Source organism: Colias philodice, chromosome 3 (genome assembly GCF_061535455.1).
Source record: "Colias philodice isolate Cphi_HAF_F1 chromosome 3, ilColPhil1 Martin Lab GWU primary, whole genome shotgun sequence".
NCBI classification, from domain to species: Eukaryota; Metazoa; Arthropoda; class Insecta; order Lepidoptera; family Pieridae; genus Colias; species Colias philodice.
The window spans coordinates 7,686,915-7,919,007 of NC_143088.1; the positions used below are offsets into that span (position 1 = coordinate 7,686,915).

Consider the following 232,093-nt stretch of genomic DNA (forward strand, 5'->3'; position numbering starts at 1 on the left):
CAAAAGTTGTAGAACTTTTAATTACCTACAACTTTTTTTTTTTTTTTTTTTTTTTTTTTTTTTTTTTTTTTATAGTGGGGAAATCTTCGAAAGATACCCATGGCCCCCGGGGATGGAGCCAAGGGTTATGTCGGATTCTTACCGACTAAAACCCCACTGTGTTCCGTCGAGCCGCGCAGTTAGCCGGGGCCGCGGGTACTCTTAGAAATCGTCCACGACCCTGGCAGCGGACGCCCGGTTACGGGCCCACCTCCGTTACCACCTACGGCTGCGCGCGTGCGCGCCTCCTCCTTCCTCTGCGAGGCGGCATGAGCGGAACACGTCTCATGTCACCTCACTGCCCCGGACGATGGAGCATGTCCCCGGTCCATCGTCCAGAGCCCTTCGCTAGGGAGGCAGGTCGCGATCGCTAGCGACCGCGACTCGGCGTCGGCGCCTAAAGGGTCACCGGCGCCGCATCGGGTCCGCGAGAGGGTTCCCCTCACGAACCCGCTCCGCCTCCTCTTTTCGCACCATCACCTCCTCACAGAAGGCGACCACCGCACGCCAGGACCTGGAGCCTCCAACCATGGCGCGAACCAAGGACGGGAGCGAGAGATCCGGCCCCACAGCAGCGACCAGTCGCTGTCTAGCCACGGACCACGCAGGACACACACTCAGCGTGTGGTCCGCTGTATCCTCCTCGCTTGGGCACCAATGGCAGGCCATGGTTGGCTCCCGGATCGCGACTCGACACAGGTATCGTCCGAAACACCCGTGTCCAGACAGTACCTGTGTCAAGCGGAACGTGAGAGCCCCATGTCGTCTGCTGCACCATTCTAAAAGGACCGGCCGGATGGCCTCCACCGTCCTTACACCTGCAGTTGGGTTCTCGAGACGCCGCACCCATTCCTCCATCAGACGCTCGCGAGCCGAAGCCCTCCAGCGCGAGACTTCTTCGGGGTTTGGTTCCAGCCCCGAAGACCTGGACCCAGCAATTCGTCGGTACACGTCCGCGAGTACAGCAGCGTCAAGTTCCCAAGGGGGGGTTCCGGCTAGTACGCAGGCTGCTTCAAAAGAGACAGTCCGATATGCCCGCGATATTCTTAGCGCCATGACCCGTTGCGGACGACGCAGAAGGGGTCTAGTCCGGGCGCTAAGAGAATCAGCCCAGATGGGCGCTCCGTACAGGGCCATTGAGCGGATGGCACCGGTGTAAAGCCGGCGACAGCTATCTCCAGGCCCCCGAAGATTGGGGAGCAAGCTTCCCAGTGCCCCGGCCGCTCCGGTGAGCCGGGGGGCGAGGCGACGGAAGTGCTCCGCAAAAGACCAACGACCGTCTAAGAAAATTCCCAGATAGCGCATTGTCTGACTGATCTCTATGGACACGCCCCCCACCTGTACACAGGAACCAGCCCCTGGTGCCCTACGGGGGCCATGGAAGCACAGCGCCTCCGTCTTTTCCAAGGCCACTTTCAGACCTAGCCGGCGGATGCGATTCACAACTAGATCAACGCCAGCTGTCGCCAATTGGGCTGCCTCACTTAGACAGTTTCCACGAGCAGTCACCAACGTGTCGTCGGCGTAACATAACACACCGACCCCTGGGAGATGCTCACCACGCAGAACCCAGTCATAGCCGATGTTCCACAGGAGCGGTCCTAGCACCGAACCCTGTGGAACACCGCACGACATAGGCCTCTGCCTCCACCCATCCCGAGAGAGGTACGATACGGACCTATCTGACAAGTATGATTGTATCATCCGTAGTAAATATGTGGGCACGCGATGGTAGCGGAGTGCCTCCAGAATGCACGTCCAGGGCAAGGTATTAAAAGCATTGGCGATATCCAAAGATACCGCCAAAAGTACTCCGCCTCTGGAGACCACATCCACTGCAACGGTCTTCAAACATAAGATTGCGTCTAGGGTAGATCGCTTCCGCCGAAAGCCATACTGGCAGTTGCTGAGGTTCGGCCCAACTCTTTCAAGATGGTCAACGAGGCGCGCCGCCAGAATACGCTCAAGGAGCTTTCCCACCTCATCTAGTAACACCACCGGCCTATAAGCCGACGGCGAATCCCCTGGGCGGCCTGGCTTTTTTATCAATACCAAGTTACCAGATTTCCATCTTCCAGGAAACTGGGCTTGTTGTACGCACGCTGAAAACAGGCGCTCGACTCTAGAGCCAAGAGCCGGTAGCGCAAGTGCCCAAGCTCGACTAGGTATACCATCAGGACCAGGCGAAACCTTCTTTCTCTTAAGCCTGTCTGCAGCCGATTCCAGCTCTTCTCTCGTGACCGAAGGAACAACGGCGTCATCTGACTCTTCCTGTGGCGCAACATTCCTCGACGCCATCGATGGCGGAGGATGTCTCTCCCGGTCCGGAAACAACGACGCCACTACTCGGTCCAGAAATTGGGGCTCAAGTGACTGGGTCAGGGGCGGGGCACGTGGGCGGATCTTTTGCCTCACCCATTGATACGGCCGGCCCCAGGCGTCCCGATCCAGGCCACTTATCATCTCCTCCCAAGCTTCCGCCTTAGATCGGCTAATGGCCTCCTGTAGAGCAACAACGCAGCTCCTGTAGGCAGCATACAACTGCGCTTCCTCTGCGTCAGTGTGTCTCCTCCTTCGACACCTGGTGTACGCCCGCCTCGCAGCTACGCAGAAAGAGCGCAACTGGGAAATTTCGGCGGACCACCAGTAAACTTGCCGCTTGGGTGGTATCCTTCCAACACGGGGCATGGCCGCGTCGCAAACTTGCGTCATGGCATCAGCGAGCCACGCCGCCTCCACCTCAACAGCCACAGTTCCCTCCGGCACAGGAAGCCAGGACTGCACGATAGCGGCTTCAACCAGCAGCTCCTTATCTAGGCGGCTCAACGCCCAGCGCGGTCGCCGTCCCTCACTTGGAGTCACTCGACCGGGAATCTCCCGTGAGGCGACGCCGAAACGGATATACCTGTGGTCCGACAACGTTTCAACGTCCTCCAGAACTCTCCAGTCTCGCACACGGTGGGCAAGAGACGGGCTCGCAAACGTCAGATCAACGATGGAGCCGCCCCTCTGCCGCACGCATGTGAGTACAGACCCTTGATTAAGGAGGGACAATCCGGAAGAAGCCGCCCAATCCTCGAGCACCACACCACGCGCATCGGTCATGGGAGATCCCCACGCTACGGATTTGGCGTTAAAGTCTCCGGCCAATAGCACTGGTTGGGGATGTGCGAGATCAAGCACCTGTTTCACCTCGTCTAGGAATTGCTCAAACTCAGAGAGGCGGCGGTTGGGTGAAAAATATACTCCCACAACAATGCCAGAACCAAACGAAGCCGCCACACAGCCACTTCGCCTCACTATCCTCTCGAGCTCCACTCCACCCCGCGCCATCAGCATGACTACGCCATCTAGATCTCCTGCACAGTTGCTCCGTGAGGGCACAGTGTACGGCTCTGAAATCACTGCCATATCAATAGCCCACTCTGCCATGCTCTGGTACAGGAGATCCTGCGCCCTGGCACAGTGGTTGAGGTTCACCTGGATCATTTGAAGTGAAGACATTATTATGTCTCCATAGCCGCTGCCTCAACAGTCGGCGCCTCAGTGGGTGCCGGAGCAGCGAGTGAGGGGGCCTCCGAGCCATCACTCGCCTGCTTTCCTTTCTTAGCCTTAGTTTTACAGGCTTTGCTCCCAAGCCGGTGATCCGCCGGACGGTTTGCCTCCGCACAAAGAACACAACGTGCGGCCGTGGCAGTGCACTGGCCAGCTTTGTGTCCGATATCCCCACAACGATAGCAGATAGTGCTGCGGTCCACTGTAGAAGAGCATAGGGCCTTGACATGCCCCACTTCCAGACATCTGAAGCAGCGCAGGGGCTTCGGATCATTCAAACGCACCATGGCCGAGGTCCATCCAACTTGAATGCGGCCCGCTTTTGAAAGCTTTTTTGCAGTTGCCACCGGGCAGCTGATCCAGGCCGTAACAATGCCCCTAGGTCCAGATCGCAAGCCTGTGCACTTAACTTGCTCTGCGGAGCATTCCCCGACCCGACACACGGCCTCTGCAACCTCGTCCGCTGAAGTTGAGTCGTCGAGCCCAGTAATACGCAGCTCTTCGCTCTTCACTGGCCTGGACACCTTAACCACTTCGCTGTCTAATACCTCCCTCAGTTTGACCGCCAGCACATCGGCCTGCTAGCTAGCGGCGCCGGGAACCTCTAAAATGCGAGCACCAGTGGCGGATCGCTTAAAGCGAACCGCACTTATGCCGATTTCGGCTAGGTCAATTTTGGCTTTGGCCTCCTTCAGCACCGAGGCAAAGCTAATACCGCGGTCCTCAGCACCCGGCTGGATTGCAATCACAACCGCCGACGTAGAGGGAACCCGGAGCTTCCTAACCTTCCGGGTTTGCTGGCCGTTTCGTTTCTTTTTTTTCCTATTGCGCTTCCCTACAACGGTCCAACCCTCTTCAGACCGTTGCTGTGAGGTGGTAACATCGGAAGGCGCATTTGCACCCGCTTCTGTATCTCTACGATTTTTCTTTTTTCCACCCTTTTTCTTTGACCCACCCTGCGAGGGTAGTGCACCCGTAGTTGACTGGTTTTCGGCTGCTCTAGGCACAGGCTCGGTCCTTACAGGAGCTGTTCTGCTTCTCGAAGCGGGTATTCTGGCTGCAGGAAGTGGAGGGAAGCTCTCAGCCAGTGCAGGGCCTTTTTCCCGCTCTAGTGCTCTTCGGTCCGCTGCTAGCGGAGGTCGGAGACGCTTTTCCGGGAGCAGCCGGTCGCTGATATCTTCTAGCCTGGCGCTCACCATTTCACCAACCTGGCGCATTATTTCTTTTATCAGGTCGGCGTTTCCTCCACTGGGACCTGCGGTTTGGGCCGCTTTTAGCTCGGCTACTTCTTTACGCAGGCCGTCCAACTCTGTCTGCAACCGGTCGTTCGCAGCTTGAAGGCGGCGGGTTTCTTCTGTCATTGTGCGCTCCTGCAAAAGTCCGGCCGCCTCGCGGATCACATCTGAGGCCTCCTTAAGATCCCGCACGAAGACACCTTTCAAATTGCGGGATTTCGTCCGGACCTCGTTTATAGATGCCAGCCCGGCTTCAATGCGACGGCCTAGAGCAGCCGCCGTTTCTGTGCCATTTAGTGGGGCAAAAACACCAGGAGCTGGTGGTGGAGGGAGGGGAGTAGAGGTCCGCGCCTCTTCCGACCGGGGCGGGACATTTGACCGCTCCAAGTCACTCCTGTCGCTTTCTAACTCCCTCCGCTGGGCCCGCAAATATGCCTGCCTCGTAACACTCGCCTGTGTTGAGGTGGCTGGGCGCCCTTTACCCCTTTTCGCGCGATGCGCTCTACGCACTCCTTCTTCATCCGTAGAAAAGGCCGAGCAGCTTGCGTCAGGAGACCGCCTTCGCTTCGCCCAAAGTCGGTCTTCCTCGTATGAAACAGAACGCAGCGTGGCCACGCTGTTCATTGAGCCTGCGCTTGCCAACCCACGGTCCGAAATGATCGAGCCGTCTAGCCCAGCTCCACCGAGGGCACCTCTGTCAGAGGAGGAACCCCCTCTGACCGGCACCCTGCTGCCTCTTCTATTACTCTTTTTGCCGCGCGCTCTAGCAGCACGCGTTTCTGTACCTCTTGGTTCATCACCATAAATAAAATCAGTATCCGTTATCACGCCAAGGTCGTCGGGTCCAGTAGTATTTGGCAGTGAGGAGGCCTGGGAACCCACCTCCTCAGTGTCGGAATCTCTATGCAAGTTTTTGCCCCCCCCAGAATACGTGGGGCAGCCTGAGTTGGACTCAGGGAGGGATTCTCCACCCTTGGTGGTACCCTCCTGGGGTAGTTTATTTTGAAAACTTGCCTCCATCATCACCTCCTCCTCCTCCAGTTTGCAGCACGCCTGCCGGGTTAAACCCGCCAGCCGCTACCCAGGGCTGGGCCCTTTCGGCTCAGTGGCCTCATCGGCCCCAACCCCAGTACTAGGTGATGCTGCGCACATACCATCACCTAGGAGTATTATTTAACAGCCCTCCGGCCACCTGGTTTTGGTCCGCGCCGGCTGAGCAGCCGGTACCCCCCATATCTGGGGGGCCTGCCCCTATCCGCCACCTGGGGACGCGCCCGATGGGAGACCAGAAACTCCAGCAACGCAAGCAGACGCAAGTGTAGATAACCTCGAGTTCTATTTCGTTATTGTTTCCCAATTGAACATATCTCATTTCCCCATTTAAAATTTGGCAGACCCACACCACTTGGATCAATCAATATTAATTTTTGCAAGACTTGGTCTTATTTTAAAACACTCAAATAATTGAGGATTTTTTATTCGTATCTAACTAATGTCCATTATATATGAATAAACCATGAAAAACTTTAATATTATGTACTTCACGCAAGTACACAAAACATACCTATCAGTGAAATCACTACCGGAAGAATGTCATACGGACTACCAAATATTTATTTATGATTAGGAATAACAAAAAAATAATTTATAATGTACATGTTCAAAACTACAAAAAATAATCTGAACCACATTAATGAGGTATCATATTCTGTACTAGCAGCCCGTCCCGGCTTCGCCCGTGGTACATGTTTACGTTCTCTGTCCATAAGAACCATCCTTGTACTTCAAGGAATATTATAAAAAAAGAATTATCAAAATCGGTCCACCCGTTCACGCGTGATGCCGTGACCAACGGAAATAGTTATATTCATTTTTATATTTAGAGATACAGATCTACTTATTTATAGTTTTACCTACAAAACTAGATGGGATTAAATAATTTAGAAAAAAAGAACAAAAACAAATACCTACTAACTTAACCTGAATTACTACATCATATTTAATGTAAACCCATAAATAAAAACCTTTGAATGAAATATACAAAGAAATATCATGACTATGGCCATCTAGTAAAAATATTTTAGAAAATGGAAAAATTCAACGTTTGAAAATAATTTTCATTTAATTTGTTTTTAATAAGAGGAATTCACATATCTTAAATCTAAGCCTCAGTGGGTACTTACGATAAGGATTTGCAGGCCCGGGAAGCACGTGAGTCAATACAGTGAAAGTGAAAAACACCAAAAATATAACAAAATGCCACATCCCCAAAATCTAAGAAAACTCTTTATTATATTTAGTTATTAAATCAAAACCATTGTAAATATTATATTTTCGTAATTTTAGAATTATATTTGAATGTACAAGTGCCTGCCGCTAAAGACGCGTCGAAGTGATCACTGAACTAGATGAAATCTGGGGGAATAAATAGCAACGGCTGGATGAACTACGGAAATCGTGTATAGTATAGCTAAGTATAGTAGGTAATATTATGTTATATGCGCTACCTGTGCTTCAATGATGAAGTCATATTTGACATCAAATTTAAAGCTACTTTACATCTCATCTTTGAACTATGTTAGATAAGTACCTACTTATAATATTATAAGGTATAGTCGCTTTAATTTCTATCAATACTTAATTCTATGTATAGAGTTTTTCGTCAAGTATTTTAGAATACAAGGTATATATATGACTTAAGTGTTGACTTAAGTTGTTTCTTGACCCCATATACCTAAACATAAAAAGATTTCTTATGTGTGTGCAATTAAATGCGAAATAAAGAGCAAGAGCCAGTCAAGGAAAAAACTATCGTCGTCTTAATCAGGGCATTACCCGCTGAAGAATTTTGCAGGGCGGGTCGAAAGCAGATGTAGCGCGAGGATAAATTTATGAACCTTTCATGTCAATTGCTAACTAGAACTTCGATTACTAAATAAACATTGAAAACATTTACAAATAAATACCTGTGAATTTATTTTGCTCTTCTTTGAATATTACACAGGTTATATTTTATGTAGCATTAATAACTATGAAACTCTTTGTGTTATATACCTATTTCTTTATCTTTAAATAGCAGAGTGGCAAAAAGCAATGGTTTAAACTTTTCAAGTGAATAGTTATATAAGAATCCGCTACAAATTTCTACTAATATCTTGTTATAGGCTCTAACTTCTACTTTTTAACAATGATATCCGTAAAAAAGGCTGATTAAAGAATTATGTGTTCGAATAATCATTGGCTTAAAGTTTAAACTGATGTCTTACGATACAGACGTCACTTAATAATTATTCCTGGTGTTTCCTTTCGTCACGCTCCATTTGTGTGATCAGCTATTGACCTATATTAAACCATAAAACCAATCTACTCATTCATTTACGTATTTGTTTTTTCAGACGAAGATAGACTTGTTAACGAACACTTAACCTTTTGAGGAAATGAGAGGCATGGTCTGAAAGTTTTTTATAGGTCTCGGGAAACATTTTATGGCAAAAGGTCAGGTATTTCTAGAGAAGATATATGGAAAAGGCAAATATGTACCTATGTATTAAAGAAATATAAAGACGGGAGAAATTACAATACTCGTACCTACACCTTACTTAGGTAATAATCTGTAACCTGAATCTTATACATAATAAAAAGTGCCTCTTTGGACATCATAGAAAATCTTGCCTTTTACCACTATTTCAAAACTTAAACAATAAGCCTGTATGTTCTTATTCGTCCAACATTTTTCCATTCAAAGTAAGTTTTATTATCAGAAGTGTGAGATGGGAGTGGTGATATGCTGTTAGAATTAATCCACCGCATCAAAAATTGTGTCAAGGATACAATATACATGGCCAATGGTATATTGTTGGTAGTCCTTTATAAGCATGGGAAATTAATTCAATTAGATAGATGTGCATTTATGACTACATTTCAATAGCTGAAAACCAGGTATCATTAATTTTAGTTTATTTGTGGTTCTGACAATATACACAGGTTAAATGGCGCCTATATGTACCTACATTGACGAAACATATATTTTATTACATATTTATATAAAAGCCTATAATAGACTCAGTTTTCTTCGAGCGAAATATGAATTGCTGTCACTTTAGCGGTGAGATTCTTAAATAGATTTTAACTACGTGCAGATAAGAAATCCTAGTTTCGAAACTAGATGATAATGGAAGCCAGTTAATCAATTAAATAAAATTTCATGGCCAGTGTTACGCGATATATAATCCATAAGCCTTTCCAGAACAGGCCACTGTTTAAAAATAAGTAGATAGTTACTTAAAAAATTGTTACAATGAATATTCTTCTGCTGATGGTACTCACAGCAACCATAAACACAAGTGGTATGTGATAATTGCGTTTTTATATGATTTCTTAAATGAATTTGGTCTGAGCATTACACCATTTAAAACCATCCGTAATACCTACATGGTATTAATCGTAAACCGTACAGTTAAAAACAATTGATAAAGGTCGAGAACGGTTTTTTGGATTATTAAGAAAATTAATTTTTGTTAATAAAATATTTGTTTTAGCCTTAACAGAGCAGAAATTCTTAAATCCAAATGCGATGCTACGTCAATTGTTTGAAATAATGAGGCAAACTATTAAACAAGGTAGCCCTGAAAACAATGTGCCCGTCCTTGATCCAATGATATTTCTTAGAGAAGAAGTAACGATCCAGACGAGACTTATCAGGTAAAGCAAATATCCTCCAGGCTATTATAGTAATCGAATGTTTGCGTTTATTGACAAAAATAATTAATATCTAAGTATATAATCTAGGCACCTACTTCCCGCCCCGATTTCGTATTTCGAATACCTTACAGCGTGATAATAATAATATGTTGTCAATTATGGGATTATTTTTTTTTTTTATTCGATCTTGTACGAATCTGGTCCTCAACAATCTCTATGATAAAATTTATCGGGAGTCGATTTAACTATTTAATTCTGGTGATAGAGTAAAGTAAGAAAAAACATAATATCGACTCTACATAATATGATAATTAAGAACGAATGTTATGTAATGTACGAATGCTTTATAATTAAGACTTACCTACCAATTATTTATAAACAGTATTGGAGCAAATCTTACAAATGGTGTTATAAGAGGCCTAGGAGATTATCAATTAAATCATATAGAATTTAATCGTGATGAACTCGCAATTGTCATGGGACTTACCATTTCAAAGTTAACTATTGAATCAGGTAAGAAATTCACGCAGTTAAAAAATAAATACTTATAAGAAATAAGAAGCTTATGGGTTGTACATGCATAGGTACTTTTTTTATTAGTTTTTAGAGCTAGAAATATTGGCATTTTTCGACGACTAGGTTGCAGGTAAAAGGTTAATCTATTTGTAGAGCGGCTCTCTTTTTATTCATTCTAATATTGGTGACGTTATTTATCTTCACCACTCAAAGCAGCATCATTCTCTAAATCCAACCTTGACTTATAAACATAATGATATAATAACACAAGTAGATAGATAGTAGATAGAGAACTTATTTAACTTTACCTAATCAATTTAAAATATGTTTTAGATTATTACGAAATGGATGGTTTCTTATTTGACAAGTTGCCGTTATTCGGCAAAGGGGAACTAAGGTTGGTAACTAATGTTTTTATGTATCATTAGTATATTTTTAAGTAGGTCGACCAATTTGAATGCATAAGAAACTTTGAAAAACATTTTTTCAGGTTCGAAATAAAAAATTTAGAAATATCATGCAAAGCTTTTTTAAGACCGTCTGAAAATAGTAAATCGACTTTAATTGATAATTTTGAAAACTTCAGATTCGACATGAAGGAAATTGCGGTAAGTAGGTACCTAATAGTTTCCAGAAAAATAACTCATTATTAATTTCGATTATATTACTCGCACATAGCCCATTCAGATGATATAATCTATAAATTATTATCAAGGGCATACTGATAAGGTAATTATATTATCTATTTATTGAATCAATAATAATTGATAAATTGTGTTTATCAAAAATAATAAGAATAAAAGGACATTAACCAAGTAGGTAGGTACTGTTCGTATCCTATATCAAGATCCGCGAGGAATTTACTAGTATTTATTATTAGATTCGGCTTTTGTTTAGGTATTTTGAAATATACATAATATATTGTGTATCCTAAATTTACAACCAGATAAAAAATCAAAATGCCAGACTTGCCCTTCTTATAGACTTGCTCTTAGAAGATACAGAAGGATACAAATTTTTCATTTGGTTTCATTAATTGTATGACGAATATAATATAAAATGCACTGAACTGTTGCCTACCTACTTCACGGTCGATGTGATCTATTTGACTATTGATATAAAAAGGAAGGCATCATTAATCTCTCTTATTTACGACCTCATTGTAAACTTTTATAGGCATTGCAATAAAGTGCTATGAAAATAAATTGTCACAACAAAAACGAATGAACCTATTTATTCTAAAATTCAAAACTGGAGATGTTTTTTGCAAGTGACCGAAAATATAGGTAGAGTCTCTTTGATGAATTGATTATTATGCAACTCTACCATACATGAATAGCTCTGTTTCTTTGTGTAAATATAAATTGCGTATTTTGTTATGTATTTTTCTCTCCAATATAATTAGAGCAACTAGTAGGTATATAAAAATATATAAATTAACCTAGATCGAATGAGTTTATAATATGTACAAATGTGTTTCTTATTTCAGTCTCACACGGAGTTTGGGGACAACGTGGACTGCATAATTAATAAAATATTAAAAGATGTTCTGGCTTCCTATTTTACAAGATTCAACAAATACATAGCCAAAGTATACAGTCCTCAGATAAAGAAGATTTTAAACCCGTTTTTAGATAAATTTGATTCATGGAGAATAATATCTAGTTTGTAATTATACCGCCTACTTACCTACCTATATTACGTGTTATGTATTATGTACTTCAAAGCTTTATTAAATGAATACTACTTATCCACTGCTTTTATTCCATCTTATTCCTTAGACTATGGTGCTTATTGATACACTCTTAAATTCTCTTAAAATGTGCTGAATTAATACTGTATGCCGATACTTATATATTGCATGTCGAATAAAAGAGAAAACTTATAGTAGTATGTACATTGTACACTGATACATTTACGTTTACATCAGACAATGAATAGGATATATTCATACATAATTACTATGATATTATGCGAAGTTCCGTGTCCTCTAGTGGTATGTTGGTATGTACGGGGCAGATGCATTTTGCAAACATATGTTTCATTGGTTTTCTTTAAGGGATAAGTAGGTGATCAGCCTTCTGTGTCCTGCCAGACCGTCATATTTTATTTCTTCGTCTCCACCGGGAATCGAACCCAGGACACCTCGGTTTTACGCTCACGTCTAACCACTGTACCAAGGAGGAAACTTTGAGAGGAGAATAATAGTCTATTCTTATATATAAAAATGAATCGCAAAATGTGTTGGTAAGCGCATAACTCGAGAACGGGTGGACCGATTTCGATAATTCTTTTTTTATTATATTCCTTGAAGTACGAGGATGGTTCTTATGTAGAGAAAACGTAAATATGTACCACGGGCGAAGCCGGGGCGGACTGCTAGTTGATGATACAAATATGTACAATCAATTGGTTTGATTTGGTTTAATTTTGCCATATAGACGAAAAACTCTACCATAGAATAAAATATAGGGAAACTATTTGACTATTGATATAAAAAGGAAGGCATCATTAATCTCCAATATAATTAGAGCAACTAGTTAGTAGGTATATAAAAATATATAAATTAACCTAGATCGAATGAGTTTATAATATGTACAAATGTGTTTCTTATTTCAGTCTCACACGGAGTTTGGGGACAACGTGGACTGCATAATTAATAAAATATTAAAAGATGTTCTGGCTTCCTATTTTACAAGATTCAACAAATACATAGCCAAAGTATACAGTCCTCAGATAAAGAAGATTTTAAACCCGTTTTTAGATAAATTTGATTCATGGAGAATAATATCTAGTTTGTAATTAGGTATACCGCCTACTTACCTACCTATATTATGTGTTATGTATTATGTACTTCAAAGCTTTAATAAATGAATATTATCTACTTATCCACTGCTTTTATTTCATCTCTATTCCTTAGACTATGGTGCTTATACACTCTTAAATTCGTAGTAAGTAGTATGTACATTGTACACTGATACATTTACGTTTACATCAGACAATGAATAGGATATTCATACATAATTACTATGATATTAAGCGAAGTTCCGTGTCCCCTAGTGGTATGTTGGTATGTACGGGGCAGATGCATTTTGCAAACATGTGTTTCATTGGTTTTCTTTAAGGGATAAGTAGGTGATCAGCCTTCTGTGTCCTGCCAGACCGTCATATTTTATTTCTTCGTCTCCACCGGGAATCGAACCCAGGACACCTCGGTTTTACGCTCACGTCTCAACCACTGTGCCAAGGAGGAAACTTTGATATAGAATCCTATACTTAGTCTATTGATGATACAAATACAATCAATTGGTTTGAATTGGTTTAATTTTGCCATATAGACGAAAAACTCTACCATAGAATAAAATAAAGGTAAGTAACTCTACATACTCTCTAGAAATATATAGTAGATATATGTATATTAGGGTGGATTGTCGTTGTATGAAAAAAATTTTTTTTTGTTAACTCGTAATGGAACTATTACCAAAAGTTGTGTTAATGTATAGATCTTCTATAGCCAAAATATTTTTGAAATAATATTTTGGAAAATCCAAAAGTGCACGCCTCATAATTTTTTTTAATAAATATTTATTAATTATTATTTTTGTTTATTTAATAACAATTAAACCACATCGAATCAGGCCCTGAAAAATGAAAGGGTTCTATTCCTGAGCATACTCAAGCGTAAGAGAAAAAAAAAGACTCGATTAGTAAAGTATTTCGGTCGCTATCGTGTTAACAAGAAAAAGGATCCGCACATACAGACACACGGACGTCCAAGACAGAACTTTTTTAAACTGTTTTTTAACTAGTTTAAATAACAAAAATGACATCAAAAATATCATGAACGTTAAAAATAGTGTTTTTTCTTAATATGTGTGTGTATGTATTATCTTACAAGTGCAATGTATGATACATAAAGACATTTTAAGTTTGAAAAATCAGATGTTTTGCGCGAAGTGACAGTAGTACCCACCTCAACGCTTCGCTTATGAGGCGTGCAATTGGTCAATTAGAAATACTGCCCCAAGTAACTTCAAGTTTGAGAAATTTCAAAAATTTCGAGTATTTTTCTCCTTTTGTTTTATATAATTTAATAAGATTTCTAAAACTTTGTAATACAATTTAGGTTAGATAGAAGTCAATCTTTCAATATTATCGCCTAGGACATCACTAGTACCACCCCCGCGACCCCCGCGGTCCCGCTAGTTACTAGCAAAAAACGGAAATTTTTTAAACTTGAATAAAGTTCTGTTGTGATTTTTCGAGTAAATAATTTAAAATGTCGTTGTCTACTCTTCGTAGTGATTTGCAGTGTCCTTTGTTCGGTCATGGACGTGATTTAAAATCGAATGTTTTACCTACATATGAAGATATAAGCCCGCATATGAAAAAAATATGGGTCAAATGAACCACCAGGGGTCATATCTAGAACGAAAGAAGAGCAAAAAATAATAAGATTCATCACTATGCCGTCACTTGTAAGCTGTCCAACTGAGTGCAGATGAGAATTGAAAAGTACAGGTAGACTCGGTAAATTTTGGTCATATATTTTTGTACGGCATTCTTAACCATCGATAGATCCATTAAAAATAATAAGAAACCGCTCAGTGCCGTACAAAAATGTTGGTCCACCAAGTCGGAATTTTTATTTAATTTCCGAGAGTTACCGGGGGTAAATTTGGTCATTTGACCATGTACGGCATCTGTGTCATACTATTGCTATACTGCTTTTAATCCATTATTCCGCAACGCCGTACAAAAATCATGGGGACAAGGGGAAAAAATCGAGAGTTGCAATCCCCTCTCTTTCCCCACTCCAGGGGGTCATTTGACTAAGTACGGCTTCGGTTCCAAAACATTATCTAGCACTCAAAAGTACTATTAAAAGCAATGCCGTCAAAAAATAATTGTTCTTTTAAATGTATACCAATAATCATCTTAATTTCATCGAATTCTTGATATAAAGAGCTGTAAGGTCATTTGACCCTGTACGGGAACTTTTTTTTTTAACATGATATTGTAAAATTCAATTGTTGTATAGTATTGCCGTTCAAAAGAAACGGTTCTAAAAAAAGTTATAGAGAAATGCAAAACCAGAGATTTTGTTAAAGTTTAAGCATCGTAGATTAATGAAATATAATAGTTTTCTACACTTTATTCGTTGTTTTAAATAGTATTAACATAGATAAATTAGGAAAAAACGATGCCGTACATTTTTGTGCAGACCACATCTTTTAGGCTGATGAAAGCGACGAAAGCTACAATTTTAAGGGTGCTTTATGGCCATTTGATACAGTACGGCATTAACATATTTTTACCCAACTACGGCAAAGCAAAAGGAGAGTTATGGTTTTGACAGGTCATGTATGTATGTTCATCTATTCCCTCGTAACTTCTAAACTACTTATCAGAATTCGACAAATGACATATCATTAGAAGCGTCTGAATTGTTCACTGGATAACCAGCGACCAGCTAGCTAAAGGCTATATGGGGTTTCACAAAATCTAATGTGGCGCCCTCTAGCGGACAAAACATACAGAGTAAAAAAATAAATTTAAGATAAATATGCCGTGTTTGGTATCATTTGAAAGCGCTTTACTTGTAAATTTTGAATATGTATATATTACTAGCATTTGCTTGTGACTTTACCTGTATTCATGGGCTGATTGCATATAATTCACATTTTTTCGTTCATAGCTTTTTTATTAGTTCATCAATTTAACGGAGTCCATTCCACTTGACTCCGACTTTCCAAGGTGATAATTAACCATCATCGAGCTTCTTAATATTAATGTATATTTATATTTTATTATCAAAATATAAAGCAAACATTTCATTATATGGATTTTTTCTTTTTCAGATTTTTCCCCTTTGAACCAACGAAAATGTACGGCACATGAAAAAATATTATCTATGCATAAAATACTTTAAAAATAAATTTATTTCGTGTTGTGTCAAATGACCCCCTGGAGTGGGGAAAGAGAGGGGATTACAACTCTCGATTTTTTCCCCTTGTCCCCATGATTTTTGTACGGCGTTGCGGAATAATGGATTAAAAGCAGTATAGCAATAGTATGACACAGATGCCGTACATGGTCAAATGACCAAATTTACCCCCGGTAACTCTCGGAAATTAAATAAAAATTCCGACTTGGTGGACCAACATTTTTGTACGGCACTGAGCGGTTTCTTATTATTTTTAATGGATCTATCGATGGTTAAGAATGCCGTACAAAAATATATGACCAAAATTTACCGAGTCTACCTGTACTTTTCAATTCTCATCTGCACTCAGTTGGACAGCTTACAAGTGACGGCATAGTGATGAATCTTATTATTTTTTGCTCTTCTTTCGTACTAGATATGTCCCGTGGTGGTTCATTTGACCCATATTTTTTTCATATGCGGGCTTGTAGTCTATATGTTACATTTGGCTGAGTCGAGGTAAGAAACAGTATCGTAACCTAGCTACTGACACTTACAAAACGCTGTCTGAGAAATTGTTGTTGGAATGGCAGTCAGCATCAATACCTACTATCGAAGTTCGCTCAGTAATAAAAAGGATAAAGGTCTATCGAGATATTTCTAACGTACAAGATTTGAGCTCCGATCAACAGTACCTGTATGATATTTGTATGGCTATTAATTGCGGTCATTGTAGTATAAGTTTATCCAAAAAGAATCCTGGCAAAATTGTTCATTCCAGGTGGCTCACGATGGCAAACAGACTACTTAGATTATACGTTTCGACAACGTCTCCTACGGAAAACCTAATACACTTGGTAACATTTATTTTGAATGTTTACGCGCCTATGTGGTTTCAAACTCAAACTCAAACATTCATTTATTCAATTAGACTACTATTTCATCAAAATTTTTCATCAAAACAAAACCAACATGTATTTATGGTGCAAAACATTTGCATAAAACCATTATTCTTTCAAGGTACCTCCCCGAACACCTGAAAATGATAGTAGATCCAGTCATACAACGAAATGGTTTCTTTGGTCATACAGAGAATATTTTGTTGGCTATGTTGGCTGACGAAAGAAAAAATATAAGAGTTTTGGCACTGCGTAAAATCCTTAAGGCACGTGATTCAGCAGTTAGGGGCGTGAGAGAATTTAAGGTTCCTCAATTAAATTTCAATGCTGTTGACTACATTGACATCGTCATTTGGAATGATATGGTCGTCACGGAGCCTCCAATTTTAAAAAAAACATAAGCACAAGCATAATACTCGAGTGCATTGAGACGCCTGAAAAAATTGATCATTTTATAATACCTCTTCTAAAAAAGTACCCTTGTCACACCCAAGCTACAGAGAGGTGTGTTAAAATAGTAACAGAAGCCTCTGCTGCAGTGTGTGGTCCAATAAGAAGGGATGGATTCATACGAACCCGCCTTCTATCACGTAAAATTATGCCTGTTTTTGAAACAAAAAAAGATTACAAAACACATTGATTTTTTTATTTCTTGCAATTTTTTTGTCGAAACACCAGTTATAATTTTCCATAATTAAGATCCGTGTTTTTATAATTATGATAATACGGATAGTTTCTAAGCTAATAAAAGTAATTTTTATTGAAAATTTACTGTTTTATTGATCTCCATCAAACATCTAAATATTGTCTAAAAAGTGTATTTTCTCAAAATATCAGAGGGCTTGGGGCAGTATTTCCATAAATATATCAAGAAATTTAAATATACAGTTTTAAATGTAATCATATCTGACAACTTTTGGCAATAGTTCCATTTCGAAATTCCAAAAAAAAAAAAAAATTACGATCCACCCTAAATTGTATATGGAATGTATATCGAAGGTATTCTCAAAGTAACTGTCTCGTAATATCATTATCCTTTTATCAAAGAGTGGTCTTATAACTCCGGTATTAGACTGGGGTAGAAGCCTTTGAAAATAATGAAAAGATAAAAAAAATCGCAGTCGGATGAAACCCATTAGAAAAGGAGGGGAATATGATAAAAATGTAAGGAAAAATAAATTACGGTCAATCCGAGTTCGGGAAGCGGGAGGGGGGAGCTTTTAAGAGAAAAAAATGGTTTCTCTCGATTTCCGACAAAACTACAAGTCCTATAGAAAAAAGTTCAATGGCAAAGTTGTAGGTAATTAAAAGTTCTACAACTTTTGTATTCACAATTTTTTCACATAACCTAAAAATTTAGGTGAAAAATTCAAAAAACCAAGTTTTTGGTCTTTTATTTCTATCTACTTCAAAATTTATTTTTTTTCTACGAAATTTGGTGGAAACTTACTTTATTTTGTCCCAAATACACTGTAATTTATTTGATTGAAAATATTTATTTTTTCGCCTTATTTTGAATTAATACCAAAAAAACAACCTAATTTTCAATCGAAAAGTCACCCGTCAAAATATCAGCTTTTTTCAAAAACTTGGGGTGCCTTTTATACATTGAAATCTCTACTTTCATATGGTGTAAAAAAAAATAAACACCACCATAGTAAATGTTCTCAGGAAATGCATACAAACACTGTGATAATGAGCTTTTACTAAATCAGGCACACTTCTTGAACTCTATATCTTCTCTTGTATCGGCTTTTCGGTAATATTTCAAAAGAAAAATAATTATCTGTTCTAAGTTTAATATTTTACAGCATATTCAAAAGCAAAATGATGTCGATAAAAACATTTCAGGTAGTTCGAGAAGTGTGCCTGATTTGGTAAAAGCTAATTTTCAGACTGTTTGTATGCATTTCCTGAGAACATTTACTATGGTGGTGTTTATTTTTTTTACACCATAAGAAAGTAGAAATTTCAATGAATAAAAAGCACCCCAAGTTTTTGAAAAAAGCTGATATTTTGACGGGTGACTTTTCGATTGAAAATTAGGTTGTTTTTTTGGTATTAATTCAAAATAAGGCGAAAAAATAAATATTTTCAATCAAATAAATTACAGTGTATTTGGGACAAAATAAAGTAAGCTTCCACCAAATTTCGTAGAAAAAAAATAAATTTTGAAGTAGATAGAAATAAAAGACCAAAAACTTGGTTTTTTGAATTTTTCACCTAAATTTTTAGGTTATGTGAAAAAATTGTGAATACAAAAGTTGTAGAACTTTTAATTACCTACAACTTTGCCATTGAACTTTTTTCTATAGGACTTGTAGTTTTGTCGGAAATCGAGAGAAACCATTTTTTTCTCTTAAAAGCTCCCCCCTCCCGCTTCCCGAACTCGGATTGACCGTAATTTATTTTTCCTTACATTTTTATCATATTCCCCTCCTTTTCTAATAGGTTTCATCCGACTGCGATTTTTTTTTGTTTCAAAAATTATCTTCTCTAGTCTATATAGGTTACTAATATGTTAAAATATTTAAGTACCTACAGTCTAGCAAGAAAATCAAATAAAATTTACGTAAGATACTGCAGTAAAAATAGTAGTTAGTTAATAATTTTAGTAAAAATAGTTAATAATTAAAATTAAAAACCACATTAAAATAATAATGAAGTTACATGTATTGAGTATTTATGATCTATATAAACAATAAAAACTAGTTATAATAATATACTATACCTACTTTGTCTCTTCCATATGTACCTACCACAGTACCTACTACCTACCTAAATAATGCGTAAAGATAAAATCAGTTTATCCATAACAATAGTTTATTTTACAGGATTTAACAATGAATAGTTTTATTGTTTTTAGATAATATTGATTAATCAAGTAATTAGGTTGATTATTGTCCTATCTCTGATTTATTTGTCGCAGGTGATCGCTGATTTTTTAATTAATTGTTTTTATGAGCGACCAGTAGATTTTTGGCTCAAGCAAAACACAGGTGGGTTTTCCTCAAGTTCTGTAACACCTAATACATTTTCATAAGCATCCAATTGGTGACACGTAAGTAGGATTCAATTACAATATAAATTTTAAAGACTATGTTATTAAAATACTAATATTAATAAGTACCTAATAAAATATGTGTTTTATAAAATTCAACGCGAAATTTTCTTATTCTACCTACTTTTACATCGCCGTGGTTAAATAGTGTAGGTACAGGCCGGGTCAATATATTCATTGCCAATCATTTTTTTATAAAAATATTACCCACCCTTTATGTAACTATATAATATTAAATACCTATATAATATTATACCCATAATATATACATAATATATGTATTATATATTTACATTTTAATTTTTTAACAAACTGATAGTTTAATCTTTAAAATTTATTATATGTCCTTATATGTAGTTAAATAATAAATAAAAATTGCGATGTTTCCGAACAACTACAATATTGGACCTTTGAAGAAAAGATCGTATGTTTTTTTTAAAGAGCGGGAAGAGAGTAATATTAGTATTTATAGGCCCCTTTCCTTGCTCTGACATTCTTCACTCTTTTTTCGTAGGTATCTATAACCCTACATACCTACTGTTTACTTACTAGTTTATATAATACAGTTAATACTAGCTTTCCGCCTGCGGCTTCGCCCGCTTTATCTAAAACCTAATAAATTATAGGTACTACTAAAACCTTCCTCTTGAATCACTCTATTTATTTAAAAAAAATCGCATTAAATTCAGTTTCATAGTGCATACATACTTCGGAACATCGGGATAGAGAAAACGACTTTGTTTTATACTATGTATAGGTAGTGATGAGCAAAGTCGAATGCAAAGAGTATGTAGGTCATTATATTTCCAGTACACCCATTATTTCCGTATTATGTTAATGACGATATAATAACGAGGTTTTGATATCTGACATAACATTGCTTTTTACAATAGTTAAACAAAATATAGTCATAGGAAATGGTATATTTTTGTATGTTTGCGTTTAAGACTACTTGATAAATGTATGAATAAACATTAAATATGTTATGTACCTAATTAATAATGTTATTACTTTCAGGATGAAGATAGCAATTATATTGTTGGTAGCTGCTGTAGCGACGGCCGCGCCTAATACGGAAGTGAAGCAAGATGTTTTCGATATTGACGTAGGTGGGTAGTTACCTACATAAAATATTATTTTTTAAGTAACTCATTTTCTTCCTTCATTGATTACTTCAAGATTTTCATTGGTAATGGGTACGATGCATTTGATAAGGTCACAAACTGCTACAGTTTAGGTATAACAGATACCTATAACCTATGTAGAACCTATGTACGTGTGTCAGAAACTTTAAATGTTAACCAATGTTATTTTAACTACCAAAATTAAGAGCTAAGTAAGTAAAAGACATATGTACTTAATAATATATAGCTTATGGTAGGCCGTAGGTACTATGCCTCAGTCAGAATAGATATATCTACCTAGATCTCATTTTTATAGAAAATAATTACTACCACTATTTTCATAGAATATTATTATTATTTACAGCTGCGTTTGCAAACGCATCTCCAGAAAATCGCAACTTCCTCATAAACCAGTTGATTCGCCAAATAATCAACATCATCCGTATTTTCATCAGAGATGGATCGGCCCTCCTCGGCCTTCCTCCCCTGGACCCTCTCGTTGTAGACAATCTTCACTTAGATGTGCCAGCTGGCCTTATAAAGTAAGCATTAAATGTACCTACTTTTGAATGATAACTATGCACTTAGTAAGTGCATAGTAAGTGCCACTTACTATGCACTTTTACTAAATAAACCTATATAATATCGTGAATATGTTAGTGGAAAAGAAGACAATACATATTATATAGTTTTAGTTTAGTTTAAGTAATTAGCCTTGGATAAGTTGCAGATTTGAAATATTTATTGGGTGTTTAGTAACATATTAAAACTAGTAACTACCTACTGCACTCTGCAGTATCTTCTTATAACATAATATTTAATGTATAGTCTAATTAATATATTATTATTGTTTATTCGCAGCTTAGACCTGCAATTAGCCGATGTATTAGTGACTGGTCTTGGAGGCTTTATTGTCCACAAGTCTGATCTCAAACTATCAGACCTTTCTTTCGATATTGATATCTCAGTTCCCCGTCTAACTATTTCGGCTGGTAAGCTATTTTACATATAAATTAATCGTTTCTAGTATTAAATAAAGTCAAGTGGTAACGTCTACGTATTTTTTTTTCTATGAAGCTAACAAAGGGTTGATTGAATATTGTGATACTTTTAATACACTCGGAACAATAATATCCATTGAATAAATTAACTTACAGGACACTATGATCTCACCGGTGATCTTCTAACAGCTATTCCTTTATATGGAGACGGAAAAGCTGAGTAAGTTATTACTTTTATTTTTACTTTAGTCTTTTTGGTGCTTTATGCTTCTTTTATTTAATTTAATACTATTTTTAGGTTCATCGTCGAAGGATTCAGATTCCAAGCTAAGCTGTTTTTGAAACAGTCTACAGACAACGACCAAGCTACCGTTATTGACAGAATTGAAAATTTATCTTTCCAACTGCCACATTTCGAGGTATGTACTTGCTGTATCAATATTGAGAAATAATGAAAATTATCTAACAAAACACCGCGATTGAAATCAAATCAATATGGCGACAAACTTTTAATACCACACTAACTAAACTTTTGTGGTATTGTCCGATAAGACTATCTATTAGAGAAAAATGCACGATATCTACTCCATTAAGCACAAAAACATTTACCTAAAATGCTTAAAATCTTACACTGTATTGAATTACAAAAAAATGTAACATTAAACATTGCCTACCTAGATACTATTTAAACTTCACTTTATGTCTTCCAGTCCAAGCTGTCCGGAGTCATCGGAGGTGGAGACATTGACGGCATAGTTAATTCCGTCGTCGAAGAGGTGATCATCGACTACGTGAACCGCTTCCAGGGCGCCATCTCCAAGCTCGCCAGCAACATCGTACTTTCCGTTCTAAATCCGGTCCTGAACCAACTCAACTCTTGGCCATGGATCGCCGCCATTTTACCAAGACCCTAATTTGAACATCTTGCTGTTAAATATAAATTGATTATTTATTGCTTTGTTTTTTTTTGTTACTTGACTAAAGGTAAAATAATATATTTTAACCTTCTTCGCTCTATATTTATAACATACAATTTGAAAATAAAAAGCAAAACGTATGCAATTTTTTAATCCGTGTTTTAGATTTTTTTAACAATTCTACCAAATACCATTAAAATGAGTAAAACACAGAACAAGCTCAACACCGATTTAATAAGCCTTTAATAAACACTTATAATGAACTTTTATCACACTTCACCAAACTTCGCGGCACATCCCAGATATGTCCAATTGGGATCCTGGTGGACAATCATTGGTGTAAACCGGCGAGTCATCGAAATCGATATTCTTTATGATAACATCATATTCCTGTACAACTTCTGGATATTGATAGAGTTCTCCTCGAATAAGTGCAGATAGTGCAGGACTGCATAATACGATCAATGTTATTGCAGCTAATAATATTCTTGGCCACATTTTGGTGAGACTCACAACAGTATGAAGGGGTCGAGAGATCCTCGGTGACTGCTCATATGTTTGGAAGCAGAAATCGCCACATCATTATCGAGGTTAAGCATATACATCCGTTCAGCCCACGCATATGTGTTTATTCGCGTTAACTTATCCAGATATCAGTCCTTTATTTCAATTGTTCATTGTCGAATAAAATGTAACGTATGATTTCAACGTAATTTTATTTTTGAACACTGACTTCATAAAGCATTCAAGTAACATTGTTGCGAGACAGAACAAAGTCTAAGTTGTAATAAATTTATCATTTACTCGACCTTTGTCCTAAGTTCTCATCCACGCAGCATAGCTGCATAGCACATCTCTGGTGGAAAGCCCGCATTCCTATTAAACTCATGCTACAGTGTGCATACAAAATATAGAAGTTCTATCAGATTCTTTTTGATTCTTCTGCATAAGTTAGGTATATTTTCCTTGGGTTTCGAAGTAATTAATAATCTTTCAATTTAGTTAGGTATAGTTTATTACCAAGTCAATAAAAACTCAACTACTACAGCATTACAAAAAGAAGGAATAGAAAACTTACAGCTATGGTAAATACAATGCAACATCAACATGTATAGAGTTGAAAATGTAGTAAAGTTGAATTAGAACACATTGGAGTAAGAATAATAGTCAGTTTAAATGCAAAAATTCTTAAAATTTTGTAACATTGTTTTGCAGATCAATATTATTGAATATCATACAAATAAATTAATATATTAGTAGAAAATACATACTTCTATGATTTTCGTATTTCAATTTTTATAATTATTTTTGTGAAATTATGTATATGTGATTTACTCCAACATTTTCTAATAAAATATTATAAAAGATGCAACAGTTTTAGAAAAAATATCTTTATCACAGTTTTGGCAGTTGTTGCCTGTTTAATAATCAATGCAGAAGTTACTTTTATAAACTATTTTTTAACAATTATGTTTCTTCAACACAATTATAGGTAACTACATATCTAAAGGTACATTAATATTTTAAAGACTACCCAACATTAATAAAACTTTGAAATAAAATTAACATAATATATTCTCAAATTTAAAATAATAATTACTTAACCGTTACTAATACAAAAATCCCAGAAATTATTATTAAGTAGGTAGTTATTTCTTGTTTACCTTTAATAGGTATGATGTTTGCAATTAATGATAGTATATGTTTAATTTGTCACATAATAAAAATGCTATATTGCATTTATTTCCCAATGCCTATTATGTACCTACATCCTACATACATACAGACTTTGTTTAAATTTAATTTATATTAAATAAATATTAGCCGCCATACAATTCCCCTTCAGATTATTAATTTCCAAAAGATCTCACTTTTAAAACAACTACATACTACTGTCCAAATTTTCAGAATATTTTTTTCTTTTTTTAACCATCCGCTCAATCCATTCACAATTTTTTATTTATTTATAATAAGTACCTACCATAGAAACTGTCCATAATTCAAAATTAATATGTATAATTATTATAATGTAATAAGTATATAGTATACTTGACCACTTTTCTTAATGGTTATATTTAAGTAGCAATTTTTGCATCATGTTAAATAAAGATAGCCACACATATATGTAAATCTTTATAAGAATTGAGTTAAAACTCATAATTTAATCTTATTTTACATATCACAATATACGAAATAGGAAAAGATAAAAATAATTCCGACTTATGATGAATATGATTATATGACAATAATATTTAGTTAGGTATTTGCCTTTCCTTGGGTTTGGGGGGTTGTTGACGTTCCCTGGGTTGCGGTGGAGGCTGCCTCTCCCTTGGCTGCGGAGGCAGTTGGGCGTTCGTTTTCCGCGGTTGGGGAGGCGACTGGCGCGGCCGGGGCTCCGGTGGCGGGTGACGCTCACGAGGCGCTGGCGGTTGCTGTATGTTTGAACTCATGCTGAAAAATAACACTGCTTCTTTACTCTACAGTTTTTCCAGTTATAGGGAGAAGAATCTTTAGTTCTGTATTATATGTTATTTTAATTCAGAAATTTAAAATGGTATAAATTAAATCATTGCGAGTTTGCAATAAGAAATAAAACCAACACTATAATTATTTAAATTGATTACTGTACCTACTGATCTGGTCAGCATAATATAAGGAAGTTAAATATTGCAGTATAGATTGTAACTAAGATTGTAACGTATAAAATATTAAATGTTGCTGCAATGTTTTCTAAAGATACATGTTTGTTTACATAGAAACGAGGCTTTTATTGATTTGAAGTTATCTCAACGTTAGTTAAGGGCGTGTATTTACATATTATCTAGGAAAATTACCTTATATTTCAAAAATATTCACATCAATTTAAATAATAGGTTTAGTTTTAATTGAAATCAGTAGTGTTGATCGTTCTTTTTGTTTTTTTCAATTCAACTTTGTGCCTTGTGATGTTTGAAATTTGAATCCCGTTTGAGTTTGACAATTGGCTCATCAGAGTTTAAATAAAATGATACATTGAAATTTCGGTCATATTAGATTATCACACGACTTAATTTCCGAAATCAAAGCGTAAATTATGAATCATGTTCATGTAAATTGTAAACGTCTAAATGACAAGTTGAAACCACAGAGGTTGAAAGTTTGAAACTGCCATAATATTCAACGGCAATGATTTTACTGTATACAGCCTAATTCAATGAATGATTTAAATGAATGAATGAAGTTATTTTATTACAAAAGGAGTTATTTTATTACAAAAGGCACAAGGTTTTTGCATGGACTAGCGGCGTCGCGTCGGGATGAAATTTCGCGGTCAGTATAGACTACAGGCCCATGTTGAAAAAAAAACCTTGGGTCATTTTAACCACCAGGTGACCTAACGAGAACGATTTATGAGCATAAAATAATAAGATTCAGCACTATGCCGTCACTTGTAAGCTGTCCAATTGAGTGCAGCCCCCCTAGTCAAGTGGTTTTCTGTTAGCGTAGCGTTCAATAGAATAGACTACGAATGTATGAGATTGACGTAGGCTGTAGATAAACGTATCTACAGCTTACGTCAATCTTATACATTCGTAGTCTATTCTATTGAACGCTACGCTAACAGAAAGCCACTTGACTAGGGGGGCTGATGAGAATTCGAAAGTGCATACAGGTAGAGATTTTTTTTCCCTTGTCTGCATGATTTTTGTACGGTGTTGCGGAATAATGGATTAAAGGCAGTTTTGGTGGTCCACAAAGTCGGAATTATTTATATTTTCCGACAATTGCCGGGGTAAAGCTGAAAAAATACATTACGCATCCCATCGAGATGGGAGGAGTATATGGGACTTCCCGGTCGACCGAAACCGATATATCTACTAAAAACGAGCAGGCGGGCCACCTGATGTTAAGTGACCACTACGCACCACCTACGTTACAGGTGCTTTGCCGGCATTTTAATGATAAGTACCTACGTTCTTAACTTGAAGGCCCCAATGTCATAGTTGTGGTCCAAGATCCCAGAGCCATATAGTGCACTCGCGCTCATAGGTACTCATGGTTGAGTAATTTTTGTGTTGAGGGGATGTTTGATCATTGTAATTTGACTGAATTATCGTAATAACATATTATATAAAAAAATCAGACATTAAAAATGAATTAAGTTCATTTATTAGAGCTATACATATAGCGCCTGATAAAAGTTTTGGCTCAGGTGGAGCAGGTATCTCCGTTAGAGATCCACAAACATTCAGGTATTAAAAAGCACACTAGAGACTACTGTGAACCGAAAGTTATATGCTTTAGAAAATAAGTTATTTCTTACGGCTCTGGGATCTTAGGCCTCCTGTCCATCTGCAAGAAAACAGTCTGTCTGACAGTAACTTGCAAGTCTACTTGCAGGTGGAAACGCGGCCTTACTCTATTGTGAAATCTATTTCATAGACCAATTCGACCAATTCGTAACTTGGTGATGCCCAGTAATGCCTAATCACTACTATATTACTTGCTCTGTGACTTGCTCTGTGGTATTCACTTTGAAATACATATTTTGAATGACCGACTTTTTTTTAAATAATTTATTCATAACCATGGATACAAGTCATTTAGTCGCAATCTTATGCTAGGCGTCCATTAGGGACGGATCGGGGCGGGTCGCATCGCAACGGGCCGTGGCGCTGTAATGCTCCTGCGTCCATCTGTACGGGGCGCGGCGGACCGCCTAGGCGGATTCTATCTATAGTATATTCCTAGGGCAGGCGGAAATTCGTACAATGACACGAAGTATTATGTTATCACAAAACCTATACCTACCTATCGCTCTTCATACACTACTTTATCGTTTACGCAGCGTACCGCTTTTCATGTTACAAGGTGAGGTGAGCGACGCGGTCATTCAGAGATAACAAGCTTGTTTTGACTACTTGTTTTAATTGTGAATTATTTACTAAAAGTAAATAATTCACTAATTTCATAAGATGTTACTAAAATATTTATTATTATTTTTATTATAAAACACTTCAAAGTCAAAGTCATAGTGTTATGTAATGTAGGTTACTGAAATAAAGATTTTCATTTTCCCTTTCACTCTTTAATAATGTTCTCAGGTTACCAACAGGTTGGTTACCCCTGTTAGGTCATTGTACGAATTTCCGCCTGCCCTAGGAACATACTATAACAGACGTGTTTTCGTGCTTGGATTGACATCGCGCTACCATGGACAGCTCCGACGAAGAGATGTTATGGTTTCAAATCAATTGAAAAATATCTAGCAAAACAAAAAAATAATATTTAAATCTTACTTATACTTTTGGAGATATGGGTGGACAAACGTAAACACTTTTGAAATTTGGCACAGGTCTTTATTAGAAGCTGATATAGATTAACATATCCAAAAACTGGGAATTTCACAAAATATACATACAGGTCGAATTGATAACCTCCTTTTTTGAAGTCGGTTAAAAACCTAGAATTTAAATGAATTATTTAATTAATTCGTCGTAAAACAAAATATTATTAGATATTTTTCCTTTTTTTGAACATCTTTCTTCTGCAGGTTTCACCCTATATTTAAAAATAAAAAGTTTTATTGATATGAATAAAAGAGACACAATCGATTCATTGCCTTTTTTTATAAATTAAACTATTTTTATTGTGACCAAAATAATATTATATTAAGTACTTGACAAGAAATAAGTGAACGAATGAAATTTATAATTTTACTAAATGGCAACACTGAGTCTGTAAAAAAGAACAAAAACTGCGAATGAAAAGTGTTTGTGGGAAAGAAATTTTAGCCTTTTCATGTGATTTTCTGAATTTGTGATTGTGCAAAATTCATTGTAGACTGTGTTTGTTTTAATAAATATTTTTGGAGCAACGTTCCCAAAAAAACGTACCGCTTGGTAGTAATATGAGTAATGTTACCAACCAAAATGGAACAGGTCTAGAGCAGCAGGTCGGTACCTCATGTCCTTTGTATTGATTTTTCTTAAATTGAATGAAAATCTATAAAAAATGTATCATTTCATAATAAATTGTATGCGTTTTTATCAAATGAATAATTTGTATGGAAAGCAAAATCCTCTATTCATCAGTAGAAATAGTTTTACGTGTCTTAGTATAACCAACATGGCGTCTAAATTCTAAGGTATCTCGAGTATTGGGGTGGGTTACAGCCTCACTCGCCCATTAGCTACTTTGTTAGGTTAGGAATAGCAATAATGTCGATTTATTACGATCATCTACGAATACTAGTGTGTTGTTATTAGCATACAATATACAGTTAAACTGACAATAATTATTCCCGAGAATTGCAAATAGACTACTTTAATGCTTCACAAGGGTAGAAAGTAAAAAATCAATTGGGCAAGAATAAAATAAATACATCATGTTCATTCACCATTAATTTCTTATGGTCAGATGCATAAGAACAAAGAAAGTATGGATAAGTTTTTGCCATCTATTTCAAAATCAATTTTTCATATATCACTAGAATACACTGCATGCATTTCCATCTACTAATAAATTTATGAATCACTGTTATTCCACTTGTGTTTACTGAGATTTGATTACAAAATTTTGTGCAAAAGGTCAGGTATTAACTCAATTAGATGTTTTCTATTATTAACAATTTTTAGCTGTTAAGATTAGTACATTAACTTTCATCCAAGTTAAGTCTTCTCACAAATAATTAACCAACTTGTATAGAATTTTTTGTGAATCTAATTGTATTGAGAAGATTTTATATACATTTTAATTAAACTCAATGACCACCAATGTGAATATTCTCTTTTTCTTTTTCCTGTTACACTGTGACATACATTCACATTATCAATGTGTGCAGTTGTTAAAAAATTATTCACATCAATCCATCAGGCCCCGGAATCACAGACACAATAGAAAATCTATTGTGTTGCGGTCGGATCTGGCCGCTCGGTGGTTGAGAGGTTAAATCCAAAAATATTCACCTTGTTATCATTTGTGATTACAGAAACTTAAAAGTTTATTATATATAAATGGAATCAGATTCTGATTCAGTGATTAATTGAGGAAATAGTAAAAGATAAATCATTATCTCTTGTTGTTTGTAATTTACAGTTCTTTGACATACTTTTGCGTCTGGTCATTAAATATCACAAATGAATGAGTACCATTCACTTTTAAATTTTAAGTTTGTGTGAAATTTTGTTATAGATATAACTACATCTAAGAAAAAAAAATAAGAATCTGACTCACAAAATATTAGTCACAAGTATCTTGAAGAACATACTCTTGTCCTTTATATTTGTATACCCTTTTTATATAATTAATTAGCGGTTGTGATTCACAACAAGGTGGCTTGTAACTTTGCTGAAAAATGACCTTGTTCTGCAATATCTATTTTTAGAAAGTGTTTAATAAATGCATTTTCTTGATTTCTAAACTTAATGACATTCCCAATTCAATGATAACTAATTCTTAGTTCTAGAACCTTATTTTAATATTTGATTTTATTATCTCTATACCTACAGTTTGTAACACTGCTTATAAATCAATAATGAAGGAATAGATTTAAATCATTTATGGTTTGTTGTATATGTTTTATTTGGATGAGGTATAATAACTAGTTAAAAATTGCAAAAGTAATTAAACAAAAATATTGACTGACGGAGCCATAGGCGAACAGCTACTAGCCTGTCATAAAATAAAATCTTTATTGACTTCACTAATGAAATGTGTTTCTGTCTTCATAACAAGGAAAAACCCTTGTTAAATTAAAAAAGTACATTTCTTTTTAATGTTATGTGTGTAATAATTAAAAACAATCTTTGAATCACTATGAATGTCAAAATTTTTCCTTTCTGATCTAATTAGCATAATATACTTTTTAATATTAGAAAGTGGTATAGTGACTTAAAATAAAATACTTAAATTCTTTCTTTATTTGTCTCATGATAGCTATTACTAAAGATGTGTAATAATTTTTTTTTATACAGCTTGCTGGTCTGGACTTGCAGCCTCAGGCTACTAAAAGTGCTGGCCGCTACATCCCTCCGCATCTGCGTAGGCAATTGGAGGCTAAACCTGCTGAAGGTAAGTTTGTTTACTAAGACCATTAATCAAATTATTACGCTGACTCTTCAAAATGTTCTAAGTGACTTTAGGTGATAAAGAATTTGAGAAACAAAATTTACAATGTGTCATCATTTTTAGGAATTTAGTTATACAGGATGAAAGATAAAATAATTGTACACTGCTTTATCATTTGGTGGTATCACTAGGATTAAAACAATGAAAAAATTGGACACATTCTTTTTATTACTGAACTGGTCCAATGTTTTTTAATTACACACAAAGAAAATCAAACCAAGTGATTGCAGCATCTAAGAAGTGATATCAATACAAAGACTGTTTCACAGGCGAAGGGTCTAAGCGTCAAAGCTTAGACAGCAACGAGGGACGGGACACCCGTTCATCATACGGAGGCAACTCTAGAACGTACGACCGTGGTGGTCGGCGCGACGACCGCGACCGTGACCGCGACCGTGAAAACGATCGCGGCTACGATCAGCGATACCCGCGCACTAACCGCGGTACGAAAACCATCAAACTTAAATTAACCTCGAAGTATTGCAGTAGTCTTAAGTAACAAATAGTACAAATGTAAAAGTTAATTTTGATCTTATGAATAGTGATACCAAAATTTGTTTTTGCTTGTATTAAGATCGTAAACCGCCGAGATTTATTGTTGAATGACGTCATTTTAATATGTAGTTAAGAAAAAATTTCCAGACATCATTTTACATTACAAGCATTGGCGAACCATTGCGAATTGACCGTTATAATATAGCGGAAATTGACGCTACTTTTTATAAGAATAATTATGACGCATATTTGTTTTACGTATTTGTGTTACGTATGTTATATTTTTGATGGTTTGTTTTTTTGTTGTACAAAAAAATTTTGGATTTAGGTATTATTAGCTACAACATCAGTAGATATCTATGCAGTTTGGATCATATCTACTGATATCAGTTTATTGAACATACTGTATGTTGTCTTTGCTTCATGTGAGAGCCTCACTGACATTACGTTATCAAAATGACGATTCTAAATGAAGGTGTCTGCCGCAGGTCGTGAAGCAGGAAGTCAGAATGGCGATTCAGATCGCTGGGAGTCAGAGCGCTGGTCGGACCGCGGGCGCGGCGGCGGCGGCGGGGGGGGCGGAGCACGCGAGTCGCGCGACATTCGCGAGACGCGCGACGTGCGCGAGCCGCGCGGAGAGTCGCGCGACATCCGCCGCGACGAGGACTACACTGAGCCGCCGCAGCCGCGGAACGACCGGTGGAAGGAGCCGGAGCCCCGCGCGGAGGAGCGATCCAACTCCCGCTGGCCGTCGGACGACGTGCGCCGCACCTCATCGCGTAGGGACGAGGTAATGTTGCTCCTCCATACAATATATCGTAGGATTTACCTTGTGGTTTAACAGGTTGATTTTTTTTTACTTTGCCACTGAGGGGAAAAGTCAAAAGAGCCAATATGGGTAGCATGGTCTTGTGTATGGTGAATTAGTGTTACCACTTGACACTTGTCATGTAACCTTAAGTTTCATAGCAAAATGTGCTTATACATTTGCAGTATATACTTCTATAGTATATGTGAATAATTACTCTTTCATATTATAAACCCAGGTATTTAATATGTAATAGGCAGTTATAGATAGTCTGATAGTTCATTACTAAGAACTGATACATGTATAGAACTTAAACATATTATGTAACAAAGATTAGTTCCATATCTAGTTTATACTTACTGTAATGCAGTTAATGATTGGAGTATCTAATAACAGATCTCAATATCAACCTTCATGATAGGTAATGATATAATATATAGAATTTCATTATATTCTAGGCTGCATCTAATGAGTTTTGGGTCTTAGGTTAAATTACTATTAAATAGATAAATATTTTTAACTTAATTGTCAACAGAATGATTGGACAGTCCCGCTACCTCGCGACGAGCGGCAGGAGTTGGAGCTCTTTGGCACTGGCAACACAGGAATCAATTTCTCCAAATACGAGGATATACCGGTTGAGGCCAGCGGCGAGAACGTACCGGACTTCATTACAAGCGTAAGTTTATCCTTTTTATTTATTTTTGTAAATGAATGTATGTAATACGATTTTGGCTGTTACATTATTATCTATATATATAAAACTCAAAGGTGACTGATATAGTGATCTATCAACGCACAGCCCAAACCACTGGACGTATCGGGCTGAAATTGCATGCAGGGCATGCAGGTAGATGTTAGGACGAAGGCATCCGCTAAGAAAGGATTTCCCGAAATTCTTGCGGGAACGGGGAAAAACGGGGATGCACGTACAAAGTCGTGGGCGCAAGCTAGTTAGAATATAATTTTTGTTATATTTTGGTCTAAAAAATTATCTGATAAAAGTAGTAGTTTAAAATTTTATATTTACAAATTTATTTAAAACCCCATTTAAAGTTTGTGGCTCAAGTGATTTTGGATTATAATTAACTCTTACATTTTCTATTGCAGTTTGAGGATGTTAACCTGACAGAAATAATGCGGGCGAACATCGCCAGCGCGCGCTATGACAAGCCGACGCCGGTGCAGAAGTACGCGATCCCGATAGTGCTCGGCCGCCGCGACGTGATGGCGTGCGCGCAGACCGGCTCCGGCAAGACGGCCGCCTTCCTCGTGCCCATACTCAACCAGATGTATGAGGCTGGGCCCAAAAACGTGGGGTGAGGCTTTTCATTGTGTTCTTTTTGGTCGATACATACGTTTTTATGGATTAAGTTTAGTTTTGTTTTTTTTTCTTCTTTATTTATAAATTAACACTTATGCATTATCACTTATGTATTATCTGAATAAAACTTTACATCATATCTATGGTAATTGTTTTGTAATGATTGATTGTTGGTAGGCAAATATATTTATAACTTATCTAAGTTACTTTATTATTAATTCGACATAAAAGTAGGATTAGAAAACCATGCCAGGTTTCTATGATATTATACAAAATAAATTGAAAAAAATACACCTAAATTTCTTTGCAAAATAGCTAAAATATATATTGGTTATCCCAGGACATTCCAGCGACGCAAGCAATACCCGCTGGGGCTCGTGTTGGCGCCGACGCGCGAGCTCGCCACACAGATTTATGATGAAGCCAGAAAATTCGCCTACCGCTCCCGTGTCCGACCCTGTGTAGTGTAAGCATATTCCTTGTTCCATTTACAGTTTGCCATGACTTTTTATTTACAAACGGTCAAAAATACTAGGGAAAAATATTTTTTCATTATCTTGAGTTTTCAATTGATTTCCCTCCCTTTGCTGTTGTGCTGGAGTAACTTTTTGTATATCATTAATTATTTACAAAATCATCAATGCTTTTTAATTATTATATTAATTGACTATTTTGATTAAATTTTTTGCAAAAACATTTTCATTCTATCTTCAATACTAATTGACATTGACGTGCACAGATACGGCGGGTCCCCGATCCACGAGCAGTTCCGCGAGCTGGAGCGCGGCTGCCACCTGCTGGTGGCGACGCCCGGGCGGCTGGTGGACATGCTGGCGCGTGGCCGCGTGGCGCTCGACCACTGCCGCCACCTCGTGCTCGACGAGGCGGACCGCATGCTGGACATGGGCTTCGAGCCGCAGATCCGCAAGATCGTCGAGTGCCACACTATGCCCAAGACCGGCGAGCGGCAGACGCTTATGTTCTCCGCTACCTTCCCCAAGCAGATACAAGTGCTCGCGCAGGACTTCTTATACAATTACGTGTTCCTCGCTGTTGGACGGGTTGGCTCCACGTCCGAGAATATTACGCAGAAGGTGAGCTTTTAGCAATTTTTTCAATAACAAGGCATATATTATACAATTATGAAATATTTTTAAATTATACACTACTACTAATAAATATTACTTTTGTTTATAGGTTGTATGGGTAGAAGAGCAAGACAAGCGATCATTTTTGTTGGATTTATTGAATGCCTCCAATTTGTTGCAACGTTCACGCACTGAGGAAGATCAACTCACTCTGGTCTTCGTCGAGACAAAGAAAGGTATATTAAATTTTGTATGCTTATAAACTTCAACCTACATTTTATTAGAAAAATAATACAGAATTAATAAATCTTTATTAAAACTGTTCAAAAATACGTATGTGTAACACTTCTTTTAAATGCGTATTTTAAACAGTAACCATTGGGTTATCCCGTCATAAAGCCACAGGTTGTCTAGCGCCATGGAGAACATGAACTTATATACGCGAAGCACTAACCTATCACCAAACTAATCCAAACTAATTGTACCCAGGTGCGGACCAGTTAGAAGAGTTCCTGGACCGCGACGGGTACCCGGTGACGTCTATCCACGGGGACCGGTCGCAGCGTGAACGCGAGGAGGCATTGCGCCGCTTCAGATCTGGCCAGACGCCGATATTGGTGGCCACTGCGGTCGCCGCTAGAGGTCGCTTCTTGTTCCACACACACTACACAGTATAAATAAAAAAAAAATAGTTAAATAGACAGCACAGCTAATCATATCGCTAACGTAGCAATTTCATGCAGACAAATGGAAATACTAAAACAGAAACCTAACATATGTTTAGAAACAAATAAATGTTGTATCGTCAATACATACACATTGAATTTATTAGCTGTGAGATTGGATAAACTTAAACAAATTATATTAATAAAGAGTTTGACAGACTTTGAAGTTCCCATACTTTATAAACAGTTTACAATAGTAATTTTTGCGTGAGATCCTTTCTGAGTAATGTTTTTATATGTATTAGGATAATTAACAAACATAACTTCGCAAATAAGTTTATATTTCAGTGTGAGAGTTTCAATACACACACAGGGAGTTGCACTCGGTAAGGGATCTAGTGCAGGTAACTTTAGGAATTGGCATAATAATTGGCAGATAAAATGTATTCTGAAATAATTACTCGAATTAATTTCGCTTTTAAATTAAATTATAAACACAATAAAAATAAAGATAAAAAGTAAACATGTCAAATATTACCTTACATCACACAATCTTATTTTTTTCCTCATGGAATAAATTTAGGAATGGTTCATTAAACACATACCTATACATCATGTACACGCACTTTTTTGTTAACTACACTAGTTTTATTAATGTATATTAACTTATGACAGTACAGATAAATGGACACATTAATTATAGTAATGTCAACACGCAAAACAAGTTCCAACAGCCAACTTTACGCTTCCCTTCTCTAGGTCTGGACATCCCGCACGTGCGGCACGTGATCAACTTCGACCTGCCGTCCGACGTGGAGGAGTATGTGCATCGTATCGGGCGTACCGGCCGTATGGGCAACCTCGGTGTAGCCACGTCGTTCTTCAACGACTCCAACCGCGGCCTGGCGAGGGATCTGGTCGAGCTCCTGGTGGAGGCTAAGCAGGATGTGCCAAAGTGAGTTGTAATGTAGTAGTGAAATGTAGTAGGGTCGCATAGTTCGACTATAATATCTCTATCTATAGCAAATTTATAAACCTTCAATGTTGCAAATTTTTTGAGTAAAATGTGTTGATGTGTTGATTGATCAATCTGAACAACATAATGTTATAAATGAAGCAGCATTTATTTAAATCAATAAGATAAAATGAAATTCTAATTATTTTTGTCTAAACGTGTATAGAAAATTCAAAATTGAAATGAACAGAGAAGTAGCCAAGGTATATAAAAATATAGTCCAGTTTACTGATAAAGTACCTGATAGCCTGTTTGTCACGTTTCAATAATGATATTGTAAATTTTTCATTGTTTGTCCGTAACTGGACAGATAAGTTAACATAATATTAGGTGGTTGTGAAACCGCCCTTTATCGAATAATTTTGTTCAGTATTATAGTGTGTGTGTGTTGTAGTATTGCCTATATAATAAAGTTAAATACTAAAATGGTGTGTTGCAGTTGGTTGACGAGCACGGCGGCTGACGGTCGCGCGGGCGGCGGCGGGCGGCGCGCGGGCAGCCGCTCGGGCGGCGGCAGTCGCTTCGGTGGCAGCGGCTTCGGGGCGCGCGACTTCCGTACGCAGTCGCGCACGCAGCCGCGCTCCGCCGGACCATCCGCTATGGGCAATGGTACTGCACATTATATGTGGTGGTTGCACCCGTGTAAAGGCCTATTCAAACCGGAGTTATACACTACCCACGGCAGTAGAGGATAACTCTCCCGTTTGAATGGGCCTTATATGAGTTATATGGAGTGGCTACCTTCGATTGTTGCGGACGAGTTTGTAGAGGATACGTTGTCACACTTATATGCATTTAATAGATGGGACTGGGGTTGGGAAATACGTTGTTGTTACGTGGTTCAATGGAGAAGTTTGTAAGAAAAAAATTCGTGATTTCGATATGCGACCCACTTCGAACTTTAGAATATAAAAGAGAAATAAATACCTTCAAAGCCATAATTTTGAGTGTAATTTTTTATAAATATTTTTGTGACCTTTCTCATTGTTACAATGTACAGTGGTGGACGTTTAATTAGAAACACGTAACTCGATGAAGTAGTCATCAAATTCATTTTACATTTATGTATTAACGTATTATAGATTTAGTATTATTTCGTATGTAATAGAACACCCGTTTATCTAGTTTTATAAGAAATTGCTTCATTTTAATCAAACGTTAGCTTAAATTAATAAAATTAAACAACTTTAAGTGAAGTCTGATTTCTGAGTATTTTCAGTCTGGACAACAAATTAGAAACATCATGGTTCGAGTGCTCCAAAGTCAAAACCTGTTGAAATGCCGCCAATATTTTTTTCTTCTACAAATATTTGCACCGTTTTTTAAACATTCCATCTAAAAGTTTCTGAAAATTAATTAACTTTGCATTAATAATGGGTCCAAGTAAGATTTGTGACCCATCAACAAGAAAAATAATTTTAAGTTTACATTTTGACAAAAACTGGAGTTACAGGAAAATTGCAAATAATTTAGAGTGTTCGATAAAAAGATATTCAATGCTATAGTTTATTTAAAATAGCATGGTATTTCTGATTAAGTGCCTAGAAAAGCTCGACCATGAAAAACCACTGCTCGCGAGCATAATTGTTTTCGCAAAGATGGATCCATTTAAAGGTTCCAATTTTATTAGGAAATATGTTTTTGCAAACGTGTTAAAATCTCATACAATCTAAACAACGACGTTGTAAAGCCGTTGTTGTCTATAAAGATTATAACAATCTAAAAACAACCCCATACGTGCCCATACTATAATTTTTCCTCCGCTATGCTGTTTATTTATTATCTAAGGCCTGGTTAACTGAACGACGCGCGTATCCTTTGCCATCAGAATTGATTAAATAAATTTTAGTTTCGTCCCAAAATAAAACTTTTTCACTGGCGGACTGTCCACGAGCAATATTTCTTAGTAAATGAAAATTGTTGTTGTCGCTGTACTGCCTAGTAAGAAGCTGTACTTTCCTGGCGTCCTTCCCAAAAAATTTTGCCTCGACTTACCGCCTGCGAACCGATCTCATCGACACATTGCGAGGTTCATCTTCTGAAAAAACGAATTTTATAATAGAATTTGAACTTTTAAATGGATCCATCTTTGCCAAAAGAATCATTTGCCTATCCTCACGAGCAGTGGTTTTTCATGGTCGAGCTTTTCTAGGCACTTAATCAGAAATACCATGCTATTTTAAATAAACTAAGTATAGCATTGAATATCTTTTTATCGAACACTCTAAATGATTTGCAATTTTCCTGTAACTCCAGTTTGTGTCAAAATGTTATTTTTCTTGTTGATGAGTCACAAATCTTACATTTACCCATTAAACTGCAAAGTAAATTAATTTTCAGAAACTTTTAGATGGAATGTTTAAAAAAAGGTGCAAAAATTTGTAGAAGAAAAAAATATTGGTGGCATTTCAACAGGTTTTGACTTTGGAACACTCGAACCATAATGTTTCTAATTTGTTGTCCAGACTGAAAATACTCGGAAATCAGACTTCACTTAAAGTTGTTTAATTTTATTAATTTAAGCTAACGTTTGATTAAAATTAAGCAATTTCTTATAAAACTAGATAAACGGGTGTTTTATTACATATGAAATAATACTTAATCTCTAATACGTTAATACACAAATGTAAATAAATTTGATGACTACTTCATCGTGTTACGTGTTTCTAATTAAACGTCCACCACTGTATATGTAATACAAAAATAGCTAATTATTTTTGCAAATTTCTGTTAAATGGCCAACATTAAAATTTAATTCCATTTTTATACATGGAATCCATACATACTGTGACTCATCAAACTAGTTAATAAGATATTTTGGGTTTTAGTGATTTGGGCGATTGCCAATCCTATTTATGTTTCATATTAAAACATATCGTATAGGAGCTACCAACGTTGACAAGAGAGCATTTTAGTATAGTTGGTTCTTTGATATACTGTTCCTTTTGCTATTTCGGTTAGAGTCCGGGCTGTCTGGCTGGTCGCAGTGGTTGCGTTTTTTAGTGCGCATCTCATCTGCACAGGATAATTTCCTTAATTTAAAGTCATTTTTTAACGCGTAATTTTTTATATTTTACCTTTAGATAGATCCATCAGACATAATTTTTTTATTGCAAGACGTTTTTATCGTTGTTAAATAGGTGCCAGACGCAATTTTTTATTTCGTTTTTATAAAAAATTCAAATTATTTTAGAATGTCTGTAAATTTCATATTATGTTCTTCAAACATAATATAATCTAAAATTAATTAGCCAGACGCTAATTCGATTGTTAAGTATTAAATAATGTGTATAAATAAAAAAAAGTAATGAAGCATGCAGCTCATCAGCTAGTGTATTTTAATTATGCGACAGGAAATAATTGCAAGAATACAATATTATTTACACTTGTTCTTATAAATAAAAGCTAAAATGAAAAAAAAAACATAAAAGTGAAAAATAAATTAAAGTTACCATACATTGAAAAGAATGGAATAAAAACTAAGTATATCAATGAAGGTTAAACAATTACATTGTTAAATTTAAAAAGCCATCTTCATAATCATCATCATCATCATCTTCCCTCACACTGTCAGAATTATTTATGTTATCGTCTAAGGAATTGTTATTGTTTTCCAATATTCCATCATCTGTAAACAACTAGAAAGTTTGTTTCAATATTGATGTACACACATACACACACACAACACACACACGTGAACACACACACACTCGCATGTTTAAGTTTGTATTGAATTTAACTAAAGTAGTTAGCATGAATTTATATAGGTATACTAGCGGTCCGCCCCGGCTTCGCCCGTATGGTACCTACATGTATAAACTATCCTATCTCTCAAGTTGGATCGAACTGCACATGGTGTGCGAATTTTATTATAATCGGTTAAGTGGTTTAGGAGTCCATTGAGGACAAACATTATGACACGAGATTTATGTATACAGGGTGTCCCACTGTTGGTATACTAAGCTCAAAGGAGGTTATAGTTTTGCATACGCTGAGTAGGTAAAAATACTTATAAAATTCCAGACGCATTTTTTTTCAAATAGATGAATTCTTAAAACTCTATGTTGTACACCCATAACAAGCAACCCGCCTAACTTTGCCACTAGCACGTGAGCTATCGTTTAAGATTATGTTTTCATAGACAAAATGCTCACATTAGAGAAGCGGTATATGGCGGCTGCGCGAAGCTAGAGAAGAAGTCATGGATTTTCAGGAAAAATTGAGCAAAGATTTTGACGTAATTTTGTTGTTTAACTATTTTTTACGTGATCAGTGTATGCAAAACTACAAGTTCCTTCGCGCTTAGTATACCAATAGTGGGACACCTTGTATATATTAAGAATTAAGATTAATGAATTAATATTGTTATCATCATCACTACATAGTATAAAACAAAGTCGCTTTCTCTGTCCCTATGTCTCTTTAAATCTTTGAAACTACGCAACGGATTTTGATGTGGTTTTTTTAAATAGATAGAGTGATTCAAGTGGGAGGTTTATATGTATAATAACATCCATTAAATAGTGGAGAAGTACTGTTATTTTTGAGGTTTCTAATGTGATTTCGTAAATAATTACATTTTTTCCACTTACAGTGCAAACGCAGGCACCCTACGAGTTTTATCAAAATAATGTACTAACTATAGTACACATTGAAAAGGTCTACAGGAAAGTCCGTGATATGTCTATCTCTTATGGATAACCCACAATAACTTTTTTGTCATTTACTTTTTACGACAAATAATGGCTAATTTTCGAAGCGATTTTAACCAATACAGCATTAATCCTTAACCAATTAAAGACCTTGAATACATTGTTCATTTAATATAGATCTATATGGCCCTTTACACCGTATGATTTAAGTGAATATTTTCGAAGATATTACAGAATACAGATTTAAAAATTGCGGGACGTAGCGTTTGCGGCGGTACCAGCCGGCCGCCCGGCTATATATTTTATACCCGTGCGAAGCCGGAGCGGGCCGCTATGTTTTTATATTCAACGTTCACAGTTTTTAGGGTTCCGTAGCCAAAATGGCAAAAACGGAACCCTTATAGTTTCGTCATGTCCGTCTGTCCGTCTGTCCGTCTGTCCGTCTGTCACAGCCGATTTACTCGGAAACTATAAGTACTACAGTGATGAAATTTGATGGGAATATGTGTTGTATGAACCGCTACAAAAATATGACACTAAATAGTAAAAAAAAGAATTGGGGGTGGGGCCCCCCATACATGTAACTGAGGGATGAAATTTTTTTTTTCGATGTACATACCCGTGTGGGGTATCAATGGAAAGGTCTTTTAAAATGATATAAAGTTTTCTAAAAAACATTTTTCTTAAAGTGAACGGTTTTTGAGATATCAGCTCTCAAAGTCGTAAAAAGTATGTCCCCCCCCCTCTATTTTTATAACTACGGGGTATAAAATTCTAAAAAAAATAGAGGTGATGCATGCTAATTAACTCTTTCAACGATTTTTGGTTTGATCAAAGTATCTCTTATAGTTTTTGAGATAGGTTGATTTAACTGTAATTTATTATATTTGCTGCTACGGAACCCTTTGTGCGCGAGCCCGACTCGCACTTGGCCGGTTTTATTCTGTAGTGTATTTAGTATCAGCATTGCACCCGTGCGAAGCCAGGGCCGGGCGGGTCGCTAGTTAATATTAGATATATATTAGAAAATTTAAATTGTATTGGCAACACTGTATTTTGTCTGTGGTTCTTTTTCTTCTTGTACGCGGTGTGTAATGTGTGGTATTAGGCAATGTGCTATTGGAAACAATATAAATAAGTTTATGTAATCGTTGTTTTCATTTAAACCCATAACTTAATAGTTAAGTAATAAAAAAATTGTTTTGTATAGAAGATTGTTGATGTACTTACCCTAATAGTTTATTTTTTAGCCTAAGGAATAAAATGTACCAATGGAAGGTACTTGTTCCCACAACACAGGGAATCCTAGAGTAGGAACAATTCAATTTCTATCTTATATTTTCGAAAAAAAAAAAGTTATTTTTTATTGTTATTTAATTTTCGCGGCCGAACCTTTCTATCTCTCTTGCACTTTAAACTATCTCTCCATATACACAATCATCAAATTGTTATACTTACCTACTTTCACTACGTTTTTATTTGTACGTATTTAATACTTAACAATCGAATTAGCGTCTGGCTAATTAATTTTAGATTATATTATGTTTGAAGAACATAATATGAAATTTACAGACATTCTAAAATAATTTGAATTTTTTATAAAAACGAAATAAAAAATTGCGTCTGGCACCTATTTAACAACGAAAAAAACGTCTTGCAATAAAAAAATTATGTCTGATGGATCTATCTAAAGGCAAAATATTAAAAATTACGCGTTAAAAAATGACTTTAAATTAAGGAAATTATCCTGTGCAGATGAGATGCGCACTAAAAAACGCAACCACTGCGACCAGCCAGACAGCCCGGACTCTAACCGAAATAGCAAGAGGAACAGTATATCAAAAAACCAACTATACTAAAATGACTTTTTTTTTAACGTTAATAGCTCCCGTACCAATACAGAATTGTAAAATTCCTTGCATGTCAATTTGCTTAAAACGACCGTGTTGTAATACATATATGTTGCCATTGTTGTTGTTTGACTGTAATTTTAACAGATTTTGGTCGGTTCGACTAAATTTTCCGAAAAATTTAAATTTAATTTATTTTCAAAATAATGGTATATTTTCTTTGAGTGAAATTCCACAGAATACTATACCTACGCATGACATTACAACATTCCACTCTGTATATTATGTTAACAATGTGATGATTTCTCTAACCCGCAACATAGTGCATACCGTAGGACTGAAAAAAGTCAAACGCTATTCACGTGTTTTGCCCTTCACACCTAACTTGGCAAGTTGGTGTGAAAGGGATAAAAAAACATACAGGCGTCATTCAACGTCATATTTTCTTATTACAAGTTAATGGTCATAGTGCAATCTCATAGAAATCTAAATAACAAGACACTAGAAGTCGTAAGCGTGCGTGACCTTGTCGCCACTCAGGTGATTTTCACATCACCAGTGCATTTGTCACTGTTCAGTTGCTCTGGAGACGTATGAGTGTATACATGGTGTGTTTCAGCAATTCCCATTGCGGAAATTCTTCCACAAGTTGTAATTATACTTATAAAGGAATAATATTTCATCGGAAAATATTTTTTTTTAGAAATAATGCCGTTTTTCCTTAAAATTATAGAATATTTACAAGTATTACGAGTGTCACCATAGTAATCGAAATAACAATGAATGACACAGTCGACCATTCTTATTATCACGTTTGTTCGTATTGGAGCAAAAAGTCTCATATACTTAGGGATGTTATTCTAAAATAAACCGTAAATTCGTGCGTTAGGATACATATTCAAAAGCTTAATTTAATAGTTAAGTTAGTTTTCACTAAAATCAAGCTGTCCAATAAAAGGCATAGTTTACTTGTGTGTACTGTTTAGCTTTCGGTTTGAATGTGTTGATTTTGGCGACAGCGGTTTTCATACGAATTATGACATTATAGCACTTCTATGTGTCTTGTTATTTAGATTTCTATGTGCAATCTCCAGTGTATTAGATATAAGCTTCTTGGTTTTGCCTATAACAGTCGGTTACGCAGGTTTCGGGTACGGCGGCGGTTCGTACGGCGGCAACTACGGCGGTTCGTACGGCGGCGGTGGCGGCGGTGGCGGTGGCGGTGGCACTGACTGGTGGGAGAACTGCAATGAACCCTAGGGTGTTACTGCACCTGTGACGTCACTACCATCAAACGACGTCACTACCATCAAACGACGTCGCTACCATCAAACGACGTCGCTACCATCAAACGACGTCGCTACCATCAAACGACGTCGCTACCATCAAACGACGTCGCTACCATCAAACGACGTTTAACATCAGTCAACGTCAATACCATCATTTGACGTCCCTACCATCAGTCGACGTCGCTACCAACACACGACGTCCCCTTTCACTACCTGACTAACATACATGGATAACTTCTTAATTAGATGATTTAATCAAACCGGTTTTGCCGCATTGTGTTAAATTTATTTATTAATTGTATCTTTAATTATGTTGTGTCTATGTTAAAACGAGGAGTGTAATAATAGTTTAAATAAAAATGGTAATGTACACTGAAATATAGTGAGTTTAAATTTTATTAAAAAGTATTGTAAACATTATAATTTTGCTATAGAGTTGTTACGGAGTCGATTTTGCCCCAGTATTGGGAGATTGTGTCCAGTAGACTCTGTAATAACTTTTATGGAACGAATTAAAAAGCGAAATATATCTTAAATTAATTGAATCTTTAGTTATGTTTAGTTTTATCCTGCCCCAATGTAGTTAATTTTGTACAAAGTTCTCCATGTATGTATCAACATTTTATAGTTTACCATATCTGTATGTGATCGTCACAATATGAATTTTTCCCTATAGATGACGGTGTAACAGGCACGACACTCAGACGGCAAAGCAAAATATCCCAGTTCACAAATAGCTCATACAAACGACAAGTTTCAAAACCTTTCAATCCGACTGGGCGTCGTGCACTTTCGTGTACCGTAAAATTAAGTAAATAAATCATTATTGTAATATTATTCGATTATTTTCCTCCGCGCGTCGGATTAAATTACCCGTGAACTATTTAAGTATAGTTTTAAATGTAATTGTGATTCAGAGCGGTGCGTACGTGTGCGTGCGTCGCGATCGTTGAATCTCATGCGCGCCGAACGATCGCGGACAATGTTTTAATAATATTTTTAAAATATTTTAGATAGATGTCGTGTCGGGCATTTCCCGCGATGCCCGTGGAAGCGAATCGCGATCAACTGATTGCGCGACAAATGGAAAAGCTACGTTTAGTTTCCATCGCACCAGTGCTGGTCGCGATCCGCGATTTATTCTTTTCAGTAACAATTATGTGGAAGTAGTCGATTAATATAGATTTTTTGATGTTCCATCTGTATCGTGGATTCGTCTGGATTTATTGATGCTATATTGTATTTCGATTTGTCTTTTCCGATCTGTCTCCTTCACGATTTTCGACAATTTTAAGCATTTACGCACCTAAGTCGATGTAGCTATTCGATGCAGTAGATGATAGTTGGAGTACCGATACAGTATCATAGTAAATGTTATCTAAATTTTGTCTGTAGAGATTCCATATTGTAACATCTGTCACCAATGTGGTCTGTAATTTGAATGTGAATTTACAAATAAAAATAAAACTGAATATTTTCGTTTTTATTTTTCTTTCCTTTTCCCTTTAAATAGTTAAACCGTTTGAATGTATTGAAAATTTCTGTACCTGTTATTTCTATATCTGTTTACCAATAGGCTAGATTTGTAGGCCATAATTCTGCATTTTACATACAAGAATATAACGCATAAAATGTTAAGGGAAATAAATATATATAAGCTAACAAGTTCAAATATTAACTACATTTTTTAACAGTTTCGCGTATTATTTGTTGATTGATTAAAATATTGATATTTTCTAAAATAATTTAAAACTAGGTACATATATCGATATAGCTATTCTATACAGAGTACTAAAAAAACTATTTCCAATATAATCAATATAGGTATGAGGTATCTACATAATAAACAATCTAGGGTACATACATAACCATACAAAAAATAATACAATGAAAGAGTTTCATGTGTACACATCGTGACTTTATTGTATTATAATATACTACAGAAATATAAAACATCTACTTTTACGATTACCATCAAGAAGATTTGGTAAGCAGGTGGTAGGTAAGTAGGTGGACAAAACGCTAAAAGCTTTTCTAAGCTTGTCTTTAAAATATCATTATTATTAATTTATCTCATCGATTACATACGTAATGGCCAATGGCTTATTGAATACATCTTTTTGTGGCGCCTTTTTATTTGGAGATTGCGTCTGGAGCGGGCGGGACCCCGCCGTGAAGGCATCCACGGAATGTTCAAAAGGTGACTCGTGGATAAATTACGGACATTTCTTTCATTTTAACGATTCCCTATATTATTTAATTTATTTTTATTGTATGTTACACATTCGGCTTGTAACAATGTTTGTTTTTGGGCTTCATTAGCATAAAGCCCACGCTGAGGTAAAAAATTAAAGGCGCAGCCATTTTGATTCTTCGATAGTTTTAATCTTAAGTATATTCCTAAAGGCTCACGTGTCTAATAAAAGAGATAGCGGGATGTCTCAATTCCACAATAATTTGTTAGTTTTTTATCGCATCACAATGGTGACACAATAAAACAATTAATTTATTATCGTTGGGAAAGATGATTCTGATCGGTTTATTGGTGGCGCTCGCCGCTGGACATTAATAGTTTTATGTAAGATGTAATTTTTATTAATTGTTTGTTAATGTATCAGTTACTTTTAATTTACTTTTATGCGGGATCCGTCATTATATGTATACTTTTACCTAAGTACCTTATTCTAAAATATAATTTAAGTTTATAGCTAGATAATAAACGGCCGCCTTAATTAATTCAGTATTTTAGTCAAAAATGTATTCATTCGATTTTTTTGGCCTAATTTTTGGCACTCATAGAAAAATGTTCTTCAAACAGGTTACAGCAACAGCTTAAATCTCATATTAAAGGTAGGTAGGTACCTACATAAGATTAAAAAAATTTCAAAATAAATAGATATAACTACATATAGGTATTATATTATAGTGTACCTAACTAGTATACATTATTATCTAAAAAGTATTGTGTTAAATATATCAGTAGTTAGCTAGGTAATATGTTTTTAAACGTCTCAAAAATTTAATATGCTCAGATAATATTCAGCTCGAAATTTATAAATCTTATGGCTAAATAAGACATATTGTGGTCCATTAATCATTATAATTGTGCATAGTAGGTATTAAATGTGATAAAATCGGTGATTTATTAAAAACAAGATCTACATCCGAGATTAAGAAAATTTGCCTTAATTGGAACATTAGGTAGGTACATATAAAGTTTGTCTGATACTGTCTAGACTCTAGAGCATTAAAGTTGGTTTAATGCTCTATAGCCTCTAAGTATACTGTAGGATACCGTAGATTTTCAACCGACTTAAAAAAAGAAGATGTTCTCAATTCGACTGTGATTTTGTTTTAGATTTATTAGGTAAGTACCTTAGAACATTCGACTGGGTGATTAACGCGCGTTGAGATTTAACCAAAGTAGTTTCACTTCTGACACATGTGCTAAAAAAGTGCTTGTGGCAAGCACTTTTTTATTTGAAAGCGTTAGGTAGTTGGCCCCGTTTAAACTTCGTCTAGTTCTGACAAATTGAAAGCGGTTTAACTAGTTGGTTGTTAAAAATTATTATTTATTAAAGATTCTTTTTTCATTTTACGTTAAACTGCGTTAGACTTAGGTAGGTATATACTTAGGTACCTGTTATTTTTTAATAAATGTAGCTTACCTGCATTTACCTCGCAAGGCTATTTAGGTACCTACAGAAGATAAAGTTTTAGTGAAGTAGGTAAAACGTACCTATTTTATTCTAATCTTCATATTTTAAGAAGATATTCAAATCAATGAGAAAATAATATAGGTAAAACGTAGTAACGAAATTCTATTATTTTATTAACTACAAGAAAAAATAATGTCATTGCAACTGCAACAATAGACGAGGGAAGGTTTTGTTCTAATTTAAGTGGTCGTAAATTACCACGCCCGTATGACGGACATAATAGATTCAGCGTTTTTTGATTTATTACTGTTTTAAATCTATAAACAGCAGGCTATGGAACTTGTGCTGCTATTGTTTTGAAAAGGTAGAGCAGATCATAAATTAGTTAAAAACAATATTTCCCGTTTTTTGCTCGCTATTAACTGCTCAATAAACAGAAGTAGGACCTTCATTAGGGTCGGGAATAAAATTGCGTATTTTGTTTTGTTTGGACTCATCTCATTTGTTTTCATATTGTCATGAATTGAAGAGGTGTGATAATTACATTAGATACATATAAAAAGAAATTATAATGACCAAGGAAACCCAAACTTTACTCATAGGTACCTACTTATATTATTCTTTAACTCGACACTGTCATCAGAATATTGCTGATAGGTATCTGAATTGTAATACATTAAGTTCTGAGGTAGAGACTAGAGTGCATAAAATTACTAGAAGTCAAGGCCCTTGGTATATACTCATTACTCACCATCCAAATTTCACAAATAAGTAATAGGTATAGGTAGGTATACCTCATCCCTAACCATCCATAACCTAACCATCTTACGTTATGTAAATAGTAGAGATTTCTTTTTCAAGAGACTCAAACACTTTCAAATATTTGATTATTTTGTCAATCTCAACCAAGCTTTCCTTTCTTAATTATTTATAGTGATTTATGAGTGTCTCACTTATAAAAGACGCTCAGTCACGGTGGGCTATATGGTTTTCCAAAGCTATTATCCCGTGTAAAGTTTGTTTTCTAAACAAGACATCGGATGCAAACATTGTTCCTATTTTCATTTTGTCTGTATGGTGTCCCTTCGTTTTGTTAGAAGTTCAGTGAATACAAAAACCTGCTACATTTCGTCAACCTTTATACATTTTCAATGACAGTTTTGTTACAATTCCCGATTTTGTAAGAATCTTCCCTAGGGCATTGTTTTTTTTGTGTCTCCGGAATCGTTATTATATTTGTTTTTGAGGAACTAAAATAAATTAACATTGATTTATTGTTTTAAATTTGTCACGAGCAGTAGGCTGTTTTGTTAACAATATCAATTGTTTCTAATAGCTACAAGAAATTACGTGTATAAACAAATTTACAATAAATTCAAAAGTAGGTAGGTTCTTTTAATTGTTCATATGTCAAAACTAAAAGTAATTTTTAAAGGTCTTTTTAACTAAATTAAATATTAGGTAGGTAAGTAGTAAACTTGTCACGGAAGAATTCTACAATACCCGTGGCCCCGTCGTTGATGCGGCTTGACGGAACACAGTGGGGTTTTGGTCGGTAGGAATCCGACATAACCCACGGCCCCTTCCCCGGAGGCCGTGGTTATCTATGCAAGATTTCCCCACTAAAAAAAAAAAAAAAAAAAAAAAAAAAAGGTAAGTAGTAAACTTACATTACCTAAGTTGTTAAAACAAACAAAATATTATGAGTATAGGTTGGTAGGTACTCTACTCCACCCATCTTTAAAGCTAAAAAAATATGTTCAGCTGCACTTAAGCTTTAGCCAAAAGATGTAAAAAGATAATAGAATATACTTAATAGAGAGCAAAACCTTACCTAGCTCTACATATGGGTAGGTATAGGTAATATTTATAATAAAAAATGATTAAAAAATAACGTTTCATCTCTACATCTGCGTGGATAGATGTTGAAGTATCCTCGAAGTACGAGTATGTAGCAGTAGGCCACATACATACGCCCTCCTGCGGTCGCACGTGCTCTCTTCAGCGAAGAACCAAGTGGCCACCGCAGTGCTAAATGATTCGCATTACGAGCTTTTTGTACCACTGCTGGAATAAGTAGCCCAGCATGGGACAACCATTAAGTTTATTTAAAAGTCGCTTAGATTTTAATTAGGTACGTAGAAATGTAGGTCATGTTGTTGGAATTGATTAATTTTTTTATGTACCTACCTAGATAACTAAGTTGTAGGATGGTTGTAGGTAAGTAGGCACAACGCTTTCTGGATCTAGAATTTTCGTTAAATAGTAGGTACCTAGGTATATCCGTATATGAAGTGTAAAATAAGTATATTATGTAGGTACCTACTGACCGATAGAATCTACAGTAGGTACCTACCTAGAGCTTATTATGTTTTCAAAACATATTTAAGTCGCAAAGAACATATCAACACAAACAAAATGGATCCAATTACATATCAGGTATCAGGAAGGTACTGATGTACGCTAGATACCTAGTTACGTGATCGATTGAGTTCTGAGTAGGCAACAATAGGTAGGTATGCAATGGTGAAATGCCTCTAAATAAATGTCTAAATAAAAAGGGATATTATTAGCATCTTTGATCAAAACGCACGTCACCGTCGTGATGAACAAGATGGGTCTCATGAGTCATGTTGTAAAATATAAACGAACCGGTTAATCATATTAGTTATTAGATAGGTAGGTACCTAGATAGGTAAGCATAACTTACGTAGGGTAAGTACCGAAGGGCGCGAGGTGAACTTGCACCTAAATAATCATTTTCCAATATAATTGACAGTACCCTTATGATTTTAAATTAAAAACCGCCAAGTAAACTTCAAACCCCAATCAAAAACTTAAACGTGCCATTTTTTGTTTAAATCGATTACCATATTCGACACCTGTCTTCTTTACATATTTTACATCTGTTTTCGATAAGGACGTGATTATAAAGTCCATTTATAAAATACGTCTCGTGAGTTAACTAAATCAGAATGTTTATAATAATGGTAATAAATATAGCAGTAATAAATTTGAACCGGTTGTGAGGCGGGCTCGGTGTTGGGTGGGGCGAAAGAGGGCACGCCCAACGCCTTCTATATGTATAATTCGGTATGTTACATATTGTCTTACATTATATACTTGGGATACAATATAGTATGTATCATATAAGTGGCATGTATTTAATCTAAATTGAAACGTGAACACATAGTTTTAATGTGTGGGTTCTAATAGAGTGATATTGTTATCTTATGCTGTCTCTATTTTCGGAAAAGTCTCAAATCTCAAACTTAAATTTTACTCTTCAAAATCCTCTCAAACTCTCTAATATTTTATAGGTACTAGATGCGTGAAATTCGTAAATACCTACCTAGGTAACTAGCTAAAAATATTAAACCTACTAAAAAAATCGAATCTTGAAGTGTAGGATCACCCTATTTGTGGTGTGATCACAATGGATAACACCAGGAATTGATAGAAATGTAACAGGAAGGTACCTATCTGTTATTCCAAGGAAACGTGGAAGATATTTAAGAATTCGGGATTAATTTCCCAATGCCAAATCTATTATCTATCTACCGATCATGTTATGATATGTTTTAAATACGTTATACGACTATAGCTTCTTTCTTGACCGCCTCCTTGGTACAGTGGTTGACGCGTGAGCGTAGAACCGAGGGGTCCTGGGTTCGATTCCCGGTGGAGACGAAGAAAAAAAAATGTCTCGGTCTGGCAGGACACAGAAGGCTGATCACCTACTTGTCCCTAAAGAAAATCGATCAGTGAAACAGATGTATGAATAGATAATGCATCAGCCCCTTACCCCACTAGGAGACACGGGACTTCACTTATAGCTTCTTTCTTATATTTATAAGGTTTATTAATTAAAGATATAATATTGGAATCGGCATGCTATGAAGAGAGATAGAAGACGTGACTTTGAACGATGTTTGTATAGTTACATACAATATGGATGGATATAGAGAAAATTGTAAAGGATAGGTATTGTACCCACCACTGTAGGTACAATATCTACTTACAGCTATAACATTGGCCGTTTAGTTTATCAGTTGTCTAGATTGTAAATTTCATCTCTCGACAAACCCACCTGCTCTACCTATAAGATAAGACATAAATCTAAAAAATAGGTAGATATAGTGTTTTCGGAGAACAAAAAGCAAAATTGTAAATTTATAAGGCTCTAACTTGGGTTTTCTATGGGAAAATCTGGTGATAATAGTCAGTAGGTAATAGGCCAAAAGACTAGGGGGTAAATCTTCAATTAGGAAGGAAAGTAGGTACCTACCTAAATAGTGGTCGAGAAGGCAGGAAAACTTTCCATTGCTTTTGATCTCACACAATTTTCATTTAGAACCTTATAAAGAAGACTTTAATGATTTACCTATGTATTCATTCATAGATATAGTAACTATTAACTTATAGGTATACCTAACTACAGGCTAGACGCGTGAGTTCTAAAAGAAAATCAACAGACTAAGTAGGTACCTTATAATAATATGGTGTCCGATTAGTTGTTCTATTGATATCTATCACTATTATTTTTTAACCTTTGGGCATGTGAATTGTGAAATGATAACTAGAAATAAGTAATTATTTTCCACAAAAAGTGGCTATCAATTTTGGGGAGGGAATTTCCCATCTAGATTGAAATAGGACAAATGACAATAATGTCCTATAAAACAGAAAATGAATACAAATTTGGTTGGTTACAAAATACTTCCAAAAATTTAGAACATTAAACAGAGATTAAATTAATTAAAAATGATCTTCAATAGGTACTATAATGGATGTCAGGCATCCAGGAGTAGGGAAGGAGTTATACCTAAATGCATATTTAATACCTAAAATAAGTATTATGTACCTGTACGTGTTCATCCTACAGACAAGTACATCTAATTGCATAATATACACCTAAGTTTAGCCTAAACTGTAGGATATGCACTTAGGCTAAGTGCATATCCAACAGGTGATATTTAGCCCACACCAGGGAAGGAGAATAATTTCCAAGTGTAAACAGCAAACCGACGCGGGTGTAATGGATTGCTAGGTGTGGATTATAAATTGCCCGTATCCGATATTTATGTTTTCAATTACTAGCCCTTCGTGTTCAGACTACCTGCCTACTTTACCAGTGATCTACAGATTGTAAATGCTTAACATAATATTTTATTTATACTGTTTTGAGTTGACAAACTTTTTGTCTTAATAGGTAATCATTCCTTAGGCTTACTTACTAAACATTATCATTTTAATTCTTATTTCTACTAGCTGTGTCCCGTTGTTTTATTATTATTGGCCCTAACTGGTGTTCAACTACTATAACCGAATTTCATCCAAATCGGAGCTGTGTTGTTGTGAAATCGTAACGACTGACTAAAAAGTCAAAATTTCTCATTTCTATAATAAGTAGTAGGTACTGAATATTTTAGCGTCATAAAGCGGCTCGACGGAACACAGTGGGGTTTTAGTCGGTAAGATCCGACATAACCCACGGCTCCTTCCCCGGGGGCCATGGGTATCTTTGGAAGATTTCCCCACTTTAAAAAAAAGGTACCTACTGATTATTTTAATATGTACCTACTCCTTTATATGCCTACCTTCGATAAAATTTATATGGTAGAGTTTGGGAGTTACAAAACCGATGTTTGATGAACAGCCAGATTTTAATGAACATATATGTAATTGATGTTGATGGGAAAATTGAATACCTACCTATTCTTACTTCCCTAAATATTGCCAAGATAAAGAAATATATTAGTGATAATACCTTGTTGTAAATTATCCAATACAGGATAAACTAACAACAATAAAACATAAATTAATATATCAATAAACTTTTATTTCCTACGTCAGAAGCATAAAAGAAGCGTCCAAGTTTATACATTATCAGCCCTATCGTTACAAACACATAACATGTAATGAATGTGTTTTTCAGACGACTTAGAACATTAAAGAGAGATTAATTGTCCACTTTGTCTCAAAGCCAACTACGGGAACTGGGACATTATACTTGTATCATAATTTAGCGACTCGACGACAACTTCGTATTTACAAGGATAGCATCATAAATAGGTTCTAGAAGTATCTACTATATCTCATTTGCATTAGTGTATCACGCAATAAATGGGAAATGATTTTCCACACATTCCTGAAAAATACACTTTTAAGTACCAAGGTATAGTATTTCACAACGCTGTTTATAAAAAAGATATTAAAAATTGGATATTAAACTGTATTTAACCTGACAATATTAGATATATGTATATTACATATATACCTATAATGTTCTAATTTACCAAAAACATATTCAAACACAAGGGTTAGGTAGATATTAAGCAAACTATTTCTCGATATTTGTGACATTATCGCAATCGGTATACGTATATAAATTATCATAATATTATCAATTTATATACAAAAGTGTTTAAATAATAGTTATATTTATGCAAAGGCTTGGAGACCGTTCGGGCCCCCTGCGGGCCCCGCTGCGCGCGCGCATTTGTCGGGACAACTTTTACATCCCACTAAACATCTAATAATTTAGAACACATCTTAGTTTTACAGAAATTATCGTATTATTACTATTTAATATGAAATTGCACTAATACGAATGAAAAGAAATGAATAAATAAAGTAATTTAATATAGATATTGACGTCTATTCAAAAGTTAGGTATGGTCCACTTTATTGGCCACTACGGTAATTGGCTATAAAATATTTTACTAGTATATGGCATGTTACTACACAAAGTCAGCTAAAAACTTAACATGCTGATCGGAAGTTTCCTATTAAATTAAAACAGAATTAATGACTGCAGGGTACTAAAAGTACCGTATTGCGCTATTCCTAATCGCATCTTGCACAGTGGTTATGAATTAACGAGGGAATATATTTATTTTACTTAAATTATGTTAATTTTCATTTCGTTACCGTTATATAATAATTGGAAACAACATGTGCATTTCATATATTTTATTGTATCAACTTACAATTATTGTATTTATAAACTTGCTTTCAATAAAAATATCCCACAGGTCTGAAAATTAGAAACAGCAAACGATAGTTACCGTTCAAAAATATTTTATCAATCTTCAAATACGACACAGTTAGATCAATTTAATTGCACAAATAAGCGTGAAAATAGAATGGTTATGTTTTCACCTCGGGTCAGGGCATAGACCGCGGTGTCGCGGGCGCACGAACGCTCACAGCTGGCCGGTGTCCCCGCGGGATCCATTTTGAAAATGCTATTTTTTAAACGAACCCTGCAGAGACACGTCCAGAACAATTAGTCACGAGAACAAACCACAAAAGAATATTATAAACTAATTTCCGCAACACCCGTCGCGCTTCACTTTAAATGTTTGGAGGTTTGTTTCCGGGGCTAACAGTTATTCGAAGCTTTATGAAGTTATATTGGTAATATTTTCGGTGTCAGATCCACAACTGCAATTAATTTTTTGGAACATCTATTGAAAAGCATTTTGGGAAAGCTCGTGCCAAATTTTAGAAGACACTATGAGTCCTAGTAGAAGGAGTAAAATTAATGATCTGTATAATTGTTGGCAATGTAAAAATATGTGTTATTATTATGACGTGATACCTACTTCCTATATTTTATATATATACTAACACATTTCAGCAAAACTTGCCTCCCTACCTTACTCTATAACGTTTTTCAGAACAATGAAAAAAACACAACCAAGCGCTATAGGTACTGTATGATTATTTTATTCCCAAATAACATTGTTAGGATGCAAATAATAACGTTTATATTATAACGCTGACATTTTACAAGCGCATTGGTGACTTCTATATTAACGTGGTGGGTCTTTAGCAGAACCCCATGGGGAAAATGGCAGGATACTGGGACACCCGCGAAGACCAAACAATGCGTCGTGCCGCGAGACGCAAGCGCATACAGCGCAGGCCCACGGCTGGCCATTCAATCTTTACAAATCAAACAAATTATATTCGTCAAAAAAGTCAGTTAAAACTTCATTCAGATCTGTCAGCTGCTGGTGATTGTATGGACTAGTGCTTAGGAAATTAAAAATAACATGATCAAAAAACTAACGAATTAAGTGACTCTACATTTAAACTTGCGTGTAGGCAATATATTTATATACCTACAATATATTTTTTGTTAACATGCTTATATGCTTTTTCAAATTAGGTATCATGTATAGCCATAAATATAATAAAGCGCATATCTAAATTATACATTTCTGTTAATCTCTAATACATAACAAATATAGAGTATCCATTTTATCTTCAGATGGTGTGTAGGTACGTTGTTTATGTCAGAACATAACTTCCTGAAAATATTTTTCTACGACCTGTTAATAACAAGCTCACGTTATTATAAGATAAATTATGTTTATGCTTAAGCTGCTTAACTGCTTAAGTTAAGCAGTGCCTAAGTATAAAGAAGCAGACGTAATTTTCTAAGCAGGTAAGTAAGGTTTAGCTCTATGATAATATTACATAGCACACGTCCTCTTGACTTCAACGACTCTAAGTACCATTGAACATAACAGACCATTGGCTTGGAATTAAGGAGTGACTAGTTTAAATGAACATATAAGAAGCATTTACAAAAGCTCTTACGCGCACGTGACGCAGAATAAGGGAAATAATGGGGTAATGTCGGTAGGTACTTGATAATAAAACGATCTTGATAGGAACATATGCAATTTACACTTAAAAATGCCTTGACACGAATAGCCTTTGATTCTTTTATTGGCGGAATCTTTAGTACGCTTTTTAGAATAGGTAGGTACATTTTGCTTTAAATCAGCCATATTATTTGACATAGTAGTAAAGTTTTGTTAGTGCCAATAATACAAGTACCTACCTACATACTTCATATTGATTATAGGTTCCTATTAATTATAGTACTATATAAGCTTTTATTTAAAATAAAATGAGGTAAGTATTATTGCGTGTGAAGCTTTAAATATTTTACCTACCCAGAAAACGACCACGACTATAAATAAGTTGTGATGTAGGTATTAATAAACAAAAAGGTTCTACAACCTTCACAATATTATTCCTTTCCACCCACCCAAGCGATGAATGGGTAAATAAATACTTCCTTAGTGGTTAATCAGAGCTTTGGAAAATAGAAGATATATTAGTTCCTTCCTCATTCATTTCATCATTATTATCTCATTTAAATTTAAGTGAACGTTCCTTTTAAAACCCTTCAGGTTTCACTCATTACCTAAAGCTTTAACTGTTCAGTCCTTGTAAAATCAATGACTCGTGAGAAGATTTAACCGTCTTGCATCCGATCAATACGGTCCGAGTTAGTCAGGGGAAATGAACATAGCATATTCTTTGATTTTTACGCAACAATGAATGATTCGGATAATTATACGCTCGAACAATGAACGTCGCGGAGTTGACTTGAATGCGTCGCGATAACAACGAGTTCGCATTAGCCCTCTTAGAGTCAAAAGTTAAGAGCGAAAGAAAATCGCCGCATCGGGGGTCCTTGTACTTCCGTTTGGTTTCGGATTTCGCGCCATTGTTTTGGGCAAGGGCGCCAAGCGTCGGGCCATGTAGTGGCTTTGTTTGGAATCTGTTATATTTTGGTGACAAGTGTTCGTATGGATTTTATTGTATCCATTGAAAAAATGTTTTTTTATGCAATTTTGAGGAATTTTACAATTGTGTAGGTCTTAGGTATTTAGACAACCTATGCGAACATCACAACAATCGCTTTATATGTAATATGAAACAAGTTTTTGTAATGATTAAAAGACGTTATAAAATATTAGGTACTAAAAATATGTATGAATGTTAAATATACTGTACAATTTTAACAAGTTTTACTTTTTCACACATAAAATTAAATCCGTCTAAGTACATATAGCATTATAAATAAATTAATATGTATAGTGTCGACACGCAAGCGACTACGGAAACAATTTATACATTTAATCTTCTATAATTTTTTTTAATACTTTATGAATTCATATTTAAGAAAAATGTCTACAATTCACTGTTTTGCGCTTAAAGAATTTCACGATTCCCCGTTATTAACGGGCCCTTTCATCAATTCTTTTGTGGTCCCATAATGACTGTGATTTAGGAAATAATCGCCGTTCTCTTAGCGCCTGGGGTAACATTTTATTGTACTTAACACGATACCTGTGAGAAAAGACGTTTGGTACTTGAATCTATTTTATTAAACGTAAATATTTATTTATTTTTCTTCATATTTCAGTAGAGGCAGTTAGCATTGTTTTAAGATTTAACCTTTTCAGCTGTGCTTTTCAGTAAATATCTAAGGTTGGTTTTTATATTAATTATACCTAGGTACATTTATAAGTACCCACTAAGTAGGTATACAGATCTTATAAGTGATTTTTATTTGTAATTGTATTTCTGCTTATATAATTTACCTTTCATACGATAAGATGTTAAAATTTCTCGGAGCAAAATAAAAATGAATACCTACAAAATTCTTTCTGGACAACACAATACCCTTTAAACCCCAGATAATTTTCTTATAAAATTTATGTAATTTTCTTAATTCATCGCACCTTTGTTTGGAAAGGCGGGTGAGTTTTATTAAATTACGGCTTTCACAAATTATATAGAAATAATAATTCGGTGGGGCGCGGAGGCGGCGCTATGGGGGGCTGCAGTTTTAATTAAACCCTAAATTATTGTTCACCTTCATTAATTCTTGTGCTCCTGGTCGGGAATACTAATGAGTTTCTACTTTTTTTACCGATCCTGGTTGCTAACTTACCATAAAAGCCTTAACTCTTCGTGTTTGATCGGGGGAATGTAACATCGCGTCATATTACCTTCACGCTTAACATACTCATTTGATTTGCAGTCCATGTATGTATATGAACACGGTTTATAAGCAATTAATTAACTCTGACTTAATTAATAAGGGTTTTTGTACTGTGACTATAACATGGATTTACGAAGGATATCAGATGCGGATCGCGGTCAAAAACTTTTATAGTTGTTTGAATAGTGTTTTTCCGTAGAATTATCTGACGCGTAGGTAATTCATGAAAATAATTGTGATGAACAGATATTTATAGATATGTATTACATGAAAATCATATCATTATAATATACGTAGGTAATTATAATATACACCAAACAATTAAAAAAAATTGGTAGTAAGTAGACAGTCAGAAGTAGACAGACAGACCTAAAATAGCCAAATATTGCCTAATATCTATTCATTTAATTTCCTTCTATTTTGTAGAAAACTGGACCATTTGTAATGAGGTCACGACTCACGATTTCTTACAGTAATTGTTACCAAACTTATATATTATATAACGGCACGCGCTTGCGGTTGTATTTCATCGAATTTTCCACGGTTATTTATTTATTTATTAAGGGTCGTAATAAATTGCGTTAAGTGGGGGCGGCCGGAGTCCCGCGGGGCACTGCAGGGGAGCCTATAACCTCGGGAAAAACGCGCCTGGGCCATAAGTGCCTTTCTACACAAGCCTATATTACACTGTCGATACCTAAGGGTTGCGAACTAATACAAGCGCAATTTACTTCAATGAGCCTCCATTGTCGTTTGATGGAAAGTTTTCAGATGATATTAAATGTGTTATTGGACTTTATTGATAGGTTTATTTGTTTAAATGAACTGTTTCTGTATTTCAATAACTTGTTTTGTTTTCCTTTATACATGTAGAATTCTAGAAGATTCATATTCTGATGTAGTTACCTACTAGTAGCAGTAGTAGAAGTAGCTTACAAAAAAGTTAACATTTTTTTTGATGCAAGTAGGAATTCAATGTAGCAATTCTCAATTTGTTCTAGACTCTAGAATATATTTTATTGTTGATTAGATATCGTACGCATATCCCAACTTTAACTTAACCTGGGAGTTGAGACCAGTCTCAGAAGTGTACCTACACTGAAACTCCAAGATTAACAAACCGACAAACAAAGAAACAAGTGACAAACAAACAAACAGAGCTCCAGCTATGTTTGTTGGTTACGTATTAAGAATAAGATAATTTTCTTAGAAATTATACTTACCTAGGATAGACATTGATTAAACCGGGAAGGTCTCAACATCAAAATAATTAAGAGTAGAAAATAAATAGCAACTATTGGAATTTCCGTCATATTTTGTGTCTAAATTTCTCTATTCTAGCTACTTTCTAACGAAAACAAGATGACTTCATCATGACCTTTATCTAACAATTATATGAATACATATTATTTTAATGAAAACAGATTTTGGTACATTTAAAAATTCGCATCCGAGCTTAGGTACTCTTTGCAAATAAGAAATATAATAATCATTTTTTATGAATAGTGAAAGCGCATTACTGACGAGACATATTTTATAAATTAATCAAACAATTTTCCAGTGATACAATCTAGCTGATAACTAAGCAAAGTAGCAGAAATTATCATTATTCCTTTGCTTTATGAAGTCAATCAATAGAGCTGATTGGCTACATCTTGATAACAACCCCCGTACAGGAGTCGCTTAATGTGCTTCTTGTCGTGACTAGCATTTTGCTATTATCAGGGCTTATTTAGCTACCCTTGTATTCAGCAATTTATGATATTTTATACACTATTTTATTGCTATACAACACACAAAATTTGAATTAGAAGTCATTGTGTCATGCATTGAAGAGAAAGTTAGGCATTAGTTACGTTGAATAATTATGATAATTGTTAAATATTTTTGTAAGATATCATTCACTGAATAAAAATTAAGCAAGGTTTACTAAAAAAAATATTCTAAAACAACTTCATGCTTTATGGAAGTTGTAGTCGAAAGCTTCATGGTAAACGGACTCTATGACTCTACTTTTTGATTTTTGGTAATTTTACAGTTTGAACCGTGGTTGATGTAAACTTTGCTATTGACTTGTTTGCATTACCGTTGGCATAACCTAATTGTGCAAAAATTTATAAAAAGTCAAGAATAAAACACCATACATATAATGGAGGTATGTAACTCAAATAGAAAAAAAAAACCAAATCGATTATTATAATATACTAGCGGTCCGCCCCGGCTTCGCCCGTGGTACATGTTTACGTTTTCTCTACATAAGAACCATCCTCGTACTTCAAGGAATAGGTATAATAAAAAAAGAATTATCGAAATCGGTTCAGCCGTTCTCGAGTTATGCGCTTACCAACACATTTTGCGATTCATTTTTATATATAAGAAGATAAGCAGATTTTGAGGTAATTTTAGAAGCTAATTATTCATGAATCGGAAAAGTCACTCAAAAAATAAGCTTATTAGAAAGTGAAAACCATCGCTTTTTAAAAAATCGATTAAAAATTATCTTCAGTAAATATGTAACGATTTATAAATATAGATACTTGTAATATAATAGGATAAATTTAAATGATAGTCCACCGTTCAGTACACTGTTAAACGACCAATTTGTCACGGTGCTGCTTTCTCGTGAGCACTTTCAGAATTCGTTTTTGATAGCATTGTACTGTTTTCAAAATGGATGCAATTCGTCGCATCCGATCAGCCTCGGGCGGCGTTTTTGATGTGCTTTTTGTGCACCTAAGGTTTCTTTAAGGTACTCACTAGTTGAATTACTATTACAGTATGAGCTGTTGTCAACTAGAAACATGTCCTTAAATCAATCATACTAGGTACTACTTTAGCAGTCAATTCTTCGCTGTAAGGTAAACTGTGATTGCTTTAGGATGCGTGAAGTGGCCTTCTTCAATACCAGCTGCTATAGTACAGCATAAATTCAATACATCAAGACATTCTGATCATTTAAATTCTGTTCATGTAAAATTTTGCTAATTGCCCACATGACAAAGAAATACCTTCATTTGCATGAACATTGTCTTGTACGGACAGAGCTCCTTAAATTATAAATTAAAAAAAAAGTACATTTATATCGTCATATTGAAAGAGTACCTTCACGAAATTAGTTTATTGTCATATGAAGTAAAAAAGAAATCGAAAAGGAACAAATCTTCACATTAATGAATACCATTTTCGGTACCGCAAATGCAAATCATTGGCCTACGGTAAGCAAAAAGGGCTAAACCGTCAATCGTCATCGTTTTATACTTGTGTCCGTTTCGAATCGCTCCATTTCGATTCCGTTTTTGCTGCGGCATGTGGCAACACCGCCGAGTTCTGTCGATTTCATATTATTAATTACCTTCTTTTGTGCTGCCATATTCTAATCGATCTTTGATTGTGATAGTCAAATAATAGATGCACTTAATGATTTCTGAGTTAAAGCGGAATGATGTTTCAGGTTTTCGATGGGTACCTATGAAGTTTGAAAAACATTAATGATGAGAATCGTTCTGTTTGTATCGACGATTTATGGTAAAATTTGAATTCATTAGAATTCTCCTAGGTATATGATAAAAACCTAGATAGGTATATAACTTCGATGTTCTGAAAGAAACGGCAATCGGTATCATCGACCATATAATTTTAATATAAATAATATTCTGTATCACCAAGAAGACATAAAAATAAATATTTATTTCCCTTTTACCTCCACTCAATAATTTTGCTCACTTACTTTCTTCCTAAAGATTTTACAATTGCACACTGATATCTGGCATGACTTTATAAACTTCTATACACTGCTGACAAAATCACGAAAAATGATATTCAAGACACTAATTATTGTTCGCGCAGTACCGTGTATCTACACAGCCGCATGCGCTCATTAAACCGCGCACGCTCACTTGATGCGCGGGCGCCGACGTGTATAAATTGCTCAATTTACTTCCGAGCAAATGGCGTATTAAATTATTATCGCATATCATGTATGCGTGTATGTTCGGCTCCTTGAGTACGCTTTCATGAAACCTCAGCAGGGGTTAGAGATGATACCCTTATCCTTATGGGCTGGATAAATATACGACGCCTCCTGGTTTGTATTGACGTTGCGTTAGTTTGCGATTTTTATTAATGTTACTATTTAATTATTTGAGAACATGATTTTAGTACGGAAATCATTCGCTCAGATCTCGTTTTATATCTGTTGTTGAAATAATATTTGTATCATCTTTATCGACGTTATGCTAAGCTAATCCTACATATTGTTGGGTTTAAATTTTCTTGAAAACACTTCTAGCATCGTCAAGTTTACTCATAATTATTTTCTATCTTCTTGTAATTAAATTATCCTTTCCTCGTCCATTGGTATTGATTGGTACCTGGCATGGGGATTGTTTTATCTTATATATAAAATTCTCGTGTCACAATGTTAGTCTGCATACTCCTCCGAAACGGGTGGACCGATTCTCATGAAATTTTCTGTGCATATCGGGTAAGTCTGAGAATCGGCCAACATCTATTTTTCATATGTACCACGGGCGAAGCCGGGGCGGGCCGCTAGTATAATATAGTTAATACCGTCTAAAAACACCAAAGCCCTGAAAGTTTCTTCCATCGTATCTCCTTCTTTAATATTGTAAAGTATAAATTGTTTTGCAACTGCATGTGCCTGCGTATTTGTGAAAGTGGAAGGAGCGAAATTGTTCACATCTCCGGCCTACCCAACTTTTTCAACGCACACTAGCTGTTGTCAAAATCCAAGACAGAATGACGATTCCCGAATCCGAATCTAATTTCGTTTAAATCATTGCGGCAAAAAGTCTATCATTGGATGATGTCGGCGAGCTCATAGGGCCAGATATCAATAGTCATGGCCCGCTGACAGACCACAGCGGGACCGAATTAATTACATCAGATACTGTTATAAAGGGCAAGAGGTGAACGATCATTTTACTCTGAATCTACTTCATTAAATAATGCTTGTAGATTGGAGTCTATTAGAAACAACTATTCGTAATGATAAGTACGCTTATTGTTGTAGGTTGAATTGGCGAAATCAAATACGTAAAGCCATCGGAATGGACAGTGGGTAGGTATACTTGAGCAATGCTTGTAGAGTAACTAAACGCGTGCTAATTGCAATTGTCTTGCCTTTAAATAGGCTATTTATTAATTATAATATACCTACAATTCTTCATTTAAATGGATAATAATTGCTTATTACTAACACAAATAAACAGAAATTTCTTTGAGTAAAAAGTTCGAGTTTGAAGTACCTAACTTACCTGCCTAATCTTTGAATGTAGCTTTCTGTGTAGGTAGGTACTTATTCAAAAATAAAGGACTGTTTTCTTTAAGTGATTTTTTTACTGAAGGCAGTAGGTAAGTAGGTACCTATCTTCTTTTCCTTCAGGTAGCATTACAAATTTACGCAATTGGATTATTTTGTATAGGAGGGAGTTAAAACAAGCCTACAGATGATTTGAAGCATTAGTTTATGACTTACTAGTTACTAGGTAGCTTTCCGCCCGCGGCTTCGCCCGTGTTTTCAAATAAAAACCCGCATAGTTCCCGTTCCTGTGGGATTTCCAGGAAAACCTATGATAGGTATTAGGGATGTAACGATACCGATACCGATACCGATATATCGGCCGATATATCGACAAGCCGATATATCGGTATCGCCGATAATAAATCAACCGATACCGATATTTTTTTATTAAATTCTTTCTTTTCTTTTATGTTTTTGCATTGTATTCATTCATATTGTTTTATTTCTGTTTCTGTAATAGTGTTAAGGAAGAGCGGAACCTCCTGACACAAGCATTTTATTTGCTTACTAGGAGTGTTCCAATCACAAATTTGTTTATGTAAAGGAAAGAAAGAAATAATTTTGATTTTTTTTAATTTTTAACGTGATAACGTTTTTAAAATCGTTTTAGTCGGGTGACATGTTCATAAACTTGTGTCACACCAAAACCTCACGAGCGCGATCGCTGGTATAACGAGAGAGAGACGGACCGATCTCCCGTTTCATCTCGAGCGCTGCCACTGCATTATGTTATCACGTAAACATCTCGATCGTAAACCTACTTTACAAACAACCAATTTTTTTGATATCAAATAATTCAAAAATCCGCGCCCAATGAACGATGCGGGAGGCCGCCCGCGCGTGCGTACTTTGTTTTCTGAAAAAACTCTACCAATAGTAAACTTTTATTAGGTACTGATTGTATGTGTATTACTTTAAGTTTAACTGACTTCGTAAAATAATAATACTAAAATAAATGGTTTTGTTGTTTTTTGATTTGGCATTTTTATTTAAAAGAATATGATTAACAGTTGTCTCTGTTAAATGTTGGTAACTTTTTATGCATAATTCACTATTTATTTTTCTACCAAGCCATCGATATCGGTATCGGTATCGGTATCGCCGATACATTACTACAAATATCGGTATCGGTATCGTATCGGCAAAATCATGTATCGTTACATCCCTAATAGGTATGTATTAATCCAACTTGGATATGATGGACCGTCTAGGTATATGTCTGCTAAATTTCATTGTAATCGGTTCAGTAGTATTTGCGTAAAAGAGTACCTAACAAACATATACGTATATAGTACATATTATACATATATATGTACATAGTACATACACATACAGCCATGCTCACAAACTTTCGCATTTATAATATTACCTAGTAGGATTCTTAATATTTTATAGAAATATAATAATTTTCTCTTGATTGAGAATTTAAGACTAAATAAAATATATTTTTAATAACATAGGTATTAAATCACTACCACCGCTATAGGTAGGTACTAGCCTCGACGACTATGGAAAATATTTTTCGATATTTTCGAATTAAAATTACACTACACAAACTCTGGCAGACTCATTCATAAAATGTTGTAAGAGCGTAGAGCAAAATCTGGTGTTTATTTATTTTTATTACATGATGCTAATCTACTGCAAGAATTTGAATGGAACTTATATGTGTTTATAGCTTAGGGATATTGGACAACATAATATATCTAGGCTTCAAAATTATTTTGAACATTTTCTCTTTGAAAAAAAGCCTGTCCTTTCTATTTTGTATTTGTTCAATTGCACTTTTAGTTACTGTAGTTGTAAGTTTTGAGGAATCAAATAAATGCTTTAAATTACCTACACTCGTTACTCAATGAATAAAAGATTTGATTTTTTGGAGAAAAGCTCAAAAGTTAGTTTTACAATTTTATCGATTATTTACAATCTAAACCTAAAACCGATATAATTCACATTTTTAAAAACAATTACAAAAAAGGGATTTGAAAGTTTATTAAAACAAAATAATATCAAATTATTAATTATAAAAAAGCAATCATTTCTCCTTGGTCCTGTTTGTACAAATGATAAGCAAGGGCTGAGCGCGCCATCTGGTGGGCCATGTTCAATAAAAGCGGTGTCCTGCGGTGTCATTGTCCTCGGTAATTTGTAGCTAGCATCACCTAAAACACCCTGTAAATAATTTAATATCAACGTTGTTTGTTTGATTGAGTATATACGGGAAGCTTTCATTTAAATTGCAGTAATTTGTATATGTGGGAAATAAGAAAATTGTTGTTCAGGGGATGAATGACAAGATTTGTAGTACAAAATATTAAAGCAAATGTTTCTTCGTGTTTCTTGCCTTTCTTCTAATCAATCTAGAAAACAGAATATTGAGTTGGTAATAGGTACTTATAAGGAACTATTTTCAATACGAGATACCTAGGTTATTCATGTAGTTAACAGTATAAATCGCCCGTTAGACTTCAGCACAGCAAGCTGCTAAGAATTTGTTTTTCCACACATCCATTTCCTTCATTCCGATTCATTACTTACCATGACATTTTTCTCGTTATCATACTGAAGAGACCACACACGACTTTAATAATTGATTTGAAACATTCAGTCTTAGTGGGGGGGACTCTGCAACCCATTCAGCTGATTTTTTCCCCTCCTTCATTAGGAGCCTATCAAGTAAACGTTGTAAAGTTTTAACAATGAGGTGCCCATTAAGAATGAAACCGCAACAGGTTTCGATACAAAGAAATCAATAAAATTCTTCAAGCGGCACGAGCAAAAAGTCTTATAGCAATCCGATCACGTTACTGTAAGGATAGCAAAAAGTATTGCGTGAGGAAAGTGCTCAAGTAAAAATATATTAAATTAATCACGAGCCTGACCGTGCGGCTTCGAATAAATATCAGAGTGTAGCTAAAAGGGCATATGTTGTACAAAATTGCGCACACGAAATGCAACATTACAATCAATTATACATGTAGAGTTTGAAGATTTATTATGTATTCATTCATAATATTTCAACAAATTGAGATATTTTTTAGTTTTGGCTTTTTAAAATACAGTCTTGTACTTGCCTCGATTTATTCGTAAGAAAATGTTTTATAAAATGCGCGGGAGCGTCAGCCCGCCCCGCCATTAAGAGCGTTGACTCGGCCAATCCAGCCGCGGTGGGAAGTAGGCGTGCCTCATTACAAACACACATTAAATTACTACTTTTTACCAAATAATTGCTTGAACAGAAATATAAATTAATTAAGATAATAATTATTTATTAATTTGTGGCTCGTGCGAACAGCCATTGTGTAAAACTTCGATTCAATAAAATTCAAAGAAATTAAATTAATTTCTTCTTTTTATGACTTGCAGGTTGTTTCTATATATCTACCTCAATCAATTATTTATAATAAACTAGCTTTCCACCCGCGGCATCGCCCGAGCAGTCAAAGAAAAACCCGCATAGTTCCCGTTCTCGTGGGATTTCCGGGATAAAACCTATCCTATGTCCTTTCTCGGGTATCAAAATATCTCTATACCAAATTTCATGCAAATTGGTTCAGTAGTTAAGGCGTGATTGAGTAACAGACAGACAGACAGAGTTACTTTCGCATTTATAATATTAAGTATGGATTGACAAGAATAAAAGTTTCAAGGAAATGTATCATACATTAATACCTATTCAAAATCAGATTATTTATGCTACTGAATTAATTTGGCTGTGACAACTAGGTAATTATTTTTTACTGAGGCAACGACTTTTTTATCTTTTATACTAACGCTAGTGGTCCGCCCCGGCTTCGCCCGTGGTACATATTTTGCAATAAAAGGTAGCCTATGTCCTTTCTCAGGTATCAAAATATCTACATACCAAATTTCATGCAAATTGGTTCAGTAGTTTAGGCGTGATTGAGTAACAGACAGACAGACAGAGTTACTTTCGCATTTATAATATTAGTATGGATTTGGTATGTAAGAAATACAAAAAAAAAAATGTAATGCTATAGCTAATATGACAAGAACAGATTTTTTATGTTTTTCGTCATGGGATTTTTCAAACAAATCAATATATACTTAATTTTGTTGTTATAGTTTTATCTAAAACACAATCAAAAACAAGAAAAAATGTAGAACAATATAATTTATCACGAAGAATTATTATTTTCAGCTCTACCTACACGTGGACGCAGCATGACACGTATTAGATTAAAGGCGACAACATGTGTTTTCCTTCTCACAGGAAAATACATTAGAGCAAACATTTCCCGGCGTGTCTTCTCTCTTTCCCACCTACGCACTTTTCCGTCTGCGCAAGAGAATACACGAATAAAGCTCGCTTGTTAACACGTTCGCGGACAGTACTGGTTTACAGGTTGGAGCTACTGAGACACTACTTTTTTTCATACATTGCCCAGGGGCGTAGTGTTACAACACATGGTTAAAAAACCATATGATATGACAGAACGGATATAGGCGTAAACGTCGTAAGTACTCAGCGTCAGATTCATAGTCACCATCATCAGCAAATGGGTATGGACTCGATTCAGGGGTAGACGCTGCATCAAACAGGTCTTGAAGACGTTTTTGTTCTTTTTCGAACGAGTCTCGAGACGCCATTTGCAAAAATATTCGTTACAAATTTAGTTCAACAAAATCGTGTTCACAACAAACAATAGCAACATAAATATGTTGTTTACATAAGCAACTAGACTTGAATTAGTAAATCCAGTATGAGTAAAACAATTAAATTACGTTGGAAACAAAATACTCACTTTCTAAACAACAATTCTCACGCGGCACGCGGGATCACCGCAGCGGCGCAGTACTCGACTAACCGTATGCAAACATGACGCCCACGGGCGTAGTGTGCGCGGGGAGAGGGGTAAAAAAATATGAATGTATGCGTGGAAGTACCTTCCTTTGACGAATTTTTGTAAATAATGCAGTGACAGTACAAAAGTCGTAATTATACCTGTGATGACAGTACAACATGCCGTTCTTTATGATAGTATGAAAAATCGCTCGTCGTTTGGCGTACTGATTTTATGCAAGTAAAAACTGATACGTCGACAGACGTACTGTCGTATCACTTTTAGCTGTCTAGACGCCAGTGGTCGTTACTGTCCGCGAACGTGTTAACTAAATACGAGCTTTCAACGTAAATCTGATAAAACGTACACTTTACGACACAAGTACAGTGAAATTTTCTTCTTGTTTTATCTGAAGACGATCCTGTGTCTCTCTCTTGTAAGCGAGCTTACGGCAGCTAGAGTGAGACGACTATATAGCTCGCGTAGCTTTTCAGATTGAAGTTTATTGGGCGAAAAAGTTCAAGTTGGTCCGCCCTTTTCGCGGCGTTTAGGGCTGCGATAGCGCCTTCGGTCCCGGTCGTTCGGAATATTTTCTAAGAAGCAGTATGCCGGGTGTTATGTGGGGCGGCGTCGCGGGAGCCCGCAGTCATGCTGAGAGCCTCAGCAGAGTCGGTGGACACATGTCGCGAAGCTTTTCAACGAGCGGTGAAAAACATTCGTGTGACAATTCGATCGAAAAACCAATGGTGCTGAAATGGCCCAATTCTAATATTTACTGTGAAATTGTAACAAAGTTATTATAACGATACGCCAATTTTATTTGTGATATTGATATTTTTGCTCTTAGTTTACATGGATTTTTATTTTTGAACTAGTTGTGAAGTGATATAAAATTGTGTTTATATTCATTTGTCAATATTTGTGCTTATTTAAGTTCTGCAATTGGATTTTTCGCGGTATATTCTCAAGTAAGTATTCAAATACAAAAGTATAAGTAACTAAAGAATTTTTTTCAGGAAAAAATTAAAATGTTCTTAAATTAACTAAATAAAGGTTTTCACTGGGTTGGTACCTACTTCTAGATATTGACTAATATACTAATAAGTTGTAATATACATTAACAATAAAATGCTACTAATAAATATTAATTCCCTGTACCTTATCTGAAACATGCTTCTGGAAAAATACTAATTCATCATAGAAAAATATAATAAATGACTCTACCCTATCAAAATAAACTTTAGTCTTATAGGTAGAGTTCCATGTATTGACTGTTATAATCCAATTATTTTATAAGTTACACAAAAATAATAATTATAATGCTCATTAAAGTTGATAATATTAATAATTTAATTGTAGGGGAAAGGGGCCTAAAGTGGGCACAGAGCCTAAAGAGGGCACTCAGTATAGTATCGGAATTTTAAATAATGGCGCGCGCGCGACTCGTGAGCACGATCCCCACACCCCTCCCACCTCGCGGCAGTCGTTGGATTCGCTTGCGAGCACGCATTTACAAGCTGCAACAAATAAATGTTTTTCGACGATTTTTGAAAAATATTGCAAGGTATGTAATATGTGTTCTTTTTATTTTGGTGTTTACAATCCTTTAACCAAAATTTGTTAGTTATTAAGTGACTATCTGGCCATATTTTGGTTCCATAAAAATCCACGTGTCTAAAAATTTTGAGGTAGAATTTCGTCTGAACCTTTCAAATGTCGAAAAAGGCAAAGCGGGCAGGGTAAAGCGGGCACGCGCCCGCTTTGCCCCGTCCGCTAAAATGTTACATTCTTTTGTTAATTTGCTTTTTCCTTTCAGATGACCGCTTATGACCGGCGTAAATATAAGCGTAAAACTTTACAAGCCTCATGGCAACGCTCAACTATGCAGCAAACAAAACGAGAAGTGCAAGAGTTAGGAAAACCTGTCAAAAAAGTAACAACTAAATATGGGATTCAAAGAACGACATTGCAGACATCTTAAATTGGGTTCGTGTAATGTAAAGCTTGGTAGGTTTACTACTTACTGTCTTTTCTACGGAACAAGAAATGGAGCTTTTGGAATACGTATTCTACATTGACTCTTTATTTTACGGGCTGTCTAAACAAGAATTTTTGGAACTTGTATACCTACCTATTACATTATTTTAGGATTTATAAAAAAAATATATATATATATGAAATAATTGTATCCCTTATTAGAGACTAAATAATGATAGACTGTAAACAGGGCGTTATTTTTTTAAATATTATTTCAGATATAATATCTGGAAATATTGTACCTAAAAGTTTAAAGCTCCTAAGAAGTTCCTTTGTTTCATATATTAATTTAAAAATAATTGTATGACTGTTTGAAATACATAACTTATAAAATATTTTTGTGTCTTTTACTCTATTTATTATTGTATATATTATTTGTGGCTGTATATTTTGAAATCTACTGTTTAAATCCAGGCATGCCCGCTTTACCCAACTACTGCCCGTTTTGCCCTAAACGAAAGCCCGCTTTAGGCCTCCCCTTCGGGCAAAGCGGGCAATCGTAGGCTTTTAGTAATCTGTTAATAATTATAATATACTTTAACTTTTGAAAAATTTAACCACTTAGCATTCAAAAGTATTTATTAATGGAACTTTTGGCTAAAAAATAAATGGACTAACTTCTTTTCAATCTTCATTTTTTTTAATTTTCCCGTAAGGTGCCCCCTTTGGGCCCATCTCCCCTACACATATACAAAGTAAAGCTGTGAATCGTTTTTGCTATAATCGTATTTTCCTACCGTCGGCAAAGATGGAATTTTAAAAACAACATTATTTCGATTGTAGGTACTATCTACTCTTTATTAAGTTAATTTGAAGTAATATGAATTATAAATGCCAAATATAATGCATGTGATCACCTTACTTTTGATTATAAAACAAGTACTTACCTATCTTTTTAACCCTTAAATTGTCACCCCTAGATAACTTGTGTTTATAATGTCCAAATTTGGTGGACGTGTTGGAATTAGGATAGAAAAGAGGAAAATGATAAAAAAATTAAAAATTTTAATTTTTTCTATTGTTTTCACTATGTCACATAAAACGGACACTGCCAAATATATGTACATGTTCGAACCGTCACATATAACGGACATTGCACATTATTCCTGCAACCGTGGTACATGAATACAATGCACATTTTCAACTCTGTAATTCAAAATTATTATCAAATTATAATTATGGACGATCTAGAAAAGCTAATCTAAGCTTTCAAACATCTGTCTTAAAATGTTGGTTAAAACATTAACGATATCGTTAAAAATAATGGATTTTAAAAAACGACGCTACCAAAAATCACAGCCTAAGAATATGCTAAGAATTGGAATAGAAATAGCCATCATAGCCTGAGAACTTATCTAATACACCAAGAAAGTCCTCTTCCCATTCCTTATATTGTACAGATTGAAATGTGTTTGCTTCATCGTATGCAAAGAAGTCGTATACCATGCTTGAAGTACCAAAACAAACAGGAAATTTAAATCGCCTTTTTTTGGATTCTTTGGCATATATTATATCCATTTTCTGCCAGTTTTTTTAATTTGTAAGGTATTATTATTTTAATTTTTCAACATTGGGTGGTATTTCTGGTAAGTAACATCATGCTGTGTCTGAAGAACTACTGAGAAGTAGGGAAGATTCATCTCGCACCGCATGTATTGGCTGTAATTCTGCAGCAATAATATTTTGTTGATGGTAAAAATTCTAACTTTTTGGGTCTTCATTGTTTCTCAAATCAATATGTCGTATAATTCCGAAGGTATAGTGCTGGGGGTAAATGATTGAAACTGTTATCATAGTGAAATCACTCCCGTAGGTCTACATTTCCCTCAAAATCGTCATCTCAACTCAACGCCAGACTCTTCAGCCTCCGCCAGAGGTAGGGAGGGAATTTTTTATTGATTGCCAAGTCATGCTCCTCTAAAACATATTAAAAATAGAGAAAAATATATCAAAATGATGACGTTGAAAATGGAGGGCCTTATTGGCAACGTCCGTTTTATAGGACATGTGAAGAATACCCTAGTATATACTCCAAGTTGTCAGCGTCCGTTTTATGGGACATCGTATATAAACTAAGATTTGTATTCCAAATATTGTAAAATATGTAAAAATTATGTCAAAATACTATACTTACAATCGTAATCTAACTAATAATATAACATTATTAGCAAAATAGCCAAAATACTTACAGTTATTATCAATTTTATCAGGAGAGTCAAGAGATCCGTTTTTTGCAATTTTCAAATGGTCACCATTCGCGACTGTACTTCGCTTTGGTAAAAAAACCTGCATGTACGCGAAGGACATAGCTAGTCCCTTCCCAATATACCGATTAGCAAAGCTTAGGTCTGCTATAACAGCGCCAGCATGTGTGTAAATACTATGTCCTTTAAAACGGACGAAATCAATTTAAGGGTTAATAGGTAAGTAGGTACCTACATGTAAAAACAAACGATATAAATATCATGAACTATGGAAATATGTAGGTACCATATAAGTTATAAGTATTATATTTAATTTAGGTTCTATATCTTATAAATTAATACCTATAAATCAACCTAATAATTTGTTATATTTTAATTAAAAAAATGTAGAGTCGGTAGTAAAATCAATATAATATTATGGAAACTAAAAACTTTTGTTATTTTATCACACGTATAGGCAGATAGAGATATGTTATGATTATATTCATTTTACATAACCATATTTTGTTTTTACAGTCTATCTTAGGCAATAATTTGAATAATTGATATTATTTTCCATTGTATTTTCAATTAAATATAGTAAAAACTAAAAATCCATGTAATTAAATATTCCACCGTGAAGAAGAAAGAAATATTAAAATTAAATACTTTAGTAAGGGTTATTATAACTCGAAATGTAAACTCCTCTTGGAAATATTTAAAAAAAGCAATGAAATAACAGAGCCCAATACCAGTAGGAATAATTTTTCATCAAGATTATTATTAATTTTATTATCTATAATTCTATATGTAGTAGGTATTAAATGTCTCTATTGAAGAATTCGAAAAGTCCATAATATGAAAGCAGAATTTATAAATATAATAGTAACTTTATGTAAATCTTTAGATAATAAATTAAACGTAAAGCAATTTCAATTTGTAAGTAAATAAATAAACAAAACTTTATAAACCAATGATTACTAAATTAATATTTAAATTTTTAATTCAATAAGCTGTGTTCTAATCCATATTATAATATTTTAAATCCGAAAGTAACTCTGTCTGTCTGTCTGTTACTCAATCACGCCTAAACTACTGAACCAATTTGTATGAAATTTGGTATGGAGATATTTTGATACCCGAGAAAGGACATAGGCTACCTTTTATTGCGAAATATGTACCACGGGCGAAGCCGGGGCGGACCTCTAGGACCATTAATTATTCTATAATGCATTATGTAAATGCGTTTCAGATATTATTACTTACCTACTTCTTTAATTTTTTATCTCAGGTAAAATATGTACTTAAACCTACTTGTGTTTTATTAAAAAAAAATATTGTTGATGTAGGTCCTTTACATGTAAAATATATTTTTTATGAAGAATATTATAGAAATAAAAAGAAAGAAAAAAGCTCACATCTTTATTCTGAATACCTACATTTAATGCGTTTTTAAATTGTATTGCTTATTATCTGTTTGCAATTGGTACTTAGAACATTGAATTCATAAAATAATGTCTTATTCACAAAATTCAATTAATATTTGAAAGCTTGAATATCTATTTAAATACTTAATTAAATTATTTTTATTCCAGCTTTCAAATGAAAATCTACTTTTGAGAAACAAGTTTAACCATAATTATGAAGAATAAATAATTTTAAATTTTGTGGAACCATTGTGGCTATTTATCAGCATTTTATTTGTCTTTTGCTATTATATTTTTAACAAAGGTTGTTACCAGCCTATAAATAAGATACACTTTGTTTGTACCTAAGAACAGATATAAAAAATTATATATACTACTTAGTTTTAATTGATTTCATATTTAATATTAAGTAGGTAGGTACAGTAATTACCTACGGTAAAAAACAAAGCCAGAATAAACAATTAAATACAACACATTTTAGCACAGTTTTATAAAGATTTTGTTAAATAATTAGATTATGTAAGTATGTGTGCTTAAAATTTATTACCTACATATATCGTCTATAATTAAAAAAAATCTTTAATAATCTAGAAATTCTAGAGACTACATTATATGCGCACATGTTTAGTTCACGGATATTATGTTAGTGCCTATATAATCTTTTTGTAGTGTTTGAAGTTATGAAAATAATTTATTTGAATTGAAAAAAGTTTTAAACTAATAAACACCATAAATGTATATAAAAACTGACTCTTGAACTACAAATGGGTACTCAAAAACCAAAATAAATGAATATTTAATTATAATAAGCGCTACCAACTTATCTATTTGAAGTTGATGCTAGATATCACAAGTAAATAGTACCAACCTCAAAAATTTAATAGAATAGCAATTATAATAATATCAAGAATAATATATTGTAGCGAGTAGACAGAATTATGAACTGTGAACGAAAATTTTAAATTTAAAAGCAAATGTAGGTAGAGCATTGTTGTAGAATGTAGAGCGTTGATTATGTAGATACAATATTCATAACTAAATATTATGTATAGGTATATAACATAGAAAGTAAACAAACATATTTCATTAAACAAATATAATTAATAATTACTACGTTTAGAAGCATATAGAATTTATTTTGCTTAAGTCAATTGAGATTAATAGAGATGGTTTTTTTCGTTCAATATTTTTTGTTACATTTTAATTTGGTACCGTGATGATAATTGGGGCCTGAACCCAATCCAATGTAACAAAATCATTTATGAATTCATAAATAAATTTATGTGTTAACACATAAGTGTTACATAGATAAGATGTTGACTAATTTGAAACATGTATTTAGCTCGTTGGAGCAACAAATCTCGTAAACAGATCTCTCAGTTAACGGTTTTTATTAAAGTTCCGCCATTATTTCGCTAATGTGATTAAAACTAATTCCCTGAAAATCCCTGCAGCTGCAAAAAATTAAGAACAGACACATTCACTTACCATCAATGCTGTTAAACTTAGCGGGACTTAACGAGGCTGAATGCTCTGTGAATTGTTTTGAAAACGTCAGATTTTTAGTAATCCTATTGCCTGATGTCTGTCTGTGGAGATCTGTCAACCCGTTGCTTTGTGAGGAGGCGGCCACGCGGTGGGGAGCCCGCAGATCAGGCACAGATAAGATACATATCTAAAGGAATGACATTGTTTAGCAGGCGCAGGTAATATTGCCCGGGCGTGGTCCACATGGAACGATGAAGTGCTCCAAACAATACGTAAACAACGTTATTTTCAAATAATGCGATTATCCTTATCCGCTAGACAAACTCGTTCAACGTTAAATCTATTACAGTTTTTTTCGGGATGTCTTCATTTGACGTTTGAATTATTCTAGCAGTATTTTCGTACAAAAAGTTTGAGACAAAAACTAACTTTATAGAAATAATATTAAATGGCCGAATATTAAACAAGAATAGTTTATGTACTTACATTACCTACTTACCTATATGTAATTAAGGAAATAGGTTCACTAAAACTAAATTTTCAATTCTTTATAATATTGTTCTATAGTTATCTAATTAATTTTGTCAGCCTTTAAATTGAAATATCTGAAATATACTTATTGATATTATTTAATCCAACATGATCTCAATATCTATTAATTGAAAACGAGTTTAAGTATTCTTTTTGTGAAAATAATAGCTTTCGGCATTCATTAACAAGATTAAAATATAAAACAGGTTATTAAATGGTAGAGCTGCATTTCATGCACGACCAAAGCCTATTTTTACAATTCATTAAACTATACACGCTAAACCCTGCATTAAAAGAGATTCCAGTCTGCCTAACAAATAAATTAAAATTAAATATACACGCACACAATTGGAATTTTTGTCTCAGGCGTATAAAAGTGTCCTATAAATTTACCCACAGTTTAATTTAATGTCCAAAAGTGCCTGCTTCAGTTTTTTTTTTATTATAAATAAACGTTCGATGCCGGTTATGGGTGCTCGAACGTGTGTTATTATTTTGAGAAATGGCTTTGAATTTGTCTCAGGATCACCTTGCTTTCTGGACTGGATTTATATATTTTTACCATCTTTACCATCATAAGAATGTCTTAACAAATTTTCACGAATGTTAAAATGTATTTAATTGTTTTAACAGGTCATCCAAACGAGAGTTATGCTGAGGAATGACAGCGCGTGAAGGAATTATAAGTAGAAGATAGCTAAGTCGGCCAGGAAGCGGCCGATCGATTGTTTTACGCGTAATTACCAGCGGGGAGGCCCGCCGTGTGGATGGTGGCGGGCGAATGGGGCTATGCGCCGGTGTCGGCCACACCCGCCATGAACGCTTTCCTTGAGACGAACCACGCACATCTCGCTTCTTACGGCCTGAAGATGTCCCCGCAGCCGGCGTGCGGCGTCGGCCCGCAACACCGCGCCGCCGCGCCGCACCCGCCGCCGCACCACCCGCCGCACTACCAGCCCTACCCGCTCCACTCCTACCAGCCGGGATACCTCCGGGAGTACAGCGGCTGCGGCGAATTGTTCCCGCAGCAGCCTCTGGAACAGAGCTGGGACTGGCGCGGTGACGTGCACTACCAAGGAGGTGCCCCACCTCTTGTACCGCACTCTCACCCTCACACGCCGCACGCCTTTCTTCGATATGTCCGAGCGCCACCGCGACGGGATATGCGATGTCAGTGGCTAGACCCCGACCAGCCACCTCCGAGAAAACTATGCAACAAGTTGTTTTCGAGCATGCACGAAATAGTGACGCATTTGACCGTAGAGCACGTGGGAGGGCCGGAATGCACGACGCACGCCTGCTTTTGGCAAGGTTGCTCGAGGAATGGAAGACCCTTCAAAGCGAAATATAAACTTGTGAATCACATCAGAGTGCACACCGGAGAGAAACCGTTCCCCTGTCCGTTCCCAGGCTGTGGGAAGGTGTTTGCGAGATCAGAAAATCTGAAGATTCATAAACGGACGCATACAGGTAATTTAATTTTGATTATTATGAATTTATACACATCGATTTACATAACATTGTATAATAGAATGTATAAGACGTGTGTTAAGGTAAACTATGTGCAGTAAGATGTCAAAGCTCAAGCCCGTAAGTGTCGATCGGTCGAAGCATTTCATATCTCATTAATTCATAATGAATAGCCCCCCGCGGTTATCCATGTGGTCTCACAGATGCTCGCTGTTGCGATGCGGCGGACACGCCTTGACAATAAGTCGGTCAACACAATGACTCCAAACCTCGCGCAAACACAACAAACTATCTGTCAAAAATCAATGACACTAACTGAACGGTGAGAACAACAGTCCAACTAACGGAGCCCAATATAATGTCCTCTGTCGACTTGTGAAGTCCGTTTCTTGGTACTATGAATCGAATCGTTTAACTTGAAACTTCATTTTCGATTTATTATCAGTCTTAAGATTCATCGGTATTGTATACTGTGAAATAAAAAAATGCGCCATAAATTTAAATGTCTAGTTCCGCTGGCTCGTTTCCCCATGGGTTGTCTCTTTCACGCACTAGAGCATTATGATAAGAAGAGCATTGACACATTTTAAATATAGGCTTTAAAAGTATGGTCAACAAATTCTTTGGCGAGGCACATTATGACCATCTGCTTTTCAATTTTTTTCTTGACCATATTCGACTGTAGTTGCGTATTTAAACTTTTGTCCTGTGCCCCCGTCTGCTATTATTTCTAGGCATTCCTGAATAGAGAGACCTTTTTGTGGTAAAGTTTGGAGAATTGTTTTACGATAGCTATAAATTTTACTTAAGAATCAATAGGAACATCTTAAGTCTTAACCTAGCGTTGTTCTTATGGCGTGAGTTGAGAAAAAAAATATGAGGAATAAATAAGTAGTAGGTAAGATTATGTTTGCGCAAATTGACTATTTAATAACTAAGAAGGTATTTTTATGTTTTTATTAAATTCCGATTATATTTTGAAAAATCAAAAAATAATAATCAATATTGTATTGATACTCCAGTTCTGATATTATCTAAACGTAGAGACAGATCGACGATGGCCTCAAGCCTTCCGTGAAACTGATATTTTTATAAACACGTTTCAAATGTAACATAATCCTGCGTGTTTGGAAGTCGGTAGCTCAATTTATTTGCTATTGCTTTACAGTAACATATCAATTTATTTAAATGATATCGATCTTTCTGGCTTACGTAAATTCGCTTATAAAAGACCATTGTATTTTTCCGATCCTGATAATAGATTAGTATTCGCAGTGATTGCAGAAATTTATAGATGCTATATTCTTATCTACGTACAGTCCTATGGGTTTTTACAAACCAGTTTTTAATTAATTGAACTATAATATGAATTATTTCAAAGATGAGTCAGTATAATTATTAATTCTTGTCAAATAAACACGAGCGTTACTAATTGTTTGAGTATAGCCGAAAGCTAAATCGTGTCCGTGGCCCGCGTCAAATACCCGCCGGCAATCGCATTGGGATTTTTGACGCAAAACTACACCTACAATGTGTAAATATCATAATAACGAATGTAGCTAAGCGGCTATTAGAGTTTTATTTAATTGAGACATTTCTATAATTGCGTAGTTAGAGATTGTTAAAAAAATATGAAAAATTTCATTGACATGTGTCATATATTCGATTTCTTTAGTCTGTTTCAATTGTCGGCTAAAGACTTAATCCATATTAAATTGGTGTAATTATTTGTAATTATTTGCAACAAGAACAAGTATACAGAAACGTTTAATTGCCTCAGGTAGATAGTTACGGTAGATACTGCATGGTGGGTATTTTCTATAAATGCAGTACCGATTTGATACAAAACAAGATCTTTAATTTTCATTTATTTAATTCATATGTTCATTAATATTCATGAGATGTCAATATCATTGTGATATTTCATAGCCAACTTAAACAATAATTTCCTTATTTATTAAATACATATACATTATACATGTACCTACAATACATGTACATGTACATGTATTGTATGATTGCTCTTTCCAATCTCTATGTAATATGAATCTCTCACAGTCGTCTGAATGATTTTGTTTCATATAAAATACAATTTTCTTCCGCATCATTAAAATACTGGTTCAAGGGATAGGGCCGCGCACAATACTGTAATGATGATATGATTTCGAATGAAGACGACCCCCTATCAAACGCAGAGCTCAGCTAATATGCCGTATAAAATGACGCTTTCAAAATATTTTGCAAACAATGAGGAACCCTTCTGAACTTGTGGTTTCGGTATTGAATGCACCCGTCGAGTGCAGCTCCTTCACTTTATTGCCACTAACTAAATATCCATGTTCTTAACGCGTAATAAACTAAATTACGTGGTCATCTCGTTATGGATTTTCGTTTATCATTTTAAGAAAGAATAAATAATTTTATATTTATATAAGTTTATATGGACGTCAGTTTAAAATATAATTGCAGATATATGATAGTCGATAGGTAGAGTGATAAACTCATAACTGTTTACTGATTTCTACAGCAATGAAAATCACTATTATACAAATAAATATTTCTGAGTTGAGCAATGAGCATAATATGTAGTCGACTCAAAAATATTTGATACACTTTGTCGATTTATTACAATAATTAATCTGTTTGTAAGATCTTGAAGGCTTTTCTTACCTTAAAATTAAATCAAGCGTATTATTTTACACATTTTTTAAAAATATAAAGAATTGAATACAATATTTAATAAAAAAATTAATCTCGGCATATGATAATGTTGTAACCCTGTAACAATCGGGAGCGTTTCAAAGCCGTTTATGAGGAGCGGCCATCTGCCCCGGATTGATAAATTGTATAAAAAATATTACTATTAAGTACCAAATATACGTGATGCATATGTGTGCATTATTGAGGGGAGTACACATATTCAGACTGAAATTTTAATATTAAAGTTTGAAATTTAATTTAAAGTAAGTGAAGAAAATTTAGCCTACAATCGCTATGATATAGAAAATGCCAGCCAATTAAACTAATATTTAGATCAAATACATTACAAACATTGAAATAATTAAATATACAGGACAATAAAAATGGATGCTCTAAACGTAACAACATGGGCGTGGCTGTACTGTACCTTGGCCCTCGTCCCAAAAATCTCACTTCAATTTTCACACAAGCATGTCGAAAATCAGGGACACACCAACACATGAATAGCTACCCTACACGCTGTGATCGCATGATATTGTCGCCTCGAATAGACAATACTGTTCTAAGCGGTTTACTTTTTATCAGCTTTGTGAGCACGTCCCCTTTCCAACATTTACAATGTCGATGTGACAACACTGTACATGAAATTCGAACCGGCACATAAACGCTAAGCACATTTAAATAACAATAGCAAGCGCATCTACGGTTCTGTTCTGTAAATGATACCCGTTTCAGATGTTCGCACCTGATTTGATAAGGTACCAAATTTCGGGTAAAAAACACAGCGATGCCGTGAGCCGTCTACTGTATTTCGCTAAATTTCAAAGCGTTGGACAGTGCGAACAGGGTTTTGGCGTGCGAGCAAAAACCTCGTCGCCATGATACGGCTGCAAGAGGCTGGAACGCGTCTTCAGTCACATTGCGCGCTACATCCAACTGCATCGAATGCCTTCGTACGATACGCATCTTGCATCGCTAATGCGATCTGTAATTAAATAGATAGCTGTCGATTAAACAACAGCTTCTTACAACATATTAAGAATGATACACGTTTATAATAAAATTCCCTCGGATGAAATCAATGCGAATATAAACGTAATTGCGACTTACATTCTCATCTATATGTGAATATCGAGATGATGTTTTTGTCATTACATAATGTGCTTATATCTACCACCCGCATCGATCTTCCCTTAATGAATAATGAATCGATAGAGCCAGATAAGTCAAATCCTTGCGGATAATTTTTTTGTTGCTATTTTTAAATCACTGATTATGAAAGGAGCTCTAGTAATAAATGAAAATTTATTTAATGATGCTTCGAAATTTACATTTATGTATTAACATTTTACATTTTTATCATAAAAATGATATTTTAGTAGTCGAGCACAAAATGTTTTTAGTTTTTTGCCTCGTCATTTGCATTATGTATATGCGCACTATCTTGAAACTCTGTTTGTATGTCATCATAAATTTGTATAATAGCAATGTGTACTCGTGCAATGGATTCAAAATATGAAGTGCATTTACGGAGGCTCTGCCTACGCTAGCCCGCAGCCCGCTCTTGTATCTTATTGCCATCATTCCTTTTGACACTTTACTGCCTAGGCTTATATTTTATAACGACCTGAGAATTTTTGTCCGCTTATTAACTGAGGAGGAATAAAGAATAAAAAGATGTGTCTAATATATCGTACATGAATGGATTTAAGCTTTTAGTTTACTTGTTTTATTATTTAGCTATAACATATAAAAAGTATATTTAAAATACCTATGTATGAATTTATTTTGTAGTCGATATGACAATTCAAAAATGGCTGCATCCATGAGTTTCCATGCCATGCAAATAGAATTTAGAATTTGTATGCTTGGTTGTATGGTATTATTAAATACATATTGTAGGTTTTGTCCGTTATATCGGCTTTAGATTAGGCTCCGTGATCATTAAATTAAATGATCGTTTTCAATGCGCAAGGAAAAACAGTTTGCTCTTTGAAGTACGTTACAGCGCGAAATTCTTTCGTCTTGTAGGGCGAAGCGGTGGGTCTCACTGAATCATTCAAACGTTTTTTTCACCGACACCTTGTCGCTATCAATATGTAGGTATCGCGCGTGATAGCTGACTTGCCAAAGAATAAATCCTTTTTAAATTTCAAATAGAAAATTCACATCATTAAACGTATTCAGTGCGAATCATGTTTCTATAAACTACGGACAACATGAAGCAAATAATCAGTGAATAACAATGAAAAATTAACGACAAATAATACTTACTTCAAACTTAAATTTCTAAGAGCCATATAACATAAATATTTTTGATACATTACTCAACAGTCTACACTACTATATCCTATTAATTATTGTATAATATCGACAATCATATACTTAAACAGATGATATAAAGCAAGAAGACTCGATTCACATTAACATAATTCTGCGTTAACTGTAGCTTTCCAAATTGAATTCCATACATTTTACACCAACACCAAAAAGTCTTGATGGAACCTTCGAGACAAGAATTGGATAACAATCGAAATGTTTACACGGTAAAAAGATATAAACGATTCCCAAACTCTCTTTTTATATCGAACCAAGATAGCTTGTAAACGGCTTGAAATATTCATTCCTGTATCTGATGAATTGATGTTTTTGATATAAAAATAGTCCTCGTGTTAGTGGAAACTTATAGTTAAACAGAAACGTATGGAAAAATACTAATAATGTATGTACGGTACCTATATAGGTAGTGTACATATATAGTTTTTTTTGAATTGATTTGATATTGATGAAATTCGAATGTAGGTAGAAATATCTCTCTGATTGTTTAGTTGTTTTTAGTAACAAATAAAAAAATTAAAACTATCTTATACATTTTTAACAAAATCTCTATATTCACAATTTTCAATAATATCTAAGGATTCGCTTTTTCTAGAAAAGTAATATTCAAATACATAGTCTAGCTTATGATTTACTAGTAGAAAAGGATACATAAAAAAACAACCAACAAATATATTAAAAAACATGATTTATGAAACATGTTATCCTCAAAAATTTAAAGAATGGGCAGAACATTTAATGTTCCGGCGCGACTAACACAACAATAAAATTAAAGATGACAAAATAAGAACAAAAACGGCTATTAATAATCGTTAAAAATATTGGTTTGTCCCAAAATTGTGCCCAGGGGCTGAAACCTGACTCCGCGTGGGTGTCGAGTGGACGCGACATAAGCGTAGGACCAACTCTATATCTCAACGGATTTATATGACATTAGATATTTTACCGCAAAATTATAATATTTATTGTGTCTAGAATATTTAGATGTTAATGATTTTTTAATATATCGCTTTATGAACGATATTTTACGCTTCTTGCATAATAAGTAGTGAATCTATATTTAAATTTGTTTAGTTTTGGCTTCCTCATTTAGCAATATTAGAGACATATAAAAAAAAATAAAAACATAAACTTAAACATATTTTTTACGAATTTAATGGTTCTCTATCGAATTTTTCATTTCCTTTGAGCATGTAAATTTTTTTAATCGTTAATTTTGAACAAAAATATATTTTCCGTATTAAGATTTTTCTCAGGTTAGTAAAATCATACACCATTTGATTATTTTTTATCGTTTCGTTGCCGACGGTGATGTCGGTTTGGGCTGTCAAAACGCTTGACGTACAGATTGACGAGCTCGCTCAGACATCGTTTTACACTTATTTTCTTGTATGCAGGTGTATCTGACGTATCATATTTAGTCCTACCTACAAAGGAGAATCAAAAATTACCATAAGTTATGAATTGAGCCCTGATAAGAAATGATTAAACACGAAAAGCAATTAATATTTTGAGTTTGTTCACTTCCAATGCAATTTCAGCGCATTCCTTCTGGACACAGAATTATACTATAACATTTTATTACTTTGTATCGTGTACAGTGTACCTACAGATGGTTATCTAAGCGAGAGCAAGATAGATAGAGATTTCAGGATTTCCGCTAGAGCTACGACTCTGGCAGTTTAATTTACTATTTTGCTAGACAGTCAAATGTGATGCTTTATCATTGTACAATAAAGAAAATGGATTTCTATCCCCTACGAAAAAAATAAAGAGTCATAAAGAATTTATTCCGAGAATTAAATAATGAAAAATTTACAAATAACTATATGTACTTCTGTTTGAAGTGCATATAAAATTGTAATACCACCTATTGATACAGTTATCAGCTAATTAAATCGTATTCATGTTTGTTAAGAAACTTGTCAACACTTGCTGTACAAACTTATTATTATTAAACATAAAAACGTACACTAAAATTTTCTGTTGTCTGTTACATATAGTTCGCATTAGCATGCAATTCTCTCACGCCATAGATTCGTTTTCATTTAATTTATAAAGCAGCGCGATATGACTGTGCAGTTTGTGGCCAGTGTTGTTACAACATTTACTATTATATTTTTATTGGGATGCTTTTGTATGAGTTGGCAGATATTTATCGGGTATTGGAACATTATTCGGTCCGCTCATAATCGTCCGCATAAAGCACCTTGTCACACGGTCGTTGGGCGCCGAATGCGCCGCCCGACCCCGCATATTCTTTTTGTATTTACGGCACAAGGGCCTGTATTCTTCGAGAAGTGGAAAAAATGAAGATATTAATATATCTTTCTAATTTGAAATACGTTTCGGATAAAAGGCGATCATAAATCATTATACTCTGTACGGAATTTAAACACACGGACAGAATATCGATTTCGGGGAATGGACGATGTCGTCAATCAGTTTCTATGTATTTCACACGACATAAAAGATTATTCACATTTAAGAATAGTATGCTACTGCTAGTAAAATATGACTAGACGACTGATATTAAAATAACTATAAAATCATTTTCATTCAATATAATACAAAATCAGTTATGAGGAATTCGCTTTCTTTATGCTTTTATTTGATGCTCATTAATTTTCATGTTTATGAATGTTGCTTTAGATGTTACCTAATGCGTGTATCGATTAATTTTAAGGTCAGAGGAACATGGCGGTCGTGTCTGGTCGAAATAGACGATTGTGTCAATAAACGGCCAGTCATCGAATTCTCATTAGCCGCTTGTCTATTGGAGATCTAATAGCTATTAACCGATTAAAACAATGCCTATTACATTTAAATTGAGAGATATAAATGATTTATGTAATGCCAATAGAAAACGTTTTATTCAATTTTGCGTTCACTGATCTATGCTAAACATTGTACTATGTGCCAGACATAATTGAGTTGTGTTCTAGAATAAGATTAGTATCGCACGATCAAAGTTGACATCAGAGACCAGAGTTGGTTGTAGATATTATTATGTAGGTATACGAGTAATGTGCTTATTATAATACATACATGAATAAAACAGGTGCAAAACGTATCAAATAACAAAATATTCACAAACTGACGAGTTCGCGGACATAAGATAATGTAGTCTAATAATTTGCTTAAAGTGTTGTAATCTTCGTAAATAGCCGTCCCATTGAGAGCAACCTGATATCCGGCTGTCATGTTTGTTTTTTCTATAAACTCACCTAACGCCATTTACACAATTTGGGAGCAAAGGCCGCCTGTGTCACGTTACACATCACCCGTGCTATTTCTAAAAAGCTTGTTTTCTCAGCAGAGTCGCACTTAAGGAACGCACGGTAATTCGATACCGCAGAATTATTCATCTCAGGCAATGTGTCAGCGATTAATTATATATATCTACTGATCTTTATTTCAACGCAATAGTTATTTAATTAAAGATTAGGGTGAGGGATTCTGGCTCACATTGCTTCAATCAATATTATAAGTAATAACTTTTGAGTCAAATTGTTGCTCTACCAATAAAGTTCCGTCACCTGCAATGATGAATGACTCAGGATTTATGAATAATTAATATTTCTAGTATTGCTTGTGCAATGTCAACAAGCTTTATTGATCGTTATATTAAATTAATACATTGTATTATTACCTATATTAAATGTTCAATTATACGCAAATAGACACTACATTGATCCTGTCTGCAGTCTGAGTAAGTAGCTATATCGTTTATAGAGTTCTATAAGTTTTATCTATAGGTGCTATAATATTATAAAGGTGAAGAGATTGTTAGTTTGTTTGAACGCGCTAATCTCAGGTACTACTGGTCCGATTTGAATTATTGCAATGTTAGATAGCCCATTTATCGAGGAAGGCATAGGCTTTATATCATCACGCTAAGACCAATAGGAGCGGAGCAATGCGGGCGAAACCGCGGGGAACAGCTAATTATTGAATAAAGTTCAAATTTCTCTAAAGCCAATATTAGATAAAATAATTTAACATTCATGAATTAGGTAGTCTCCACTCTCCACCAACTTTGTCTTAATAATGCCAATTCAATCACAAACTGCGCAATCAAATCTATTCAAGTATGAAAGTTCCCTCTGTATTTCTGTAAATAATCTGTGGATAAAATTTCACATCGATAATAACGTAACAAAAAAGTGTCTCCCGTGGGTGATACAGGCGTTTAAGATAAACATCTGACCCTAGCCCGTGTCCCGACGTGGCATGCAACGAATTCACGACGTGCATTCTCGCTTCATGTTCTTTCTGTTTTTATTTTCTCATAAATTTTATATGAATATGTTTGTAGCTATATGTGTGAATAAGCTCTAGGAAGGTATGGATGCTTAGGAGGAATAATTTGATTTTGCTCTATTATAGGGTTTTTTGGCCTCACAATGTTCACACCTGAAATTTTGTCACAAGTGTGTACGTACCTAGTGGAAAAATTATGAGCAGATAATTTTTCCTCAATCTCACTTACCAAATAAACCTAGTTTTAGGCACAAAGTTACAAAAAGATATTTAATTTTAAAATTACTAATTTTAGTAAAAAAAATTTTCAATGATGCGATCTTTATGATCGATAGTCGAAACATCAATGTCAAACAAATTAATCAAAAGGTCAACTCGTCGAAACTAAAATTGCATTCAAATTATTTTCAAATTATAATCCTTACTAGGAAATAAAGAATTATTACCATAGATGACTTGACTTCTAACATTTACAATTCCACATTATAATCAAAGAAAAAACAAATGCACAAAGCATTTTTCAATAAGATTACACTCAGATACCATACTTACCACTAAATTATTAAATCGATGAACACAACAAAAACGTTAATAGAAAGCCATCTATTAATTAAGAAGTAATCCTTTGTTTCCCCTATGAGGTAACCCAATACACGTGAATGTTGCACATCAGGGCCACCGTGTCAGCGGCGCGTGCGCAGAGATAACCGATCACATTCCCGATAGAATTTGTCGTTAAGTATTTTTTGTGACACAAGATGAAACGCTCGATTAGTAATTAGACGGGCGACACATGTTTTCGACTCCTTCATCTTCTGCCCGGTCAGCCAAGTTAGTCGATTTAAAATAGCTAGGTAGGGTTCCGCACCTCACAGCGGAGAGGTTTTCATATGCTGTTATAAAAACTTAAAGTTTTTACCTATTACAATGATTGCTCTAGCCTCTATGCATTCAATCTCACCCGTAACAGAGTGTCGAATGTTTTTAATTGGAAAGTTCTCTTCCGCAAAAAGCTCAATATTTTTCTTTCAAATAAAAATCTATAGGTAAGTACCTTATATCTAGTTCATTGCGATATTTTCGATTGTAGAAAAAATGTAGAGTAGGTTTTTCGATTTAAAGTGAAATGGATGACGGATATTTTTTCTCAGTAAGTAAAAAAGTCTCTTCTACGGAACTTATGTCTGCTGTGCGCATTCGCACTTTATGGATTTTTATTTTTATCTTTTCGGGTACATATTTGAATTTTGAAACCAGTATTTTGATCACTAGCGCGTTTTAATAAAATCCCGTGTAACAACAAGATTCCGAAGCGATTAAACCTTCTCAATTTATGGCTAAACATGTGCATTTTATTTTTGTTGGTATAACATAATGCGTTAACGCTACCTTGCTTATTTGTGCCTATTTAGAGCGAAAGGAAGTATCACTATTCATAATAAGCCTTAGAATGTGTGATCCGTTCATTCAGTATTTCGACACTGTAACAAAAATTGCGGTAAAGGGACTCGAGAAAGCTATTATGCCTGTGTTAACAGACACTTGAGATTAGCATCTGTACGTCTTCAACGAGATCCTCGAGTTTCAAACACAATACGGGGGATTACAAGCGAAGAGGTTTATTTGTAAACACAACAATGAAAGAATATTGTTGTACGCCGCGGTCACACTAACCGCCCGTTCAGCCTCCTTGTAATGTATTTTATTGTGGCGTATTCCCATCACACACGATTCGGTGAACTCGTGAGGAATTCATCACAATATTAAGCTCGGGATGCCGCCGATACCGCAAAAAATAAACAGAAACATGTGTCAATGACGTATCAAAATATTATAAAGCCGTGTTTTCCTGAAAATGAACCTTTATAAAATCCCAGAACGATGTGATAAATATTATACCTAATAATAATAAAATTATTTCGGAATAATCAAATTATCATTATTATTTTTGTGAAAATTGTTCCAATTTGTTTTCATCTCAATAATTCTTACTAACTCTACATAGAGTTTATAAATAAATACATAATAAAATTATTTAGGAATAATCAAATTATCATTATTATTTTTGTGAAAATTGTTCCAATTTGTTTTCATCTCAATAATTCTTACTAACTCTACATAGAGTTTATAAATAAATATGTACATGATAGATACATCACGTCATAGCGTTAATTTAAATTAAAAAAAATCAATCATTTGTTTTGCTTAACATAATAATAAATTCAGTGTTTGAAGGTAGAACTTATGTTTTTATAGGGCTCTTAAAAAATAATGTTGAATATTTCTGGCCCTTAAAGCGTACAATTTCATATGAAACTTTAAAGATAAATAAGTTATTTTTATTTCTTATTTAAAGCAAAGGGTAGCTTCACTAAATAAAGAGACAGATTAACGTCATTGTTCATTTTAATCATCACATCATCGGAAGGGATTCTTTCAATGTGAAAACTTTAACTTAACACTCGTGTTAACTGAAATGTAATCTTTTGACGTTAATTTAAGGTTTAAATTTCTTAAACCTTTTATTCGTACGGCATTGTCACGACAATGTGACAAAGTCTTCTTATGAAGATGATTTATGTCCCTGTTAAGTATCCCGTGCAATTGTTACGAATATTTATTTGTGCTCGTAAACTATAAACAACGAGCAAATCTGGTTATTTATTGCGTGATTGGACATTCGCATTCGCGGCCATCGATGTTTTATTGTGTATAGGAAGCAACAAATTATAGCTTTTTGAATAATTCCTGTATGATATGAGACTATGGTGTATTTATTCTGCTGCTGTATTAAGATATAATATCACTGTTATGTTTATCTTCATTTCTATATGAAATAATTATTAAATAACTATACCTGGGTGCATTATTTTTTTTATTTAGATATTATTTTTCAAAATACTTTAACAAATTATTGAAATTAATAACTGAAACATTTTCTAAATACTTTTTTGTTCTTTTCAGGTGAAAAACCGTTTAAATGCGAATACGCTGGTTGTGACCGACGTTTCGCAAACTCTTCAGATAGGAAAAAGCATTCCCACGTGCACACATCGGACAAGCCGTATAACTGCAGAGTGCACGGTTGCGACAAGTCTTACACCCACCCGTCTTCGCTTCGCAAGCATATGAAGGTCCACGGCGCCGCTGGTGACGCGTCCCCGAGGTATGACAGCGACGGGGATGACTCCTCGTCTGCTGGAAGCGTGAGCGTTACCGCCGGCGCGGCGAGCCCTCCCGTTCCGATACCACCGCCCCCAGTGCCGCCCGCTCCTCACCACCCTCAACACCACCTCACTATCACAGATAAGTTAGAAAGTCTAAACGATAAATACCTAAATCCCCACGACCAGAAATCCTACGAGCGACCGCCAGCCCCACCGCATCACGGGCAACCACCTCATTTAACAAATATCGGCGGTAATGGCATGATGGATAACAAAATTGGCTTTAGTGGGCACTGGGGTCAATTTCAGCAGCCCGCCCCGGCGGTTCCTCACGGTGTTCCAGAATGGTGGTGTCCCTCGCAAGAATCGTATCACCACCATCATCTGATGCATCATTCAGGCGCGGCCGCCGCATACTGACCCCATCGCGCTTAGGGAACTCTTCATTCTTCGTTAATTGAATTATAATATACTTCAAATCGTGCCTAACACTGTTCATAAAACCTATAAATTTATATAAACTTTAATTTTATACTAATCCGCCTAAAGCTTTAACGATAGTTTTTGAAAAAATAACGTAGAATGAAAGTTCACTTAAGCGCCGCTTGGTTTTTAAAATGTTACGCTTATATTAAATGAATTATCTGTATTTCTTGATATTTCCCATGTAACTCCTTGTAATTGATATATTCTTATACTGAGGCCAATTTTAGCCGTCCGAATGTTTGTATGTACCTATTGAATAAAAATTAAATAATGTAAAGGGTTATTTAAAAGAGTAAGAACAATTAATAGAAATTGAATTGTGGTGTTAAAACAAAAAGCTGTTAAAACAATGACCGATTCATTGAAAGCTTTACAGCATGTTGTTGTAATGTTTGTAACATTACACTATGCAACGGGTAAGGAGCAAAATTTTGTCAACCTCGTTGACAGTGATTTATTGCAACTTTCAGATATTGTAAAGCATTTTTAAAATGTACAAACAGATGTATTGTTAAATTGCAAGCATTCTCAGAAAATGATTTTAATTATTCTTATAAGTGTGTTAAATTACAACGAATTTCTTAATGTTTTATATATCTTATCTACTATGTATAACGTACGTACCTATCTATATTTTAAAATATATAATTCATAAATAATTTTATGTAAAATCTTTCCACAATATACTGTCGTCACATGCTAATTATTTTGCAAATGTTTTATATAAATATAATAAGGTAAGGCCAAAGCACCCAAGTCCAATAACGCTACACTAAATAGAAGTAAGATGTACAAATAGTTATTGTAAATTATTTAGTTGTTAGGCATTAACTGTGTATAATATTTGAGGACAAAATGCCCAGTGATAATAGAATTAAGCAATTGATTTATTGTAAATTGAATATGTATTATGTGTTGTCGCTACAAAAAGTAAATTGTGCTATCTATAACTGTACATTATAACTTCATGTATTTTATAATGATAAACTATTTTTTCACGAACCGGATCTAGTTAAAGAAATATTTTATAGCAAAACGACTGAAATATAACTAAGTATATATGTTAAGTTAAATACAGATAAGGAATTGTTGATCGTCTTTTCTACAGCCATGTACATAGCAAGAAATAAAATATTATACAATACATTAAATACTTTTATGTTTAACCTACCTTATTAGATATATAGAACAATAACATTTTAGTTTTTAGAATAACAATCCTCAATACTTAATTGCCTCCCACTTTTAAATGAAACATGTTTCATGTTTGGTAGTCATACCTATTCATTAATGATTTATACTTATGCAAAGTTGCAAGTTCCTTTTATTCTTAAGACATTAATAAGATTGATAACTTAAGACAAAGTATTAAAAATAAATCCAATTCTCGCGATCATTTCGATCGGATTTCGATCAAAAAACCTAACCGCGTGACGGTACCCACAATAAAACATCACAAAAACAAAACGAGGAACAACAATCATATTCCAAAAGAGAATTGAATTTATCATTGGGAAGGAACGAGAGGGACATATGATAAATGATGCAGAGCTTTTAAGGTATTAGCGGTTCGAGCGAGCGAGACAGCTCCCCAGTTCCTTTCGACCTCACTGTCCACAGATGATTTATCGATTCTCAACAGGGATTGGCCGATCCAGTACTTAAAGATTTATAGATCCTTATGGAGCATGCGCAGTAGGAGCCCTTTCATATTATAAATCTCACTCCTGCGTATACATTCGCGATTACTTACCGAGTAACGTTTAGTGACGAAATTAAAAATATAAATGTTTACATATTAGCCTTGATAAAGATGATATAAAAACAAATACCTGGGAAGTTAGGTACCTATATGAGTATTGAATACTGCTAAATCTAATCATACCTTGTTAATATTCCGGTACCTACCTAACAATGAAATAAAGGTTCGCCTGAAAACAATTCAATATTTTTACTGTTTGCAATGTTAACTTTTAAAACAGCAATCATTTTTGTTCTAAAATTGCTATGGGATAAAACTATTCATTTATGCATATGAAATAATAATTGAAATAACTTCCGAACGGAAGATTATAAATTAATAATCAAGAGCACGCTACAAAAGTGTTCACCAGTCACCACAGCACACTAAGAATGGAACTCATGTGCAGTGGGAACACATTGCATCTATTGTTACGTTGATTATAGAGGGGCCAAGCCCGCGCATCCCTTGGCTAGATAAGATCTGCCTGCATTTGACACCTGGCCCCGCCTCTTGCAACCCCTATCAAGCCCTGTTTGTCCTTATGAATAAAACGTACTTGTGTCGGAATCGCTTCGGACTTCCAATTCAACTATATAATAATTTATATGTAAACAAAACAAATTCAATATTAAACTGGAGCTTGAAATAATGACAAACATTTTGATTGAAGTATTTGCCATTTTTTTGGAAAAAAATTTATGTGATGATTAATACCTACTATTATTTAAAATGTTGTTATGATGATATTATAATGCGCATTTTAGAGGCACTTTATCACTAATTTGATATCGAATAAATGTTATTAATAAGATCAGAATAACGGAATACGCAAGAAGATAAAAGAAACGGAATTAACAATTGAGTGGAAATCTGTGTTTTCATGAGTATTCATCAGATTTAAGAATTAATTCCTTTATCATAGATAGATATCGAGAGAGAGTCCCGTTCGAGCATCAAGATCAAGCAAAAACTATGATAATAAATCTACAGGGTTAAAATTGCTAATATATTCTCGTAAGGTGCAAAAAAGAATGTATGATAAAATACAATAGAGACGGAATCCTAATGCATGCAGCACGGGCGGTCGTTTTTCGACCGGACCTAAACATATAAGACTGAAATCTTTATTTATTAGAACCCTGTAAATTATTAAAACTCTTAAGGATAAATAGGACGCATCGCAGCAAAAACTGTTGATACATGATGCTATTTAATTGGTTACCTACTTACAAATAAATGTTGTATCTCAGTGGAATTTTATTCTACATATTAAATTAGAAAGCCGAAAATGTGATGATATTTTCGTTGACCATGAATACAGAACTGTTCTATTAACGTAAACCAACTAAATAATTCGACGATAATGTTAAGGTAATTGGTAAGTAACTATCCACAAAAATGTCATTCAGGTATTTTATAAATTGTATTGCGTTGTATGATTTATGTGACTATTTATATAAATACCTACATTTTCCAATAAACTGACTGTTTCCAATAAAACAGATATCTTATCTAATTGATTACAGACGTTATGTGCGATGCTGCGATAATATGGTGATGTATTAACTGTATATAAAGCATTTAGATTTCTAGCATAGAAGAATATATGCTACATACTTACTAGATTCTGTTTTGGCTACAGCCCAAGATGTTGCCTGGATAAAAAGCAGCCAATAAAAAAATAAGTTCTAGGTTATTTATCAAACTCTACATTAAAAACTTGAAGGATAAAAGAAGAATGAATGTTAAAAAAATTGCTTATATTACTTAGAAAGATTCTATCAGTTATATAAGGACTTATTTATATTAGTGAAACGTATCCCATTATAGAATTCTCATATCCTATAATTTTCCCAAAGTTTTCTTAGAACCTAGACCACAGATAGGAAAATATTTGCGCTTTTATTTTACGAGATGCATAAATATGATCCGATGAGACATGAAAGAAAGATGAACAAACACACTTTCGCTATAATAGTATTTAATAATTAATATTTAATAGTAAGGATAACCATATCAGTGTTCAGCAAAGTTCAACAGCCGTCATAAGTATTAACCACATGAAAATTGTTTGTGTTATTCCGTCAACATGTGATAAGTGTGAATAACAAACAAAGGACTTTACCCCAAAACTTTATCGAAATTCAGTTACTTTAAAACGTCTCAATCGTGTTTAGAATATAAATGAAAAGGCACGGAAGAGATAGCGGCGGCCTGCAGAGCGACAACACATTGTTTCACTATCGAGACAAGTGTAAAGAATTAGGAGATATGCCATCGCACGTGCAACAAATAAACTAACATGGAAATACACTAAACGCTGATGCTTAATGTTTCACTTTATGTGTAGAAAAAATATCGATTGCTATAGTAGGTACTTTCCCGCCCTTAGTCAGAAATAAGTATTATGCATAATATAGGTACACAAATAAAGGCCTATCTATTAAATTTTTTTTTTCAATAGTTACCTAAGTATCAACGATCATAAACCACAAAAAAAAATACAAAAAATAACATAAAATCTGATATTTAATAATCTAATAGTGCCACGTAATTACTTACTTCATACCTACTTAGCATGCAGCTGTACATTTTTAAAATTAAAGCAATATTTAACACATAATGTACACAATACTGTAATTGTTAATATATAAGTAAAATTAAAGGAAGTTTTCATTATAACCTTAAAACCACCATAGTAAATATCTTAACTGAAAATGAAACCCGAAAACAATTTTTTAAACTCATTTATTGTTTCTACGAACTTCCCCTTGCCGCTCGAGGCATAATTCACGCAAATATCTATTTTTCTTTGTTGAAGCGAGGGTGAGTCCCTCCCGGGGAGTGCTGATGATGAGTTACGAGGCAGAGGCAATAGGCTGGAGGCCGGAAATCGCCCCTCTTCGCCGGTGCCATCCCGCCCTACTTCCGATACCAATCGGCGGGCGTTTGCTTACATTGCTGCTGTATTTCATAATTTATTGACGATTTTGATGCTGAGAATGAATTGGGAAACGATTCTTGAAGGATTAAAGTTATACAAAAACTTTTCTGTGTCCGAAAAATCCTTGAACAGTTGTAATTCATGAATCAATCGAATGGCGTTGGCCTGCTGAAATGAATTTACATGAATTGTTTTATAATATAATAATTATTATTAACTTATTAAACTCAAACACTTGATTTGATTGAAAGATATCACTTTAACTGATAAATACTTGAAGGTAGAGCCTTTTAGGATCTTTTTTATTTTGTATATTTAAGGTGCAAGGTTAAGTTAAATAAAAACGCTCCCCATGCAGACACGCTGAAATTAAATGTCATCTAGATCTTTAACATTAATAAATCTAATGTTACTCTACATTTTTTTTATTTCTATATTATACCAATACCTATAAAAAAATATATTGCTCCTGTACAGTATGTATGGCTTCAGCATCATTTGAAAATCTTTAGGCACTTAATTGTATAGTTTTCTAACACCCAGGCCATTGCCACAGGAGCATTAAGAGCAGGCTTACCAAGTGGCTAAGTGCATGTAGACATCGATCAAGGGTTGTAGGCGCGTGTCGGCGATCTACGACAAAACAATATTCATAAATAATGTTCATAACAATGCGCGGATGATTCGCGCACGTGGCCGCGACGCGTGTAACCCCGGCCGCATGTAATTATTTGCACTTATTAAAAAGATCATTTTCTTTTATTAAATTACGGTTTGTGTGAACTGTGATGCTATATTTATGTTGGTTTATACTGTTTTTGATGGTTAGGGATACTAATAGTATAAGAGAGCTATTTCTTAAATTAAAATTATTTTCTTACATTTTCTGGCTAGCATGTATCTGGAAATTGGAATACTTATATTATATTATGTTAAATTCTAATACGACTATGACCACGGTTTCGAATGTGTTTTACTCTTTACTTAAGTCCACATAAGTATTAAAAAAAATGGTAAACTAAACCAAATTACATTTCTTTATATTATTTCTAGTTTAAAAATTAATAGAACCTAGCTAACATAATTAATACAAAGCGCGATCTTTAAAGCGCGTAGGAAAAATGAACGAAATATAGAATCATATATTTTGCGCATTAATAAAAACAAATAAATTTAAGTGAATAATTGACAAAACATATCGACGAGGATGGGATTCGAACCCACGCGTGCAGAGCACATTGGATTAGCAGTCCAACGCCTTAACCACTCGGCCACCTCGTCTTGCGCAAGAGATGTGAAATTCGTCATCATGTTGCCATCTTCATTTATAAACATTTATTAGACTGTTGTGGAAAGCATCCACTATAAAATTCAAAAAAATTCAAAAATTCTTTATTTGGAACATAATAACAAATTGTAGGTAGGTACATAAACTTAAATTACTGTAGCACGACTGCACGACCAATGAAATAAATAATATGATGCCACCTATTAAATCGACAAGAGTTTAGTTAAAAAATCTTTAAATATTCATATACTTAATAATATTTATCACACAGCTGTTGTAAACAGACCTCTAAATCAGGTTACATAAACTATTAATATTTTAAAACGCTTCGTAACTAATATGGTGATATGATTTAGGGTAAAAGTGGGATAGATGCCGCACTAGGATAGATGCCCCATTTTCAAAAAACCTCACTTCCCAGAGTCCTGACTACGAATTAATGATTTAAATAGGAGCTCATATCACCCCGAACCTCGTGTACGCATGAGCTGTTGTTTGGTGAAGACGTGTTTCGCTAGTGCGTGTTATAATATCGGCGGCGAACTTCACGAACACGTTAAAATTTAAAAAGGTTGATATTTGCCTTTGCATAACTTTATAAGTATTAATAAATTTCACTATATTTCTTATTATGTCTATACACTGGTTCATTAAGTACAAATCTAAGTAAAAATAGTGGCTCTTTTGTTTTTATTTAATAAAAAAAAATACTGGGGCAGCTATCCTTATCAAAGAGTATAGTTGCCCCTTTTTTTTCGAGGGATAGATGCCCTTAGGGGCCTCTAAGGGCATCTATCCCTCAATACATATGTACATGTTATTATCGATAATCACAGGTACTGTTTATATTTTTACCTGATTGCGTCAGAGGTTTTCTCTATGTTAACCGATTTTACTCGTTTAATTTGCTTTTTTTGTTATGTTTACTTACTTATTAATGATCTGCCCTTATACTGATTGTAGGAGAACCACACCACGAAAATACAAACGAAATGAAGGAGGGCGAGCGCAAGTATATTCTTGGACAACAGAACAACTATGTGAACATGATATTTGCTGGTTTATCATATAAATTTTATTAGATTTCGCGTTTATAGAGTATGTAAGGCATCTATCCCACTCTGCAGGCATCTATCCTCCTTAGTATTTTCATGGTGGGGCAACTATCCAACTAGGTAGGCATCTATCCTCAAAAAAGGTGTTCTACAAAAATATTTATTACACATTATCTATAAATGATAGGATAAAAAATATATATAGTAATTCAAAACAGATAATTAACCTAGCTATATTCATACAAAGTGTTCGTATAAGATTCATGTTTTTAAAATTATGAGGCTATTTCAAAAAGTGGGGCATCTATCCCACTTTTACCCTATATTTTATGTAAATAAATATAAGTTAATTAAAAATAGGTTATAAGTACTAGTATCAATTATCAGAAGTACCTACACTACAAGTCCACATTATTATATCTAGTAGACATTTTAATCATAACAATATAATATATCTATAATATTTTAACACGCGCCTGATTTTACCTCCAAATAAAAAGTAGATACCTACTTAAGGGGTGATAATACACCAAAAACACCACTGAAGTTTTTATCAATGTGAAGTTATCAAGAAAATAATTATCAATTCTGGGCGTAGTTCCTATTATCTACCTATCATATTTTAAACCCACATATAAATTATATTTATAATTATTCTTTTTATTTCCCATTAAATTACAAACATTACAATTAGCAATTTAAAATATTTAACTCGTTTTCTTTCATGTTTGGATATAGCTAGATCCCCTTCAGTTTATACTTTATACATCGTTTTTATTTCAGGCGTCGCGTTGGATCCACTATAAGTAGGTATTCCTGTTAAACTCAAACTCAAACATTTATTTATTCAATTAAACTTCTTCTAGAAGCACTTTTGAAACGTCATTACTCATTAGGTATATATATTTTTAACATTTACCACCGATTCGGAAAGCAGTATCTACGGAGAAGAACCGGCAAGAAACTCCATAGTTGCTCTTTTTAATCATGTCAGTTTTACAAATTAGTTTACATAATTATGTAACATCATAATATATTATAGTAATATGCCAAAGAACTGTCCTGTGGTTTTTACGCGACAACCCTCCATGGGTTTTTATCGTCCATATATTCCTTATACAGTAATAGCACAGTATTACCATTATTTCCTACAGTAGTGCGACGAATGTACTTGTGCAGAGAAACGGAGGGGAACTGGCGGGGGTCGGGCGACGCGGGCCGCGTAAAGCAAACACGCTTAGTTTGCTTTACCTAGCGCGAAAGGATGACGCAGTCGTATTTTTTGTGTAATAATTTTATTATACATAGGTACTTACATATTCTATTATGGCGCGCACAAACTGTTCGGTTTACGGATGTAAATCTACATTGAAATCCCAGAAGGAAACAATATTTCAGAAAGATTGTATTAATTGTATCTGTTGAATTAAAATCAAAGCTATGTATATGTTGTCCTCATTATTTTCTAATCAGATTGTACATCCCAATGCGAATGCATTACTTAGTTAAATGTTATAATATACAATTAAGAACATCCAAAAATAAAGTGTCCACGTAAATAATATTTAGCAGTGCAATATCTGTAATTATATATTTATGAACAAATAATTACATCAGATTTAATAATCGCAATTATTTTGAATGTACATATGAATAAAGATTTCATCATAATATTAATAATCACAATTGTTTTATTTCCCATTTGTTGCAACCCTAGCGTATTTTCGTGTGGCAGCGTAATTACCTACGCTGGCGGCGGCATCGCGCGACATCAAAGGCGATTCCTTACTGTAGGAAATAATATTGTAATACTGTGGTAATAGGCTCTCTGAACAATCTTTATGATGTCAACAGTCCACAGTTTCCAATGTCTACTTGAATTAAATAATGTAATACCTACTTCATATTCTAATAAGTAAAACTGCATCTTTCAATTTTGGTTGTCACCATGTAGTTATAAGAAAACAATCAATCACGTGTATTTGATATGAAATGTAATTTATACTTACTAGTAAAAATTCCTATATTAGCTCTATTTGAATCGTATTAGAATTTTGAGTTAATTACTTTATAATGAACTAAAGGTGTTTTATGCGTCATAAATTACAGTTTAAAACTGGCATAGTGTCATAGTTTTATATTTATAGCAAGCGATTACACCTTTCTTTTGTTCAAGTGCTTATATAACACCTAATGTTTTGACATTTTTTTATATAATTTTTGTCACTAATCCCGGCAGATGTTCTCATCATATTATTAAATATTACCTATTCATTATAATTTATGAAAATTCTGCATACAAATTTACCTACATCGCTTAATATTAAGGTTGAATAAATTTACCAACCAACAAACTAAAGTTAAGTAAGTCTAAGACGTTTAATTTTTAAATTTTATGATAATACAATATAATGTGTTACAAACGATGAGGTAATGATATCTTAAATTTTGAAATAAAAAATATGCAAGATTAATAGATAATCCCATAGGATTAAACTGAACGAAGTGCAGTTGCAACACAAACATTCACTATTAAACAAAATAACTTTGAATAGTTATTAAAGTTAGATTATTAAGTCCTATTTAATTACTGTAACTAATACTGTAAAATACTGTAAAGTAATAAATAATTAGAGATAAACTACGATAACATGGCGCGCCCCTCCAAATAAATTACTGTTTCAATGTGTGTAGTGAAATACAAATATTTAAATATTATATTATTATAAATAACTAGCGGTCCGCCCCGGCTTCGCCCGTGGTACATGTTTACGTTTTCTCTACATAAGAACCATCCTCGTACTTCAAGGAATATAATAAAAAAAGAATTATCAAAATCGGTTCAGCCGTTCTCGAGTTATGCGCTTACCAACACATTTTGCGATTCATTTTTATATATAAGATAATATATATATAATAATAATTAAATTATTAATTTTTATTATTATATTATATTATTATATTATTTATTATGAATTTCACAAATACTTTCAAACGTTTTGAATTTTGGAGGGGCGCGCCATGTTATCGTAGTTTATCTCTACTGTAAGAACGTCTTGACAACAGACAACGACCTTATACTCTATAGTCTTCGTCTTCTTCTTTGTTTATGGCCCCACATTATATAAGACCTATAGTCATATACGTAGGTACTCAATACTCATAGAGAGAGCAGACAATATAATATGTAAATATTTGCTAGTATAAGATATAGGGAAAATAAAAGTACTATATCACAATTCACAAACACAATGAGTTTAGATAATAAAGTAAATTCATAGCTGTGTCTAATTAATTATAAAATCACGCACATATCATCAGCACCAATCTTTTCAAAGAGCGAACATCACACATTAAACACCAGTACCTGGTACCCACTATGATAAGAAATCAGTTTTAACAAACATTTATTAATCCACGTTATTAAATGTTTTATTGTGGCAATAATACCTTTATCCCGAGATAAGCAATCTAATCCTTTGTTTTTACAATCGGTAGGAAACTGCTTTTTAATTTATGAATATTGTTTTTTGTTTCTTCGAGTGCATATTTTTCCCTTTTTTTAAATTTAACATAAATTTTAACTTGAATAATAATCATATCGCCGTACTTATATAGATATACCGTAACGGACATATCACAGGTAAAGTAGGTACCTACATACATAATATTAAGATGGACGTGAGCACGTAATAAATAATAATATTAACGTAATCAAGACTTCCTTTCTAATACAAATTTTATCGTAGGCTTTGATTAAATTACTGGACATATCACGTATTCAAATCTGCCTCATTGACTATTGTACCTCACTCTCACCAGGCATCATCAAACCATTCCTATTTATACAAACATCCACAAGTTTTATTTGAATCAGTCGATCCTGTTAAAACTCAATTCAAATGAATCTTTAAGGCGCCAGGGCTACGGTGCAGCGTCCCTCGAATATGACAAATAACATCAGAAATGAAACTACACGAATACCAACATAAAATAAAAATGTCAAAAATTTAAATATTTAAATTTAGTGCGCGTCCCGCTCACGCTCGTAGCGTCTCTGGGACCACGACGCGAAGCCTGCGTACGCGCCTGTCGAGCCTGCGGTTGGTTAGTGTGGAGAGAGCGCATTATTTCGTCCTTATTTTTATTAATAGTTTTAAAAAACAATAATAGCATTTCTCTATTCTTGTGTAATTATGTATTATAAATGTGAAAGTAACTCTGTCTGTCTGTCTGTTACTCAATCACGCCTTAACTACTGAAAGAATTTGCATGAAATTTGGTATAGAGATATTTTGATACCCGAGAAAGGACATAGGATAGGTTTTATCCCGGAAATCCTACGGGAACGGGTTTTTCTTTGAAAACGCGGGCGAAGCCGCGGGCGGAAAGCTAGTATTTCTATAAATTAGATGACTTATTTCTAAGAGTTTTGTTTTACTGCTATAAAATAAAATTAATGATTATCAATAAGAAAAAGATACATTAAATCGAGGAAAACAGCAAGTAAACGATTCTATTGATAATGGATTGAGAATATGATACCTACTGCATAATATTATATGTATGTACGAACCTAGAGGAATAAAATAAAAAAAGGGATTTTTTGGTTAACAGGTAGTCTTAACGACTTTATAATTAGCATTGATTTTTTTTATTTACATACATAATTCATTTTCGGAAATATTCGAATATTTTATTAAAAAATGAATAATTTGGAAATGAAAAATTTACAAAAAATAATAACGTAATATTTAATGATTAATCATCTTTTAATTGATGGAATATTTAATTATCTTTTCAACAAAGTTCTCTCCATGCTTACTTATCCCGAATACTATAAATTAATGGACTGTACTCCGCCAGAAATTTTAAATATTTGAAAGCACATTTAGAAAAAATCAAAGTCTCCACTAACATAATATATTACATAAAATAAATAATACAATCATAAAGTCGTTATAAATGTAGTGTTTATAAAACGTAATTGTTGTTTTATGGTCCATATATTTTGGGATGGGACTCGGGTCATAGGAATGGCCGGGCTATTGGGAGCCTAGTGAAAGACAATTTGTTTTAATTAGTTGAGCTAAGCTGAGGGTTTGGATAACTCATCAACAAAACAAACTATTTAGGTACTTACGTTGGTTTCGGTAATTAAACTATTGAATATCGACCTTAACTTAACTACGAAGATCTTAATAATATAGAGCTTCGAACACTTAAGTGTTGGAAGAATAGGGGGGTTTTCTGGCCATGTTAATACGTTCAGTGGTTATAGATATAAGACATTATTAAATGTCAACATTCTCTTATCTTAGAAACCAATACTAAAGTATTTTATCTCAATCTTAATATCGAAGTGAGTTGTATAAAATATGACCGTATAATAACGAATATGACTGTATAAAAACGTTACAGCGCTACAAAATTAAAACGTCTGTATTGTCACGCATGAAAATATAAACAGCTGTGCATTTATTATATTATTATAAATGCACTGATGTCTATGGATGCTATATCTTGTGCATGGGTTTCACCCAAATCGTAATTAAATTACAACTTAAAACCTATCCAACATTCTTTAAATTTTAACCCATCAGTGTGTGCCGAGCACACGTGTCAGAAGTGAAACTTCTTTGACAAGATTCAAAGATACCATAACCTTCGCCTTACTCTACGGCCTTACTCCACGACGTGACGGTATTGCCATGACGCGACGGTATTGCCATGACGAGACGAGATTGCCATGACGCGAATTTTACTCTCGATGCGCCTAAAGAAGTTTCACTTCAACAATATTGGTATACGAGGACGGAGGTATTGCTACAGAAAGTCAAGATTAATCATAGAATAAAATTTTCTTCCAATTGAAATTTTGACAGTTTTTATCTCTACTCAAAACCGGAAAATTCGATTACGCTTCCATAATGATTGCGAAATGTTATGCCATTAATATTATCTTAATCGTGATCAGTATTGCACGAAAACGTCTAAATTAGACTTCAGGTAATGTATTTCTGCAAGTGACAGGCCATAATTCGCACCCCTCCCTGCATGTACCCGACAGCCGACCTTTGTGCACTAATAGTAGACTGTATCGATAGGACGTGCCTCCGACGTGCCCCACGCAAAAATGTACGCAATCCTATTTCGACAGTTATATTAAATTTAACAATCTTACGGTGTAAAGCTTTAGATTAATCTTTTAGAGGGTTTCAAAATTATAATGAGCTGTTATAACTATACGGAAGTACAGAAAATGCCGCCCTGATGCAGTATCTAGTTATGAACATTTATTCTATGTTTATTGTATGTACTGCACAAGTACCTAATATCACCTTTTTATTTTCTTAATTTTTAACGATAAGAGAATGTTATAACATGACCCCAAGGCATGCAGACCATTGAATGTCGGCATAATCCATGTAAACAATGAATGTGTTCTAATTGATTAATTTGTGATAACTGTTCTAATAAGAAATAGTTTGCATGTGCTAACTATTAACCTGTTGAAACAACAGTGGCGTTGCCAGAAGACATCGTCGAAAGGAAAAGCGAGGTGAAGGTGAGGGCAAGAATGGCAAGATGGTATTGATTGCCACGCCCACCCGCGGCGCGTTGCCTAGCAACCAGCACCTGACAGCTTTTCACTACGAAATTCTGTAAATACGAAGCCTCTTTCAAGACTTTGCGACTTCACTCCATACTTTGGTTGCCTACATCCACTGAAATCTTTCAAGTTCGTTTAACGTAGGTACACCCAAAGATTTTCTTAATTGACAATTCAATTTGTTGTTTAGATAAGAACTTTATGTAAAAAAAGCTTTACTTTCTAGTATTCTTAAAAGGTAAATAAAATAAGATCACGTTCTACATCTTCTTATATATAAAAATGAATCGCAAAATGTGTTGGTAAGCGCATAACTCGAGAACGGCTGAACCGATTTCGATAATTCTTTTTTTATTATATTCCTTGAAGTACGAGGATGGTTTTTATGTAGAGAAAACGAAAATGTGTACCACGGGCGAAGCCGGGGCGGACCGCTAGTTTTCAATAAATTTAAATATATGCAATATGTATCTAATATAATATTCAGCGTTCCTTGTGAGTTGTGTTGTTTAAATTTAGGAAGAACCTACCTACATCAATAAATTTTCTATGTTAATGAGCTTTGACAAAATATATAGGTATAGGTATCTATAAATTATGGTAACTATAAGTTATTATTTTTATTAAAATACGTATCACAGACACCTGCTAACTAGGGAAAAAGAAAACCTGCACCATAATTTATTATTTAGGTATGTAATAGTTATGTAGTTTTTCTAGGTTAATGTTTTGGAACATTTCTAAACTTTTCACTGCAGTCTATAAGCAATATTGTAAATTGAGATATTTATAGATAAGTAATTGGATAGTCCAAATTCTTGTAATCTTAATTCTTATCCAATACTTTTAAAAAGTTTCCACTAAACAATCCTAAAAATCGCTCAGTAGGTATACTGTATAAATGCTTGGGTATTAGCAATATTCTTACTAAAAAATTATATAAAAATATTTTTTTACGATTAATAAATTTATAATGTTACTTACTTAACAAGTGAAAGTACCAAAATATTGTTTTGGGAAACTGTCTAATAAAAAAGTTTTAATGAGCTCGTACAAAGGACACCGCTGCGAATCGTCCTTTTAAGTTACTCAGCTGAAATTTATAACAATTTCTTTCGCCTTTTAATTTGCAAAGTAGGTACATAATATTTAAACCAGTATATTATTACCTTCGCTATTTTTCTATTGGTGCAGCAAATTTTTGCATCATGTTTATTAGTTAAAAGATATCTAAAGTAATGTTCTCTTCAGGCTCAAAGTTGTGTTTGTAAATAGTTGTTGTGGAACATTTTTGATGCCAACATTATTACCTAATTATCTTACATTTTTACTGCCAGATATTTGTGGTAGATACCAAATACCAAATTGTATTTGCTCTATATAAATACGTAGAGCAGAATCTTTAAATAGAATTAAACCACAAGCAATTGTAATAAGAAACTGACGAACTAGAGAGATCAACAATATGAAAATGTTCAATCGGTGAATAATATGCCAATTCCATCCAGTTTCCATCTTATAATTATTAAAAAAACAAAATACCCGACTGCACACTAAAAAAAGAGTGATTGAAATGAATCTAATGATACCGCATACATATTTTTTTAAAGGGAAATTTAGAAAAAATATTATTATGTCTTTATCCCGTGGGACTTTTAGGATAAAATGTATCCTATGACACTCCCGTAATCAAGACAAATCTAACGATACCTCATACATCAAAATCCATCAAGCCGTTTAGGCTACAGGTGGTCACAAAGGAAAAGACATACATACATACTTACATACACTCGAAAAACATTACCCTCCTTCTTTGGCAGTCGGGTAAAAAGTTTTACACAAATATACGATTATACTAAAAATCTGTGTATTAAACCGAGGTGGCCTAAGCCAAAGTGTTATTTATGCTCTTTTTATCTCAAACAAGGATCACCTTTGTTGCCGCTACTTTTTGTCGCCAGCCAAAAAACAATGTCGTTAAAGGACCTAACGATTGTACCGAACCGCTTTGTCTAATCGATGCGGATTTCTTTGTAGATAATCTTTACGATATCATTGATCTTTATTACAAAACGATTTTGTTTTAAATTAAGCAAGTGATGTATTACATACGGCTAATGAAAATACAATAATATCGCAAAAACTTCTTCATGATCCAGACATCCAGTCTCTAAATATAATGCTATCTCTTTCAAATCAAGCTACCACGGGCACTTAAATTATATTTTATTATCAAAAAAGTCGTTTAATAAGATGGAAGTTTTTTTGAACAAATAAAGAAAGTTTAAGATAAAAGATAAGATCTTACAACAAATATTTCTTGATAAAATATATTACACACCTATCATATTAAAATTATGTATAACCTATAATTTAATTTTCAAAACGGCCCTCATAAAAGGTGACGTTGGGTGTTGTCAGGTGAAAAAACTGGTCGCATATTCGTTTGTTTCTTTTTTTTCCATGTTAGTTAACCCACGTTATAGTTTAGCGGTTCGGAAAAGATAGATGAAACTCGTTCTAGGAATACCTTCCATAATTCAACAGTTTTAAAATTCTGGATGCTATTAAAATTTGAAATTTTATGCATATTATTAATGAAACATTTTATTGAGAATAATAAAAACATTTTATGACATTATAAAAACGTAGGTGAGTATAAGAAGGTATTTTGTTGAACATAATCATGAGTGACAATAAAAAGGGTCTTAACTCTTACACGAATAATAAGCGAACTTATAATATTATGCTGTGTTTTTACTGGAGTGGATGATTACCTAATTTCATTAAAGTTTAATTTTTTGATGATCACCATTAATTTTACACATAATATTATACCTATACCTCATACCAAAGGTTACTTTTGTTGTCGCGTCTTGTTCTGACTAGTTCTGACTAGACTGTTCATTTTGTGGAGAAAAATAATGAGTATATTCTTCAAGATAATATAGAACATTCCATGTCTTTCCGTCTTCTTATTTAAAGAACCTACATAGTTTTCCAAGCCAAGACCAATATAATCAAAGCATAGACTAATTTACTGTGTAAGCAACAAATAACAATACATAGATATAGTTACTTTGTTTTATGAATTTTGCGAATTCCGAATAGACTATAAGTAGTAACGTCTATCAAGAAATATCAGAATAATTGCGCCCGTTTTTATTTATATATAATACATAGTTATAACTAAACTCTACTTACAGATTACCTACTTATTTCTTAAGAGAGGGTATAAAGCAAAATCACCAATCATCTATTAGATGATATCTACTTGTAATATTCAAGACCAAATCTAAAAAAATATATAGGATCAAACTAGATGATATTTTCGAGGATTCTGTTTGATAAAAAACAAAATATTAAAATCGACTCAATAAAAAAATAACGAAGTTAGTTAAGGTAACGGCACCAGTCGTGGACAAGCATCCAGTAATGGACAAAATAAATATTAAATTTAAATATTAAGACCAAAATGAACGTTATATAATTTGGCAATACTTAAAATAAAAGTTTGGTTCATAAGCTATCAAAATACGACATTTCATCTTATTCGGCCAAAATGTTTGAAGATGGCAGAACGTTATGTTTAGATGCTGCGACTCGTTTCGAAAAAATCCGTTTTTACTAAGAAAATCCTTAAGGAAGTGAGGACACAATTTTGGTTATAAGAATTTTTGTATAAATGTCAGCAAAATTTGATATTACTTTTATTTATAGTAGATATGTGTACAAAATATTACACGATTTAGTATCATGATAGGTTATGTTGTTTAAATAAAATTCATCAGTGTCCATAACTGGATTTAATTCTATGGATATATCCATTTATGGACAGTTGTCGAAAATAAACTTTTTTTAAAGATATTAATTACATGAGCTTTTCTGTATTGTCTTTTCTTTCTGATTAATAATATACCTATCACGACCATTTCAAACAAAGGATTCCAATATTGTACAACAATTGTCCATGACTGGATTTGCTTTGGTTCCTATAATGGACATTGATATTTTTTGTTAAAATTACACTAATGGGTCCAACAACATAATATCTAATAGAGAGATCTAGAGAGTTCTCTGATGAACTGTTTGGATCGTTGTCTGCTGCTAAATTCCACCACCATATAGCACACACGCTTAAATTTCATCCACACCGTCTTGACAACAGTTTAAAAAAAGCTTTTTGCCTCGTGCTACAATTTGGAATCCATATCGATGGACCGATCAGATTAAGGCTGCTGGCGGATTCAGATTGGCGATTCACTTCACGATTGTAGCGGAATGCCAGGAAACAGAGAGATACGGCGGAACATCGTGACGCGGGTAACATCTACCCCCTGTGTCTACCCCCCTAGAGTGATATGACGAAGAAGAAGAAGTCCCAAAATGGATGGAATGGCAGTACTTTTTTTAGTTATATTTTTCATCCCTGACTTAAAAAAAACCATATTGGTGTTTCTTAACGGACATAACTCGTATTTAACGATGCATTTGTGCAATTTTTGCCTAGAAAATGGAAATTAAGACTGTTTTAAATATTATAAGTATGCAAAATAATTAATAAGTATTATTTTTTATAAATACATCCCCGATTTATTGTATTCCAATCATCATTTTCAAGATTCTATTGATAACTATAAGTCTTCTCCAATTGTAAATAACTGGAGAAACGACATTAGGTACAGTCCATAAATGGGTGTTCATAACTGGATGTTGTCCAAAACTGGGTGTCCATCATTAGATTTTTCACTGTCCAACACTGGTGCAAAAAAGTGGGTTTTTAATTTATAAATAACTTCATTATTTATGCATTGTAATCTTTTTTCTAACATTGGTTACGTTAAACTAACATTGAACTAAAGGTATAACTAAACAATATCCAATAAAGTTAAAAAAACCTACGAGAAATTTAAAAAAAACTTCAATTTTTTCCTTAATCTGTACAAGACTGGTGCCGTTACGTTATGTACCTCTAATTTTCACGATTTTTTTTTCATAAACAATTAAATTAAAACATTTGCGAGGGCTTTGTCATAGCGTTTTGTGTAATTATTTTCAGTTTTGGTTTTATCACGATAAATCACTTTTATCGTGATCAAACCAAAAAAAGCCAAAAGGGCTTTGTCAAAGCATTTTGTTAATTGTGTAATTACTTTTAGTTTTGGTTTTATCACGATAAAACACTTTCGATGGTGGGCCATATTTTAACTTATTAGTAGTAAGCTTTAAATATCTGAAGTTTAATTATTTTTGAACAGCAAACTTATTTGAAACTATACTCTCCCACGACCTAAGCCCGGATCTTTGACGAATTACATGGCCGTCTGACAGGACATCATTTTATACCTACCTACACCTTTCGATCAAATCTTTGAAAGATGCAGGCAAAAAATGTTGTTACCTATGTAAATACAAAATACCACGATATTATTTATTACCTATACCTAGATATATCAGTTTTGTATTCCTTTATTTAAAAGAAAACCTTTATTTATTTTAATAGGTATAGGTACCTAATATCTTCCTTATGAATTATAAAAATTATCAAAAATAAAAAATAAATGGAAGTTATCTAACAGAAAAGTAGGTTGTTACTGTATAATTTTATTTTCCGCATTGAATTAAAATTAATTGAATTAACTACATGAGGGCTAATCTTATAAATATGTAGTTTACCGCAACAATATTTTAGAAACGCCTACTTAAAAAAACTCCATAACAATATAATATAGCCATTGTCATAATTTTTTCAGTCCATCCCCGGCTAATAAAACCGTTACTTCATTTAACAGGTGGTGATCTTTGATTTAACAAAAGCACAGAGGGGTTTGACGCACTTGGTGCACTTCTCAACTTGTACACCATGCTCAAATGGTGAACTTAGCAACTTGTACACTTCTCAAATGGTACACTTCGCGACTGGTACACGTCTCAAATGGTGCACTTCGCAAATGGTGCACTTTTTAAGATTAGTTGAGATTTGGAAAAATTGTGTAAAAATAAAAGAATTTTTAGTTTTGGATGTTTAATTTTTATAATTATGTCAACACAATAATAATAATTAAACTATACAGAATCACCTTAAACACTATAACATTTTGGGTCATTTTTATTTTTTCAAAAATAAAAATGTGACTCGGATATAATAAAAATAATATAATTATGTCAAAAAAAAGTAGATTTACAGTAAAAAAATATCATAATAAAGATATGATATAATATCATATTATATCAATAACCTTTGTAATATTATTATTTAACTTTTAACTATTACTAATTAAATAAAAGCTTTAAATTAAATCATAACCTGTTTCTTAAAAACAAATTAGTAAAAGTAATAATAAGTAAAACTTTGTAATTGTTACTATTTAATAATTAAGTAAATAGCTATTAATAATATTACAAAGGTTATTGATATAATATGATATTATATCATATCTTTATTAGAATTTTTTACTGTAAGGGCCGATTTTTCAATGCTTGGATAAAACTTATCCGTCCAATAAAGTATTACACGATAATATTAAAATGTCACGTACGGGCAATTAGAATATTATACGTTTTTAAAATGGGAGTTTTATACATTATTCGACGAATAAGTTTTATCTAAGCATTGAAAAATCGGCCCTAAATCTACTTTTTTTTGACATAATTATATTATTTTTATCCGAGTCGCATTTTTATTTTTGAAAAAATAAAAATGACCCAAAATGTTATAGTGTTTAAGGTGATTCTGTATAGTTTAATTATTATTATTGTGTTGACATAATTATAAAAATTAAACATCCAAAACTAAAAATTCTTTCATTTTTACACAATTTTTCCAAATCTCAACTAATCTTAAAAAGTGCACCATTTGCGAAGTGCACCATTTGAGACGTGTACCAGTCGCGAAGTGTACCATTTGAGAAGTGTACAAGTTGCTAAGTTCACCATTTGAGCATGGTGTACAAGTTGAGAAGTGCACCAAGTGCGTCAAACCCGCACAGAGGTCCACTACAACAATAGCTTATTCGATCTAAAAGCGGAGCCACAACAGATGCTTCAATACAAACGAATGATTAATTGTATATGTTGAATCGTTTTTTAATGTAAAAACATATTTTTGAATTTTGCCTTTTGTTTATCCACGACGACGCCAACTTGTCTGCACCAGAGCGATTCGAATTTTGAAGAGCGATCATTAATTATATTTTGTCTTACTCACGCATTCCATTTTCAAAGTCGATATGATCTATAGATCTGATCTACGGGTCTATCGATCACGCGCATTGGAATCTAAATTTATTCATTTAGTTTCTTTTTTGCAGACTATTTTGAGGTAGGTTGCGTGGTACGGTCTACGGATATTTTTTCATGAGTACCTAGGTAGGTACTTACTTAATTTGAAAACTCATTGCTTAGTTCATAGGTCAGTAAAGTGAACTCTAAATGGCAGCTTTTCAATTCTGATTAATTCTGCCTATATAAAAGAGGCTATTATTTATTAAAAAGTAACCTTATTATACCAACAAATCTGAATTATAAAAATCCAGCATGAATGCAATTTGTCAAATCATCCTTTAAATACTACACAAGACGTTTGTAATTAAGCGATTTCATAGAAAAAGACTTTATTAGAAGATAACTAATTATCTGTAAACAATATTTCATCTCCGAAGATGGCAAGACGCGAGACAAAAAACAAAAGGTCGAAATGACCGCGCCAAAACCAAAACGCTCGCTCAAAACAAATAAACCTAAACAAAAAATGAAGTCGGTTAATAAGTTGGATGACATTTGGGAATTCGAAAAATTCTTCCTAAGCATTATTAATAGCGTACGGGGAATGGCGTCTGTATGATTATTAAAACGAGAAGACAACAATTACTTACGTGCCCTTAGACAAAGTCCTCTCCATCAATTAAACGGGCGGACCGTTTCGGTTACATGCTTATATTTTATCCTTTTATTGTTTCGACAAGACATTTTATAAACGTTACCATCGAGGCAGTCTTGTTTCGTTCCGAAGATTGCTTCTTCGTAACAAGTCCCGAATGGCGTGATAGCAAATAATTTTATAAGGACCTTTAACAATATGTCAAGCGGATTCGTATTCACTTTTTTCTTGCTTTCAATAAATAATACGTTCGCTTATAAGTTTACATTGTTCGATTTCGAGCGAGACGCAACTCGTCGATATTTCTCAAAAATTCTTTATTTTCATAAAAAAAAGCTCACAAAGCGGGTTCTTTATGCGTTTCGAAGATGCATTAGTTATTATGGGAGAATGATAATGTGATTATTGTTTTGCGAGCTTTTGGATGATTGATAGTCGTTTGTCACGGATAATGAAGTATTTTAGAGTCTTTAAATTTTATGCCCTAAGGGTCCGACAACAATGTGATGTATTGATAAGAATAAATTGATTTATAGAGTGGATAATATTTACTCCTTTTTCTAGCTTTATTTATACTTTTAATTAATTTGTAACATCTTTCATGAGTTTCAATTTAAAGTTTAAAATGTCCGATGTGGCGATAAGATTGAAACGATCGTACGAACTTTCATCGACGATACATCTTTGCAGGACAATGCCGCACAAATTAATAATCCACGCCTATGCAGCTATTAGGTACGAGTAGTTTTAATTTGGTCTATTGGTAAGTTCGATACGCTCTCACAACATAATGGTGATTATTTTTTATTTTTATAGTATCGTCAATACGTGTATTGTTACGGGTCGTGTCGATCGGCCGATTGTGGCCACGATTGACCGATAGCTATGCTGATTGTTCAATACCAATTTATCGACAAGGAACTAAAGAATTTAAAATTAAAACTGACATTTCATTTTAATGTACATACTTCGAGTATTTTATGTAATAATTTTATATAATATGGGACGTACATAACTATTACACTGAAACGGATTGCAAATCCAGTTAATGATGTGCACATTATAAAAAATAGATACTGTACTTATAATTAACAGAGATACCTACTGTCTACAGGTTTGAAATCCCTAAATACATGAGTTTAGTAATTAATAAAGTTAATTAGGGTTTTTGTTAAATTTTTACTCAATAAAAACGTATAACCATTTTAAGAGCATTTCTTTGTATAATGTCAGTTTAGTGGCTTTTTTCATGAACAAAGGCAACCTTTTTTCCTCCCAATCCGATAACTTCAATATTGACTTTAGATATTTATATAATTAATTGCGAAGGATCTCTCGTGAAAATAAAAAGCTAGCATGTTACAAGGCGTGGTTGCCCCGCCCGGGTTGACCATCCCACCTATTATTATCCACTTAACTGAATCACTTCTGTATGGGATATTTTATCTTTTCATTGGAATTTTTCAAAACATACCTTTAATTATAATTGATCGTTTGAAAGATAACTTATTTGGAATATCTGAGTCATTTCGTTCAAATACATATGGGTGATTATACAAAAATGGGGTAACTTTTGAGGATATTTTGTTTACTATATTTTTTATATCAGATTGTTACAAATTAGGGTGTATATGATAGCTAATCTAATGAATATATTGTTCCAAATCGGGCCAGCCACTTTTTTAAGTAGATTGTGAGATATTTTAAATTTTCTGGAATTGGCCTCCAGGGGACTGACGAGGCTAACATGGGACTGATAAAAAACACAATTTTTTAATATTCTTAAAGAAATTGAATGAAAATTACTACAAATCTCTCAGTTTTAATAATGGCACATGTCATTTAAGTATTAAAATCACTTAGTTACGTTTAAAAATGATAATTAATAATATGTGATACTGGGAAAAAACAATGTCTCAAGTTTCAAAACAGCCTTCTGATATTTAACGCTACGTGAATATTCTTACTCTCTTACTTAACTTTTACTACTTTGACTTAGTTTTACTTGATATTTCAAGTAATTTACAAACAATAGAAACAAAAAAAACGGCCAAGTACGAGTTGGAGTCCTAACAAACCTATTTTTTATTATGTTTGTAACTAAAAATTTACACTTTTAGCAATTTTTCCTTTATCTATGTTATAAGACGTTGCTATTTACCAAGTAGAACTAAACTATATAGCAGTTTATAGTAGACTGTATACACGGCAAGCATCCTGTGTGTTTTTTTATTCCCTTGCGAATATTGAATTTTGCGGAAATTTGCAGTATTAACGGATGTAGGTATCTTTTGATTGCGTTGCGTTATAAGTTTGATTTTTTTACAGCCCCAAGGGTTCTTAATCTTGAGTATCCAATATAAATTTCAGATTGATACCTCCACGCGTTCCAAAAAAAACGTCTTAACAGACAAACGGGCAACAAAGTGATCCTATAAGGGTTCTGTTTTTTCCTTTTGAGGTTCGGAGCCCTAAAAATCTACCAATATTTATGTTAAAAGTACTAATTATAGTAAAATTAAAAACCAAAGGCTCGAATGAAAGTCTCATCTGAGTTTTCATAAGAGCCCCTTGACATTTTTATAATGTTATTAAGTATATTAATTAACTTTTATGTTATTTTGAGGTAATTTTACTTCACAGTATTATACGTATACGTATTTATCTGATAAATATAAAAAGCTATGCCCTGAAAGCATCAAAATCAATAATTAAAATAAAATATGATCTTTTTAATAAAATTATTAGTAGTTTGTTTCAATAGCTCTTTTCTTTGCTACTCTTTCTTAAATGTTTCTTCCCTAGTCAAATTCAGTTTCTTTTAGCGTGGCGCATGATGTTTTAAACTGAAATATAAAATAGAAATGCTTATACCAATAGCAATCAAGATAAAAGTTCTCAAAAACGACTGAATCATCAGTACTATGGGGTCGCGTCAGTCCCCTGGCACGATATCTGACAAAGGACTGATGCCAGCGGATTGATGAAAAGGGACTTAATATGAGGTTATAATCACAAATTATGTTTTTTGCCTAATTTCTAATATCAACAAACTATATTTTTACAAATCATAGTTAACCATTTATAAATGAAAATAAAAATCAGATTAACAATAAAATAACGACTCACCATAGGACTGAAATGTTGACTGGCGCAGCAAGATTTTAGAGGACAAACACAACCCTAGCGCTGGTACAGTTATGACGGCCGTCAAAATATGCGGTGCACAAGTAACTTCATTACCAACATTAATAATTAGACAGGGATTTGACCTCGACTTGGTGATATTTAGCGAGAATTTCAAATTTAAAAAACACACAACGGACTGACTAGTGAAAACGATGACAAAGTTTAATTTTATTTTTTAAATAAAATGGAAAACATTGCGTTATGAAAGTTGTAGTATATAATACTATGTACATCAAAGATTGTAGTGAACTAGTAAGTTTTCTTAAATCGATGATAATGTTTAAACGATAGTCACTTGATTGTTGGTTTTCGGAGTTGTGACATGCCAAAGTACTGACATTTGAAGCATTAATTTATTTTTTTTATTCATTTGTATTTTAAATAAAGAAGTGAAATTGAGTGACCAAATAAAGGACGCTTCATTGTTTTAAAATAGATTGTTATTTGAATAAAATATAATAAGACTTTGTTTAAATTGGCTGATGACATCGAGTTACCCCATTTTTGTATAATCACCCATATATACTTAGATAGTTTTTTTGCTTTTCAATACGGTCGGTGTAGTAGATTTTAAAAATTCATTATGACATTCATTATACCTGTTGTTTTATGTAATTCATATAATAATTTACATAATTAATTAAATTGGAAATATTCAAACAACCATAAATAAAATAAGGAATTCCTATTACCTATTCATATTTTTAACTCAGATATCTACTTTATTCCACAATAAATATAATGTAATATTCAGTAAAAAAACAGTTCAAGTATTTTTAACTCAATTTAGAATGTAATAAAACAATTTTATCGAATTTATCCAACCAAAATGTGTAATTTAATGTTTACAGTTAAACTGTAAACACAATTAAGCCCCTCTAAGGGGCAACGGTTTGGATAGTCCTCTGGGGATGGTCTCTTCACAAAAGGATAATAAGTTTACCACAAGTAAACAATAAATTGATTTATTGGAGGGAAGGATTGTGTATTTCTTCTAGATATTCATAAAGATTCATAGATAATAGGTTTTTCCATAAACTATAGATAGACCGTACCTATGAATTTCAGCTTCATTGTAAAGGTTAAAATTTCAGCAACGTTATTTTAATGAAATACCTAAGCAGCATTAATTACCTAGTATAGCAATTGTTAACGTATACAATAGGAATATCGAACATATAAAATGAATTTTACTAAAATGCAATAAAGTGGAAAAAAGTAATCAGATTTTTATTTAACAGTAAATCTCGTCAGCTAATAAAGTCGCCATATCCATTCACCCTTGCTGTAATCAATGTCTAATTCCGTATTCGAAGCTTACGATAATGATTAACGACAAACTTTATTAATTCGATCTGCTGGGATTAGAGGACGCTACCGATTGCGGAGGGTAGGTGGAAAAAACAAACGAATTTTGCAAGGGATTCCACGGCAGGGGATCTTGTATGCACCCTTTGATCAGGGCTACGACTAATGCTTTTGTCGTAATAAAAAAACGTCGTTTTTTGCGTTCCATATCACATTAAAGTAAAATCTCCTTTCGTAGATTTCTTTGAGATTTAGCATATTTGCAAAAGATTGTAGTGCTCATTAAAAGCAATTTTTTATTAGTGGGTAATTTGGGTAATCTTTGTAAGTACCTAATAATACACATAAAATAATACACATCTCAAATGTAACAATTATAATTTGTCAAATATTCTCATTTTAATGCCAGTTACTTAAAAGTTTTCTGAATAATTAGTTGATATTTTAAAAATCTTATTACAATAAAAGTTACAATATCTCCTTCCGTGTACAAGAACAACTCACAGTAACAATACCTAGTTGTATCTATTTATAAAATGAAAATGGTCGATTCTTTTGATCAACCCTAGCGTATCAAATCTTTATGTCAACACACAGGGGGCAATGTTTGCGCTTAGGGATGTTCACTTTTAATAAACGCATTTATTTAACAGTAATACCAGTAGTTTTAAATTACTTTATGATACTGTAGTTTAGTACGTAGGTTTTTATTAAAAATGTCTCTTGATTTAATGTCTCTACGTCACTTAATTATGTATCTTTACCTATATCATAAATCAAATACATTTTGGACAAATTATAGATACATTCATCAATTGTAATTTTTGTACAAAAATTAATAATTAATAGTAAAATGACAACCTCTTATGTCTTATTTAAATTAATCCTACCTCAATGGCACAAGTCACAACACATGTTTTCTTCCGAAACAGTTTTGAGTAAATAAATAAATGTTTAGTCAATCACTACATAGTATAAAACAAAGTCGCTTTCTCTGTCCCTATGTCCCTATGTCCCTTTGTATGCTTAAATCTTTAAAACTCCGCAACGGATTTTGATGCGGTTTTTTTTAATAGATAGAGTGATTCAAGAGGAAGGTTTTAGTATATAATTTATTAGGTTTTAGACAAAGCGGGCGAAGCCGCGGGCGGTAAGCTAGTACTCAATAAATGTGTGTAGACAATCAGACCATCCATATTATAAGAGTGACCTTAAATCTCAATGATAACTTACGCGTGCTGTGTTTACATAGTGCCGTTACTCGAGGATCCGGGTTACGAAAAAATTATATACAGAAAAACATAATTTTAACAAAACATTAAATTTACTTTTACGTCTTTAATTTACTTGTCTTATATACACTTGAAAAATTGTATTTTTATCTACATCTTATTTTGTAAAACATGATCATATACCTACTAGCATAATATGACTGCAGTACCTATTCATTTTTTACTATTCATAGATACTATTTTTATTTGTACTACTTAGTCATATTTTTTATTTAAAAATGACATCTAAGATAAAAACCTTTAACCATACATAATAAAATCCTTTTATTCTATGTATCTACCTTATGAGCTTAAATGAAGGGTGTAATAAAACAAGTAATTTTCAACATTCCATCGCTTTTTTAACCATTTTTTTAGTTTTGCCATGGTTTTGCTTATACATAATTATATTATGTGAAAATATTTTTTTTAATATGAACAGCTATTTTTGTCTATTTTGTAACTATAAATATTACCACTTTAATTCTGAATTATTTTATTCTGTGTTTACTAATTAATTCGGTATTGTGTGTTATAGTGAATGTAGAGTCTAGAGATATTACGAATCGCAGTAAGATAATTTATAGTGGTGCAACTAGCGACTCGTAATCACACGTAACTCGTGTCACACCACGATCACTTATCTAACACCGATTCAAAATGTCATAAAGATTTAAACATCATGTCTTATCTTGAATATTTCAAGTGTAGTACAGTCGTTTAGTAAATACCTATGGGTGATTATACAAAAATGGGGTAACTCGATGTCATCAGCCAATTTAAACAAAGTCTTATTATATTTTATTCAAATAACAATCTATTTTAAAACAATGAAGCGTCCTTTATTTGGTCACTCAATTTCACTTCTTTATTTAAAATACAAATGAATAAAAATAATAAATTAATACCTCAAACGTCAGTACTTTGGCATGTCACAACTCCGAAAACCAACAATCAAGTGACTATCGTTTAAACTTTATCATCGATTTAAGAAAACTTACTAATTCACTACAATCTTTGATGTACATAGTATTATATACTACAACTTTCATAACGCAATGTTTTCCATTTTATTTAAAAACTAATTTAAACTTTAAATTTTGTCATCGTTTTCACTAGTCAGTCCGTTGTGTGTTTTTTAAATTCGAAATTCTCGCTAAATATCACCAAGTCGAGGTCAAATCCCTGTCTAAGTATTAATGTTGGTAATGAAGTAACTTGTGCACCGCATATTTTGACGGCCGTCATAACTGTACCAGCGCTAGGGTTGTGTTTGTCCTCTAAAATCTTGCTGCGCCAGTCAACATTTCAGTCCTATGGTGAGTCGTTATTTTATTGTTAATCCGATTTTTATTTTCATTTATAAATGGTTAACTATGATTTGTAAAAATATAGTTTGTTGATATTAGAAATTAGGCAAAAAAACCTAATTTGTGATTATAACCTCATATTAAGTCCCTTTTCATCAATCCGCTGGCATCAGTCCTTTGTCAGATATCGCGCCAGAGGACTGACGGGGCCCCATAGTACTGATGACTCTATCATTTTTGAGAACTTTTATCTTGATTGCTATTGGTATAAGCATTTCTATATTATATTTCAGTTAAAAACATCATGCGCCACGCTAAAAGAAACTGAATTTGACTAGGGAAGAAACATTTAAAAAAGAGTAGCAAAGAAAAGAGCTATTGAAACAAACTACTAATAATTTTATTAAAAAGATCTTATTTTGTTTTAATTATTGATTTTGATGCTTTCAGGGCATAGCTTTTTATATTTATCAGATAAATACGTATACGTATAATACTGCGAAGTAAAATTACCTCAAAATAACATAAAAGTTAATTAATATACTTAATGACATTATAAAAATGTCAAGGGGCTCTTATGAAAACTCAGATGAGACTTTCATTCGAGCCTTTGGTTTTTAATTTTATAATAATTAGTACTTTTAACAAAAATATTGGTAGATTTTTAGGGCTCCGAACCTCAAAAGGAAAAAACAGAACCCTTATAGGATCACTTTGTTGTCCGTTTGTCTGTTAAGACGTTTTTTTGGAACGCGTGGAGGTATCAATCTGAAATTTATATTGGATACTCAAGATTAAGAACCCTTGGGGCTGTAAAAAAATCAAACTTATAACGCAACGCAATCAAAAGATACCTACATCCGTTAATACTGCAAATTTCCACAAAATTCAATATTCGCAAGGGAATAAAAAAACACACAGGATGCTTGCCGTGTATACAGTCTACTATAGTTTACTTCTACTCGGTAAATAGCAACGTCTTATAACACAGATAAAGGAAAAAATGCTAAAAGTGTAAATTTTAAGTTACAAACATAATAAACAATAGGTTTGTTAGGAGTCCAACTCGCACTTGGCCGTTTTTTTGTTTCTATTGTTTGTGAATTACTTAAAATATCAAGTAAAACTAATTCAAAGTAGTAAAAGTTAAGTAAGAGAGTAAGAATATTCACGTTGCGTTAAATGTCAGAAGGCTGTTTTGAAAATTGAGACATTGTTTTTCCCAGTATCACATATTATTAATTATCATTTTTAAAAATGTTAAGTACGTAAAAGACATGTGCCATTATTAAAACTGAGAGATTTGTAGTAATTTTCATTGAATTTCTTTAAGAATATTACAAGTTATAGTTTTTTATCAGTACCATGTTAGCCTCGTCAGTCCCCTGGAGGCCAAATCCAGAAAATTTAAAATATCTCACAATCTATTTAAAAAAGTGGCTGGCCCGATTTGGAACAATATATTTATTAGATTAGCTATCATAAGTTGTAACAATCTGATATAAAAAATATAGTAAACAAAATATCCTCAAAAGTTACCCCATTTTTGTATAATGACCCCTATATATTTTATAATAGTTTTTTAATGTATTGTTAAAATGACAGCGACAACTGCTGATTTAGAGCAATTGATATTATGTTTTATCCACAACATAATGCTCGTGCTAATTGGTACTTATCAATTATCATAGTAACTGTAGTATATCCACATGTGTCTCAAAGAAAACCTTGATCATTTTTATTTTACTGATCGCCTCTCAATAGTTTGTAATTAGGTATATCGTGGCTTTTTAAAACGTTAAACAAAGCAGAAAATTAATTCAATAAACAGCGTAACTAAATTAAAACCAGTTTCTTTGACATTCACTACTTCGTGACATAGCGTACCTACTCTTCGTAACAAATGCTGAGGAAAACAATATGAATATTAATTTAAAAGACTTTCCTCTTTCGATTCACAACTCAACCGTGCAGCACGTGATGCGATATTGTTTCAGTGAACCATTTTAACTTATTTATAAGAGCAGTAACATTAGAGTAGTAAAATAATACAATAAAAATTGTAAAGAATTTCGTGCACACATGTAAACATCAGTGCTACGAGACAACACTAAAGTTATTGTCTAAAGTGAACTCTATCGAAGTTAGTGAAGTGTTTAAAATGGTAAGATTAGTATTTACGTTTTCTAATTAAAAGTTATTTGTTTTGGTTTATGGATATTTTTCACAGCTTCTGTGAGTTCTGTTATGTGCATAAACTTTTAAACTATTAGGGTAAAAATATTAAAATGTGACGAATACTATCAATGATCATACGTGTTTAGTTTTATATTTCATACCCATAACTATTATTATGTAAATTGGAAAAATATTTTTTTTATTGTTTTATAGAAAAGTTTATTTCATTTTTAAAATAATTCTTTTTTTTATTCATGGCTGTGATGCTATAACATATTAAAACTCTATGAATGCCTTTTTAAACAAAAATTAATAAATTAAATAATTAATTTGTATTAAAATCTTATTTTTATTTTTATTTCAGGATAAATACAAAGTATCAACACGTACGGGTATATGGACAATATTTATAATTGGAGGCATAACTCTTGTATCTGCAGCACCATCGGCAATCATATCTTGGCAGCCCGATAAAAGCGATCCGGACCGATGTCATCCAACCATCATCGCACACAGGGGCGCGAGTGGATATGTTCCCGAACATACTCTAGGTTCATACGCCCTAGCTGTCATAATGGGTGCGGACTACGTTGAACCTGATTTAGTTATGACTAAGGACGGTCATCTCGTAGCACGACACGATAATGAGCTTGGATTGACCACTAATGTCGCAGATCATCCAGAATTTGCTGATCGACACCGAAATCAAACCGTCGACGGAAACCAAATAAGTGGTTGGTTTACAGAAGACTTTACCTTAGCTGAATTAAAAACTCTCAGAGCCATCGAACGAATTCCAAATATACGACCGGGCAACGCACGTATGAATGACGTGTTTAAGGTCCCAACATTCCAAGAAATTATTGATCTTGTAAAGAGCTTACAGATCAGTCAAAAAAGAACCATTGGTTTATATCCAGAAATTAAACATAGTAGTCATTTTAAGAAATTAGGTTTACCCATGGAACAGCGTCTAGTGGATACATTCCATTCAAATGGTTATAGGGGATTGAAAGCCCCTGTTTATATCCAATCATTTGAAGTCGAAAATTTAAAGCAATTGAAGGAAATAACGGGCCTTCGTTTGTTACAATTATATGAAAGCGACAAGTCCCTTCAACCTGCCGATCAAGTTATACTTGGAACTAATCTTACTTACGGCGATATGGCGACTCCAGAAGGATTACAAGAAGTTTCTAAATATGCATATGCTGTTGGACCAGATAAATCGTTTATTATTCCTCGTAACGAAGATAACACACTCGGAGAACCGACAAGTTTTGTTAACGATGCGCATGCAGCAGGTTTAAAAGTACACCCTTATACCTTCAGAGCAGAGAACACTTTTCTGCCTAAAGAATTTCAAAGTGATGATCCAGAACTTTCTGCTAGAGGAGATTTAGTAGGGGAATTACGAGCATACATCGCTGCAGGTATTGATGGTTTATTTGCAGACCAACCTGATATACCAGTTAGTATTAGAGAAAATTGTTAGTAAATATTTTAGGTGACTCTAGCATAAGTAATTATAATATATAAACATATTTAATAAGTGAAAAAATGGACTTATAATAAACATCCGTTTTAATAAAGAAAATCGTTGAATTTTTTTTTTCATCTATATAATTAAAATGACCATTGTAAGAAATAGCTACACTTATATTGTAAAGAAGAATGGGTGTGATTCTTTGAAATAAACTCTCCAAAACTACATACTGCATCCACTTGAAAAATTCTTTCCTCCGCAGAAATCTACCCTGAGTGACATCTAGGCTAAATTTTATTTTGTTTTTATCCTACGCGTAGTCGTATAGGAGCTACCAACGTTGACAAGAGAGCATTTTAGTATAGTTGGTTCTTTGATATACTGTTCCTCTTGCTATTTCGGTTAGAGTCCGGGCTGTCTGGCTGGTCGCAGTGGTTGCGTTTATTAGTGCGCATATTATCTGCACAGGAAAACATCCTTAATTTAAAGTCATTTTTTAATGCGTAATTTTTAATCTTTTGCCTTTAGATAGATCCATGAGACATAATTTTTTTATTGCAAGACGTTTTTTTCGTTGTTAAATAGGTGCCAGACGCAATTTTTTATTTCAAAATCATTAAAATGTCATCGAAATAAGTGAAATTTCATCAACATGAGTCCCCGTGAAGGATATACTATGTATAATATTCATTTTACTATTTACAATTTTTTAGCAACAATCTACCATGGTGCCTCCTTTTCCCAACGAACCTCAAATAGGACGTTAATGTAAACTTGATAAAAACCAAATATCATCAAATTCATACTAATACCCAAAAGTGTAATAAATATGAAACCATCTATTAAAAATATTAGTTTACTAATTATTCAATATAAGTATTAAAAAAGGATAATATAATATAAGTAATAAAGTTATTACTTACCTTTTAAGCGGAGTCATGTTGATGTAATTTCACTTATTTCGATGACATTTTAATGATTTTGAAATAAAAAAATGCGTATGGCACCTATTTAACAACGAAAAAAACGTCTTGCAATAACAAATTTATGTCTGATGGATCTATCTAAAGGCAAAAGATTAAAAATTACGCGTTAATAAATGACTTTAAATTACGGATATTTTCCTGTGCGCACTAATAAACGCAACCACTACCGCCAGCCAGACAGCCCGGACTCTAACCGAAATAGCAAGAGAAACAGTATATCAAAAACCCAACTATACTAAAATGACTTTTTTTAAAACGTTAATAGCTCCCGTACCATAGCCGAAACGGTCGGCTTGTTATAATACAAGTTAATACAATATTTATTTGTTTATATAATCGTCATAGAAAATAATGCTGAGGATCGTCACAATGTTATCAATTGTTGTCGTTAAAAAACTACTTAAATAGGATTAGCAGATAAAGTATCGTATAAACTTCTCGTAATTTTTAGCCTTTATAAGTATTGATTAATAGTAATTACAGCTTAACGATAGTTACCGGACGCCTAAAAATGAATATTTTGTCAATTGTATATGCTTTAGGATTCGTTTGTTCGGTTTATGCGTTGCCTAACAAAGAACAAAAGAAATACAGACGCGGACCCGATGACTGTGAACCAGTGGTTGTTGCTCATCGTGGGGCAAGTGGATATGTGCCGGAACATACTTTAGGGGCATATGCCTTATCAGTAACTATGGGTGCAGATTATGTTGAACCCGATCTAGTTATGACCAAAGATGGGCACCTTATTGCTCGTCACGAAAACCAATTGGATGTTACCACCGATGTCGCACAGCGTCCTGAATTTGCGGACCGGTACCGAACAATTTCAATTCTTCAAAGAGAAATATCTGGATGGTTTTCAGAAGACTTTACTCTTGCTGAAATAAAAACTTTAAGAGCAATTGAAAGTTTGCCACGTATTCGACCAGGAAATACACGTATGGATGGATCTTTTGAAGTACCAACTTTCCAAGAAATCATTGATTTGGTGAAGGGACTGGAATTAAGTGAGAATCGCACAATTGGAATATATCCAGAAATTAAATTAGGCAGTTATTTCAAACTCATAGGATTACCAATGGAACAAGCGGTCGTAGATGCGTTTCACAAGAATGGTTATATGGGACCAAGTGCACCAGCCTATATACAATCCTTTGAAATAAATAATTTAAAAGAATTAAAAGCAATGACAGACCTTAGATTATTGCAATTAATTGGTCGCAGACAAAATCAACCGCTTGACCAGATGATAATAGGATCGAATATAACGTACGGCGATATGGTGACAGCAGAGGGGCTAAAAGAGATATCAAAATATGCACATGCCGTTGGTCCTGATAAAAGTCATATTATTCCTCGTGACTCTAGAAATAGGCTTGGCAGACCAACAACATTTGTAGCAGACGCCCATGCAGTTGGGCTAAAAGTACATCCGTACACGTTTCGAGCAGAAAATGCGTATTTGCCAATAGAATTCAGGAGTGAAGATCCTTCTGATAGTGCGTTTGGTTATTTCAATGGAGAACTAAAAGCATTCTTAGCAACAGGAATCGACGGTTTATTTATAGACCAACCTGATTTTCTGGTGCGCTTGAGAAACCCATGTATGTAATTTGTATTAAATGTAATGTTATCCATTATAGAAATATAATTTTAATAAATTTATTACTTATGTAACTACCTATTTTATATTTTTTGTAGAAGTTAATTATTAAATAAAACTTTGTTGCTCTTTAAACCGTCACGCGTCCTATGTACATTGTTTGCTCATAACTAAATCAGTATGTTATAGTTGGACGCGTGAGGGATTAATGAGTAGGTACTTTCGCGGTATAAGAGTACTTAGTAAAATTGTTTAAATTAATTCTCTAATAAATTTATTACTTATGTTTTATTTTTTCTCTTCCTCAATAAAATAATTTAAAAGCGTTTGTTGTTGTAATATTGTAGTTACAAAGTTAACAAAAAAAAGTTCAAAATACTAAATTATAAAGTTTTTGCAGATAAGATAATAAGTACAAATGTCTTTTTTTCTTATCCTAAAATATTATACATAAAAATAAAGGTGCTCTATTGTTCCATTTCTAAACTAAAAGCTTTTACAAATACCCACATATTATATGGGTATGGCGTAATGAATGATGTTATGGCTTTTCAGATATTTTATGTTCACTAAGGTCCCTAGGTTTTCGAATTATTCAACATTTTAGAAATTTCAATAAAAATACACCTTTACTAACTCTTTCTTTCCAAATGAGTGACCACTCATTTGGTGTCTGTCGTATGATGGATTGTTTTCAATATGTTTTATACCAGTTCTGTGATGATTGCGAAATTATAAATATTAATAGATAGTTTTGAGTTATTGGAATGGCCAAGAAGCTTATATCTAATACACTGGAGATAGTGTCCGACCGAAACTGGTTTCCAGGCCGAAACCGAAACCGAAACCGAATGTTCGGCCGTGGCTTCAGTTTCGGCCGAAACCGAAACCGAAACCGAAACTCACGTGGTCAAGTATGAAATTTCTAAAAATACTGAACTTTGGTGCATTTTACCTATTATTTTGCCTTAATTAGGGCATGAAATGAAAACACAGTATATTAAATTTGTTGTAATCATTTATTTAATATAAAATAAAAAAATAGTATTTTTAAAATATTAATAATAACAATTTTAATTTTTATTATTTTTTCAAATTAAGTTCTCAGTTAAATCAGTCATCTAAATCAAATCAGTAATTGTTACTGTTACTTTTAATACTAAGTTTTGGTATTTTGAGATCTTTCTCTTTATTAAAGAGTCTTTAATACTTTGGATTGGTATTTGTACTTAGAAGAATAATCAGTCTCTTTAAGGTACCTCTTATATAAAAATAATAATTATTAATTACTATTACACCCAGTTCCAATCTCAACATAGATAATCAAAAATTGTTTCCACCAGCGTGGGTCAACCAACGCTTTGACAGCGTCCGTCAAAGCGTTGTCCGTCAAACTAAGTTCACTGAACTTGCGAAATAAGTTTCGGTTTCGGCAAAAGTTTCGGCCGATTTTGGCCGAAACCGAAACTGCGGCCGAAACTTGATTTTTGGCCGAAACTCGGCCGAAACCGAAACCGAAACCGAAAGTTCGGTCGGACACTAACTGGAGATTTCAGTATGAACATTAACTTGTAACAAGAAAATATGACCTTGAATGACGCCTGTATGTTTTTTGGCAAGTGGGTGTGAAAGGGATAAAAAACATAAAGGTATTAGATATAACTTATAAGCTTCTTGGGAATGGCCTATGTGAAATCATTTTTAGTAGGGAAACATCATCAAGGAAAATGGGTTATTTAAATATAGATGTATTCTTATCAATAAGCCTATCAACATTCCGTAATCAGTCCTTTATACTTGCCTATATTGATTAATTTTTTAGAAGTAATGAAATTACAAAATATATTTAGATCACGACGCGGACGTGGCGAAAGATCCTTGTAGGCCTGTGAACATTGCCAGCCTAAATAAAATATTTTTAATAAAAATAAAGTGTTATTACTTAGATCATTAAGTAATGGATAACACACGCAGGCGTTTCCCCTTTTGCCGAGGTATAAGATTATTCGAATCGAAAAATCTTATGCTTTCATAAAAACTATTTGCGTAATCGATTACGAACACTCTGCGTATTCGTAAAACATCGAAAGGACGTCTGCGAGTGCTCCGCTAAAAATGCCGTTTTGCACTGTCAAGTCTTGCAGAAGCAATTCAAACATGTCGAATATTAAAAAAGATGGAATAACCTTTCATTTGTGTATATTTTTTTATTTTTTTAACGTATATTTCTAATTAAATGCAATTTCTAATAATCGTCGATGTATCGTTTAGCGATATGATCAAGACAAATAATCGAGTCATGTGTGTACTCGATCATTGATGCGGCCTCACGAGACTATCATGGAAAGAAAATATACAAATTTAATCTTTATGAACTAAGAGATAAAGTTGAATTTAAAACGCGATATTGAACCGCACTCCCCACGAGACTATAAAGTGATGTAGCGAGACTATCTTGAAGAGAAAATATACAAATTTAATCTTTATGAACTAAGCGATAAAGTTGAATTTAGAACGCGATATTGAACCGCACTCCCCACGAGACTATAAAGTGATGTAGCGAGACTATCTTGAAGAGAAATTCAAATTTAATCTTTATGAACTTAGTGATAGAGTTGAATTTAAAAACTCGTCGCTTAAAAGGTCGTAAATTTTTACGACTTTCTTAGTGACGGACTGCTTTTAACTTGAACGTCGATAAAAAAATATTTTTCTAAGTATAATTTGAAATGAGATGAGAATTAATCTTTATTATATTATAATTTTACACAACTGCATAAAAAGGAGTATAATGTTTATTTTGTAAGTCTTGTATATATTTATTAAAATTTACGCTCGGTTACTTTTAACTGGCAGAACATTTTAATGGTACGGAACCCTTCGTGCGCGAGTCCGACTCGCATTTAGCCGTTTTTTTGTAATGTTAATCTTGTAACCTTTCTATTATGTAATCTATACTAATATTATAAAGCTGAAGAGTTTGTTTGTTTGTTTGTTTGTTTGAACGCGCTATTCTCGGGAACTACTGGTCCGATTTGAAAAATTCTTTCGGTGTTAGATAGCCCATTTATCGAGGAAGGTATATATCATCACGCTACGACCAACAGGAGTGGAGCCACGGGGGTGAAACCGCGCGGAGCAGCTACTTTGTTTATATGTATGTACGAATATTGCGTATATTTCAGATTTACAAAAAATCCTGCTTTAAGGCTAAGGTGGATTGAATGCTGTGGGAGAAAATCTGAATGGACACCTCGGTACAGAAATAATAAAAATTTCTGGACCGATATTTATTTTATTGAATATAATATGTGATGTGTTGAATAAATACATATTCAAATACAAATAAAATGGCGTTTTATTGTTTTTTCGTATGCATATAATAATGATGAAAACGTTACAAATGACCTGTGTAGTATTTTTATGAATATAATATTAATGTTATTTCTAATTTCAACAAAATTATTATTTTTGTAATATCGATATGGTTACATCCCTTTAGAGCGATTGTATTATTACGTATATGTACAGAGATTGGTATTTCTTTAGAAATTTGCGGCACGAATTAAGGGGGTGGAGGGGAGGGAAAGGGAGGGGGGAGGTAAGGGGAGACCCCCTATAAAGTGGGGGGGCGAGGAAACCCCCCCTTCTATTTTTTTTTTAATTTTTTTGAGATTATATTTATACTAGCTTACCACCCGCGGCTTCGCCCGCTTTGACTTAAACCTAATAAATAATATACTAAAACCTTCCTCTTGAATCACTCTATCTATTAAAAAAAACCGCATCAAAATCCGTTGCGTAGTTTGAAAGATTTAAGCATACAAAGGGACATAAGGATAGAGAAAGTGACTTTGTTTTATACTATGTAGTGATGTAGTTAGAAATATAACGAAGATTATGGGCTTTCTTGACTGCTCCGGCGCTGCAGAACGTGGCGCTTGCCCCCGTGTACCTCGTTGCAGGCAGGAGTCTTCACTCGCCTTTGTAGCTTCGGCTTTTTGGTCGCCTTTGGCGACCAGCCTCAGCCACTCCGGCTCGCTTGACTCTGCCTGCTCCTCAGCACACGCGGGCGCCACGCTCCTCCGCGCCTCCGACTTTTATAATACACTCTAGTGTATGACAGACAAGTACCACGTGGAATCGGGGTGGACAGATACGTTTCTGTGATTAACAATTTGTTTGTAATATACATACAATAAAAACATTTTTTTTAAATAATTATTTATTCAAATCTTGTATACATATTTGATACAATTTACAATGGCAATGTATGGATCCATTTAATTTTTTTCCACCCATCGTTTCCAATACTCTATATTATCACCGAAGTTTGCTGGGTGGTTATAGTTATCTTTTTTAAAAAATCATTTTACAACATGCCACTGGGACTCAAATGGGTCAGAGGCAACAAATGGGTTGTCTGGATCTCAGTGATTACCTTTTTTATGAACATAACCATATTGCCCCAAACAATCATATGCTCGCCAATAATCCGTATGAATTGTTGTCCCCTCAGCAACATGCTTTTGAATGAACTATGGTTTTTAATATGTACATTAAGACATTTGTTATCTCTTTCAAACACAATTCTTGTAGTTTTGTCAATGTAACTCAAACAATTTTGAACATAATCTCAAAAATTAAAAAAAAAATTTCTCTGTAATTACACGTTTCCGCACGAAAAGCCGCTAATGTATGTTTCGGGGCATCATTACCGATCGATAAAAATTAAAATCGCGCCGAAATTCGTGCCGCACGTTTCTAAAGTCAACCCCAGAGATTTTTCTGTGTAATCGATGTATGTGTGCAAAAACATGCTAGTCTGTCCATTTTGTAATAGTTTGAGTTTGTAAAGACACAAATTATTTTTGTGAATGTGTGATTGTGTTTCAAAGTGTGAGTTACCCTCCCCGCACCAAAACCGGCAGAAAGTTTAGTTAGAACATTTGCCAGCGTGCTCCATCCATTACTTAATGATCTAAGTGTTATTATGACATAGATTGGAAAGTGACAGTGACAATACACAGTATGCTATTGACAGTATAGAATTCACAATACTGAATATCAATAGCTCCGCATCAATGTAAATTTTAAAAAGAAAATTTATTTAGACATTATTTTGTTCGCTAATATACAAAGTAAACAAGTACCTGTTATTATAGTAAGCAATACCTAAGTTGTGTCGAAATTTATGTGATGATAATAATATTGAACATGTAAACCATATAACTTGAACACTTTCAGAAATGATAAGACAATCATTAAAATTCCGAAAAACTGTGACAATTATATGTGTATTAGCTCTGTGTAAGTACCAAAAAGCAATCATTAATTTATATTTTGTTTTGCGATAATTCAAATTAATAATTACGTATGTACACATATGTTTTAGTTAAGAATCAAATAAAATTATTCATGTTCTTTCAGTGATTTTTATTTTTCTTATATTGAGACAAGACAAATTTTATGACATTCAAATCGAAAAAGAATCCAGATCTGATGATGACTACCAGGGATTAAGTTATAGGGATTTTAACCGGTTACCAAAGAAGGAGAATATTTATGTACCAAGAGAAGAAAAAATTAAAAGAATGGAATCAAACGCTAAATCAGACGATAATGCCAAGAAAGAGTTGCAAGAAGCCAAAGCTCGAATTGAACAATTGGAAAAGAAACTGGCAGTTTTAGAGGGAAGAATACCTCAAAAATATCCTGATGTGAAATATCTTGGACATAAATTAAGAAAGAGAATATTGGTAACTTGTTTTATAGATTATAATATTCATTATATTAAAAATTGCAAAACTTCTTGAATAAGATAAAAACTTTAAAATAATTTTACTCTTAGGTTAACTAATTATACAATTTATTCCACAGCATTGACTTAAATTTTTTTAATATCTTCAAGTATTTAGTGTTTAAGAAAGAAACTCAATATTTGCACAATTGCACTACATAAGCACAGAACTAGCATAAGGTGAACAAACAAAAGCAGTTAAACATAATGTAGAAAAAATAACCAGTTATTATTTACTACAATTTATGCACATTTTGGAATGTAATTTAATGATAATATATAATTTTTCAGGTAACAGGAGGTGCAGGTTTCGTGGGATCACATTTAGTGGACATACTTATGATGCAAGGCCATGAAGTTATAGTTGTTGATAACTTCTTCACAGGAAGAAAGAGAAATGTTGAGCATTGGTTCGGACATCGTAATTTTGAAATGATCCATCATGATATTGTTAACCCACTTTATGTAGAGGTAATCATAAATGACATGACTTAATATAATATGCATTAATTAAGGAAGAAATAAATCTAAAAATACTTTTTTTTTCTGTTTCAAGGCGGATGAAATATATCACCTAGCTAGTCCAGCAAGCCCACCGCATTACATGCAAAATCCAGTCAAAACAATAAAGACAAACACATTGGGAACTATTAACATGTTGGGTAAATATTTCACATGAATCAAATATTATTTTTCTTATAAAAATATGCAATTTTATAATCATAATTCAAATTTAATTTCAGGATTGGCGAGGCGAGTTGGAGCAAAAATTCTCATTGCAAGTACATCTGAAGTATATGGGGATCCCATGGTACATCCCCAACCAGAGTCCTATTGGGGTCATGTCAATCCAATTGGTAATTAATACTTATCTAAATGAGTTCAATGTATATGTCAATTACCTTATCATTATTTTCAAATAAACCAAATATCAACGGTATGACGAAAATAATTCATTCATTTCAAGCTTTATCACAAAAACTGAACTGTTTTGTTACTATAAATTAAAATTTATCTATGACAATAGAAGCTCTAAATTTTGCCTCTTCATAGTTATTCTTCAAATAAATTATGCAATTTGAACTCAAATAATATATTAACAAAATGTTACAATAATAATACAAGATACATATATGCTTTTTCAGGACCCAGAGCCTGTTATGATGAAGGCAAAAGAGTGGCAGAGACATTGGCTTATTCCTATGCTAAGCAGGAAAAGGTATCTGTACGGGTTGCCAGAATTTTCAACACTTATGGTCCAAGAATGCATGTCTCCGACGGGCGCGTAGTGTCGAACTTTGTGATGCAAGCACTGCAAAATTTAACTATTACAGTAAGTAAAAAAAATTTGGGAATATAATATCATAATATGTAATAGAAATTATTTTTGGAAACAAATATTATGTGACGTATTTTATGCATAATGCAAATTAATACTATGAGCACAGGTGGTGAACAATACTTATCAAATTAACTTTATACAATATCATCATTATTTATCGAAAATTCATATTTGCAAGTCATTGTTCTAATTTCTAAAATACATAATGTAATATCTATAAATTACTAGCGGTCCGTCCCGGCTTCGCCCGTGGTACCTACATGTTTAAACTATCCTATCTCTCAAGTTGGATCGAACTGCACATGGTGTGCGAATTTTATTATAATCGGTTAAGAGGTTTAGGAGTCCATTGAGGACAAACATTGTGACACGAGATTTATATATATTAAGATTATCACAGTACTGTTACTAATATAACATTGTATTGCTATTTAATTATTTTTTTAGATTTTTATTACTATGATTCATCATAGTAATAAAAATGATATACATATAATTAAATATTAGTGCCTAAAAATGAAAGACCTGAAAGAAAACTACTAGCAATTGAGTTATTCATATTCTTGAGTTTTTATATAACATTTTAAATCTGTTACTACAAATTGCCCATCAAAAAACAATAAAAAAACTTGTTATAATATCATACATAAATATTATAACAAGTTTTTTTTTTAATAATTACAGGTGTATGGGAATGGAAAACAAACTCGATCCTTCTGTTACGTGTCAGATCTGGTTGATGGACTCCTTGCACTCATGGATTCCAGTTACACCTTACCTGTTAATATAGGAAATCCCGTAGAACACACTATAGAAGGTAAAATAATTTTGATTACAATACAATTTACATGCAATTTCATTTTGCTTTATTTCTGCTTCCACAAATGACATCATTGTCAAAAGGTGGAGTTTCATCAAAATGTTCCTCAAATGAATCTATAATGCTTAACAGCTTACAAATAAGACAATAACCAAAATGCAATTTTTTTTATTTTTATAATGGTGATTTCAGAATTTGCTGTTATAATAAAGAATCTAGTCCCTGGATGTCGGAGTACCGTCGCAACGGGCGCGGCAGTAGAAGACGATCCGCAAAGGCGCAGGCCAGATATTACTCTTGCTGAAAAACATCTTAACTGGTCCCCTAAGGTACGATTAATCGTCATTCGTTTAAACGAATGACTATATTTTAGTATTTTATATTTACTGTATTTTGATATTGGCGTCAAGATATTGTTTGAAAAACTTTTTCAACATTCATCATCATTTCTAACATGTTTCTTATTCACTTTCTTTTTTAGATATCTCTGCAAGAAGGTCTGCAAAGAACAATTGATTACTTCAAAGAAGAACTCTCAAGGACCACATTCTACAACAATCAAACGTATATGGATGCAAAAGTAAAAGCCTCACACTAGAATAGAGTAGCTATTATGTATGTGATATTAGCCATTACAAGTTGAAGTCTTAGAATGAAAGAGTTTAGAGTGATATTTCTGATTCTTCTTACACTCCATGCTTAGAAGAAAATATTTATCTCTTCTCACATATTATTATAGCTTACCTCATAATAAATTGGCGATTTTATATCAGTGAGAAATATAAATCTATAATTTTTGATCCTATTTCTTCTTAAAGACATTGAAATATTGTGATTGATAGTGTTGTTTAATGTTTAATAATATGAGTCAATTGTGAATTCTGAGTGGTTTTGTAGCACATGACATTGTCTGTTTGTAGGTATTTGACTAGATTTTTGGATGATATCGTAAATAATAATGATTTTAGTACATCATCCAATTATAGTAAGCCTAATGGCAATGATTGAAAAATAGACACAATTTATTGATGTTCTGTTTTGTAATGTGATTATAGCTTTTATATATTGTCTTTAAATAAAGAACTTGACTAATTTGTAATAATAATGTTTGAATGTTTGTTGTGTACTTTTGGAAAATAAAAATAATTTTAAATTTGTTTATACAAGTGTTTTATTGTCCTATAATATTTCAAATTGAATAAACAATCCATATAAAGAGGTATAAGTAAAATGACTAGGAAAATATAGTTTAAAACTTAGTTACCAAAGTTACTATTTACAGCACATAGTGGGAAGGACATTCCAATCATAGAAATAATATTTCCGCAAAGCATTCTCAGTCTTGCACAATTTTTCTCCGTGGGAATGGACTAATGTTCTGTACATTTGAAACATGTCAGTGGGCGTCTGCTTATGACGTACCAGCATGTTATTTTCGCAACCTCGAGATTTCCACTGTGTATCAAATCTTATGTCATGAACTCTATTGATGCCATCTAGTGCTGCTGTCCACACTCCCATTGAGACATCTTCAGAGTTATAATGACTAAAAAATAAAAACAAGAGTATACATTATGCAAGTCAATGTGATATATTATCAAAAAATATATATTTAAGTAATATTTTTTTATAAATTTAAATTTTTCATACAAACATTACCTTAATATTTCAGCATTATTTGCAACATATTTTACAATGCTTTTTGAAATCACATAACCACCTCCTAGAGCATATGGCAAATAAGTGTCACATAGAAACCAGTCTCTTTCTTCCCATTTTCCAGTCAGGTATACCCTAGCACGGCCATCAAAATAACCCCAGTACAATCCTTTGTATTTTAAAAGTTCTTTCTAAAAAGTATTTCCAATTAGCTCGCTTAAAAATATACTGTAAAAAATTTATATAAAATAAAGGAATACAGAAACTTACTTTTTTAGTAACATACTTTTGGATTTCAGGTTCATTCATGTTTGGTGCAAATGCCTCTAAATCTTTTATAATTAGATCTATTCTAAGAAAGGAATCATCATCACCTTTTATAAGATACTTCATTTCACTTAAATGATTATACAACCATTGAAGAGAATAAATAACTTTAACAGCTAAATTTTTATAACCATCCTCAAAACTGTCTAAGAGCAACAAGTCATTAGTTCTGCTATTTTCCAATTTTAGTTTTTCCAATTTTACCAAATTTAAGTTACGAACACCAATTGAAAAAAACAATTTAATAAAATTATGTTGAGGTTGGCTTCCAATCCATGAATGATTCCATTTGTATAATCTGACTCCATTTTCCTCAAAAATATTATGTGCAAAATTTGCCCACGTTGCACGAATGGCATCCCTTTTAGCTTCATTTTCTGGACTGCTGATTATTAGTATGGGATACTCAATGTTATCAAATTTCTGAGAAATTTTTATTGTATCTGCTTTTTGCATAGCGGCTGATGCACAATCCATTCGTATAAAATTTAAAGTAATACCACAACCTAGATAAAAAAATAAAATACTAGATAGTATCATGACTTTATATTTCTTTAAGTAGACTCTAAGCATATTGCGTTGAAACGGCAATTACTTCTATTATATTTTACTTCTCCCCTTTTTTTCAGGGATCTTCTATGTATTATATCGCTTTGATTCATTTATATTTTATTGTTCTATTTCAAAAAACGGCGCTCTCAAACTTCATCAAACAAATACTGCATTTATTCTGTAAAAAACTACATTAGTTTTTAAGCAATTTCCATTTTAATTATTTAAAAAAACAGTTAAAACATAACCATTGTTTACACATAACATAGCATATGTCAAAATGACAGAATCACAGAATGAGTAATGACACATTTGACTTTGACTTATGACAAGATTTGAAAGATTTTCATTTGTCAATGTTTGTCTACATTCTACATATTACGGTGCATTTACATCAAACGAGCGAATGCTCATTCACCCCACTGCCGCTATGTCAATTTTTTTTAGTTGAAAGAGGCGTAGAGCATTATTTCATTGTTTTTAGTACACCCGAAAAGATTCTATGCAATTTTCTAATACTGAATTGACGCCTAAAAATATTCCGGTAACCTCAAAAAAATATATAATATGTTACAACAACCCACAATTTGATTTTAATGTTCTTTATTACAACATCCTATAACTAAGATAATAAAATATAGTCTGCATTTAGTGACATTAATGCACAATCTGTACATATAATATACATTGCGTACATTGTGTGCTTGGTGATAGGTAATTTTAAATTTACAATCTAAAAGTCAAATTCAATTCACTTAAAATAAAACCTTGAATAAAACTTATTTTTGTTTTAAAATTTATAGGTATGGAAGTTGAGATTTTTTTATGAATTTTTATATCTACCTATTATATTCACTCGTATTTCTAATCCGAAAATATACGGAAAATATTATTAATTAATAAATACATTTGTATGTTTATTGACATTGACGTGACAAATACTTGCCGCAAATGATAATGGGTCGGCTTTTGGTTTACTTGAAAGTCCGACAGCCGACTTCACGCGGTGACACTTCAGTACGGGTTTTTGCGGTTTACGAATCGGTGGGGTTGGTGATAAAATATAAGTCATAATTTTAAAAATAGTTTTTAATTGTGTGTATTTTTATATTATATAACGGAGCCGAAACGTGTTTAATTTTAATATAGTACTTTACACTCTATAGTTGTATATTAATAGAATAAAATATTTGTGTGAATGAGGGTAAAATTTAAAAAGTTAGTCCTGTGAAAAGTGATTTTAGTGAGAATACCTACCAAGACGCTATGAAATTATCATTTATATAAATCAAGGTGTTTCATTAGAATGTAAGTACTTTGGAATAATTATAATCAACATGTAGTTTTTGTTTTTGAATAAATTAATTTTAATTTGGTTACTTGTCGATGAAAACTGTAATAATAAACAGACACCGGTATTTATTTTGGAATTAGCAACAATAAATATCTTCCAAATACTAAAACCGAAACTCAAAAACACCATACATACTGTATGAGCTTCAAATGTTATTTCAAATAAGTAAATATTGTTCAAAAGTTAATTATATTGAACAACATGTTGCAATTTTATGTATACATACTTATTTTCATACTCTAAAATATTTCTCATGTTCTATTTTAAATACACAATAATATGTAAGTATGTATATAGAATTAAAAACATCACATATCCCGTTTGGTTTTTTTGAATGGAAATATTAACGCAGAACAAATGTATTATACAACTTACATTTTTAAAAACTGTTTAGGTTTTTAAGTCATTGGTACATGAATTAATTAATACTAAAAATAACATAGTCACATTTTACTTATCTTAAGTATCAATCAATTATAACATGAAAATCTCAGTACTCCTTATACCTTTAAAACTAAAATATTATGAGTCATTTTGCAAAGAATATAAATATGAAGGCTTATACTTAAGAAATAAACAATAAAATATTTTTCCCATAGATAAATATGGAGTCCCCATTGAAAAAAGGAAGACCGCCCCATCCTCGGGCGAGAGCAAACCCTTTATCAGCTATAACATTTGCGTAAGTAATATTTAATATTTATTTAATAGTTAAATATGAAAAATAATAATTTTCAATATAGGTACTTAAAAAAAGTATATTGAATATTATATTCACTTAATTCAGGTATATTTTGTATATCAGTGGAAAGAATTTATATTTAAACAAAATACTTTATTCTCAGTAGGTTATTTCTGCTCATGTTTATATTCTTGAAGACTGAATGCTATAAATAATAATTAGTTACGTTAGTTCAATTGTTGGTTCTTACATAATGCAAAACAATATTTTTATTCAAATTCCATTTATTTTTTATAATGACTATCATATAAATGAGATAAAACAAATGAATTAAAAAATATAAGACACAAAATTACTTGAAATGAAATCATATGTATGAATTTCTGTTAATCTTAATAAATATGTGTTTTTTTTATCTATAATATTCTAATTATGTTTAATTAACTGTAGATGGACCTTACCAATATTTTGGGGAGGTTTGAAGAAAGAAATGGATGAAAATGATTTATATGAGCCGTTAGAAGAACATGCTTCAGGTATTTGTTTAAATTTGATTTATTTTCTATACCTGCACTAGCTGTGCCACGTGGTTTTACCTGCAGTGCTCCGCTCCTGTTGGTCTTATCGATTTTTTGATTCAAATCAGACCAGTAGTTCCTGAGATTAGCGCATTCAAACAAACAATGAAACTCTTCGCTTTATAATATTAGTATAGATAATATACACTATTTTTGTTTCTTTAATTTCCTCTCACAATCCAAGTTATGCCTGTTGAATGTTGATTTAGCAAATATCTCCTAGGATAATGTTGAAATTAAAAAAGTTTTCTTTCAAATGGATAGCATTAAAATTTTTAAATAAAATTTTCTTTCATGAAAAGTTTATGAATATTATAAAATTATAATTTTATATACTGATTGGGAAATACCATGAAAACTGACATAATTCATTTCACATTATATACAGTGTGTCCGGACATGACATACCGATATTTGAAGGGGCTATTCTCCAGGTATTTTTATCGACAATTCAACCCCTCTACAGTCCCCTACCTCACCCCCCTCAAAATGGCAAACCTATCAATTCGGATAGTGAATTTATGAAAATTGTAATAACTTCGAAAGTGAGTGTCACAAAATACTAAATTTGGTTTTATTTGAACAATAACAAGTTATTCTAGGGACCACTAAACAAATTTAATTGATAAGAGTGATGAAACATACTTTAAAAAATTCGAAAACCATTTTGAGGGGGGTGAGGTAGGGGACTGTAGAGGGGTTGAATTGTCGATAAAAATACCTGGAGAATAGCCCCTTCAAATATCGGTATGTCATGTCCGGACACACTGTATATTTTCAATAATAATTCACACACAACATTCATTCAAATAGTTTTATCTACAATATAGTATTACAGTTAATGTTGTACTGAAAATGGAAAAGCAAGCTTATATTTTGTCAACTCATGTTAACATCACCGTCTCCCATAGATACTCGCCGTCAGTTGCGTAACAATAGGATCGCATACTGACCGTGGGACCCTCGACCAGAGCTTCCACCGTTAACATTATCATAAGCAACCTATGTCTTTCCACTACATCCAACAATCGCCTATTAAAAGATCGTTAAAAATGTCCATGCGATGTTTTAGAAAACATTTATTTAAATTAACACCTTATTTCGTGGCATTAAAGTTCAAAGTCGCTATCACTCATTACAAAACTCTGCCCAAAGTATGCAGAGCGTAGGCAGAGTTTTGCTTGGTACAATTTTTGATCGTGATTGTGAATCTAGTTGTAAATTATATATCGAAGGCACGCCAAATCCCATCTTCATGCATTAATTAGATAAATATTGCAATATATCTAATACAATATCAATGTTTAGGTCCACTGGGCGACAAATTTGCGCGGTTATGGGAGGAAGAGGTTGCCAGTGCGGGAGGGAAAAGAACTCCGAGCCTACTTAGGGTCATACTAAAGGCGTATGCTGCGCGATGTATGCTCTATGGCTTTGTTCTACTGTTCATGGAATGTGGAATACGGTAAGATTTGAAAATCTATTATATTTTAAATGCTGTATTCTGATAAACCTTTTAAATTATTGCAGCAAACTATAAAATGTTGTGTCGTGCACAAATAATAATACCTTTTCGAAAATAGCAAGGTACAACACAATGTGAAGGGTCCCAAAAGGCCCTCTATACAATAGGCCGGATTAGCGCCGCGTATCGTAAAATACTTGCCAAAACTGCAGTGAATATAATTATTATTACATATTTTTTCTTGAATCATTCTTCAATGAAGATATCAATGCCAGTTTTAATAGGCGGTGGTTGTTTGACCGCCTCCTCGGTACAGTGGTTGACGCGTGAGCGTAACACCGAGGGGTCCTGGGTTCGATTCCCGGTGGAAACGAAGAAAAAAAAATGTCTTGGTCTGGTAGGACACAGAAGGCTGATCACCTACTTGTCTTAACAGATGTATAATGCATCTGCCCCTTACCCCACTATGTCCCCACATGGGACTTCACTTACATATTTTTTATTGAATCACTAGCAGTCCGCCCCGGCTTCGCACGTGGTATATATTTACGTTTTCTCTACGTAAGAACCATCCTCGTACTTCAAGGAATATAATAAAAAAAGAATTAACGAAATTGGTTCAGCCGTTCTCAAGTTATGTGCTTACCAACACATTTTGGGATTCATTTTTATATTATAGATTCTTCAATGAAGATATCAATGCTGGAGTTTAAGTAGGCGGTGGTAATTTATTTGAATACTAATACGTATTTAACTATTTACGACTTAATTAGTGTTTGAATATTTATTTTACTTTCATGGGAATCGTTAGAATTTCAACAATGTGCGTTTGTACTTACATGAAAATACAATGCTCGTTCACTCGCCAAGGCTGTGGAATACCGCAAATGTAAAAACAATTAAATTTTTTTCAATAATTATCTTTAAAAATGGCGGTGTAAAAATACAATGAAATTCATCCTTTCCTTGAAATCCATTCGCGTCAATCATTTTATTTTATTTATATTACTTTTATGTTACTTTCGTTTCTGTTTTAATTGTTTTTAAGCGTCAAACAATAATTATTAATTTGTATCTACTCGTTATTATCATATCCATTATTTGAAATATAAAATATATTGTATTCTTTGTATTACAATGCTCAATGAAAAAGTTATCATATTGAATAGAATATGTATTAACGAAAGGAAGTTGATAGCGATCATCTTTAATTATTTTTTCTTGTTTTCCATAATATATTGGATAGGTATCCCAGATTTACTTAGGCATTAATCATTAGATATGACTTGCGACTAAAACGTGATATGTTCGATTCTCAAACAATTATCGGTACCTACCTAGGTACTTATGTTGTTTGTAGAAATTTCAATGATAACAAAACCTATGTCAACCGTAATAAAATAATTGTCTCATAGCTAGGTACCTAAAATGGAAGTCGTTGGTAAATATGCACAATTGTGTAGATATTATCATATAAATCCTATTTTTAGAAAATATTGAATGTTTTTCTTCTATTTCGCACGTTTTATTATTAATGAGACCTTGACAACAGTATGTACACTGACCAAAGAAAAACAAAAGTTCCATTGTACATAAAATTTTAATTGCGAAAATGTGACATGTTTTGAAATATTTCATAGATAAAATAGATGAACATTAACCATATCTGATAAAGAAGGTAGTTACATGCATCGGTATCCATTAGCCGCGTCCAGACCGGGTGAGCGCGGCTCGCGAGCCGCGCTCAGACTTCCTGCTCGCGAGCCGTAGCACCAGAGCTATTTGTGAAAAGTTCCGAGCCGCGCTCGCGAGCCAAGGTGAGCCGGTTTGAGCATTCAGTTTATCTCCGTATAACGATGGAAAACCACGTTTTATTAGCTGCTGCGGCGCTTGTGTTGTCTGGATATATCATAAAAAAAAGAAAAAAGAAACAAAAAATCTGGATTAAAAAATTGTACCAAAACCGAAACCAATACGTTAACAGTTTGTTAAAGGAACAGGAACTCGCTTGTTTTTATTTAAATGATCTGGATCTTTCGAATCCCATAACATTTTGAAGCTTCCGTAAAGTTGTATTAAGCGAATACTGTCTTCTTTATCCATTTTTGATTCTGGCTCGCGAGCGTCGTTATGTCCGTCCACACCGGGCGAGCAGCTCAGACTGAGCCGCCTTTGAGCATCGCCAAAAACCGACAACGCATGGCTCGGGGCTGAGCGGCGCTCGGCCGAGCCAACGTGCGCCCGAGGAAGCCCGAGCGCCGTCCACACCGGCCGAACTATTGGCTCGCGAGCGGGACTCGCGAGCCGCGCTCGGTCGGTCTGGACGCGGCTATTGAATAGAACCGTAATTTAGTAACAGATATCGATGTTAACCTATTTTGTACTATTTGTTAATAAAATTAACCTAGATGTTTATCTTACTTGTATCTATCACTATTGAACTTCTCGGGTTAGTGAACTGGCGGAATGTAATCGATTATTTTGTTAATTTATACTGATATATTATATTCGGGTTCTTAAATTACATTTTATGGTATTAGATGTTATTTGTAAACGTGTATTTGGAAAATACATTACCTTGCATGAAAGATTTCTCGTCCCATCACATCACCTGCCCCTATACAATTATTTGTACCTGCCTAATGCAACAATATGGTCCGGGAGCCAGCAGCAGATTTTATGACCAAGTTCCTCTCAAGCGGTAATTAGTAAAATGCATCAAAGTATACTATTATGAAGCCTCGTGAACGTCAGCTGGAGCTCGGTTGGGGGGAAGAGCGGTTGTAGCCTCCCGTATCAGCTGACGGTTTTTCCACCAAGATACAGCCAGCTGACATATATATTTATCCACAGTTACATATAAGCTATCATCAGGTAAATTTTTGTTTGAGAGGAAATAACGGAAAATAAATTTTTCTTTAAATTTAACTTTCATGTTCGAGACACCAGCTGACGTATAATACACCATGTTGTAACCAGCTGACTATTTTTTTTCGTTGAGATATTGGGTTAGCTACAATTTGACAAATTTTTAGCTGAGAGGAAATGAATGAATGAATGTATTTTTTTTCCTATGTGCGTGGGAGGCTACAACCGCTCACCCCCCCAACCGAGCGCCAGCTGACGTTCACGAGGCTTTATAATACTATACTCTCATGCGTCTGACGAATTATCTCTTGAGAGGAAATAGTTAACCAAATTTGCACCTGGCTCCCTAACCAATAGCTATATTTAATCTGCTTACAATAAAGCTTCTAGTTTTAATAGTCAGTAGTTTAATCATTATTATGATTAACGAAATACTAATATTAAAACTTAAGAAAATTTCCTTCCACAAATTATGTATATTAGGTACCTACCTACTAATGGTGTAAACATATCCAATTACCTGCTCATTTTCGGAGCTTATAATTCCCTAATTACTGAATACACCAAAGGACTTACAAGTACAATTTTTAGAAGTTTTCCATATCATTAGAATATCGGACCTAGAACAGCGTGCTACACCTAAATTTACATGAATGAACAAAACGTAGATACAATAATTCTAATTCTAAGCAATTTATAACATTTACGTGCGTAAAGAAAAATATCAAACATTGAAATTTAGAAAACTTACAAGGTTAGATACAATTCCCTAAAGAAATATGCATTGATGATTCCAATGTCAATTAACATCAGGGTGTTTAATGTTTATAGACATATCTCTTATAAAACTGTCGATTTAGCAACAAAGTATTGTGTATAAAAATACTTGGTGAGAATGACCGCCATTATGATAGCATAGGTGAAAATATTATATAGTTCGGTAAAAGTTTGCATAATTTTAGTTAAGCAATGCAACATTGGAGTAACGTTATCTTGCTTTTAATTAAATAACAAATTGATTTATTAGGTCATGTGCCTCGAATTAAAAGATCAATTGTTTACTTAGTTTATTAGCATTCCAGACTTATTTGATATTTTATTTTATTCTTCATGCAATTTGTTGCAAAGCTGCGTCTATAAATTGTGTGTGTGAAGATAACGATGTACCTATATAGGTTTTATAAAATAGTTAAATAGAACGGAAGTGCTGCTGATTGAATTTCCAATGCCATTGTTGATTCATGGTTTGAATTTGCTATTCATCATGACCAAGTAAATCTAACAAATTTAGCGGAAAAAGCTATAAAATCATCTTTGGATCATCAGTAAACACTATCATAATATGATATATTTAATAAAGATTCAGTTGTGCTGATTCGAGAATCTTGAAATCGTGTATTGACTCATTACTATGTAAAAGTAATTAATATACAAAAATACTTTCAATATTCATGTATTCAAGGTAATTTTAATTATTATTTATTCAAAATTAAACGATACATTTGAATTAAGTTGAACGTTTAAAATTTAAATGGCAATTTGTATGATGTATCTCACTATGAATTATGAATAATTGATATGATGGTTGCCAAATCCAACAATGCAGTGGAAGATGGTATTTTAAAGATAGTTTAGAATAAGGTCAAGAAACGCGCTGTTACACTTTTGCCTTGGTTGCGTATGTCGACCTAGCGGAATGGCAAGTCGCACAATGTGTCACTTACTTTTGGTTGTGTGCGCGTTTACATTGCACGAGGAAACACCTCGCAGAGCATTGAGTTTCATGTTACCATGTAGATACGAGTAGCCAGGCTTTATACCGTCCATGAGGTCATTATTTGCTTTGCGATCAAAGATCGACCAGGGTGGCTTGTACGAATTTGAAGTCACGAAATATTGGGTGGTCTGAGACGTGACGTGAATCTAATATGTATCATAAATATTTCTCATCCTAATAATTCTATAAATTGTCACAATTTGATTAAAATTCCATATTACGAACCTATGTTCAATCCCCGTCCGTATGATGTGACCACGATGTGACTAAATATCAGCCAATATATCACGTCCTTCGAATAGAAAACACCGGAACTAATCTATCTTTCTAATTAGTTCGTAAAACGGGTATTTTACTTATCTCTCATAAGCATTTATTGAAATTAATTCTACATTGCTCTTGTAAGTGGTGGTGGTATTAAATGATCGCTTAGATACGAGTATATAAAATGGATTAAGCAATAATTTTAAGTTAATGTTTGATTTCTTCTGTCATAGATAAGATATAATTATAATAATTGTTAGTTTGAATAATATTTGCTCTGAATTGAATGAATGGTATATTTTATATCTACGTGCTCGAAAGCCATTAGGCGTGATAACTGCCGTGCTCGCTGACTAGATTATGCATCGTTTATTTTATTAGATGAGATTAAGAGATGGCATACCTGGAGTTGTAGTGTAGAAATTTTCATACTTCTTACCATAAGACTTAGAAATTGTTTTTACAGGAATTAGTAGTTAGATAAGCTTTTTAACTGTGTAACTTTTTTTAACTCATTTCTGCTTCTTTCATCGCAACTATGCATATTTTGACGACTCCGAGGTGTGATTCATATGAACACATGCTGAATAGCAAAAAAAAGTCGACAATCACCTTTATTAATATTTATTATTATCACAGAATAACCCTTGTTTTTAATACTTACTAAAGATACAAAGACAGAAATACTCAAATAAAACAAATGTGCACAATATATAATTGAATGTTTAGCGGCATGCAATTTGGGTGCGGTCTTTGTCGGTCTATTACTCAACTATTCATAGCATTTTCTTTTAATTATATACAATTATCTTGGAATTGAGCAACTGTAATAATCCTACAGCATTAAACCGTAAAGTCATAATGTTGTTCCTTTGAATTCAAATAGCTTCAAACATTGCGTGAATGATCGACGTTAATCTTTGCTTAAATCGTTCTATCTCAAACATCAACAATATTCTTTGAGATTTTCTTTGAAATGATTATACTTACATTTAATTATGAAAAATCAGAGACTTTGCAGTTTAATAATCGTTCTCTCCTCTAGTATACAACAACCGCGTATGCTTGGTTTCTTCATCGCCTACTTCGGTCAGGAATCTCAACTTTTTATGCACAATCGTCTGTTGGAACTCCATAACCGAGTTGTAAGAGCGCAGGACAATACGACACTTAATTTAAAGTGAGGAAAATGCCTGCTCCGTTGTTGAAGTAGTTTTACATTTTAATCATTGTTTATATCTTTCATAATTTTATTTTTTAGAGAGTTTCGTAGAAATGTAGTCGGTAGGTATGTTATTTCCAATTTCAGCTTTCATAGATAGATAGGAGACTAGCGTAACTCAATCAATTTTCTTAATTACTTTTGTTATGTTTTAAAAATAAATTAATTAGAAATTAATCAATTTTCAAGTCACGCGTTCGTAGTGTTACTAGATATTTAATTATTTACTGTTACATTATATTTTTATTTATCTTGTGATTGTATAGAATATATTTCCATTCTGTAGTGTTAAAAGGAATGACTGCATGGTTGTTCATGATTATAGTGTATGCATATGTATGTATAGAAACATTGACCTACAACACTAGTGTGTTTCCTAGTTTATATCCGCAATTTTATATTAATACCTTGTGTAATTATGCTCAATGATGCCTCTTTTTGTTCAGCATAGCGCAACCAGTGTTTCTAGGAAAACTGGTCGAGTACTACAGCCCTGATCAGAAGACTGTGAAACCAACGGAGGCGTATTTATACGCCGGAGCGGTTGTTATATGTTCGGCGTTAAACGTCTTCGTAGTACATCCGTACATGATGGCCATTCTACATATGGGCATGAAATTCAGGGTCGCCTGCTGTTCTCTTATTTATAGAAAGGTAAATAATCCATACTTATGCTGTAAAAATAAACGCGAAAGTTACGCTGTTTTTGTATCTGTTTCATTCGCTACTTCGAATGAATGGAGCCTTGGAGAAGGACATGGATTTTTTTTTTGACAAACAAAGTTTAACAAGTGAAATTGGAGTACTTATGGATATTTGTATGTGAAGATATGAGAAGTAATGAGGTGTTCAAGCGAATAAATTCTTATTCGTGGGCGGAATACTAGAGCTCTATATTAATTTGTTTTTATTGAATGTCACTACAATACACTTTTCCCTCGAAATGCTCTCTACTCTGAGGCCCAATATTAAAATATCCGAATTTTACACTTTAAGTGGACGAATACCTAAATATTTAAACTCGCAGACGTAAGTAGTTATTATTAGAATGGATATAATAAACAGTACATGGAGTATTCGGTATTCGTATGTCACTGTGATATAAAATTATACAGTTTTCCTCCAATAGACAATGATGCAAACGCGTGATTCATTCATCATTATCAGACAATTGATTTTTAACAGCTGTTACTGTGAAATAAATATAAAGGTTTAACGATTCAAGTTTACACTTTCAATTTGCAAGTCAATATCAATTATCAATGTGATTAAATGTTATCTTTACTTCGAGGAGGTCGCGTTATCCTTTCAGCTACTGAGTAAATATTAGAAGTATATATGTCAATAATAATATGTGAAAACTGAAAACCCAGTTAAAGCTAAAACGTGATATACTGTAAAGTCTTCAGTTCCAGTACGTATACTTGTACTATTAAATAGTTGTGACAATACTTCGTTTTCATTTATGCCAAATCTAAATAGGTGACAACATTATATTCAGGCAACGAAAATTTTCCAAGATGGAAATGGATTATGATAAAATTTCAATTTATTAAATTGCATTTTGAAATTACGCTAGCTGTTCATTACGATTGCCGTTTTACAAACCATTGTTACTTGGATTTTCCTCCATGCGGAGTAAATAATGACTAATAAAGTATTTTCCTATCAACACTCAAATCATCGTCGTAGTCCTGAATAACTTAATGGCAAATATAATATATGCTTCTTAAGATTTTATCTCTTTAATAATGTCTCCCAGATTCAGGTTTAAGCTGTAAGACAATTTTAGAACTCTATTTTATTTTCTCATCACTGCTAAGAGCGAATGTGATATGTATCGTGTAAAATGTAAATGATAAACCATTATTAAAATTAAGTGTTATGCTTATGTAAAATAATTGTTGAAATACTTAGCTAATAAAATAAATCCAGAAATAAATTCTCATCACTGATACTATTGTTGTGTAGCTATATTTCAATGCGTACTTTTTACGTATTCCTTGCCCTGACATTTAGGAACAAAATGTTAATCATTATCCAAATTCGGTTTATCGCACGGAAGTTATACGCGTACAATATACACCTACATACATTTCGGCGATTCTGCTGTATAGGCTGCTAGGCACACACTCTTTAAAAGTGTGTGCCTAGCAGCCTAGCTATTAGGAAAGATAAAACAAGTTTTATTATATTTTTTTTGTATAGTGTACCTACTGATGAAGTCAGACTCGAAATCTAAACCTTTTTTATTCCAGTGCTTATGAATAATCAATTTTTTTGTTGTTAAAATTTGAATAAGTCGGCCGCCTTACTATTACAAAGAATATGTAATAATACTTGTACAATGTACATTATTATAACTAGCCAGGATTTCACTTTATATAAATTATTATCATTCAGTAACATTTTATCGTAGTCAGTTTGTGTTTAGTTAACGAAAGCTTCGACTGAAATACAGATAACTAAAAAGGTCCCAAATGTTCCGCTGACAATTAAATACCCGTAAAATAGATCAAACGTCACATTTCCAAAGACAAATGCGCTAGAGCACCTTGGCATACATGCACTATTCGACAACTAGTTTGGGAAGTACATATATAGATATCAACGTATAGATCGCCAGAATTGCACAATTCTCATAAATATATTGTAATCCGAATTGACCATAACATTTTTCTCGTCCACTTTTATTAATAGACTAATCCGTGTATAGAAATTTCCGTGGAATATTTAGTTCAAGATTGAGATCTTGAATTTGATAATAATCTCATCCATAATCGAGAATGTCTCATGAAGCTCATATAAATTATAATATAAGTCCTAATCTCGCAATCTTAAGCTTAAATCGTTCATTAACTGACACACAAAGTTTCCAAAATTTTAAATTAAAATATTTCTACAGTCGCTACGGCTTTCGAAGACAGCACTCGGTGAGACGACCATAGGTCAAGTGGTGAACCTCCTCTCCAACGATGTGAACCGCTTTGACGTTGCGATCATCTTCCTGCACTATCTATGGATCGGGCCGCTAGCCACGGTGATCATCACGTACTTCATGTGGCTGGAGATCAACTGGGCGGCGATAGTTGGTGTGGGATTCATGCTTGCGTTCATACCGCTGCAAGGTAAGGTTTTTGGGGTAATTTTTTTTGTGATTTTTTCAATATTTTTTGAGTTATTATACTAATGCTGATGGAGACAAATACAATAAACCAAAAATCATTAAAATTCGTTCAGCCGTTTTTGAGTTCTAACTACTTCTAACTTTCCCGACGTTATTTTAAATAATATGTTGATTTTGGTGGATTTATTGAAAAAATAATATTCAGAGATTAATAAATCAATGATTTTTCCTTTATAATTTATAATCGGTGTTCCATTTATATTGTGTCAAGTTTCGATGATAATATATATGATAACTAGCTGTCCGCCCGGGCTTCGCCCGTGGTACATATGAAAAATAGATGTTGGCCGATTCTCAGACTTACCCGATATGCACAGAAAATTTCATGAGAATCGGTCCACCCGTTTCGGAGGAGTATGCAGACTAACATTGTGACACGAGAATTTTATATATAAGATACATACCAAAATAATTAATATCGTAATAATCCTCGTTAATTTAGTGGCGTTTTTTCGAGAGTAGATTTTGTGTAAAAGCTTTGACTTGAAGTTTTGTTGCTTAAAAATTACATCAAACAGGTACAATTTTCGTACAAACGTAAAGATACACTGTGCATTCTTCACATATTTGTTAATTAAACCAAGCCAGATTATAATCATGACATTTAATTGCTGTGCGAGGGTCATTCCGGCTAATGACCCATATAGCAGTGGCATATATAGGTTCTAACTTGTTCTAAGTGCCTACAATATCCATTCGTGTCCATATTTTTTACCAAGTGTTTCGCTTTGAACGTTCTTTTCGTTTTTTATTTGACCGTAGACACAATCGAATCAGATGGCCTCTCTCGGTAAAAAATGAGTGCAGTATTCATGAAAACTTGTTTAACACTATAGTTTAAGTATTTTCTCGTTAACCTTAATATATCGTATTTCTTATCGTAAGCATTATCTCAATTCAGTTTCGCATCTACTCCGATAATTTAAATTAAATCTAATTTAGTGTTTCTTTTAATTGGCTAACGTAAGCGATACCTACTAACTAACTGGCTTATGTGGTTAACACTGATGATAAAGTAAGGTCAACGGACCGACTTTAAATACCTTTTCACACGAACAAAGTTGGCGTTAGGATATACCGCGATTTACAGACGTATTGTGAAATTCTATACATACATATAATCTTACTATTATCGTAGACAACGCCAACGCATACGTCTCGGAACCTTAACCTATGCAATAGGCACTAGGCAGTGTATTTGCAACGCGGCAACGGTCTGTAACGTGACGCGACATTACGTGTTTACTGTTTACTGTGGAGGCCTTATTATGGTCAGTAACTTGATAGGATAAATAATTACTCATTGCAAAGATTGCACAATATTAGTTGCTCATCGTTGGTACATATAGTTTTTTTTCTGTGGTCAATTTAGAACAATACATCATTGCAGAAATACAAATAAAAACAATTTGCCACTAATTGAAACAACAACAGATAACGGCTAGGTTAATGGAGATGCACTTTTTGCAAATGAAATGTCCCTTAGATAAAACACGGTCAAACTGTGCATTGAACTATTTTATTTTGCGCGCATAACAATAAAAAATAATAAATTATTGACCGAAAGGACGTTCTGAATCATACTGATTGCATAAAATTATGTAGGCGTATGACTGTTGGACTTTGCTTACTCAATTTGTACATAACATTCTAGGTTCATTATACTATTTAGATATTTTAATATAGGTATGCGATTTGATATAGGTGAAATAAGAAACATATACGCAAATCAAATACCTAATACCTGAATATACATTATAAAAGATACCTAGGTATGTCATTTTTTTTTGAAATCGTAGTACATATTAAGGGGGGTTAGGCGGTCAGCGAAAATTCAGCTATTCGGGCCTGAGGTAAGCGGTGAGGGGGTCCGCGTTTAGTATGGAATCAACGTGCTCGAAACTGAAAATCGTAAGCGCCATTCACATTTTTATCAAAAAGTGAATGAAAATATTTAGTATTTTCTAAATCTAAAACAGTCACGAAATCGAGAAGGTAAATACCTATGTATTTGTGATTTTATACGAATTATTATCGTAAAATACAGTTGTGATGAGAATTTATATGATATTTTAGAGGTAACTTCAGGATTTTTTTTTACCGAGCAAAATTTTTCCAATCGTGTTTTGGAAACAGTCATCCCATCACACATACGTTCTGTGTCACGTTATAAATTTCAGTGCGAAAAAACTTCAATATTTTCAATTATAGCTCATAGAAAACAGTCCATTTTGCCGTTTTCACCTACTAAGGGCCCTTAACAAAAAGTTGTAATGTTTTATCACTACTACGCGATCTTGAGAAAGGATAGTTTTCCTGACATAACCTGTGTACTCTTGTGTCTTGACCTTAATTTGTAACAATGACACTTATCGGTGTTTTCGTTGGTAGCCGATGTCATAAATTTACTAAAGAACACAAAAAGATTATACCTACTTGACTTACTGTAAGAAACAGGAGTGTCTTTATTCGTAATCCACTTAGGTACATTCATGTAAACATTACTGTATCAAGGCCACTATCGTTGTCTTTATATCTTCTTATAGTCCTTGTGTAACAATACGAGAATTTTAACAGATATAAAAAGAATACAGAAACAGGATTACTTCTGTTTCGCTGATTTTACAAAGTTGTAAAGCTAATTTAAATATTACCATCGAAGCCTCAGCGAGTGTTTTACAGAGACGCACAAGCGATCACTAGGCTCTTTGCAATAATGTCGAAATCACTTGAATCATCTTAAGTACTATTAGCTTCTGTTAAAAGGATTACTTTAAGAACAATTATAATATTGCATGCATTATTTCTATTTCTAAACGATGTGCGACGTACGTTTCAATTACTCAAAGAGAAAACTCTGTAGAATAAAGACGTTTAACCGCAAAATTGTCAAGTGTTTTATTTTCCAGTTATTATAATTTAGGGTGATGGGTTTTGGAAACGTTGTAATATTTAATAACGTTAAATATATAACTTTCCACAACATGTCTCAAGTTCATGTTCCTTTTAGAACAAGGAGAGATGAGATATTCTTTGAATAGTCAAGGCATATCGTACCGCACATTATGTTTTCCATAGGATATCGCGAAATATGTTTTTCTTTTCAGCTTATTTGGGAAAACGTACATCAGTACTGCGTCTCAAAACAGCGCTGCGAACGGACGAGCGCGTGCGACTGATGAACGAAATATTATCCGGAATTCAGGTCATCAAGATGTACACTTGGGAGAAACCCTTCGCAGATCTCGTGGCCAAAGCTAGAAAGTAAGTTCAAACGTTGCTTCGAGTTTTGCTGCATATGTTTTATATTCTTGTTGTATTGTATGGGCTTAAGCATGTTGCAATTGCGATTTATGTTCTCAACTATGTACATATATGTATCTTGCGAATAGAATGGAAAGAAAATAAATATCTTGTTCACGCTAATGTGTTTATTAAACGAGACGTGAAGTACCTAACATATTAAACACTTCGTTAAATAGCGAAAGGTAAATATATTTCCTTGTTTCTTTAAAAGCGAGAAAAGATGGTATAGAATATAGCACTTATAGGAAGCATTACAAGTAGTATTAACATAGTGTATTATAATTTCTTTAACGCGCCCCTGAGTGTGTGAAATGGCTTTGGTATATAATCAAAACTGTAATTTATTTGTGCTATTTAATGTTATTCTTAAGCGTGTTCGACTAATGCATTTAGTCTTGTGTACATTTTTTGCTGTATTATATTTTCCTTCTGTCTATGGTTTCTGCTTATAATATGAACTATAATTGTACAAAAATGAAGAAACTGAGTAGATTGTATTGAAAGATGTTTCTCGAATTACGTGAACCCAAACAAAATGTCTCACATGTAAAATATAAATGTATTCTTTGCGTCAAACAAAACAAACATCGGCACGTTTATTGAATTATTAATTATGGTCGTCAAATGTTATCTTATCATTTATCAGACGCGAATTAACGGCGAATGAAGATGGAACTTTGCAAAAGCTTGTAATACATAAAATGTTCTATAAACAGAATTCTTGACTTGTATGTTTTTGCTCAATGCCGAAGTATTCCGTGAAAAATGATATAACATATTTTCAGTTTGCAATCTTAGTAGAATCAATCATTTTTCTACGAAGAAGTTTAATAAACACATGACTGATATTGACTAGCACTTCATATTATAAGGCTATTACTATTGAATTATTACAAAACGCGTATAGTAATATTTTTGCTGAATTGTTCGCGAGTACACTAAAATTATAATATGTATGTTAATAAATACATATAGCAGTGTAATATGTACACAGGCTGACCCATAATTTCATTTGATGTGTAAATATTTTTGTAGTACCTTTTACTTTTGTACAAGATAATCTCGAATATTTGTACTAAGTGATCTAAATATGCTTTCATTGCTTATCTAATAAAAATAGATCGTATGTTTTCGCGAACCTTTTTGTAATTTGTACGTACATAGTCTGAACGGTTCCGTGCTCCTTTTTATCTAAGAGGAAAACGCTCTGCCTTATTGGAATATGTACTAAAAACGTGCTTAAACTACATTTTTATTTCACGCTTCATCCGAACAAAATAAATTTTATTTGTGTAAAAGTCGAAGCAATATGCAAATTAGTTTTGTGATGTTGTTGAGAATGTTCATTCAGACAGAGAAGTGACCTGTAAATTACATAATGGTTTATTTTGTAGCGACAATTGTTTTTATAATACATATATACTAATTTATGCGCTGACTCATTTGGCGATATTGATACTATAAAATCAGCATAATATGTTTGAGTGTTATGTAAAGTAACTGAAGCCCGTTGTAGCCTGATCATCTAACCACACCTAAACGCTACCTACAACTGAATGGCTTCAAAATCGGTCCAGGCGTTTTGGACATCAGCTCAACTAGAAATACAGATATATTTTTTACAAATTTAACTTATTAAAAATCTGTTCTTTACACTTTACAAATACACAATGTTTTATTTATATGGTTTTATAACATAGGTATAATTTATTTATTACATCTGGTCTTCTGAACGTTTCAAAGTAAGCAATTAAATAAAAACAAAAAGTAGTTGTTGCTGTTCCCAATGTTGCTATGTCGTCAATTAAGCTCGTCAACTGTAATAAATCAGCATTGATAGCTGTCTGTTTATTGTGTGACTAGGTACCTATATAAATAGGGAATTCTAGGTTCCAACTACAAAAAACATTCAAGATATAAATCAGTAAAAATAACTAATTATATCAAGTCTCTAGCCCCCGTTTACTAGACAATTGATTACACAGACGACATGTCGTAAATAGATTGATATAATTAAAAATGCTTAAGCTACATAGTGGCTTCTCTCTGTCTAGCTTTCTTTGCGGTTGAAAAATAATATACCGTCTCTAATTACGATGTTTCTATTTTTTATCACAGTTTCATTGCATTCGATGCAATAGCTAACTTTAACGACTGCAATTTCTCAAATGAAATTTATCTCAATGTTGAAATATATTTATTATTTATTAATTAATTATCAATTTGAAGAACGTCTAGTATTCATTATAAACACGTGATTAAAAAAAGTAAAGAAGATTGATGCTTTTACGTAATTTAATAGGTATTATTCATTGAAGTAATCACCTCATATACACGTGCGTGATACGTATCAATGTCATTATTTAGTGTCCGCAGGTTTTATTGATTTGATATACGATACGAAGCTTTTAATGTTTATTGTAATGTTCGTAATATCCTATTATGCACTTGATAAGCGTACAAAAAAGGTTAAACGCGAAATTAAGATATACAGAAAGACAAACAGAGGTTATATTTACAATGTACTTATGCTCTAATAGACGTAAGAAATTGATTACGCCATGCTATATCCGTGATAAGCTTTTAATTCAAGCACATATGTATTTAGTAATGTGTGAATGTATATTAACTGGATATCCTCTAATCTGTCTTGGGGCAGGATTCAAGGATGAACAAGATACAAAGAAGATAAACGAATTGCTTCATGTTCATCGAGATATACAGGGTGTCCCACTATTGGTATACTAAGCGCGAAGGGACTTGTAGTTTTGCATACACTGATCACGTAAAAAATACTTAAACAACAAAGTTACGTCAAAATTTTTTTGATAAATTTTTCCTGAAAATTCATGTTTCCTTCTCTAGCTTCGCGCAGCCGGCATATACTGCTTCTCTAATGTGAGCATTTTGTCTATGAAAACATAATCTCAAACAATAGCTCACGTGCTGGTGGCAAAGTTGGGCGGGTTGCTTGTTATGGGTGTTCACATAGAGTTTCAAGAATTCATCTATTTGAAAAAAAGATGCGTCTGGAATTTTATAAGTATTTTTTACGTACTCAGCGTATGCAAAACTATAACCTCCTTTGAGCTTAGTATACCAAAAGTGGGACACCCTGTATACGTATATAGTTATATGTACATTTTATTTTAAAAAAATAGAGTATACGCTTTTAACTTTAATGTAGTATATGTATTACTCTATAAACGATTATAATAATAAAAGTATCAGGAGTGAAACTTCTTTGGCAAGATTTAAAGATATGTATCTGTCGTGGCCATATCGTAGATTTGCTCATTTCATGATATGATCGATCATTTCACGAAATGGTCGCATTTCATGAAATGGCCAACATAGTTTGATCAGATCGTTAAATCGTCAACGTTTCACGATTTGGCCATCCACATTTGGCCAGATCGTATAAAATATAAAAAGTCCATAAAATATTAAAAAAAATCAAAATATTCCAAAAACTTGTTAAATGTCATTTAAGTTAGTGCCGCGGCAGCGGCCGGCGAATGCCAGAAGCGAATCGTTTTTGCAATAAAAAACAGTTAGGTTAGGTTAGGTTAGACTTTGATAAACAACACACGAGCCGAGCGAGCAAAGCGAGCGTGCCGCGGCAGCGGCCGGCGAGTGCCAGAAGCGGATCGCTTTTTAAAAAACAAACAATTATAATACGATAGTAGGATATATAAATATTATTAAATAAAATTATTTTATTTTATTTAAGACGCATTTTTTCTTCAATACATATAAGATATCCACATTTTCCATAGTCCTCGAACCATCGTAAATTCTTTGCTATGACTTTCTTCATATTTTTATTAAACGAATTATGAAGTTTTTAACTGCGAATAATTAAATTTTCGCCAGCGGCCGCCATCTTATCACATAAACACAGAGCTTGCAGCGCCTCTACCAATGATTAATGTAACTATTTTACGATATGATCAAATAATTTTGATCATTTCATGAAAAAACCACGCGTTTAGTTGGCCATATCGTGAAACGATTTCTTATCATTGATCTGCTCAAGCCACATCATGATGTGGCCAAACTAAATTGGCCATTTCACGAAATGCGACCATTTCGTGAAATGCCCAATCATATCATGAAATGAGCAAATTTACGATATGGCCACGACATATCTATACTAAAATCGTCGCTTTATACTCCATGACGCGACCTTGAAATTTTACTCTCAACGCGCCTGAAGAAGTTTCACTACAAAAATTTAATCTTATATGGCGAATAAGAATAAATTATTTTGAACATAAGCTGGATCATATCTAGCTTATTTGCTTTGAACAGCTCATGCAATATTTCACAAACGCGCACTTTCTTTGCAGACAAGAGATAAAGCAAATAAGGGCGACTTCATATATCCGCGGTGTGCTAACATCTTTCATCATGTTCACGACCCGTATTTGCCTGTTCTTCTCGATCCTGGCGTTCGTCCTTGAGAACAACGTGATTAGCGCCAAGCAAGTATTCGTTGTGACGAGCTTTTACAATATCTTGAGACAGACCATGACCGTGTTCTTCCCGCAAGGTTAGTTTGGTTTGGAAATGTATTTCAATTTTATTATAGGCCTATATGAATAAAACAAGTTTTAAACTTTGTATTGAAATTGTCAGTATAATGTTAATTTCAATCATTTACCATTTTACGCGTGGATAATTTTAATATGCCTTCTTTTGATTTTAATAGCTTTGTTTCGTGTATAATCATCGTTAATAATGTTTGAATTTATTCTCTCACCGTCTCTTGTTATTTACATGTTACATTGTTTGTCATTGTTCAGAAAACTAGCAATTATCACTATTGTGATTCTTCAGCCGGAAATACTTAAGTAATTTAGCCCGCCTTAATAACGCATTTCCTTTGCGGATTTGTCCATCAGGTATAGCCCAAGTCGCTGAAGCTACCATATCGATAAAACGACTCCAAAACTTCATGTTATACGAGGACACAAGTAAACCAGTACCAGGCTTAGCGGAAATTCAAACTTCCTCCAAAAAAGGAAAGGAAGAATCTCTAACAAAGGATATTCCACCTTCACCAGTCAAAGCCGATATGGAAAAGAAAAAGGAAGCCGATACAAAACAATCGTTAGAAACTCCTCCGGAAACTAAAAAGGCCAAGGAAGCTAAAGGCAATGGTGAGTCTGTTGATCTGAAATCATTCGTGTACAAAGTCCAACAATTCATTTGTCATTTGAACACAGTTATTACTTTATTTGTTTCAACAGTGAATCGTTCTTAATGAATGGCTACTAAGAATAGCAGCATCATTAAATCCATGAAACACGCACAAAGCAGCATTTTAGATTTAGATACGAGTACTACTGTAACATATATATTTCATGGTTATTCGCATCTTTATTACAGTATTGTATTTAACATAATTGACCGTTATGAATTTTACTAGGTACTGACTACTGATTAAAGTATTGCTTACAAACAATTAACCACAAAGTGTTATTGTATATTATCGTTACAAACTTTCCGCCCGCAACTTCGTTCGCATGCACTTCACATAATCGAATGACAGCCGCATTTGTTATCTTGACATAAGTAGCCTATGTCCACTTCCAAGGATTTGTATACCTATCTCTGTTCCAAATTTTATCATAATCATTAATCTGTATTAGTAGTTGAGTCAGAAACAGGACAATCGGCCTAGTTAAAATCTCGGAAAGTCGAAGGGCCTTAACCAGCCCTGTTCTCTATAGACCACCTATCTTTGTTCCTAGGCAATCTAGAAGCACCACTAGAATCAGGCGAAGAAGACAACGAAGAGTTGGCAACAAGAGTTGAAGAAGACGCGAGAGGAGTAAGACTGAAACACGCTACCGCTAAATGGATAGTTTCGCACGCTGAAAACACGCTCACTGATATGTCGCTCACTATCAAACCTGGAAAGTAAGTGAAAGTAAAGTTGTGTTTTTTTAATGAAATGAAATTGTTTGGCTGAAGGGTTTTTACTTTATATTAAGGAGAGAAAAAAGAATAAGACGTATAAGACATTAAATTTTGTTAATGAAATAAATGACAAATGATTGTGAAGTGATTGAGATATTAAATGCAACCACCAATGTTTTTTTTTATCAGTAGTAATTACACTCTTTTAAAACATGTGTTCGATGTTCAATTCATACTTTTATGAATTTCCTATGCAACTTTGTTACAAACTGTATTTAAAAATTGAAAATAGGTAAAATATGTGGTATAAACCAAAGACAGGTGTTTAGTTCTGTATTGAAATAGTGTATGCATGTGTTTAAATTTCACATAATCGCTTTAATATTATCTTCACGACTATCCAATTGATCTTTTTAAAATAAAAAGTACCCATAGTATAATAATTTTTCATTTACAGGTTAATAGCAGTAATAGGACCGGTAGGTGCGGGCAAGTCATCGCTCTTGCACGTTCTGTTGCGTGAATTGCCTCTCGTCTCTGGCTCTGTGCATATCGGTGGAACTGTATCTTATGCTAGTCAAGAGCCTTGGTTGTTTGCGGGTAATTATAAATTGTTGTAAATACATAAATAATCACGAAGATGAAGTGTTCTGAATTTCGGGATTAATAAAGGAGATATCGTTTTTTAATTATGCTTAAATTCACTCTTTTTTTTGTATAATAGTCGCATATTCCAAAAACAGAAAACATCGTGTTAAAAATTCTTTTGAAAAATAAAACAGTTATAATTTTTATATTGATAAAGATCTTCGCATATCTGTACAATCTGACACGCACTCGCTATAGAGAAATTTTCTAAAGTACAAGCAACTTTTGCTTCCACCATATTTTTGCCAAATAAGAATTTTTTTTACCATCAATTCTAAAGGAATTATCACGTATTTGTCCACAGGCAGCGTCCGTCAGAACATCTTATTCGGTCAGCCGATGGACCGCCCGCGATACAACGCGGTGGTTAGACGCTGTGCTCTAGACCGCGACTTTACGTTGTTCCCACATGGTGATAAGACTGTGGTCGGAGAACGGGGTGTTAGTCTTAGTGGAGGTGAGTTAAAAATTTATATAAAAATAATTCAGTATTTAAAAAACATAAAATCTTACACACCTCGGTGAGATAGTCACCAAATAAAAACATCACGATCAACATTGCTGTTAAATACATATTATGTTTCATAACTTTGATATTGGGAAGTCTATACTATACATTGACAATTTGTTTTAGTATAATAATTTATCTTAGGAAAAACGCCGCTTTGCGCTCGAAATCCTGCAAAATAAAAGTGCGCGACTAAATAAATTTTCAAACTTTGTGAGCGATGTTCAATTATTTTCTTCAATTTAGCTTTTACAATTGTTCAGAAAAATTGAAATGTTACTTTTTATAAACAGACTAGACGTACAGTTTGATAATATCGATTTATAAGATCTCTGTATGTTACGCTTTCACGGCTACCTAATCGATCGTTTTTAAGTTATACTGAGAAGGGGAAATTATATGTAATACAAAGTGTAACTTTATTGCGGCAATGCAGTTAAATGGAAGCGTAACAATACGCCAATAAACGGAATTAATCAATCGTTTACACGTGGAACACGAGAATATCTATGTGTCTCACATTTATGCTGTCATGGTCGGACCAGTGAAGAAATTCCTATTAATTAGTGATTAGACTAATCACTGATTTATGAGAATTTTCTAACAGACGAATACCATTTACATTTTTACTTATTTACTAGATTTCCGCCCGCGGCTTCGCCCGCATTTTCAAAGGAAAACCCGCATTGTTCCCGTTCCCGTGGGATTTCCGGGATAAAACCTATCCTATGTGTTAATCCAAGTTACCCTCTATATGTGTGCTAAATTTCATTGTAATCGGTTCAGTAGTTTTTACGTGAAAGAGTAACAAACATCCATACATCCATACATCCATACATCCATACATCCTTACAAACTTTCGCCTTTATAATAGTTACTTATTTATTTCCTTCAGTAATTCCATGATCAAATGAAACAGTTTATAATTAATGATTGAATTCTTCTTCTTAATTTTTCTTCATTTTCGATGCCAAAATGTGTTCTAATATTCCTTACGTCAGTTTTACATAATAAAAAGTTTTCTGAACATTATTTCAATTATGTACTTTCAATTATTAGTCATGTATTTCCTCACGAAAAATTCTCCAAATCTACGTAAGCACACAGTCCTAAGAATTAATGTTCCTAAATTGTCATTTACGTCTCCAGGTCAACGTGCCCGCATCTCACTAGCGCGCGCAGTATACAAACGCGCAGATATATACCTACTGGATGACCCTCTATCTGCTGTGGACGCGCACGTGGGCCGGCATCTCTTCGAGTCGTGCGTGGTTGGATACCTGCGGAACACCACTCGGGTGCTGGTCACCCACCAGCTGCAGTTCCTGAAGGATGTTGATCAGGTGCGTATACATGCGTGGACATACGTACTGATCGCCCCGTGGTGTGTGCGTGCATCTACACTAACAAAATACAGAGGAAATACGACAATTTATACATAAATATTATTGTCGTTACATTTTTATGGTACTTCGTTTTAATTTTTAACATTTATAAAAAAATTAAAGACTAGAAATAATTATATAGTGAGGCGGGATTTTAATCCACATCCTATTGATCTAAAAATTCGATCTATTCTGTCGCATTTCAAATTATATTGTAATGTATCTTAAATTGAAATTTGAATGTAGCTATGCGACGTTTCTGCTCTGTTGTTGTTGTTGTTTAATTTTTAAAAGCAATCTGTAGCAAAACAGGACATTATGTTTTCCTTGATACTCATTAGAATAATAGTAATGAGTATCCTGTTTCAGTAAAATTTCTTAGAACTAACTCATCACTATTTTTCAATGTAACAAGTATTTCGTTTTGACAATACTATCTTTCCCTGTTTTAAAATATCATCTTTCCCTGTCATTGTTAATAAATTATTTATTTAACTGAAAAATTATGTGCAAACATTAAACTTTCAAAGTTATATAAATTAAAATTTGCTTTTTGTATTCAGATAATAATATTAAAGAACGGCGCAATAGCAGCAGCCGGAGATTTCGAAACGCTCAGCGCGTCCGGGCTGGACTTCGCGACGTTACTCGCGAGAGACGAACAAGAGGACGAGAAGCCTGTTGCTGAGGAAAAGTCCAATATGGACCTGGATGAGTCTGTGCTGCAGGGCAGCTTCAGAAAACGCCAGATGAGCATACATTCCGTGAGTTTTTTTTATCTCCATATATTTAAAAGCATCCCTATTTAATTCTTATTTTTATGATTTATATATATTATTATTGTGAGAAGGATCTTATGAAAAAATATCCCAAGAAAATTGCGCCTAATTAATATATAAAAAAAAATGCGAAAGCTATTTAAATTTTGTATAAGACAGAACAACATCTGGCGGGTCAGCTAGTTACTATATTTTTTAGTTTTCTTATCAAACTAACCGTTTCAATAATAATGATCGTATTCGCTGTCATACTTAAATTTAAATACTTAATTTATGTAGACTTTAATAGCCCACTCTTTATAAATCTGAAAGCAAAATAATGTTATATTTATGAAACGTGGTGAATGGTGATCAAAATTATGGAAATGATCACGTCTTTACGTTATCTCAAAAACAATTTTGTTTAAAAAGGTGCGAAGTTTTGTGATTTCTTAAATTTTAAATATATTAGTTTTAGCTAATATCTAATAATACCACTCATGTACAGAGGCGGCTCGTGACAAAATTTTATGGGTGTTCACTTGAAATAAAACACTGAAAATACATGGTGTAAAGCAGTACATTTATCAAAAAAATTACTTATAAAGGAAATACCTACATACGTCTTTCTTTTTGGTGTGCAAAAATATCTATAACTTAAAGCGACAAGACATTCGTAAATATCTGTTGTTGCTTTCATCACAACCACACAACCACGGTTTTTTTTTACATATTGTTCAGATTTAAACACACGCGTATATGTTTTCGTTTTTGTCGTACATTTTTGCGTAAGATCAAGTTCAGGCCGTGGCGGTCCCTTAGCTTTACATTCTAGCCGAATTTGTAACGTTTTATCACACTTTTTAATGAACGCCACATTATAATTATTGTTCATTTTAACACTCACAAGTAATACTGATAAGTACAGGCTATTTCAACACGTATTTTATAATTTTAATTAGAAAATTGCATGAATCGCGCGCGTGCATTGAAGTTGACTCGAGAGTCGAGTGTTTGTTTATATTATAGACGTAGCAACTGGCAACGTCGCAATCGCTGTCCTGCCGGGCGGTAAAAACGAACCGGCAACGTTTGCGGGTGCGGCGCACCGAATTTTGCTACTTTTCCATAGAAAATCTTTTGTTTCACGCGCAGGGCTCTGGCAAAACCCTCTCTTTCACTCCTATTGGATTTCGTATTAGGAAATGTACTAAATCTTTTTTCATTGGAGCGCAATCGTGAGCGCACCGCTTCGCGCGTTACATAATACAGTAGGTATTATACAGGTGTATGGGATGATGGAATGATGGATATATTCATTGGTATTAACAGTAGTTTTAAAGATTACGATTGATTTTAAATAGTAATAATTAATGTTAATAATTAAATTAAGGAGTATGATTTTATTATAATTATTTATGGGAGTTCACTGCACCAGCGCTCCTTAGGGCGAGCCGCCTCTGCTCATGTATAACAATGTTTCCCAATTTTTGTGAAAAAATTGATGTGAATCTGAAATGTGAGAATCTTTTTCTTTATTTAAATGAGATATTGGGAGTGGTTATTATATTAGTGGGATTATAAATTATCCATGTTAAACAAATAAGTAAGTGTGGATCTGGTTAAGTCATAAATTGCTATAAGCTGCAATATGTAAACAATACAAGTGTAATTTTAAATCATATTATAAATTAATATTAAGGAAATATCCGACTTAGACAAAGCCTGTAAACCGATGAAATAGCTGACAATTGCTGTCCTTACAATGTTGCAAGAAAAAAAATGTATAGAAGTGTTTGAAGTGGTATTATTCACGGATTTTCAACTCTGTTTCGCAATATTCTAGAGTAGTATAAGAACTTTAACTCACAGTAAGTAACTTAGAACTTGTAATGCTCATAATACAAAGGACAGCCGTACACGGACCGCTTCAAGCAGTTGAGACCGACGCTACGGCTTGAAACCACGACCGCGCGGTGTACTATAGACATTCATTCACTGTCGTACACGGACTGCTCGAGCAGTCGCGACTGCTTCAAGCCGTCAACTGCGCGGTTTGTAGCGACAGCTCGAGCAGTCCGTGTACGACGCTCAGCCGTTAGCTGCTCGAGCAGCCCGTGTACGGCAGCACAAATAATGTGTGGCCAACAGTCATAAACTTCAAAATACAAACTCCATTAATATAAAAAAAATCGCACATAAACAATTTTTTATTGGAATTAACAAAGTTTTAATGATAGTGAACTTCACTATCTCTTAAATTAACATATATATTATATTTACTGTATTTTATGTAACAAATATTTTCCATTAAGAAAGGAAGAAAGGAGCAAGGTTTTAAAATAATATTTACTAATTTGCTATGGTTTATATGTATTTAAGTAATTTATAATAGAAAAATGTTTACCTATAAAACTTGAAATAGGTACTAGCTTTATTTTGGGTTTAAAATGGTACGGTATATATTAAAATACATTCAAAGATATTAAATTAGTTTAAAAATAAAATAAATCTTTAATAATAATTGCTTTTGGACTTTATTTTGAATCTGAATTAATTCTGATAGATAAAAAATATAAATTACGACGTTTTTACCTAATACAGAATAAATTTATGTTATACGCAAAAAATACTTAACATACATGAGTTTATTTAGAATCAAATTAATGCTTTATTACCTTGCGTATGGGGCAAAGTTATATTATTTGTTTAACCCAGTTTTTGAGTCTGACACATTATTTTTTTGTTGGTTTAGTTGCTTTCACGCATTATCTGTACGGACAGAGTAAAAGAAATAAGCAAATATACATACAAGCTTGAGGAAGCCGGTGATCCGTTTCCTTTTCACCTTCCCAGTCCATTCCTTTATTCCCATCGTCATTCCTTTCCTTATCCCTGTTACCTATAGTCCGTAGTGATAATAGCATACAGTTAAGTGAACCGTCAGCTCATAAAAATATGTTTTCTAACATGTAATTTTATTAACAGGTAAGTTCGGTAGACAACTTGACAGCAACCGCGCCACCAGAGGGCGGGCGGGAAGAAGCTGAAATGCGTTCAGCTGGTGCGGTGTCGAGTGCAGTATACGGCGCGTATTTACGGGCTAGTGGACATCCACTGCTCGTTACACTCATGGCGCTGGTCGCTGTACTAGCCCAGTTGCTCGGTTCCGGCTCCGATTGGTGGACTAGTTACTGGTAATTAGGAGCTATTCACATTATTTTAGGGCAGTTAAACTTAACGCCGACCGCTCTGCTGGAAGGTGGTCGCGAAAAAGCAGAAATGCGTTCAGCCGGTACGGTGTCGAGTGCAGTATACGGCGCGTATTTACGGGCTAGTGGACACCCGCTGCTCGTAACGCTCATGGCGCTGGTCGCGGTACTAGCTCAGTTGCTCGGTTCCGGCTCCGATTGGTCGACTAGTTACTGGTAATTAGGAGCTATTCATATTATTGCATAGAGTAGTTATATTGACGGCGACTGCTCCGCTGGAGGGCGGGCGTGAAGGGGCCGAAATGCAGAAATATAATTTAAGCATTTTGTGTTTTTGTATCGTATAAGTTTCAGGTATCTAGAAACACTTGAGAAAAGTTATTTTTACAACTTCGAAGCAGTTTTTTGTAGTCAAGAACGCGCGTCAATTATAAAATAATCTTTGTTTTTTTTCTGTTTGGAAAAAAATCTAAATCTAAAAATAATCAATATTTTGCACTGTAGCCAAATATATCTCCCAACACCACAGCCATTTTATAACCAAGTTTTTTTCAACAGGGTCAATCAAGAGGAACGTCATCCACGTACATTACTACAGAACCTCGATACAAACGACACCAATGCTATGGATGTATCATCTAACTTTACGAATGCGCTCGTTGATAACGCACACTTTCAATCTGGACTCACAAGATACGATTGTATTTATATTTACACAAGTAAGTAAGATTAGGTCCAAAAATATAATTAATACCTTTAAAAAACACATATTCGTCACGTTCAAATATAAACAACCAGTTACTTTAAGATTTGCATTTTGGACTGTAGTAAATTCAGAAAGTTGACAATTTTTTTTTACAAATTAAGATCATTGACACTATAAATTGTGTCATTGCTCATTGGTCGATATGGTCTATACCATAGAAATCTAAATAACAAGACACTAGAAGTCGTAAGCGCGCGTGACCTTGTCGCCACTCAGGTGACTTTCACAACACCAGCGTATTCGTCACTGTTCAGTTGCTCTGGAGACGTATGTGTATAAACATGGTGTGTTTCAGCATATCCCACTGCGGAAATTCTTCCACAAGTTGTAATTATACTAATAAAGGAATAATATTTCATCGGTAAATATATCTTTTTTAGAAATAATGCCGTTTTTCATTAAAATTATAGAATATTTACAAGTATTACGAGTGTCACCATAGTAATCGAAATAACAATGAATGACACAGTCTACCATTCTTATTATCACGTTTAACACAAATTTCAACCTTATTTCTATGAGTTTATGTTCAAAGTTATATCTATTGAAAATTGACAACTTCTGTTGTAGAAAAGCCGAATTTTTTCGTATTGGAACAAAAAGAAACAAAACGTCTCATATACTTAGGAATGTTATTCTAAAATAAAACGTAAATTCGTGCGTTAGGATACATATTAAAAAGCTTAATTTAATATATAAGTTAGTTTTCACTAAAATCAAGCTGTCCAATAAAAGGCATAGTTTACTTGTGTGTACTGTTTAGCTATCGGTTTAAATGTGTTGATTTTGGCGACAGCGGTTTTCATATGAATTATGACATTATAGCACTTCTATGTGTCTTGTTATTTAGATTTCTATGGTCTATACTCTATAGTAAAAAGACACGATAAAAAAATATTCCTATGTGTGTAGTGATTTTAACTCAAGAACTTTAAAATTATCACAATACATCATTTTTTTTCTGCATATTTGAATCAATTTTGATAGTACATAAATTTCTTCAAAGGCAATATACCGATACTTCTGTTTCACCATCCTCCCGCAGGCATGGTGGTGGCGCTAGTGGTGATATCCCTACTCCGTTCGTTCATATTCTTCTCCATGGCGATGCGAGCGTCTACCCGTCTCCACAACAACATGTTTGCATCAATCACACGTGCTCCCATGCGATTCTTCCACACGAACCCGTCGGGCCGGATCCTGAACAGATTCTCTAAGGATATGGGCGCGGTGGATGAAGTACTGCCGTCCGCTTTATTGGATGTACTACAAGTGAGTTCATTCTTTGGATTGTTATTCGCTATTGTATTAAACTTTAAATTTTGTTAAAGTAAGTTTAATTCTAAATGCTAATATAATTAAGTTCTCTGTGAGTTAAATAGTTTTAAACTAGACTCTTTTATTCAGACACTAAATACGTTCACTATTACATTACGATGAAAAAACCTTTGTATTTATCAGTTCAAACTAAAATTTGTATTTATCAATTCAAATCAATGCTTTAAATGTCTATGTTCAGCCATTTTAATTAAATAAATAACCCCAATTATAATCCTTATTTCTCCCGCAGATCGGGCTGTCGCTGATCGGTATCGTGATAGTGGTGGCGATAGTGAACTACTGGCTGCTGCTGCCGACGCTGGCCATCGGGCTCGTGTTCTACGGGCTGCGGATATTCTACATCGCCTCGTCGCGCAGCATCAAGCGCCTCGAGGGTGTGAGTGAGTCATCTGTGAGCCTCGACTATTTGTGTTAGATGTACGATGTATGACTAGTGTTTGGTGTTCGCTTTCCTTTAAGTTCTGTCTCGGTAGTGGAAAGCGATCATGTAAGGGGGTGGAAAGGGGGTGGGCTTTTGCTGCGAGAAGGTATTTCGAGTCTTAAGATCTGACTATGCGAAAGGATACACCTAAATACAACTAAAAAATGTTTTGTTTTCGTTCCTTAATAGATTGCACACTAAATACTTAATATTATTTTGTTGTCAATGCACAATGTTTTCCTCTTAAGATCTCTATGCACGCATTTCTATATTTTTTATTAATTATATATCTTTATTAACACGCATGCTTCAAATTCCTTTTTTATAAATTAAATAACTGACAATATTAGTAACAAATTTAAGTGCTTTATTACCTCGTTTCCAGCACGTAGTCCAGTGTTTTCCCATCTCAACGCGTCCCTACAAGGCATTACGACAATACGTGCGTTTGGCGCTCAAGAGGCTCTTATAAAGGAGTTTGATAACCATCAGGATTTGCATAGCTCTGCTTGGTAATAATTTACTCAACCGTAATTTTAATTTACATTATAAATCACTACACTGAAAATTGACGAAATCAGTAGGTATAAATTTCTTCACACTTATAGTTTACACAGAGAAATAATTTTTAAAAATAATGCCTAAAATATATTTTTCAAATCAATAAAAAAATTCATCACACTACATACCTTTAATATACGCTTTTGTGTATGGTCGAACTTCGACAAGCGAAATACATAGTACAACAGTTTTAACAATGTTTTATATATAAGTATTATATATAGTCCGGGATACATCGCCCATTTTTGCAAGTGATTACTATCAAGCTAATTTTTCGTGAGTAGCTTTATTTTGATGAGATGCCCAATAATTTCATGTACGAAACTCTCGATTGTGGTAGCTACCAGAGGAAACAAGGATAAAATATTTTGATTTGATGGTTCTCAAATATTAATTACTAAGTGAATGTTTTTTTTGTTCAATCTCAAGATAATTATCTAAATTATTCGAAAAAATATTTGTCCTACAAAATCTATGGTTTGATCAAAGAGTCCCCCTTTCCAATGTGTATCGATAACGAAGTCATCATAAATGATTACTAACAAGCTGATTTTTTTATTTTCACTTATTTAATACTTATATAATTCAACAGACATATTGTCCTACAAATTGCGTAATAAATATTTGAGAACCGTCAAATCAAAAATTTTTATCCTTGTTACCTCTGTAAGCTACCACAATCGAGAGTTTCGTACATGAAATTATTGGGCATCTCATCAAAATAAAGCTACTCACGAAAAATTAGCTTGATAGTAATCACTTGCAAAAATGGGCGATGTATCCCGGACTAATATTTAGGTTGATGCATGTTTATCTTATTTTATTATTATTTCCAGGTACATGTTTATCGCGAGCTCACGTGCTTTCGGTTTCTGGCTGGACTTGGTGTGCGTTATTTACATTGCTGTGGTCACCCTAAGCTTCTTAGTTTTCGGAAATGGTAATCAATCATGTATAAATATAATAAATTAATTATATTCATTAAAAAAGGGGATTAATATTCTGGTACGTTTGCTTTTTTCACATGTAACATGCACTCAATTCTCTATTTCAATAGACTCAAGGGAATACAAACATTAAATTTGCTGCTATTTATATCGTATAATGTATATCTAATAAACTCTAAAACTTGGTAATTGTTAAAAATATGTATTGACGGTTCGAAAGTGCTTCTAAAAGAAGTCTATTTAAATAAATAAATGTTTGAGTTTGAAACAAATTATGACTACATCTGAATATTATGTATTTACAGAGGAATACGGAGGCAATGTGGGTCTGGCTATCACTCAGGCGATGGGTCTCACAGGCATGTTCCAGTGGGGCATGCGACAGTCCACCGAACTGGAGAACCAGATGACAAGCGTTGAAAGGTATTTATATTATTTATAAGTATATCTTATTTCACAATTTATTCGAATACATTTTTCCATACCTTCTTCCTGTGTTTTTAAAGTATACACATATATAACAATGGATATTACGAATTTTTTTTACGAATATGATTATACGATACTATAAGAAATGTTTATTACAACAAACTAGACAGGTATATCTACCAAAACAAGAGATTTACCTCACTAAGAGGCACTGGCGACGTCGCTCCTACATATGTCCGTACGCTATATACATATTGGCGACACTATATACATTTCAATACGTCGTCCTTCGATACGTCGTTGAGCAACATTGCCACATCCTCTGATCAGTGATGTAACGGTTTACAATATTCGCAGAATACAAGAGTACTCGTCCATCGAGCCAGAACCTCCGCTCGAGTCTCCCCCGAACAAGAAGCCGCCGCCATCTTGGCCGTCTGCCGGGCGGGTGCAGTTCCGCCGGGTGCGCTTGTACTACGCGCCGGGGGAACCGCCGGTACTGAGGGACCTGACGCTGGAAGTGCAGCCGCGGGAGAAGGTCGGGATCGTGGGGAGAACGGGCGCGGGGAAGTCGTCGCTGATTAACGCGCTGTTTAGGTATGTGTGTTGTTTATTTGGGGGATAATTTGTATAATAGATAAAATTATTAATGTCAGGTCGACGACTATATAGACCGGACTCTCAGTGGAGTTTCGTTTGCAAAAATAGCGGACCTAAATCTGACTTCTGATATATATTGTATAGATCCCAGAAATCCTATAGACAGATGTTGCCAACCAGTTTTGTGGTCCCCCTCTCCCCACCCCGGTAATTAAATATGGCATACAAAGAAAAAAATAAAAATTTCCAAAACATGCCGTGAGTGGTATCAAATGAAAGAGCTTATTGAGTAGATCACGAATATATAGCATACTATAATATTTCTTACACTTTCTCTAAGATTTTTTAGAAAATTTACGAAAATGCTCCATTTTTGAGTTAACTTTAAACCACTATAGATTGAAAACTCATGAATATATTTTTTAAATTATTATTTTAAATAATTAACAATAGTCCATTGTTTACGAATCGGATATATTCGTGATCTACTCAATAAGCTCTTTCATTTGATATCCCACACGGCATGTTTTGGAAATTTTTATTTTTTTCTTTGTATGCCATATTTAATTACCGGGGTGGGGAGAGGGGGACCACAAAACTGGTTGGCAACATCTGTCTATAGGATGTCTGGGATCTATATAATATATATTAGAAGTCAGATTTAGGTCCGCTATTTTTGCAAACGAACAACTCCTTGGAGCCTGCTCTTATAAATCAATAATAATTTACTTTAAAACCTATCAAGCTATATTTCTATTTGTTCAAGATTTTTAAGTGAAACTTTTATAGGCGCGCGTTGAGAGTAAAATTTCAAGGTCGCATCATGACAATACCGTCAGGTCTGCGTCATGGAGTAAGACAACGATTTTGGTATCTTTGAATCTTGCCAAAGAAGTTTCACTTATGACACGTGTGCTCATCACACACGCTCTTTTTTTAATCTTTAGATTTTTATTTTTTAATAGAATACCATTAAATTTCCAAAATCGGAAACATTAACAAGTAACTTTATTAAATAACAAAGAAAAAACGCCTAAAATCATAAAACTATATATTATTAACTAATTTTGACACCTATTCATCCTCTATTCAGACTGGCAACAATCGAAGGCGAGATCATAATAGACGGTCGGGAGACATCCGAGCTAGGGCTGCACGAACTGCGCAGTCAGATCTCGATAATCCCGCAGGAGCCGGTGCTGTTCTCGGGCACTATGCGGCACAATCTCGACCCCTTTGATGAGTACCCGGATCAAGTGTTGTGGAGGGCTTTGGAAGAGGTCAGTAGTAAAAAAGAGCGATAGCAATGTAGTCGGGTCCGTTTTTTTTTGGTGTCTCGCGCATAATGTAGTGAAAAACTTTTTATTCGCGCATTTTCATTATTTTTATGATGCGTAATGAAACTTGGCAATATTTCAGGAAAAAGTATTCAAATATCTTTGAGTTAGGCTGTGTAGGCCTTTAAGACAGGCATAGCACGTTCAATTAAAACTTTTGCAAATTATCATAATTCACGTTTCTCTGATTGTATTTCACTAACTTAGCGCCCGCGGCTTAGTCCACTTTGCCTAAAACCTAATAAATTATATACTAAAACCTTCCTCTTGAATCACTCTATTAAAAAAAACCGCATCAAAATCCAATATAGTAGGTAGTAAAGATTTAAGCATACAAAGGGACATAGGGACAGAGAAGTTGTTTTATACTATGTAGTGATTACCCGTACAGGTGGAACTAAAAGAAGCGGTAATGGAACTACCAGCGGGTCTAAACTCGCGTATGTCGGATAAAACTTTCGAGTGCTTTAAGACAGGCATAGCACGCTCAATTAAAACTTTTGCAAATTATCACAATTCACGTTTCTCTGATCGTATTTCATTACATCCCATACAGGTGGAACTAAAAGAAGCGGTAATGGAGCTACCAGCGGGTCTTAACTCGCGCATGTCGGAGGGCGGCGGCAACTTCTCGGTGGGCCAGCGGCAGCTCGTGTGCCTCGCGCGCGCCATCGTGCGCCGCAACCGCCTGCTCGTGCTCGACGAGGCCACCGCCAATGTGGACCCGCAGTTAGTATTCCAAAATAGATAGATTATAGAATACAGTACTCCAAAAGTAATAATGCGCATAGAAATCTTCGTCACTGTTCGGCAACTGTCATATTCCCGGAGCTTCCGAAGACGATATGTATACAGGGTGTAATCGTTAAGTGTGCACAGGCGATTATTCCGTAACTATTGCAGATATCAAAAAACTTTAAACTGATATCGAAAGTACTTAACCTAATAAGTAAAATGGCCATAATATTTTTGTAAAAATAAAACGAGAAATATCTAAAAAATGTTACATTAAACGCTCCCATACATTTTATTTTTCATACATTTAGTATCCATAGCAGATTTTCGAAGTGACGTCCTCGTTGTGCAATACAATGAGGAGCTCTATTTACAGTTTCTAAATGAACTGGCCTTCAAATTTGCGAAGTAATTAAAGCAAAAAACCAAACAAAGTAAGAAAAAGCTATAATCTTTCATATTAAATGTACATGGGATATTCATATCTCATACTAAATGTATGGGAGGGTTTCATGTTATTTTTTTAGATATTGCTCGTTTTATTTTTAAAAATTTATTATGGCCATTTTACTCGTCAGGTTAAGTACTTTAAATATCAGTTTAAATTTTTTTGATATCTGTAATAGTTATGGAATAATCGCCTGTGCACACTTAACGATTACACCCTGTATATATCTTAATCTTAATATCTTATCTTAATCTTAATCTTAATACTATCTTAATACTATTATAAAGGCGAAAGTTTGTAAGGATGTATGGATGTATGGATGTATGGATGTATGGATGTATGGATGTTTGTTACTCTTTCACGTAAAAACTACTGAACCGATTACAATGAAATTTAGCACACATATAGAGGGTAACTTGGATTAACACATAGGATAGTTTTTATCCCGGAAATCCCACGGGAACGGGAACTATGCGGGTTTTCCTTTGCAAATGCGGGCGAAGCCGCGGGCGGAAATCTAGTGCCTGTATATATGGAAAAAGATAATGGATCACGCACACACACGCTTATGTAACGGGGATGCGTGTGTGCGCTGCGCGTACGTAACGGGTATACGTGTGTGCGCTGCGATTACGTAACGGGTATACGTGTGAGCTACGCGTACGTAACGTGTGGTCAACATGCTACAAAATAATACTTCCTGCATGCTAAAAGAAAACACACCCAAACATTTAGAGCACGCACATACACTTACAACAAAACCAAATGCACTTATAGCAGAGGTACGAGATGGATACGATACGCGCATACACACACATGTAATGTGCACGTACTGTAAACACGAGACACGCTCCAAAATTACATATAAGGATGCGGCGCGTACATGAAACCACACGTAGTACGTAACGGGCACATAGATGTATTGAATATACATTACAAAAGATGCACATACAAGTAGGCACTATTTGAATATGCTTAAAACAATTTATTTATACATTATGTTTGTTCATATATATTTATTTTGTATTGTAGAACGGATGCGCTAATTCAGACGACGATCCGCAACAAATTCGCCGACTGCACCGTGCTCACGATCGCGCATCGGCTCCACACTGTCATGGATTCAGATAAAGTAATCATTAATTATACCTTTTTCACTTATTAATTCATTTTTTTTTTCAAGTAATGGGATTAAAATATCTCATTTGTCTCTATTTAGTTCACATTTGATATTTGGAATTTGTTTTTTATCAATCGATTAAATCTGTTGAAATGAAACGCACGCATCGAATAATAACAATTATTTTGTCCTTTGTATAATATAATAAAATTGTAATAATAACTTTGTTAAATCTCTTCCAAGTAAGATATTAATATTTAGGTTGTTTTTTATTTAAATTTAAAAATGTTTTGGATGGGTGTTTCTTTCTTTATAAGGTTTAATTTTATTAATTATTCGCTTTAATAAATCCCATATTATTTTAATTTTTTTTCCCTAGGTGCTAGTAATGGACGCGGGTCAGATGGTTGAATTCGACCATCCGCATATACTCCTGCAGAAACCAGACGGTGTGTTGCGCGGAATGGTCGAACAGACCGGACGATCTATGGCCGAGATATTGGCTAAAGTCGCCTTGCAGGTATATACTTGATAATATTATGGAAAAAAAGACTCGCTTTGTCTTTGGTGTACCATCTATTGATATCTTTGTGACAGTAATGTATCAATGTGTAGATTGTAGGTATCATCATAATTATAGGAAATAGGTGAAAGATTCGTTTAAATAAATCATTATTAGAACCGTATGTTGAATTAAAACTAAAACCTAATAATAATAATCTCTAATCTCTAAAAATTTCAATATTTTTCGATAGCTATTTATTCCAATAAATAATCCTACATAGAAAACGAAAAATCATCGCACTGAATTTTTCTTCAGAAATATATTGTATTTTAAAATCTACGAGCGAGCGTAGATCTTTAAATGAATTTTCAAAAAATGTTATTAAGTGCAAATTAATTATTGTGTATATTTTATTTTCAGGCATACAACAAGAAATACCCACAAGCAACAGAGGCAACGGAGTGAAGATCACTCGCCGTTCGTTCCTATACTTACACGTAGTTTATTTTAGTCAATTCGGCATTTTGCTGAACACATGTTAGTTACGAAATTACATACGTCCTGTATCAGGGACCAACGATCTCTGGTTGTTCTTAAGCGAGATTGTATGTTGAACATAATTTATTTTCTTTGTAGATTGCATGTCGAGAAAACGCGTTTTTTTCCTTGGTTATCACTTATTTGGCTAAATATCCAGTGGTTTATATGATACATTGAAGTGAAGAGCACAATTGGTTGATTGTTTTTATGATAGATACAAAATATGAGATTTTTTTTCAATATTTTTGTGTCATATAAAAGACTGCGTACAATAAGAATTGTTATCGAACGTTTAAGGCAATTTTTACCCAGTAAACTATTTCTTTGTTTTTCTAAATTTTATTTAATAACCGTAAATATTATTCTTTTCTTTGCATTGAAAGAAATGAACTTATGTTTTAATGCCTTGACTGCCATATAATGATAGCATTCTTACAAATCTTATCTGAACTTTTGTCTTTGAAGCTTTGTGCCTCAGTTAATGCGTTTTCTCGATTTGCAATAAATTTACAAACACTACTATTAATTAAGTATAGCATGTATTTTCAAATGTGTGTCCTGTACAAGCGACAGGTTTTAGTTTTATACATTAACGTTTACTTAAATTATTATAATTGTAATTGAATTCAAATGACTGCCTACTTTCTCATTACAATCGAATACTTATTGAAATAATTTATTAAAGCTCAAATATAAGCTAGCCCAAGTTTGATGTAACGCATTGTATCAGGCGTGTATTGGGTAGCTAGTACGTTTAAGTACTTAATTTTTAAGTAGTTTCTATTCAATCTGGTTTTTAGTGGATTTATTTAATTTGATGTACTTAGAATAATTATTTTCTTTTTCTTCGAAATAATGTGAATCTTAGTTACCAACCCACTTAATATGTAAGATCAATTTTAGCTTACATTATTATGGTGCGAATTTTTTTCTCGAATATTTTGAAAATTTAATTGTGTGATGTGTATTTCAATGTTAAATATATACAGTGCCTGCTAATTATGAATCTATTTTAATAAGATCTTGTTTGTTGAATGTTGTAATAAAAAATACATTTGCAATTCTGGTTTTTATTATGCAACCCTCATTCATCCTTTTGTCTTCAAATGTAGAAAACTTGTTTCAATCTATTCTGACCGCAAGCTTGATACATTAATTATTCCTTACCCTTTTATAGTACCAACAACATTATAAAGCGTAATGGCTCTAAGATTTATATTAATTTGTTATAATATAAGAAATAATCACAAAATGTGTTGGTAAGCGCATAACTCGAGAATGGCTGAACCGATTTCGTTAATTATCTTTTTATAATATTTATTAAAGTACGAGGATGATTCTTATGGAGAGAAAACGTAAACATGTGCCACGGGTGAAGCCGGGGCGGGCCGCTAGTTAAATATAAAAAAGAGCATGTGTGACGGGCACACGTTTCAAAAGTGAAACTTCTATGGCAAGATTCAAAGATAACAAAATCGTCGCCTTACTCCATGACTGTCTAGAAATCAAAAGAACAGCAACAATTTTTTTTTATCTATACTTATATTATAAAGCTGAAGAAAAATAAACTTTTTAATTTTTATTATTAACTAATAAAAGCAGGTTTGGCTTTCGACGGTCTGCCTCTCTTTCTTTTTTGTCCGAGTGGAATGTTTCTAGCTTCAGCTGGAGGTACGGCGTACTTCCAGCGAAGACCAATTACATGTTTACACATATACATTTTATAAAAGTTTGGACAAGTACATTTTATTCCTTGTGTCACCGCTCGCTATGATCTGCCGAACTATTTATCGAACCGCTCATTCCATCATTTTTACCTCTCATTTCAGTTATTGGACTGCTGAATTACCTATTTTAAGAAAGACATTGTATGATAAAATAACCGACTTATTGATTTTTTATTACTGTTCATGTTCTATTGTCGCAATAATTAATCAACCGCCATTAAATTAAATAACTGCTCAATAAGTTTGTCAACTGATCATAAAAAGTAAAAACATCTCGAATATTTTAATAACATCTCAAAAAAATAGTTCCATAAAAACTCAATTGAAAAATTCGTCAATATCTTATTAATCTTTTAATTCTTTTTTCTTTGCTGTATTTCTCGTCGTTTACTTTGTAATCTAGCCGCACACCTACATTTTTAATATATAAAATGTATTTCAACCCTAAACACGACTATAATATACCAGGAGAAAAAATAATAGTTTTCTAGTAGCATGTGAGGAGAAAGCGGGATTTTGTGTACAGAATGTCCTGTTCACAGAGTTTGTTAGAAAGAGAATTAAAAATCAATTAAAACAAGTATGATTCTTCTTAATCATTTATTAAGTCGTTATACGTACATGCTATCCACAGAAAGCGAACTTAATTAACATATAAAACACTTCGGAATGTAGAGTAATACAAAAGACGCTTAGCTATCATCGCCTATCATGAAAATTATAACTATTTACATCAACATGAATACTGAATATTTTTTAACAACCCATATAAATATGTGAGATGTAAGTATGAGTTTCAACCCACTTTATGAGATACAGTTAAATATTCGATGCTTTAGGATATTGCACTTACAAAAGCTTATTTCACATGGTAATTCTGAAAACTGGTTCTGAGATTACACTTTTACACCAATCTAACACTATCTTCTATAAGCATGTTCAACGTTAGCTACCTTCATGTTATGAAGAAAATGGTATGAAGTAATACAAAAATTATAATTTTGAATAGAGAAGTAAGATAGAATGTAGACATGCTAAGAGGTTGAAACGACTACATCTCTACAATGAAGAATATGAAAGAACAGCGTACAAAGAAAAGTACTAAATGAATTACAAAATAATATATAATGCTGCAGCTCAGTTACAAACAATTGTTTATCACAGACCATTTTACCATTCACTCAACTACACACTACAGCTTCAATGTATCTAAATATATGTAAGGCTTTTAAAGTTTTCACTTCATTCATAAGAGCCACCGTAGTTTACAACAAGCAACACAACACAAAAACAATTAAATTAATAATAGACTACAAGCCCGCATAGGACAAAAATATGGGTCAAATGAACCACCAGGGGACATATCTAGAACGATAGCAGAGCAAAAAATAATAAGATTCATCACTATGCCGTCACTTGTAAGCTGTCCAACTGAGTGCAGATGAGAATTGAAAAGTACAGGTAGACTCGGTAAATTTTGGTCATATATTTTTGTACGGCATTCTTAACCATCGATAGATCCATTAAAAATAATAAGAAACCGCTCAGTGCCGTACAAAAATGGTGGTCCACCAAGTCGGAATTTTTATTTAATTTCCGAGAGTTACCGGGGGTAAATTTGGTCATTTGACCATGTACGGCATCTGTGTCATACTATTGCTATACTGCTTTTAATCCATTATTCCGCAACGCCGTACAAAAATCATGGGGACAAGGGGAAAAAATCGAGAGTTGTAATCCCCTCTCTTTCCCCACTCCACGGGGTCATTTGACTAAGTACGGCTTCGGTTCCAAAACATTATCTAGCACTCAAAAGTACTATTAAAAGCAATGCCGTCAAAAAATAATTGTTCTTTTAAATGTATACCAATAATCATCTTAATTTCATCGAATTCTTAATATAAAGAGCTGTAAGGTCATTTGACCCCGTACGGGAACTTTTTTTTTAACATGATATTGTAAAATTCAATTGTTGTATAGTATTGCCGTTCAAAAGAAACCGTTCTAAAAAAAGTTATAGAGAAATGCAAAACCAGAAATTTTGTTAAAGTTTAAACATCGTAGATTAATGAAATATAATAGTTTTCTACACTTTATCCGTTGTTTTAAATAGTATTAACATAGATAAATTAGGAAAAAACATGCCGTACATTTTTGTGCAGACCACATCTTTTAGGCTGATGAAAGCGACGAAAGCTACAATTTTAAGGGTGCTTTATGGCAATTTGATACAGTACGGCATTAACATATTTTTACCCAACTACGGCAAAGCAAAAGGAGGGTTATGGTTGTTTACAGGTCATGTATGTATGTTCATCTATTCCCTCGTAACTTCTAAACTACTTATCAGAATTCGACAAATGACATATCATTAGAAGCGTCTGAATTGTTCACTGGATAACCAGCGACCAGCTAGCTAAAGGCTATATGGGGTTTCACAAAATCTAATGTGGCGCCCTCTAGCGGACAAAACATACAGAGTAAAAAAATAAAGTTAAGATAAATATGCAGTGTTTGGTATCATTTGAAAGCGCTTTACTTGTACATTTTGAATATGTATATATTACTAGCATTTGCTTGTGACTTTACCTGTATTCATGGACTGATTGCATATAATTCACATCTTTTCGTTCATAGCTTTTTTATTAGTTCATCAATTTAACGGAGTCCATTCCACCTGACTCCGACTTTCCAAGGTGATAATTAACCACCTCGAGCTTCTTAATATTAATGTATATTTATATTTTATTATAAAAATATAAAGCAAACATTTCGTTATATGGATTTTTTTCTTTTTCAGATTTTTCCCCTTTGAACCAACGAAAATGTACGGCACATGAAAAAATATTATCTATGCATAAAATACTTTAAAAATAAATGTATTTCGTGTTGTGTCAAATGACCCCCTGGAGTGGGGAAAGAGAGGGGATTACAACTCTCGATTTTTTCCCCTTGTCCCCATGATTTTTGTACGGCGTTGCGGAATAATGGATTAAAAGCAGTATAGCAATAGTATGACACAGATGCCGTACATGGTCAAATGACCAAATTTACCCCCGGTAACTCTCGGAAATTAAATAAAAATTCCGACTTGGTGGACCACCATTTTTGTACGGCACTGAGCGGTTTCTTATTATTTTTAATGGATCTATCGATGGTTAAGAATGCCGTACAAAAATATATGACCAAAATTTACCGAGTCTACCTGGACTTTTCAATTCTCATCTGCACTCAGTTGGACAGCTTACAAGTGACGGCATAGTGATGAATCTTATTATTTTTTGCTCTGCTATCGTTCTAGATATGTCCCCTGGTGGTTCATTTGACCCATATTTTTGTCCTATGCGGGCTTGTAGTCTATAATACAATGGACAGATTCTCAATTTTGAGAAGAACAATACTTATAATTTACAAAATAAATTCAAACGCCTAAAATTGCCTCGCGGACATTAATTCGAAAGATAAATAAAATAAATACTAAAAGATATAACCGAAAAGATTAAATAATTGTCATGTAATTTTTCCCTTTGGCACGAGAAAGAGAAATGAGAAATTCGTGATAGTCTTAAGTTATCGAAAAGAAACGTCACTGAGATCTTAGAAAACTGTATACAATTTTCATATTGTCCTACGTTCAACAGTAATGTGATTTATTTCGATAAATATTAAGAGAACTAACTTACTATCCACAGTCTTCTTGCTCATTAGCGGCACTTCACCAGAGTTAGTGTCAAACACTATTTATCACTATATAATACACTTATATGAACTAAGTATTGTTTCGTTTAGCGAAAGATTCGAGTCCCATACAACGGCAGTCACACACGCGTCTACACGAGCGCGGTCATGCTTCCAGAGCGGGAATATTTGCTTTCTTCCGTCTCCACTGGGTTCGCGGTCTTTTCCTGGGAAATGACAAATATTATTGTAATGATCAATCAATAAAGCAATAATATAAAAATATACATTGCATAAGGATTAGAAATTACTTAACATTATTTCATTTATAGTTATAGTAATACAAAAAAATGAAGAAAGATCTAAAAAGTATGAAATTTCTATTTTATATGGGATATTAAAAACGATTCTTTACGTTATTTTTTTTTAAGGACAGATTACTAATACATACATTGGCATTAAAAAACGTATTGCTGATTTCTAGAGGTGTTATGGAATTATTATGGTTTAATATATTTTCTAGTAAAACGAGTTTATTGCTGTACATATTAAATCTACGTTAGCAACTTGTGAAGTTGTGAACTTGTTATTGACTATTGTATAAGCTTAACTGGATATGAGTGATTAGGACCACTAAAGAAAACATTGTAAAGAGCACTGCCAAGGTAAATTTCTCACAAACGGTGCCAATGCTAATCCTTTTAAACGAATTATAACAATTTACTTTTTTAGCTCTCTTTTAACTGACCGTTGTCATTTATTGTTTTGTTCTAAGTACTTTTTACGTCTTTTTCATACGTATGTATAAGCGTGAGCGTTAGATATATATATGTAAGGGTGTGTAGTAAAGTCGCTTTTCACAAAGACAAGGCAAACGTGAAATAAGGCGTGCGTGCTGGCGTAAGTATGCAAACGGACGGATCGCACGTCTGCATGTGTGTACGACTAATATGTGTACCAATTGGCAAAATGTATGTATGTGTGTAAGCTGTATTCTAATTGGCGAGATGCACATAATATTATGTTGTCAGGCATGTTTATGTGTGTACGTGTGTGTGCTATATACACGTGCTAGTTGTGTGTAGTTGTGTGTGTACTCACAGCCGGTCTTGCACATGTGTGCGTGGGCGATATGGCTACGTAAGGTCGTGTATCTGTGTGTATGTACTGTGTGTACTCACGGGCGGCTGCTGGGGCTGCGGGGCGATATGGCTACGTAAGGTCGTGTATCTGTGTGTATGTACTGTGTGTACTCACGGGCGGCTGCTGGGGCTGCGGGGCGATATGGCTACGTAAGGTCGTGTATCTGTGTGTATGTACTGTGTGTACTCACGGGCGGCTGCTGGGGCTGCGGGGCGATATGGCTACGTAAGGTCGTGTATCTGTGTGTATGTACTGTGTGTACTCACGGGCGGCTGCTGGGGCTGCGGGGCGGCGGGCGGCGGCAGCGGCAGCGCGAGGCGCAGCGCGGTCCAGAAGGCGCGGTCGTGCACGTGGCGCCACGCGATCAGCCGCGACCGCCGCAGCACCTCCACGAACCGCGACCCGCCGTCCTTCGCCTCGCGCTTCAGCTTCGGCAGGTCCTGCACACAAATAAAAATAAGTTTAAAATCAGCTAAATGAAGAGAAAAAAGCTACTCTATTAGAACGTGTTTTTAAGATACGTTTTTTTTTTGTAAAAAAAAATTTTATTAAATAGATACAAATAAATGAATTTTTCCTAAAACATGAACCGTTAGGATAATTAACGACAGTGAGCGTTCAATCCAAAAATTATATCTTACACAATATTGTACTCAATCTTGAGGCATGAGGCAATGTAGTGCCTTCACTAGGCCCATGTACGTGTGTGTTTATCTGTGTGTGGGAATGAATGTACGCGAATATTTGTGTGTGTGTGTGTACCTGCAGCAAGACGACGACGGGCGGGTGGGGCAGCGCGCGCAGCTGGCACAGCGCGGTGAGCAGCTGGTGTGTGTGTACCTGCAGCAAGACGACGACGGGCGGGTGGGGCAGCGCGCGCAGCTGGCACAGCGCGGTGAGCAGCTGGTGTGTGTGTACCTGCAGCAAGACGACGACGGGCGGGTGGGGCAGCGCGCGCAGCTGGCACAGCGCGGTGAGCAGCTGGTGTGTGTGTACCTGCAGCAAGACGACGACGGGCGGGTGGGGCAGCGCGCGCAGCTGGCACAGCGCGGTGAGCAGCTGGTGTGTGTGTACCTGCAGCAAGACGACGACGGGCGGGTGGGGCAGCGCGCGCAGCTGGCACAGCGCGGTGAGCAGCTGGTGTGTGTGTACCTGCAGCAAGACGACGACGGGCGGGTGGGGCAGCGCGCGCAGCTGGCACAGCGCGGTGAGCAGCTGGTGTGTGTGTACCTGCAGCAAGACGACGACGGGCGGGTGGGGCAGCGCGCGCAGCTGGCACAGCGCGGTGAGCAGCTGGTGTGTGTGTACCTGCAGCAAGACGACGACGGGCGGGTGGGGCAGCGCGCGCAGCTGGCACAGCGCGGTGAGCAGCTGGTGTGTGTGTACCTGCAGCAAGACGACGACGGGCGGGTGGGGCAGCGCGCGCAGCTGGCACAGCGCGGTGAGCAGCTGGTGTGTGTGTACCTGCAGCAAGACGACGACGGGCGGGTGGGGCAGCGCGCGCAGCTGGCACAGCGCGGTGAGCAGCTGGTGTGTGTGTACCTGCAGCAAGACGACGACGGGCGGGTGGGGCAGCGCGCGCAGCTGGCACAGCGCGGTGAGCAGCTGGTGTGTGTGTACCTGCAGCAAGACGACGACGGGCGGGTGGGGCAGCGCGCGCAGCTGGCACAGCGCGGTGAGCAGCTGGTGTGTGTGTACCTGCAGCAAGACGACGACGGGCGGGTGGGGCAGCGCGCGCAGCTGGCACAGCGCGGTGAGCAGCTGGTGTGTGTGTACCTGCAGCAAGACGACGACGGGCGGGTGGGGCAGCGCGCGCAGCTGGCACAGCGCGGTGAGCAGCTGGTGTGTGTGTACCTGCAGCAAGACGACGACGGGCGGGTGGGGCAGCGCGCGCAGCTGGCACAGCGCGGTGAGCAGCTGGTGTGTGTGTACCTGCAGCAAGACGACGACGGGCGGGTGGGGCAGCGCGCGCAGCTGGCACAGCGCGGTGAGCAGCTGGTGTGTGTGTACCTGCAGCAAGACGACGACGGGCGGGTGGGGCAGCGCGCGCAGCTGGCACAGCGCGGTGAGCAGCTGGTGCGTGTGTACCTGCAGCAAGACGACGACGGGCGGGTGGGGCAGCGCGCGCAGCTGGCACAGCGCGGTGAGCAGCTGGTGTGTGTGTACCTGCAGCAAGACGACGACGGGCGGGTGGGGCAGCGCGCGCAGCTGGCACAGCGCGGTGAGCAGCTGGTGCGTGTGTACCTGCAGCAAGACGACGACGGGCGGGTGGGGCAGCGCGCGCAGCTGGCACAGCGCGGTGAGCAGCTGGTGCGTGTGTACCTGCAGCAAGACGACGACGGGCGGGTGGGGCAGCGCGCGCAGCTGGCACAGCGCGGTGAGCAGCTGGTGCGTGTGTACCTGCAGCAAGACGACGACGGGCGGGTGGGGCAGCGCGCGCAGCTGGCACAGCGCGGTGAGCAGCTGGTGCGGCGACGAGTACTGCGCCGGCGACACCACCGCCACCACCGAGCGGCACCGGCTCGCCTCGCTCACTATCTCCTTGTACCCTAAGGAACAAAAATATAAATTAAAACCCGTCACACAAACTGAAACTGTAAAGAGATCGAATAAATAAATATCAGCCTCGAAGGACCATAATCCAGTATACCGTATTTCAATTTCTTATCTGTGAGAACATATATTTTATAAAAGTCGTTCATTGATCACGTTTTTGAGCAAATCTCCAATTCTACACTCTACATTTTTTCTATTATCCCCCCCCCCATACCTTACACATAATTAATATAGAATTTCTTACTAATAATAATTTCTATACTTACAATCATCGGGTTGCGTGGACAAAAGGGCGGTGTGCACGCGGTACTTGTACTTGAAGGCGAGGGTCGGTAATAACGCACCACGCACCAGCTCAGAGTCAACTGCCGTCCAGCATACTAGCACGTCGAATTCCTTTTCCATCACTGTATAAACATATACATAAATAAATCAAACATATAATATATTACATTGAGAGAAAACAAAAAAATGTTCGCAGAGTAAGCTTTGATTATATAATTCGTTTTGGTTACTTAACTTATCATCACTACCACAGAGCACACAGTGTCTAAGAAGTCGGTTAGAAATAGGTTAGTTTACACAATTAATTCAGGTCTACGAAAACCATCGTCAATTACAAATGAATACACAGTGCTTACCCCTAGCGCGATGCGCAGCGGCCGCAGCCCTTGCCCTGGCGTGTCTCGCGGCGAGCAGCAGGCGCGGCGTGTAGCGGCGGTGCAGCACGAGCGCGCTGGCCAGCAGCAGCGCCGCCGCCGCGCCGCCCAGCGCCAGCGCGCGCCACCGCGGGCCCGCGCCGCCGCACCACGCCTCCGCGCCCCACTCGCCGTCTGCACACACACCACACACACACATTATAACGCGTTTCATTCAAGAAACGAATCTTCAATGGCGGCCAAAGCTGACATATGGTAGGGTCAGTAAAAAAGAAAATAATTATTTTATTAATTATTTCAAATTGTTTATTGACAAACTTTTTTGTCATGGTATTTGTGTATTTATAATTATCATATTTACGTATACAGAATACAACAAAATCCCCATAATACTTGTAATGAGCCCATAAAACTGAACAACTTTTCCCAAAGAACATATTTTGTCAAATTCCAATAAAACATTATTTACTATCGCAAATACATAATTGTCGTTGTAAATTTATGATAAAAACTATTATAGGGAAAATCAAATACATTTTAGTGATTTTACTTTTACCTATTTTTTTTTGCATGCCGTACGGCCGTGTGTAAGCGTGAGAGAATGATAAGCGAAGCCATTTCGTTTCTTTCGATTCGATTCGTTTCTTTAATGAAATGCGTTATACATGCCATAATATATTTTATTAAGTGTAAGTGATGTGCAATTTACTCATACAACAGTTGCGAAGTAGATATTTCTCATACAATTTTAATTATTAAATTCTTCAATTTCTGCCGCAATTATATTTATTTAATTATTCATACAAATTAGTCACTATAATTTCCAAAGTCAAAGCACTTTTCCAAAAACTCAATTTTAGCCTCTAATGTTTACATCCTTTTAAGTGTCTAAACATTTGTACAGCAAAACTAACACGCTAACATAATATAACCGAAAAGTCTCACTTTTATAGTGCACGGTGACGTAATTCCTGAAGACCACGTCGTTGCTATGCACCACGCACACGTACGTTCCGTAGTCTTGCACGGACAGCTGGTCGATGTTCAGATACGAGCCGATAATGTCTTCCACGTCCTCCCTGAAAATAACTAAATATCACACACGGCACGCAAACAATAAGGATTTACTCTTGGAACTGATATCTGAGTTGCGTCACACATGATATAAACTTCTCAGAAAGAAACGTGTTGCTGGAAGTCGTGATTGTAAAGCTATGAATTTCGTTGCGTGGAAATTGTATTGCAGCGGCATTTTAATATTCAATATCGCTATGACACGATTCCATTAATGAAAAATTAGAATTCTATAAATAAGTTATTGACCACATCCACACTGGGCAAATGTTTATGTACAAATATTGCGTGCATATTTCGATTCTTTTGACAATAATAAATAAATTATTCGGTATTCGACATCAACCACTATATTATAATAAATAAAACAATACTATATGTAACAAACTGGGATAATTTCGATTTTCCAGGTACGGTTTAAATATTGATAGTATTATCTATAATAAATTATTCATAACTTTGATGCGAATAAGCTTTATATAAGTATTTAACAAAAACATAAACCGCCTTCCATTCGTCAGAACAGGACCGAATTCAAATAGGATCTCACGGGCAGAGCCAGCTTTCAAATAGGATCACACGGGCAGAGCCAGCTTTCAAATAGGATCACACGGGCAGAGCCAGCTTTCAAATAGACATAATCATTAAAATCGGTTCATCCAGTGGAACACTATGAGGTAGAAACCCTGCTCTTTCTGGAATCGGTTGAAAATGTTGAAAATTCATCATAGATCCACTAGTGCATTCTATGAACAGGGTTCCTTTAAAACAATTAAACTTCCCCGTACTCGTATACAAGTTTCGCTGCGACACCAACTTCCTCGCATATTCCTTTCTCGCAAGTTGCCCTGTGACCTGACAACCTTTCGAATCGTGGAATTTATTCTCTTTGCTTCACGTTATGAGATGTATATTTTGTCATAACTCTAGAATCTGGATATTATATTGACGCAAAGTAATAGGGACTTACATTCACTAATCTTGAATTAACATTGGCACATATTTGTATCCTCGGGGATTACCCAATAACCCTTTTTCTAATACGATACATTGGTTTTCCTCTCTAGGAAGACCACTCAATCACGACTTATTGTTTTGGAAGCTGTAGAATGAGGTAAACACGCAACTATTTGAACTTCGTTTAAATATGTGTCCAATTACCTTCTATGTAAAGTAAGCTATGTCTAAAAGTCAGTTTAATTAATGTCAGATCACTTGGATCAAGTCGTTATTCAGGTATTATCGGATAACTATGAAGAAATCTAGAAGTGTCCTGACTGTGAAATGTGTATTAGATAAACATAATATAATTCAAATACGTAATCCATATAGAAGTTAACAAATATTGATTATACTAGTAATGCACCCATGGGTATGTGTCATTACATGTTAAATCATAATATATTTCCTAATAACTTCCCATTCAACCAGTAGCAAATTTTAATTACCTTGTCGTTTTTATTTCATTTTGCGAAGCCAATAGTTCACCTTCAGTCCCATTGGGCCACACTTTTAGCCACCGGAGATCACTTCGAGCGTCGGCCAAATAAGAACGACCTACAATAAATTAAATTCAACATTATTAATACATATCTCATATCAATTACGTTCTTTCCTTTTTTTTTCATACTTACTAACTTTTACACAAAAACATTAATACTTTAATTAAGTGCTTGTAATTAAACTTGTTTTGTTTGATAAGAATATTGACATAGAGAAACAATTTAAATTCTTATAACGTGATAAAAACTCGTCTTTATTGCAGCAATACGAATTTGTAAACAAAAGTAAGTAAACAAGGAGGAGCAGTATTAACGTTTAAATTACAAGAACTTCATTACATTTTATACGACTAACTGGAATACTTTGCTTAAAAATGTATCTCGGTAAATAAGACTGGCATTGCTTTCAAAGAATTTTATAAGTTTACCGAAAAGTAATAATCTCTTGTAGTCTGAAAAACCACTAAATAAAATTCAAATCAATCGTTAACCTGGAAGTATACTAATCAGCTTTTAGTATAGAGAACTACGGCATTGAAGGCTGAGTTTTGTATGTCGAGAGTTCTAGAGGGTAAAAAATTCATTCGCGGTCAAACTTATTTTCCGATAAAAGTTTACATTTACATCGATAAGACTTCAGCAACTAACGGAAGACCTTGTTGTTGTTCTCGCTGCTACGCATAAATTGCTCTTTGCTGTACAAGAAAATGAAATCAATAAATTGTGCATTTACGAGCGAACTGTAGAACAATACAAAAATCAAAAAATCTCGGCCAACGGTTATTCATCCATTTAATCCCACTTACCACCCAACCATAACGGGTTGTCAAAACGGACATATGTTTCAGAAAATATCAAGAGTGAAATTTCATAGTCCTTACCGATGAGCGCTTCGCAGAAAAGCCGCAATTTGCTCCCTTCCTCCACCCACTGGTCCTTTGAAATGAACATTGTTTGTGGCGCGTCCGTCGGTTTTTCTGTGAAACGAAAATTGAGCTTATTGCGGGAATGATTCGGATATTTTCCGCGAACGACACGCGCAGTGAAAAAATCTCGTTTAAAATATAGCAGATCGTTTAAGATGCTGTTGAACCATAATTAAAGCTCTTTAAAGAGAAATTTAAAAAAATTATTTTAAATTACTTATATTAAAATAAAGCTACCCAATGAAAAACCATACATAGTGGCATGTTCTTTTATATGTAGATACTATGTATATGTTCTTTTATATGTATTAAATTTTATTTGAATCTACGTCGTCTCTCTTACTACTTCTCAAAACTTTCTATAGAGCATATACATAGTTATGATGGATGAAGGTTCCACACTACAATTCTATTGATACATCTATACTTTCTCTTCAATTCTACGAAGCAAGATATCTACGGATACCTACGTCTTATTAATCTGATTTAGTCTCAATGACATTATGTATTTTGCTTTATCATTGGCCTTTATAGTATTGCTTCATAAAATGCTTATCAATTCGATATAGTTGAATTTCAAAACATATTTTCCTTGTTTAGGTATTGCAGTAAAGAATGGTTGTGGATATAGTTAATATTATTTTAAATTTCAGTAATACAATCAGAGAGATGTCTGGATCAACTAAACGACTGGATCGATTTTCAGGGGACTTTCAGGAAGAGATAACTGATATTATATTTAATAGGTTACCTTTAAAATTTAACTACTATAAAGTAACCTTATAAAGTGAGTTTGAGCAGACTTCAAAACATCAAACAAACACTCACACCATATGAAAATGTTAGTTAGAAGACGCAAATACACGCGTTATTAACAAAGTTGGGCTTACCCAGTATATCCAGTCTGATGGTGTGCGTCTCGCTGTGTGTTTCATTGCTGAGGCGGCAGGTGTAGTTGCCGGAGTCCGTGCGGGCCGCGTGCCGGGTGTACAGCGTCTGGTTCGCCGCCTCGGGGTACAGGATCAGGTTCGACACACCAGCTGACCAGGGGTATGCTACGCCGTCTTTGAACCTGGGGAAACCATCTTCGTTGAGCTATCGATGTTATATTGAACACTTGTACAGGCTAGAGTTTGGAAGGACAGGTTCCTTAGGGGAACTTATTTGAATTCAGTACAAGGAAAACGTAACAGCGAATTCTCAAAAGACTCCATTATAATGTAAAGTACCTACTAAATTGAATCTTTTTACAAATATTAAAAACTTTATTACTGTTTTTATATTTGTACAAAGAATTAAGTGAAATACAAATATGAAGTGCACAACAAACATTACGTTTGATTCATTAAATTGTAATGCTTGATGATATATTTTCGCAACTATTTATGTATCGTATCGTTTATTGGATAAACATGCGTTCATAATTTACAAATATAATTGTGTCGTTCCGTACTACTGTGTTCCGTATTAATTTCGTAATCATTACATATAGCGCGGCGTCTTAGGTAGAGCGGGCTGATACACGTGTTTTTATAATATCAGGGAGATTGCAATTTGCGACACGATCAATTCCACACATCTATTACAGGAAACAATTCGCAGTAATGGCTAATGGAGCGCCGATCCGCTGGAAGCGAACAGCAGGCGGAGCGGGCGGCGGGCGGCGGCGCAGCGGCGGGCTCTGCGACGTAATGCGACTGCAGCTGTCGATGACATGACATCCATTCCGCGAACAGGATCACGTTATTAAACTCTCGCTAACGAGGAAATCGTGACTTTCGAAGGCTTCGGACGACATCTGCGCACCGATTAATCTTCCCGCAACTCGCGTACATCTAAGAAACGCTAGCTAAATATTTATATTCCCATAATTCGGCGCGAACGGTACCAGCTGTAAATTGTTCAGGGAATGGATCTTTCGCAAACAAAACGTCGCGCGAAGCAACGATTCCTGCGAGTAGTAAAGTTCCGCGGGAGCCGTATTTGAACGGTTTATAAAAGTAAAACAAACATTCGAGCGATGTTTCATCGCAAGGCCGCGTGAGGATCATTTCTTGGAATCGTCGAACGCAACCTGCTGAATTTCCACTAGATATGTTTCCATTTCGAGACCCAGGCGTTAATGAATTTATGAATTACTCTGTTTATTTGTAACGCATTAAAACTAATTTCGCTCGCCCTACTTTGGATACATATACCTACAGACTGTAGCTTTATTTCAGTAAACCATTTTAAAGCACTACCGAGTTGCAATTAAATAAAATGCTCTATAATTTATAAATGGATCCGGTTGAACATTGCACTTCGGGTAAAATTGCGGATACAACTTAGTTTTAAATTTAAATAACAACTATAAAACAGAAAATGTCAACGTGAAAACCCTATTTTTACTCTGCGAAATAAATCAACTTAAAAGTACGGTAGTGGATAAAATCTGGTATAATGATTGTTTTTATAAATAGGACACAATGAGACGTCATCGTGAGTTTCTTAGAAATTTAATTTAGGTAGAGTAGGAGTAATTTTTACAAGTAGCGTTGACTCAATCAACAACACGTGGATAATTTAAATGTGGAAAGATGATCACATCGCGCATCACAATGACAATTCTTTTCAATTCATTTGCTGGGAATGTGAGAAATTTTCCAGCCTCTTTGGTCGATAATGTATGAGGTATATGTATACGAGTGTGTGTATGTATATTACCTATATTAAGTGCATAATTCCATTACGTATGAATAGATTTGTATTATCTTATAAAAAATAATAGTAATCTACATAAAACCTCTCGGTCCCATTGGTAATTATTTTTTTATAAACACGCGTACTCAGTTAAGTAAGAAAAATGCAAATATTAAAAAATATAATTATATTCGATATGTATATTCTCGGAAGAAACAATTACATGAACATCAATACACGCACATGGTTTTACCGAAGGAAATCTATAACAACGTGAATACATAAAATGTAAGAAGAAATAAAAAGCAAAGTGCAGACAGAGTGCGGTGCCCTTTGTGGACTCCCGTCTCAAGTTTTTGTTCCTCTGCAAATGTTATGTCTGCTATAAAGGTACGACGCAATTATTATGATATTAAAGTTTCTTAAGAATGAGAATATCATTTTTAAGAGCATTAAGTCGGACCATTTTACATACCACCAAAATAAAGAAAAAGCGGAGTGCGCGCTGTGTATTTTATACTGTTTGTTATGTTGTTTTCATTTTAATTTTAATCTAGATTAGAAGCACCATTTTTGAGAATCAATGAAAAGGGTCGAACAACGTTAAAGGTCTCAAAAAAGAGCTAAGATGAGGTCATAGCCGCGCACCGGACAGCCCCTGCAGGCCGAGGCCGGCGAAATCATCCGAAATGCGAACCGGTCTTTGACCCGCGTGTCGGCTTACACATAACTTGCGGCCACAAATCATTCGTGCATCACCTATACAGAGACAAAGGATACCTGTTTATTCATATACTGTTAGTAGCTTTTTGCTCCACGACGATCGACTGTGCTTATATTCATATAATAAATACATTGTATAAAGTGAAGATAAAAATACATCGCATCATTACTCACTTAGTTCATAAGCATTTCATGTATAAACATTGTTTTATTGCATACCCCATACGTCTAATCGTCATATATAAAGTTCCATAATAGTAAGCATTTCTAAAAGGTGGAATTACCCATTATAGAGAATCCGGAATCTCGATTATTGCCTTTAATTACTCGTAAGCACCACGGCTCACCTCTGCAGTATTTATAGTCATTATATAGGCATCAGTCATCCCAAGTTATGCTTGGTTGTTAACAGCTTTTAAAACATCCACCGTTATTGTTAAATCAAACGTCTGAAATCGCATAATTTTGCTCCCTAATAAATCTTGAATTGTAGGATAGAATAAGTTGATATTAATCGAGTCTAAGTTATAATGATGAGCCCGTTCAGTGAATAGAGAATGTGCTTGTGAGTCGAGTTCTCTGTAACTCGACAATCTTGAGCAGCCAAGCGTCAATTCCTAGTCGAGTGTAAAAAATGTACTAAGGCTCTCACTGCTTCTGCGAATTAGCTGTAATTCTGGCTAATACGCTTTCTTGTTTGTCTGATATAGAGGCGATTGTCTATGTATCGATAGTAGATTCTTTTAATTAACTGATCGTTTTATTAAAAATATTAAACTTTGGAACTATCAACTAGCGAACAAATTATATTGCACAGCGGCCACTTCATTGATCGGTTTGATATTGCGACAAAATAAAACATTGAATGAATCCACTCTCGCCATAATATTGGATTGGATATTTAAAGAAATTATGTATAGGTGTAACAGTAAACTTCCTAAGTACAATATATGTATTGACATTCTAGTTCGCAGACACAGTATACCTTTCACACCCGCTTACTATATGCACGGAGCAAATATTTATGTATAACAGTTAACTAACGCTGGCCTTTGGCTCTCCGTTCAGAGAATAAGCGGCTTAAAGTAACTTATTAGGATAGCGATGCCTATCAACTATCATTAGTTTTATCTATCCCTCCCACACAGGCGCAATTCGCAAACGAGTACACATCGAAGCACGAAGCGTACTAATGAGGGGAGCGTGCTGAGGTTCCACGAAGGAGTAATTAGGGCTAGTGGCCGCCAAATTGACACCGCCCCGAGCAACTGGAACAGTTCTTTGTTGGAATTCACGTGTTGGCCGTTTCTCTGAAAGAACCACAATTATATGCAGTCGCCAGTTGTCGCAGAGCACAGCCAGGAACCCCTCGCATTACTCGGTAATCACACGTCGCCGCGTCACGCACCGATGACAATAATGACACTAACTATAGATGCGATTGTGGGAAATGCGATACGGGTAATCATGGAAACTACTCGACGGATTCCAGATTCATATCATAAAGGGCGCAATTGTCTGCTAACAATTTAGTGAACTTTTTGTGCACGGCGTAAATACTGTCATTGGATTAAAAATAGACTTTCAAGAATCGTGTTTCACATTTATTAAAACATATTGCACTATTGATTATGTTTTGCAATAAAACTAAGCGTTAAGTTCTAAGCCCATTACAGCGATTTCGCCGAATCCAAGCTATAAAGTTCTATAGTCCTATATTACACTTCGCTGATTCAATTCCGATTAAATATGTTATATATTCACTAGTTTCGTTTGAAGAGTACTGAAATTAAATTATATAATATCAATGTAATAACTTCAACACTGATTGCAATAATAAATAAAAACATATTTGTTGTTTATTGTATGCAATTTCATTTAAACTCTGCATTATATAAATGAATTATACGATACATATAATAAATCTGTAGAAGGGTCAATTCTGTACATTGAAAATATTGAAAAAATAAATAGCAGGGGGTGTTACTGGATCAATACCAAACCCAAATATGTGATTAAAATTTTTTTTGTCTGTCTGTCTGTCTGTCTGTATGTGAAGACATCACGTGAAAACTAACGGTTCGATTTCGATGAAACTTGGTATGATTATACCTTATTAACCTGGGCGTAAAATAGGATACTTTTTATCCTGGAAAAATACGTAGAAAAAAAATTAATCTTAATTTTTCAGTTTTATCCATAGACGTTGTTCGGTAGAACCGCGAACACACGTTGCGTATTATTATAGGCCCAGCCGTATTTGGGTCCAATAGATATTTATAAGATGTCATTGTCAGAGTTAATCAAAATGGAGACCATCCACGCGAAGACCGACATCCGCGCGGACGGAGTCGCGGGCGGAAGCTAGTACGACATATTTTTTGAACGATAGGGTTACTACGATATTTAGCTTAAAACATTAAAATTATACGCAATTAATGAAGATAGCATATCTTTCATGAAACAAAACAAGTTAAGAAGGGATATTAAACTAATATGACTTGGATACCTTATTTGTAAAGTGTATAAGGCAAGCGATTTACCATCACTAATGAAGCACAGGTGCCGTAAAAGCAATACAATTCAGTATAGAAACAAAATTAATATGAATAAAGGGATGATTACTTAACCACCAACCTTATACAAAATTATAATTAATATTATTTCGAGTTACAAGAAGGAAAATAAACGAAAAAAATACACTCGAGAGACAATTTTAAAATGAAATGTCGAGCCGTAATTAACATACAAAAAGTTTTTGCAAATGTGATGAGCCTATTTGTCGTCAGTTACAAAGGCGGCGCAGCAATTACACGCGAGTTAAGAATGTTCAACTACATGCAGGTATGTCAATTAATAACAGTGTTGCAGAAATAATATGCCTAGTGTGCGGGCAAGAACGCTTCCCAAGTAACGAGTGTAGCAATTTCTTACAGTTACATCGGCCGAGGGATGCGCAGCGAGAATAGTGGAAATGTTAAAGCGAACCGCAAGAAAAAGTGCAGAGTACATGGCGCTGCGCAAAAACGAGATCGCGATACAGATGAACAGGCCCCGAGGAGCATTACCTACCTGCACATATATTCCGCCATCTCTACTACAGACAATTCTGTAAAATTAAAAAAAAAGATGTATCTGAAAACTAATCGCACAGGCTATATGAAAAACAATTCCTGTACGGTCTTCGTACATTAGCTTTATTGCGCGCTGTCAGCATTTTACGCGGACACGCGGCATTTTAATACATTTCATCAGTTCGCGTTCGATCACCGCAGCAATCGCGCGTTCTCATGACCATCACCATTAACCATTAGAATTAAGGCAATAAAGGCTTTATTGTACTTGATTCTTTTATTTACTCTGTACGGGCCCTACAACCCCGTACATCGTGGTCCTTCGAGCTTAAGTCGTAAGCGGGACTTGCGCGAGTGATAAAGTTAAATCGTGAAAGTGAGTTCAGTTTACGATATATATTAACCAGTGTTAGATCAACCAATAACCAACCAGGATAAAGGTGCCAGCTACGGGACAAACCAGCTACCAAGTGCCAGTCTCTGAGTGAGCGCTTTCCATTATAAATTTCTTTACATTTTATTTTTTTTACTTAACACACCATATATACCATAACAACCATGGAGGCAATTTTAGCCACGCAAGAGCAAATAATTTCTGCGATGGAAAGCCTCCGCAATAATTTTAAGAAGGATGGGCCAGAACGTAAAACGCCCGCCTACATTGAGAAACGCCTAAGTACTTTAGATGCCTATTGGAAGGAATTCCAAATTAACCATACGAGATTAACTGTTGAATTTGATGATCCTAACCACAAATATTTTAAAGAGAACTACTACCAGTCTACTTTAAAGTTTTATAATGACACCAAAGTTCTCATTAGTAAATATGATCAAAATAAACCATTACTAAGACCAGCGACACCATTATCGCAATTTTCCGATCGTCAAGGGCCAGCTCCTTCGCCTCCCGAATTGGGTGCTTCACATTCAAGGCCACTAACCACTCAAGGGAATAACAGTAGGGTTGACGAAATGCTTCGTAACATTTACTTTTTTTTCGTAACATTTACTGCTGACATTGAAAAAATGTTTAGGCAAATACTCGTTAATAAAAAAGATCAAGCCTTACAGAAAATTATATGGCGTGATTATCCCAATAAACCATTGAAGGAATACCAATTAGCCACCGTCACTTACGGCACCAAGGCCGCACCATTTTTAGCAATGATGACCTTGAAGCAGCTTGCTAAAGATGAAGCTTCCCGGTTCCCAGAAGCAGCTGAGGTGGTGAATACCAGCTTTTATATGGATGATCTACTTCATGGCCACCACGACCTTCAATCTGCCATGAGGTTGAAGGCTGACCTTATAGCACTTCTACGTTGCGGAGGATTTAATTTGAGGAAGTGGTCATCAAATAGATTGGAGATGGAAGAGAGTTATTTATCGGGTGATGATCAGACATATATTTTTAAACACCAAGAGTCTACGAAAGCGCTAGGACTGCAATGGCATTCAAGAGAAGATCAATTTTCGTTTCATTTGAAAACTGAGTCACCTACTAAACTGACAAAAAGAACGTTGCTTTCGAGTATATCTAAGATATTTGACCCTCTTGGGTGGCTGTCACCCGCTACAACCAACCTTAAACTATTATTTCAAGAAGTCTGGCTACTTGATATAAAATGGGATGATGTCTTACCAGATGCCATCATCTCAAGATGGAAGACCTTGGAAATTGATTTAAATAATATTAACCGTATTAAAATACCGCGATGGTTGCATAGCAATAAAAATGACACTATAGAGCTCCACGGTTTCTGTGACGCGTCCGAGAAGGCCTACGCTTGTGTCATTTACTGCAGAGTAAAGGGTAGTCCACATACTAAACCATCAGTAGTCATCATCACGGCAAAATCACGTCTAGTACCCGCAAGGAAGGCCATTTCGCTACCAAGACTAGAGCTGTGTGCAGCTGTTTTACTATCAAAATTGATGAAACCTGCGTTACAATGTTTGTCAAACTTTAACATCAAGATTTATTGCTGGTCTGACTCAACAGCTGTTCTCGGTTGGCTTAACGGCGAACCGAGTCGTTGGAAGCCTTTTGTCGCTAACAGAGTTAAGAAAGTAGTAGATGTGATTCCATCAACTAACTGGCGATACGTAAAGTCTAAGGAGAACCCTGCTGACTGCGCTACTCGAGGAATCACAGCTGATCAACTAGCTACTCATAATATTTGGTGGCATGGACCAACTTGGCTTTTAACTTTCAATGAAGAAACAATACAAAATATTATATATAATACTAATGAAGAAATTAAAAATACTGTTTTAATAAATACATCTACCATGAAATATGAGAACCAAGTCATTGACTCGATATTTCGCAGACATAGCGATTTTACGCGAGCGTCACGAGTGCTGGCGTGGGTACTACGTATGACGACACGATTACGTAATAAACCTAATTATTTAACGATTCAAGAATTAAGAAAATCGAAAATTTTATTAATTAAACACGCACAGTCAATATCGTTTACAGATGACATAGATTATATTAAAAAACATAACCAGCCCCATTCTAAAAGTCCATTACTAAAGTTAAATCCATTCATTGATGAACAAGGAGTTTTGAGAGTTGGAGGACGAATTTCAAAAGCGAGTATTCAACACAACATGAAACATCCTGCGATTATACCACATAGTTATCAATTAACAGACATGCTGATTGACCATGCGCATAAGATGACATTTCATGGAGGTGCTCGTTTAACTTTGACATGGTTGCGGCAACAATATTGGATTATCGGTGGAAATAATGCCGTTAAGAAGAGGTTAAGAAAATGTGTTATTTGTAGGAAACACAGCCCCTATAAACATGACCAGTTGATGGGGGACTTACCTGCAGCTAGAACCAATATAACTCGACCTTTCTACCATACGGGGGTCGATTTTACCGGCTTTGTGGATATAAAATCTCAAAAGGGGAGAGGAGTAAGGTGTACCAAAGGGTACATCGCAGTTTTTGTGTGTATGGCAACCAAGGCCATACATCTAGAACTTGTGTCGGACCTGACCGCTTCGGCATTTATTTCTGCTCTTCGTAGATTCGCAGCCAGGCGGGGAACGCCTAGTCATGTGTATAGTGACAACGGTACCAACTTCATAAAAGCAAATCGATTATTGCAAGAAGAGATATTACATCTAAAATCAATAATTGACGAACAGTTCTATACAGAAATAACAGAAATGCAGATTGAATGGCATTTCAACGCTCCTTCGTGGCCGAGTGCAGGCGGTCTTTGGGAAGCAGCCGTCAAATCTTTAAAATACCACCTAAAGCGAGTCATAGGGGAACAGAGGTTAACATACGAAGAGTATTCAACGTTACTTGCGCAACTGGAAGCCTGTCTTAATTCTAGGCCTTTGTGTACATTGAATGAAGATCCGGAAGACCTTGACGTTCTGACTCCAGCACATTTTCTATCTGGGGGACCGACAGCGACCATAGTTGAAACGGAAAAGGACTTGCGTACTAGGTGGCAACTCATGCAGAAGATATACCAAGATATCTGGAAGAGGTGGCGAGCTGAGTACCTAACCCAGCTTAACGTTCGCTCTAAGTGGCAGCGACCGAAACCAAGTATGCAAATAGGCGATATAGTCTTAATACATGATGCTAATCTACCACCTGGAAAGTGGGCCCTGGGTAGAATTGTAGAACTACACCCAGGAAAAGATGGATTCGTGAGAGTAGTATCCGTTAAAACCAAAAACGGAATCATTAAAAGACCGATAGTAAAACTATCTTTATTACCAGTCGGTGAAAACACAAATACACATACAATTAATGAATCTACCGACTATGATAAGGAAGAAATTAAAATCTCGAAAACAAAGAATCCCCGTGGCATCTCCTTCTCCGCTATAGTGTTATCGTTAACATTATTTTTCCTCTCAATAATAAGTTCGTGTCACGCACAGTTTACGTATACACCATTAAATAACAACAGTATTTATTTTGACAAATTAACGAACATGCGGCTGGTTAGAGACGATTGGAAGCTAATAGTTTATTATGATAAATACCCTTATCAAGAAGGAACGGCCGCACTCGTAAAAGACATACAATATCTCAAAACAATATGTCCCATGATAAGAGAACAACTAACACAATGCGACGCTATACTATTACAGCTTGAGCACGAGTTCGGCGAATTGGAATATTATAATAACATTTTATTTATGAGTGATTCATTTGATATGGGAGCTAAGCGCCCGCGTCGTGGTTTAATAGACGGAGTAGGCTACGTTGCTAACAGTTTATTTGGATTATTAGATCAGAGATTTGCAGAAAAATATGAAAACGATATCGACCTTTTAAGAGAAAATGAAAATCACTTATTTAAATTGTGGAAAAATCAAACTTCAATCGTGGAAGCTGAATTAAATCTAATGAAAAGAATGGAACAAACAATGATTACACAACATAAAATAATTAACCAGAGACTTAATTACCTTGAAAAGTCAAACCAAATCTTTAAACAAAAACTACAAAACGCATCTTTTATCTCCGATTTTATATCCTCGGCGCTTATAACTAACAACTTATTAAACAAACTTAGAAGAATGCAAGACTTTATTTTAGATACAGTGACGGATATTTACAGTGGCAAATTAGATTTTCATTTGTTATCTCCAAAACAGCTGAGATCAGAGTTAAATTTGATATCTACACAACTACCCAACGATTTGGCGTTGCCTGTTGATAATTTACATTTTCAAGATGTCTATAGTTTACTAAAGGTTAGAGCCAAGAACACTAAAAAATACTTAATTATTGAAATAAAAATACCTTTGGTGGAAAGAAATATGTATGAAATATTTAATCTCATTTCTATCCCACGTATATCAAACGGCAGCATGGTGAACGTGATACCGACCTCTAATTTAGCGGCTATCAACATACAAAAGGACTCTTATATAACGATCTCAGAAAGCGATTTTAAATCATGTTTGAGCCAGAATCCTACTACTATGTTTTGTCACATCAGAAATCCTATTCGACATTTAATAGATGATCATGATTTATGTAAGAGAATTCCTAATACGAGAATTTGTCAAACAACATTATTACCTTGTACGAATCGTTGGCAAGAATTATCGACCTCTAATGTATATTATTATTTTTGTTGTAATGAATGCAACATAAAATTTATCTGTGCTGAAAAAATAACCTCTACAAAGGTAACAAAAGCGGGTTTGTTAAGCGTTATGGAGGGTTGTACTATTAAAACTAAAGATTTTCAAGTCTTTTCTCATAAAAAGCTGTCGAGCAACATAAATACCACTTCCGAGTTTGTGGCAATAGAAATTGCTCCAATAAATCATCTTATAAATATATCGATCTCCAAATTAACAGACCAGGATCTCAATACAAACAGTTCGGAAGACATTAAACAATTTGACGAAATAAAAAGAAAAATTGACCTCCTAAAACTGAGTGAACCATTGGGCACGAAGTTGTCGTATCACGACATTCATCATTACTTCATAATATATGTGTTAATTGGAATTCTGGTTGTTGTGGCAATAATAACGTATTGGAGACAGCTGCGTCGTCGACGAGCCTCAGCAGAGCCGGCGGTGGAGGCTGCGACCAGCGTCGCAGTCCCCGCCCGGCCACCTCCAACCCCGGTGACAAGTGATTGTGTGATAAGTGTTAGTGAAAAACCATGTTTTAGGGTTAGTGAAAAACCATGCGTTAGTGTTAGTGAAAAACCATGTGTTAGTGTTAGTGAATCCACCTCACCCTTATTCCGTAAGCATCGCTTTACGGAGGAGTGTTAAACCATAAGGACACTAAGGATTAGTTAAAGCGAAATTGAATCACCTTGTCTCATCATCATTCATGCCCATCGCTTTTCATCCATTTTCTCGTTGTGGGAGCATGTACGGTCTTCGTACATTAGCTTTATTGCGCGCTGTCAGCATTTTACGCGGACACGCGGCATTTTAATACATTTCATCAGTTCGCGTTCGATCACCGCAGCAATCGCGCGTTCTCATGACCATCACCATTAACCATTAGAATTAAGGCAATAAAGGCTTTATTGTACTTGATTCTTTTATTTACTCTGTACGGGCCCTACAACCCCGTACAATTCCATTTTGTCTTTTATAACTTTCCTTTGATCCACTAATGCTTTCCAGGTATTATTAATGGTATTATATGGAATAGCACATGGAGTCTTTGATAGAGACAATGTGTCGGGTTTCTAGTAAATGGTATTATGGTATACCTATCATCGGACGTATAAGACACTATTAGATATTTTTATGACTGTGAATTGTATTCCATTTTATTCTTAGAACATTCCCATCAAACAGCACATATTAAAAACTTCTGTACGTGATGCTGGTATAGATCGGGAGTATTTAATGTTGTAGAAATGTTATGCAAGATTACAATGTACATAGTAGCGATGGTTATAGAGCGCAGGAAACGCGGTGAAAAACTACCGAGAGGAAAAGAGCACTTTATGATTGCAGGCTTGGTGTCCAGGGAATGTACTTTAGAGGTACGTAATGACACGTCCCGGAACAGACAGGTGCTCACATGGCTGCGTAAGGGCAAAGAATGCCGACGCGCTGAGTCTCGCCTGGGAACATGAAGCGCGTCAGTTTGCGCTCGCTCTGACATCTATATTATATCGACTATACGCTCTGATACTACACGATAACGGCTTTCTAAGTAATGCTCGAGCTATCGCTTATACGCGTCCGAGACACGTCGTTATTACACAGATGTATGAGCACATTACTGATGTTACCAGCTCTACGATATAATTGGTTATTCTGTGTAGAAATTAATTAACATGCATATTTCAATGCACACGGGGGGGTCATTCTAGCGAATAGCGGGAACGCCTCGCCTGCTACCGGTAAAACAATGGCTTTGTATTTAAATGAAGATAGGAAACAGGAAGCAATTTCCAATCACATTTGGATGATAGAACTCGCATTAATGTTCGGTGAGGCATCGACTTTGGATATATACTACATAGTACCTACATATGTACCTACGTGCGTGTGACGTGGGACACGAGTGTCTCGGAATTTAGCAGCAGCTTACATACAAATTGATTATTACTAAGCGAGGACATTAACTCATCTTATGTATCGAACAATAGCCGTTTAACATTCGGTAGTCGATCGCGGTTTCTCGGCAGTACGTGAAATTGCAAGTGCACAAGAATTTATTATTGCTGGAGGTGGTGCGACGAATGCTAAGCAGGTAGGCTGCCCGCGGTGTTGACCGTGCGTGATTCGACGTCTCTTCGATTATGCGAAATATTATGTATATCATTCCGCGAATTGGCCGGAAATAGCCGTTTCATTATGCGCGGCGGGTGCGTGAAATGATCGATTTGGATGGTCCGTTCTCGAATGGCGCCCCGTTTCCTAAAACTCCTCGATAAGATCGTTCTTAGAGGCGGACGTGGTACATCACTACTTAAACCTCTTAATAAAATGTCAGTCAATGAACTATATTCGTACGAGGGAATGAAATATTCATCAGGTTACTTTGCAAGACCTGTAAACTGTATAGACTGTTTTGCAAACTTGAACTTAAATAACTAAGAATTGAAGTTTCAGCGCAAGTGAAGTGCGACGCGATATAAAATATGGTGGCCACCGCAGTCGATAGAGAGACGGACGTGCGGGACACGGCGACAGCATAATAAAGCTGCAGGCCGTCGGGCCCTGCCGAGATCCACGTGCGATAACACAGGCTTCGTTTGACACATGAACGTTCATAATATATAAATGTGACAAAATGATTTTAGGCCGATGATTCATTTATTACATATTATCACTAAGATAAATGAACACACAGCGTAAAAGTAATCTATGATCAAGCAATGGCGCTTTGAATGTCATGGATTTTCTTTTATATTGAACTAGGTTTCCGCCCGCGGCTTCGCCCGCGCAGTCAAAGAAAAACCCGCATAGTTCCCGTTCCCATGGGATTTTCGGGATTGAGTTATTTTCCCGGGATAAAAAGTAGCCTATGTCCTTTCTCGGGTATCAAAATATCTCCATACCAAATTTCATGAAAATTGGTTCAGTAGTTTAGGCGTGATTGAGTAACAGACAGACAGACAGAGTTACTTTCGCATTTATAAATTTATATAAGTAATTAATTAATTCTAATGATTGAATTATACCTATATCAATTTATACATGGTTTTGAATAAAAATAGTACAAAACTATACACTTAATTTAAGGGCAATTTTGTACTATGCCATGATTTATTGGGTTAAAATCGATTGTGTGAAACATATCCTCGTGCGGTCGTGTTTGCAATTTTAACCATTGGTTTGGTAATTTCAAACAATTATTTCAGTAATTCATTCTGCGGTTTTGAGTGTACCGTGTATCTGATGTAAGGCACAAATTATATTGAAATTAACATTTAAATTTATGCTGCTGTGAGTACACACAGCAGCAGATTTATGATGTGTCGATGTTTTTATTAAAAATATTGCTGAATTACAGCTAGTGCGTGTTTGCGTGCAGTCTGCAGCCACAGGGCCGGTCGGCTCTTCTCAGAGACACGCAAGGTTCGCTGCTCTTCGCGCTAATCATAATCAAACATCTAGCAATTAGTCGTTTCAGAAACAAATTTACGCTTACATCAAATCATCTGTTAGTAATACTCTATTTCAGTAAACCTAGTAGTTAGGACAAAATAGATAAAATGCGATAAAAAGTGCAACCGCAACAATGTTGCCGGTCATAGCCTTCGTAGCGTGGCAAATTGACTCGAGTATTACACTCTTTTAATAGCCGCCACATAAAAAGTCGCATATCAAGCCTTTCCACGGCAATACTTCGTAACGCACTAATTATAGTGTATTGTTAAACGTCATTACGGGCGGTTGCCATGTTGCCACGCGGAGCAAGAGCCGGCAAAAAGATCGCATGTGGCCTTGAATTAGGATAATTCCCACGTACTGCAGACCAGGCTCGCAATTCAGATTCACATAATGGACAATGACAGCTACAACAAAAAATAAAAATATGCAAATTACTCCTATGACGTGCATGTGAAGTATTTTTTAACCCAACCTAAAAATGTATAAATTTTTACGTGCGTCTACCAATTATTTGTTTATTGATTAAATATATAAAAAGTCTCATCAACTACTTCCACGCATAAAGAATTATTATAGGCGTGATTTCATTCGGACGAATTATATAGTTTATGAAACTTTAAAATCACCGACTATTATGAACGATCAAAAAACTATATTGAAAATCGAAATGAAATAATCAATGACTCGCCAATCTTAGACAATACCTAGTTGATAACTTCCGTTATAAAGAAGCACAAAAACTTTGAAGCAATAATATATGAATTAAGTTTTTAACACTGTCCGCAGATCAAACACGCTACACCTTGCGTGACGTAACAAAATTTTCCCATTCACATCGAGCGGATACAAAAAATATAAATAAATAAATAAATATTAAAGGACATTATTACACAAATCGACCTAGTCCCACAGTAAGCTCAATTAAGGCTTGTGTTGTGGGTACTAGGCGACGATAAATATAATATTTAATAAATACATATATAGATAATAACACCCAGACCCAAGAACAAATAATTGAGTTCATCACACAAATATTTGCCCTGACCGGGGATCGAACCCGGGACCGTCGGCTCAGTAGGCAGTTACTTTACCACTGCGCCAACCGCGTCGTCGCGTATCTAGTTATGTCCATACAATGACACCTCGATGGAGGTCTAGAGCAAAGTTCAATATAGTTCAATATTTGTTCAAGAGACAAACAGAAGGGTTGAGGGGCGGTCGCGAGATGCTGGTCGAATGTTAATTTTCACGATGAAGCCATTTGTCGGACGTGAGGCGGCGACATAACGAGCCTGCGCTACAATTCTGGTAATCCATACGAAACGACTGCAACGCAATGGCCATTGTTGCCTGGCTTATTATTATTTTATGTTCAAGAATTTGCGTTCGCCGTACAATTGTTTACTATACTAAGATGTTACTGAATGGTCACACACTCATCGTGCGACTATTATTTTACATATATACGTACGCCTGGCGAACAAAGTGACATGATATTAATTCAATATCCTTAATTCCTCCTGGATTAATTTACTACAATTAACCGCTTATTTATATGTAAAGTAAATCGCTCGGCAGCTTTAACGTACTGACATCCTTCATAAAAACAGTCCGGATAGCAACTCTCACTTGAACAAGAGGAGATATATGATCATTACACCTCTAAATGTTGAAGACATTTAAGTCGAGGATATAATATTGCATAAGGTAGTGTGTCTCCATTCATGGTTCTCTCGGACGCGGTGTCGGGTTTCCCATGTCGCATTCCACGCAGTTAACAGACAAGGTGGTCCAAGATTAGATACACTTCCAACGAAACGATATCTCAATATTTGCGTATCAATCGTACAGAATTCCATCGAGCGCTACGTTCATACGCAGATACTACAATTGTTGATTTTACCCATATTCCATATTTTGAATACCTAAATAAAAAACGTTGAGAAACCAAGGCAAATTTTGTTCTAAACTACTTTCGATCGAACCAAACTCTAATCTTTGGTATAAGTACTGGAGTTACTTATATGATTAGAGTTTTGGAGTGTTTACGATTCTAGATTGGGTTAATCCCAGCAAAAAATTTGATACCTACAGATATCCTTAACGGACGTTGCGTCAATCATTTTGTCATAGTAGGTATAGTAAAAACATTAGCCACATAAAAAGTGTGAGGCATATCATACCTATATTATTTAAGACAATTATAAGATTACTTTTATCCCATCCAGCTGGAATAATTTGAAAATTATTTATTGATATCGAACCATATTCGATACACAGCAAAGCCCTACTACAGAATTTGTGAAATCGCATAGCTTTTAACGAGCTGTTCAAATATGGTATGTACCTATCTATGTATCCTTCCAGTTGAGTAGAAATGTACACGAATAGTTAAGTTAATCGAGTAAACCTATATACGGGGAACCCCGCTATCCAATTTCAACTTGGTGTATCCGTTCGAAACAGATTCTAGATGAACGTATGTATTCTGTCCACTTCTATTATATTATGTACTCCCAATCGAAAAATAACGAAAATCTTATGTACATACACGATAAAAATATATATATATATATAATATATAAGTGTTTTTTAACGTGACATGGACATTCATGATGTACTTCTCACAGCGGTCCTTTTAATTGATTTATTTATTCATAATATTCATGGATTGATGCGTAAAAAACCTTAAATTAAAAACAGTACAGAGTTCAACTAGTGTCAACTATAAAATTTGATGACGATGACGACTTTACTATTTTATTCTAAGAAAATAGAACATTGCTTGTTGTGCAAATCAGGTCCGGTTACATGTTTTTAATAAAGCGTTCAGGATCATTGATCATAAATTGACACGCGTTTGGAATCGAGAAAGAAATGTAACACGTTCGAATCGACTTAGAGTCGATTAAAATAGCATACATATTTACCTTAAATACCTAGCCAACCTATAAAATGCAACACTGGATTTCTTGCGTTCAAGATACTTCGTGAATATCGTGATTGCACGAATTCTCTAGATCCTGCTTCATATAGAGATTAATCCAGACATTCCGTAACACTTCACTGATCTTCTATTATTCATGGTATCAGCAGGGAACATAATATAAAGCTCCTGTATAATATCAGAATTCAAGTATGTATGCAATTGTAAAATCCAATTTGTATGGAGCTGCCTCGGTATTTGAATCGTTCCAGCAATAAACCAGCGAATGGAAAGTCTTGAATAGGTCATGTGGGATTTCCTTCCCGTTTTCTTTTTCATTTCAATTCTATAGCAGTACTTATCGATATTTTTAAACATGCACATGTACATATTGCCATTCATATTTTGGCCTAATTCATTTCTCTTTTCTCTAGTAAGTATATGTTAGGTGTATGGGATAAGCTAAGACGTATAAATTGAAAACTACATACCCGTTAGTATGGTATGTTGGAAATTATATTAACTTTAGTAATATCGATAAGTGCTCAACGCTATAATTAAGTCATATTAACGTTAATAATGAGTTAATAATATGAAGGCTATAATTACGGCGTAAATAGGTCACCACGTTAAATTCTTACAGAAGAATAATTTCATACCTATTGATTAAATTACACAAGAAGCTTATATTGCTTAAAGTTGAGCTGAAATTACAATGACACAGAAATATTTAAAGTTACCGTGCTGTGAAATGAGAAATTGCAGGCCCTTCAAAATACCTTTAAAGCATGTCAAAAAATAACTAGTCTGGTCATAAGTTCTGTCATTATGTTAGATTTTCAAATATTTAATGTTAACCGCAAATTTCTTTTTCACATTCGATTTTTGATTATTTTACGCGTTAAAAAACGACACATTTTATTAGAATAACGTATTTGTTACAATGTAGTGGACGCAAAAAGAAGACAGAGTCGCTGTTCTCGCTCTGCATCGCAGCGGTTACGCGCCAAGAGAAATTTTCAGTTTGCTTTAAATTTTATAAATAACACAGAGATTTTTATATTGCACTATAAAACGATTTAAGTAAGATTCAAGAGTAGAAGATAGGAATAGAAGTGGTCTTTGACGTACGATTTGGACGACAGCAGTGATAAATGCAGTAAAGGTGTGAATAAGAAAAATTCCGGTTCGAAATCGAAAACAGTTAGCACTGCAGATGGGCCTTAGCAGTACCACAATTAAAAGGGTGTTGAACGAGGACCTAGGACTATAGGCTTATTGTAGAAAAACATCGCATTTTCTTAACACACGCCTGAAGATATTAAGACTGGATAAATGTCGCGCTTTACTTAAACGATACGCGAGAAAAATGTATCGTGAAATTCTGTTTTCACATGAAAAAAATTTTACAGTGGAGGAGTGCTGCAACAAACAGAATATCAAAGTGTATACCCACAGTAGTGAAGAAGCGTGTCAACGTGTATTTCGAGTCCAACGAGGCCATCACCCCTCATCAGTAATGGTTTTCCTGGGAGTGTCTTATTTTAGCCTAACAGAGGTGTTTTTCTGTGAAAAGGGTGTGAAAATAAGTTCCAATGTTTACCAAAATACGGTCCTGACAAACCTTGTGAATCCTCCTTCTCAGACCATGTTAAAAAATCAGCACTGGGTATTCCAGCAGGACTCAGCACCTGCCCACAAAGCCAAGAGTATCCAAAATTGGCTTGCCGCCCATCAGATTGACATCATTCGTCATGAAGATTGGTCATCTTCTAGCCCGGACCTGAATCCTCTGGATTATAAAATCTGGTAATATTTAGAGGAGAGACTCTACGCTAAATCCCACCCAAATTTGGAGTCACTCAAAGCATCCATTATTAAAGTAGCTTCTGAAATAAACATGGACATGGTGCGTGCTGCGATAGACGACTGGCCGCGGAGGTTGAAAGCTTGTATCGCAAAACATGGATGCCATTTTGAATAATTTTTATACGAAATTATTAAGTAATATGTAAGCTTTATTGCCACATATAAAACAATAAATATATAAAAGTAACTTTTTGTTTATTCAATAAAACATATGTGACAGAACTTATGACCAGACTAGGTACAAGCGTCTTTAACGAGAACTTAAGTTTTTCAATGCTGGAATTTCCTGCTAGCCTTTTGATAGTTAATTGCAGATATGGTTGACATTTCCAACAATTAATAATAAGTTCTCATATATAAAAAAAATTGGTCTTCAATGGAACTTCAAACTTTAAGGCAATGAACATTATAAAACATGATACAATGGGGTTTCCTATTTATTAGACGATGTAGACTAGTTGTAGCTAATCAGGTTTTCTTCAAACGTTCCTCGCCGAATCACTAATAAATGTATCTTAGATCGATCGTATACCATATTATAATTGATCAATCATGATTCGAAAAGCAATTCCGTATTAGGGAGTTGTAAAAAATTCCCAACACGCTATCCAATATACCCTTTGATTCCGATTTTCAATTAAAATCTTTTGCTCCGATACAGTATATCCGCAAATTCTAGTTGCGTAAAAAATAGGAATTTTTTCTGCATACCAATTAATGAAGAAATGGATGTAATACTTTTTAGTTTTTACACTTTTTGATTTTGTGAATCAGATTTGTATTTTATGCTTTCATAGGTATAAATAAGCTTAGATGGTATAAGGTATAACCCGCTTCGAATTACGTTACTTTGAAAGCTTTAGTAAATTTGGTAGATACCTACCTAATTATATATATGTCATATATTATAGTATGTCATATGAGATGAGATGATGATGAAAATACTTACGTAATTTCAACGTATTTTAGTGTCTATTTTCTGGAAATTGTCATAGAATCAATGTTTTCATATTTTACTTTATTTTAAGGATGAAAACTGAATTTGGATCATATGCTCGTAATACCTACTACCTACTGCAAAACAAAATAAAAATAAAGAAGTCCTCACACACTCTCAGTCCTTTGTCCCATAGCTACAGAACTCAAATATGTGGGCAAAAAATATACGCCATGGTATTGTATCGTGAATACAAATAAAAGAATAGTGAGCCATCAAAGATCATACACCAGATAAATAAAACGGACTATTGTGAAAGCTGCAACTGTAACCAAGCTACCTCCTGCGTTATACGTATATTTAATGTTTATAATTCCATTCTATATACCTCATATACTCAAAACCGTTATAGGTGTTAATGTCAACAAATAAATGACCAAATAACAACACTTTTCGAAACCTAAGTGACACTTTTAATACACATTGCTTCCGTTAAGGGACGTTAAATATCGATTGTTTACTGATAAGACAATCAACGAATTTGTAAAACAAAACATCTTTACCTGTTCTGGGCGGTCAGTTGTAAAGACTTTGAAAATAATCGGTTCAACAAATCGACTCGCTTTAACATGTCAAGACAAGATTTCCACTTTTTTTGTTTGGGACACGGTTGGACGTCTATGGATGTTTTGTATATTTTATGGCCACTTCATTAAAGTGTTGGATTTGGAACGACGTTTGTGAACACCTTTATTAACACATTGACGATTTGCGAGTATGATATAGCTTTACTCATACAGTCATACTGCTTTGAAATTTATGTCGGTTCTTTATGCTATTATAATAGTTTAGAATGAATTACTGAATGTTTTTGTGTATACTGTGCGATTCAACTAAGATTCTGCGCTTTTAAGTGACGTTATAGGTGTTAATTCAAAGGAATTATGTAATAAGCTAAATAAGGAAGTAATTGTTGAATTTAAATTTGATGTAGGTATACCTATAATAGTTAGGCAATCAAAATACTTCAATTAAACAAAAATCAAAAAGGATTTCCAAGTAAATCGTATTTTTATTATGGCATTTGTAACTGTAATATGTACTGGTCAACAGCAACAGCAAATCAGGGATGGCCAGTTGGGAATATATCATCGGTTCTAAGTAGAGTAAGTATTTAATCAATTAAATACACTGTGTCATTGTTGTTTGACGATTAAATAATAAAGAGAGAGACACGGACGTTGTTATGATACGCAAGCAAATTAAATAGTGATTTTATTTACCTACATTCAGCAGCTGCTGCCCCTCGATAAACTATTGTTCACGAGCGCATTGTTAATAACTTAATAGCCATTTGTCAAAGCGAATCATAAGCGCAATATCAAAACGTTATATATGGGCCCTTCAAAAGTGACAGGCGATGTTTTGAGAGGTAAGAAAGGGACGGATGAGATTCCCATGGACAGTATTGCAGGGCGAATGAGGCTGCGCGGGCGATGCAGGCCGCGGGGACGAGTGGGGGGGAGGCAGCGGTGCGCAACAAAGCGCCTTCCGGGAACCATCACAATACAGGTTTGCGGCGACGTGCGATACCTTCGCAGCCAGGTACTTACAGCGCCTTTTGTCAACCCAACGATGCAACGGTACACTGAACGACTTCTACACTTATTGCAAATTTGGCGTGCCAAATTTGCCTTATCAACTGTTATCCTGTTGATAACGCGATGCACTATTGCCTCACAGGAACGCTAAGATATACACGAGGCTGATAACGATAGAGGTTGGATTCGAAGTACTAATGTGAATTAATACTACAGATTGATCGCTAGATGTAGAGATGTGAAGATAACGCACGCTTCAGATATAAATGTACATTCGAGACATTATGAAACAAGATTACAGATTTCGTGATAGATAAAAAGCAAGAGAAAGTAAGAGTGGAGCAAATAAAAGTGCTTTACGAGCTATGATTTAAACAGAATGACAACGCAAGAATGCACACAAACCTACAAATATTTTAAATTACCTAGCAGATAAACGTAACGACCTCATCTTGAATCTAATTCAATCATCATTGTACTCGTAAAAGGAAAAAAGGTTCATCATCAACTCAGCATGTTGCTCCATTCATGTAGATTGTAGCGTCTTTAAATAACGTACTTATAACATTGGAAGAATTGAAGATAGAACGAAAAATTGGATAGGATAATATCATAAGAAGATTTCTTTTATCAGTAAACACATTAAAAAACATACGCGAAAGTAAAAAAAATTCAAACAATTTTCGTGGAATAAGATTAATTTTACACGAATGACTCATTCAGTTTCTGCGTAAAGTCGTTGTCTACATCGATAAAATTGAAACAAATTGAAAGAAAAGGTATAAACATTTCAGTTCTCGATACTAGTTTTATAATTACAGCCTTAATGCCTTCAGTTAGTAAATACAGAAACTGGTATCTATTTTATGAGATGAAATGCTTATGAATACATTCATGAAGGTTAAAAGTTAAAACATTTGTATGGGTAGATCAAATCAGTAATAACAGAGTTTATTCATGTTCATTTTGAGGATTACTCATAGCCAGGTTATCAATAGCCTCTTTCCCATCAAGCCTATTTGCCATCAATTATACTTGGTGCTTTACCCGGTTACCCGCGTGAAAACTTCTATCACTTACTTACATACGCAATAAAGAAATTTTCCTTATGGACGATAACAAAAAATGGCGATGTCACGACCCAGATCGGCGCAAGCTCCGCCCCGCCGATAGTCTAAGCGAATATTATTCTGCGATTTGGCTAAAAAAAGATACAATGGATAACGAGACGTTTCGCTAAGTTCTCGGAAATTGTACCGGTAAATAAACGGCCACGTGCGCAAACGAGTCATTATTACAGCGAAGTGTGACGTCGGTAGCTACAATAATGTATTACCCCACGCGACTCGTATGTTTGCACATCATATCGTTAGTAAAAACGCGGCCCTTCTATTTGTACTAGCGCTTCCGAAAATAACGATTTTCATTCTCACGTCCAAATGTTTGTGATAGTACGATATCCGGCAGAGTTGAAAATTCTTTTAAGCTCGTATGGTTATACGTTGGTGCTAATTTGTTCAGTTTTATAAGAAACATTATGCAAATAAGTACCCCATTAAGCTATCAACGGACTATTTCTTTTGAGTAATGTAGAACAATCTAATGTTAAGATTAATATCCCTTCTGACTCTCTGAGATACAATTATTAAACAATGTTTAATGGACGCAATTTATTTCACTTTGCATTCGTGTTTCACTTGTAAACACTTGATACACACATGTAATGTGTATCTCTTCTAAGAACTTAATAATAATATGCTTTGCAATTTCGCAAGTCTGTACAAGTGGATAATGACATAATCCAATGGTCCGGCGGCCTAGAGCTTCATATCACAAAATGTAGTGAGTCACGCAATTGAATTTAATGTGGTGCAAACTAACTCGTTGCTAATATAACTGATACCTACATTGAGATTAACGATTATGTTATCATTGAATTCCGATTCTATTACTAATTATACAATTTATGATATAAAATATAAATATTGATGACGCAATACGCATTAATTTGTACGTCTACTGTTTACAAACGTAGGTAAATATTTACTTGAGGGGAAATGTAAATTTTTATTAGTAAATGATAACTATAATTCGCTTTGTATTATATGTAAAATATTATAGGACGTTTGAAAATAAAAGATCTGGGCGATGTATCAATTAGGAAAGTTTCCTGAAAACTAAAAAATCTGTCAAGTACGAGTCGGACTCGTGACGATAGGGGGTTACATACAGTTAGACAAGTAAACTCAAGAGCAACTTAAAAAAAAATGATGGGTAGGTAGTAGGTACCTAAATCAATATCATGACCAAGTCAACCTTTTCTATTTTATCATTTTATTCCAAACTTAATGACTTCAACTGTACAGTATGCTGAAAAATCCTATACCAGTACAAGATTTGTAAAGTTGATCTAATTAATTTGCTTGTAGTACCAAATTCTATTCGTTAATAAATTCTATTTCTGAAACAAATGGGCGGAGACTAGGCTCAAAACTCCACCCATTCGCAAAAAATGTTTACAATACTGTAGAATTCGTGCAACATATTTAAACCATACAAGCTTACATAAACAATTAAAAAAATCACTATTTATGTGTATACAGGGTGTAATCGTTAAGTGTGCACAGGCGACTATTCCGTAACTATTGCAGATATCAAAAAAACTTTAAACTGATATCGAATTAAGCCCTTTACCTCATGGTTAGGGAGCCAGGTGCAAATTTGGTTAACTATTTCCTCTCAAGAGATAATTCGTCAGACGCATGAGAGTATAGTATTATAAAGCCTCGTGAACGTCAGCTGGCGCTCGGTTGGGGGGGTGAGCGGTTGTAGCCTCCCACGCACATAGGAAAAAAAATACATTCATTCATTCATTTCCTCTCAGCTAAAAATTTGTCAAATTGTAGCTAACCCAATATCTCAACGAAAAAAAATAGTCAGCTGGTTACAACATGGTGTATTATACGTCAGCTGGTGTCTCGAACATGAAAGTTAAATTTAAAGAAAAATTTATTTTCCGTTATTTCCTCTCAAACAAAAATTTACCTGATGATAGCTTATATGTAACTGTGGATAAATATATATGTCAGCTGGCTGTATCTTGGTGGAAAAACCGTCAGCTGATACGGGAGGCTACAACCGCTCTTCCCCCCAACCGAGCTCCAGCTGACGTTCACGAGGCTTCATAATACTATACTTTGATGCATTTTACTAATTACCGCTTGAGAGGAACTTGGTCATAAAATCTGCTGCTGGCTCCCGGACCATCATGAGTAAAATGACAATAATAACTTTTGAAAAACAAAACGCGAAATATCCAAAATAGTTACAATAAACACTCCCATACATTGAATTTTCCATACATTTTGAGTTCAAAGCAAATGTTCGAAGTGACGTCCTCTTTTTGGAATACCATTGCATTCCACATCAAGCTCTATTTACAGTTTCTAAATGGATTTTTATTAAAATTTGCGAAGTAATTTAAGCAAAAATTAAAAAAAAGAACCAAAATTATTCATATTACATGTTTAGGATAGTCATATCTCATACTAAATGTATATGTAATTTCTCAGGGGCATGTATATATAAGAATATACATAATTCTCTGTAATGCTAATCAAATTGCTCTCGTTACATTTAATATGAAAATTATGCATGTGACGTTGGACTACACCAGTACCACACTATATGATAATATTTAATAATTGCACGCCTCATAAGCGAAGCGTTGAGGTGGGTACTACTGTCACTTCGCGCAAAACATCTGATTTTTCAAACTTAAAATGTCTTTATGTATCATACATTGCACTTGTAAGATAATACATACACACACATATTAAGAAAAAAACACTATTTTTAACATTCATGATATTTTTGATGTCATTTTTGTTATTTAAACTAGTTAAAAAACAGTTTAAAAAAGTTCTGTCTTGGACGTCCGTGTGTCTGTATGTGCGGAGGATTTTCTTGTTAACACGATAGCGACCGAAATACTTTACTAATCGAGTCTTTTTTTTTCTCTTACGCTTGAGTATGCTCAGGAATAGAACCCTTTCATTTTTCAGGGTCTGATTCGATGTGGTTTAATTGTTATTAAATAAACAAAAATAATTATTAATAAATAATTATTAAAAAAAATTATGAGGCGTGCACTTTTGGATTTTCCAAATTATTTTTTATTATTTAGGTACAGAAAAACCTATACGAGGAAATGATATTGAGATATTAAAATTTCAGGCTTGACGTGAAACTATTTCGTAAATTGTTTAGCCCTATACATAGTCCTAATCCATAGTACATATAAAACTAAACTGCGTGCATTTAAATTCTAAGCATATTTGCACGGAGGAATTAATAACTTGTTTTCAGCAGGGAAAATATATTGACCCGTCGTCGTTTAATCGTAGATTCAACAATATATTGTAAGGGAAAGGGATGACAGGGACAACAACATTGAACTGCAATCAGCAGTTCTTAGAACAAGTATACTCGCAGGTGCACAATCTTGACGTCGCAACTCGCAAACTTTGCAGAAATGTGTGACTAAATTATATTGGACAGTATATTAATTTTCGTACGATAAGGATTTTAGGTTGAATCCGTAAAGTCTAATGAAAGTTCGAATCCATTTACAATTTTGAGAGTTACTAAATACATATATATAAATTAAAATAATAAGGATGAAAAATTTTCCAAATTTGTATTTTTTTAATCGCGCAAATTTTATTTACAGCTAAATGCAACAGAGCACTATCTCATACATCTGAAATTCATTTTTTATTATCACTATAGGTATTTATAAAAACAGGGACCTCTCTAATGAATTTCAATCAAATTCAATACAGACCATCCACAGAACAAGCAAAAACCTCTGACAAGTTTAACGTTATCCCAATTAATTTATGGCTTCAACTTCAACTTTTATTTCTTAAACTTAATATAAAGTATATTATTTACCGAAAATGTTTATGTCTGATATGTAACAACGTCTATCGTATTATTATAATAATGAAATACAAAGAATCACATCTCAAGGAAACGTAGAAAAGCATTGATTACAATTCATGTACTTGCGATACTTGAGGGTAATTAATAATTATTATCGAGATATGCATATTTAGCATCTTATTACTATTTATTGTATAAGCATTTATTGGAACACCGTCAACGCATTAAACCTTCATTATTTTATAGCTATTAGTAAAGCAAAAGAAGCAATATAATAACGTTGAATTTTATTATTGTTCATAATATTGGAAGTGTTTTATTTCTATCAATCGTAATCAATGCATAGTATAAGACAAAGTCGCTTTCTCTGTCCCTATGTCCCTATGTATGCTTAAATCTTTAAAACTACGCAACGGATTTTGATGCGGTTTTTTTTTAATAGATGGAGTGATTCAAGAGGAAGGTTTTAGTATATAATTTATTAAGTTTTAGACAAAGCGGGCGAAGCCGCGGGCGGAAAGCTAGTTATTTATAAACTGCAATCCTATCCTATCCTATCCTACTAATATGTACTATAAAATCGAAAGTTTCTGAGGATGTGTATGTGTGTGTTTGTTACTTTGTTACACAGGAACGGGTACAATGAGGGTTTTTCTTTGAAAACGCGAGCGAAGCCGCGGACGGCGGCTAGTATATACATATATAAATCTCGTGTCACAATGTTAGTCCTCAATGGACTCCTAAACCACTTATAATAAAATTCGCACACCATGTGCAGTTCGATCCAACTTGAGAGATAGGATAGGTTTTATGCTGAAATCCCACGGGAAAGGGAACTTTGCGGGGTTTTCTCTGAAAATGTGGGCGAAGCTGCGGGCGGAAAGCTAGTTCTCCTAATAAGTAAGAGAGCATTTTTAGCGTTATGTAACCTAAGGGAATTGTTATTGGTGCACATTGTTTAAACAAATGATAGACACGTAAGTACTCAGTGCATTGAATAAAAATGGAATTTGATTAATCAGAGCGTCTCGGTATGTCTTCAGTCCTCACCAAGGCGGCGCCACCAAGTTCTCGCAATAAAGACGATTATAATTTTATTCGCGAATACAATGGACAAAATTTCCAAGAGTTTTTATGCTCGACGTCCACACACCTGTGCATTGTTCATCGAAAATGTTTTACATGGCAATCATATCGACGTGTATGAAATTTTGATGAGCGCGCAGAACTTACCATTCGATGCTCCTATATCCCTTGACGCAGCAGTATATACTTTTGAACTTGTCTTGGAAGCCAAACTCGTGAGGTATGGGTTCCTTGGTGAAGTGCATTGACGAGGAATTGCTTGGGAACGTGTTCGTTGAACAGTAGCGCACGGACAGAGTGGGTGAAGCACTCGCCACCACGCTCAACGCCACCAGCAACCACATGTTGGCTGTCACATCCTGCGAATAATAAATAATATTGAGTATTGTAATAAATGCTGAAACGGAATTTGTTAACGTCTGATATGGATGCTCTTATCCTAGTTATATAGGATTTACAGATCATTCAATTTTGACTGAGAGCTTGTCCCAAAAATGAACGGAAGACATATTGACTTATCACAATACTGAATATAACCTTCTATTTTTATTTAACAAATTTTTTTATAAAAACTAAAAAGCAACCACACCCGCAGCAATTATTTGAGACAAGCTATCAATCATATATGTCACGGCTAAAGGTAGGTGAGAACATAAACTTAAGATTAGCCGGCTAAACTTAGGTTTATTTTCGACGAGGTGTTAATGTTAGTTTGTTCTATCTTTAGCCGGCTAAACTTAAGTGTAACCGCAGGCCCGTGGCTAAAAATGTCGGGGTGGGTAGATTTGGTTAGCGCCGGGCCGGTGGAGGGCTTGAGGGGCCCGCACAGTGCCAGAAAACACTCGCCCTGTTCCTTACATGTATTATAGTAACCAAATCTACCCACCCCGACTCAGGGCAGAAAGCTGGTGGCTAGGTTAGGTTAGGTTAGAACTCTTAAGACCCGCACGAGCCGAGCGAGCGCAGCGAGCGTGCTGCGGCAGCAGCCGGCGAAGTGCCAGAAAACACTCGCCCTGTTCCTTACATGTACAGTAGAATCCGTTTATTATGACTCCGCCTATATTGACCAACCGGTTATTATGACGTAATTGCACTACGAAGTTTGGTTTTCATATAAAATTCTTTATAAAAAGTCGGATATATTGACTTCCCTTACAGTGACATGCCGCTTATTATGACCCATTTTTAATAAATTATGTCTGGTTATAATGACCGAAGTGAATTCATTATCACGATTTGTTAACAACAATATTGAAAATGATAATTTGACCATATCTATCTATACACTGACTGTATAGATAGATATGGTCACTGTATTAGAGACTGTTTTTACAATAAAATGAAAAAACAAAAGCAGACAAAAATTACAGTGTACTTACAGTAAAAATACACTTGTATGTGTTATTCTAATAATCGGCTGATTACGTGCAATTTTGATTTTGATTTAATATCTACCTATACATATGCAAGTATACTATGTTTCTGTATTAAAATACTTAAATACATACATATTTACATAAAAAAGATTTTTCATTTCACATAACGCTTTGTATGACGTCCGCTTATTATGACGTGTTTGTCGATTCCCTTCGATGTCATTATAAACGGATTCCACTGTATTATAGTAACCAAATCTACCCACCCCGACATTTTTAGCCACGGGCCTGCGGTTACACTTAAGTTTAGCCGGCTAAAGATAGAACAAACTAACATTAACACCTCGTCGAAAATAAACCTAAGTTTAGCCGGCTAATCTTAAGTTTATGTTCTCACCTACCTTTAGCCGTAACATATATAATAGATATTAGATACCTATGTACCCTTAATAGGTACCTAGGATTTATTTCAGAAAAATGATTATTTGAATCACTGCGTACTGAACAAGCGAGATGATTTTATTACCTCTAAAATATTTTTATCATTTTTGTTGTCAATAATAATAATTTCGAATTTAATCTAAAATAAGGATTGATTAATTATATTCTATTTCATTATGTTCGCTGAATGAGGTAAAAATCATACCGTATTTAGAATGTAGGTTTAAAATGTCCATATTCATAATCATTTTACATATAATTTTCCTCGTGTGTCATTTGGTTCGCCTAAATTAGGTACCTAAATGAATTCGAGATTTTCATTATTTTAGCCACACAAGGACTTTGTTTACATTTCTCTTTTACAGAATCGTAGTCTTGTATAAAAATGTCGTGACGGCAGACATGACATTAGAAAGTACAAAGGATAATGGCTCTCTGACCGCACAGTTCTCGGTACGACACAGCCTTGCCCCACCGGTTTATAGAACCTAAGCCTTTGTCTTTTGAAGCATTGTTCAGAAATAACATATTCTTAGTAATTACAGAGACCTATCATAAACACAATGGAATTAAACGTTAAGTAGCAAATATGCCGTTAAACATGCTTATTAAGTTATTAGTTTATTATTTTAATCCGTTGCTTTTAGATCGAGTATAAGCGCATGCAATATAGATAACGAACAAAACCCTTTTTCTTTTATTAATTTTGTTAAATATGCTTTCAAGTTAAATCTGATACTTCTTATGGTATTAACTCTAAAGCAGCGTAAGCTCATATCATAAAAAAGACGGGAAAAATGATGGAATCTATAAAAGGGTAAACCTAACAGGATATAATAACCTAGATGCCAGGACGAACAGCGAGCTAAACTAATGACTGTTATTCCAAGAATGTCAAAGTTTCGCGGTTGAGTAGACTGATCGTTACTCGGAAAGCATCATATTTTAAAATATTTTTTATTTCTCGATACATTGTTATGAATAATGATTTTTCATGATAATTCGCATGCATTTAAGTACATTTATGAATTTTGATCAACACAGAACCGTATTTATGCGCGAATAATTTCAGTTCTGAGAAAATGAAATTTCTTGTTTATCTACGTATATAAAGCGTAAGTTTACTGCGCGTCTATTTACTTCACGTACATAGCGACAATGTACCAATGGGTACGTACTACATGGTAGTACGTAGCGTTAGCACGGGGGGATGCAGGCGCGCTGCACGCTGGTCGGCGCGAGTGATTCTTGCAATTACCGGCTGGCGGCATACATATCTGACGGTAATTTGCCGCTCCTCTCGAGCGCTGATCGGCTTCTCGGAAAAGCAGTTGCATCAACAGTACGCTGCGATTAACGCACTAATTACCGCGCACGCTGCCTGTAAGCCACCGAGCTGGTACGTTCGCGCAAAAAACTTGCTTCGCGTTTCTACTCGATACCTGGACCCGTTTATACATTGTGGTACTTCAACGTTTTTATATTTATGTAAAGTCACATAAATGATATCTACAATTACGTTTTTGTTTCGCTGTGTTGATATAATGACTTTAATGTACTATTTTATTTATAAATGCAAGAGTAATTCAGATAAGACAAAAATGTTGTCCTCTTTTAATACAATAACATTAGTAGAAGATGAGGTAATAACTACTTATAGCACATTATTACTTATAATAGGAATAGGTAATTTGTTTGAAACCTAAACTAAACCTAATCTTTTGAACACACTGTTCTTCAGAGATTTATCTAACTACATACTTTCATATTTGTACGTATATTGTGAATAACTTTGATTCATTTTGATTTATAGTGTAGATGTTGTACAACATTAGATATTCACTTATTATATAAACAAAAAAGTAATAGCTCTATGGCAACCTGTTGCATTGAAAATATACACATATCTTCTTAATATATATAAATCTCGTGTCACAATGTTTGTCCTCAATGGACTCCTAAACCACTTAAACGATTATAATAAAATTCGCACACCATGTGCAATTCAATCCAACTTGAGAGATAGGATAGTTTAAACATGTAGGTACCACGGGCGAAGCCGGGGCGGACCACTAGTCTATGATATAAAGTAGCACTGCAGAGTAAATTAAAAGAAAATCTTTACAGCATCCCAGTAAAACAATAAGAAATGATAAGACTAGTCTTCGAGTCCACTTGGTCCATTATCTTTGAGGGAATTGTTTATTAACCCATTGACCACCGAGCGCCCCGATCGGGGCGCGACACAATAGATTATCTATTGTGTCTGTGATTCCGGGGACTGATGGATTAAATATTTAAATAAAAGCTTTAAAGAAAATGTTGGACGAGTATAGTAACAAGACCAAATAAATATTTGATTGGTTAATATTATGTATATAACTCAATATAAATTAATAAAAATTTAGGATTTAGTTTGAATTAAATAGAAATTTTTCCATAAATGAGTGATTCAAATTTATTTCAAGATAACTAGCAAATCCTATATAATAAATAATAATTAAGCATGATTCATTGTGATATCTAGTTTGAGGACACTATAATATGTTTACTAAATTATGTCAGTATCTCTATGTAAGATAATATTATGTACTAAGCTAAAGGTGGGGAAGTCTTACAGTTTAGATTAAGTCAATGATTCAAATCAGATAATCCTACTAATATTATAAATGTGAAAGTTTGTGAGGATAGATGTGTATGTGTCTGTGTGTTACTCTTTCACGCAATTTAGCACAAATATAGAGGGTAACTTGGATTAACACATAGGATAGATTTTAACCCGAAAATCCCACGGGAACGGGAGCTATGAGGGTTGTTCTATGAAAATGCAGGCGAAGCCAGGTGCGGAAAGCTAGTATATTATTCATACATTATGTTTTTTTAAGGACCCTTCTGGTGTTATTGTATTTCATTATGTATTGATTATTATACAAATTATTATTATAAAATAATAATAATTGTTGTATGAGACAAAATAATGGGGACATCTTATACTACATGCTGTTTTCGATGTTTTATATTTTGATATACATATTTATAATTAACATATATGTATACATAGTTTTAATTAAATAGTTCTGGTGATTTATCTTATTTATTACTCTGGATTTTTAAACGCCCCTTTTATCGGTGGATATTATTTATAATTACTATACTATTAAAAAAATACTATAAAAAGTATTAGAAAAATTTATTATAGATAATTATTTAGTGTAGCACAATTAAAAGGAACGTAAAAAAGTTTTTATACAGAATCAATGTTCAACCTACTTATATGGAAAAAGGCATTTGTATAATAATTATCAAATTTAATTGGAATTGCTACGTAAAAGAAAGTGTAAAGATGATTACTCACCAAAGCAGACAGCGGTAAAATCCGAATTACCTAGAATTTAAGATATAAGCTGCTAACTATGTCACAGTTTATTCACCACACATTTCCGGAAACATAGTATTGTCTGTAATTTTTCTATTTTAATATATAGTTTATTATAATTAAGACGTATTTTCGGATAATTTGATAACAACTTTTATATGTTAGCGGCTTACACGCTACTCACTTCACCGACACAACACGACTGTGAAAGTGTCAAACTGTCAAACGCGAAATTTAAAATTTCTTGACTTTGACAGTGACATTTAACGCAATGACAGTTGGTGTAAACCACAGAGTAGAAAACTTCTCTCAGTGCATTCACACCGTAGAGTGAGAATGAACTATAGAGACGACATCGGCGTATACCCGAACGAGATGGCGAATCCTTACGTCAATGTTGCCAACTATTACAAAAACTTTTTATCCGAAAAACTGGCAAAATATCTATAAATGTTTGGGTATTTTTTTGTAAGATAGGTTTATGAAGAAAAAGACAGATTTGAAAAGATTTTGTTATTTATTAACTTAACTAGCGACCCGCCCCGGCTTCGCACGGGTGCAATGCTGATACTAAATAGTAAATACACTACAGAAAAACTGTGAACGTTGTATATAAAAACAAAGCGGCCCGCTCCGGCTTCGCACGGGTATAAAATATATAGCCGGGCAATATAATATTAACTTTTGAAATTAACAAAGTAATATTGTTCAACATGATTTTTTATTAACTTTTGAAACATAAAAGTAATATTATAGAACAATGAAATCAATTTCAAACGGAAGAGAATATAGGTAACAAAAATTAGAGGAAAAGTTATTTACGATCGATCTGAGATCGGGATTAAAAAAAACTATAACTGTGGAATAAAGTTTAATGGTAAAGTTGTAGGTATTTAAAATATTTATTACAACTTTTGCTTTTACACTTCTCGCAATTAACCACAAATATCGAAATATCCCAGTTCATATATTTTTTATAAAAAAACAAGGCTAAAGTTTAGATATCATTTCAATCAATGGTAAATAATAATAGAAAATACAGTAAAATTAGGACAAAAAAGGTCAAGTGCGAGTCGGACTCGCGCACCGAGGGCTTCGAACAAACTTAGGTAATTGTTTTATTATGTTGTATCTTTAAATGTTGCTTGTAGCAATTTTTTCTTTGTCTGTGCTATAGGACGTGGGGAGTACCTTGTAGGTTGTGATTCCCTTGCAAGTAGTTGCTAGTTTCAGAATATGCGGTTTTAATTGCTATTTCTTCTGATTCAAATTCAAATTGAATTTGAATCAGAAGACAGAATAATATGTTATAAAACAGATACGGGAATAATTACGAAAGACAAAATTTTTTTATTACATTATATAAAAAAAAAATATTTTTATTTTTAACTTATAACCCCTTTACTCATGAACGCAAATATTGTAATGTATTCAATTGATATTCACATCAAAAACTTAGCTTTATAGTCATAAGTGTATTTCTCTCACGCATTACTTGTCATTTTAGTGCCTATTTATAATAAAAAAGTACTGGGAATAGTTCAAATTAAAAGCAAATTAAACGAAATACATTTATTTGAAAATGAACAGCAAAATGACGGTATAAATAAATGGGTAGAGGTTCCGCGATAATGTGCGCGCGAGTAGCAGACGAAAGCGCGCCGCACCGCGGTGAGGAAGGCGCGGGGGGTGGCCTTCCGGATTTTACTCCAACACGGCCTCTCCTGACGGGGCAGCGTCCTCGCTGCCTTCAGTGGCAGCTGCAGCTCGTGTGGAAGGGCCAGCTTCGCAGTCTTCAGCGTTATGATGTGCATCGTAACCTGGAATATACAAAAAAACCGACATTGAAAAAAAAATACTTAAACCAATGCAAATGAGGAAAACTGAACCGGAAAACCGAACCGTGTAACAAACTTTACACAAACATTAACATTTAATATTAAAAAAAACATTTCACGATTTTGGGGAAAATTTTACCCTGTACTGGTATCCCTCATGTTAATCACATGATTATACCATAAATTTGAAACTACGTAAAAACAAATGGCGTCCTGAACAACAAGAACACTTCGTAATTTAGTCGGATAACACAAAAAAATGTTTACGTCTATTTCGATGAAAATATTATATATTTGTAGATAATTTCACATTAGAGTTAATGAAAATGTATCAACTATATCCAGTTCTATAAAACAATATACTTCAAATAAGTTTACTTACGTGTGAAAGGTAATATTTGGTAATCTTCGTTCCGGCCGATTTTTACAACCAATCACACTACAACGCACCATATTTTCACTTAAAGTCGGATTAAAACAGATCACTGTCAATGTTTATTAAACTTTGAAGTCACATAACAGCGAGAAAAAACAGAAAACTAGCAAAACAATGGACTGTAGCCGCTTGTTTGGGACAAACTGCCTTTGTCCCCAACAAAAGAAATCGCATAACATGAGAGAAACAAAAAACAATGTTTCTGTCTCGCTTGCTCTTAGCTTTATAGTCATAAGTGTATTTCTCTCACGCATTACTTGTCATTTTAGTGCCTCCTCTATGGTTCATTCTCACTCTACGATTCACACTGTCTCGTTATTAGAATGAAAAAAAATAATTGATTAATAAATTTTTCAATCAAATACTAAGATAGTTCTTAGATAATATTGAATGTACTACACATTCAATTCGAAACTTATTCAGAATGTATTTCAAATAATTTTTATGCTCAACCTTACATACCTTGCTAAGGTTAGGGGTATTTTATTTGTAAGTTACATTATTCCGAATTTTGTAATAATTTCAGAATTTTTTGGGTTGATGTTAGACAAATTTGTTATTTCTTTTTTGTGTTTAACTCAATTTGATCAATAATATATTATAATGACCGAGCTTTATATTTTTACTAGATTTCCGCCCGCGGCTTCACCCGCGTTTTCAAAGGAAAACCCGCATAGTTCCCGTTCCCGTGGGATTTCTGGGATAAAACCTATCCTTTGTGTTATTCTGATGTATAAGCTATATTGTGGTAAAGTTTCATTAAATTCATTCAGTAGTTTTTACTTGAAAAAAAAACATCCATACATCCATACTTACAAACTGTCGCTTTTATAATATTAAGATTACAAAATAATATTACATTTTTATAACTTCATATTGCACGCCTCATAAGCGAAGCGTTGAGGTGGGTACTACTGTACTTCGCGCAAAACATCTGATTTTTCAAACTTAAAATGTCTTTATGTATCATTCATTGCACTTGTAAGATAATACATACACACACATATTAAGAAAAAACACTATTTTTAACATTCATGATATTTTTGATGTCATTTTTGTTATTTAAACTAGTTAAAAAACAGTTTAAAAAAGTTCTGTCTTGGACGTCCGTGTGTCTGTATGTGCGGAGGATTTTCTTGTTAACACGATAGCGACCGAAATACTTTACTAATCGAGCCTTTTTTTTTTTCTCTTACGCTTGAGTATGCTCAGGAATAGAACCCTTTCATTTTTCAGGGTCTGATTCGATGTGGTTTAATTGTTATTAAATAAACAAAAATAATAATTAATAAATAATTATTAAAAAAAAATTATGAGGCGTGCACTTTTGGATTTTCCAAATTATTTATAAATATAATATACTGTATAATCCACAGGTATAATTTTTGTATAATATTGTTAGTTCTGTCGCAGACAACTGCATAAATAAGTCCTTTCGTTAAAAGTCTAGGCTTAATTTTAAGCAACGCGCGCCACGCGCGCCGGCCGCAGCCGTAGGTATTGTCACTTCCAATCATACAACTGGATACATGGATCCAAATCTTAGATCCAAATAGATTTAGATCCAAACAGACATTGTTGTTCTAATTGGTAAATAATGGTAGAATAGCTTAGGGTAAAATAAATTTTTATAAACAAAAAACGTCATATTTCTCACTGAGAATGTAAATATATTTTATTTCTTTTTCATTTTACTGGGTGTTTTCTTGGTGTTCTTTAATTGGCGGAATACGCCAAGGCATCTCCGTACCATGACACCACGCCACCACGCCTGAATGCGCGTAGCGGCCACGCGCGATCGTTCCTCACGAGCGAGCCTAGCTGCGCGTTCCCTTTTAAAAGTCAGCCATGCGCGCATTTCTCCCGCGTGTAAATCGAACTGTTGGAAGTTTAATCTCGTTAGTATGATAAAAAGCATTTCTGAATCAGAGGTGTGATTGTGGGGAAACGCCCCAATGTAGAAACGTGTATCATGAATTTTTTTTTTACAGGAAAGAGGTTAAGATTATGTACCTTTTATTATAAGTACCTAAAAGATAAGAATTACCCAACTTGGAGGTGGGTTGCTTTGAGCTTTCCATTAGACAACTTTAATGATCGATAAAATATTGCTAAAATACATTGAGTTATTAATACTGTACGTATGGAGACGACACCGCCTACATCACATATGTTCCGCTCAACATAAGCCATATGGCTTATCGCTTATCTGTACTCAGTCGCTTTAGTGCGATGGTCGCGTTCATGTCTTGTTTGTTTTAAAGCAAAAAAACAAGAAACTCATACAAATATCGAGTGTGTTGCGATATTGCACTTATAATTATTCAAGTAATGCGGCAAAGTACAAAGAAATAACTTTATGGCGGGCGCCATTTTGCGTCATTTGTCATAGACTAAAAATTTAAGAAACGGCATTTGGTATGAAAGATGTTTAGAATTTTAGATATAGTAATATAATATGACGTAAATTTTTATAGTGGAAAGAAATAGTTTTACACATTTAAAAAATATTGTACTGTGGATATTATTTGAAAAAAGGTTAAATCATGAAAGATGGTAATAAATTACCTATGTATCAAATTTTTTTTGTAACATAGATTGGTTTTAATTGAAAAGTTTTTAAATGATAAGTTTATTAATAATTTATTTATTAGATTAATTTTTATTTTTTGTTACATTGATTGTTCTTAATTGATAAGTAATAAACAAAATATTTGCAAAGTTTCGCCTCTATGCGGTGCGGTGAATAGGTATCGCTTAATCTATGACCCACTAGCCGCCCCGCGCCGCCGCGCTTGCAGCACAGATTTTGTTCGTGGTACGTCTCCTCTATACGTAGTAATAATAGCTCAATGCTAAAATATTATACTTAATTGATCAATATATAACCTAATATAATAATATGATCATCAATGGCTTTAGAGCTACTGAGCATAGATATTAATTATCCATTAAACGTAAATTTATTCTCTTTGATGTAATATTTCGTATATTATAACGATATCAACCAATTTCTGCAGCTCGGTCCGCCGAGACACCGCATCCCTCAAGCGTTCACATTGATTAATTAATTTAGCGTTAATATCAGCAGTATCTTTTGCGTAGCGCGCTTGCCAGTACTTCAATGAATCCTCTCTTTCCTGAAATTCCATTGAAAAAAGGCTTTTATATTTTTTAAACTAGATACGGAATTGCCGTGCCACATAATTAAATTATTTATATAGAAAAAAAAAACGTGAACATAAAATCAAGAAGCGCCGAGTCATGATTCTCCGAGAAATAATTTTAATTATACTTCAATCTTGTATTAGCGACCGTTTCGAGAAACTTATTTGAATGTAGTTAGCAGCAGAAAAAGTATTTCTACGAAGTCAGGTTTCTGACCTTTGTCTGTAGTTCATAAGCCTCGACCACTTGATCGTGGACGCGTTTCTCAATGTCTTGACTGGGTGCTGGTGTGATTTCCACACGATGCTGTAAATCTAAAGCCTCTCCCCTTGCAAACAACCATTTTTCAACATAATTTAGACGCATATTTGTGTTTAATAATGTGTCCTGAAATATAAACGCTCTATTATTTGAGAGCGCAGATCTGTAAAATTGCGACAATGATTTTTATAGTAGGAATATTATTACATTATACAAGTACCTTTATTTTATCTTTCATCATAGCGATATTTCGGTCGCAGACTTGAAAGTGAACCAGCTTATCTTGATGACTTTTTATTAATTTAATTTTCAGGGACTCGAGAGTACTAAATGTAAATAAAAAATCTTATAAAAACTTAGTGAATGATATTCAGAAAACTTATAGGTATTAATCGAAATAAACTTATTGATAAAGTTATATCAAAAAGCTGGAATAATAGGCTGTTTAATAATATCATAGAGTAATAGATACAAACGCTTTTAATTCCTCGTGATGTTTCTGAAGGGATATGCTATAAGAAGTGTTTCTTTCGAGAACACTAACTGAATCCTTCAAAGTAGACCATCCTCCAGCTTCAATTAGTTCGATAAGACTTCTTCTAATTACGTCTTTTACAGTGTACCTTTAATATTAAATACTTATATTTAGTTAACCTTTGGGAACCTAGTTCGCCAAGAGAAGTTTTCTTTTTATGGAAAATAATTTACCAGGAAACCTACAAAGATATGACATTAAAAATATATTTTTCTCCTCTCTTTCTATACTTATCAATTTTTTCATAAAAGCTAACACAATCGTTAGTTACAGTTTTAACATGTATTAATGCCAATTGCCAATGCCTATGCCAATTGCCCATTATATGATAGAAAATACCTTTTTATAGCAAACAATTATTGATTACATCATTTCTTTATCTACTTAAATAACCTATGTGTCATTTGCATTAAAACGACCAGTTTAGATTTTGACTCATACCTACTCTACGTACGAGCTTATACGTTTCACTGAATATACAAATTTAAATGTTGGCAATTGCCAGTGAATGTGAATTGTTCTCAGGTGCGCATAATAAACAGATATTATTTTATTTGCATCTTATTTCCTGTATGCAAACCGTAGTCATTTTCAGTTAAGGTAACTCAAACTTTGATTCGGTATGGTTATAAAAAGAGAATACGTTTTAAACTATTTTTAATTTTTTTTTTCTAAATAGTGACGTCTCTACTTGACTGCCATTGCCCTTATTACTAGTAGATATGATTACCAGGCAATTACTAGGTATAAAGAACGGGTGTTCATTATACCTTAACCAGACTATAATATTATAACGCACAATCACAGATAATTTATTTTATAAACAATAAGCATCGTTTATAAAACGGTTTTACAAGGGTTACCTCATCTCGTTTTTATTATGCTTCAATTGCTTGTACTGTGTTCAATTGTATGAACATAAGCGCCATCTCTATAAAATTTAAAGTACTTACCGCTCTTTGGCAAGCTTGTCTCTTTGGAGGCTTTCATTTTTTGTTTGGGCGGCGTTGTGGAGTGAATTGTATTTTGCACAGCCCTCTGTAAAATACGTTGCTTATACAAGATGGCGTTAGTATTTACAAAAAAACTTGAAAATAACCATACTTAATAATTAGAAAATCGTTAAAATAAAAAGCCTTAAAGCAAAAAAGGTTTTGTTACAAGATATTGGGGTTCATTTTATATTAAGCTCTACATTTTTGATGTAAAAAAATACTTTTTTTGTACACTTGACTTTTTTGTGATCGTTCTAATTTTAAATAGATATCTACCTATTATCGGCAACAAATCCTAAATCTAAATCACTTATTTCTAATTTCTTTAAAAATATTTATAGAGCTTTAGATTTATTTGATTCATAAACACGAGTTCCAAAACTTCCAAATAATAGAATTCCTCATAAGTACTTATAATAAAAAAGCTTACATCAATATGATGCTTGCTCGATAGGAAAACCGGATAATGAGATATCAGATACGTATGTAATAAGTAATAACATTACCTACCTAATTCAAATAATATTGTGTAAGTGAATAAATAGGTTATTAATGTTCTTACGAAACAAATACTTCGATAGGTAAGTACTTTATTGTTTTTAGGTTTTACGGTTAAAAATACAATATTTCAGACATTATTTTCTGCTGAAAAAGTTCGAAGCTTTACATAACGGTTTATACTACACGTCTACACTCTACACTGTTTTAATACCTACTTAATACAACCAACCAATTATTAATTATTGAGATATCTCTGAAAGAAATTTTAATTTAGAAGAAAAGGAACGATAAGATGGGTCTAATTAATAAATTATTCCACTCACAGCGTGATGGAACTTAAAAAAAAGTCTAAGTCATGAATATGCAATGTGCATTTTACATTCAGTCCAATTTTACATACCTAATACACACAACTGTAGCAGCATCACCTCTAAATTCATTCCGAATAATAGAGCGTCCATGTGACTAATACTGAAACTGTTATAAAACGTCGGTTAAATTAATGTGCAAGTTTTAACACTGAGTAATATAGTTTCCCGTTTTAATTTTTAGAAGTTGATCGAATAATTGATGTTGACATTGATGTTAGAATAAAAACACTTACGTTTCGCTATCTTGCATGCTGTAGCTGATGAAATTGATCGATGTAAGAGAATTAATGTAAAATGTTTTTCACATAGGTACTTCATGTATTTTAATAATCAATACGAGCTTTTATACCTACTCTGTTTAGAATGATCGTTGCTTGACAACACATTTTGATTGGTCAATAAAACTAGGATCAAAATCACGTTTACTGGATTTATAGGTAAAATATTTATTGAAAACAAACTGTCCATTGTTTGTTTTGTTTAAAATAAACGTAGTAGTTAGACATTCTTACAAATCATGTTCAAAAATCTTATTCTTTTTTCGTTTTCATTTCATACGCATAGGAATTAGGAGCACAAAGTAAATCTCTTGAATCCAAGTTATCATTCGAATAGGAAAGCTGTTCGAATTTGTGCGTAAGTTATCAACTACCTGGGCCCCGCATTGCTCCGCTCCTAATTGTCTTAGCATGATGATGAATAGCAGGTTCCTCGATACATAGATATCACTTTTATCGAGGAACCACCAGGACCAGTAGTTTATGAGATTGGCGCATATAAACAAACCATTTCTTCAGCTTGATATTTTAAAATAGGATATTTTAATTTTAGGTTTAAATATTGTATAACATAAGTACCTATCATATTTCAGTTTGCGCCTTATTGTATATTTTTTAATATCGCCAGTGTTTGCTTCCGTTAACCCTAAGAAAGAGTTCAATTTCTCATCCATATTTAGATTTCTATTGGTAAGCATTCATGAGTAAAGGAATGAAAAGCTTATAGAACGATTGTAAAATGAGATATGGAAAGAGCAGCATGGAATATTATACCTACATAGACATAGTTGGTAACACCTACTGCGTAGGTACATCTTTTCGATAATAATATTTTATTATGCGTTATAATAAGTGACCAGCTATCTAACTGGCTAGGTAACTTCCAAGTTAAATCTATATTCTGCGTGTTAATATATGCCTAAGGTAATTTAATAATTAATGTGTGGTGGTAGAAGCTAATTATGGTAAATAAAGCTGCTATATCATGTGTAAATACATACTAACTCGGACTCTTTGCTTTTGTTATATAAATCATGAGCACAAAAGTGTTGAGGCAGATTTATTAGTCTAAATGCAGATAAAAGTTTTGTTAGAATTTAAATGTCTGCTATAATTTTCAGCACTAAATAGAAGGTCATTTCATAATTCTACGAGCACAGAAATATTTCCTCTCTGTACAAAGAAATTCAGTTCAAAAAGTTCGTTTCTCCACATCAATGAGAAAAGTTAACAAAGCAAACTGGAATGTCCAGAAATATTTTGTAAATGCCGAAGTTATAATTGCAATAATAACGTATCTAATAATTTCTGCAAAATACACAAATAATAATAATATTCGGTAAAATACCTACCTGATTATGTTAGTTTACATTTATAATTTGTAACATTCTTAATTGTACCAACACATAATGGTTACACATTTTTTTCATTAATATAAAATTATAACATGTCATCAATCTTATATATAAAATTCTCGTGTCACAATGTTAGTCTGCATACTCCTCCGAAACGGGTGGACCGATTCTCATGAAATTTTCTGTGCATATCGGGTAAGTCTGAGAATCGGCCAACATCTATTTTTCATAT

The 232,093-nt window shown here is 34.5% G+C and overlaps 11 protein-coding genes, 2 long non-coding RNA genes and 1 other non-coding gene across 19 annotated transcripts; 8 read left to right on the forward strand and 6 right to left on the reverse strand.

Annotated features, from left to right (window-relative positions):
- The first annotated feature begins 9,375 nt into the window (after nucleotides 1–9,375).
- On the forward strand, nucleotides 9,376–11,778 carry LOC149489781 (uncharacterized). Its single transcript, XM_089714980.1, has 5 exons — nucleotides 9,376–9,530; nucleotides 9,913–10,043; nucleotides 10,380–10,443; nucleotides 10,537–10,654; nucleotides 11,536–11,778. Exons 1-5 carry the CDS (start codon nucleotides 9,403–9,405, stop codon nucleotides 11,716–11,718), a joined length of 624 nt encoding a protein of 207 aa, XP_089571106.1. The 5' UTR covers nucleotides 9,376–9,402; the 3' UTR covers nucleotides 11,719–11,778.
- An 8,004-nt stretch (nucleotides 11,779–19,782) lies between these two features.
- Nucleotides 19,783–23,016, forward strand: LOC149489782 (uncharacterized). Of its 2 annotated transcripts, none has more exons than XM_089714535.1 (7): nucleotides 19,783–19,870; nucleotides 20,950–21,041; nucleotides 21,421–21,598; nucleotides 21,918–22,048; nucleotides 22,214–22,277; nucleotides 22,356–22,476; nucleotides 22,768–23,016. In XM_089714535.1, exons 2-7 carry the CDS (start codon nucleotides 20,951–20,953, stop codon nucleotides 22,969–22,971), a joined length of 789 nt encoding a protein of 262 aa, XP_089570661.1. In that variant the 5' UTR covers nucleotides 19,783–19,870; nucleotide 20,950; the 3' UTR covers nucleotides 22,972–23,016. The 2 variants fall into 2 exon arrangements, with proteins under 2 accessions (XP_089570661.1, XP_089570660.1); XM_089714534.1 differs by having other exon boundaries at nucleotides 19,847–19,932.
- Nucleotides 23,017–23,189: 173 nt separating this feature from the next.
- On the reverse strand, nucleotides 23,190–26,073 carry LOC149489783 (uncharacterized). The gene is made up of 2 exons (XR_016318331.1): nucleotides 25,809–26,073; nucleotides 23,190–25,425 (listed from the first exon to the last, which is right to left on the reverse strand). It is a non-coding gene; the product is annotated as an uncharacterized LOC149489783 (long non-coding RNA).
- Nucleotides 26,074–28,686: 2,613 nt separating this feature from the next.
- bel (ATP-dependent RNA helicase bel) lies at nucleotides 28,687–45,741 on the forward strand. The gene is made up of 13 exons (XM_089714548.1): nucleotides 28,687–28,909; nucleotides 30,930–31,026; nucleotides 31,353–31,526; nucleotides 32,067–32,368; nucleotides 32,922–33,065; nucleotides 33,497–33,705; nucleotides 34,051–34,176; nucleotides 34,450–34,804; nucleotides 34,908–35,034; nucleotides 35,288–35,440; nucleotides 36,223–36,418; nucleotides 36,918–37,087; nucleotides 44,125–45,741. The coding sequence occupies exons 1-13, from the start codon at nucleotides 28,865–28,867 to the stop codon at nucleotides 44,238–44,240; spliced, it is 2,214 nt and encodes a 737-aa protein (XP_089570674.1). The 5' UTR covers nucleotides 28,687–28,864; the 3' UTR covers nucleotides 44,241–45,741.
- A 23,762-nt stretch (nucleotides 45,742–69,503) lies between these two features.
- Nucleotides 69,504–91,346, forward strand: LOC149489785 (uncharacterized). The gene is made up of 3 exons (XM_089714537.1): nucleotides 69,504–69,843; nucleotides 77,175–78,011; nucleotides 90,276–91,346. Exons 2-3 carry the CDS (start codon nucleotides 77,309–77,311, stop codon nucleotides 90,896–90,898), a joined length of 1,326 nt encoding a protein of 441 aa, XP_089570663.1. The 5' UTR covers nucleotides 69,504–69,843; nucleotides 77,175–77,308; the 3' UTR covers nucleotides 90,899–91,346.
- Nucleotides 91,347–95,439: 4,093 nt separating this feature from the next.
- LOC149489786 (uncharacterized) lies at nucleotides 95,440–117,920 on the reverse strand. Of its 2 annotated transcripts, none has more exons than XR_016318334.1 (3): nucleotides 117,875–117,920; nucleotides 96,230–96,285; nucleotides 95,440–95,820 (listed from the first exon to the last, which is right to left on the reverse strand). It is a non-coding gene; the product is annotated as an uncharacterized LOC149489786 (long non-coding RNA). The 2 variants fall into 2 exon arrangements; XR_016318333.1 differs by having other exon boundaries at nucleotides 96,101–96,285.
- TRNAS-GCU (transfer RNA serine (anticodon GCU)) lies at nucleotides 96,852–96,933 on the reverse strand. Its single transcript has one exon. It is a non-coding gene; the product is annotated as a tRNA-Ser (tRNA).
- Nucleotides 117,921–121,470: 3,550 nt separating the features above from the next.
- Nucleotides 121,471–123,340, forward strand: LOC149489788 (uncharacterized). The gene is made up of 2 exons (XM_089714538.1): nucleotides 121,471–121,729; nucleotides 122,108–123,340. Exons 1-2 carry the CDS (start codon nucleotides 121,727–121,729, stop codon nucleotides 123,236–123,238), a joined length of 1,134 nt encoding a protein of 377 aa, XP_089570664.1. The 5' UTR covers nucleotides 121,471–121,726; the 3' UTR covers nucleotides 123,239–123,340.
- Nucleotides 123,341–123,425: 85 nt separating this feature from the next.
- Nucleotides 123,426–126,107, forward strand: LOC149489789 (uncharacterized). Its single transcript, XM_089714539.1, has 3 exons — nucleotides 123,426–123,548; nucleotides 124,481–125,958; nucleotides 126,038–126,107. Exon 2 carries the CDS (start codon nucleotides 124,727–124,729, stop codon nucleotides 125,828–125,830), a length of 1,104 nt encoding a protein of 367 aa, XP_089570665.1. The 5' UTR covers nucleotides 123,426–123,548; nucleotides 124,481–124,726; the 3' UTR covers nucleotides 125,831–125,958; nucleotides 126,038–126,107.
- A 4,738-nt stretch (nucleotides 126,108–130,845) lies between these two features.
- Uxs (UDP-xylose synthase) lies at nucleotides 130,846–134,469 on the forward strand. 2 transcript variants are annotated; one of them, XM_089714541.1, is made up of 10 exons: nucleotides 130,846–130,985; nucleotides 131,069–131,131; nucleotides 131,252–131,580; nucleotides 131,913–132,092; nucleotides 132,178–132,283; nucleotides 132,365–132,478; nucleotides 132,767–132,954; nucleotides 133,648–133,780; nucleotides 133,976–134,112; nucleotides 134,265–134,469. In XM_089714541.1, the coding sequence occupies exons 2-10, from the start codon at nucleotides 131,071–131,073 to the stop codon at nucleotides 134,379–134,381; spliced, it is 1,365 nt and encodes a 454-aa protein (XP_089570667.1). In that variant the 5' UTR covers nucleotides 130,846–130,985; nucleotides 131,069–131,070; the 3' UTR covers nucleotides 134,382–134,469. The 2 variants fall into 2 exon arrangements, with proteins under 2 accessions (XP_089570667.1, XP_089570666.1); XM_089714540.1 differs by having other exon boundaries at nucleotides 130,855–131,131.
- Nucleotides 134,470–134,930: 461 nt separating this feature from the next.
- Nucleotides 134,931–136,596, reverse strand: beta3GalTII (beta-1,3-galactosyltransferase 6). Of its 2 annotated transcripts, XM_089714543.1 has the most exons (4): nucleotides 136,365–136,596; nucleotides 135,713–136,275; nucleotides 135,443–135,633; nucleotides 134,931–135,329 (listed from the first exon to the last, which is right to left on the reverse strand). In XM_089714543.1, exons 1-4 carry the CDS (start codon nucleotides 136,429–136,431, stop codon nucleotides 135,056–135,058), a joined length of 1,095 nt encoding a protein of 364 aa, XP_089570669.1. In that variant the 5' UTR covers nucleotides 136,432–136,596; the 3' UTR covers nucleotides 134,931–135,055. The 2 variants fall into 2 exon arrangements, with proteins under 2 accessions (XP_089570669.1, XP_089570668.1); XM_089714542.1 differs by having other exon boundaries at nucleotides 134,932–135,329; nucleotides 135,713–136,596.
- Nucleotides 136,597–137,292: 696 nt separating this feature from the next.
- LOC149489792 (putative multidrug resistance-associated protein lethal(2)03659) lies at nucleotides 137,293–176,274 on the forward strand. Its single transcript, XM_089714547.1, has 27 exons — nucleotides 137,293–137,629; nucleotides 138,275–138,357; nucleotides 138,808–138,893; nucleotides 140,244–140,400; nucleotides 146,978–147,185; nucleotides 149,437–149,659; nucleotides 152,826–152,982; nucleotides 157,377–157,579; nucleotides 157,932–158,189; nucleotides 158,784–158,952; nucleotides 159,410–159,552; nucleotides 159,905–160,057; nucleotides 161,258–161,451; nucleotides 162,057–162,257; nucleotides 165,240–165,448; nucleotides 166,022–166,182; nucleotides 167,275–167,501; nucleotides 167,800–167,950; nucleotides 168,377–168,503; nucleotides 169,389–169,492; nucleotides 169,805–169,922; nucleotides 170,286–170,525; nucleotides 171,622–171,808; nucleotides 172,422–172,594; nucleotides 174,081–174,180; nucleotides 174,548–174,688; nucleotides 175,094–176,274. The coding sequence occupies exons 2-27, from the start codon at nucleotides 138,281–138,283 to the stop codon at nucleotides 175,136–175,138; spliced, it is 4,212 nt and encodes a 1,403-aa protein (XP_089570673.1). The 5' UTR covers nucleotides 137,293–137,629; nucleotides 138,275–138,280; the 3' UTR covers nucleotides 175,139–176,274.
- Nucleotides 176,275–180,301: 4,027 nt separating this feature from the next.
- Nucleotides 180,302–222,338, reverse strand: LOC149489793 (uncharacterized). Of its 2 annotated transcripts, none has more exons than XM_089714544.1 (11): nucleotides 222,103–222,338; nucleotides 217,078–217,289; nucleotides 189,369–189,550; nucleotides 188,434–188,529; nucleotides 187,499–187,607; nucleotides 185,922–186,055; nucleotides 184,959–185,150; nucleotides 184,584–184,724; nucleotides 184,162–184,310; nucleotides 182,028–182,201; nucleotides 180,302–180,845 (listed from the first exon to the last, which is right to left on the reverse strand). In XM_089714544.1, exons 2-11 carry the CDS (start codon nucleotides 217,272–217,274, stop codon nucleotides 180,771–180,773), a joined length of 1,449 nt encoding a protein of 482 aa, XP_089570670.1. In that variant the 5' UTR covers nucleotides 217,275–217,289; nucleotides 222,103–222,338; the 3' UTR covers nucleotides 180,302–180,770. The 2 variants fall into 2 exon arrangements, 1 of the variants encoding a protein (XP_089570670.1); XR_016318332.1 differs by having other exon boundaries at nucleotides 180,702–180,845; nucleotides 181,800–182,201.
- Nucleotides 222,339–226,072: 3,734 nt separating this feature from the next.
- LOC149489794 (dynein regulatory complex protein 9-like) lies at nucleotides 226,073–230,478 on the reverse strand. The gene is made up of 8 exons (XM_089715074.1): nucleotides 230,462–230,478; nucleotides 230,258–230,334; nucleotides 229,315–229,399; nucleotides 228,303–228,449; nucleotides 228,047–228,152; nucleotides 227,782–227,952; nucleotides 227,406–227,537; nucleotides 226,073–226,276 (listed from the first exon to the last, which is right to left on the reverse strand). Exons 1-8 carry the CDS (start codon nucleotides 230,476–230,478, stop codon nucleotides 226,073–226,075), a joined length of 939 nt encoding a protein of 312 aa, XP_089571200.1.
- Between the last annotated feature and the right edge of the window lie 1,615 nt (nucleotides 230,479–232,093).

Excerpts from the sequence above, each read along its gene's own strand:
- LOC149489781 (XM_089714980.1), top strand. The coding sequence starts at position 9,403 with ATGCTACGTCAATTGTTTGAAATAATGAGGCAAACTATTAAACAAGGT. Across the intron at positions 10,044-10,379 it reads AAAGTTAACTATTGAATCAG|ATTATTACGAAATGGATGGT; the intron begins GTAAGAAATTCA and ends AATATGTTTTAG. Across the intron at positions 10,655-11,535 it reads TCGACATGAAGGAAATTGCG|TCTCACACGGAGTTTGGGGA; the intron begins GTAAGTAGGTAC and ends TTCTTATTTCAG.
- LOC149489782 (XM_089714535.1), top strand. The coding sequence starts at position 20,951 with ATGAAGATAGCAATTATATTGTTGGTAGCTGCTGTAGCGACGGCCGCG. Across the intron at positions 21,042-21,420 it reads TGTTTTCGATATTGACGTAG|CTGCGTTTGCAAACGCATCT; the intron begins GTGGGTAGTTAC and ends TATTATTTACAG. Across the intron at positions 22,049-22,213 it reads CCGTCTAACTATTTCGGCTG|GACACTATGATCTCACCGGT; the intron begins GTAAGCTATTTT and ends ATTAACTTACAG.
- bel (XM_089714548.1), top strand. The coding sequence starts at position 28,865 with ATGAGTAATGTTACCAACCAAAATGGAACAGGTCTAGAGCAGCAG. Across the intron at positions 35,035-35,287 it reads CTTCGTCGAGACAAAGAAAG|GTGCGGACCAGTTAGAAGAG; the intron begins GTATATTAAATT and ends AATTGTACCCAG. Across the intron at positions 37,088-44,124 it reads ACCATCCGCTATGGGCAATG|GTTTCGGGTACGGCGGCGGT; the intron begins GTACTGCACATT and ends TCGGTTACGCAG.
- LOC149489785 (XM_089714537.1), top strand. The coding sequence starts at position 77,309 with ATGGTGGCGGGCGAATGGGGCTATGCGCCGGTGTCGGCCACACCCGCC. Across the intron at positions 78,012-90,275 it reads TCATAAACGGACGCATACAG|GTGAAAAACCGTTTAAATGC; the intron begins GTAATTTAATTT and ends TGTTCTTTTCAG.
- LOC149489789 (XM_089714539.1), top strand. The coding sequence starts at position 124,727 with ATGAATATTTTGTCAATTGTATATGCTTTAGGATTCGTTTGTTCGGTT.
- Uxs (XM_089714541.1), top strand. The coding sequence starts at position 131,071 with ATGATAAGACAATCATTAAAATTCCGAAAAACTGTGACAATTATATGT. Across the intron at positions 132,093-132,177 it reads TTAACCCACTTTATGTAGAG|GCGGATGAAATATATCACCT; the intron begins GTAATCATAAAT and ends TTCTGTTTCAAG. Across the intron at positions 133,781-133,975 it reads CGTAGAACACACTATAGAAG|AATTTGCTGTTATAATAAAG; the intron begins GTAAAATAATTT and ends TGGTGATTTCAG.
- beta3GalTII (XM_089714543.1), bottom strand. The coding sequence starts at position 136,431 with ATGAATCAAAGCGATATAATACATAGAAGATCCCTGAAAAAAAGGGGA. Across the intron at positions 136,276-136,364 it reads AGAAGTAAAATATAATAGAA|GTTGTGGTATTACTTTAAAT; the intron begins GTAATTGCCGTT and ends TTTTTTATCTAG. Across the intron at positions 135,634-135,712 it reads AAAAGTATGTTACTAAAAAA|AAAGAACTTTTAAAATACAA; the intron begins GTAAGTTTCTGT and ends AATACTTTTTAG.
- LOC149489792 (XM_089714547.1), top strand. The coding sequence starts at position 138,281 with ATGGAGTCCCCATTGAAAAAAGGAAGACCGCCCCATCCTCGGGCGAGA. Across the intron at positions 147,186-149,436 it reads GTTCTCTTATTTATAGAAAG|TCGCTACGGCTTTCGAAGAC; the intron begins GTAAATAATCCA and ends ATATTTCTACAG. Across the intron at positions 168,504-169,388 it reads GATTTGCATAGCTCTGCTTG|GTACATGTTTATCGCGAGCT; the intron begins GTAATAATTTAC and ends TATTATTTCCAG.
- LOC149489793 (XM_089714544.1), bottom strand. The coding sequence starts at position 217,274 with ATGTGGTTGCTGGTGGCGTTGAGCGTGGTGGCGAGTGCTTCACCCACT. Across the intron at positions 189,551-217,077 it reads GGATATAGGAGCATCGAATG|GTTCAAAGACGGCGTAGCAT; the intron begins GTAAGTTCTGCG and ends TGGTTTCCCCAG. Across the intron at positions 184,311-184,583 it reads GTCCACGCAACCCGATGATT|GGTACAAGGAGATAGTGAGC; the intron begins GTAAGTATAGAA and ends TTTGTTCCTTAG.
- LOC149489794 (XM_089715074.1), bottom strand. Across the intron at positions 227,953-228,046 it reads TGATGAAAGATAAAATAAAG|GACACATTATTAAACACAAA; the intron begins GTACTTGTATAA and ends TTTATATTTCAG. Across the intron at positions 227,538-227,781 it reads CTTATGAACTACAGACAAAG|GAAAGAGAGGATTCATTGAA; the intron begins GTCAGAAACCTG and ends ATGGAATTTCAG.